Raw genomic sequence first — 219,839 nt, 5'->3', positions numbered from 1 at the left:
CTGTCTCTCACCCCCCCCCCCCCCCCCCCCTTCTCTTGGTTTTTATCTCGTTTTTGGATATTTTGATGAAGTTTCTTTTGACCATTGGATATATTTTTTTTAGTTGGGGAGGGAGGGTGAGGGGTGGGGGCAGTAGGAAGGGAGTCAGGGCTCAGAGGGAGGTAGAGAGGGAAGGCACGGAGCAGACCACTTTGTCCTATTGCGGTGGTGGCGGTGGTGGTGGTGGTGTTGGTGGTGGTTGGGGGGGGGGTCTTACCTCCCCCTTCCTCCCTCGCAGAATTAATGTGTGCTTTAGAACGGCCCGGATATAATATGATCTAAAAACTGAGAAGAAGAAGAAAAAAAAGATGAAAAAGGGTTGGAGAAATACAAATGTTTAATTATTTTAAAAAATAAAGAGATATTAAATTAAACCTGTTTTGTGATAAAAGCCCAGATGCTGGATTGCGTTATTTACTGGGTTCACAGGGCGTGTGTGTCTGTGTGTGTCTGTGTGGGATAAACCTAAAAAGTATACATACAAATACTTTTTCAGGTTTTTCATTTGGATATGAATATTCAGACTATTTCATGTTGTATCCCGCGTTGGTCATTGGGTTCAGTTTTTGGGGGGATTCATTGACAATAGATCTCCAGATGTATTGTAAATGAATGAAATGAGCTCCTTATTTCAGTAAGAACATCAAATGAGTGCTGTAGTTTATTTAGTGTCATATAATATTGATATGTGCAGAATGAAAGGTCATTTAAATCAGATCTTAAATGATTGGTGTATTTAAAAAAAACATGCTGACTGAGAAGAGGGTTTAATGAGTTATATATTATGTAAATATGACAAAGATTTAAACAAAAAGGGCTTTGGCTTAAAATTAAATAAAAGGGGGAATCTTTTATTTAATTATGCATTATTTTTAACAAAGTAGAAATAGAAAAAGGCACATTTTCCTTCTGAGCACGACAGCTTCTGATTTTATATATTATTTTATTTTTTAACATTTTAATTAATCAACGAAGTGCATAATAAAAAAAAACCTCCCCTTAACTTTGTCCCTCATCCTCTTCCGTACCTGTGAACCGTGATCGCGCAGGTGTGGCCCACTTGAGTTCTGACCAATGAGCGAGCTGGAGGAGGCGGGACTTATGAAAACAGGTGTACTCTGCAGAGCAGCGCGAGCACTGTGTGTTTTAGATCAAATGTTTGTGGAGTTATTCGGTTTAACGGATGGACAGAAGTGGAGTGGATTATTCTGCAAGAGTGTTTCTGGAAGTTTCTTTGGATGATTTCCCTTCTGTTTTCTGTCAAATCTGGATTCTAGACCGACTGCAGCTGATGTCCATCATTCAAATCTGCAAGAGGTGAGTGTTTTATTGTCTTTACACGCTTTCTGTGTGAAGTGTCACGTTAATGCATCAAAACTGCAGAAAGTCGAAGTATTTTTCATTTGCAGCAGCTGAGAGGCTTTTATTCCCAGTGAAGTATGTGTAAAGTTATGCTTAATTTAACCCTTCAATAAGTAATCTCCTCATCACATTTTTAAAGACCCTGCAGTCAAAGCAATGTTTGGATTTGAGTTAAATTCCCTCGTAAAATCCCGTAACCAACTTTTTTCAAACCAACATCTGTCATGGATTATAATTTGAGCTCATGTTCACTCAGAAATAGAAAAAAGGTATCTATGTGAGCAAATGTGTATAGTTTAAATATACTGATAGTTGTTAGACCTGTTAAAAAGTGTTGAAACTAATTAAACTCTCCTGATTACTGAAAAGATCCTTATTATTTAATCTCTCAATGAGCAGTACCTCCGTCTACCACCAGGTGTCAGCAAAGACTGCACTCAAAGTCATTCAAACCCTTGCTGTGGATATGGCGATGAGAGAAATAGACCCTTTATTAATCCTATTAGGAAAATGCAGGTGTTATATACTGGGTTCATGGGATATGTGTGTTTGAATGAGTGTGTGAAACCTTAAAAGTTTACAAATATTGACTTTTTTAAGGACTTTTATTTAAATTTGAATATTTAGGCCAACATGTGTTACTTAATTTTTCCCCACATTGGTCATTGGATTTATTTTTGGGTGGGATTTATTGACCTAAAAGCCCTAGAAAATGTAGTTTAAAGCTTTTTTCAAATAAACGAAGCTCTTAGTTTTCAGAAAGAACCTCACATTAAGCCTCATGATTTAGGTCGGATCTCAATCAGTAACAGAATAAGAGGAAAACACAGGATAGTACAGATAAAATAAAGAGTAAAAATGTAGGTTTATTAACTGTACTAAATGTCCATATTTACAGATGAGTGATATATATATGTCTATGTGCATGTTCAAGTCCTTAGTGCACACTTGGACACTGAGAAACATTAAAAAGTATGTCTGCATCTCCTCTAATCTCAGCAGCATTTGGGAGCTGATGGCACTTTTAGTCTTTTTCTTTTTGGTGCATGCTACATTAGGTCTTGTGTTGGTGTTTCAACACACAGGAGACCGGAGACAGTGTGGATTGTAATTAAAAGTGTGTGTGGACATGTATCTCATTACCATCACCTCTGGAGCAGAAAACTCTGGCAGTTCCAGTGAAGAAGAAGAAGAAGCTTCTCTGCGTTTGGTGCAGGTGTAATTACTGGAAGCTTCTCTACGCCCCAGCGCACATTGGGCTACGAACTCTTTATTAAAAAGAAATCCATGAAACACGAAGAGCACTGTCAACATTAATTAGCCCACAGCACAGATAATCCAGCTGATTAACCCCCTACACTACCCACAAACCCCCACTGCTCTGCAGGTTTGCATTCAGCTTTTTACTGTTTCATCTTGCCATGAGCAGGGCACTGAAAGTGGAATGGGTCTTTGATTTTGGACGGATGTATTCTTATCTAAAACCAGAGGGAGGAAAGCTCATATAAGGGATTTCAAAGGTGTTTTATTTTGAAACTGTACGTCTGATATTCTCTGAGTGACTTTCTGTGATGGCCTTTTAACAACACCAATTGAAACGAGTCACCCAGTGGAAATGGAAAGTTCAATGTTCTGATCAGATATGTCTTCAGAAATGTATCCTTGAGTTTTAAATTTGAGAAGTATTCACTATTGATTTCCTTATTTAGTACATATTTCTTAATTGAAGCTCCAGTGTATATGAATATTTTAGTTATGTTTTAAGGAGTATTTGTTATTGACAAGTAAGAGTAAGTGCTTTATTTTACCTTTTTCCTTAATGTCGACTTTTAAAATGTCCTATGTTCTCATATGAACTCCTTAATGTGGCCCTAATCATCATCTTTTGAAAGAATCCCACTTTTTGTCTCCATGTTTTGTAAACTTCTGATTCATTATTTTCCATATTTAGACTTTTTTGAATTTCTGACTATTTCTTCCAAATGATCACTTTTTTCCAAAAAAATCAGACTTTATTTTTCCAAATTTCTGATTCTTTTTTTTCCTTCTAAATATTGATTTGAAAAATGTCAGATTTTTTTCTTCTCAAAATTATCACTTTTTAAAAATAATTTTGCTATTTTTTTCAAATGTCTGCCTTTTCCCCCAAATTTTGACTTTTAAAAATAATGTGAAATTCACACTTTTTGTCCCAACTTTTTTTCCTACTGGGTGACTCATTTCAATTATCATCCAGGGTTTTCAAAGGTATTTTATTTTGACGAAAAAATAAGTTCCTCTTCAAGGCATTCAGTATCTCTTCATCTTGTCCTGTCCGTTTCTGATCATAAATCCAACTTTGCTCCAGATATTTGGTGTTTATCTTATCATTTTCAGTGCTGGTTTATTTACATTACTTCCTTTTATATATACTTATCAGTTGCACCAGTTATGAATAAATAAAAAGACTCAAACGTGCCAAAAATACCCTTTTTTGAACACATTAAATTGCTCCTGGATTTCTCAGCACTACGTTGTAGTAGCAGGTGTTGACCTGTAGGGGGTGTCATGCTTCTCTCAGCATCACTCTAACTGTGGTCCTTCCAGGATACCTGATTTTAATTCAAGGGCTGAAATATTTATTCTAAGGAACATTTGGGTACTTTGAGTCTTGGATATGTTTATTTAATACCCTGATTAATAATTAGTACCATTTTAAATCATACGTTTAGACAATGGTTTGGAGTTTTTTGGATTGAATAAGCAAAGGTTTTCTTCCTAGATGTTAAAATGGTACAGATGAAATTAGTGGTGAGGAGCTACTTAAGGTCTCTCCTGTTTTGTAAACACATAGACAACAGCAATTCACCATAAAAAAAATGTGAAGTTTATGTTTTTTGAATGATATTTTTAATCATTGTGAACATACTGCACATCTAGAATAGGACACGGATTAAGTTAAATATTAAAACCACTTTTTGTATCCATAGAAACAGCCTTTTGTGACAGTATACTAACACTTACCAGGTGAATAAGTGCTGTTGAATTGCATTTTGTTTAATCTGACCATTATTTCATCCAGTGTTTCCCAATAATGAGGGTAAACTACATATGATAACACCTCTCGGTATCGTACACATCTCTAAAATAGGATGATTCCCTGATCATTCTGCTGTAAGCATGACTTTTCCTGTTTTTAATCATCAATAATCTTCTTAAATATGCTTCTCTGGATGTAATTTCTGTTACAATAATCCAGCAGTGACACCAGACTTGTCGCTGAGGGAGTCACATTGCTCTGTTGTTATATCTCTCTGAGTCATGTCTTTTCTCCGTCACGATCTTCACACTTTTATTTTGGAGTTCCCCTCCTTCTGTTTCTGATGCTCCGAGATTAAAACGAGCAGAAAGAAGACAATCCTTCTCCTCCTCCTTGTCTGCATCTCTTGTCCTCTTCCTCTGTGGCACAGATCCTCCTCCTCTCTGAATTATTGTTTCACTCTTCTCCTTTTCTTGCTCTGCATCTTTTTATCTGTCATTTCCTCAGTCTCTTCTCTTCAAGCCTCCATGTCTCCTCTCTTTTGAGCTACATTATTCATCCCATCCTCTTCTGCTTCTCTTTTTACTCTCCTCCATTTCCTTCATCTCTTTCCTCCTCCACTCTCCTTACTGTACCTCTTTTACTCCCTTTCCTCCCTTTTTCCTCTCTTCCTTGTTATCTTTTCTTCTGCTCGCTTCCTCTCTCGTTTCCTCATCTCCCTTCCTTTTAATTCCTGTCATGTTTTTTCTTTCTCAGCCCATCTCTCTGTGGTAGCATTGATTCCTTTTCGCCTCGTATTGAATTCTCTTCTCGATTCCTCTCTTTTTTCATTGTTTCCTTTCCTCTCTTTCCTCTTGTTTAACCTCGCTTGGACTGGGAATCGTAGGGTCGCCGGTTCAAGTCCCCAAACAGACATGAAATATGGAAGGTGGACTGCTAGTTGGAGAGGTCCAAGTTCACCTCCTAGGCCCTGCTGTGGTGCCCTTGAGCAAGGCACCGGACAACTCCAATCCCCCCCTCCCCATTGCTCCCCGGGCGCTGCACAATAGCTGCCCACTGCTCCTAGTACTAGGATGGGTTAAATGCAGAGGACCAATTTCACTGTGTGTGCTCTGCTGTGTGCATGTATGTGACAGATAAAGAGGGTTTCATCCTCCGATTCTATCTTCTATCTCCTCTCTCCTTCTTTACCCCTCTTCTTTTCTTTATTCCAACTCTAGTGTTTTATTCTCCTTCTTTCCTCTTGTCCTTAGTATTTTTGTCTTGCCTTGTTTCCTCCTTCATGTCTAAATCTTCTCATTGATTCCTCCTCTTCTCTCTTTAGTTCTCCTCCTCCACCCATCTCCTGCTCTCCTTATGTTCCTCTCTCTTGCGTAAATCGTTCCCGATCATCTTATTTCTTTCCTCCGTGGTCTCCCAGCCTCCCCCTTAATCCCCATGCAGTAATAAATGTATAATAATATATATGCCTCTTAATCCCATATTGCCTCGGGCTAATCTTTGCCTTTTTTGTAATTCTCTATATAAAAACAAGGGGTGAAGTTCAATCCACATTAGCTCTCTGTGATGTGCAAATGCAACGCCTATGGGGATATTCCCACCAGCGCACTGAGGATAACTTCTGGTGTTGATCAGCAACCCCAAAAGTCATGTTTGTTCCATAATAACATAAATCAGATTTCTTTAGTCAATGAAAAGTATTTGGACGGGTAAAGCCTCCCACTCTCCGGCCATAAATAATGCTGCTGCAGGAGCGACAAGCCCACACACAGCTGTATCAATCTGTGATGTACTGTACAACAGGGCTGCGTTAATGTGTGTGTGTGACCAAACACACACACAGGCACGCAACACACTGACCTGACTTGCTGTGTGAATCGTCTCCTGTTGCTGTGTGTGTGTAATCTGCTTTATTGACCTCATTTCTTTCTAACAGCGGACATACATTTAGTTTAGTTTGCTTCAAGGGTTTGACTGGAGAGAAATCCCTCAGAATAAAAGCCCCTTTGCTCGGTTTGATTTAGGCAACAGACAAGAGTTGACTCTGTTGGTGGCGTGCTATTCAAAGTGAGATGATGATGATATAAGATCAGTTTGAGGTTTATATCCAGAAGTTGGATGGCTTATCAGATGCTAGATCGTTGCACAGTGGTTTAAAAATTGCAAACGGCAAATCTTATTAGGATTATGCAGCTACAAATAAAATATGAAAGATGTGGTATAATGAAGCGCAGTGCAGACACGCAAGAGAGCAACAGGATTCAGTTCACTTAAGAACCACCGGCATCATTAATTAAACAAGGTTTCCTTAAAAATTCCAGTACCCTTTTTTAAAACCTCAGAGGAAGAGGAGACTGTGAAGCTCGCCGTAGAAAATGCGACTAATGTCCAAATGCATGATAGCAAGCTGGTTAACCTTCTCCTGCAGCAACACTCTCCCAAATGCTATCCATAAAAGTCCGGAAAGGTCTCAGTTTCAATTATGTTTCAGGCTGTTGCAGTTTAAAGCAGTTAATACTTGAACCTGAATCATATAATAGCTGTTTTTGCAGAAAAGGGCCAGATCTTGTTCTGAAAGTATGCATAGTTTAGTCTGTTTGTTGGTCTGGTCTGGAGAGGAAGTGCAGGTCCCTCCAGGACACCTTTTTTAAAGGTCCTTCACAGGATGCAGTCCTTTAATTAGCTCTCTAATGTGAACTAGAGTGACTTCCTGACAGTGACTTTTCTGTGTAATCAGGACTGAAGTACCCTCAAAAGCAAGTTCAACACATAAAGGAACAAAGGTGTGTTTAAAAAAAGCAGACGTGGCTCCACATTTAGTTTATTAAAGGGGGTGTGATCATTTTCAGGTTCATATCAGTGTTTTGTTCCTCTCCTGGGACATGTCTCCATGCTGTAATGTTCAAAAAGCTCTTTATGTTTCTCATAGTGCCTGTGCTGCAGCACCTCTTTTCACCCTCTGTCTGAAACCAGAGCCCAGTCTGCTCCGATCAGTTAGCTGGCCGGCTCGGTTGTGACCACTTAGAGATGTCCCGCCCCTTAGCCTATCACGTCCAAGTGTCCAATAGAGGATGTCAAACGGGGGAGAAAACCCCCAAAAGCCTAACGGGGCCCCTTTAGAAGTACCTCTTTAATAAGCTAAGAACTCAAAGTGTTGCCAGATAGGATTTAATCAAATATCATAACTCCTTTCGTTTCATTTCAGCTCGCATCATATTTATATTACAGTTTGATTTGGGTTCCCTCCCACATATTTCATCTGTGTGATTATTATTAATGTGTGAGCGGTGCACAGACGTTAGGAGACCAAAGGAGTCTTAACACACTCCCACACATTTACACACGCTCGAATTTGCACTACAAATATTAACAATCATTAATGTTTCATCTGAATAAAAATCTGAATTCCCAGATCTACAGCCATGGAGTATTTTTGATAATATAGCACAACAAGCTATCAAAGTTTGCCTGGGGGTTACATTTTCTTATCAATTATTTGGAGTGTTTCTTCTGTGTCTGCAGCAGCTTGTGATTCACGCTGATGAGGCAGAAGTATCTTTAGATTGGACTTTGGCAAGCTGGGCCACACTACTGACTCATTTCATTTAATTGAGACTCTAATCTGGGATAATTATTACATATGAAGCTTTCTTTCCATCTTTAGTTCATCACATTTCCTTATTTACTCCAACTTTTCCTTTTAATGACTCCTCTCTGCATCTTTGCATCCTCCTAAATGTTTAATTGGGAACATTTCATGTATTACTGTACATTTTGGATGCTTCTGCGGAGTTAATTAATCCCAGTAAACGCAGCAGATGCTCTGACGGAGCTTGGCTAGTTTATGAGGGAGGCGAAGCTTTGAGGCCATAAGACGTTGGAAATCCACAAAGGACTCTAAACATCCAGCTTGCCTGTTTCAAGGCAGCACAGCTAAATATTTAACACGACTTAATGCACCACGCAGCGAAACAGTCTGTCGGATCGTGTAAGAAAACCTCGTACAGACGCTGCATCAAAAAGTCTCAGAAAATACCTCTTGTATTTGGAATAACTCCACCACAAACCTCTTGACCCATGAATCCAGAGGAGTGTTGATGCACGTGGACAGGTGCATGCTTCTGAAAACATCAAGGAGTTTTTTCATAGTGTTTTTATTTTAATTGTTGTTTGTCTGAGCTTCTCTTTCTGCTGGTGAGAAATAATGTTTAGACACACATTTTATTTTAAAGGAGCCCCATTATACTTTTGGGGGTTCTCCCTCTCCTGTAGTGTGTTTATATATAGGTTTTTGTGCATGAAAATGGTCTGCAAAGACTCAAATCCCACACAGTGACATCACTATGTAACACTTGCGCTGCTATTGACTAGCACTCCAGCACATTGTACGTGATAGGCTAAGGGGGCGGGACCTCTCAGAATCAGAATGCCTTTATTAGTCCCACAGAGGGAACATTTACAAAAGTTACAGCATAGAGCCAAAGACAGCTTAATGTCCTTCGAGAAAGAGCTCTAAGCAGGTTGACCAATCACAACAGAGCCGGCCAGCTAACCAATCAGAGCAGACTGGGCTCTGGTTTCAGACGGAGGGTGAACAGAGGTGCAGTATGAGAAAAATAAAGAGCTTTCTGAACATTAAAGCATGGAGATGTCACAGTACAGACACTAGATACTGTTTTTTTTCTCATACTGAAAACGAGATTTTATAATAATGCAGAAATCTTTCGTTGTTGTTTTGGAGCTTAGTATCTGACGGGCAGATGGACAGATGTTTAGGCAATGAAAACCCTGAGGATGTCTGTTTTTTATTTCTGCTTTCCATCATTATTGTGGTGGGATGAAGTTCAATGTCTGCTCAGCCTGTTGTAGTACAAATATAAAAGAAACCCGGTTCTTGGCACATAAAAAATGATGTGGGTTTTTTAGGGTTAGTGTCATTACATCTGGAGCCATGTATTAAGGCATGAGGGAGTAAGAGTCATGCGTCTTTTTCCTGCTCCTGAGGCCGATATTTAATTATATCCGGTGTGTCTTTATGTGTACCCAATATAAAGAAGGGAATGATTAAGTTAAAACTACAGAGTCACTGTCCTAATATAAGGCCGTTCAAACTGCAGCATTCAGAAGGAGGAAAAAGGGATTCAGAGAGAGACACGCGCAACAACAGCGAGACAAAGGGATCGCAGGCAGGGTTACCTCGGGCACCTCCTCCCAACGCTTCCACACCGTCCGCCTGCAAGATGATACACATTTCTATGTGGTTCAGAAAGAGGTCTGCAATTAAAGTGCAGCGGAGGCGCGAGAGGCCATAAATTGTTACCCACCAGGTTACTCCACATAGCTATCAAGGTCCAGGCTCAGTCTCCCTATCTGCACATTTGTTTGGAAATGTTCACCACTGAATTGGTACGCCAATCAGCACTAGCGTTGTTAGAGAGCTAGAAATCTTAGTTTTTGCAAAATTTGTGGAACATTTGGAGTTGTTTTCTCTCCCAGTATATTCTTGTTTTAGGAATTGGTCTGAACTATCGTCATGCACAGTGCAGAGACTGGAAATGCATCCCAATAGTATCGCATGTTGGTAATTTAAATAAAGCAGCAACCTGAGGCAATGCCCAAGTGTTTAATACCTGAAATATCTATAATGTCCAGCAGGGGGCGACTCCACTGGTGACAAAAATAAGTCAGATTTGATAGAAGCCTATGAGAAATTGATCCTACTTCTAATCTGATTTCTTACCCCAGAAAATGTTCCTTCCCTTTCGTTGGATTTTTAAGGAATATTTTAGATTTTTATGATTTGATTTCTCCAATTTTTCAAAGTAAAATAGACGATAAACCAGTTGATGCTTTAGCTGAGGGCATGGCTACCTTGTGATTGACATTTCTCTGCCACTCCCTTGTTGGTTTGGGAGTTGAAGTTCAACCCTTTCACAGTACTTTCATGCAAAGTACTTAAACATGTCTGGTGTTCAGTTGTAGCTCCGTCCTCTTTGAATGGACAAACCTCCCTTGTGACTGCAGATCAGGAACAGTAAGGTAAATGTGTCAGCTGCAACCTATACCACACAGTTAAGATGAACCCAATCAGTGTATTGGAGCTCCTTCTATTGACCATTGCAGCATTTAAGCTGGTCCCCTGACACATCTACAGTGGACAAAACGTATTTACTCCCATATCCCTCGGCTCTGCTTTGCCCAACCTCACCTCACCCCTTCTGCTTCTTACCATCAGATAAGTTCAGCCTTTGATGGAGCTAAAAGTTTGCAGAGTTTAACGGTTGGTATCGGGGGTTAGCTCTTTGATTTCGGATCTCCTTGTCTTTTTTCAAGGCAGGAAGCCCCGGTTGAAGCTGGACTAATTAATTCTGAGATCAATACAGGGATGCAGCTATGTCTCGCTCCAGATGTGCAGGCGGTTCATTGATCAGCCTCCATCCCATCCTCTTGCACTCCCCAAAAGAGGCATTCGTGTGCTGCCTTTGATCCCCACCAGGAGACGTACATTTGGACACAACTAAACCCAGATTGAGAGCTGCATAAACAGAGATTCCTCCCTTCAAACTGTTGTCTCTGTGCTCGTTAGGCGCTGAGCGTGTTGTTCTGTCGATGAGGTGATTTGCGCATGTGTCTTTGGAGTCGCTGCATCTACAAACACATTTGTCAGACTCGTCGGCTGGCCCGCGGCTCGCTCTGAGGCTGGTGGTCGAGACAGCCTGTTCCACATGAACAATGCCGGCCCGCCTGCTGAATGCTGATTGGGCATAATTAAGGGTTAGTGATGCGGTGGAATTAGAGTGATTACACTCATCAGATTCCCGTGGAGAGTCTCTTCCTGTCCAACGCAGCAAGTCCCACACATGCAGCCCGTTCAGAGAGAGATGCACAAATCTGTGTGTACACTAACGGGGTCATTAAAACATACCTTTTTTACTGTAGTTTTTCCAGGAAGACTTAGAAAAAGTGCATCAAAATAACCCCCTCTCTTGTGATGTAGTTTTTGCCTTGCAACCACATTCTTGCTTTAAAAAGCAAACACAGCCTGAGCACATCCTGTGTAATGGACCTGAACACAAGACACTCTCCTCAAGTGATGAGCCTCATTTTCTGGTCGTACCGGCTGAAAACCTTTTCCTACAACACTAACAGGCGCACAATATCTCTCCGAAATGCTTGCCAGGATTTTGTTAACAGGACACAAGGGTAAACCATACCCCAGGTAATGCATTGCTTGATAATAACATACCTGCTGTGCTAAAGTAGTATTAACCTTTACAAAGAATGTCTTCACTAAATAAATATCCTTGCTAATAATGTAGTGGTACTCAAACTGTCTTGTCTCTAACATTACTTCTAAGTGTCTGCATGCCTGGGGCTATAAAAGGGATGTTAATCAAAGTGAAAACCATTGCACAAACTCTCTTATTCATCAACTCCGTCTGTTGAAAAGAGTTGGATTAATCTGCTCTGAGAACAGTCTTTCAAAGACAAGCGTACGTATTTGCACATTCATCGATTGTCGTTAATGTGAAAGGCAAAACAACACATGATAGATTGACACTCATTCAGCTGTTTTTAAATGAGCCAGATAAGATCCAGGGTGCAGACAATACGTAGAAACACAAACATCAGCAAACCCGCCAACTCTGACTCATCCTTTCCTTTCACAGACATCAATCCACACGCACTGTATGGACGTTTATCAATAAGAAACCCATGCATACCATCAGTCTGCTAACCAGGAGATCTGTATAGCAAGTCTGTTTTTCCCATTTCTTTGAGGATGAATATCTCTGATACAACCCATTCAATGTGCTAATAACAAAGCAGGTAGTGTGTATGCCTGGAATACAAAAAGCCTTTTAGACACTTGTGAGGCCTTAAAGTTCAGAGTGATTCTCAAAGGATGTTATAGTGGCTGTTTAACCGATGTACCAAGCTTCGGGGCCACTTAGTCTGCAAGTATAGCATTTCAAATCTTTTCTGAAGATCACAATAGGCAGGTAAATCTCAAAGGTGGAGCTAAGTAAATGACATCTTTCAGAAGACTGTTCCTATCCAATTGCATCTTGTCTGATCCCCTGCTGACTCGATTATTACAAAACTGCAACACTGCATAAAGTAAGTAAAGCACATAACTACACAGTCAGTTTCACGTTGCACCATCGTACTGGGGTAACGCAGTTTAAGCCGTAAACAACAACATAAAGTTAGTTAAGTCCAATAACATTCAGAAACTATACAACAAGTATGCTATCAATTAAAACCGATGTGTCTGAGTGGCTCTTACAGATATTTTCAGTCTGAGAATCATATTAGTTATTTATGTCTCATAACTGGAAGTCATAGCCTCTCTTGTAATACCAATTAATTTATCCATCCTCCTTTTTATGCAATCACTTTAAAGACATCTAATGCAGTATCAAGTCCTCTCTCTATAGCAGGGGTGTCCAAACGACGGCCCGGGGGCCAAATGCGGCCCGCAGGCCATTTTGAATCGGCCCTCTGCAAAGTCTAAAAGTAGAATGCAATACGGCCCACAAACTAAACTTCTGCTGGTCTTATATTGCACTTCGCAAATGTATATGTTCAAATATATTAATGAGCCCAATCTTCAAATAAATTCAGTCATTTAAAATGTTAAAAATGTTCTAACAAATCTTAGTTGATAAAAAAAACCCAATACCTTCTTTCTATAACCAGCTTGAAATGTAACCTTCATATTTCCTCTCATTATCAGCAATCTGAGGCTTCTGTTTTAAGGAGTGAGCTGCAACAGAATAAATGAAGCCCTAAAGACAGACGGGATGTAGGCTGTTCTTTCCTAAAGCGTTCTCAAGTATCGTGCATTATTCACCTACATTTGATTTGTTTTGCTAACTTATAACTTAACTTATGAGGCGATATTCACCTCTAGAAGTGGCCCAGCTCTCCGTATACTTTTCTGTATGTGGCCCTCAGTGAAAAAAGTTTGGACACCCCTGCTCTATAGCATGCAGTGGGAACAATATACATACACTGAATGTGTGTGTTTGCAGGTGTGTGAGAGAGGCTCGTCTGCAGGGCTCACGCTGTTCCATCAGATGGCGGCTGTCTAACCTGCGCTGTCACGTATGTTTGATACCCCATGATGCAAGTGGGCCAATTAGGGCGTCCCAGAGGAGTGTTTTCAGACGTGCAGGTTTACCAAACACACGATGCTGTTAATATCTCCTCGGAGGGGAACTCGACAGACTATTTGACAGTGTCAGATGGGAGTCAGCAGGTGTTAACAGCTGCAGAAGTGTAGAGGAGAGATTTGTAAGTAAGACTTTGAGATGCAGTCCCACAACTCACTTCTGTAGGCTTCAAAGGATCCTTTGCAGACCATATGCATGCACTAAAACCTATATAACGCACTACAGGAAAGAGAAACCCCAAGATCATAACAGGACCTCTTTAAGCCATTGATTTAGCACATTATGCCGGTTTAACCACCTTTTTATATGTTCTTATAATGCTTCTTAAGTGATTTACAGTCTCTGTGTTATTGATTTATTGTAGCTGCGTAATCTATATTGTGTCTATTGTTTCCAGTAATATCTTTGTGACCTTACTCGACATTATAGAGGTCTATCATAAGTGCTTGGTTCCCAAACTGGGGGTGGGAGCTCTAGAAGAGTCACCAGATGATTGCAGTGATAGGAAAGAATGAATACATATATCAGTCAGCAATTGTGAGTCTATTGTCCTGGATTTTTCTATATTTGTAGTGAAATACTTAATTATTTTACAACTTCAGGGTAAAATCCTTCACGTTGTAGCAACAGACAATATTTTTGGGGATGTTTGCATGACATGACCGTTAATATAGGAACCTGAACTCTGCTCATAGCAGACCATAATAAAAAGGAGATAATACTTAAATCCATAAGAGTCTATTTAAAGCTATGAGCCTTTATGTTCCCCCAGTCAATACTGTAGATGCATCCTCAGTGCAGCTTTGCTTTCTGATGGGCTGCAGTACAGTAAGCTAAAGTGGCGTTGGGTTGAGCTGACAGACCGAACAGACATGATGTTGTGCTCCCTGTAGCTCCGGTTGGGGCCTTTCGGGTCCTCGGGGCCCTGTTAACCTTTCATACAAGGTAATGAGCATCCCAGAGGGAGTCCTGCAGGGGGACACACTGTTCACTGTAACACAACACATTGTTTTTTTTGGTTATTAGCCACTTCATGGATGCTCAATCTGTAGTACTGTGCCTTGTTTTCTGTGACGATGGTGTCTTTCCTAATGGGGAAAAACTACTTTCAGGGTGATGAGCCTTATTTGGTTGTGCAGTGGATGCTTGTTCACTCTTCTCTCAAAGATTTAGATGGAATGACTGATGGCACCTTTATGTCCCTTTTGGAGTCAGGACATTGTAGCCTAGCTTAGCATAAAGACTGGACAGAGGCAGAAATGGCTAGCCTGGCTCTGTCTAAAGTTAGAAAAACACACCTGCCAGCCCCTGTAACGATAAAGAAGTACATTTATCCAGTTATGTTGATTGCACAAGAAGACAGAAAGGTAATACCAGCAGTTACTGGTTCTTTTGGGATTCATACACATCTATTTCTTTAGTTAGTCTGCTGTTGGTAGCAACCTCACAGAAGAAGACGATACAGAACATGCTGACTAATGTCTGTAGTCGTGCTATATTTCTCCACATGTGATTCATTACACAAACATTATACGTATCATAATTGTCTTTAAGCACCGAGCCCCCGGCAGCAGCAGCAGTCACGCATGCGTCCTCGCGCCCCGGTCAGGCAGCGGGGATCAGCCTCCTCTCGCTCAGTGCGCCCCGAGCAGCCAGAGCGCGCGGTTACAATGAGCTTCTCCATCGGTCCGACACAGTGCCAGCGTCAGTACCGACCTCCGAGCAGCACACACACCGACACACACCCTGACCCGCACCAGGTCCGCCCGCAGCAGGATGCCCGGGGGAAAGAGAGGGCTGGTGGCACCGCAGAACACTTTCCTGGAGAACATCGTCCGGCGATCAAGTGGTGAGTCTGCGCGCCGGAGCGAGGCTTGTTTCGGGGTTGATTTCCATCCGGTCTGGACCCTTACTCTGCTGGAATACAGTGCTTTTACACCAGTGCAACTACGGAGCATTGGTGGAGGATAAACCCAACAAATCTCACTTTATGCCCGCATTTATTTTGCTGTGATGGAGTTCACCCCCTTGCTAAGGCTACGTGCTGGTGTTTTACATCATAATAAATTATGTTAAACTGGTCTAAGTAACATATTCATGGATTATTTCCACTGGGAACACCGTGTGTTGCAGTTTTGAGGAAATATGAGAACATTTTAATTCATAACCGCAACATGCTCCCCAGTTTACGCACCATTTTATTTCCCACCTGATAATTGTGTTCGTCTTAACGAGATCCAATTACGTCTCCAAATCAAGTGAGATGAAAAGAGGATTAAAAGTTTATTTTGCTCATTAACTCTCTCATATGTTGACAGGTGCTCAGCCAATAAGTTGGAGCCATCTGATTTATAAATGAAAAATCAAATCAGGCTCTTCTTTATAGTCCTGTTATTTTTATTAAGGTGTCTCCACTAGAAGGGAGTCACGTTTGGATAATACACCTCCTTAATGTGAGCTCTGTCATTATGTAATACAGCTGCGTTGTGTCTACGTGAACAAAGGGAGGTAAGTGAGTGATCCACTGGGGTAAATCATATAGTTGATGGTGTTATTCAGTACCTTAATGTGTTACTCGGCCCCATTTTTGTTTTATTAGAGAGTACAGAATGTATCTCCATCCGCGCTATTAAGTGCGCATGTAGGACTTGGCACCGGCCTGAGAAATACGCTCTCTCCTTCTGATTAGATTGATTTCTTCTTTATCTTCCCAGAAAAAGTCAGCAGAGTAATTGACTGGAATGAAACGCAGGGTTGTGGACGGAGGAAGGTGTTCGTGCTTCCGGATGTTTTATCTGGAGATTCAGCGCTTAATTTGAGAGCCATCGGGTGCCGTTGGTGTAGTTTCGTTTTTATTAAGTCACTCGAGCAATGAGATAGAAAGGTGTGAGATTGTTTGGAGACTTTCAGTTGTCTCAGATCAGATGCTGCAGCTTTTTGACAGTGGGGAATCTTGGGAGCTATTATGTAACATGGACCACATGGAGTTTATCGCTATGGTTAGACATTTGTTTGCCTGTTCCTGTATATAACCTACAGGGCTGCAATTAGAATGGATTACTTTATATCAAAATCTATTTTATAAAAAGGATAGAGTAAAGATGCTGTTTTGCATGTTTTCCTTCGCTCCCTTTAAGGAAATCGCTGCTTATTTGTGATGTTTTTTGGGGAATGCACACATTTTAAGAGCAGAAAATGCACTACTTTGCAAGATCTGATTTATAACGAAGATACAGAAGAAAACATACAAGCTTTTGTAAATAGACATGTGAAAAGGTGCATTAAGGCATGCGTTTGTATAATGCATCTACAGTATATTTCCAAATAAACAATCTTTAAGACGCATGTTTGGTTGAAGAGTTGTTTTGAACATGGAAGCAAGTAAAACACTATTTCAGTGTTGCAGGCAGGCCCAGATTAACCCATAATGGTTCAATGAACACTACATCTCATTAATGGTTTTCAGTGAGGATAGTTTTAGTCTCTTGATGTTTCAAACATTGTGCCAGAAGCTGCTTCACTTTTTCTCCAGGCGGCCAGATTGGTCGCACTTTGGCTCAGCTGAGAAATTGGTTGTGATAAAAGAGGAGAGCAGGAAAAAGGTCAAGACAATTCTGTTTTTTTTAACGTCTTAGTCAGCTCTTTAATACCAAAGGGCAAATGGGAGGCTGTGGTCGGCAGCTTTTTACACTTAAAACAAGACAGTGATATATTTAAGAAACCACAGTTCCTTTTTGTTCTGAAATATCTCTTAAGTAATTGTTTGGAAACCGAGGCGGAGAACAGATGAAGCTGCGATTTTTCTGGATGGTTCTGCATAAAAAGGTGTGACCCTATCACATCTTACCCATAATGCACTGCAGTTGTGTGAATCAGAAAGCATTATTTCACTCAAAGCACATTGAGAAATCAGGTTTTCAACATAAAAAGAGGAATCAGAAAGGTAAAGTTTGCCCTGTGGGTGGAACAAGAGACCATAGTATTACGTCTAAAGGGTTTATCCTGTGTACGGTGGCCAATTTAGGACACGTTGAACACACTGCCAGGCCCTGCTCAACTTTTATCAGACTAAGCCAGACTTTATTTGATTCACTGAAGTGTATTTAGGGCTGTTTGCTTTCAATTTGATCCAATCTCCAGAAATTGTCTCAAGTAATTAGCAATCAATCAGGTGGTCTCTATGCTATATCAGAAAAAAGTGGAAAAAGCAGTTCTAGAAGTTAAAACTGCTTGCTCCTCTTTAATATTAGACATTTTTTCTTAACCATTTCTCCAACAATTAACTGATTAATGAAGCTACTTTCATCATCTAATTGCTTGTATGCCTGTAGAGCAAAGTCAACAATGTTCACTGAGATTAATGATATACTAAAACACATTAAAGCATGGAAACACGTCACAGAAGAGGCACACAATAAAAAAGTATCCTAATAGGGCCCCTTTAAACTGCAGTGAGCAGTTTCCTAGTGACAGAGTAGACAGAAACTTAAAGACTACCAGGTGAAGTTTGTTTAAGATAAGAAAAGTCCAGACAGTTTTCAGGTGAAACTCATTAGTAAACCAGTCTATTCTTCTGCAGTTACCCTGTCAACCTCTTATTACACCTTCTTGAACTTAATTAACTTTATAAAAGGTCACTGCTTAGAATAAACTAGCTTGCTCTAAAATACCATATTCGTTTCCCCCGTTATGTCACATGATTGGTGGGAGTTTGACAGATATAGAGAACCAATTTGTTGCTTTATTAGATACCTGTGAGGGTTTTCATTACAATGTTTTTATAGCCTCCGATGGATGCCTTGTAAAATCAATCGAATGCTGTTTGAGAGTTTTACTCTAAAACCCGCCTGACAGAGCTGCTGACACGCCGTCATGAATTCCTGCGTCTGTGTTTCTCTGCAGGAGTGTTAGTGTATTTACTGAGTTCAAATGCTTTTTATTTATCCCTGCTTTAAACAAATCTTGTGGAAAACACTGCATGCTTGTGATGTTTCTGGGCATGCACGCATTTTAAGAGCTGCTTCATCCCGAAATTCTCTCAGCCAACCAGTTCTTTGGAAAGAGGAGACTCTTAGTAGTGAATGATTACCTGCCAAAGTTAACAGTACAGCAGATGGCTAGCGTTGAAGCGTAAAATCTGCAGTTTTTGTTCATTAATTACACAATGCATATAGCTTTTTATATATTCCTGTGTGCAGCACCAATGCAGTAGCACCTGCAAAGATTTAGCCCATTTGAAGCTTAAATATTTACAGGATTCTTGCTGATTTGAGTTAGTTTCTTTTGGGTTGATTGCACTTTTTGTAAGTCACTTTGGATAAAAACATGCCCGTTACGTTCTAAAGCAGTTTATAGATTCAGCTCCTCTTTGAAACGTCAGAAAACTATGTTGCTATTAAAGAATAACATGCAAGACTTGAACCATACCTGTGCTTCTGAATTCATTACAGTGGACACTTATGTAACGTGTTCATCAATGTGCAGTTATGTAGCTGAAACAGGAAGTCTTATTTGTTGTTGTGGGGGAGAAACTCTTACCTGCAGGAACATTTCAGGAACAGAACATTGGAAATTCCTATAATTGTTGTCACCATGTGTCCATGTATGGTTTTCCTTTGGGTCTACTTGTTGCTCAGTCAAGGACAACATCTGACTCTTCATAGTCTGTTGCTCAAGTCTCCCGGGGTTTCATTACACAGCAGCTGACTGTCAACTTGTCTGTGGAGTGTCCTTAAATGCACCAAAAGGAGAATTGGAGTGCATCAGCGTATAGTCCCACAACAAAAAAGCTTATTTTGAAGGGTTATTTTGGATTAGAACAGCCTGGATCTTATTTTTGTATGCTTGGCATCACCAGTTTAGGGCTGTATCTCACATTAAAGTGCTTTTCTAAGTATCATTACAGGTAATTTAGGGGTTTACTGACATGAAGTGGAACATTTGCAAAGAAAACATGTTGGACTTAACTGGTTATGATATATTTTTAAACAAAATACCTCTAAAGTTGACTGTTTTCTGGGGATAAAAGCGTATTTTTGCACTTGAAAGTGTAGAGAAGGCTATTTTACACAATCATATAAGGAGATAAATACCACAGGAGAGTAGGTTAATCGAACAATTGAGTTAATAATTAAAATGTGGGGGTTGGTATCCTGCTTTCGAGAATTTAAAAGCATCACTACCATATACATTTCCTGCAGCATTGTTTGTTTACCCTAAATTAATTGCTGGAAGTCCTTAAAATAAGTCTCGTGGTCAAGTGTTCAGATAATCAGAAAGGTTTTACATAAGCCCACAACGATATTTCCCAAATCCTGGGTTGGAAACATCCATCACAGTTATTGTAGTCGTGTGAAACCAGTTTTCCTGGGACATATTCCGCATATTTTTATCTCCAAAGCAATAAGAAAATGACCCAGGGGTTCGCTGTGATAGATTACCAAACTCAAGCAGATGCAAAATCTCTTTAGATTGATTTCCATCCATCTGAAGTCATATTGCATACTTTACAGCTCTGCAATGTAGCTTATAGCTTATGGGAAGCTAAACAGTTACACCCGCCTGTATTGTCCTCCCTGGTGACCGAGCTACCGCCATGCAGAATATATCAAATGTATAATTAATCTCCATGTGATTACGCAATGCACTGGTGGTTATTTTTCCTCTGCAGATGTTTCTTCAGTGTGGTTTTTTAACCAGGCTGCTTCTTTAGTATTTACACTACACTGTAGCCGCTAGCTAGCATGTCAGCTTTAACAAGGGGCTTGGCAGAGAGGGAAATGAACTGTTTGTGAACATTACAGCATATTGGAGATGCTTAATATCCTCTTCCTCCTTAGAGTAATTCATTTGCAGCCTGCAGACTGTTTTGCTTGTTCATTTTCTGTCTAATAAGTACAATTGATTAAAGATTAGTTTGACTAGACCAAAGTTTTGGACATGTGGTCCACCATCTTAAGGTGGTGAATGTAGTTTTCAGTTTAAACCTGTTTAGTTTTCTAAATAAAAGTTGAATAAACCTATGAGAATTTGAAAAATACATTAACTTACAGAAGCTAATGCTAGCAGAAGCTAATGCTAGCAGAAGCTAATGCTAGCAGAAGCTAATGCGAGAACAGAGGACAAGGGGGCTTTGGCTTTAAGAAGGCGGGGCTTTTAAACAGCCAGTAACAAACACGTCTGACGCTGCAGGTATCTGAAATGATGGCTTCCAGGGGGATTTAAGGAAGTAAAGCTGGAACCTGTTGTTTATTTTCTATTTGTTGAGCAGTGTTGATTAGCATGATAGCTAACTGCTGTGTTTGACTTGATTAGCATGTTAGCTAACTGCTGTGTTTGGCTTGACTGCTTTCTAGGCCTACATGTTATTCTTTTGTGTTCATCTTTTGTTGGTAGAGGTAGTATGCTTAGATTAAGGTACAAGGGGAAGCTTGATTTTACACAGAAGACTTGTCAGGTTCCAGATTTCTGTTAGCCAAATAATGGTTGCTATCTTCTGCTTTTTAAGTGTATAGCAGCCGATTAAAAAAACACCTGCTTTTGAGAAGGACTGAAAGACTTTCCTGCACACCAGATTTAGATTTAATGCCATCTGTGTTTAGTTAAAAATGCACTCTAGGACAAAATATGAATCTATAAACGTTCAGACCACATCAGTAGTCAGTTTATCTACCAATCAGTCTTTAAAGTTGGTTTAAGTTTTAAAAAAGGAGTAAACTAGGAATTTAAAGAGCTGTTTATTTAGTTTCAATCTTTTGGTGCAACAGATTGTAAAATTGACATGCATACATCCTTAATTCTGGTCAGTGTGATCATAAGACTTTGTTTCGCAATAGCTCGAGAGTTGAGACAGATTGCTTTGGCTGTAACTTTTCATATTTTGATGTGACATAACAAATCCCTGCACAGTCTCCTCAAGAGGTTTAGAAGCTTTGCAGCCTTTTATCTGTTCTTCATATTTGATGCTGACGTGCTCTCTGTGCTGTCTATCTTCCAGAGACCAGCTTCCTCCTGGGAAACGCGCAGATCGTGGAGTGGCCCGTAGTTTACAGCAATGACGGATTCTGCAAGCTGTCTGGCTTCCACAGGGCTGAAGTCATGCAGAAGAGCAGCACATGCAGGTAAACCATTCATCTGGTTGTATTATATATCATGACTGCAGTGTAAACGTGCACAGCTTTAGTTGTTTAATGCAAAGCAATGATTATTAGTATGCTAATGGAGCGATAAGTGTTGTTGCTTTCTTGTAATTGCACTCACAGCGTATCTAAATATGCAAAAATGTTCATGTGCATAATTACTTTACATTAGCATTCTCTCTTTTAATGAATCTATATGTCTTGCGTGTTTTTATTTTAATGCACTGTGCTTCATTTAAAGTAGAACTAATAAGAACCCATATATCTTTACAGCACCAGCTTCCTAATAAGTTAAAACAACACCGGAGTAGCTGTGACTAAGACATGTCCTTTTTCTAAAGTGCTCAATTTATCCTGCAAATAATCACTGAATGTCCTTTTTTAAAAATTCGTTTCCATCCATTATTCAAGCAGCGTGTTAGAGGGAGGGTGAAAAGATCAGAAAGTGACTATCTTTTGTACCTTCGTGCTTCTGTGGTGATCATTAAAACCACACTGGGGAGCTGTTTACAGGATATTTAGAGGTTTACTCCTTGATCCCTTTTTCCTGTCTCGTGCAAAGAAAGGTGTGACGCTCAGAAACTCACACTGTAAAGACAAGAAGATGGCACACTGCTGAGTGAGAGTCGGAAATGAATCCAATTTCTTCCTGGTCCAGCTTGAGGACGGTGTCTTTCTCGCCTGTCAGTCAGGACAATTTTAAAAATCAAACTCCAAAGAATGACTCTTTTCCACCGGTGTCTCTCACGTCTAACCTAGGGTGAGGGACTGGACTAGTCAGCAGCTAAAAAGTCTCTCCTTAAGACTCCAATCCAAGTGAGAACAGTGAGATGTATCCGTCCACTTCCTGCTACTCTGGGTCGAGGATACTAACAATCCTCTCAGACACAGAAGAGTCCACAGAGGGCTCAAAATCACAGGCTGCTGCCAACATGATGGAAGCTGGAGGCTCGTTAATGGGATCCAGTGCCATTTCTGTCGTGCAGTGCAATTGTATGACTTGGTGACACTGGTTTAGAGACACCAGCGTTGGTGGAAGGGTTGCAGAGGGTCAGAAGTACTATTGTGGAAAGGGGACACAAATATGAAAACCATCAGGAGACAAGATGCCTCTGAGCAGCTACAATAGATGATTCAGGCAAAACAAAGCTCTACAAGACAACATTTTCATCCTTTCTTGCTTCTTATGGTGAAATATTTGCTAGTTTTACATCTTTTGGAAATAAAAACAGTCAAGTTTCTAATTTGTTGAAACTAATTTGATGTACAGTTAAGAAGGGACCAGTGGAACTGCTATGATACAGGCAGTAGGTGACATTTACTAAAAAGGAGTCCCCTCTTGCTTTGTGTCCCTTGAAGTTCCTTTCAAATGTATTGTTTATATTTGGACTTTTTAATGTGAATGTCAATATCACTCCTGTTGTATCGTCCACAGGGGTTTCATCTTAATCAATAAGACATTTAGCTGAGGGATATTTAAAGTTTCTTACTAATCTATTATCTCTCTATGCTATAAATCAATCTACTAACAAACAGGGTTAATGCCAAAGTGTCTTCATTTAATAAAGTATAGCATTCTGCCACAATCGAAGCTGGCAGAGAACACAACAAGCTTTATATTTACATTTGAGTTACGTCCAGGTTAGTGTCATTTATGTGTTATTGGAAGTGCTCAGGTGTGTTTGCTCTTCCACCTGTCAATCACACGTTGTGGTGGGGGAGAATGTTGATTAACTTTTGTTGAGAAAGATTCATTTATAACTTTACAAACAACATTTCCGGAGCATTCACAGGTCCGATAAATATTGAGTGTAGGACGCACATGCATGGGAAGATGTGATGTGGCTGCAGAAAGGGCAGCCATGTTTGGATTCCCTGATGTGTGTGTGTGTGTGTGTGTGTGTGTGTGTGTGTGTGTGTGTGTGTGTGTGTGTGTGTGTGTGTGTGTGTGTGTGTGTGTGTGTGTGTGTGTGTGTGTGTGTGTGTGTGTGTGTGTGTGTGTGTGTGTGTGTGTGTGTGTGTGTGTGTGTGTGTGTGTGTGTGTGTGTGTGTGTGTGTGTGTGTGTGTGTGTGTGTGTGTGTGTGTGTGTGTGTGTGTGTGTGTGTGTGTGTGTGTGTGTGTGTGTGTGTGTGTGTGTGTGTGTGTGTGTGTGTGTGTGTGTGTGTGTGTGTGTGTGTGTGTGTGTGTGTGTGTGTGTGTGTGTGTGTGTGTGTGTGTGTGTGTGTGTGTGTGTGTGTGTGTGTGTGTGTGTGTGTGTGTCAGACTGATTATATTAGCACTGATTAAAATGTCTTCAGCCGTTTTTTAAGGAATAATTACAACCATGCCAGGAAATGCCGGCTGCCCCAATCCTAACCCAATCCTTCACTGTGAGCGGGATTTATGCTGCTGCTTCAATCTTCTCTATAAAGCAAGCATAAAACTTAATGGACAGAGGGCAAAGGTTAAAGGTATTGATTTGTATCTCACATTGTCTGTTTCCCTTTCCAGTTTTATGTACGGAGAGCTGACGGACAAGAAGTCCATCGACGAAGTCCGTCAGACGTTCGACAACTACGAGTCCAACTGCTTCGAGATCCTGCTGTACAGAAAGAACAGTGAGTGCTCATTTACTTCACTTAACTTCAGGACACAAAGTGGGGAATGCAACTAAACATTGTTTTCATTATCAAATATTCAGTTTATTGCTTGATAATTTGATCGATACACTGTCAGAGAACTGTGAAAAATGCTCATAGAACCTGCCTTTTTTCTTGCTTTGTCCAACTAACCGTCTTAAACCAAAATGCACTCAATTTGCAAGAATTTACAAAACAGAAAAGCATAAAAACATCTCTTTTGAGAATCTTAAACCAGCGCTACTGAATCATTTCTCAACCATAGCACTCATGTCTGGTGTACCTTCACACTTCAGCAGTAATAGCTGTGGTAAAACTCATCAGGTTGTTTATTTTAAGAAGCTTTTTGGTGCTCCAAATTAATTTGAAGAAGTCTTCGTTCAAACAGGTTTTCACAAAGTTGAATTTCTGAAAGAGCACCTTTTACTCTCAACAGATTTTTAGGCCCACAACTTATTGTTTTGGTTTATTTACTGCTTTTCTCAGCAGCATTTCTCCCATTTGCAGGCCCACTGTACACTATCTACTCAGCAGCAGACTAGAGACTAGTTGGAGAGCATTTTGCAGCTAAATAGCCAGATGGTGGAGTCCAAAAATGGAGCTAAAAGAGGGACAACTGGACTCAATATATCTGTTGGCATTTTATCGTAGCTCAATCATAAATACAATGTCTTCCTTCTTCTGTCTTCTTTTGTTTTGGACAATGAAAATCACTTAATTATAATTAAAGAATAATAACAGTAGTTTCTTTGTCCTGCTGACAGTATTATTTTTATTGAGCAAGGTCATTTATTTACTCTAACACTAGCAATTAATGGTTAATTCAGTGGAATATATATATTTTTTCCTAAGTTATGTTTAATTTTCTGTCTCTGGAAAGGAGTTTTTACACACTATTTAAATTCCATCATTTTTTATTATTCATGCTCTTCTTGTTTGAGGAACCGATGCAAATATCACACGCTGCAATATGGATGGATGGATGTACGATGAAATCTTTATAGGAAAAATATGAATGATTTAAGAAATGTAAATTAAGTTGAACATATCCTGAAATATATCTTTAAGTTGACTGAGAGTTCAGCTGTATGTTTGAGGAGGTGTGAAAACAGTAGACTCTTCAGTCCAGTCGGATGGAGGCAGCAGCAGAGAGCGCTTATACAGCAGGGAGTGGACAAAGTGTGCAGACTAAAATAGTCCCAAAGGTCCCCGTCTCCCAGGAGGGATCCCCTACGAGGGCACGATGCGAGGCGGGGGAGGCAGAAACAGCAAAAAATAAAAAGGATTCATTTTAAAAATGGCTCAAATTTGCTGACGACTCCAGCACTTTTATGGAGGCTGCATATAAATGAGATTGATCTTGACTAGAAACAACTTGTATCCACAGTAAGTGTGTGTTGAACTCTCCTAAAAGTGTGTGAGGAGGCAATAAAGTCACGGAAACCTAAAGTCTGAGCAGGAGGAACAGTGAGTTCCCTAAAAGTGATGACCTTAGCATTAAGTTGTTAAAACCACATCAGGGTTAATAAGGGTAGAGGAAGTGAACGTCACGTACGGTGGACAGGAAGGAGAGCAGCAGGATCACATTGTTCTTTCTTTTTTTTGTTTTGCCTTTTAATCGGATAGGACAGTGGAGAGAGAGTCGGGGTGGGATCCGGAAAGGACCACGGGTCGGGAATCGAACCCGGGTCGCCGGCGTACAGTGCAGGTGCCCCAGCCAGTCGCGTCACGGCCGGGGCCCACATTCTTCTTTTTAAAACATTATCGGGGACGGCAGGAGAGGTCTTTTAGATTTATTATTGTGAGCACGACAGGATCTGTACAGAATATAACGGCTCATCTGTTATAATGATCATCTTGAAAATTCATCTAACTTGCTTTTACAACTTCCTTTATTATGAGCCCAAAGAAACCCCTCAGTTAACAGTGGAAAATGGAAGAAACTTTTTGAGGGGAACAGAGGAGGGATCCTTCTACCAGGACGGAGAGACGTGCAATAGATGTGGTGTGTAAATTAAAGAGAGAATATTTTACAACATAGTTAATTCAAATGCTGGAAAATGCTTATAACTAAGAAGACGATGAATCCAGGTGATGTCAACCATCCTGTGGGAGCCATCAAAGCACTACTAAGGTGAGCATCAGGCAGGACCACAGGCACAGTACCACAGGCACAGCCACGACTCAGCATCCACGACTCAGGATCCACGACTAATGATCCACGACTCCGGATCCACAACTCATGATCCACGACAAGGGATCCAGGACTCAAGATCCACGACAAGGGATCCAGGACTCAAGATCCACGACTAATGATCCATGACTCAAGATCCACGACTAATGATCCACGACTAATGATCCATGACTCAGGATCCACGACTCCTGATCCACGACTCAGGATCCATGACTCAGGATCCACGACAAGGGATCCACGACAAGGGATCCACGACAAGGGATCCACGACAAGGGATCCACGACAAGGGATCCAGGACTCAAGATCCACGACTAATGATCCATGACTCAGGATCCACGACTCCTGATCCACGACAAGGGATCCAGGACTCAAGATCCAGGACTAATGATCCATGACTCCGGATCCACGACTCATGACCACAGCAACAGGCACAGCCACGACTCAAGATCCAGGACTTGAATTGTTAAAGGACAAATTATCAACGACTATCTCAAATACCTCTGAATTGAAGAAATGTCGGTTATAACGACATACTGTTCTTCTTCTCTCCTCTTTTAGGAAGTTTCCATCGGTCGAGATTTACATACTTTATCATCACATCCTCAACAATTACAGCTAAAAAAACATTGAACCCCAAACTCACTCCAACAGTGCTTGTGGAATAGCTGTGTATGAAAAAAAGCAAGTAAAAGCAATGACATTTAGGTTGTTTTTATGGCCATTAAATATGCAATTTATCATAAGAACCTTTTCAAACTGGTTTTATTTCTTGTCATGTAGATAAACTATGCAGAGTTTGAGTACTTGTGTTTTCATGTCATTGTAGACTACGTTTTTAGACTGCTGGACAAAACGAGACCTTTTTAAAGGCATCATCCTGGGCTCTGGGAAATTGTGACGGGAAGTCTTCTTTATTTTCATTATTTGTCTCTGCAGGAAGTCCAGTGTGGTTCTACATGCAAGTGGCTCCCATCAGGAACGAGAACGACAAAGTGGTCCTGTTCCTCTGCACCTTTAAAGACATCACTCTCTTCAAGCAGCCCATCGAAGACGAGACCACTAAAGGTGAGAGATTCTCTGCAGCACAACACACTCTCTCTCTCTCTGCTTTATTAAAGGCTCTTTCTGATGCATGTGTTTCATTATGAGATAATACACAGAATGCTGTCAAAGAGATGGAGACATACGGTGTGTGATCAGAAGGGTTTGATGGGATGGAAAGCTTGAAGTTAAGAGTACACGACGAGCCGTTTCTCCACCAGAGAAGAGGATTTTCGGGGCGTCGCTGTCAGGAACTGTGAGGAGTCTCAGCAGAGAGGCAGCATTATGCAGGATGATGTGACATGTACGAGTGGGGAGCAAATGAGTACATGGCTGGATGTGAAAGTATAAAGGCAGTTTGCTTCTGATGAGACATTTAATAAGGTTTCCTCATCCTCCTCCTTCAGTTTCTAGTCCATCCTCTCGTCATCTTCCTCCCTGATGTTTTTATTATTCTCCTCCTCTGTGTGTCTCCCCTGTTTTTCTGTCATTCCCCCTCTCATCTTCTTGATGGTCTTCTCTTCATCTGCTCTGATGTCCTCTCATCTTCTCTTCCTCCTACTTGTTGTTTTTCAGCCAGTAGGTTCATTCGTTTTTCCGGACCAAATATCTCAAAACCTGGATGAATTTTTGGGCAGATCAACAAATGTATCTTTAAACTATTGGATGAATTGTCTTAAAATGTGTTACTGAATCTCATGTTCACCTCATGATGATTTGTAATGACTCTCTGACTATTTATTTCAAACAAATATTGTGTCCAAAGTGTAATTTGTCCAGTACAAATTCCAGAAAACTGATGGCATTCCCATCAACCTCAGCTGTATGCTAAGACGCTAAACTAAGCTAAAGATGTGGACATTATACCTCTTACACATCAGCCTTGTCATTTTGAACATACTAAAAGCACAGCTGAGCTTCCTCCTCAATGACAGTGTCATACTCTTTAGTTTAGTATGTCTTTCTTCTTTTTCCTTTGTCACCTGCTTCAAGTGTCCTCCTCTTTCTCCTTCTTCCCAAACCCATTCTTCTTCCTCTTTCTCCCTTTTCTCTTCCTGTGAGGAGTCTCAGAACATTCTCCCTTACTGCACGTCTTCTCTCTCCACACTCTCTGTTTCATGCTGAGCTGCGGCTGGAGAAAAAAGAGGCGAGTCGAGTCGCGTTTCCTTGTGATGCGAGAACGTCTCGAGCTGTCAGCTTTTGTTTGAGGAGGCTGGGATGCTGTCAGGAATCACGGGCGATGTGGGTGGTGTTGTCTTCTGTGCCCTGACTGATGCACAGTGTCAGCTTCCTGCCCGAGGAGTGGTTCCTGGCACCGCTGAGCGGGTGTGTTTGCCCTTTGACAAGGATCCCTCACCCTTCCCCCTTTTTAATGTACAGGGTTCACTCAAACTGTGTGTGTTTACATGCATCCCCCCGTGCTGCAGAGACCTGCCTTCCGTTGTCTTGTGATTTGTTTGTTGGTTCATTATGTTTGCTCAGCGACACGTGAACAACAAGGCTTTAACATGCAATTACAGAGCTTGACTGAAAGTCATATTGTCACATCAGTGTGTAGACGTCTCTGCCAGTTAGCTGCTGCTCCTGATGACAGTGTGACAAAACTTCGGATGGGATTCTGTAATCCGTCGTGATTTGTAGAAAAAACTAATACCAGAGTTCATCCATAGTTCGTTAAAAGGAACAGGACAAAGTCTCTTCCATTTCACTCACATACTGTACAGTTAGCTGCCTTTCAGGTAATAATGTGGTCAATTTACAAGTTCAGATATTGGAAGCGCTGATCCCGTCGCAGTGTGACTCGTGATTCTTCGAAATGAAATGGTGTTGAAAATGAAAGGTTTCTGCACTGTTAAACAGACAGCTTTTCTTCACAGTCATCAGACAGTAATGAAAGGACTTTTTAACATTAGTGTATGAAGTTCTTAGAGCCTTCAATTAAGTAAAAGTAGAAATACTAAGACCTTAAATGGTACATGGTTTTGATTACATTCAACACGTCATCATTCCCTCGTTCAAACAGAGCAGTGCCATTTGCTCAAGTAAGCTTATATTTACACACCGTTCGTTCATATACTACAACATGTTGACTGCCAGTGCTGGAATTGAACCCACAACCTTCCCATTGAGGGTTATACTAAAGTACAAAAGGGTTAGCTTCAAAATTAATGCACAAAAAGTCCTCTGATGTTTTATCTGCGGTGTTAAATGTAATTTCAGAATAAAATAAGAACATATTGTAAACTAAATTTACTGAAAGTTTCATACGATCTAATTTTGCATGATGGATCTTTTTGAAGTATTATTTTATTATATTCTACGTTTTTCCTTGATTACAGATGCATCTAAGAGCATTTTAATGTTGCAGTTTGTCAACGTGCAGCCAATTTGATTAAATACTCAAGTATTGGATCCTATCGTTCAAGCATATCATGTGTTTTATATATAACTCTGAGGGTCATGTTTAAAGTAGCATCAAAAAGGAACTCAAGTAAAGTACATGTATGTTAAAATATGAGTACACTACTTGAATGAATGTACTTCAGTGCTTCTAAAACAACAACAGGTCAGCTGCATTTGGCCGATGGGGTTTGACCGACATGCTGCCAGACTGAAAATACTACGATGCTCGGCAGCAGTGCTGAGGCCACAGTGAGGACGCACTGGTATAGAGCAGCGTACAGCGGGCTGCAGTTTAACCCAACACATGATCAGAGGGGGTGGTGGTGGGGGCCGTGTGTGATGGAGGGAGATCTGCTTTCTGCAGGCGTGGGCATCTGAGTTAGCTTGTGCTGCAGACCGAAACTCGCTCTGAGCCTCGACTCTGGCTGCTCCGACGGCTCGGCACGCCACATCGCATCACCATCATCTGAGCGAGGGAGAGATCTGCTGAAGTCCATCCTCAGCGCGGCATTACTACATACATTTACATGTGTGTTAAAGCCGATGTTCTGCCCTGATTGACCCCTCCTTTTACTGTTCTTACTCTGCTATGCATTATGGATGGTTGCTGACGGATTTATCAGGGCACACTTATGAAGATGTACATTATTAATCTCATCTTTCCACAGTCTCCAGATTAAGCAAGTGCCTTTTTTTATAAATGATTTCCAAACATCGAATACCCGTTGCTGCGTGCATTGCCATTGGTTGTTGTGATTATAGTTAGACCTTGCAATTAAAAGTCCTGCACTCAAGCTTCTGTTTTAGTGAAATTAAACAAGCATTTGTCCCGTGTTACTTCAAAATCAGGAATGGAGGAAGAAGATTTAAGGGCACATGATAGCACATATGTCTTTGTCTGGTAACACCGGTTGCTCATCTTTGACAGCTTTATCAAATACATGCTGGAAATGACTCGGTTTTAGGATTACACAGATCAATATTTGGGTTATATTGACCTGATTGTTTCGTTGTTATGAATTAAAAGTTATATTTTGTTTGCACGGCCACTAGTTGTTGTTGTTGTTGTTACAGTTAGGCCCATGGAAGTATAGCAGCTACAGTAAACACGGTCAGCATCCTGCATCGTGTAGTAAGACGGCAAGAAAATAAAGAGGAGCAAAGCTAAACAGTTTTAAAGCTCCACAGACGGCTGCTGCCTCGGGCGGGACTTCATTTTAGGCAGACATCTGATCAGTACAGGAGCAGGAACACGAGTGCTCCAGGCAGAAACACCAAACATTTTAGCGATTAAATCCTTTATTTTTATTGAATGTTTTACTATGGGATTGAAGCTGGGGATTGAGGATTAGAAGCATTGTGTTTAAATATTAGACCCTATCTTCATCCTGTTGTTTAAAAAAACTGAGAGAAGTTGAGTTAGTTTGACTACAGATGAAAATAGCATTTAGGTTCTTAAAAAGCAAAGAGAATAAAATGAACATAAGACATGAATAACACAGGTATAAAAGTCACCGTGCAGCGTTCAATTACGATCAGCGGCAAAAAGAATTGTCTTCAGGCTGGATGTAAAAGTAGTAAGAGTTGCAGCGGACCTGCAGGTTTCTGGGAGTTTATTCCAGATATCTGGAGCATAGTAACTGTACTTCAACATCTGTGTCAATGTATTAACCTCAGTGACGTACTGACCTCTTCCCCTCCATTACCTAAACATCCAACCCTGATTTATAAGTCTACTTGAACAGCTCAACATGTCAGGGATTGTTTAACACATTGTAAAACAGAAGTTTGTGCAACAACATGCGCTTAAGTCCCATTTTGCTTCTGAAGAACACGTAGTAAAGTGTTGTTTGGATGAGTTTAGATGAACCATGCACCCTAAGGAGAGAAGCTAGATATCCACACTGCTCAATGTTAAATATGAACAGTTTTCCTGCCGTTCCTGTGTGCTGAGCATCTCTCTGCTGAAGGACACACCGCTCTGTGAATTCGGAAAGTGGAACCGCTGATCAAAATCTCATTTCAGGAATCACTTTGTCGCTGCGTGCACTACTTCTGCTCCCCTGTTATTTTTAGCTCAGGCATTCACGTTTTTTATTTTTTATATTTCCACTTCCATTGTGTTCCAGTCCGATAAATCAAACGGTGTTGCATTCCTGAGGGAAGCCGTAGCAACAGCATTTTTATTAACCGTAAAAAAACACTCTCTCTTATTTACTGCAGTTTCCCCTCATGCTTTATGTGTCACTTCGTACAGTGGGAGCCTGTGAGCTGTCACTATGTATTTACATGAATCCAACCAAGACAAATTCCTCCAATTTACTCCATGATGAAAGTGGTTCTGGGTTTGCTTTCCGAGCCAGTGCTTCCCTATTATTTCTCGAACACATTGGAACATGGTGCTCTCAAATGCATGCACACAATACAGTGGATTATGCAATCTGTGCTACTGTATGGGCAGTATACTGTAGAAAAAGCACTTTTGCTTAAGTGAACCGTCATGAAAAACTACGCCTTTGCAATTAAAAAAGTTCTGCCGTCACACTTCTGCTTCAATGAAATCAAACGAGCATACGCATTTAACCCGTGTGACTTCAAATGAAGAATATACACAAACAAAAAGCTGCATTTCTAAGCAAGAATGTATGTGAAGAGGCTTTAAAGCTTCTTCAAATATCAGATGTGCAACCTCTGCAGCTGGACCCAGAAGCTGTCAGAGGCCCTCTTAGGTGTACCCTGTTGTGCATTGACCTTTTCATGCATTCTTATTGAGCAATGACTCTACTAACAGCAAGGTGCGTTGTGTAATGGAGTGGGATTGTGTATTTGAATAAGTCTATAGCAAAGTAATGGTTGCCTTCGAACATGTGCACCAGCTGTAGTCTGTGATAATGTAGCTGATGAAGGTGGCTGATGAATAAGCCTTGATCCACTTCCTGCTTTGGCTGCTCTCCATGGTCCTGATTTTGCAGCATGGGAGTTGCATAGTGAGCCTCTAATGGTGACATAACAACTGTTTGCTTTACAGTTGTGTGGAGGGGTTTTGTTTGCTCATTATTTAAGTGTAGTTCGTAGGAGTCGGCGTGTGTTTTTTCCAGCTGTCAAAAACATCTCCATTAGGAGAAACACGCTGCAACTTCAGAAACGATGCAAATGTAAGTGTGTGTGTTTCTCCAAATGGAAATATTTTGGGCCTTTGTAGATGAAAAAGTTGAATGGCTCAAGAACGCTGAGGAAGAAGAGACAGACTGATGTCCTCCGGTTAAAAATACTATCTTTATCTTTATCATTATCATAGCACCAGATGCAGTAGAGGGGAGTTCTTGCTGGAGTCTGTCTCTATTTAGTTTTTTCCTTTCTGTGCACCTGTCAGTCAACATGTAGTTAACCCTCTTCCAAAAGTCACAGTCCCAATGTATGCATCAAAGGGAAAAAGTACAGTTTCTGTTTAAAAACAAAACAATGTGTAAGATTTTAAAGCAAACCTTAAACTTCTGCACTTTCTTTAACCTTTTTTTGTGAATGTATTGTCTGAAATAGGTAAAACAATGTATTATTTTAGAGGTGCAATGTGTTTACCCAGCAGAGTCCATATGTTTTACTGCTCATCTTGTAATGACGAACCTGCAAACTAGAGACTCGCAATCAAAAAAGGCAATATTTAGTGTAAAATGTAGTTGATGAAACTCAGAAAAAGCTTCTTAAGATGTTAATAGTTGTGTAAAGTTGCAGTATTTTAAGGGACTCAGTTTCTTCCCACCTGTCACTGACTGTATGCCTTACATATTAGAGGCAAGTATGCTTTCAAAAAACCAACGATATAATGTCCAATATATAACGTGTAAGCACTATCCTGTGGCAAGTCCCCCCGGGAAACAAACTGTATAAGGCTGTGTTTTGGCTAAGAAGCACCCAGGCTCATTATCTGTGGTGATTCAGAGCCACGTTGAGGTATTAGCATAAAGAAAAGGACATAAAGGAAGCTGCACTGTACACTGTAGTGTAGATGTATAGGAAGTTACACAAAAGTAAGTACAGCAGTTTCCCTCGAGGGAAGTCGAGTGTTTGGGACTCTGATTGAACTGTGAATGAAGTTTTCTGTGTCGGTGTTTGGCTTCTTTCCCACAGAGCAATGAATGGATGAAAGGAAAGCGGAGGGAAGGGGGGGTTGTACAGACGGCTGGAGGCTTTCGGGTTAAAAGCTATTTCAAAGTCACCTTTTTATTTGTAATGGTCGTTTCAAAGAGCCGGGTCGATCCCGATCAGTGACCGCTGTACGCGCTGCGCCTCTGTTGTGCTGCTCTCTGCCCTTTCTAACGTTTGATTTTATTTTTAGAGCAGTGCAGCAGGAGCGACCGTAACTGTGTTTGCTTTCATACGGCATCGATGTGGACGGAAAAGGACCACGGCGGCCGGACGGGCCTGAATTATTTAGGAAGAGCTCATGCTTAGAAGTTAGGGTTTAATATCATAATCAAAACTGGCACTAAGAGTTCAGATTAAAACAGGAATAGACACGAAGAGGAAGCGTTCTCATCATTCATTTTAAAAACAGTAACATAAAATGCTTATCGACCAATTAAACAAGAGTTGAATCACTTAATTGATCACTGGTAATGAGAGGAAAACTTATAAATAATCAACATTTTAAGTTAAAGCTATAAAAGACGTGTCGATCGCAAAATGATTATACTTTATGTTCAGTACTGGGACAACAAAATGCATTAAGCATCCTACAAGAAGTGCAAAAGAAGCAGCGCAGTGTATTTGTATAATATAAAGAGGTGTGACAGATGTAAACAGTTCTTATGTATAATCACTGTGAGCACTACAGCAGTACACATGGTGGCTGTAGAGGTAGTAGAGATATAGACGGTGTAATACAGACAGTAGAATTAAGATATACACACTACAAACCATCATACCAATAAGATAAATGAAAAGGATTTCTATCAAGAGGTGTTGGAGTGAGGGATGGGGTGAAAACTGGAAAGCAGTGTAGTATAGGGGTGGGCGATACTGCAAAATGTTGAATCGATCCGATGCCAAGTACATACTGGGCCAGTATTACCAGTACTTCTTGCTTAGAAGAACAGCTGATCTACTTTTGTCATCAATATGCACATTTGAATGCAAATGAAGTTCTCTCTAGGGTGGGTTGTCAGGTGTTTGTTTACATTTGTGGTGTTGCCAAAGTATCTTGTTTTTTTTCTGCAAACATCGCAGCTTGCAGTGTTTTGATCTGGAGCTAAATAAAACCAGACAGCGCTCCTCTACCTCTCTGCCATCATGCAGCCATCAGTGCACTGCTGGGTCACGTGACTGCACGGCCACAACACTCACAGTATAGCAGGGGAGGGGAAGAGGGAGATGAGCGGTGTTAACACATGCACAACCACTATGATATAAAGGGAGAATGTGTACTGACTCTGGAGAAGAGAAACAGAAACTTAAGTATTCTCATCGATACTGATACCAACGCTGGCATCGATCCGCCCACCACTAATATAGTTATAAACATAGGGCAACATTATATCATTGAATCATGAGCAGACTTCTCTTTTCTAGATGGTGTCGGCTGTAATCCTTTTTAGTAGTTATTACTTTAATATCAAGTCGGATGAAAACTTTGATTGTCTTGTAATGTTTTTAAGAAGAGCGAGGAGTGATGCATCTGTCCGTCATAACACATCTTGTGTTATCTTATCCTGCTCATCATGTTTTGATTATTGATATTATATTTGTTGTGTCCCGTCAAGTGTGCTAGGCTAGGCATGTTTGTCATTGTCATGTTCTTGCTATGTTAATTTAGTATTTCATGTTCTCCCACTTCCAGTTTTATTTTCTACTCACCTTGTCTCTCCTTTCAGACCCCTTTACTTCCTGCCTTGTGTAACCTCCCATCGTCAGCGTCTGCCCCGCCCCTGATTGTTTCCACCTGTGCCCACTTACCTCTTGTCTAAATTGTCCCTTCTCCCCTTATCATTTGCCAGTTCGTCTCGTTCGTCATGCGTGAAGCCAAGCTTTCCAAGCCCTTTCGCGATTGAAGTTAGTTGGGTTTTTTTAGACTAGTAAGTCAGGTTTTCCTCCCATGCGAGCGCTTTTCTTTGGACCTTTTGTTCCTCTGTAGGAGTGATTTCTTTTGTTCAAGTAAAGATTATTTTTCTTCATCAACCTTTTGCCTCTTGGTCGTGCATTTGAGTCCTCATACCATGTCAAGGTTCATAACACCATTAGCTCATGCTAGTCACTAATTTGAATCCCTCAGTTAGAGTTTTAAGAACATCACATCGATATTTAAAGGTTAATTGCACTCAGAGCTTAAAGAAAACTGTAATGTTAGACAACAAGACGTACAAATGTTTAGCTGGCATCTGATATTTGCACCTTTTTATCACAATAAGGAAGTCAGCTGAAGTTTGAATATCAAACAACAGGCGGAAGCTACTTGAAAGTGTTGGTAAAATGTTCCTGTAATGTAGCTTTTAACTTATAGTTCTCCTATAGTCACTGTAACTGTTGGTAATATCATCCAAATACCATTAAAAGTATTCTCCATATGTCCAACCTCTATCCTTTAAATACTCTTTTGCATGTGTTCAGTATTCTTAATAGCTTAAAAAGTACTTATGAGTCGCAGCTGATTAACTGCCAAACAATTCTGACCCAAAGACTCTTTTAAAATACTTCTGAAAGTACCCACAGAAAGCATCCTGCTCCCTCAGCTTTCTTCTCCACCAGACAAACATGTGCTTAATGTTTAGTTCTTGTTGAATCGATCCCCTGAAGGAGAAATGTTCCTTCATCTCCCGCCCACACGCGAAGGTCAGAGCAAATCAGAAAGCTCTAGAGCGGAAACCCTGCAGCTGCAGGACATTCAGATAGGTTCGAAGTCTGCAGAACCAAAAGCAGGGCGTGTGCGGTTAAATAGGAACTTCCACTTGGGAGTACAAATGGAAGCTGTGGGAATATTTTGCAGCTCCACTATGTTCCCATTGGAGTGATTAACCTAATTGTTCTTGAGTGCTGACTGTGTTTGTGTCCATTTACAAAGCCAGTTATGTTGTCATGCGTGTGGTCTAAGATGTGTTTAATGTCTCCTTCCTGCAGGATGGACCAAGTTTGCGCGGCTGACGCGGGCGCTCACCAACAACCGCAACACGCTGCCGAAGCCTCCGCCCATAGACAAGCATGAAGTCAGCCATAAACCGTCCAGACTGGCGGAGGTGAGCACTTAATGTCATACACCTCAAACTGCAGACACACTAAGGTTGCGTTGTTTCTGGCTGCTGTCTTGAAGAATTCTGCATCAGGTCTTCTTCCCCGTTTTCTCAAAGGGGCCCTTTCATTATTTCTTTGGTTTACCCTTTCCAATGAAGGGAGACTGGGCTCTGGTTTCAGACAGAGGGTGAAAAGAGGTGCTGCAGCACAGGCAGTATGAGAAAAATAAAGAGCTTTTTGAACATTAAAGCATGGAGACATGTCCCAGTAGAGATACTAAATACAACCTGGAGACAGGCATAAAATGTCCTCTTTAAGCTCTACTTTTAGCACTTTTCCAGAGCTTTAAACTTCAGCTTATTGTCTTTCATCATTCTGCTATTCCAGCGTGTGTCCTCATGGCCTTACTTTGATGTTGAATGCCCTTAGACTGTTCTGTATTCTTTATTCTTTGGCACACAGCTTCTAGAAACTTTAAACAAAGAGAAATACCAACTTTAACTTGGATTTAACTCACTCGACCTTAGTGCTTCTTCAATGAACAAGACCCCATCAGTGCTTCGTTGTGTTACCTGTATGTCGGTGCTGCTGCAGGCCGCTCCACGGACACACCTCAGCCACTACAGAATTGCCACCGTGGCAACGCTCCACTCTCAACGTTATTTCTGCACAAATAAACCCTCATATAAGACATTAAGACATGCACACAAAGCATTTCTTCCTGAAAGCAGCCACACACCGTTGCATGCATTAATAGACACAAGCATGCAAAGTCTTGTTGTCACACATGACCATGGCCTCAATACCCCCCCCCCCCCCCCCCCCCCCTCCTCTCCACTCACAATCACACGCTAACTTCCCCAGAACTGCAGCTTCTTGACACGGGGAGCGGCGAGCTCCTGTGGACTGCGGGTGTCATTAATATTTCATGTCGGGAGGGGAGACAGACGCTGGGGGCTGGGGGCACTCTGTGTGATTGTGACTGCTGCTAGGAAATATAGAAAATGGATTTCGGGGTGAGGGGGGAAAAAGACAAGTCTTGTTTTCTCAGCGGAGCTCACCGATCTGTTTTATTCATGAGAGTTTCAGGTGTGTTTCCTTTCATCAGGATGTGTTAGTTTCATCTCTGCTACGCACATGAGGAGAGAAGCTGTGTGGGGTTTTAACCCAAGTGTTACTTCCAGGGTGAAGAGGGCAGGGGGGAGGAATAAAAGGAGAGGAAGAGGAATGATGAAATTGAAAGGGAGGAAACATGCAGTGGAATGTGAGAGGAAAGTTAGGAAGTCCGTAAGGAAGTAAGAGAGGAATAAGTACAGAGTTTGAGAGAGAGAGAGTGTTTAAGATGTTTCATTATTTATTCTAGGACTACACATCTGGATTTCTTGGCTTCTTGTGCTTAAATGTCGACAATTAACTTTTATAATCCCTGAGTCCACAACTTAATTGACACGCTGAATCACCAAGGTTCTGCTTTTATGCAATGAAATAGCAGTAAAATAAATAAATCATTTCACTGTTTCTACCATTATATCTCTTATAGTGATTCTGACACATTAAAAACTATAGTTAGAGGGTACGTTTTGTTCCACGGCTGGATTTTTTGGAGTATCTTAAAAGTCAAAGTGATTTTTTTGAATGGTTTATTACTTTTTCACTTCATATACGGTTTAAGTTTGGCTCTTCAAAAGAAGCAGGTAGTTGTGTATGAAGTTGTGCAAGTAAAGAAGGATGGAAAAGAACGTGAAAGAAGGATGGAAGAGGAGAATTAAAAGGCAAGAAGGAAGCAAAGTTGGCAGGGGAATAAAATAAGTTACGAGCTGACTAGTCTCTATTTTGCCGCGTGTTGCTGGATGTAAGAGGGGTTGTATAACGTCCTGAACGCACTCCATAGATACTGCAGGTGATCCATTTCGCTCTGCAGCCTGAAAGGCACAGCTGCCGTCTTCCGCCGAGCGCCACAGAGTTTTTTACTCCCCTCACAATGCTGCTGTGTGTCTAATTGGCAGTGTCCTTTTTTTAGCGGCGTTGCAGCTCTTGACCAGGAGCCGGTTGATTGGCAGCTCTGATTAGGAGGATTAGATGAGATGCAGCGCCTCAGTTATGAATTCTGCAGTTGATTTAAAGCTCTGCGGGACTGCCTTATTACTATTGTACCAGAGTATGACTTGTGTAAGTAGAAAGTACGTGTATTTATGGCATTTTTTGAGGGACTTCTTATCAGTTGGAGATATCGCTAGCACCAATCACTCTGTACTAGGGACAGAACTTGCAGTTTCTAGTCATGGAAGTGGATTAATTTACTTAGGATAAGTAAAAAAAAAAGAAGACCCAGCAAGAGACAGATGCTGTGTCGCTACAGTGTCTCAGCAAATGTCTCTTTCGATTCTCCAGACTCCAGCTTCCAATAAACCTTCAGTGTCTGACATCAGTTCGAAGCTCTCCAGTGCTCCTTGTGTTCCAGCTCGTTCATCCAATAATGTCACAGCCTGCATTACTTATTGATCCATTATCTGACTGTGTTTTTTTGCCAGTAAGAAACCGACCCCTAGCTCTGAAATATCAGCAGTCTGACCGTCCCCTGTATTGATAAATGAATGGCGCTGTCCGTGGTGAGGAAGTACCAGAAGGTCTTTTCATTGTGACTTTTTCCTCTGAGTCTCCTGTCCATTTCTTGGAGTCGTTCTGACGTGCCCAGATGGTTGAAAAGAACACCGGTCAGTAGTGGAAATATAAATATAACCAGTAGTAGTAGACGACACAGCCCCAGCAGGAGTGTGATCATGATATTTGTGGCAGTAAGTTATATAGATGATGGTAGTTATTGAAGCTAGCTAGCATTATTTGTAGCAGCTTTTTAAATCTCAACATCAGTAATAGTTGCATCGGCTCCGTGTCTGTCAACCAATGCATTTTAGAACCGTCCTCCTACCCCACAAAGCCCTCATCAACCAGGCGCCCCCCCTCCCTTCTACCTCACTGACCCGCTCGACCACCCCACCCCCTCCCACAGCCTTTGCTCATCAGAAGCCAACCTCCTGTCTGTCCCCACACGAACCAAGCACCACTCTCCATTGCTGCCCCCACCCTCTGGAACTCACTCACAAAACCTCAGAGACTGTACTGACCCCCCCACACCTTCAAAACACTGACCAAAACTCACATTTTATAGATTTAAGGACATGTCCGTGTGGTTTTATTGCTCGATTTTAATTGGACTTTTAATCTTTATCTTTTTCTTACCTCTGTAAAGCTTCTTTGAGCTCCTGATATTTAATTTAGTGTTGTTTGTTTTGCTTTTCCTTCTTTGTCCACCCTCCCTCATCCTGTAAAGCGTCCTTGAGTTCATGAAAAGCGTTATATAAATAAAATGTATCATTATCATTATTATTATTATTATTATTATTATTATTATTATTATTATTATTATTATTATTATTATCATTTTTATTATTATTATTATTATCATTTTTATTATTATTATCATTATTATTATTATTATTATTATTATTATTATTATCATTTTTATTATTATCATTATTATTATTATTATTATTATAGTTTCAATATTATCCTAATTTTTACAGGCATTATGAGCAGTAGTAAAAAGCAATATACTATATATTATCATTACTACCATTATTGTCTTATAATAATAATACATTTATTATATAACCGCTTTTACAGGTGCTCAAAGTCGCTTTACAGAGGTATATAAAAAAGAAAGACAACAAATAAATAAACAAAGTTTGAAGAGGTGAACTTCTTGAAGGTGGGGAGGTCAGTGCAGTCTCTGACGGGTTGTGGGAGTGTATCCAACCACAACCCGTCAGAGAAAACAGCGATCCGATTTATGAACACGTCGCAAAGCTGCAAGAAGAACCGCCGGTAGTGTTATGTAGCTTATCTTTTAAATGTACACAGGAAGCGTTGAAATGAGGGTGATTTATGATGATTGTGTATTTTGGGATGCGGACTATATGTAGCAGCTGGATACAAACTGAATAATATGCAGTTTAGTGGAAAATGGCTCTAATGGTTGATGTGTGATGTCTGTGTGGCCCGCAGAGGAAATCAAGCCGCTGTTAGTTGGATTTAATCGAGTCTGTGTGATGCAAAGAAGGCCGCGCTCAGCAGGAGTTATCATCTTCTTCTTTCTTTTTTAGGGGGGTAACTGTTCTGTCCCTCGCATCTGATTTTCTGCATCTAATTCCTTTATTTTTCTGCCTCATTTCAAGCCACATTTATTCATTATGCAGCTTTGTCACAGGGAGCTTTACGGAGCCACAAAAGAGATGAATACTGATGAAAAGTGGGGACTAGAAAAACCGATTTCAATATATTTTTCTTGCATTAGTTCCGCTTCTCCTCTCTCTGCTCACCTAGCAGCAGTGGGTAATTGTGACTTTGAAACTAAGAAGTACAGGCTTCACTTTTTCCTCCATAATCTCTTTCATCTCTTTCAGATTTAAGTTGATACCTCCATCCTTCACATTTTCCCTTTTCATCTCTGCTTATTCAAATCAGATGGTGTGTAAACATGGCAAACAGAAGGTATATTCCATTATTTCAGGGACTTTGTTACACATGTTACGGACTAATACAAATATCATCGAGAAAATAAAACCAAACTTCTCAGTGTGTGTGAACTAATTGGCTATCAGGAATGATGTCTTTGCGCTCAAGTGAAAACTGGGCCAGAAATAATTATGAATGAGAGAAGATCAAATGGATACAGTTTTAATTTCTTGAGACTTGAAGGTGTGTGACATCGTTAGAGAGGTTCTATTTTACCTTTTTTATTTCAATTTTATACTCAGGATTAGGAAAAAAGTGTAATATTATAATACCTATGTACATACTGTGGTGTAATTATTCTCCATATGCACATAAACTCTAAATAAAATATAAAATACAGAAGAAAAACATAATTAAATCCAATTAATGCTCAGGTTTCCGGCTTTAATCCTTTACATGATCTGTGTTATAATATTACTATGTTAGAGAGTCATAAGCTGTATGGAAAGGTCCATCTGTGTTGCAAAAGGTTAACAAATCTAATTAAACACAATTTATTGTTTAGCATTTAATTTAAAAAGGGACAAAATAATTACTAAAAATACTAAGGTTGTATAATTAATAATATCCGAATAGTAAAGTGAGGTTTTTTAACCCTATAAGTTATCATTAAACTGTGCATTATGTTACATCATTACTAATTTAAAGTAAAGAAGTGCAATGTGTTACAGAATAAAAACATACAATTGAAATGTAATATTTGTGTAGCATTATTTTTTTTTTAAAGGGATAAAATTATTACCGAAAGTTCCTTTAAAAACAGAAAATTGTAAGAAAAATAATATAAAAAAATAAGCAGAATTAAAGGATCACACATCAAACCAATACTACGATTACTTTTAAAAGACAACTCAACTTTTGAGAGTTAATTGTACTTAAAAAGTTGGCAGTATTACACAGTGTTGAGTCTATTTCACTGTCCAGCAGTGGCTCAGTCAGTAGGGGCTTGGACTGGGAATCGTAGGGTCGCCGGTTCAAGTCCCCGAACAGACTTGAAATATGGAAAGTGGACTGCTACTTGGAAAGGTCCCAGTTCACCTCCTAGGCCCTGCTGTGGTGCCCTTGAGCAAGGCACCGGACACCTCCAATCCCCCCCTCCCCATTGCTCCCCGGGCGCTGCACGATAGCTGCCCACTGCTCCTAGTACTAGGATGGGTTAAATGCAGAGGACTAATTTCACTGTGTGTGCTCTGCTGTGTGCATGTATGTGACAAATAAAGAGGGTTTCATCCTCCGATTCTATTCTATCTTATTTGAAGTGAATTCATTTTAATGATGGTAATGACAGCCCTCATTCTTAATTGCCGTATTTTACATACATGGTTTAATGAGTATACATTAAAGGGTGCTTTTATTGAACTCTTAGGGTAGAAATATACCTTTTTATAAAGATTAATGGGTAAACTTTTACTTCTCTTTCTCCAGGTTTTGCAGCTAAACTCTGACATCCTCCCGCAGTACAAGCAGGAAGCCCCTAAGACGCCCCCCCACATCATCCTCCACTACTGCACCTTCAAGACCACCTGGGACTGGGTCATCCTCATCCTCACCTTCTACACGGCCATCATGGTGCCCTACAACGTGTCCTTCAAGACCAAGCAGAACAACATCGTGTGGCTGGTGCTGGACAGCGTGGTGGACGTCATATTCCTGGTGGACATCGTGCTCAACTTCCACACCACCTTCGTCGGTCCGGGCGGGGAGGTCATCTCCGACCCCAAGCTCATCCGCATGAACTACCTGAAGACCTGGTTCGTCATCGACCTGCTGTCCTGCCTGCCGTACGACATCATCAACGCCTTCGAGAACGTGGATGAGGTATGGTTGTGTTTTCTGTTGGCTTTATGGGTTCAACCACCAGCAAAGATCAGACATTTATTTTGGGCCCTAAACCATTCAGTGCTTTATAAACCGGCTATATTTTGAAGGCATGTTTTATTACAGACAAGTGGCAATGACTGCTTTTACTGCTATACACTTCCCCCAAGGCAAATATTTTAACCTGTGAATCAAAGTTGTGACAGATAGGATTAAAGGAAGACATCATGTTTTATTACCCTGGATCTTATCTGTACTATTCCATCTATTATAGAGTGGTGCAGATGAGGTTCAGTAGACATTTGAGAATTTTACCACTTAAAGTCAATATTGTTTTTGGTTAGATGGCTGAAATAAGATCTCTGCTGAGCGTCTATGTTCATAAACACAGCGGTTGTTAAGAATTGACTAAATGAGATCATTAAACCTCATCATGTCGGACATTAGCCGCCATTAGCTTAGCGGTGGTGACGTGCAGTCATGTGACCTTGATGCAGATCCTTTACAGCCTTAGCTTTGTACTTTTTGGTGATGAAATTTACGCTTGAACTATTATAAAAGTGGTGTTACTATGTGGAGATTATCCAGCTGAACAAAACATGTATGTTTCACAAACGCGGGATGGCAACATATCTTATTTTCTGAGATATTTATTATATTTAAAATAAAAATCCTATTGCTTTTTGTCAAGGGAGCGCTTGTGATGCTAACTTCCTGAAGTCTGAAGATTTGCTTTAAATTGATCTCAAACAATGGAACTGCCGTGTTATGCAACAGAGCAAACAGTATTCATTGCTAGGTGATAGTGGTAGAGGTAACTAAATACATTTACTTAGAGAAAGTAGTGAAATTGCTTACCACTCTAGGTACATTTTATAAGGAAATCAACCCGGAAATATGTTAAAGCTGGGAGAACAAGAAGGCTTACACATGCATACTAAGTTTAAATGCAAAGGGTCTTGATCAGATGTTTTTACATCTTATCGCCAAGTGTAAATATGCTCCCTGAGACAGAAATAGAGTTCTCTATACTCTCTGTGTGTTTGGAAGAAAAAGTGAACAGGCTTCAGATGTAGTTTGTCCAGAGGAGGAAGGATTTTGGATAGAGCTTGTCAAAATCTGTCACCCCCCTGTGTCCCGTCCTCAGAAACAATACAGCACTTCTGTTAGCAGGGATGGGGATGTGACTTGTAAATTATACACTGAGATGTTTTGGGACAGCATGGATGTGACAAACAGACTCTAGGGACGGTAGTGTAGGTTTGTTGTCGAGTCCACTGCCTGACAACTGATGGATAGATTGACACAGATTTCAGTACAGGACATTCAGGATTGTCAGACGATGTTTCCTAAGGACTTCTGGAATCCCTGAACTTTCACCTTGGGTCACCAGCAGGACGCGGAAATCCACCCTGAGCTGTACTCGGTGCTAATTAGCAACCTGTAGCATGCTAGCACACTCACACGGTCAGCATGGAGAAACTTTCCTGCTAAACATCAGCTATTTTGATTTTGATTTTGAAAGTGAGCCTCCTAAAGTGTGGCTGTTTATCTTGTGAGAGGCACAACAGCAGGTTCCATTTTTAGCTAATAAGCTCATTAAGTGTACTGATTAATAATTGACGGCGCTCTGTTTTTGTTCTGGCCGAGATAATGGAAGGCAGTTTGCCTGTGAAAGTGGGAAAATAATTGGGAAAATGTCTGACTTTCCACAAGTCTTTTCCAGCAGGCTGTGCGGCGATGGCTTGAAATTCATTATTGGAATACGTTGAGAGTCAATACACTCATTCCAAGGACATGTTGGTGTGTTTAAATCTGCTAGCGAGTAGAATTGAATCATGATTAAGTGTGATTGTGGTAATGATTTTTTTCATCGTGGATGAAGTGAGTTTCATCCAATGTTGAAGATGATTTCCTGCGCTTGATTTTAATTTATTCATACTTCTTTTTCCTCAGCAGCGCTCACAGAAACATTGATCTCATGCGACTTTAATTAGCTTAATTAAATTCTAGGAATGAAAGGTTTAAGATCCTTAACCTGTTGTTGGATTTTGTTGGTCTCTTGTTTACTCCCATTTACACCCATCACACATCGAGGAGTTTTATCAATACGGCCTGGAGTCCATTAGAGGGGGATTTTCCACTTCATTTCCCTCTGAGTTAATTAGACCACAGCCTGTGTGGAATCTGCTGAATGCAAAATGACAAATAACAAATGTTGTGTACATGCATTTCTCACTTTTTTATGGGAGAACATTTAATCTTTTTCATAAGTGGGCGTGTATTTGTTGTGGAAACATGCCGTGTGTGTTTGTATGCCAAGTGAGGGCTTAATTACGAGAGTTTTTAAACGCCAGTAGTACTAATAATAATATGAATACCTGTGTTTAAATGCCAGCAGCTCAATTTAACAGCATCTATTATTTTAGTGTGCCAAAACACTACTTGACACCTCCTTCAGCAATTTATATTTGTTCTGAACATAAAACTTTTAGTAGTTCTCAGCAGCTCTTAAACTTCCTTCATCTTTCACGAACAGGATGTTTGTGTGGGTGAGGTAACCCCTGTAAGCGTTTCACATGAAAAGACATTTTGTTTTACTTAATGCATCAAACAGACGTCAAATGGCATACACTTGCTGGGTTTTGGACCGTTCTTTCCGTCAAAATAAGCAATTTAAAGAGTTCTCATTGGACCCTGGGGGAAATGTACTGCATTTCATAGCCTCAATAACTAATCGTTAAAGTAACCATGTCAACGTTACACACTCAAACATCTCCGTTTCGGTCTCTTTTGGTGATAGGTGGACATGCGTGTTTGTTTCTTGGTTCCTTCTCATGGGATACTGATGAAAGAGCCTCTTTTATGCTTTCCTGTAGTGTGTTATATAGGTTTTAGTGCATGTAAATGGTCTGCAAAGGCTAAAATCCCTGCTGGAGACGCCTCCATTGGACTCCTTTGCATAATCCCGGAAAATAGTGACATCACTATGTAACACTCGTGCTTCTATTGGCAAGCGCTCCATCGCATTGTACGTGATATGCTAAGGGAGGGGAGGGGAGGGGGGGCATCTCCTAAGTGGTTGGCCAATCACAACAGAGCCAGCCAGCTAACCAATCAGAGCAGACTGGACTTGTTTCAGACAGAGGGTGAACTGTGTGTGTGTGTGTGTGTGTGTGTGTGTGTGTGTGTGTGTGGCTGTGGCTGTGGATCCTCCAGTAGGTGTCTTTAACTGCGTCTCTGTCCAGGTGTCTCTCAGCCTCCGGACTCTTGTGGCGGTGGCTGATGGATTGGATGAGCTCCTGCTGGGTGCAGTTTTTCTCTCGCTGTCTTTTTAAACCGCAGTCTGTCACAAGCGGTAGAGACGGGGCTGAAAGGAAATCAATGGCACGTACATTTCCCACCACTAAAGAATAGAGCACAGTCTCTCTCTCCTCTCTTTGCTAAATTGCCGTTACTGTTGCTGCTTTTCCCGTATGAGCAGGCCGGAGGAATAGATGGATGCTGACTGAGGGCAGTGTGGGCGGCTGAAGATGTAGTGTGAGGGAAAATGGCAGAGATTATTATGGGCTCGTTGCAGACTGAATTCCCCTGTTGCTTCTTTGATGGCTGAAGCAAGCAGGAAGTATTTTTAGGTGTGTACTTTTTTTAAGACGCTGTCAAGCCATGCCAAGCAGGTGCTGCCAACTCCCGTATATACTTCACACACACACACACACGCACATAAGCAGGACTTTTGAGAACACAACAAGTCATTACCAAGTCTAAAACTATTTCCTTTCTATTGGAGAAGTTTCCTCATCTCTTCAACTGTTTGAAAGGTCATCATTACCGTCAGTGATCCAATCCAACTTTATTCATATAGCACATTAAGAAGTGCTGTACATCTCTAAATCTATAAAAAGCAGCATAAAAACATTCAGATAAAACAGATAGGACAAGGAAGAAATGTAAAACACGAGACAATAAAAACAGACTTACAGCTTCAGACGGACAACTCTCATACATGATGTAAAAATAAGAAGCTCAAAGTCTATGAAGTTTCATAAATAGTCTCCTTCAAAATGCTTTTTGTGTCAAAAACCTAAAGGACCTTACTTTGCAATGCTTTAATATAGAAAAACATGATAAAAAATGGACATTATTGCGTCATCTGTGGCTGAGACAGTGACCATTATGCATTGAATTCATCCTTTTTCAACCGTTGAAAATGATAAACTGTGGATAATCACATCATCTCAGTAGGTTTGTATTTAACTGGTTGATTTTAGACTCTAGAGGTTTGAAAACAAGTTCTATTGCAACTTTTTGTGGCTGTTCCAACTCAAAGAGGAAAGGGTTCATGTTGGGCGTTTACGTAATGTGTTTGGCTCTGGAGCATGTGGGTAAAATGTTATTATTACCAATACAAAAGACAGAAACAGAGCTTTTCTTTTAAGGTGTTAGAATTTCTCTCTCCGTTTTGTCCTGTTGACATTTTGTAGATACAGCAACACCTACACAGAGACCCTTACAGGTCAGCCGTTACATCAACAAAACCAGCGAAGCAGTCGAGCTGTGGCTGTAAAAACAGCAGAGAATGATGTAAGATCTGCAGGAGGAGTTGTGCTGGTTCTCCGTCACGTTGCAGCAGCGGAGCGAGTGTGAAAAGTCGGCCCCCACGGCTCCCGAAGCCACCTGCTGACACGGAGGGTGCAGGCGGCGTCTGCAGGCGCCCAAAGGCCTTAATCCAGGCTGACCTTTCTGCGTTGCGTGCATACTGCAACCGCTAGGGGCATTAACACTGCACGTTAACACCCAGAGAGGGAGGGGAAGAGGAAGGAGAGGAATGGAAAAGCCGCCTTGAATGCTTAAAATAAGATGTGTGTAAAAATGACGGAGGTTTGAAAAAAGGATGGACTTTCTCTAGTTGAGAGCGCTGGATTTATCAAAGAGGTTGTTTAGAATTAAATGGATCATAGATAAAAGTCAAATGGTAGAATAGGAGAGTGGCAACAGGAGGAAGGGAAGACAATCAAAGTAATATGAAGTCTATTGGGATCAATGCCTAAAAGAGTTAGAACACTAGCTTTGTTTTCCTAAGATCCCCACATCTGAAAAAGCCTCACACAGTTTTGAGTGTTATTATAGAAGCCCCTTTGAATTCTATTTATGTTGCTTTGTAAGAGACAATAAAGTTGATCTTATAAGTTAAAAGGATTTAGGGTTTCATGCAATTAAATGTGCGTGAGAGTTTTGTCTTGTTTTGCTGCTGGTTTATCTTTCCAGTTAATTGGTTTAATTGCTGGTAATTGTGACTTTAAGCACTCTGAATGTGCTGATGGATATTTATACTCCAGGTTATAAATGTGTGTATTTCCTGTCTGTGTTCGCAAAGACTTTAAGAAGAGTTTGTAAAATACATTCTTTAATTGGTTTATGTTGGACTTTAAAAAGCCATGTCTTTCCAAGGTTGTGTTACCTTCACAGGTTCCTTCTGTGTCAGCTTTTTGTTTCCAAAATTCACCATTTAAACAGCAAAGCAAAATACTCCAAAGAAAACTTACAGGTTGAAAACAAGACCGAACAAGTGTCTGTAAAAACAGCGTAAGACTTTCAAGTCAATAATAATGCTGTGTAATGGACAGTAGTAATAGCAAAACACCAAAAAGCTGAACTATATGAATAAGTTAAATACTATAAAGTAATTGGATGAAATAATGTAATGTCTGTGAATCGTTCCTCATCAAAAACCGGACTGAATTGGTCAATTTTTGAGATCTTTCCCAGACGTCCAGCAGCTCTCTGATCCTCAGGCAGTTACTTTGGCTCAGAGCATAATACCTACTGTAAAAGGTTGACTCACCAGAGGTTATTTAGTCCTGCTCTTTGGAAGATGGAGAGATGAAACGACACTCTATTGCTGCGTTCATGTCATATTGTCCGCTGAGTGGCAAAAAGCCATTCACTCAGCCTGCTGGTTGTCGTCAGAAGTGGTAGATGTGGTTTTTCTGATGGCCATTATACCTACTTACCGGCGGAATATAGTGCTGAGTCATTGTTGAAGTTGTTCGTTATTCGCCTGTGCTTTGACATGGTCTGCTAAAGGGGGCCTGAATACATGAAGAGGAAGGATTTTGGAAATAGAGACTGAATGGAAAGATGGTTTTACAGGGAAAGGGACTGAAAGATGAAGGAAATGTCAGTCTGTTGGTGATTGTTTGTCTCTACTAATCCCCACAGCTAATATTTAATGTCTTCAATGTGTCAAAGTTAAGAACAAAAGCTTTGGATGCCAATAAACCTCTGAGTCTGACGTTCATCCCGGTGTTAAATGTTGACGGGATTAGCACTTCTCCTGCTCGGGGACTATACTTCCTATTTGGTGACAATTGAAAACTCAGTTGAAGCATGGCGCTCTTTCGTCTGAAAGCTGAGACGTTTTTTACATTTGTAATGCTCACCGGGTTGAGCCGTGAAAACGCGTTAAGCCCCCGGTGCTGTCAGGAACATGCAACGGTGCGTCATCTGCTTAGAAAATAATGAGAGAAAGAGCTGCTGCTGTGAAAAGAGCTTCCCCGTGGACACGTAATCTGCGTCTATTCGCCGTCTCACTTCACCGGCCCCTGTCGGGATAAACAGGTGCTTATGAGCCATGATCTCACATGCATTGCTCGCTCTTGACTCGTGCGCTTTTCATCTGTGTTGCTCCTTCCTGTGGCTTCTTAATTTAGGGGCATTTACATATGAGCTGGGATCGGTCCGAGTCCCAGGGGAGGCCTTTGAAGCTGTGGCTGCAGAGAGACAGGGGTGGGGTGGGGAGGGGCTGGGACAGTGGCATCAGAGAAAACCTGCAGGAAGAGTGAGAGCTGGAGGGGCACCTGGGACATGTCTCCATGCTTTAATGTTCAAAAAGCTCTTTATTTTTCACACACACACACACACACACACACACACACACACACACACACACACACACACACACTGTTATACTGAGACACACACACATGCACACAGTGTCATACTGAGACACACATGCTCATACTGCCTGTGCTGCAGCTCCTCTTTTCACCCTCTGTCTGAAACCAGAGCCCAGTCTGCTCTGATTGGTTAGCTGGCCGGCTCTGTTGTGATTGGTCTACCGCTTAGAGATGTCCCGCCCCTTAGCCTATCACGTACAATGTGGTCGAAAACTAGCCAATAGGAACAGAGTTACAAAAGTAAACAAGAGTGGAATGAAAGATTTTTCTCTGACAAATCTTCTGTGTTTTCATTTTTTGGGGTCTTGAAGGCTGACCCCAGGTCTGATGTCTCTAATTAATCTTACACTTATTTTAGTGTGAGTTTATTTAGCACTGAAAAAGTCACGTAAAGGCTATATACTCTATTTAAAATCATGTTAAACACAGACGTTTATAAGCTATATTTCTGATTGACTAGTAATGTATTATGGTAATTAGCTTGTTTTTTAAACCAGGCACTCTCCAAGTAACCTAATTGGTCTTGATTAGTACCCCACTGTGATTAACTTACTCCTAATCAGAGACATTTAAAGCATTTGACCCAATAACCTCATTGGAAAGACTCCAATCAACAAGTCTTCTTCATTTGAATCCAAGGAGCATTTAGCGGTTTATTGAGTTTCCTTTATATCGCTGCCAACACCGATGAAATACTGAAGTACGTGTGGCTTGCAGACCCCCACTGTTAGTTAGGCTGGTGTAAAAGCTGTTCTGTGAGCCTTTTGGATGAATTATAAAAACAAAAAAATGCATTTTATGTTCCTCTGTTGGCTCTTTTTATATTCAATATGTAATACACCGGTTGCACGTTGAGTTGATGGTTGTAAAATTAAAACTGAAATGACTGCAGGATTATTCCCTTTATATGCTAAAAGTAGGACTGTTTCATTTATTAGCATGCTTTCAAAGCCTTATGGGAGCTTGAGTGTTTAATTTCTCACTAAATAACTGTTTAATAATAAGAGATGATTGAGTTTAGCTTTGGAGTACATGCAAATGTATCTTACAAAACCCAGGGAACTTGCTTCAGCTTTTAAAAGACAGATGAGAAAAAGTTACAGAAACTAGTGAGACAGACGCTAGCTAGGACATTTCAACAAAAGGATGTGCAAAGATGCTGAATAGTGCCAAAAAGAATCAGGAAAATCTTCACTGAAGTCCTCCTATCGTGACTGGGCTTGGATTATGGTCACAAGTGGAGAAAAGGGGGAATACGCTGGTGCAGATGAAGAGTTTGAGGCCAAAAGCGAATGTCAGGATGAGTGTGAAGAGAGAGGGGTTTAAATTAGGCTACAATTACATAACATCATATCCTACATTATGAGATAAGCTGCTGGCTTTTTGCGTACATTTCTCTTTCTATGCTCCAAAATGAGAGTCATTCTTCTGTTTTAATGTAGATATTTATGTTCAGGTCGTACGGTGCTGGCCCCGGCTGCTCGGCTCTGTTGACGCTGTTTAAACGGTGCAGAGCGTGCCGGCGCCTCGGGCTCCTCCTCCTCCTCTCCTCTCTGCTGAAAACAATCACTCCTGTTTTATTTTAAGCCTTTTCCTCTGCTGTGCTGTGTCTTGGGGAAGTGTGTGGTACGGAACAGGATATACAGAGTTCAGCTACACTAGGGAAGGAAATGATTAACCAAGAATAGTCTTAGGGCGACGGACACTGGGTGGTAAGAACCTGTGGTGTTGTGCATTAAAATGACATGAGAATTCGAAAACTGGGCGGAAACTGGATTTCTGAGACGCCTGTTTTAGCTTTTTTTATTTAAAGACTTTTACCAAGAGCTGTCGGACATTCACTGGTGGACACATGATGCTAACTTCTTGTAACCATTATAGAAAAACATACAGTAAGTGCACTTAATGCTCCACATGACTTGCATTTAATACATGTAAGGCATAGGAGTGGAAGATGAGTATACTGCGTTTTATTTGAATATGAATATATAATCTGTCACTTTTACTCAACCGTAAAAGGTCTGAGATTTTGTTTGTCATGATGGATGATAAAAATGCGACATGAAGGTAAGAATTAGTCATCCCACCTGTAGTGTTTCACAGTTAAAGATACTTGTCCTCACTATATGACCAGCAAACATTAACCAAAACAGAAGCTAGGGTTGATTGAATGTCGTTTCATGTGAAGATTAGATGATTCTGCGCTCATGATTATCAGTTTAAGTTCACACACACATACAACACACTCTTAGTCAGTGTATTTTATGCATCACTTTGCTCATAAATGAGATTAAAACGTAGTACACTGCGCAGTGATGTGGGTGGCTTTATTAGAGGCCTTAAATCGCACTTGTTGGAGGTGGATAATAGAGGGGAAGTGTTACGAAGTTAGCTTACAGTGGCCTCAAACAACCTGAGTATGAAGGGGATGGATACTTTAGTGAAACGAATACTAGTTGTAGATCCATAGCACAACCCTTGTTAGTGTGGTGTAAGATTTTGTATCTATGTTTAGGTACACATCATACATTGAAGAAAACCATAATCTAGAATCGGAGCATGAAACCCTCTTTATTGGTCACATACATGCACACAGCAGAGCACACACAGTGAAATTGGTCCTCTGCATTTAACCCATCCTAGTACTAGGAGCAGTGGGCAGCTATTGTGCAGCGCCCGGGGAGTAATGGGGAGGGGGGATTGGAGGTGTCCGGTGCCTTGCTCAAGGGCACCACAGCAGGGCCTAGGAGGTGAACTGGGACCTCTCCAAGTAGCAGTCCACTTTCCATATTTCAAGTCTGTTCGGGGACTTGAACCGGCGACCCTACGATTCCCAGTCCAAGCCCCTACTGACTGAGCCACTAATCTGTGATCTGTTCCTAAGGTTTGGATGGGTTAACTCCCTCGGAAGAAAAGTATTGAGTTTTAAAATGACTGTTTGTTTCCTCAGTTTTGCTGGTTTTCCCTTGAGCTTACAGCTGCATAAAAATTGGGAAAATGTCATTTAGAAGTAATTTTGATGGATGTTGAAGTGTGGCTCAGAATGCAAAACAGCCTCACCAGTAATGAGGAATCTCCCACAGCAAATGCATAAGGATTCTAAAAGAAAACCTGCTGCAGTAAAGTTAAGCTTTTGTTGTGGATGTGAGCATCTTAACACCTCTCTCACTTATCGTGTGTGTAGGTGTTTGCACGAAGACTCTTTCGTTTATTAGGATTTTTGTTTAAATGAGTTTAAAGCCCTTTTTAAGCACAATTTATTTCTGGGTGGATTGAAAACATCTGATCACACTGTTGTTTGATTCCTTTACACTCTTATTTACGTTCCTCGCTTAAATATAACCTTTTGACTATCTAAAAACTGCTGCTGCCTACAGATTTTAAAACGTGTATAGTAGTGCATGTGCAGGAGGTGTTTTATAACACGTTGCACACTGATATAGTCTCCAAATGACTTAAAGATGGTAGTTTTGTTTTAGGTAATGCCAGGCTGCATGTGTCTGAAATCAGGGAGCAATTACTTACAAAAAATGACTCAGAATTACAATTATATTATTTTCAACCTGTGTTTTTACAGAGCAAATTGTGTTCAAATGATATGTTGTTTTCCAAGGGATGCATTAAATTTAACAGGAAAAAAAACCAATTTGCATCTCATTTTTTGTCCTCTTTTCTTACCCATCCTCTCCCTCCACATGTCTCCTCCTCCCTCCTCCCTCCTCCTCCCCCTCAGGGCATCAGCAGTCTGTTCAGCTCTCTGAAGGTGGTCCGCCTGCTGCGTCTGGGACGGGTGGCTCGGAAACTGGACCACTACCTGGAGTACGGAGCTGCCGTTCTGGTGCTGCTGGTGTGCGTGTTCGGGCTGGTGGCTCACTGGCTCGCTTGCATCTGGTAAACTCTTTTTAGGTTATGAGTTTTTAATCACTGAGGGGGGAAATGTTTGTCATTTCCTCACAGTTTAGAGCCGTTAGAAACTCCTGCTGGCTGCTGGAGTTTTATATATATCCTCTATACTGTTCCTAATTGGGTTTGTATGCTAAACTCTCCCCCACCTGTACGGTAAACCACGAAGCATCTGCTGCTGTTCTGCTGACTGCAGGCTTTGTTTAATTTCCTCCGTACAGTATCAGGTGATTTGGTAATCTATAGAAAGCCATTTCCGCTCCCCTAAAACACAGAATCCCTTCTCAAATGATTCTTTAATTGCTTATTTTTGAGTCATTACTGCTCCATTTAGGCTCATTTTGACTCCACATGCATTTCTAAATAGAGCCCCTTAATTGTATACCTCCAAAGCTGTACATCCAAAAGTCTCTAAAGTGAAGCTTTAAAAGCTTTGAATGCTCCTCAGTCTGCTCTTACATGAATCATTTATGGTTTTAATAACTACAGTTTATTTAGAGTTACTTGCAGTTCGCTTAATAAGCCTATCAGGTTCACGCTTAAATAATGGAAAGATTAAGGCAATTTTTAAGGGGAATAATGTCCTCTGGTGACTACGATTGGCATGAAGGAAAAGCAGTTACATGTTCCTTCGTTAAACTCAAGCTGTGTTTTTTGAAGAGGAGGACAACTACATTTCCAAAAACCTTATCCAAATATCGTGCGTTCGAAAACATGAGTGGATGTTATATTGCAAGAGTGGATATTGTTAGAAAATAAAAGCAATGCATCATCGGGAGTTTTGACAATGAATTAAGTTCCAACATTTTGCAGAAACATTCCTTATTCTTATTATTAGAAAACATAATCTGGGACCCTTTGTGTAGAAAGCAAAATGGATTTGCAGCAGAATATTAGGAGTTTATTTTCATAAGGACAGGGTGAGTCATTTTTAGATTTTGATGGCCGTGCTTTTACAAAGGAGTTTCAAATATATTCAATAAACCCATTGACTTGTAGAGACAGTATATAAGAAACCATGTAGTTTTAATAATGTTTAAAAGTTGGATTGTAGATAAATAAATGACATAGTAAAGATGCTATAATGAGAGGCAAACTATGAGTCAGTCTGGGGTAAACTTTGCATGAATTCTTATTTACCTCCGTCTATTACAATACGATACAGGTCCATCTGCAACATCGACACGAAAAATATTTAAGACAAGACCTTAGATCTTCCGGGTCTTGAGGTGGACAGTAAAGCTTCCTCTGCTTCCATGCCTGCACACACTAACCTTTGAGATCTGACCCTCGACAGGTACAGCATCGGGGACTACGAGGTCATCGACGAGGCCACCAACACCATCAAGACGGACAGCTGGCTGTACCAGCTGGCTCTCAGCATCGGATCGCCTTACCGCTACAACGCCAGCGGCTCTGGCCAATGGGAGGGCGGCCCGGGCAAAGACTCTCTGTACATCACCTCGCTGTACTTCACCATGACCAGCCTGACCACCATCGGGTTCGGAAACATCGCCCCCACCACGGACGGGGAGAAGATCTTCTCCGTGGCCATGATGATGGTGGGATGTAAGTACGACACGCAGCTCATTTGAACAGAGCAGTGACTCTGCTGTTTTGGTGCCTTTTAGAGTGAGCTTGCACAGTAAACTTTTTTCATTTTAGAGGATATTGCTGTAGTGCCTTGCAATGTGTGCATACTGGAAGATAATCCACTTAGGCAGCTCTTAGGGGAGCTGCTGGGGGGGTTGCTCTTATATATTTATAATAATGATATGCAGTGTGAAGACTTTACTTTTGAAGTTGTCTTAAAAGGAAGTTGAATATCATTGATCCCAAGCAGATGGTTCCTCATGATTCTGGCTTTCATGTTGCTCTTGTATCAGGTGCAGATTTCCATGTGATATCCAGAGCACAGTCATGCTCCTGAGAGGATGAACACTGAGCATTAAGAGCATTGGTTAGTGTTTCAAAATGATGCGCCAACAGGTGCATGCGTTGCAATTTTGGGTGTATAGAGCTTGCTTTAACACAGGGGCTACTAATAACGTTTAGTACAGACATCTGCGTGCCACAAGCTTAACCTGCCAATGTGCGAAATATGTGGGTGTAAACAAACACCCGGTGCAGTAAGAGCACAAACATGGCATGTAAATGCACAAGCAATGTTTGTTTTGTAGGATATCTGTGCACTCAAGGGTTTATTTACAGCTTTCTCCTGCTGACCAACACCACCACTAAGACTCCTGCTGGCTAAATGAACTGCTGCTTAAAGAGCGCTTTGTTCCCCTGAAAAATCATATTCCCATTAGGACTCTTTGAAGTGCGACACCTGCTAATGTACCACAGCTGCGTACCGTTTGTTTGTTCGTTTAATTGTGTGTTTGTTTTAAAGGATAATGACTATAGCTTATCTCACTAACTACCCACACAACGTGTACTCCTGCTGTCGAATATAAATGGCTGCTAAAAGACCTCTTTGATCTTTAACGCCCCTAAAAAAAATGATGTTCCCATTAGGACCCTTTAGAGTGTGACACCACAAAATCTCTTTATGGAAATATTGCAGTGGGTTTAATGGAGAGAGGGAACATGAGAGTTGTTGTTAATTTGTTTTCAGTTTGTTCAGAGGCTGCACACAGACCTGCACCGCGGGCGACATGGTGCTGGGGAGGAAAGCAGCGTAAAACTGTACAGAATAACAGAAGAGAACATGTGACACGCATGATTAATGGCCAACTGTGGTTCCTGTGGTTTGTGAGGAATCATCCGAACAAATGAGGTAGCGGCGGGATATTTATGTTTGAGAGGAGGAGGAGGAGTCTTTATATATAAATATATACTGGCCATAAAAGATGCTGCTTTTACTCGAAATGCCTGTCTTGTTTGAGGATTATCTCAAATCTAAACGCTTCATAACTTTACATCTTAAGAGAAAGACCTGCTGACACGGCTTCATCACATCTGTGTCCCTGATTTTGAAGTAGTGGTTCTTTTTATACCTTTACCTTAGTATCTCCATAACTTTTGCCATAATCAAAACCGTTTAACCTTTTAGTGTTTTATTTTGAAACTGTATTGAAAAAATACATTGAGGTTTTATGTTCTTACCTAGAAATAGAACTTCCTTCCCTCCTTCCTTCCTTTCTGTTTGTCCCTTCCTTCTTCTTTTCTGTTTGTCCCTTCCTTCTTCCTTTCTGTTTGTCCCTTCCTTCCTTACTTCCTTCCTTTCTGTTTGTTCCTTCCTTCTTCCTTTCTGTTTGGTCCTTCCTTCTTCCTTTCTGTTTGGTCCTTCCTTCCTTCATCCTTCCTTAGTTTGTTCCTTCCTTCCTTCCTTTCTGTTTGTTCCTTCCTTCTTCCTTTCTGTTTGGTCCTTCCTTCCTTCATCCTTCCTTAGTTTGTTCCTTCCTTCCTTCCTTCCTTCCTTCCTTCCTTCCTTCCTTCCTTCCTTCCTTCCTTCCTTCCTTCCTTTCGGTTTGTTCCTTCCTTCCTTAGTTTGTTCCTTCCTTCCTTTCTGTTTGTTCCTTTCTGTTCGTTCGTTCGTTCCTTCCTTCCTTCCTTCGTTCCTTCCTTCCTTCGTTCGTTCCTTCGTTCGTTCGTTCGTTCCTTCCTTCCTTCCTTCCTTCCTTCCTTCCTTCCTTCCTTCCTTCCTTTCTTCCTTCCTTCCTTCCTTCCTTTCAGTTTGTTCCTTCCTTCCTTAGTTTGTTCCTTCCTTCGATCCTTCCTTCCTTCCTTCCTTCCTTCCTTCCTGCCTTCCTTCCTTCCCTCCCTCCTTCCTTCCTTCCTTCCTTCCTTCCTTCCTTCCTTCCTTCCTTCCTTCCTTCCTTCCTTTCTTCCTTTCTTCCTTTCTTCCTTCCTTTCTTCCTTCCTTCCTTCCTTCCTTCCTTCCTTCCTTCCTTCCTTCCTTCCTTCCTTCCTTCCTTCCTTCCTCCCTCCCTCCCTCCCTCCCTCCCTCCCTTCCTTCCTTCCTTTTCTTATTTAAGTACTGGTGATGCAGAATATATGTGCTTGATGAAATGGGAATATGGATACTGCTGTATAGACCACACATGGAAGAACACCAGGTTTAAAAAGAGAAATCAAATCTGTCTTGTATTTTTGGTGCATATTTGTTAAAAGCAGTGTGCAGATTTGTGTTACTGACCTTTAGGAGTGAGACTTGGGAATCTGGTTCCTTTCAATTGCACATGTACACTAACGGGAATTATTCTGTTCCTCCAAAAACATGCATTACTTGCTTACTTATGGATAAAAAAGAATGTCCATTTGTGAGGATCTGACTTTGTTCTGATTGGTTGTTTGGTGTTCTTGTAAAGGTGGAGCTGTTGCAGATCTTACAGTAGATGCTATCAGTGCTTCTCAACAGTATGGAGATATTTTCCAGTGGGAGAAGAGTTAAATTAGTATTTGTTTTAACAGTTTAATATCTTGTGGCTGTTATATTCTTGCAGGATTATTCCCCCGGTGTTTTGGGAGTTTTGTTTTTTGCAGAAGTGGCACATTTTCTTGCAGCAGCTTTTTGTTCAGGTCTCTGTTCTGCTGGCCTGCTGCAGCTTGTGTACCAATGTCTATATCCTGGAGGAAAAGTTACTTTCAGGATTTCAATTATTAAACTGATGTGTGCTCAGTCTGCAAAACTCAAAGTACAGATTCTTACATCGGCTACTTTTCTCTACCAAGTGGTCCCCTGGAGGCAGAGAGGAAAACAGAGAGCAGTTCTTTAGTATTTAGGTTAAACTGATAAACTGTGCTCAGTGGTGTCTTTGCTTTTAAATAACATAACATGGAAACCGTGTTCTTTTATCGTCAGTATATTCCCTATCTTTTCAGGTAAAACACCTTTTAGTAAATAGTACCTGTTTTTTCTTCCTTTACTTACTTTTCATTATTGCAGACACGCCTGAACCCCGTAGATTTTACAGGACTTGCATCTTGCCAGGATTCGACGCGGGAACACATTTTTTTAGTCTCATTTCATTCCTTCCTTTCTGTTCTTTCCTTCCTTCCTTCCTTCCTTCCTTTCTGTTCCTTCCTTCCATTCCTTCCTTCCTTCCTTCCTGTTCGTTCCTTCGTTCCTTCCTTTCTGTTTGTTTGTTTTTTCCTTCCTTCTCTTCCTTTCTTCCTTCCTTCCTTCCTTCCTTCCTTCCTTCCTTTCTGGTCATTAGTTCCTTCCTTCCTTACTGTCCTTCCTTCCTTTCTGTTTGTTCTTTCCTTTCTGTTCCTTCCTTCCTTCCTTCCTTCCTTCCTTCCTTCCTTCCTTCCTTCCTTCCTTCCTTTCTGGTCATTAGTTCCTTCCTTCCTTACTGTCCTTCCTTCCTTTCTGTTTGTTCTTTCCTTTCTGTTCCTTCCTTCCTTCCTTCCTTCCTTCCTTCCTTCCTTCCTTCCTTCCTTCCTTCCTTCCTTCCTTCCTTCCTTCCTTCCTTCCTTCTTCCTTCCTTCCTTTCTGGTCATTAGTTCCTTCCTTCCTTACTGTCCTTCCTTCCTTTCTGTTTGTTCTTTCCTTTCTGTTCATTCGTTCGGTCCTTCCTTTCTGTTAGTTCCTTCCTTCCTTCCTTTCTGTTCCTTCCTTCCTTCCTTCCTTCCTTCCTTCCTTCCTTCCTTCCTTTCTGATAGTTCCTTCCTTCCTTCCTTCCTTTCTGATAGTTCCTTCCTTCCTTCCTTCCTTTCTGATAGTTCCTTCCTTCCTTCCTTTCTGTTCGTTCCTTCCTTCTTTCCTGCCTTCCTTCTTTCCTGCCTTCCTTCCTTCCTTCCTTCCTTCCTTCCTTCCTTCCTTCCTTCCTTCCTTCTTTCCTTCTTTCCTTCTTTCCTTCTTTCCTTCCTTCCTTCCTTCTTTCCTGCCTTCCTTCCTTCCTTTCTGTTCCCGTTATATTTTACACGTCTTGCATCTTGCCGGTATTTGACCTGGTAAAACATTTTCTTAGTCTCATTTCATCCTCGGATCTTCCTGCCTCCAGGCCAAAGCGTCTGTACATAATTCTACATATTACTTGCTTGAACGGTCGTGAGGCTTTATCTCGTCGTGCAAATAAGTCGGACATATGCGAGTCTGCTCGTATGGAACGTTTTCAGATTTGTTTTTTTCAGCTCAGTAGACATGGAATCATGATTCTTGGAAAGCTCTTTTGCATCTTGAGGATAGCGTTAGGGATTATTTTAGATAGGTAACCTTTGACTCAGTTCATCATTGTTTCCTTCCTCTATGTCTTCTCCCATGGCGTAGGTCTTTCGGCCTTGGGGTCGCTGTACTCTCCCTTTAAGGAGGGGCAGCTTGGGCGCTTTGTTGATGCCAGTTTCTGACAGAGCACAAGCTGCCATGAGATGAGGAATGTTGATTATACACTGTGAACTAGTTAAAACGTCGGACTGCAGGAGAGATCTTCAGAATTGGTCGAGCAACCGCTGTGTCGACTCGTGGCTGCAGCACATGTCTTGTGAATTCTCCGACTTCATAATAAACCTTCAGTGATTGACATCAGCTCTCCCCGTGTCTCTCTGAGTTTCGTCTCCATTGCTCCAGAAGTTTCCATCACAAATAGGAATAGTGTTTCTGATTCAATCGGCCATTTATCGTCTGAACAGAGGATTATTTGGAGGTAGCAAATCAGAAAGAAGCATCCCCTAAAACATGGGTATTATGGCATGTTATGGCCTCTTCATTGCCAAGTAACTTTTCTCAATAATTAAAGGGATATTTTGGATGTTTGATGTGGGGTTATATGAGCTAATTACCCATAATCAGTGTCTATCCTACAATAGATGGCAGATAGGAGTACCTGCGAGGCAAACTTAGCCACCTAAGAGAAGCCCCTATCTTGAATTGGAATTATCTACATATTGGATAGTTTTGCATCCCTTCTAAAAAACATAAACATTTGTTTCTACCTTGTCTTGTTCTCAAGTAAATGTCCCATTAGAGAGATGCAACCTTTTCCCTACGTGAGGTTGCTGACTTGGTTGCACCCTGACAATATCACATGCCATAACCACTGCCTTTTCCCATCACTTAACCCGTGTTTAAGGTGCCAGTTTAATATAAAGACCTCCCCACCCTTGTGAACTAATGCACGGTAACATTTTGGGTAGTCGTCTTTGTTGGCAGAATGATGGCAAGGATTTGTCAGTGCATGCAAAGAGCTTAACGTGGTTTGTGTGCAGCATGGAAACGGTGCGAATTGTCTTCAGAAAGTAGAGTTAATTCAGATCAGACTCAACTGGAGCTGCTGGAAGACACTATTCCCAGCTATCTAGGCCTACATAAATAAAGCCTATAGATTTTTAAAGCCAGGAGCCTCAGCCAATGTTTATTTTTAAAGTGTTCAAGTGCTTTTACATATTTGTTTGGCAGGAAACCGTCGTGTTGCTTATACTAAACAAATCCAAGACCATCCTGACTGTGGAAAACGTTTGTGTTTAGTATTTTTCTTCAACGCACCGTGAAGCCTTTTTCAGACACTTGGTGAAAGAAGACATTTTCATCCGGAACAACCGTGTTTTTTTTTTGTGCCTTTGTCTCGGTCCGATCTGTTTCTGCCCCGGAGTTTGGTATCTGGGCCAAGAGAGATTTCTCGCCGGGCTGTCTTCCATATTGTTTGTTCCTGGCAACTGGACAGTAAACAGCCTCGGCTCGGTAGTAAACAATACAGAGACATGACACGCTCCTCTGTGTCAGTTCTGCCTGGCTGTGACTGATAGTCTTCTTGGCGTGGCAGAACATCACAACGCCTGTGTGGGTCGTTTTTCTTTTTTTATGATTTCAGCTACACAGAGAGCTTATAGTGAGGCAGACAGAAAGCACAGTCATTCATTTTGGCTTCTGGATTCTTCTTTGACTATTTTACATCCAGATAATACTTTACCACTTTTATCGAGACTCTGGTCTACAAGTTTGAAATATAACTATTTTTTGCTTATGGTTCATAAATCATGTACTGCTGATCTGTTACACGCCATTAGTAAGAACCTATTTGAGGTTAGTGACTAAACCAGGCTGATGTTTATCCTCCTCCAGCGTGGCACTTTCTTTTTATTGCACTTTAATTTATTTGGTCTGCTTTCATAAACACCAGCAAGTCATTAGGAGTTTCTCATGTTCCATTAAGTCTCCAGTTTATCAAAGACTACATTAATACCAGGCCGTTAAAAAGATCTATGCTGTGGTATTTTTCAACGTGCTTGGATGTGGCCTCTGTTGCATCTTTGACCACGCCCACCTGTGATGTCACAGTGGACACACCCTGCGGTACGCTCCTACATCACTGGAGCTTTTCTTGATGTTAAAGAGGAACTCGATCAATTTTACCTGGAAAAGGTATTTGTATAGGTTTCAAGGAGGGTGCTACTGCATGTGAGGAAAAAGTTGTTTACAGACTTGTGTGGCTTTAAAGGAACGACTTCAAATTTGATTGGTTGCCTTATGTGATGTCATTTGAGTCAGCATCCTTTAGGGCTGAAGACACCAAGTTTAATCAGGCAATTGAGGTTAGAAAGACGTGTGCTTACCAGACCTCTGTAGCCATTCCTCATCTCTCCTGCAGGATCCAGACAATAGCATGACTCACTGTTGCATTGTGGGTAATGTAGACTTACCAAAGAAAGTAGAAGTGGTTCTGCTGCATCGATTTTGTTGATGTTTGTTTTATACCATCTATTGTTTGTCCAACAATCATAGAAGTGTACAATACTTATTGGTGGATGGATCATCGGCTTCTTTCTTTTCTAATTAGCAAAAGTAAGTGAGACCTGTTCAATGATAAGTCTTAGGCCTTTTGTAAAGGTAATACGTTGTTGATGAGTTGATTTGGTTCAGATGTCTTGCAGAAGTTTTCTCAGCAAACAGATTGTCACATAGTCCTTTGGAGGAGTCTTCCTGATGGACTCAAGAGCTTATTTCCGGTTAAAGGTGAAGCAATGACACGCTAAAGGTTGATAAACATCAGTGGAAGTAGACCAAATAATGAGTCTACTTGTTTGTCACAATGGAAACAGTCAATAGATGCAATGAGATGTTTGTTTAGTTTCTAAGGGAAGCATTGACTTTAGAAACTCAATTGACTGAAGGTTTAATCAGAAGCATAAACAATGTCAAAACAAGCTGTCCCATAATGCAGTTTGCTTTTGATTGATGGAAGTCTGGGATTTTGGTTTCTCTTTCTAACAAAGGCAGCGGCAAAAAGGAAACCTTAACCTTCAGTGAATAAAGGTAGAGGCTATTGTTCAGACTGTCGGGATCCTTGTGACTCTGCACATTTCTGTCATTGATTGATCAGGCCGACAGACAACCTGTCACTTCCCCTTATCAGCTCTCAGGCAATGCATTTCTTCTCCAAGATGTCCATTTTAGACAGAGAGCGACTCGTGTTTGTAGAGATTGATTATGAACATTTAGTTTAAGGTTAAATATCTAAGAGGGGAAGTAAAACAAGAGGAAACAGAGTGAATGATGAAGAGCAGATAGAGACAGAAGTCCGGGTCAAATGCTGAACGTCAGGTCCTCTGTCCGTTTAAACTCTGCCCTGTCCTCTCCTCCTTCTTTGACTTAAAGTTAATCTCACTTGGCAAATGCTCTCAGTTGGCAACAGAGGACCGTGTGCCACACAGATGTCTTGTCTTGGGGGGAAAATGGCAGACAGATCAGTCCTGTTGAGGCGTGACCAGCCCTGTGGTTGATTTTTGGGGAAAACATTGACATGCCAAGTGTGGAGGCCATGACTGTTGGCAGCAGGGAACTTAACAGACAATAATTAGTTGATGGTTTTAATGCGAGGACATGTATTTAACCAGACGAGATGCAGGAAGCAGATTTCTGTCCTATGTCTTTGAGAAAGGTCTGCAGACTGACTGTTCCATCTATTCAATCAAACGAAGAGATTAACTATCATCGTCACAGCAGCTGCAGGACTTCCTACTGCATTAAACTTTAAGTATTCCTTAATTATGTGGCCTGCAAACCATTGAAATGAAGTAATATCTAAATGTGATTTCTAATCACAGCCTCATTGCGGACAGGAGTAATAAGCTACTACAAGAGATTTTCTCTCTCAGGCTGTTTAGTTTGAAGGATCCTGCATGCCTGGAAAGTATTGAGTATTTTTTGAGAAAAATTGAGTGGCCATTTTTCTGCTTTCTTTATGCATCCTTGGACCACTTTTGTAGACCCTGACCCACAGCGTGAATACAACTAATATGACACATAGAGAAGAGGAATTTAAATTGATACCTAGGGAAACACGCCCTGGAACAGATGTCCCTCTTGTGTCTGACATTCCTGTTTCATTTCTGACTACTAGTCCAGAAATGTGCTGCAAAATGTTGTTCAACTGCAAAGTAATGTCAAAGTGTTCTCTTAAAGTGAGGCTGATTCCACACATTATCTGCTGACTCATTGTTGATGGTGAGAAATTTGAAGTCTCTTTTTTAATTCTGCATGATTAGAAGGTTAAATATCAACATCTGATACTCCTGCTCCTACTGGCAAATGGAAACTTATTTCATTAATGTCTTGCATGACAAACCTGGTCCAGCAGTGGCTCAGTAAGTAGGGGCTTGGACTGGGAATCGTAGGGTCGCTGGTTCAAGTCCCCGAACAGACTTGAAATATGGAAAGTGGACTGCTACTTGGAGAGGTCCCAGTTCACCTCCTATGCCCTGCTGTGGTGCCATTGAGCAAGGCACCGGACACCTCCAATCCCCCCTCCCCATTGCTCCCCGGGCGCTGCACAATAGCTGCCCACTGCTCCTAGTACTAGGATGGGTTAAATGCAGAGGACCAATTTCACTGTGTGTGCTCTGCTGTGTGCATGTATGTGACTAATAAAGAGGGTTTCATCCTCCGATTCTAAACCTTAGACCACTTTATGAAATAGACAGGAGACCACAGAAACATGTCATGACACAGGTGCCTGTAAGTAAATCCCTAATCTGTTCTGTAAAATGAAATGCGATTGGTTTCGATGTCCAAGAAATTATGAACGTCTTACCTCTGCTTCTTTAGGATGATTTAAAAACCACTGAGACAGAATCTAAACGACATGTCTGCAGGCAGAGGGGTGTATTTGTTCATCATCATTTCCACAAAGGGAGTTTGCATTGGATTTCCTCTCTTCTTTTTGCTTCTGCCTCGGACAGGATTGTATTAGAAAGACCCGTTGGTTTCTGTATGAAAACGACAACCATGGGATGTGACAATATCAACATAAGACAGGTCTTGAAATGCGTTTCGCTCCATGTCAAAAAGGCTCAGTGGTGTTGCAAACAAAACAGAAGTCTGAAAGGGTTTCCAGACTTGAGAGAGAGCTTTGATCCATCCAGCAGGGAAGACCATAAATCAGTTCAAGGGCAGAACTCTTTATTTTTGACAGACAAACTGTAGAAAATCCCAATACTGAATCTAGAAAACCAAAAAATGGACAGAATGGAGTTTTTTAATTCACTATTTGTTTGATTTGTTGGATTTAGATTTGGTATTTATTATTACATCAATATTTTACATTTCTGTCAAAGTTTTTGCATGGTTTTGAGAACGTGGCATTATGGTAGCAGAAGCATTTTGCAGGTCTGACAAACGTGCAGAATTGTTTTAGTAGAGTTATCAGATTTTATTTGGAAAATAAGCTGACGAGCCTCACTTTGATTTTTACTTGTCACTGTTGAGCTGCACTTTTCAGGCACAGCATAGTTTCTGAAGTTCCCATCCGACAGTTAGTGCTTCTGTCAGTGTCTGTCTGCCGTCATCTCATATAATCGACCCAGACTGAACCAGAGGACTGTGCGTACACTGACATTTGAATGACTCTTCCTCTCATTACTGTGACGGAGGCTGCTCTGCACGACATCTCCTCCTCCTCCTCCTCCTACTTTCCTCCCACACATCTTACACCCTGTTTGTCACAAGACCAGTTCAGGACTAATGGACCACTTAACGGCAGCTATGACTTCCCTGTTAGAAGGGAAGTAGAAACACACTCAAAGATCTAAACTTTCTCTGAACAAACAGTGCACAATAACTCATGCACTGCACAGAGACATGCAATATTAAATGTATAAAACCATAAAAGTGTAATCAACCACCATTAGAGAGCAATTAGCATAATCACTCATTATCATTTCCATTTATTCTAATGTATGTAATTATGCAGCAGCATTAGCTCATTGTAGCAGCGTGTTTCTGGCATGCCATCTCATGTGCCATCACAGCCTCGGCATGCATGATCTCTCCCTACATGGGATTATAAAACACCTTTGACCCAGTATCTGTAATATTTAAAATGCACTGTTTGAAGTCGTGCATAAAAAAACCCCACCTCAGTCTGCGCTGAAAACACATCACAATTTCAACTGGAATTATTAGTTAACACTTGAATAAAATCAAAGCTCTCTTTAGCCAGTGCTTTTAGATGGTTAATCGATAAGTTAAATGTGATTATTTCAAATTAATCAGCCCAAAAAATATCTTATCTACATCAAAGTATAATTTTTAAAACCTATGAAAGAAAGGACCATTAAAACCAACGGGACTGTATCCTTTATAAAGCAGCATGAATACTTAAACAATAACAAGTATTGTCCATGTACTGTCTTAAATATGGGTACAAAGGGACTTCATCCTTTAAAAAAAAGAGTTAAAGGATGAATTCATTAACAGCATTTAGAGTATATGGGATGGAAAGTGTCTCTAAAACATTCATAGAGCAGCAGCACTGATGTTATTTGAAGGGACATTTGTTCTTTTTTTTTTGCAATGCTGTAAAATCAGCAACAAAAAAAGCCAAAGGCACGTGGAAGCACTCCTCAGCCCTTATGCTCATGCAGCAATTTTCATGTACACAACTGCACTGCTCTGTAACGTGGAATAATAGAGCAGGTAGTCGTGTTGGATTACTGCATCCATTCTGCATTAAACCAAATACTCTGCACTTTGTGGAGGGTTGTTTCTTCAGTCTTTTCTATTTTTGTTTTACTGGGACTGGAAAAAGACTTCCTGATCGTGCTCCACCGCTTATATTTATACATCTGCTGTACAGCAAAGAGAATATACTTAAAGTTGCAATAAAAACAATTGAATTCCACCTTCGTAAGTCGTAATTGTTGGCTTTTTTATTTTTATTTTGAGAATACTTCGTCTTCTCTTGCTTTCAGCATGCGCCCTAAAACCAAAATGCAGATTTTTCCTTGTAAAATGTGAAAGTGATGCCAGAACACAATATCTCTGTTGGTCAGAAAGGGTTTAATCCAGAGTCCAGAGATATGGAGATGGAGTCAGATGTCTGGTCAGACGGCAGAGACAGCTTACGGAGAATAAATAGGGGATGGATGTCCGGTGGGTCTGCCGGGGGACGAGTGGCCGGCAGCAGGCTGACACTGAGACTGAGATTTCTGATCCTTATTTTACTCTCCTTTTTTCTGGAGAGGAAGTAAAGAAACCTCTGGATTTATTTGTGGTTTGAGGTGCAATATATGACTCAGCAGCTTTAAGACATGAAGGAACTATTATTTTCCACTTCTCTCTGATGCAGGATTTTCACCGGAAAGAGGGCTTGGCTTAATTTAGTTGCTCAGTCTCTTAGCGACGTGGCTGGCGAACCAGGGGGTCTTCGGGTCCAGAATTGACTATCAGTGCGGCGAGTGAACCAATCATTCGAGAGATGTCCTGCCGAGGTGTCTTTTTGAGCAAAGAACCAGAAGCACACACTGTTTTCCGAGTAGATCAGTCGTTCAAACTCAAATAAAAGTAAAGCTGTCATTGAATAAACCTCTAAACTACAATTACCAGAAGTTATTTTTTTAAAACTGCTCTAATTTGACCCTGACAGGCATGTGTTTGTTGTCTCCTCAGTGGAGTCTTTTGTCGTGTTCTTTGTTATCTTAAATGAACAAACCATTAGTATTAACCTGACAAAATGTTCGTTCAACAGTGATGAGAAACGGCTTGATGGCACAGCAGATGAAAGGACGACTGTAACATGCACTGAGGGAATAACAGTGATTACATTTTATCAAACTGAAACCCTTCTGTCTGAATCCTATAATCTTCCCACTTCATCTGACACCGCTACTTATTGCATTCTTCCTCTTGACACTTACACCGGCATCTGAAAAGGTTACAGAAAAAACAGCTCTGTCTCAAAGTATGAATTACACAAATATTTCCAGAGTGTTCAAGCCTCTCTTGTTGTAGTTTGCCACACAATATAATTGGCTGCAAGAGATGATTCCTTCCCTGAACTCCATGACCAGTTTCTATAAGGTGAAAAACAAGTCATTAAAGATATTGGTCAAGAAGAAAGCAATCAGGAGCCCCTGCTGTAAGTGTTTTCCGTGATACAGAGGAGGAAAAGGTGTGAAGATGATTTAATAGGAGACTTGGATCACACAGGTGAGGCAGGTTAAATCCACACAGCCATGGGAAAGTGCCGACGCCTGATCCCCGCTGCACACTGTGAAGCTCTGTTGAGCTGGCATGTACAGCCAAAAGAGTGTGAGCGATTCAGAGGACGTGCAGTATGTGTTTTTTTAAATGGGACATATTATGCATATTTTCCAGTTCGTATGTGTATCTCCATGCTTCGATTTTCAGAAAGCTCTTTATGTTTCTCATACGGCCTGTGCTGCAGAACCTCTTTTCACCCTGTGTCTGAAACCAGAGCCCAGTCTGCTCTCATTGGTTAGCTGGCCGGCTCTGTTGTGATTGGTCAACCTGCTTAGAGATGTCCCGCCCCCCTTAGCCTATTCTGTACAATGTGTTGAAGCGCTGGCCAATAGAAGTGGAAGAGTGTTACAAAACGATGTCACTATGTTCTGGAAGTAGATAAGGAGTCCAGTGGAGGCGTTTCAGAGGAGGGAACCTTGGGATTTTAGCCTTTGCAGACCATTTACATGCACTAAAACCTACAGGAAAGGGAAAACTCCAAAAGCATTATAGGGCCTCTTTAATTAAGTCCCTTTTTTATTGTACAACCAATACAAACAACACTTTTCAAATAAGAAACTCCCTAAAATGTCCTAAAGAATTGATTCTTTACACTCTGGACACTTTTTTATTTGAGGGTTAATCCGATGTTCCTCAGTCTTCCACTACTGAAGAGCATCATTACAAGTAGCTTCTCACAACAGGACACAATTAGAAGTGATAGTCCAACCCATCTCACTCAGCTTGCAAGGAAAACACAATTTAATACTCAGCAGTGTGACGAAGCACGAGAAGGGGGGATGGGAGTATAAGACCCAACGAAGCTCCCTTGACAGGCTCCAGCTCGCAGGGAATCATGGGAATTACCTGGACTCAAAAGTGCTCTGCGGTGCCAGTGATGCACGCAGCCGAGCGGAAGGAAGCGACCGATTCTTTTTTGCCTGGGGAGCGTGGCGTGATGGCCGTGTATCCTAAACGGTAGAGACTTACCAGACTCAGCAGGAGACGAAAAAAGGGAGGGGGGAGAAGAGTGCAAAGGAAAGAAAAAAGGGGAGCATGAAAAGGGGAGATTTTCTTCTTGCCCTTGGCAGAGTATTTATCTGACTTAAAACCCCGCCTGATGCTGAAAGAGCCCCAGTGAAGACTCTCCTGGAGCCTGGAGCCGCTTCCACACAATCCCCAAGACGAGTTTGGGTTTCACTGAGTGGATTGGAAGTCCTCCTGACCCGCCACCCCCCCCCCCCCCCCGCTTACACTGCATCTCACTTATCCAGCTCTCCACAGAGGCCTGGGGGGGAGGATGGAGAGGAGGGGAAAAGGCGTGTTGATGAAAATGATGCCGGGAGAAAACTGGGGAAAAAAGGGGATAAGATGATGGGAAGGAACAGTTAGTGAGAATAAAAAAGAAAGAGAAGAAGCGAAGGAAGGAAGGAAGGAAGGAAGGAAGGAAGGAAGGAAGTGAGGAAGCAGCCCTGGGTGTTGCTCTCCCCTCTGGCTTCTCCACTGAGATGCCCTGATTGGTTTAGAAAGCGAGCACCGGAGAGGGAGAGAAAAACACATAGTGTACGTTTCCCTCTCTCCCTCCAGAAACAATTGAAGGAGTGGAAGGAGAGGAGGGCGTCCTGTGGGAGGCTGTACGGTGTGTGGCCTCTCTTTCTGTCTGACAGCAGCAGCCGATTAGTCCACTAATCCATAAAGAGCCATCTTTCTCTTTGTGTCGCTGTCTCTCCTCCACACAATCCTGTCTTTCTCCTGCTCTGTAACGCTGTCTCCCTTTTCCTCCCACCGTTTTCCCGAGGCATTCCCCTCATTATATCCGCCCAGCCTCTCCTTTCTTATTCTCCCTCTGACTCATCAGTGTCAGGATTAGCCTGTGAGCATGATGTAGGCCGATTCTTCTTCTGCCCTGAAATCAGATCCATTACTTCACCTCCTTCTCCTCCTCCTCTATCTCCTCCGAGGTTGAGTTCCTGACCTGTTTGTGGTTTGTCACAATCAGAAAAACTCCTACATGTTTGGTGAAGACAGCTGCACCACAGAACCATTTATTAACTTCCTGTCTTTACTCAGAACTACCAAACTGAGTCATTTATGTTCTTGATAACATAGTCCTCCTACTGTCGGAGTGACAAGCTAATATTTAGAGAATGTCTTTACAGTACTTCACATGCCCTGAATCTGTTGAAGCGGTTTCATTTTATCCAAATTTGCACCGCACGTGGATGTAAAATGTGCGGTGTCATGCAAAAGTTGATCAACATTATGCCATAATGCAAACTCAGAGGATAAAGCCTGTGGTTCTATTCAATATTTTTCTTTAGAAAGACCCCAAAACCAGCAATGCATTTATCTTAAAAAGTCTCCGACCTCACCCCCTTGTCTCTGGCTCTGATTTTTCTAGCTTATTGATTCCTGCTGGATGTAAAGATCTTTAAAAATGACTTTAAAGGAGCAGTCTTTTTATAAAACAGCTGGTCGTTGCAGTTCTGATCAATTTAAGGAAACAGAGAATTGTTCGCGACTATTTTCAGCAGCGGATTAATCCACATTTGGTGCATATTTGGGGCAGGAAGACATGGTTTGTAGACTCGAGTCAAACAAAGTATAATATGCATGTTCATTGAAATGGAGTAACAAGCGACAGCAATTAAGCTCTAATCCTCTTACCTCTAAACACTCAAATGAAGGTAATTAAAGGTAAAGAATCACTACATTTATGACTGCTTTTAGAGCATTTAAATGAGCTGAACTCATAATGTGTGTACTTTTCATAGACTTGTTTGTCATGTTTAATTTCTTTTGACAATTGCACTGGTGAATGTATTTGGCTAAACATATGTGTAAAGTTTAGTTGTTTCGTATCCTTTCTAACTCCTCTTTCTGGTCTTTGCAAAACTTTAAAAGCCAAGTTTTTTTAGCTCATTTTCCAGCACTACTTTCCTTTTGTATTCACACACTTCCTCACGTTTACCCTCAGGAGCGGCCCACTAAAGGAAACTGCAGTTGTTGTAAACTCGGCTGTATTTAAATGCTGTCTCCTACCTCGTTGATGGACATCTCAGCAGCAGCTTCAGAGGTCAGGCGGAGTGCTATTTGTTTACTTGATCCCCCACTAATTTCCCCAGCTCAGGGATTAGTTGCAGTGACCCGGTGTTATTCTCAGTTTGTCAGCCTCCTGTGGGATACTGTAAGTGCATGACTGGCTGTGGATCTCCTGACTGTATGTGCAGTCACCGCTCTGTCCTCTGCAGGTTGCATTACCACTCACACACTCTTATTCCCTTTAATCACATTGCCATCCTCCACTCAGCAGCTTTTAGAAAGTCATGGCATCGCGGGTAACAGAATGCTGAACCATGGCAGAGGGAGAGCATTGGGCACCTTGGCACGCTGAATAATAGATGCAAAGGGAGCTGTATAATCTTCCTGCTTTCATTGCAGTGTTTTCACCACAAGGTCTTGGAGCAAAGTGGCTCAACGAACACAAATGTTGTCACTGAGACGCTGCAGGCAAAGCAAAGGGCACACCTACAGACGTTTGAATATTTATTCACCCTGCGAATCTGCTCCCTTTGTTCTCCTGCTACATGATGTCATTGTGCAAGAGAAGTGGCATTTGCATCATCATACTGACTCAAGAACAACCTTAGGATGCAAATCTAATTAGTCTAACAATGTGGTTCTTTGTCAAAAATGTTATGAACACTGACAAGCCTGCAGTCTCACGTACCTGCGTGTATTTCTATAAACAGAGGTGACTCATTATTTATCGGTGGAAGCTTTAATCCAGGGGTACAGTGTCTTTGTGTCTGCTGATTCAGAGCCCCAAAGAGGATGAGTTTTTGGCACATGTGGTGGCTTATTGTAGAGATTCTTTTGCCCTGATGCTGCAGGAAAATGTACATTTGAAGGTGTATGAATTCAGGCTTATTCCCCCACTATTTATTATCAATTAAGGTTAATCCACCACAGAATGAACTCTTCTAATGTAATGTGGCTTCAGTTTCCCAAACTTATTTTTCATCAATAATATTTTACATGATAGATAGATAGATAGAAGCACACAGCAGAGCACACACATTTAACCCATCCCACTACTAGGAGCAGTGGGCAGCTATTGTGCAGTGCCCGGGGAGCAATGGGGAGGGGGGATTGGAGGTGTCCGGTGCCTTGCTCAACGGCACCACAGCAGGGCCTAGGAGGTGAACTGGGACCTCTCCAAGTAGCAGTCCACTTTCCATATTTCAAGTCTGTTCGGGACTTGAACCGGCGACCCTACGATTCCCAGTCCAAGTCCCCTACTTACTGAGCCACTGCTGGACACATGTTATGGCACATAGCGTCTTCTCTCTGTTTGAGATGAATGTATTTGTACGCATGGTCCTTGTTCAATCAAGACTTAAAGACAAAGAAATGTCTATATTGTCAAAGCCAATTTAAACTGCTTTCGTCTGAATAGACAATATATACCCCTTAAGGCAGCACAACCGTTCATGCATGCCATGATATTCTCCCATTTATGATATTGTACAACCGTTTGGGGTCAAGCTCATCAAACAACACCGGCACCAATTAGGTCATTATACAAACAGGCACTGAAAGTAATGGATAATAAACCTGCTAGATGGCACCATTGCCAAATGATCAAGAAACATAATCTTTTAGGTTTTGACAGTTTTTCTAGGCCTCTCATTCTTAAAACTGACTTTCAAGTGTGTGAGCAACCTTGCTCCAGAAACACTCTACTCTAACCAACTAGTAACCAAACAAAACAGTGGAATTAGAACTAGGAGTGTAACAAGCAATAATTGTAGAACAGTGAAACGCAGGACAACATTCGGACAGTCCTTCTCAGTAATAGGTCCCAGCCTATGGAATACATTACCACCTGCATTAAAGACATTGACAGAGCTCAAGGCTTTTAACACTGAAGTAAAACAACGGCTGAAACTGAAACAAACCAGTGAACATTGACTTTTATATCCTACTGTTCTCGTTTAGTGTCCTGCCTTTTATGTTTTTGACTATTGTTTATGTATCGATTCTGTCTTTATGTTTTCTTTATTAATGTTTCTGTACCGTTTCGAACTTTGCTCATGAACTCTGTTTTAATAGCAAAAGCCTAACCGAGGACAGGGGTTGCAAATGAGCTTCAGCTAGTAACTTGTATGCATGACATCTGTTTTGTACTTCATTTGAAATAATGTTTAATGCATTTGTCCCTGATCAATAAACGTCTAAATAAAATAAATATTATGATTAAGTTTTCAGTGCTTTAACGATGTTTAGGTGTCTCCTTGCTATCGCATTTGTTTCCAGCTAGCACAGTGTCACCACACCGGCTGTGACTGCCCCGTCCTCTGCACAGACTATAAGAGTTTACAGCATTGAGTTTCACCCCGAATACTTAAACATCTCGTCCTGTGATGAGACAAATCTGACTCCTGCTCCTCTGCACAAGAAGAGGTTTCTAATCACAGTTTCTTCTTCTGAGTAGCGTTGATTTAAATGTTGTATTTTTCTATTTGGGAGCGGTAGTAGCTGATGGCTAACGTGAATGTAGTCGCTGTATACCTTGACACCGCTAACCACTAGCTCAACCAGCCTCCTACTGTAAGCTCTTCTCCTTTACTCTGACATCTTACATCAGATAAATGGCCCTCTGACATCACTTAAAAACCTGTAAGGAAAACCTCTGTTGAGCTTGTTACCTGCAGTGGTGAGGAGTGTGATGCCCATCTGAAGATCTGTGTCATATCGAAGCCTATTTCCTGGATGTATTGACTGACATGACCTCTAATGAACCCACTCGACTGCGCCCGCCGCTCTCTCTGACACGCTGACATGCTGAGCTGACCGCGGCAGGAAATTAGGTTACACGCGCCGACCACAGATCACACACGGCTGTTACTCTTTCACCCGTCAAACGCCGTATTCCCCGACCAGGGAAAAGATATCAGCTATCAGCTGGATGGATGGATGGATGGATGGGCAGATAGGTGTCTCCTCGCCCTCTTCATGCAGAATTAGGGTCGTCAGGGAAGTCCAGACATTTTACAGCAAAAAGGAAAGAAACCTCAATCCTCTTTCACCCGGACCTGCCTCGATAAACCTGTTGACACGGCAACTACAGAAAGAGCACGAGCACACGCTGTGAGATTTATATTTCTGCTGTCAAGTGAAACCTTGTGACTCCTATTTTGGGGAGTTTGTTATTGCTTCTGTTGAAGGAGCTTCGGTACTGGAGAGATTTCTGTCGACGTTATGAAATATTTTCTCATAACGGTGGATGAAGTTGGAAATATGGAGAAATACTTTTGCCCAGACAGACAGAGCTGACAAATGAAAGGAGAAATAATAATAAAGGAATGTACTGCATGATACACTGAGTAATTAATTCTCTACTCTTGTAATAATCATGCAGGATCAGCTGAGCTTCATTTGAAATACATTTTAAAGGGGCCCTTTTATGCTTTTTGGGGGCTTTTCCCTCTCCTGTAGGCTTTTGTGCATGATCTGCAAAGGCTAAAATCCCAAATCTGAGAAAAAATAAAGACCTTTTTGAACATAAAAGTATCTAAACATGTCCCAGTAGAGGCATAAAAATAGCATTATATGTCCTTTAAAAAAAGAGAGGCAGGTCTTTGATGGTAAGAGAAAGCGTGACTCAAGTGACCTACTCTAAATCAGTTTGATATAGAAGGAAAACAAAAGAGCAACTCAGTGCAGCGTGTGATCACTCTGGTCTGGTTTCACACCTCTGAATTGCTGCCCACATGTCCAATTTTTCCTGCAACTCAAAAGGTCTTGTGTAACGTTTATTGACTGTTGTTGCATCGACAGGGAAATGAGTCGAGCCCTTGTGCTTGGGTGTAAAAACTGCTAATGATATCAATGCAGTTTAATGGGTGGGTGTAAGTCAACAAACAGATATAACAACTGCTTTGTCAATGCCATATTTCTTTGCTACACTGAAACTCTTACCACGGCTTCTGTCTCAGCTGAAATTGACAGCCCTAATGAAGACAGAACTGCAATTAAAATGAAATGGCAGTCTATGATTAGACTGTCAGCAAAAAAAAGTCCATTGACCCCTGCCTGTGTGAAGGAGTCTTAGCATGCAGATTACAAAGGGAAAAGTGGCTCTGAGATGTGGGGGAAAGACAGCCTTCATCATGCATGGATTTGGTCAACAGTACCTCATAGACTGATGTAGGAATGACTCCTAAAATATGGAAATTGGCTAACATTTACCCACTTTCAATCTCGTCTCCAGGTCCATTTTTCAGTGTGTTTTTAATACAAAACGAATCTTCTGAAACTGTGGTTGCTCACAAGTCACCTAATGAGACTTCTAAACGTCATCACGCCGAACACGAACCACCTTTAGCTTAGCGGCGGTGACGTGTCATGAGACTGTAGTTGTTTATAGCCTGGCGTTGGATTTACACTTCGAAAATTATACTTGTAAGTATCGGGAATAATCGCCTACCCAACTCTTACAGATCTGAAGGAAAAATTGCATTGCTTTTTGTTGGTTTGCCTCAAGAATATGTCATCTTTGCACAACCCAAATGGGCTCTAATAGGGGGTTTTTGCCATTGGAATTATAAATGTTCTCCCTTGCAAACAACACTGTTGTTCCAGGTACCAGTAAGGTGATCATATGCAAACTCAAGTAATACGGCGGATCATTTAGTAATGTGTGTGTTTGATTGGCCAAATCTAAATAAGCCAGCTGCATTTTCTGATGTACAGTAAGTGCTGTCGTCTGAAAGCAGCCTTAGAGGATAGGACTGCTGCAAATCAATCCGAGTGACTTTAATACTGTGATGGGAGTAGTTACTGACAATAGGGGCATCCATAAAACAAGGGGACTCACTGAAGGGTCTTATGATAATAATAGTGTTGAATGAACTGAATCGTACACTATAACCTTCACAGTTTTAAGATCTACAGTTGAACACCTGCGGGGGCATTAAGACTGACATTTACCACCATTATCACAAGAGTTTTTCTTTTAGAAATGTGTGCAAATGTGGTGTGAAGGCTTCTCTGAGACCTGGTTATTGTTGCTTTTGTATCAGCTGGTGCTTATGTGCACTTTTCACAGATTATTGCACAGTGTGTGTGTGTGTGTGTGTGTGTGTGTGTGTATTATGTGGGAGTAGTAAAGCACATACATTGGCACGCGATTAAACGTATGCTGATTTGCCAGCAAAAATAATAAAACATTGCTATGAATTTCAAAACATTACACTAGAGCTCAGCCATACATAATTAATATCAGTTGCAGTTTTTTTGCGTGAATCACCAGGGGGGTTTGGGTGTGTATAGTGACTCACGAGCCATTTCCATAATTATCGCCGGTTGTAATCATCCTTCCTCGCTCATTCATTTACGTACCCAATACCAAATCGTTCCCACAGTGAAAAGCCCATAAAGGAGGCAATCTCTCCTATTTTCATTATAATGTTCTTGTAATTTATGCAGGGGTAAACGTGTTACAGTCAGACATGAATCAGGCAGGTGCCAGGCTTGATAGATCGGTCTTCTTGATACATAATGGCTGACAGTTGGGATAATCGTGCCGTGCTGTGATTATCCCCTGAGTTTAGTCTGTACCTGTCTCACCTGCAGATCCAAGTCACCGCAGATAAAAAGCCACTTCACTCTTCAGCAGACGGTGTGAATAATGCCCTCAGATGTTAGATCCTCTCACATGTAGACGTCTAACTGGAGTCAGAGCGACCTCTCCTCCTCCCAGAGCGAAAGGCAGATGAAACCAGGAGCTCAATCAATGTCTGCTGCAGGTGTCATCTGATGCCAGCGCCCTGCACAGGGAGCTACTGACGGACCATCAAGGACTTGCAGCAACTTTTTACAGTCACACACACTAGGACCTTAACTTCTTGCTTCTAAAGAGGACTTATTATGCTCATTTTACTTTCTATTTCTCATACTGCCTGTGCTGCAGCACCTCTTTTCACCTTCTGTCTGAAACCAGAGCCCAGTCTGCTCTGATTGGTTAGCTGGCCGGCTCTGTTGTGATTGGTCAACTGCTTAGAGATGTCCCGCCCCTTATCCTATCGCGTGTAATGTGTTGGAGCGCTTGCCAGTAGAAGTGCGAGTGTTGAGTAGTAGTGATGTCACTATGTTGCAGAAGTAAACAAAGGAGTCCAGTGGAGATGTTTCAGGCAGGGGGGGAGTGTGTCGGAGAGAAACATATAACACACAACAGGAAAAAGGGAACCCCCCCCCCCCCCCTCAAAAAGCATAACAGGGCTCCTTTAAGGGACTGTGTTCAGTTAAATCTATCATCTTAATTGAGATTTTCCTGTGGCCCAATTATCATTTTTATTTTTTAATGGAAGGACGGGTAAGTGGGGGGGGGGGGCTTAAATCATCCAGTTAAACTATAGCGCTTTACAAGGAGACGTACAAGTACACAATCATTAGAGATGTTTGTATTGATGTTTTTGACAAGTGAACAAGTGATTTCAGTCGGTCAATAACCAGTGAATCCTGTATTGCGTAAGAGATTGTTTCGCATTGTTTCCAGAAAACCACACAAAGTATTGGTCTGTGTGTGATATCCTACTCTGCCCTAATTGCCTCATTAAGTGTTTGTTATTAAACATTTTAATTGGAGCATTCATTATTTTTGATGAATGCCATGGAATATTAGAATTAAAAGGAGGGAGATTTTGCTCCTTAGATGTTCACTGAACTTTCCTCTGCTTCAGCACTTTGCAAAGTTCTCATGTTAGCAACTTTTTCAGCTTGCGTGTTCCTTTTAAAACCATTTAACAATTTACCTTGACCTTGCATTCAACTGTTCAATGCCAGTACCGTGGAGAAAAGACAAATGGGATTGACCAGATGATGTCCAATGATTTTTAGATACAGTCTGAGTAATGAACCTCAATGCTGTTCTTATTAGCTTACAGACAACTTAAAATGCTCTAGCCTCTCTCTCTCTTTTGTTGAAGATGTCATTTGAAATGTATCCTAAGATTCGCACGGCTTTAGAGGAAACATTTCTTTGATTTTAAGGATATAATTCATACTTTATTTGGGGAAAAAGCACATGTTTATTGCTAGGAAGTGTCCTTTACTATCAGTAATGCACGCTCTGTGAATGAGTCAAATGGTTCAGGATACATTTTCTGTATTTGAGGTCAACAATTATCATGTGCATTGCCTTTGCTATCAGTCAGGTTTCCTTTACATTGTTAGTATAGTTGTCTGTACGGCATCAGGGTTTCTTTCATTACTGTTCTGCCCTTTAAAAGGGTCAGTTTAGTTCCTCAATCACAGATAATTCTGCAAGACATCTTCGATAAAACGTACAAGAAAAACTAACTACATACATTTATAAAGCTCCTAGTTGGTTGAGCTTTTACACCTCTACTCTTATCCATATTTCATCCGTCCATATCTGACCTTCTGACCCGGCATCCCTCCACATATTGACTGCTTTTTGACAGTCGACAAGCTGTCCCCGGCCTCGGCTCACTTGTCATCGTTCATGAAACCATCCCATTGTTTACCAGGCTCTGGTTCGTTATGAGTGGTCCTCCATGACTTCATTACTCCATCTGAAGCCTGCTCCCCTCGGTCCACAGGGAGGTCCCCGCCTGGCCCCTCATGGCCTTGTTACCTTCAGCAGTGAGACCTCAGAGCCGACTTATTTGTGTCTGCAGTGCTTATTTGTGTCTGCAGTGTTGCAGCTTCTCTGATGGGATGCGTACTGACGCATCCCATCAGAGAAGCTGCAACACTCTGTCTTCTTGATTTGAGAGGAAAAACATTTGTGCACAAATAGTGGAAACAATAAATCATCGGTTCCTATTATTTTTATTTTTATGCGTTCCTATTCAGAAGGATTTCCACTTGGTGAAACAGTAGAATAATTGAAAGGATAATCCCTTATTTTGTTTGTGCCAATAATAAAGGTTACCCGTCAGCCTCTCATTAGTCCTGGTTTGTCTGCACACAGTTTGCAGAGCTGTGGTTTGTATTTAAACCTTCAGATAAACCTCTAGCTGTCAATCATCATTAGTGAATAAGAAAACTGATTACAAAAACCAGGAAAAAGCCAGAACAATAGAAGACTGTTTTCATTGTAGTTTCTGTTTTATCCTCATTTGAGTTAATCTAAAAAGAGTTTGCATATCAGCAGTGTGAGAAGTATTAAGCTATCTGGAAAATGGCTTTATTGGCGACATTTTTACCCCAAAAAACGAAAGAGAAGAAGGTGATTTGTTGATGCCCCATGGGAGGTTTCATTCCTGACTGTACATATGTTTTTTTCTCTTGGCATTGATCTTCCTCATCTGGTACCTGACCTACAGAGGATTACATTTCTTCATAAGCGAAGGACATCAGTTGTTTACAAGAGAAGGTTGTTGAGAAAGTGTTAATTGGGAAAGCTGCTTTCAGGGCGAACCATGCTTTGTTGAGAAAAAGGTCTTGAACACGGCTCGAAGCTCACAAATAGAACATTGTATTTGTAAATAGACAACATATGTGAGTCAAACATTTGCTCAGAAATCTAGAAGAGCAGATTGGTTTACCAAGCAGAGCCAGCTGGTGCATCGAATACACAGTAATAGGATTTAAGAATACATATAAAAGCACAGATTGGATTTTTAGGGATATTATGATATGTACTGAGCACCATGCAATGTTCCCGACTGTCCAAAACGCATTATTTGAATAAAGATTTATGAGAGCGATTAACATACTGAGGAAGGCAACTCATCACTGAGCTCCAAATGTGTTTCATCAGCGGGTGCTCACTGATGTCTCTGCATATTTCTTTTTAACTCTCCCAGCGTGAGACGTGACTCTGTATTCCGATTTTCATCTTTAGTTATTCTGGAGTATCTTAACATTGAAATAATAGACAAGGTTATCCGTCTGTCTTTTGGTCCTTCCTTTTTTGTATCTTACTGTGGTGTATTTAATCTGGAGATACACGAAGGTGAATATTCTCTGAGGCCAGAGGAATACTGGGGGGAAGAAATGTGAATAACAACATCTGGAATACGTTAGGGTCCAGCTAAGGAACTGACCTAGGCCCCTTAGTGGGGCACGTAGGGGTATTGTTTACCTTATGGGAGACACACACTTTGGGTGCGCACACTCTTTTTTCCTCTTTAAATGGCATGCACAAAGACTGTTCGAGGGACTTCCACAATTGGCCCTGGGAAGCTCACATCGCCCGTGTTGGTGTCTGTTACTATGCTGTTGTAATAAACCTTATTATATACAAGCTGGTGGCTTCGGAGACTTCTTCATCATCTTCACAAACATCGCTACAAGATATACTTCATTACCCTTATTATTTCTAAGCCAGTAATCATGGGTTTGGAGATTTGAGGTCTAATACTGTTTGGGTGCCAGACTTCAACTTATATATTTGGTTTAAAAAGAAACTTGACATGTTAGAAAAGTAGAAAATGGGTCTAAACAATAGTTGTAATGCATGTGATCAGAACAATTACATTTGTACTGCCAAAAATCACAAAATAGCTATAGTTGGTTTTGTTGTTCCTTTCAGTCCTGCCTTTTTGGTTGGTTATTGACATCTTTTAGAGTTGGAATTAAAATCTCTCTGGTGTTGCTTTTTATTAAAGGAATAGTTTTGTGAAATACACGTATTCTCTTTCCTTTTATTGCTGAAAGTCAGGTTTAGAAGTTGGATACCATCCACCAACTATTGCTAGTTAGCTTAGCACCTTTGACAGTTAGCTGCCACAGTGATGGCAGAACTCCAGGAAGTGACTGCTCCCTGTCAGCAAATAGTCTGCTACTTTCTCACATAACGAATCAGATAAGGAGTTATAATCAGTGAGCTTTATATTTGACTATTAATCCATTTTTTTACACCTTTGGACGGAGCCAGACTAGCCCTGCTTCTGGTCTGTACGCTAAGCTAAGTAGAGCTAGGCTAATACAGCAAGCTAGGCTAAGTGGCTGCTATCTGTAACTTACCATGCAAAGTTAAAGTCAGTAGCTTTTATACGTGCTTCTAAGTTGATTGATTACCTTTGGACAGAGCCAAACTAGCCCTAATTCTGGTCTTTACACTAAGCTAAGTAGAGCTAAGCTAAGGTAAGCTAGGTAGGTGCAACCTGTAACTTCTAATGTAGTATATCAAAATATTTTTACTTTTCTTCAAACTTTTACTGAATTAGTAATGTTTGTAACACACTCTTACACACAAGTACTTTGCATGAAGCTAGTTGCTGATCTACTCGTCATAGTTAAGAGGAAAGACTGTTATTTTTCTTTTGAAGTCACACTTTGAGTCAAGTATTTGAGTGCTTCTCCTGATACTGGTCATGGATTTACTCCACTTCTCTTAACATCTTGAGTGTACATCTGTGTTTGGGGATTTATATTGGCACAGATAGTTTTCACACATCAGCACCCCCACCTGTAGCCAATTCCACTCACTCACAAAACCCATTATCCTTTTTGCACGGCCATAAGTGGTCTGTTAAGTTGCCCTAATGAGAAGTAAACAATGCGATGTTGGAGAAAACACTCATTTTTACTAAGAGAGATTGCAGAAATGTTATTGATCGTAGCGGCTGCGGCTAACGCTGGGATGCCTCTGCAGATTTTTCGGTCAATATTTGTGTGGAGACAATCAGCCAGAATGTTTCACCTACCCATAGAGTGCTAGATGCACAATTACTGCTTGTCAAAACAGATTTATACAGTAGATTTGAGGGTGTTTGGACTGTGAAACGGGTGACTGGCTCTCTCTCTCTCTCTATGTTAGTCTGGCAGCGTCCCGTCAGTGTGTATTGTGTTGTGATGCAGGCTACACGCCGACTTGGCTCACTGAGCAGCAAATGGACTGGGCTCAATGGCTCGTGATGGAGGATGGCGCTCCTCTAAAGGCCCCGGCTGGTGGATTTCTGCACTTAGTGTTGCTATTTTTGTTTTGTTTGCGTAACACAGGTACAGGTTTTTATCTTCAAAAGTGGCCAAAAAAACCAACAAGCTTTCACATGAGTCCACTACCAGTCTGACTGGGGGGCGATTATTTGTGGTATGACAACATACAGGATTTTATTCAATTTAATTCACAAGCTGAACTTCAAGTCCAGACATATCTATGATCTGCTGTTTAGTGGAACTGTCAAGGGAGATATCTCCTACTATGCATGGTCTATATGAGGTGCATGTAAAGGAAATAACCAGCACATGTGCTTGTGTATGTAAGACCTTTAAGTGAATGTATTGAACATGTTAACAGAGATATTTCTTTACAAAGTATAAATAACAAAGTTCATGTTCAAAAGCGGCAAGAAGAAGCATACAAGCTTTTCCAATCCTACCCCCTCTAGCAAACATCAACATTGATCAAAAGTCATACAGAGGTCAGTTCATGGTCGTCAGCGGTCGTGATTTTTGAATCGTTTTGAAAAATAAATAAAATTAATCTCTTTGTACAAATATAAAACAATAATAACAATCTTTTTATTATTATTTGTTCAAGGGCTGCAGCTTTTATTTACTAATTCACTGATTATCTATTCTCAAATCTAGATTTTTTAGCACATTTTTTTTGCCCTTTTGCTTGAAAAGTGACCAGTGTACCTTTTTTAACAGTGACTGCAAACAAACATCTCACACATCCTGAATTCCTTTATTGTTATTGTACAACGAAAGCATCCTGTCTGTCCTCAGAGTAAATCTGTAGCTTCGTTTACTTTCCTGATTCCAAACCAAACTTAGATGTGTTGATAAAAATACTTTTGGGATTCCTGGAAGGTTTAATTTAATGGCGGCAAACTGCTTTCCCCTGCTCTTAACGTTAGTTCTTAGCCTGCTAAAACATGTCATAGCATCTCTGAACACAGAGCTATGAAATGAATACAAATAAAACCTCAATTTACTGTTGATAAAACAGCTAATAGGTTTTCTTTTCTCAGTTTAGACAGAATATATGCGGTCAAGATCTTCTTGTGTGCGCTTTTGTTTCTGTAAGGATCTCTGTGATTCTATATCTTAGTATCTGAGTGTGTATGTGTGTGTGAGCTCTACTGTACTGCATGTGTGTGTGCTGGCTGTCTCTTCCCGTTAGAGTGGTGCGATTGATATTTTCTGGCTATCTGTGCTTCAGGCACTTTGTCTCCTTCTCTTCTCCTGGACTGACAGATTTCTGTCCCTCACTCTCAGTCACTCTGACAAATCATCCCACACCCTTTCAGCAGATCCACTGAAACGCACAGCAGTGAAATACACATGACATGAAGGAAGGCAACCTCTTGTCTCTTCGGATTTCAGGATTTCAGTTTTGTTTTTTTACCCCAATACAAATTTATAATGTGTTGTTTTTATTCCATCGACCAGTGCTGTCTCGATTCAACTAGTCCCCCTTTAGATAGAAGGAATAACAGGAGAAGAGTGAAGGGAATCGAGGTGACACATCCAATATTGAGATAGGAGGAGTTTTAAGGCATCAGAGATTTAGTGCTTATTATGTCTTTATCTTTCACACAAAATGTACTGTGTCCTTATTTGGTGAAGTTAAAGGAACCCTGACACACACAGGAAAACCTCCATAAGTATATTAGGGCCTCTTTAAGGTTAATATCAGACCTTCAAAATGTCCAAATTGTATTGAAATAGATACTATACTTTCCAAGGGTGGAGACATGGATGTATTAATACGGAGTAAATGGAGGGAGGAAAAATAAAACAGCATGTGGCAAGTGTTACCAGCAGACACCAATTAAATATTAAACAAATGGAAATGCCAAATGCAGTGAGAAGGAACAAGAAAATGCCACCAATAACAACAGCGGAAGAGTCATGGTATGATCTTTAGAAAAATCCATTTAACATCAGATGGTAAAAACTATATTTACATGTATTGAACACAAGACTCAAGTAAATGCCAAATGAGGTGAGAAGCAACAAGAATAAGAAGATCGTGCAGCACATTATTCATCTTAATTTGCTATTTACTTTCCCATGTGTGTGGATATAGAAAGCTACCTCGCTATTAAATCTCATGACTCCAATGCTGCTTGCTTTGACAGAATTATATGACGCTGGTCACCTGAGTCATGTGCTATTCTTAACAACAAAGGTGAACGGGTGGCTGCTCTGGTTAAAAACAAACAAAAAACATCCACCGTGAAACAGGAAGTGATGCAGGTCTGCTTTTATTAGCAACAGCTGTTCGATTTAAATGTATAGTTACAGGAACTACTGTGGCTGTGACGTACTTTGCGAAAGCGTTGTTTCTTTCCAGACTGGCCCACTCACTACAGGTAATCTATGTACATGAACACTAATGAGCGCTTAGCATCGCGTGGGAAGAAAAAGCAGCCTCCGAGATGAGATCACTGCAGCGCCAGAATAGACCGACCACCCAATGAAACCAAATCATCACTTTGATCTACTTCCCTCCGAGTTGTCACGGTTCATTTGGAGTCAAACTTCCTGCTCTCTCTACTCATTTCATGTGAGTCTCTATTTGACAGCATCTGGTCTGATCCCCCCTTCTCCCCCAAGGCTGCACCATCAACTCATAAATGTGAAGGGATAAACTCTTCATCTGCTCCCTGTACTCATCATCACTTCCCCATATACGTAACTGCCCATGCCACCAGAGGGGGAAGACGGACATATTAAAATAAATCAAGCCTCGGGGGACAGGTTTCAGATTTATTATTGCAATGACAGCTTTCAACTGAAGCCTGAGTGCTTTCAGTGGACTGACTGGAGTCTAAATGTGCTCTGTGGGACCAGGGAAGGGTTTTTCTATAGACCGAGTCCAATCACTATACTGTAGCCTGGGTATTGAGTTCAAGCAGTTCTACATGGATGTATATTTGTGCTTGGTGAACCATTTGCAGCACTACTAGGCGCTGTAATGTGCTTTAATGTGCTTTATATGACTTTTTTTGCATTGATCATCCATCTTTCTTTAACAGAACTTGAGCTGCAAGTGTGATTTTTGCATTTGTAACTTCTAAGATGTTCTTGTTGCTCTATCTTTGTTGTGTGGTGTTATCAGGTTCAACATAGAGGTATTTTTGTGCTTGGTAAACCATTCACCATGTTCGGCACCATTGTGCATTTTAATCTGCTTTCTTTACATCAGGGGTGTCCAAACTACGGCCTGGGGGTTAAATGCGGCCCGCAGGCCATTTTGAATCGGCCCACAAAGTGAACTTCTGCTTGTCTTATATTGTACTTCTCAAATATATATGTTTAATTATATTAATGAGCCCAATTCTCAAATAAATTCAGTCATTTAAAATGTTAAAACATCTTCTAACAAATCTTAGTTGATAAAAAACCCCCAATAACTTCTTTCTATAACCAGCTTGAAATGTAACCTTCATATTTACTCTTCTTCTCAGCAGTCTGAGGCTTCTGTTTTAAGGAGTGAGCTGCAACACAATAAATGAAACCCTAAAGACAGACGGGATGTAGGCTGTTCTTTCCTGAAAGCGTTCTCAAGTATCGTGCATTATTCACCTACATTTGATTAGTTTTGCTAACTTATAACTTAACTTATGAGGCGATATTCACCTCCATAAGTGGCCCAGCTCTCTGAAATGTTTCTGTATGTGGCCCTCGGTGACAAAGTTTGGACACCCCTGCTTTACATGATTTATTTTGTTAACAGAGCTTAAACTACAAGACATGATTGACATATGATTGTATTCAGGGCTGCCAACTCTCACGCATTGAGCTTAAGTTCACGCAGTTAACACATATCTCGAGTACTCACGCCACACATGCCTTTTCTCACGCTAAGTTTTCGTCCAAAATAAATATAAACAAATATAAAAATAATGTGAAGGAGCAGCAGATCGACGGTCTGGCCTACGGAGACTTCCTGTTTGCATCCCTTCACACCCGCTGGTCCGTAGCACTGTCGCCTAGCAGCCTGGACAGCTGCAGTTAAGTTATCTATGGAAGATGAGTGCAACGGTCATTAATTTGTCCAAAAGTAAAAATGATAATCAGGTATTTATGAAATCTTTATGAATACCGTAAAATCTTTTGTTCTTAAAGTTGATAAATACATTTGAGCTGTCTCTTATATGATGTCTGCTATACGATGTGTTATATGAAGTGTCAGTGTCAGCTGCAGGGAAGAAAAGGACCCTTATTTATACATTTAAAGGTACACTGTACACACACCCCCATCTCACTCCAAGCTGAATTCCAAAGTTGGCAACCCTGTGGTGTGAATGGTTTATGGATTGGCTAAATGATTTGTTTCTTTTCCAATACAAGTCAATAACCTTGGACTCTCAGAGGATTTACAAAGCTCGTCTGAATAGCTGTGAAGAATAAGCCTAAGAACTTCTAGCTTTATTCCACCTGTAGTACCTTTTTACTACTAAGAATCAATCTGTATGACTTTGCAAAATAGTAGTAAACACTCCTACTGCTTCTGTAGCGGTGGATCAACTTTACTTGGAGCTCTCTTACTTCTCTGCCATAACGAAGTGCTGATAGCCTGACGTCGTTTGTAGCTGCTAATTAGCTAGTGCCCTCTAACCCTTCACACTGGGATTGGTGTTTTTCCACACAGTCCTTGTTAGAGAACTGGACCTCACTTCTCCAGGTGTCTTTGTGTGTTTTGATGCCATCTAAGTTCAATCTTCCTCCGTCTCACCTGGATCAAAGGACCAAATTAGAAGAAGATTGGCCAAAGGGTTTTGAACCTAACCACTTGAAATCCTGGCAAACACAGAAGGGCTGTTTCAGCTCAACAGGGAGAGCTCACGGTGGGGACAAACCTTGGCCGTTCGTTGGGCAGAGGTGACGTTGGCCAACCGTTGAGCCACCAAGTCGCCCAATTAGGAGTCTTTGTTTGGCCGAGGTGAGAGCTGTGTCTCTGAGCTTTCAGTTCCAGATGGGTAGAGTTGTTTGAGTCTGTCGTTCCCCTGCTGACAGAGGCCTGGAAAGGTCCTAAAGGGTCCAGGAAGTCTGCTGACTTTGGGTGAACTAAACTGGAACAGTGTTTATCTCCAGGCTGGCTCTCAGTGTGTGACGGCCCCTCTGCCTTTTTCTGTTTTCCCCTCTCATCCAAACACTCTGTTTTTTGTGTGTTTTGTAGAATTCTATTTTATTTCTGAGTCTCACTGCGACTGTGAGATTTCACCAACGCTCAGCGTCTTCAATCCTAGTCATTTTGATTTCATCCCTTTTTTTTTTTTAAATGTTCACTCTTTCTCATACACACTTTATCTCAAATGCACAATTTATTTCATATTTTAGTCATGAACATATTACAAATGCAAGTAAGTTAACAAGACATAATGGAGAAATGGGAAATGTGAAAACCTGATAAGCTTGGAATTTAGCAAAGAGCCTTTTAAATACAGATTCTGCTCATTTTCAGCTTCATAATTGTATTTTGTGTCTCTGTGTGCTTTAATGTTCAAAAAGCTCTTTATTTTTCTCATACCGCCTGTGCTGCAGCAGCTCTTTTGCCCCTCTGTCTGAAACCAGAGCCCATTTTAGCTTTCTGAGACCATTTACATGCACACAAATCTACACACAGTATAATAGGGCCTCTTTAAATGCAGTTTAAAGTAAAGTATACTTGTTTAGAAATCCCTGACCTTTAGCGTATTCAAGCTTTGAGATATTAACAACTGCTGCCTTAAGCCAATTCTTAAAGATAAAGACTTGTTTATCAATTTATTCAGAATCAGAATTTGTCCGTACAACATGTTCCTCTTTCCAACACACCCCAGTACACTTTCATTCTTCCTCACTCCTTATTTTCTGGCTCACGAACCATCGTCAGATCCCGCGGCCTTCGATGAATTCCCCAAAGTCTTTAAACGTGTCGCTTTTTCCTCTTTCTTTTGTCATTATTATTGGCTGTGAGGAGGCAGCCAAGGGGAAATGAGAGGGAGAACTATTTCGAGTTAGGTCTCTATGGAAACAGAGAAGCAGCCGCAGGGTTCGGAGGAGGCTGACGGATCAGCACATGGCTTTAAGTTCCAAAGAGTGGAAATAGTCCATTAATCAGGCTTCCAGATTCCTCTATTCCTTACCTTTAATATCAGGCATTAATTACATCTTGTGGATTTTAAATCCTTAATTAAAAAGTGTTTCAGTATCTATGGATCTGCATCTCACATCCCTGCTCAATGAAACCTTGCTGTGCAAACCTCATGGTGTTGCTTGTACTACACCAGGCTCTGCACCCCCCATTTTCTGCAAATTAGTTGTAGTATGTTAACTAGTTGCATGCTTTTTTCTACCCGGTAAAGCTGTGTGAATATGCCATATAGCTGAACTAGCACATGCATTTTATGAAGGGGTGCCAGAGCAAAGGGAGTGACTAAATCGATTTCCAAATAAAGGAGCTGCATTCAGTTTGATTGAAGATTTTATGTGAGGAAGTTAAAGAATTTGCAGTGTAAATATAGAATCTATTGACCTGTATGATTGGAGTGTTAGAGAGTGTAAGTGGTTGTTCTTCTCCTGTAAAAATAATAAAGTTCACGTTAAGTTTTAATGAATTGATTGTTCCTTCATCCCTGTCCCGTGTCTTCCTCTCCAGCTCTGCTCTACGCCACCATCTTTGGAAACGTGACCACCATCTTCCAGCAGATGTACGCCAACACCAACCGCTACCACGAGATGCTCAACAACGTCAGGGACTTCCTGAAGCTCTACCAGGTCCCCAAGGGGCTCAGCGAGCGCGTCATGGACTACATCGTCTCCACCTGGTCCATGTCCAAGGGCATCGACACGGAGAAGGTGAGTCTCAGAGGTCAAAGGGCAAGTGTCAGGTCGAAGGACGATTTCAGCATCGATTTGGCACAACAACTATGTAGGGGAAATGACATCACCCGCTGGGAAAGAAGTCAATTATTAGACAAAAACAAGAGAAAAAAATGAGAGAAATTCATAGAAATGAATCAAATTGTTGATGTTTAACAAATAAATCCATTATAAATTGCATTTAGCAGTTTTATTTAAGTAGTATTTTATATATTGTAGATCCAATGTATTGTATTGACTTGGATTGTGCTGGGATAAATACATAGAAGGCTATACTATCCGCATCTTGCAGCCATCGTCTCGTAGCAGAATTGTAAAATGTAACCTAATTTCTTCTGTTTCTTGTCAACATTTTTTTGAAAATAACCTCCTTGTTTTAACAAAATCTGACTGGGGGAGACATGTGTTGCGAGCACAAGCATACACCACTAAGGCTTGGCAGTTTAAACATGGAGTTAACAAGCACTGCATGCCCAGCTTTATGTGACACAAGAGAGTATTTTTTGCTGCTGTAGACCAAGCTGCAAAAATCGACAATATTTCAAATTAAACTTGTCGATCAAAAGATAAAAAAGAAAACACATCTACTAAATATTCTTCATTAATCTTTTTAGGATGTACTTTTTACTTCCATTGAGCTACGAAGTAATCCGGAGCACAACATAATGACCTAGCATGTAAAGGGTTAAGGCTTCAAAGAGGCAAAAAGACTCTGATGAAACAGCTGCGCATTAAAGTGCATTTCTTCTTGTCGCCGTTGTCGATTAAAACGGCTCCTTTTCTTCCTCTGTTTGTATCTGTCTTTTAACTCACATCAGACAGGTCTAACATAACCTGTTTGATTTCAGGCTCTGTTTATCTTTATGTTCCCTCGTTCAACTCTGCAGGAACATAAAGTATAACGTGTATTATTTGAATTAGTCCTGTGTATGTTTTCCTGAATCGGGACCATCTTATAATCAGGAACATTTTCCTGTTGACATCGCTGCTCTGTTTTTCTGCCTTCAAGTTTCTGTTTGGATAATAATCCTCTCTTGAAGACTATGCTCCGTATAAATACCTTGCAGACAGAGTTGGGTCAATTAGAGGATGTTTCTTTGGTCATTCTGGGAGCTGTTGCACGGTACACAGTCAGCTGTTTCTGTGAGTAAACACCCGAAAAAGACAAGAGGCTCCCAAACGCATTGTTGTGGTACTAATACCCTTCCCTTTAAATAGAGAGTAGCTATTTTAAAGACTTTGTTTTGATATTGTAAAGCTTTCTAAATGATTTACTGTCTTGATCGGTTTAGTTCATATTTAGCAGGGCAGACGTTTGGAAGAGGGGATACTATTTAGTTTTTATTTAAGTGAATGTTTCTGTTAACTAGACAACATTTCAGAATCTGTGTAATGAGCCAAAACGGCAATTTCAAGTCAAGGTAGGGGAGGAAATGAGTACAACTATAGAAGCAGTTTCAGTAATTTACAGGCAGTAATATTCTGCAAAGCTGGGGTGATTTAGATGCAAGAGGGACACGATTCTTCATTAGCTAGTTTGGGTTTTTGACCCCCCCCCCTGACTGCTTCTCTGCTTAAGTGCTCATGAGCATCAAACTAATCCTTACTTGGTCTTTCTCTGCAGCTGATGTATATAGCTCTGACACAGGACCCATACATATAATGGTGCTGGGTGGATATTGAATGAAAGCCAGACCTTTTTACTCTCTTTCCAGTGAGAAAGTCAACAGTCCTGGTTACTTTTAAAGTCCACTGCTTTGTTTTTGCACTGGGTTTCTTTGCAAACCTTTGCAATTATGTAATCATAACTGACATGCACTTGTCTTTACTTTGGTTTGTGTTGGTCTACCTCTTTAACAAGCAAGCTTTTTACAATCATTGGTACTCAAGAGAACAGACCAAAGCCATGTCCTATGTCAACCAAAGTGGAAAGTCTTTGTCTGTTTGCTTCAAAACGGTTATGGGTTCTTCCTTGGCCTATGATACAACCTTACACCACATTTCTTGTAAATCAGGCAAGGAATTCTTCCAAAAACCAGCATACAAACAATTGAAACGGAGGTTAGACCTGCTCATTACTGGCTAAATCTCCCTCACCTCATAAATCTCCATGAAATACTTTTAAATGTTTTTCTGTAGACAACATTGTGATTGCATTTATGTGTCTCTGTCTTCCAGGTATTATCCATCTGTCCTAAGGACATGCGGGCCGACATCTGTGTTCACCTCAACAGAAAGGTATGTCAGTAATGGTTTTCCTGTAGACGCACATTATTAGGTGGACGGCACCCAATTCATAGTGGGACTTGTGTGTCTTAGTTGGGTGAAATAAGGCGATAAGCAGTCAGCTCAGTTTGAATTATAAACATTAGGGATGTTAGGAGTTAACGGAGAATAATCATTTTGAAGGAAGGTTAATTACAAGGAAGGTCAGCTTTATCAAGTGAACCTGAGCTTCTAAACTCAGTGCAGGCCCTGTAAGCTTTAACTGGCATATTTCTATCCCAAAACCTTCTGTACACACTCCGCAGTCATTTAAAGAAAGATGTCCTTAAGGGGGTCCAAGGCAAAGTGATGGCAAAGCTTTCATCTGTTGAACATTTTGACCAAAAAGTGGAAGATTTGATCAGATTCAACAGAAAGTCCTTTTTACCTTCGTCAAGAAAGAACTTTTCCCCACATTTTCACATAAATAAGATGTTGGCAAAGTAAACTGTGAGAGCTATAGAACATTTAGCCAAAATGCAGATTTGGTGCTCGTTAAATAGCCAACGTTTTTTAAGTTAGTTTGGTAAAGTTCTCTACGTGACATAATTCACTGGCAGATTTCTTGAGATGAGAAAAAATGACCAACCCTAGCAGTGTACTAATAAGTCAGTCAAACGTCCCAGCACTTTTAAAGACTTGGTGGTGTTTTGTTTTGACTCCAGACATACTTAATGTCAGTATGGTTGTTGGTTGAATATGTGAGACGTCATGACTGAAAGCATGAACAATAAGCCCAAAAATAAGGGAGTTTTTCAAAGAAGCAGAACTGATTTTCAACCAGATTTTGTCCTCCTTACGATCCAAAAGCCCCGGAGTCTTCTAACTTTTAACGGAAATTAGATATTTTGCGAAGAAGAGGGTGAGAAATGTTTTGTAAAATGCAATTGTGATGCTCGTTAAGCAGTCATAGTTTCGAGTCAGTTTCCTACCAAAAATAATGACCTCAGAAATATGCCAATAAGTCAGTAAGAATTAAAGCCCCAGTAATAATAGAGATGTTGCTCGTGTTGTCTTTGTCTCCAGACCACATGTGTGTCAGTGTAGTCGCTGGTTGAAAATGCAACACCTTACCAAATGTGTTTTCTTCTGGAAACAGGAACATTTTTCCAACTTTTCAATGTAAATTACATATTTTGCAACGAAGAGAGTGAGAGATAGGAGAGAATTTAAGCAAAAATGCAAATGTGGTGCTTGTTAAGCAGTAAGTATTTAAGTGAAGTTATTAACTAGAGTAATTTAATCAAGTATACAACTCTGATTTAAAAAAATGATGAACCCTAGCAATAAGAGAGTCATTTTATTAAAGAACAGCAAATTATAATAACGATTTTTGTCTTCGACCCCCAAATTAATATCCTTGTGCACGCTGGTTGAAAACAGCTATAAACATGAAATGCTAAATGGGTTTTTAAGAACAGCTGCAAGTGACGCTCCATCCTAAATCATCCCTTTCTTTTTGATGTGAAGCAGAAAATCAACCCGCTTCATAAACATGGTCTCTGCCATCAATGATGCATTCAAGGACCTGCAGGTTTTGTAGTTCTCATATTGTGCTGCAATGTAGGACCCCTGATTGAGAGCCACACTGATGCCCGAGCTCAACACAGTCCTGAATAAAGACGGGGGGGGTTGAGGTGTTTAAGGCCGCATTGTTTTGAGGGATTATTTCCTGATGGAGTGTTACGTTTCTTCCTGAGAGCTTCAGGTAATTGACAGGAAGCACTGATACGAGAACACCGAACTCATCCCGGTGAAATGAGAAACAAACCAAATGAAGACTCCACCGTTACAGTGATGGATTATCTCACCGTGTGGAGGCTGCGTTTCATTTGGCACATCCAAATAGATCCCTGCAAAAGACTATTCCTGCAGAAGAAAGCACTTTTAGGCTCAAGAGAGGAAGACCTGCATGTTTCCTGATGGTGTCCCAGAGGCTGCAGGGAGTCTTTCACTAGGAATACAAAACATACATCAGCTTTTTGATTTTTACAATGCGTCATTTGTAGGGAAACAACGTGCTATTGTGCCACCAAAAAAGGTTATGATGTACTCACTATCAAAGGAGTTCATCCTCTGGAGAGCATGAATGTGATCAGAATATATTTTAGGATACAGCTGAAGCTTTGGCCGCTTTTTTGACTAATAATACAATAAAAATCAATAAAAATACTTTTCAAATGTCAGAGGAAAATATGTTTTAAGTTGTATAATTCAGGTAACCTTTGAAATTTAAGGCGATTTTGCAGTAAAAGTAACTCTCCTCCACCAAAGAGGATCTTAGAAATGTAGCTGTAACCATGTGGCAGACTTTGACTGCTCTTGCAACAGCTTTAGCTTTTAAATATCGACTTCCCACTTTCAGGTGTTCAACGAACATCCAGCATTCCGGTTGGCCAGCGACGGCTGCCTGCGCTCGCTGGCCGTGGAGTTTCAGACCACACACTGCGCCCCGGGGGATCTGATCTTCCACGCCGGGGAGAGCGTGGACACCCTGTGCTTCGTCGTGTCGGGGTCACTGGAGGTCATCCAGGACGACGAGGTCATCGCCATCTTAGGTGTGTGGGCATTTGCCTTTAATGTACGTCTTCACTGAAGGAGAGAAGGTGTGTGTGTACTGTAATATTCATGAAGAGGGATGATAAGAAGCCAACAGAGTGATATCAGGGACACTTCTTTACACTGAGACAATCGCAGACACACGCCTCCAGTGAGCGTTTACTGACAGCGAATAACAAGAATCAAAGATTATCCCAACAGAGCGAGTGTTTGTGTTGTTGGGATCCTTCTGTGTGTAGGACTGTTGAGGTAGGGGCTTACCAACAACAGAATAAGTCAGTCTGACAGTTTCTGCTGTTCTGAAACTAGTCCCAATTACTGCACTGGCTTTTGGCTTAAAACAACATTCACGTTTCTTTCCATCAAGGGACCATTTGAACCAGAAGGGGCATTTATCCAGAGTCCTTGGCTAGAAACAGGCTCTCTAAATACCTCTGAAAGGAAAAGAGCTGTTTTAATCATAGCTCTGTCCATTTGTTCTTCCTGTAACAATACGTTTAACCTGAGCAACATCACTTGTCGTACAGAGCAGTGTTAGCCAGATATCCTAACCACTTTATTTGGAGGTCAAACTGAAAGCAAGGCATATCTAAAATACCTGTAACATTATGAACACAGCCACACTTGGCTCGGACAGGTTTCTGGCTGCTAGAGGGCACAAAACATTAAAACGACCTCAAACAAAAAACCTTTGTCAAGATGTTGAACCTTATAAAAGTTCTTCATACATGCACATATCATCAAGTGGATACAGAGCAACAGCGTCATCCCATTGCAGCTGTATTGGTCCAAGTATTCATTCCCATTTTAGCTCTGTTTTGGTCTCCTTCAGCTTATGAGAAAAAGCTCTTAGCTGCTTTTTCTTTAATGCACTTTGAAATCAAAGGTGGTTCCCTCTCGGAGTTTTACTTTATCCTTCAGGCTTTTTGCAAATTATGTTCTGTTTGCTAGCTCATAAACCGGGTTTCAAAACCTTCCATGCATGTATTTACTTATGTAATACATGCATAAGTAAGTAAATGCATTCGCTGGTCGAGTGAAATATCAGTTTTAGTTCATCTTTGTCACTGGTACAATTTATAGCATTTTTTCTTTTTACAATAGGCCATATTATCTATAATAAATCAATGCTGCATTATGGTAGATAGTGATCCAGGATGATACCTGTACTGCTGCAGCTGCAGATTGTTGTTGCAGGATTAGGATCTGTGAGGTTAGTTTCTGGCATGATAGTAATCTGGTATGTTCGAGCTAAAGATCCACTGCACCAGATAGTGAGGATCAGCATTACAAACTGTGAAGATAGACCAAACAAAATATAGGAAATTGGGAAAAAATTCAACCATATGGAGAGGGAAAGAGCAAATAAATAATTGTTGTGAAGGGACAGAATCTAATAAAGCTATTACACAATTGGGGTGATAAAATATACAAACAACCCTTGATTATCTTTGCTCTTCTCTCCGTTGTGTCGCCTCTTCACCTCTGTGACTTCATCAGGTGTCCAATGAGGCAGCAGTCGGAGGTTCATAGAGAGAATATTAGACGTTTGATGAATTGCTTCAACACACCGAAGACAATAATCAATACATGGGTATCCAGTTGTCGTCAGGAGACAATGTCGCTCTGGAGAGACGGAACGGGTCAAATCATTATTTCTTTTTTTAACTTGTTTGCCATTTATTTCTTATGCCTTCCCTCCCGATCTGCGCCTGACAGTTTGAATTCATTGGCCTTTTAGCATCAATTTCACACAGAGAGACGCTTCTGATTTCCTGCAGGAAGGTGAGGAAGCTCTTCCAGTCTCCTGTTGAGAAACACTGTTTACTAAATCAGAGGTACACACAGTTTCTATATTACAACACTCCACACATGTATATTAGGAATTCGAGGCACATTTTATTTGAGATCGTATGAAAAGCTTTTCTATTGTGTAAAAACTCTTGAAGTACGGCTGATTACAGCTGCAGTTTAGGTAGCCGCAAGTGCAGTAACTCCTATATCTGCTGTAAAAATGTATGCATACTACACATGTTGTCCATTTTCATATTTGTTTTGTAGCTCAACACATAGGGACGCTCTGCATAAATGAACAGCTGAGCACAGGAGGGGAGGGGAAGAGAGAGGTAGGGAGAAAGAGGCCTGATCAAATGCTTTTTCCCACACATGAGAAAAAAGGGGTTTTGAAGGAAGGAAGGAAGAGCAACAACAATTTGAGGGAGGAAAGACAAAGGGAGGAAGTTGATGACTCTGGATGAAGGAGGATGGATAGAAGTGGACTTGCAAGGGAAGGAGACAAGGAAAGGATGAAGTAACAAAGTGAAGTAGGAGGAGATGAAAGGTTGTCCAGAAGGTAAAATATTGGAACATGGGTAGTAGAGGTAGAAGAGGTAAAACAGAAGACAAGATTAGAAGGACATAGGAAGAGGGTAGGGGGGGTAAATGAGGTAAATTAGAAAGAGCATGAAGGAAGAAGATGAAGGGAGAGTTGGATTTAAAGCTGCTGATTTCCCCTGGCTGCAGGGTGAGGCTGCTCCCTGAGGCTGCAATACACTCAGCTCTCATTAGTGTCCAATGGCATTCAGTACACACACACACACACACACACACACACACACACACACACACACACACACACACACACACACACACACACACACACACACACACACACAGACTCGTGCAGCAGAGGTACTGTAGTTTTATTACTGCTGTTCAATGTCTCTATGCACAGACTCTGGGAATGAGTTTTCTCATGGAGGGGGTGTCAGCTCATGACATCTCATATACAAAGTGACGATAAGAGGGAACACACACACACACACACACACACACACACACACACACACACACACACACACACACACACAATACTTTACCCAAAGTAACAAGGCAATCATGTGGCAGTCCCCTGTAAATACTGACAGATAATGACCCTCTCATTTCCTATCATCCACCAGGCTTCCTATCCCAGACTCGTTCAGCAGAGACTGTGGGAGGCAGTGTGATGTGTGGGAGAAGATCTCAGAGTCACTAATGCAGTAGACAAAGTTTGTCTTGATTTTAAAATGCTTAAGAGGCTTGAAAGCAGTCCATAAACTTTAATGCTTCGGACACACAGCAGCCAATTAGAGCTGACCGATCTTTATTTAAGGAAGCGTGACCAGTTCTTGTCTTATTTTGACTGACAGCTGGAAGGAAAAACCTATAACTCTATAAGGTCTGTGGGGGAAAGCCAAGCAGATAGACATATTACAATAAAAATATTAAAATATGACAAACTGTGTGTGTATGTCGCCTGAAAAGGATCATTACTGGATGTTTGATTACAATATGCGTGATGTATAGCAGCTAAGCATATCAGTATTAGGGCAGGAGTGTCCAAAATCCAATTCTGATCAGCCCGCAGCAGATTCTAAAAGTATAACGGGAAATGGGTTACACTTGAAACTTGTGCTTGTTTTATATTGTACTTATTAAACAGTAGTATTCATGTGTTAATTAACCTAATTTCCCCCAAAGAAATCAGTCAATTACAGTCAAAAACATTTAAAAACAAATCCAAGTTGAGAAAAGAAGCTCTAACTTATTTCCAGAACAGCTCATTCCTTATTAAAAGTAAGGAAGGAGCTGCCAACACTTTTTATTACAAAATAAATGAAACCCTATGGAGAGCTGTGACGTAGGCTGTTTTCGTTCTTAAATCATGTTCAAGTATCAAGCATAATAACTTATGAGGCAGTATACCTCACCTCTAGTGAGGGGCCAGGCCCTTTGTATATTTTTCTGTATGTGGCCCTTGGTGAAAAATGTTGGACACGCTGTTAGGGGGTTGCATTTGGGGTTTACTGTTTTCATCTTGTTCCTCGGATAGCTAAACTCCAAAACCCTCTAAAATATAAATTTAAGCCAAGTTTAATTATCCAGAAACAAATATATATATACTGTTTATATATAAGATCTGTTGTTCATGTTCTCCTTCTTCTCAATGACTTTCCTTCAGGTCCTTACCAGTTTTATTTGCTCTGCCTTTTGCTATCAAACTTTGAGGTGTGTGTCCTTCCTGCAGAGACAGCTGGAAACACAGACGACCACACACCATCACCCTGGATTATCTATTGATGGTTTCTGCTCGAGAGAAAATCACCTCACACACTTTTGTTGTTTTGCCACAAATGATGAGCTGATTAATTTTCTTAATCCATTATTCATGCTTGGTTGTAAGAAGAAGATTGGTCTTTTACTCACGCTGCAATATGTTCAGACCCAGCATGCATTGCTTCAGCGGTGAACAGGAGGAGGTCATCCTGAAACCACATGCTGTACGAGTCTGGCTGCGTCCCAAGATCTTATATTTAGAATCAGCGCGGTGCTTTTATGTGAAACACAATAGAGGATGCATTTCATAAGCGTTTAAAAGGAGGATGATTAAAGGCAGCAGAGAGATAAAATGTCCTAATGCATTGCTGCTTTTTATACCCATCTTAAGACTCGGATATCATTCTTTGAAACTCCCACTCATCCTGAGATATGTGAGGTAGAAAGTTCATCTTGTTTGGTACAGGATGTTTTCAAAAAAGGACAAGATATTTTCTAAACGAGGGGATAAGACAGTTGTTACCTTTGGACAAGAGCTAGCTACATCCCCCTGCTTTCAGTGTTTATGCTAAGCTAACGGTCTGCAGCTTCAGAGTGAATTAGCTTCATTAAAGCTAACGGTTTAAACGGTTTGGTTGGAGTGGGTGGAGACTTGGCTGGAGTCAGGATGCTTTCATTGTTGGGTTGTGCAAATGAAACCTGAGCCGATACAGTAAATTTGATTGCATTTTTAAAATGTATGAATTGCTTCATGCTAAACGGCTAAACGTTTTTTCCTTTAAGGTTGAGTCTTGTCTGGAGAAAGCGGCTCTCCTTTGTCTTTGAATGAATATTGAAGATTTCATTGTGTCTTTTATTCATGCAATCAGTAAAGTAATATCTTTAGTGTTTTTTATGAGGCAATTTAAGGGCTTTACAGCAATTTTAGAAAAATGAACCTCATCTGAAAGTACTCCTGGTGTTTGAATGATAATGCGTTTTAGAAAGGGAGCCTTTTCTTTGTGGCACTTTTCATATTCCCAACTCAAACTACCTTATAAATCCAGGTAGGAATGGGCACTTACATGTGCTTGACTCAGATTTTAGACCTCATCTTCCTAGAGGTGCAATCTGTTCCCATAGCACTTTACATGTCAGACAGCGACACATACAACAACACTACTGCTAACGTTGCAGCACATTTTGAAGGACCATTCTGCACACAAAAATAGCTCTAAATATGAAGCTTATTCAAGACAGGAGTTTATTTATCCCGGGGGATACTGCACATATGTTGCAAAAACTGGAAGCAGCTGCATAATAAATACATCAGTTATTTTAATGAATGGCCTCATTAGCATAAGTAGTTATGATTAACATCGCACTGATCATGTTGGGACTTTTAGACACATCCCGTTCCTCATGTTGGGAACAGAATGAATTACTTAATACCTGTTTCAACAGTGAACATATTGAGTTTAATGAACATTTTCTGTCTAAAACTGGAAGCTGTAAAACAAAGTCAGATATATTACATGGTAACTATTTATCTGCGGCAGGAACAACATCTGGGCAGAGTCTGGAAGTACTTCAATTATTTAAAGAGAATGCTAATAGTAGTACTTTTAATGCAATAATGACCATGGATGCTGCTGTTGGTGGATCAGTGTCACAGCAGCGGATTGACTGTCTGCACCCACTCAGTTCTCAGAGATAATGGCCTGACTGGGGCAGCAGCATCAGCAGCTGAGAGAATCTGCCTGAGATTGCTTGCACGATGCGCGTCGAGCTGCAATGCAAGATAAAGCAATACGAGGGTACACACCGTGCCCTGCTGCCCACAGGCAATTTCTTTTTCTGCTGATGGCGGATACAGCCTGCAGCAGCATTCAGTGTCGGCTACACATTTGTCACGATGTAAGCTGCGAGTTGATCCTCAGGTAGACAAAAGATATGTCCACCTGAGTTCATATTATACTTATGTTCATATTCGTATTCTGTGTCTCTCCTGGGACATGTCTCCATGCTTCAATGTTCAGAAAGCTCTTTATTGTTCTCATACTGCCTGTGCTGCAGCACCTCTTTGCACCCTCTGTCTGAAACCAGAGCCCAGTCCGCTCTGATTGGTTAGCTGGCTGACTCTGTTGCTACTGGACAGCCGTTTATAAATGTCTCGCCCCCTTAGCCTATCACGTACAATGTGTTGAAGCGCGACAAAAGCGTGAGTGTTACATAATTATGTCACTAGTTAAGGATGTAAACAAAGGAGTCTAATGGAGGAGTTTCTTCTGGATTTGAGCCTTTGCAGACCATTAACATGCACTAAAACCCATATAACACACTATAAAGCAAAACAGGGCCTCTTTAAATCACATTACAGTGTATGAATAATCACAGATGAGGAATATTAACCTCAGGTCCCTCTTCTTTATTCAATCGGTTTGTTTATGTTCAAACTATAGAGGATCCAGCATCACATTGAACTGACCATATGTTGTTAAAACTACACAAGGGACTGCGCCGCCAGTGGGATCAAAGGAATACTACATAGTGTAACCGGGGGGTTGGAAGAATTAACATCTGCTGTTTTGTTAGCATGGGGTCATGTCGTGTACAGTATCAGAACATATGAAAGAATATTCATAATGTATATATTTGAAAAGGACATCGTGTGCACACGCATACAACACCTCTTGGATGCTGGATAGCCCTATACATTAAATACTTTCCCATGTTTATATGGAAGGAACAGGTTTGCTTGGTTGAAAAGTAATTAACCATTGAAAGACCGTTGACAACCTTCGTTAAAGAGATAATTCTTGTTTATCTTCCTCTTATATAACGCCACGTAGAAGCAGGTTTAGTTTGGAAAGTCTGCATCTGGTTTGCTTGTCTCCAAGTCCATGTCTTTTTTGGGTTTGTTTTTGGTTAGATGCCTGAAATTAAGTGTGTGTTTACGTTCCGTGACGCAAAATACCTCAGTAGATACCACAATTGTAAATGGTGTCTTTGCGAGGGTAACAAGTGCTGTACGAGACATCCAAACGCCATCACACATTTGTAGCTTAGTAGTGATGCCTAACCCTAACCCGAAATCAGCTTTTATTCTTTAATATTCTACAGGACCAATAACGTTGGTTCTCTATTTGACACAGAGCTCATTTTCTACACAATTGGCCTCCAAAAATACGTCTTCCCTGGACCTTGAGTCTTGGCATGCTACATCCCAGCATCTTTGAACACTGTTTGCATATTCTGAACTGAGGCAATAGAGCAAATATACACCTTAAATGTACCAGCCATTACATTCGATGCTACTGTAGTACAATACAGAGTGTACAAAGGCATTTTTTCCCTTCATAAACCATCACTATCCCTGTAGTCAGTCTTGCAGAATATGAGGAGCAATGATGTCGGTTGTGGGTGAGTAATGGCAGCATTACAGAGCCTGCTGACAGGGGTCACATCACCGATATATCCATCTCCACCCTCCCTGTAGTAACAGTCTTGGTTGTGATTTTTAACCCTGTTGTACCTGTGACACCGTGCACACATCGACCTCCTCCATCACACTTTCACACCACCACCACCACCACCCCCCCGGGACCCTTGCGACCGCGTCTGCATCGGCACGGCTAATTGGTGATGAGCTGCAGATGTTTTGGGCGCTCTTTCCAGACGAGTCACCGTTGGATGTTTCGTGGAGAAAATGGCCCTCGGGGTGCACGGAGGAAGGCCTGTCGGGTTCATACTCGCAGTGACACACACACTCTGTCTGCATTTTGCAACAGCATGCTGGATACGTCTATTACTCAGGGTGTTGTGACAGCTCCAGGACATTGTGGACTCGTTTTTTGTCACATCGTATCTGGGACAGCTCAGAGAAATGCTGAGCTGATGGCTGTGGCAGGTTCAGACACAGAATTGAGATGTGATTAGCCTGCATTTTACTTTATTTTATCTACCTCTTACAGCCACAGTGCAACTGCATCTCATATTCTATTTGCTACTGAAATACGTTATGGAACACTCTCCATGGCAGCCCTGTGTATGATACATAAACAATGTATTTAGGTGCATTCTCTTTTTCTTATTCCAGCTACTATATAAATATTCATAATGCTTTATAATCACAATCATATCACAACTAAGTATTTAAAATGACTAAAAGGTCTAGTATCATAGTTCCTCATAGTTGATTGATCTACATTTTTGCAAGTATCATAATTTTAGTTAGTTTTATAGATCATTTTTTTGATGATGCATTTTAATCACTATAAAAATGCAAGAGTTTTATTATTTTTATTGACTTATACATATATTTTATAAACGTATTTATATTATATCATTTTAATATACAGTTATAAATATTATAAATAGATAAAAAACAAAGAAAAATGCCTAAAAAATGAAAGCAGCTTTGACTTATAAAAATAAACAATACTTAATTTAAATAAAAAACAGTCCAAAATGTTATTCAAATTATTAACGATATGCTTGAATTACATTTAAATTGAAACAGATTCAGTGTTAGATTAAAGCTTAATGATAAATGCTCAAACTGCAACATACATGATGGTCATTGTTTATTTAAAAAGGTCAAGGATTGCTTTATTTTTCCTTTTGATAACACATGACACATCTGAGGCTGCATGTAATTATGATTCCTCATCCTCTCGTTTTTGTAGGGACAACTTTGGCGTTGCCCAGGAGACGCTAACAAGTGTAAACACACATGGTCATCTGCTGCGACTGATTAGCATGGAGATTTTATGCTGGCAGTTGATAAGTCAAGGGTCCAGGTGGCTGCGGTTGGGTTGAAGCCAATAAGCGAAGAGTATATCAATTTAAGAAGGATCCGTGCTACAAGCTGCGCTACATTTCAGTTCATTTGTGCAAGAAAATAACACCTTCCTTATGCAAAATCATTTTAATGTTTGCCATAAAAACCAGCATGAGACCAAAGGGAAGAAAGTGCACACGTTACTTTAAGTGTCAGGTTGAGGAGGAAAGGTTTTAATGGTGTTGGTGTTCCCTTTGATCGACAGCTCTGCAAAAAACTTCAAGCAGCTAATCAAGATGTCATTGGACAAGCTTCATCCTAATGCAGTTTGCTTTAACTTTACTTTGCATCGCCTGCTTTTTCTGTGTGGTTTTACCAGCAGTTTCTCTCTGAATCCCGTTGCCCTTTTCATCCCGGCTTTCTCTAACAGTCTAGTCTTTAACGTCTCTCGAAGTGTACTCGAAAATGTTGGTCTTCATGTTTTCTCCTTTTCATTCCCCTCTGATTATGTAGGATTTGAAATAAATGGAATCACTGCACCTGTAATCTAACGCCTGGTATCAGGTACATGGTGGAATCAGCAGCTTTGGTTGCTAAGGACCTGGTCAGGTAAAACTGTTGCCATGGACAGAAAAAGAAAGTGGGTGTGATCTATCTAGAGAGGGCCATGGTTTATGGTAAAAGTCAACATGTTGCTCTGCAGCTATCAGCATGAGGCTGTACTTTAAGAGGACATATTGTGCTAATGAGGGGTCCAAAGGGAACACAGGGATTGTACCCTTTGCAGACCATTTACATGCACTAAAACCTAAGTAACACTGTACAGGAAAGGGAAAATCCCTTAAAGCCTTTTAAATGTCCCCTGACTGTCTCCCTTATTCATAAAATCCTAACAATACACAAACAAGTTGACAATGAACACGATGTGATGAACAGAGGACGTCACGCTCCTTTCCCGCCTTCCATAACAGCCCTATGTTATTTCTTCTCTCTCAATTAGCACATCTCAGCCGATGTAACGTCACTTCTCCTATCTGTGTGTTTTCCTCTGTGGTCTTGAAGCTGTCACAAAACATGAGAGCAAACATGTCGTTAAGGTTTAGAAATACAGCTTTGAAAACAGCTATAGCTGGACACAATGGAAGGGGATGTGACGGGCTTTATATCCAATAAACTCTAAAATCCTACGGTAATTAAGTCCTCAAACTAAATATATTCATTTCTCTGTTTCATAGAAATAAGAAAGACAGACAGCATCACAAATACCTGATGTTTCAATATTTCAACTCCTGTGTCTGCAGGTAAAGGCGACGTGTTTGGGGACGTCTTCTGGAAGGAAACCAACCTGGCCCACGCGTGCGCTAACGTCCGGGCGCTAACGTACTGCGACCTCCACGTCATCAGGAGGGATGCCTTGCTCAAAGTGCTGGAGTTTTACACCGCCTTCGCCAACTCCTTCTCCCGCAACCTCATCCTCACCTGCAACCTGCGCAAGAGGGTAAGTAACCTCGCCATGCACACACACACACATTGGTCATTGTGGGATATGGGCTGCACTGATGAAGGAAATCACCCGTCACCTGTGTGTGGAAAAGAGGGTCTTTGTTGACTGCAGCTGCTCGTAGCAAATATAATTGATTTCTATATTTGTGCATGTTATAATATTTGTATTTATTAAATTAAGATTTGTTGAACGTATAACGGATTTATAAAGGCTGTTGTTTCCCTGAAGTTGCTTCAGTCCACGTTAGCCAAATATACATTTCCTTCAGGCTGACAGTAGCACATATGGTCATGCACAGACCTTATTAAAGCCTCATTAATTCAGCCCATATTTGGTCTGAATCGACACAGTCCGACACTGCCTCTTTGTAAGTCTTGTGGGAGGATTGGATTTCAAATCAAACCATTTGCTAAGGACTCATTTGTAAAGCTGCTGATAATTTCAGTCATTGGTTAGCTTTAGTTCAGGAAGTTTTTGTGGAAAAGTGATTAATATTGGTCATTTGCATAGAGGAAATAAAGAACTGTCCACTGTACTGTATAGAGTACACTACTTTCTTCCCTCAATCCCTGAATAAAATGCATAATTCATGAGTACGAGTCCATGATCGTCACATACAAACATGGTGCGTTAACCTCCTCTATATTTCTATCGTCAAAGATGTGAACTTAATTTCTGATTTCCCTTTGTTTTTCCTTTCCATATCTTTCATTTACAAGACCTTTCCATTTGTAGATTAATCAAGTTATCATCTGTTATCCTATTCCTGATCTGAAATCTAAGAGGAAAATCACTGTTGGTTAGAAGGGTGGAAAAAAGGGAACTGGCTTTCTAATTTATGATGATTATTTTTCCTTTCCTACCTTGTTATGAGAACAGTAGTACAGGCTTGAGCTCACTCACACACACACACACACACACACACACACACACACACACACACACACACACACACACACACACACACACACACACACACACATACACTCAGAAGCCAGATATCTGACCTGACATTTCCTCCTATTCTCTTCCTCCCCTTCACACATACTCTCTCTCTCCTCTCATAACAGGTCTGTTGTTGTTTACCTGTTTACCTCACGCTGTTCCTCATTCTTCATATTCTCTCCAGCTCGATAGGCTTTTCTCTCAGTGTGACTCAAACACGATAAATTATACATGCGATACCGGTCGCCTCATTATGTCCTGTGGCCTTTGCCGCTTCTCACTGACGTAGCAGGCAGTCCCTTTGCCTTGTGTGTGTGTGTGTGTGTGTGTGTGTGTGTGTGTGTGTGTGTGTGTGTGTGTGTGTGTGTGTGTGTGTGTGTGTGTGTGTGTGTGTGTGTGTGTGTGTGTGTGTGTGTGTGTGTGTGTGTGTGTGTGTGTGTGTGTGTGTGCTTTTTACACTTAAGTTCATAGTTTATCAGGTATGATTTATTAATCAGGTTATTTTCCCTATCTGGCTCTACTTGCATTTGACCCAATGACACCCAATTGTACGTCTTTTTTCACTTTGCTGCTTTTTTTCCTCACTTTGACTTTGAGATTGTAATGATAAACAGGTATAACCCTGTGACCATTCGCTGTAATATATGTGTTTATGCATGAATAATGTGTGTGAGCATGGGTAAACATGTTTACATCCAAATATATCTATGGTTAATATCATACCTCCATGCTAAATTGCCCATAACAGTAAAAGTTATGCTTAAAGAAGTATTATAAATGTCTATTAAGTGGAACTTTTTGAGTGGCCGCCATATCATGTGACTCCAAATATATACTGAGCAATTAGGACACACCTCTATTTATTGGATTTTAGTCCGCCTTTTATTTTATTTGAATATAAAAAGAAATGTCAGCATATTTTTGTTGTAAAGTCTAATTTCCTTTATTACTTACTATTTTACTATTAGCTTTCTTGCCCGGTGACCCATTGACTCCTAATGTATACCGGATATTATCGCTACACACACCTGTTTGTATTGGTGCTTCTTCTGTTCAATAATAATTGATAGTTGTAATTAACTTGCAGCTGTTTATAAAGAAAATGGCAGTATCTGAGGTTGAAAAGACTCATTTATTAACACAGCGTTATATATATGTAACCGTACAGTAATTGTTCCTTTCAAAGGAAAATGGAAACATTGAGACCCTTAATTAAATATGCTTTCTCGTTATTACAGATCTGTAAAGAGGAGAGACACAATCGAAACAGTGATCAAGAACGTTTTTAATCACTCCTTTTTTCCAGGTTGTCTCTTGGTACGTCTTTTTATTTTTGCTTGACCGAGTTGTGTTTGACTGGCCACATCAACCGCTGGAAAACTTTTAGTTTAGAAAGTATTTTAGGAAAACAATGCTGCTTAATTACAAAGGACGGGGTGCTTATTTGCATTGCGTCATTACACAGCGGCAGTTCACTTTCAAATCTGCTAAGTGAAGCTTCAAAATGACTCAAAAAGTAAAACTGTAATTGTGATATGATAGCTGTTCTTGTTTTTCACACAAACTCTCTTCGGCATGAGTCAGCAGCTCCACCTGCTTTACAGAATATGCACGTTGTTGGAAAACAATTGAATTAATTGCTCAAATGGACCCCTTTCTTGCTGTGTGCGGTAGGAATCTGACCCCTGGTGTAAACACAGAACAGGAATAGCGATGTGGGCAGAGCTCGTCCTCCTCTCCTCAGTGAGCTCTTTTGTTCCTGGGATGCGTGACAGCTGCTCAGCGCCGCTGTGATGAAGATAAACAGTTTCTGGCGGGAGCTCAGAGGTGGCCTGTGGGATTCTGAGGACACCCGAATGTGGTTCAGCAGTTACACGTCCTGTCACTCATGCAATAATTATTGGTACCAGTCGGCCTACATGAACATCTTCCAGTCTTTCTCTTTCACTCTGTCCTGCCCTGACTCATTTTCTTATGTGAAAATGCTTGTTTGTATTTTAAAAGAGTGTTTTATAATAATACCTCTTATCAAATCAGTGGTGGCCAATATTCCTTAGGCGTAGGCAGTGGTTCCCAATCTTTTTTTCCCAATTGCAGATCCTTTATGCGGTTTAAAGGAGCCCAATTGTGCTCATTTCCAGGTTCATTTGTATTGTGTTTCTTTACTGTGACGTGGCAAAAACCACTGGCACCAGCAAGAAAATAGGACCCAAAAGCACAACCAGACAGGGCAAAAGGATACAGACAAAGTCCAAAAAAGGCAGACTGAAGCAACAAAAAACAACGAATTAAGATGGTGGGAAAATACTAATTCAGCAACCTAAAAATGACCAACTAAGTCAGTGGGAAAAGGCAGCAAAATGCTACGACTGTGGCTAACACTGGGATTCCTCTGTGAACACTTCCTGGTAGACAGACGAGACGAACTGGCACTGACCAAGGCAACAGCACAGCTTATATGCACTGGGGAAGAGGTATGATTAGGGACAGCTGAATACGTTGAGGCCAGGCAGGTGATTAACAAGCAGGGAAGCAACTCAGGTGAGGGTGAGGGGCGATTAGCCAGGATCAGGCTGTGACAGTCCCACCCCTTAGCCTATCACGTACAATGTGTTGGAGCGCTAGCCAACAGATGCATTGTGATGTCACTATGTTGCGGAAGTAAACAGAATTGTCCAATGGAGGCGTTTCAAGCAGGTGGGAGGGGAGATTTTAGCCTTTGTAGACCATTTACATGCACACAAACCTATATAGCACACTATATGAAAGGGGGAAAGCCCATGAAATGGCATTTGTAGCTACACGTGTTTTGTTTTTTAACACTACTGTAGACCCTTGTATCTGTCAGTTTGTACTAATTTACACTCTTGGATATAATGTGAAATGGTAGCAGGTAGATTAGAGTTGTTTATGTCAGTCACAGCCCGATTCTGCCGAGTCATCACAGAGAAGTCACGCTGTTTAAATCTCAACGGACGCATTTGGATGCAAAAAGGCTGGGAGGCAAAGCCAGGTAATAACGAGTTGGTGATATTTACGGGTGCTCGACTCCTTTAAGTTATCGGCCATTTAGAGTTCCTGATGGGACTGTTCTGTCCACGTTCAGTTGAAATACAGAGACTCTAAACAAAAAGTGCTTTCGGCTTTTAAACTGTCTGTGGTTTAACTCAGTGTTGTTAATCACTGCATGGGTTCTTGTTTGACGTCACCGAGTTGTTTTAAATCTGAATGCGTATGAAATCACCTTACACCTATCCGTCAGTCTCTCTCAACGATCCATCTGTATCCTGAAGAGCTACAACCAGGACATTAGGCATTTTAATTGGCCGTTTTATAGACTTCATTTCCTCAAATTCCTTAAAATAGACAGCTGTAAACACACTCTCATTGGCAAAAATGCCTGAAGCTCTAGTTCTGGTTTTGCTTGTTTAACTCAGAGCTTTTCAGATTGGTTTCCTCTCGAAATCTGATGCATCTCAAACAACAGAGACATGGCTGGAGCGGTGGCTTCATTTACCAAGCCACGGCCAAATGTTTATTGAGGACATATGTTAATTGATCACAAGATGAATCTGCGTTAGTCTAATTGAAGCTTCATCTCATTCAATATTGGCGTCATACCTCATCAATAACCAATATCTATGCAAGAAATAGGATTTGTTTGTACTTCTTTTAGGGAAAAGGTGGTAAAGAGCTTTCTGAAGTGGTCTCTGAGTATGCTAGACTTTTTTGACACCTTATTTTAGATCTGCGGTATCTCATGGAGAAGTTTTAATACCTAGGATTCTTGCTACAACAGGACGAGGTAGTGGAAGAAGATTTAAACATAATCCTTAAGGGAAGTAGACAGTAGGTCTTCACCTCCATGAGCATCACATTAGCCCTTTAGTTTTAGCCGGAGCCTTTAATAGAGAGAGTGATGAGATGCAGCGGCACAGTGTGAGGCAGAGTGGGATGCAGCAGCCGGTGTTTCACGGCAAACCTCCAGCCACCAGAGCTCCTATTACGTCCTCTGAACGAGCGCCTCTTCTCTTTACTGCTTCCCCAACGCTCTTTAACACCTCTTCACCTTTCTAAAAGAGATATAATACCCGTAGAAAAAAACTGCACTTCTGCTGTTTTCCTGTTGCTGCTGTCTGCAGGACTTGTTATCCCCCGGTCTAGTGCTGTGTGTGTGTGTGTGTGTGTGTGTGTGTGTGTGTGTGTGTGTGTGTGTGTGTGTGTGTGTGTGTGTGTGTGTGTGTGTGTGTGTGTGTGTGTGTGTGTGTGTGTGTGTGTGTGTGTGTGTGTGTGTGTGTGTGTGTGTGTGTGTGTGTGTGTGTGTGTGTGTGTGTGTGTGTGTGTGTGTGTGTGTGTGTGTGTGTGTGTGTGTGTGAGAATCCCCCTCCTATCACCAGGGAGGCGCTAATGACTATTTATCACCGTCAGAATCACTTTACTTCAGTAAACAAGCAGAAATGTGATTTTGGCGCAGAGGAGTAATAAGAGTTTAGAGTTTCCCATCAGTGTTTAAAGATAGATAGATAGATCGGAGATGAACCTCTTATTAGTCACATACATGCACACAGCAGAGCACACACAGTGAAATGTGTCCTCTGCATTTAACCCATCCTAGCTCTAGGAGCAGTGGGCAGCTATCGTGCAGCGCCCGGGGAGCAATGGGGAGGGGGGATTGGAGGTGTCCGGTGCCTTGCTCAAGGGCACCACAGCAGGGCCGAGGAGGTGAACTGGGACCTCTCCAAGTAGCAGTCCACTTTCCATATTTCAAGTCTGTTTGGGGACTTGAACCGGCGCCCCTACGATTCCCAGTCCAAGCCCCTACTGACTGAGACACTGCTGGACTTTTTTGTAAAGTACAGTAAACATTCGTAATGAATTATTATTTATTATTGATCCTCTCAAGAAAATACAAATAGTTGCTTTGGATAAAAGTCCCAGCAAAGACAAGGAGAGACAGAATCAATTAAAACAAACTATAGTGTGTTATAAAGGTTTTAGTGCATGTAAATGGTCTGCAAAGGCTAAAATCCTTGCCTCCAGAGGGTGTTTCTCTCCAAAACACTCCCCCCCTGCCTGAAACACCTCAATTGGACTCCAACACTCACACTTCTATTGGATACAGCTCCAACACACTGTACGTGATAGAGTAAGGGGCGGGACATCTCTAGGCCGTTGACCAATCACAACACCTGTCTGGTTTTGGACAGAGGGTGAGAAGAGGTGCATTATGAGAAAAATAAAGCGCTTTTTGAACATTAAAGCATGTAAAGATGTCACAGTTTAACCACAAAATACAAATTTGAACCTGAAAATAAGCATAATGTCTTCTTTAAATCCCTAAATATATTTCTGTTAGGTCTGGTCTGTTTTTCTGACAATCTGCAGTGCCAGCAGAGAGTCACTGCAGACAACCTGATCTGAATGCACACTATGAGGAACTGGCTGTAGTTGACGTGCCATTCATCCTTGTTTTGCAGAGTTTTAGAGACCTAAATAAACAAGTCAACAGGCGTGTTGCTGTGCTTTTGGATGAGGGGAAGCTGTTAAGCGTCTGCCGGGGGGCTTCACATGCTGCACTGGGTTTTTGGGACAGCTTGTGTGCTGGGAGCGATAGACTTCAGGGCTGAAGCTGCAGACTGGGAGGCTTTTAGCAGCGCTGTTGGATTATTCATGTGACGGACAATAAAGGCGGGTGATGGAGGGCTTGTGTGTGTGTGTGTACCTCTCTAAAGTAATACTTCCTGTTGTGCATCGAAGCATGCGGTCACTGGGCAGGAGCTTGTGAGTGTTGTTGAAAAATGTGTGTACAGTGACCTTAGAGGGAATTCGGGAAGAAAAGGGTATGTCCTTGTATCTGCAGAAGTAGACTTAGACTTGTCTATTCACTGCATTAGATATGGAAATACTGTACTTTGTTATTTTACTATTTAATCTAACAAATGGAGCTGCGTTTGTTCATTTGTAGATTCTGATTTTTGAGTCAAAACTGTAGATTAGATCCAAATAAATATGTCTGTCAGATAAAAAGTGCCGCAAAGTCTCAGAACTTTTCAGGGCAGGCTTGTTCCAGCTCTAGGACACAATTGTTGTTGTTATCTTAGTAATTTCAGATAAGTGTTGAAGTCCTTCGAGACAAATGCAATCAGACCTGAAAGGGAGGAGGTCAAGTAAAGTACATTTAAAGCCGTAGAATTAGTTTCACATATTGAGCCTGACACTGTGTGTGTATTACTGTCACTCTGTAGAAGCTGACATCTGTCTCACCAACCTAGCTTTCTGTAGAAACAGCCAGGAGGAGTTCTCTGTTAAAATAATTTGAGAGGAGCGGCATCAATCTCAATCATACTTGTGATATTTCTTCACTGATTATCTGCCTCTATGACGTCAGAGTCCCACCAACAAAGCTTTGAGTGGCTCGGCTCTTTTCCAGATTGGGAAATTAGAAAACAACCGTCACTGAACACGATATGAGACACACTGTATGCGAATGGCTGACATATTTGAGATGTTGATGCTGATTCACATGTCTGGAGCTGGTCTATTTTCTTTTTTTCTTTACAGTTTTGAGGTTGGAATACCTAGAGGGGATATGGGATGCTCATTTCCAGGTTCATATTAGTATTTAGTGTCTCTCCCGGGACATGTCTCCATGCTTTAATGTTCAAAAAGCTCTTTATTTTTCTCATGCTGCCTCTTTTCACCCTCTGTCTGAAACCAGAGCCCAGTCTGCTCTGATTTGTTAGCTGGCCGGCTCTGTTGTGATTGATCAACCGCTTAGAGATATCCCGCCCCTTTAGTCTATCACGTACAATGATTTTAGCCTTTGCAGACCATTTACATGCACCAAAAGCTATATAACACACAGGAAAGGGAAACCTCAAGGCGCATAATAGGGCCCTTTAGATTTTGGTTTTGAAAGTATCTTATGCTCGATATGTCTGTAGTTACTTCTCTGTTTCTAATTGTACAATAAACTTTGCAAAGATCTTCAAAGGAGGAATATACACCAAAATAAAGAACGGTTTTAGGAGAGAGAGATTAACACAGGAACAAAACGCCTCAGAAAACAGATCATACAGTGTGTTAAGCAAACTAACTCATCCTGAAAGAGGTTAACATTTTAATGATCTACAATGTGGTATTCAAGGCTTCCACCCAACAGGGGATAAATACACTATACTCTTCTTTACTCTTGAGTGCTTTTATGTTTGATTGCGTTTGTATTTAACTCATTATCTTCTAGTTTAAGTTTGAATACAGGACACAAAACAGACCATTATCTACTCCCACTCCCAGTTGTCGGAAGATCTTCATAACAGGTTGTCTTCCAGCATCCGGCTAAGGGCAGAGCTCTCCAAAACCCTCACTCCGCTCTCTCGCAGCAGAACAAAGTTTGACGTGATAATTAATTGCATCGCTGAGAGGAAGTTGTTTGAGCTTTCAGCCCTTGCACACTTACCTTGTTTGGAAAACCAGGCAGTTAACATTTAGTATCTCTAGCATTAACTCTGAGAGGTGTGTGCTGCAGTGGATGTCTCACACACACAGAACTAACGCCTTAATGAATTTTTATTTTGCTTGTTTTCTTCTCCGTCGATGCAGGCAGAAGATATTTGTTCTTCGGTCGGCTTTAAAGGTCAGAGGTCAGGTCTGCTTCAGCACTTTTTGACTGGATATTTTTCTTCTCTATTTCTTTTGACATTGTGGAAAGTGAGTAATTATTGACAGGCAGGCAGAGTGGTGAATATCTGCTGACTCTTCAATCAGCTATGTGTGTAGAAATAAAGCCTGGGAGATTTTTAGGGAATATTCGTAAATGTATCTTGGTCTCCTCAGTTCACATCTGGGATGAAAACAACAGAGGTAGAAACTGAAGTCTTTAGGTCATCAGAGCTGCAGCTGTGTGCACTTAAAAAAAAGCTTCATCTGCATCACGTACCAAAAATACACTAGCTGTTTTAGATCATTACACGCTATGCAAAGTATATTTCATGACTGCTCACAACAAGAGGCCATCTGTGTGCTCTCAGGCTACGGCCCACTCTAATTCTTCTACCGGTGTCTCTTTCTCATTCATAGCATTTTCAAGTGTGTTATATCAGACTCACTGTAGTGTTTACATCACTCGCAAATACAAGTTGTGTTTCAGATTAGATTCAGCAACTTTTGTTTCTATTTCTGACTCTTTAACTTTCTGGGACATCTATACAAGTCCAAGGCCTGAGGGTCATGTAGTCCCTGTCTAATAATTCACTGGGGTGTAATCTAAAGTAGGCTGAAGTCTGGTTTGGCAAGACTGATTGGCCCCAACTTCACCAAGGCCAAAAATAGAAATGTAAAATATAACCACGGGCTAACTGGCTTATTGTGAAAGAGGGTTGAACAAACGCTGCAGGACCAATCAAAGCCTACATAAAAACATATCCAAAGGCCATTAAAACCATGAACTCCCTTCTCATATGATCACAGTATGGAATGGTTCTCTCGTAAGTGACTCAAACCAGTCAATTGATCTTCCATCACAGTGAAGTGAGACGTCCCTTAAATGTCAGATTTGAAGCGATTCCCCTGACAAACCAAATGTTACTGGCAGCCTCTTGAAGCTGTAATTCAATTCCGGATTGGATAAAAAAAAACATTGCTTAACGTACAACCTTAACACTACTGCTACTGCAAACAGATTTTCCCATTTGTTGTCAATTTTAGGACATTTAAGACACACATTGTCATGCTCAGCTCGACTGTCATCACTTCAGTTTGCATGGCGACTCAATACACACCGTTTCTGAATTGTGACTGAAGAAAAGTCCATATTTGCAGACAGTGTGCGACATTTGTTTTTTGTAATCACACATCTTTAATAGAAACATCTTGGATTAACTGTCAGTAATACTTTAGGATAGAATAATAAGGAATAAGATGATACTAGAAATGGATAAAAGGAGCAACTAAAGGTGTTTATTTGCTCAGCCACAAGGTGCATTGTGTTGAATAGCTTCCAGACTTGACCTGATCTTGTTCAGACAAACCAGCTTAGAGAAAAATACAGTCAAATCAAATAATTTGATCCCTGCAGATTCTTGTCTGCGCTCACCATTTTCCTTTTTCTGTCTTTCATTTTCCTTTAAGATGATTGCAGATCATCAAAAACAAAGATCAGGAGCTCTCTTCAGATGTGGCTGACGAATGTAAATGAGCTACGACTTGCTCAGGAGTGAGAACGAGGTGCACTTGATGTATTTATTGTTTATTTTCAACAGTACCATTATACTGCTTTGTCCCCTCTCCAGTCCAGCAGCGTTCCCTCTGTGAAGTTGGCTGAGCTTGCAGTTTCAATAATGGATAAAGTCGAGTGTGTGCACAGGAGTGTGTAGAAACTCGCTGTGTGCATTCATGCATACGCTGTGGTCCTAGATTTTAATATCCATTCTAGAAATGTTGCTTCTGATTGGTCCAACATTCCAAAATACAAATGCAATCAATGTACTATTATAGAAAATCGGAAAAGAAGCAAACATTTTAGCAGCGACTGAAATAATTTAGGAAATGTCAACTTGTGTTTTCTAACAAACAATCTATTAATTTATACATTAAGATCAAACTATTTCACCAGCAGTGCAGAATCGCAACATCTTCACTTACTTTTGGATTTGTTTAGCATTAAAGACCTAACATTGGACCATGCAATTCTTATCCCCCATTGATGAAAAAGCCTTAAGATAAAGATAAAGTCAGTGCCTTAATTTAATTAATATTACTTTTCACTTTCTCTACACTCCAGTGGTCTTAGTAGTTTATACATGATACAATACTTCCGTAATTTAATTATTCAGACGATTTTAAATATAATGTAACATTAAATATGTGTAAACCTACTTGGCAATAAACCTGATTCAGATGTTCTGATTCTGATGTGTATGGCACTTTACACAGTACTCAAACACACTGAAATCAATTATATAATCATGGACTGAATTAGATTCAAATAGGAAAGTGTGTGTGTGTGTGTGTGTGTGTGTGTGTGTGTGTGTGTGTGTGTGTGTGTGTGTGTGTGTGTGTGTGTGTGTGTGTGTGTGTGTGTGTGTGTGTGTGTGTGTGTGTGTGTGTGTGTGTGTGTGTGTGTGTGTGTGTGTGTGTGTGTGTGTGTGTGTGTGTGTGTGTGTGTGTGTGTGCTGTCTTATACTGTATGTGCCAATGGGGAAGCATTTTTGTCTGACTGTGTGTGTGTGTGTTACCGCGGGAAGTCAGGCAGGAGCATTAGGGACGAGGTGCAGCAGATAGGAGAACAAGTCATCCATGCACGCAGTCTCATTTCCCCCCCCCCCTCCTCCCCCCTGTCTGGTAAATAATAAATCGCTGAAGTTAAGAGGGGAAAGAGTAAATTTTTGTTGCTCCTGTGTTTGTCCCTCCGGAGAAGTCGGAGCTGCATTAACGAACGACGAGGGAAGCTTTCCTCTGTGGACTAGTTGCCAGAGAAGAGAAAAACTAACAGGCTCTTAAAAGAAGCAGCTGAGTCCACATCCTTTAGTGCTGCAGCAGTGTGTGATGTGTGTGTGATTGATTTCACTGTGTGTGCCACAACAATGAGTTGGTTAAGAAAGGACTTAATTGATCCAATACATCACTAGAGGTGGAAGCGAGGGAACTGGAACTATTACCCAGGGAGACTTTCCCTAGCTCTCTCGGGACTGTTTGTAAGCTGCATGTTCACACAGTAAGTGCTCAGTACATATTACATGTTATTTTAGCTGTTTAATCTGAAGCGACTTCCATTTAGTTCAGTACCCAGACATGACTGCAGGAGCAATTTGTGGTCCTTCAACACTTCAGCATGTTGACTGCATGGGATCGGATCTGACGCCTATTTACTTCCTGTGCATCGTGTGTGTGTGTGTGTGTGTGTGTGTGTTTTAAAAACCTGTGGGCTAAGATTGGTCCAGCAGCTCTTGTGCATTCAGAAAGTCTCACTGACACTTACTGAATCATGTGGACAATAATGATCTCATGCATCAAAGTCAAAAACTAAGGTTTCCTGTTGCCAAGATTGAAATTGCGTTTTCGTTCAAAATTAACTCAAATTACCACCAAAAAAGGAGATATTCATGCATACATACACGTAGAAATCATACACCAAATGGAGTCTTAAACATGGTCAGGGTGGAAGTTTCCTGGACTCTGTCTGTAGGTAGAGTTTAGAAATCCAAATCCCTTCGGCTAAGATCCGAAACCAGAATCAGAAATCGTTTATTCGTTCCTCAACAAGGGAAATGTTGAGGCAGAGGTACAGTGAAAGTATCAAAGGCATAACAAATGATAAAGGAACAGACCGACATATTAAGGACAAATCTAATAAGTACACATCCTTGGCTAAGAATAAGTTGCTGCTTTGTAAAAGAAGGTACTAACTATCAGTAATGAACATTGAGAAATGTGTCAATTGGACATCACAGTAAATGTGCACAGAGGTGTTGCTACAGTCTGAGTGAAGAACAGCAGGATTATGCACTCATCAGGGTTATTGCACAAGATTGTAATAGTCTTTATAGGTGTAGAAAACATCCATTATAAACACTTAAGCCACTGTCCTGATGTATCTAAACTAAGTGATTTGAGTGTGTAACATTATCATAAAGAACATCTGCAGGATCAGATATTTTGGGGGGAAACCTCTTACATTAAGAGGCTATAAAGCTGTGATATCCACCGGGGTGACGCGCAGTCGCTCCCTCTGTAAACTCAGTAGATTGCATCTCATCTTGCTCTCGTGTTCCCTGCCCAACAGTCCCTCTCTCTGTTTCTATTTTTAGCAGCTTCATGATACGAGCTGCTTCCAGGTCTGCCAGAACAGAGCTATAACCCCCCCCACACCACCCCCACCCCCGCATCGCTCGCTCTTATTGTTATTACATTTCTCACTGATGCAGGATTGCAGTCAATAGTCAGATCCAGAAGCAGTCCAGTTTAGATCCTTTAATTCAGTCCAGCTATTGGTGTGTGTGTGTGTGTGTGTGTGTGTGTGTGTGTGTGTGTGTGTGTGTGTGTGTGTGTGTGTGTGTGTGTGTGTGTGTGTGTGTGTGTGTGTGTGTGTGTGTGTGTGTGTGTGTGTGTGTGTGTGTGTGTGTGTGTGTGTGTGTGTGTGTGTGTGTGTGTGTGTGTGTGTGTGTGTGTGTGTGTGTGTGTGTGTGTGTGTGTGAGAGAGATCAAGAACTACAACTCAACGGAACAAATTTAATCATGTGCAGGATTGACTGCTCCCACACACATATCATGTACACACACACACACACACAATTTCACCCCTCCAGCATCCAGGATTAAACTTCCCACACACTCAGCATGTCTCAGGTATTACCTGCCTTAAACCGGCCATTGTGACTCCCACATGGCCAAAAGCGTCCCTCAATCTGCAGGGGGGGAGATTTGCTGCATGTTGTCGTCTTTTCTCTCGCTCTGTGTTTCCTCTTGTTGCCTCTTGGCCTCTACAGAGTCCAGGTACAGGTAACAACGTCAACTAAATGGGCTTCCTCCCACTCAAATGGGGTCTTTTTGACAGTGTTTGTTATATATTCAGTTCCTATCAGCTGTCAGCATCTTGCAGTACTGTGAACAAGCTTTTTAAACGTCATGTTGCTGCCGGGTTTAAAACAAAACAGAAACACTTTGGGTGATTCAAATGCAGGATTTTTAAATGTCCGAAGGATGGTTATGACAATGACACCTTTAGATTTAAACGTTAAGTAAAGGCTGGAAAGACACTGTGGAGAATCCCTTCAAAATATGTTATTGATAAGACCACAACTCCATTCAACCTTTCTGCAAAACAAAGAAGACATCACTTCTCTGACCTCCTATTTCCGAAACACTGCTGCTCTACATCATCTTCAAGCTTCTTGTTTTTGCTTCTTCCGTATAGATGATAACTTACAGGGTCACCATAGGTTTTTGTCAGGTTAACATAGGTCATTTGCTTGAAGTCACACTGAATTCCCCACTACCTGTCAACAGAAACATACTCCAGTTTCGTCTTACTGTTTTAAATCTGATGGAAATCTTTGCCCAGCTCTCGATCAGCCTACCTGCTCCAGCCCCCTCAGATTCCCCAGCTCCCTCTGACACCTGTGAGCCTGTCCATTGATTTTTGAATTCCATAAACACATAACTCAACCCCCCGTGTCTGCATTTGGATCCCGTTTTCCCCGCTGCCTGTTATCAGAGCTGTTAAACCTCCACTTCCTGCTGCCGCAAACCATTTTCTTATTGCATGAAAGCAAGAAGCGGTTCGATGATGTTTTATCACTGAGTGCTCTGTATAACTCGCACAGTCTGACGGACTGCGGGCTGGCAGCTGCAGATGGGGGTGTGTTTGGATGTGTTTCAGTGTGCTGAGCTGGCGTTGGCTTCATGCAGCCGCACTGCTGATAATTATATAAATTATATATTTTTTTCTTACATCACAGCCTGCAGAGTAAGCTGAATTAACACAGCTTTTGATTCTCATCTTTGTCAAAACGAGCCAGATGGGCACAAACCCTGCCTTCATTTCACCTAAATGAGGAGGGAGCTTGATACCCAGCATGAACTGCAGCAACATTGCATCTGAGAAACTCATGAATGTATTTTAAACTTGGGAGAAACAAGCACTTTGGGGAAGTGTTTCATCATCATCACCTTTCATGTAACCCTTTTATAGTGATGTTTTGATCTTGTAAGCAAACATTTCCCTCACATCTAGCAGTTACAGACAAACGATGAATATAAGTTAGATATTCACTCTCACTTATCTGGCTCTTAAGCTGCTTAATACTCCACTATTCTCTCCGTCGCTTGTCTCTAACCGTGTCTGTTTGATGTTTGCTCTTTAGTCAGTATTGTTAAGTAGCTTTTTAGAGCTTTTTATCCAAAGATGACACTATGGAAATGGTGAGAGTTGTGGGCCGGGCCGATAAACAATGATCTGAAACTCATTGAGGGGCGCCGTGAAGATGAGGTTGAAGTTAATCTAATTGGACAGTAAGTGATGTTAGAATCACCGGATTTGTTTCCCCTTATTTTACATGAACAGCATCACTTTAAGTGAATCAGAGTCAAACTTCAGACCTGTAGACCTCCTGTTAAATCCCAGTGCGCTTCAGTCAGGACAGACTTCTGCTTTAAGCTCAAAACTCATTTCAGCGAAACATATTTCGAGGCCTTTTCAATGTTCTTTCTTTGCCAGATCTTCCTCCTCCTCTACCTACTTTAATATCAACTCAAAAGGAAAAAGTAAATTGATCTGCTTTTTTTCCCTACTTTCTGAAGTCCCGAGTCTGGATTTCTCTCATTTCTTAGACTTTTCTCTTCAATCAAACAAGCCTGGAGCAAAGTGAGGTTTTAAACAACACCGTATTCTCCTTTCCTTAACTGTGTTTAAAATCTACAACCACGGCAAAATAGGATTACACTGATGACTCAAAACTCAAAACCTCATTACCATAATCAAAAGTGAAACATTAAAATAAATATGTATTCATTTTTTGAGGTTCTTTTTGGGGGAGTGACAGAAGCCATTACTCACGTCGGGTTCAGTTCCCAGTTTTTAATCTAAGTTTAAGGACCTTGTGTGACCCCTACCGTTCAGACCCTCTTTATGAACCTCTGAGCTTAATATGATTGTGGCATTTTTTCCTACTGATTAATTCCACTGCTGTTAAAGTTCAGTCACGTATTTGTAGATGATCTTCATAAGCATAGAGTGATACAGTGGTGTCATAGTTTCGTAGGCATTGGATGTTGGCATCATTAGGGCTTCCTCGACCAAAGGAAATGGGGTTTTTCTGAGTATTGCAAGACATTTGGCAAGAAAATCCACATATGAACACCTATTTTATTGCGTAAATGCAATCAGCAGAATTAAAAAGCTCATATTAGGCAATGAACAAACTACGAGATGGTCACATGACTTCACGTCACCACCGCTAAGCTAAATGTGGCTAATGTTCTGCGGGATGTCATTTAGTCACCTGTAAGTGACCCCCGTTTTTTTGACATTCAGACAATAATCAGTGATTTCTTAACTGACATTTTATGAATAATTCGTTGAAATAAATGTGAATTTCTCTTTAGCTTGTGGCCTTATTTCATGCATGTAACCAAAAACTCATTCAGAAAACACTTGACTTCAAGGTGAGGAAGCCGAATGTGGGAAAATGCTGACTCATATCCTGGTTTAAAGACTCATTCCCTCACCACTGTACTGAGGCGTACATGTTTCAAGTTCAATTTAAGTGGATTTTGGAAACAGCACTTCAGGAAACACACCTCAGTATCAATTTAAGACACAGTTTTATGTGTTCTGTTCATTATGTTTGATGTATGTGATGATATAAGAGTTCAGAATGTGTTCTCCCTCCTGTCTGAAGCCTCCGCAGAAGAAGTAAACGTGTCCCAGGTTTCTCTCCGCTCTGTCTATCTGTGTTTGCTGGTTCATCCAAATGTGACCCGTTACACAAACAAGTCACGCTCCTCTCTAATGGGCCCCTCCGTCATTCCTGCACAACGCTCTCTCTCGCTCGCTCTCTCTCTCTCTCCGTATTCACACACAGCCGCTTCCTGCCGGACGATTACGGTGATGAATGAGTGATGGAGAGCGCCGTGTGACCGCCGGCAGCTCTGCATAAAACAACAAACCATAAAATAAAAAAAGGAGACGGTGAACAGAGTGATGGAGCAGAGCTGAGGACTCATAGACAAGAGGCTGGATATAATTATGATCCGAAATACTTTGCAATAAATTCCTCATGGACCAGATTTGATGTTGAGATTATTGGATAATGAAGTAGAAATCATCCTCGATCACTTTGTGGTCATAATCATATATATTTACTTTCCTCTCGTTCCTTTCTCTCTTCCTCTGTTTGTTTGTTTCCTCTGGCCATTCTTCATTGTATCACATTCTCCAGTGTGCAAATGCACCCTAAACCCTGTGACACTGCCGCTAATTGTTATTAAAGAAATACACCTGAAGAGGCCCTATTATGTTTTGGGGGTTTTCCCTTTCCTCTAGTGGGTTGTATGGGTTTTAGTGCATGTAAATGGTCTGCAAAGGATAAATTCCCAAAGGTCCCTCAAAGAGTGTCTGAAACGCCTCCATTGGACTCCTTTGTTTACTTCTAGAACAAAGGGACATCACAATGTAACACGTACGCTTCTATCAGCTAGCACTCCAACACATTGTACGTGATAAGCGAAGGGGCGGGACATCTCTAAGCAGTTTGACCAATCACAACAGAGCCGGCCAGCTAACCAATACGAGCAGGCTGTTCTCTGGTTTCAGACAGAGGGTGAAAAGAGGTGCTGCAGCACAGGCAGTATAAGAAAAATAAAGAGCTTTCTGAACATTAAAGCATGGAGACATGTCCCAGGAGAGACACTACATACTGATATGAACATAACAGGGCCTCTTTAAGGTTACTAAATTCTGTAAGGGTAAAAAATAAGAAAATAGTAGCTGTGTCAAAAGCTAAAAAGTGGCGTCTTGTGAAGTGATGCATGCTCTTCTGCTTCAGAGTGTGAAGTGTTTTGCCTGACTGAATTGTCTTCCATTAACCAGAGAATAGAGATAACAGCAGGTAGGTATTATACTAAGTGAAACAGCATGTTTACACTCTTGTTTTCTGCTCTCTCAGCCTCAGACCGCTGTGGGCGCAGAGGAGCTCCCACCGAAAATCTATTTCGGTCCCCGACTTCAAAGCCAAAGATAGTTCCAATACAAACTGTATTTTAGCGCTGGCAAAGCCCTTACCCCCGTAATGAGAGCTATGAACAAATGCAGCGTTATGTTTACGAGCCGCCTGAGTGAACGTCAGGTCTGTTTAAATATTCAGGAGCAGACGGAGAGTGTGTCTGGGTTTATTCAGAGTTTCACAGAGAGACGCTGGTTGGCCTGAGTAATGTGTTCATTTCAGCCCCGCCATGATGCTCTGACCGGGGGGGGGGGCGAGTGGAATAGAAAACATAACGTACTGTAAATCTGAGCTGAGGGGAAGAAGTTGGAGGAGAGGAAAGATGGTGGAATATCTCATACAAGACGTAAGTATGGTGTGGTGTAGTGGTCAGCCTGTGTACCATTGTTGGTCATTTTACTCAACACTGTGTTCATATTATTCTAAATTACCTCCCAATTTCCCCCTGGGGTATAAATACAGCTCTTTGACTCGTTTTTTTATATTTAAAGGAGGAGAGAAAGGGTGAGACACAAACCCTAAATCGGAGTAGGCCAAGCAGTAGGATTTTTGCTTTTGCAGACCGTTTACATGCACTCAAACCAATACAACACACTACAGGGTCGGGAAACCCCCCAAATGTGAAACAGGGCCTCTTTAAATTAGCCTTTAAAGCAAAAATAATGACGTGTTAACACAGACATTTAACCTAAAGTGACCACTAAAGGAAAGGGAAAACCACAGAAATCATAAAAGAGCTTCTTTAAAACTCATGGATCTAGAAGTAGGTAATACCCCCCCCCCCCCCCCCCCCCTATCCCTTGCATTTCTATTTATCTTATGCAACCCTGTGAAGAGCCATGGCTCAAGTGTTTTATCTCTTCATATAATAGCTCCATTTAATTCCTCTATAAATTATCTATATGAATCTGGCAATAATGAAGAGTCTGACCAAGCACTTTGAGAGCCATGAGAGCAACATGACTTTATTGCCAAATATAACAAATTAATTCTATCTCACTTTAGCTCTCTTTAAATGTTTCATTAGATTTATGTTTTTCGTTTTGGCATCAATAAGGAGGAAAGGCTGGATGTGAGCCAGAGTATCCTGCCACAGTCTGCAAGTTCATTGCAAATTGATCTATGTAAGTGCTTAAGGTAGCAGCATAGATGTTTGAATTACATCTGTCTTTGTAGTTTCTTTTCTGTTAATGTACAAATTAAAAGAAAGAAGAGAGAAACACAAAACGAACTTGTCTAGATGACAAAATGCACATTTTATTCAGGAAGGAACTTATTCCTCTACATATTTTCAATCAAAAGGCCTCTGAACAGGTGTACCATCAGGCTGAGCAGAGGGAAAGCAACTCCCTTATCTAATTCCAAATCGCATCATGCCACAAATACAGAAATCCAGTAATATTTCTCAGACCCTGGACTCTATGCGTTTTGTTATGTAAATCACCTCTTAATTAGAAGTCTGGAGTCATAACCAGTTCTGTGTTCTTGTTCCTGTTACGATGTTGCTCATGTAACTCACGGGCAAAATCCAATTAGTAACCTAATTAAATTGATGTTAATCAAATCAGAGAATCTGTAACACCTACTCCTTTTAAATTACTATGGTTTGAATCCTTTGAGAGAAGCTGTAAAGGATTTCTTTGGTTCGAGACTTTAGGGTCAGCAGGACACGGGGGATCCTCTTGATGACAGGTCTTAGAAAACATGTTAAAAGTCTTTGGGGAGAAAAGAGCAGCCTTACTCCTGCAGCAGGAATCCATTTAGCAGACGTCATTTGCATAATCATTGAAACAAATTGATTAAACTAAATTACAATTTGTCATTTGCAATTCAGACGACACAGCCATGTTGCACATATTCAGCAACTTAAAATAAGTTGTATACAAACCCAAAAACAGCAAGAACTACAACTTTCTGTTAGATTTTAGTCGCTGAAGGGCAGACGTATAATCAGCTCTCCTGATATCATTGGGGAGCTCGACTCAGGATAGCTAACAAGTGCTTCTGTTCACAAAATACCAGTGTCTTAAAGCTAAATGGGCAGCCACTGGTATCCATGAAGGGAGCAAACGAGAGATGTTGACCTTTTTGATTGACCTTTTTTTTTTGAGACCTTCACAGCATAATTCTTTGTCATTTGCTTTGCCTTTTATTCTATACACACTTGTCAGAATCAGTCCTGTATTAGTCCCACTGTGGGGACATTTACATGGGTTTCAGCAAAAGTTACCTAGCAGATAAAACACAGAATAAGCGAACATATTAGTATATAGAAGAAAAGCGCACATTAGGTATCCTAGAATAAAGTAGGTCCTGCTCCTGTCTTGTGTGTCCTGGAAGAGGATTCCTCCCCTATGATCTCCTCGAGGTTTCCAACATCTTTTCCGCTTTAATTCTGGGATTTCTTTGGGAGTTTTCCTTTGTACGATGCAAGGAAAGAGGGTGTTGCATGCCGTGAAGCCCCCTGAGACAAATGTGTTATTTCTAATATTGAGCTGCATAAATTCCATTTGATTGATTTACTGATAGTGTGGGATTACTTTGGGTTGCTGCTGGTCTTGGATAAACTAATTTCAAGGATTGAATCAGGACTAACTGAAGCACTCATAGAATAAAGTCTTAATGTTTTAATCCAACTTCTGAATGACTGACTGGATCTTTTCTAAAAGACGGTCTACTTTTTGGGGCTATGATTCTGTGCTCCTTCTGTTTGGGGGAGAGCCAATCCCCTCCAGGCTCTGCATGCTAATGTTTCTCCATAAGCATGTGCATCCTCACATCTGCATTAGGATGTCTCCGGGGAACGCTGCTGCGCTCTCAGGAGAGTGTGAGGCGAACTGTAGAGGGACCGTGCTGACTTAATGCACAGTGGCTTTCAGATAACCTCTGCAGTGTTGAACTCAGAGAGAGACGCGTGGGAGGGTGATCACAACTAAAGATGTACCGTACAACCGACACATACTCACTTTTGCAGAAAGACAACACACATTCTGACTTGTTTTGGGTGCAAAAGCTGTTACTGTTTTCAAACCTGAGACCATCTGGTAGTCTGGTACTTTTTAGACGAACACAAGTTTTGTGTTTTTATTTTGAGTCAATTTCACACAATAACAACAACAACCGTGCTTTGCTCGTCACTGGCTATATTTCAAAATCACTTGGAGGACGCAGGTGTGCACAAGCTGGCAGGAAGCAGCTGTGAGACATCCGCTGCGATGAAAATATATATACTTTGTGACTAACTTTCATGCATTTTTCAAGCAACCTGCTCAAGATGAAAGAGACATTATACAAAGGTATTCATTTCATCTGTTTACATTTTAGAAAAGCCTACAAATAAATAACTTTAAGAAGCATATGCGGGGAAAAGCTTGAAAATAAAGAACCATTTTAAAACAAATGTTCCTTAGCCAGCATTTAAAAAGTCCCTCAAAATCAGGATGATATCTAATTCATGTGGTTTCTCTGCTGGAGATTAATACCTTTCTGATTACTATGAAGGCTGGACTTCCACTTATGCAAGTTTCCAATAATGTAACCTAATTACATAACCTATTCCGCTCACATTAACATCATCAGAAAGTTCTTACAATTGATGATGAGATGAATCTCTGCAGGCATAATTCCACCTCAAACTTTCAATTACACACGGAGAGGCCTAAATACGTGCCGCTGATTTAATACACATCCCTATAATCTCTGTGGTAATCATACACTGACAACCGTTCATCCGAGTGTCTCTTCAGGAGCCATTTATCTCTCATGACTCCTCTCTTCTCCGGCGCTGGCAAGAGAGAGAGAGAGAGCCATTCAGCAGCATTAGTCATAACTCGGTGTTATTGTGTGAATGTGTCACGCAGGACTGAATGAGACCATATGTTGAGCAGACAGAACACGGAATAATTGGGTCAGAAGAAATTAGGCTGAATGTGAGAAATGTCAGGCCATTCAACCCCGGAGCCACGTGGTCGTGCGGAGCTTAAAGACGCGTTGCGCTGCCAACAATAACTCCAGTGCCAACCAAGGAGTGTTTCGAACCTCTGACTGGCAGCCAAGTCTATAAAGGGATGGATCTGAGTGAAATAAAGTTGATGTATCAGGAAAAGTTTATTTTAAATTGAGAGAAAGCTGCAGCATTTCTTGGTTCAAGCACTTCCTCTGATTACTTCATGAATAGCACCTTTCATGCAAGGATGCAGCCCAGAACAGAACCAGATGAGATGCACACTTTAAGAGAAGCTTTCCCTTTCACATGTTTGATTTCTTTAACTCCACGTCCAAAAAGTATTCAGGACGCTTCAAATTCACCTTTTAATGCCAAAGAAACCCACTTTAAAATGTCCTAAGAATACTTTTTATGAACATCAGGCATTTTGGATTGTTTCAAATGCATTTTGGGAGCTTTTTGTTGTGAAACGGATGATTAGTGTGAACCAGGGAGAAAGAAATCTGAATAATTAAGTAACAGATGCCTCCAATAACTTGCATCAGTCATTCCTGGACAACCTTTTAAGTGAACAATTCTCCAGTTTGCATTTTGTTGCACTATATGCCAGTGGTTCTTAAACTTTTTGTCTGACGACCCCACAAAAAAAACTGGAGAGGTTTGGTGACCCCACTTTCCCAAAAGTGTGTAAGTGTGACGTCACGTTTCCGTAGCAACCGATTTTTTGTTCCAATCCAAACAAATTAACAATGTATGACGATTATTTTATGGAAAAGGAACGATTTTGTGTGAATTAATTTACGAGTTTGCGTCTCCAATGATTTGAGTGATAGTCATACATTTTGAAAGAAACAGCAATGCCATCTGCAGTTTGGTTGTTTGGGGGCGGGCTGTAAATCGCGTTGCCAGGACAACGTTATGCATTGCAAACCCATGGTAACGACTGTCAATCAAGCAAAAACAAATAGGCAATGTGTAAGAAAAGGCCTGGGCGGCAACAATTTATTAACGCAAACAAGAACTGGAACAAACAAAGCAATGAAACAAATGTCCAAATCAAACGGGAGTCAAGAGTCAACAGAGAGTGTGTATGATTGGAACGATCTCACTTCCTCTTATACGGACGCCATGTCAATGAGAAGGATGGGCCTGCTTCCGCGAGCATAGCAGGTCAATTCGGGGATCGATGCTGCTCACAGCAACACGAAGATTCTCCTCCATGCTGTTGAGACGACATCTGTATTTGTTCTTTATGTAGGCCAGGGACGAAAATGTCTTTTCGCACAGATAGGTTGATCCAAACGGCGTGAGGATGTCCATGGCAGCCTTGGACAACCCGGGGTATTCCTGCACAACTGACAGCCAGAATTCATCTAGAGTTTTTGAGGCAAACGACGCCTGCAATGTGCGGTCGCTGGACAGCTCAATCAGCGCATCCTCGAGCTCAGATGGCAGGTTGTTTGAGGAGCAGTTGGTGAATGGTTGTCGTACCCAGTCAAAAGGCTCTACATTCTCCGTGAGGAAATACTTATTGAATTTGTCGAGGAGACTACGAAGATGACAGGTTATTGACTCTTTCAATGAATTGGCATTCATGTCACTCTCCAAAAAGTCGTGCAGCTCCGAGAACATTTCAAAGTCCCCACTCTCTGCACGGGCTGCCCAACGCTGCAATTTTTTTGTGAAAGCATTCACTTTGTCTGAGAGGGTCAGGATGTTTGTGCTGGGGCCTTGTAGTGACAGGTTGAGACTATTTAATTTGTCAAATATGCACGCCAGGTATGCAAGACGTGATAACCATCTCGAGTCAGTGAGATGGTCTGCAAGAGGGGAATGCACGTCTGAGAGGAAGGTGCGCACCTCGCTTCGCAACTCGAACAGGCGTGTAAGAACTTTGCCCCGTGAAAGCCACCTTACCTCTGAATGAAAAAGAAGGGATTCATGTGCAGACCCCATTTCCTGGCAGAGAAGGGCGAAGAGTCGTGAATTTAAAGGGCGCGATTTGATCGAATTCACTATTTGGATTGCTGTTTGAAGAACATTGTTAAGCTCGGGTTCAAGTGTCTTGGATGCCAGGGCCTCCCTATGGATAATGCAGTGTGTGAACTTGACATGTGGTGCAACGCTAAGGACCTTGGCTTTCAGCCCTTTGTGTTTTCCCATCATAGCCCCGGCACCGTCAGTGCATATGCTTATGCATTTATCCCAATCCAGGCCTGTCTCCTCCATCCAACCATTAAGACAGTTAAAAATGTCTCCACCAGTACATCTTCCTTCCATCGGAGAGCAGCACAGCATGTCCTCATGCAGTTTCCCGTCATGACTGTAGCGAATGAAAACCATTAAATGGGCTACATTAGTCAAGTCAGTAGACTCGTCTAACTGCAAAGAAAACCGGCTGTTTTTCACTCTCTCGATGAGCTGGCATTTCATATCATTAGCGATGTCGTTAATGCGTTTGGACATGGTATCATTGGAGAGGGGAATCTGTTTAAGCACACTTGCGATCTTTTCACCATGCATTGCTGTGGTCATCGCAATTGCTGCAGGAAGGATGAGGCTTTCAGCAATTGTGTGTGGCTTTTGTGCTTTGGCTACAAGGTGGGCCACTTTGTATGACGCTGCCAAGGCTTTGGTGGGCACAGTAGCTTGGCTATGCACAACGGTCTTTTGCCCATGCAGCGCAGCTTCTTTTCGTAAAAAAAATGTCATGGGTTTCTGAGCATCATCTGGATGTCGGCTTTCGAGATGTCGTCTCATTTTTGTGGGCTTTAAACTTTCATGTGCCAGAACATCGCCGCAAATAACACACTGTGGGTGGTCGAGCTCATGTTTTACCTGGCACGTGAATCCATATTTAAGAAATTCTTTCAGGTATCGGCGACGCCTCGTTGGTGGGTCTTTTTTATTCTCACCACCGGCCAAACTTGTCCCATCTGAGGATCGCGGAGGAGTAGGTGCACAACTGGAGGTAGATGGCACTTCTGAGCTCAAATCATTGTTTTTTAGCAGCCACCTGTCCATTTTTGATGAAAGTTATAACTAGGCTAGTGGCTAAAAAAGTGGCTAGTATCACAAACGTGGCTAGTAACGTGGCGAGTTAACTATGACGTATTGTAAAAAAACCGGGAAGAAATTGAGTTTGAACAGTGGGCGCAGATTGTTACATTGTTTCTATCATAGGACCAATAAACGATTCGAAACGCCATTTAAAGCTGGGCAACTTTTTTTTTTCTCTCTCTCTCTCCCTCTTAACAGCGTGTAGGAATGAGAAAAAGGCAGATTTTCATTGTATTGACATTTTATTTTTCGTTGTTTCACCAGGTGTTATAACAGCTAATTTCCGACTGAAGTAACAAATAATTTTGCGACCCCACGGAAGTTTTTGCCGACCCCGTTTGGGGTCGCGACCCCTAGTTTAAGAATCACTGCTATATGCAATGACAATGAAGTTGAATCAGATCTCACTGAATCAAGTATGCATGACTAACATTAATAAATGCTTTAAATATATAAACACACTAAGCTTGGAAGCTCCAAATAAAGCACCATAATACCCCCTCTAAATCCTGATACTCCTGGATGTTCGCCTGTTTTCAGAATACTTTTCACTTTACTGTTGGGATGCATTTGTGTGTTGCCATGATACCACGGAGGTGCTGCAGTTGCTGAAGTTAATACGAGGTGATCGTTAGTTAATGAAGGTTCATTGTGTTTGATCGAGTCGCATCAGCATCATCGGCTCACTTGTGACAGTTTCCTGTTTTCATTTATCCACAAAGACAGTAGACTCTTTGTTCCCTTCAGACAAGCGGGGGGAAAGAAACCCACTGGTGCAAACTTTTAAATGACTTCTCATCAAACCACAGTCTACATGTCATAGTTAATTAAATTAGTGTTTATGTTGGTGCCTGCAGGCAGCCGTGGAGATTTGATGATAGACTCCTTTAGTTCAGACGAGACTTTACTGGGCTTAGGATCTCTCAGCAGCAGGGGCTGTATGAGCAGGAAGTGGATGAAAGCAGAGTTTAGGAGGTAGAAGTGGTCGTCTATTGATGCACAGCAAGGTGTGCAACCCCCCCCTCTGTCTTTGGTCTGTAATTCCAAGATGGATTCAGCTTCCCAGTTATCATTCTAACTAAGAATAACACTTGAATCACCAATAGGTTCGCTGGCTGCCTGACAGCCATTTCTGTCATTCCCAATGTAATTAGTGTGTAAGGGGAGCCAGGAGAGAGTGGCGCCAGACTCTGAATAATACTGGGGGGGTGTAGAGCACTGATGGATAATTTAACAAGGACCTCCAGAAGACAGTACCTGAGTGAACTGCAAAGGACTTTGTGTGACTTTGACGGTCTGACAGATTTTCAGAATAACAAATCTTCTTTATTCTCTCTTGTTGGAAATCCTTTATCTCCCGTGATTAATGTGCGGTGCTGAGCGGAGAGCACCACAGAGGGAATTATTATTCACAGTTTTCATATGAAATTGTTCTGATAAGCGCCATCTTTCCCCTGCAGATCATTTTCCGCAAGATCAGCGACGTGAAGAAGGAGGAGGAGGAGAGGCAGCGGGCGAAGAACGAAGTGCAGCTCACCATCCCGCAGGACCACCCCGTCCGGAAGCTGTTCCAGAAGTTCAAGCAGCAGAAGGAGCTGCGCAGCCAGGGGGCGGGGGCCGCCTCGCAGCTGGACGTGGAGAAGAACCAGCTGCAGGTGGAGCAGCACCACCACCAGCACCTGCACCCCCACACTCTGCAGCTGGGCCACTCCAGCCTGCAGCACTCTCTGCCGCTCAGCCTGCAGCGCCCCCCCTCCTCCCTGCAGAACGGCGCTCCGCTTAGCAGCAGCGTGCTGACGGTGTCTCAGGTCACGCCCATGCACACCTCGCTTGCGTACGGCGACCCCCCCGTAAAGCAGAACAACTGTGACATCATGGAGCTGCAGCCCAGTGCCGGGGGGGTCACCGGTGAGCAGACGGTCAGGGTGAAGGTCAGCACCAGCCCCGCCCTGACCAAGCCCGCCGTGAAGGCCAGCGGGTGGATGCGCCTGAGGAGCAACGCGGCGCCAGCAGAGGCCAGGAAGGAGGGACTCAACAACAAGGCAGTTTCCGTGGAGATGCTCTCTCAGGAGGGCAAAGGTCAGGAGGCCAGAGGCGGAGGGGGGGTAGAGGAGGGCGGGGTGTCCAGCAACAATCCCCTCCGAAAGACAGACTCATGCGACAGCGGTATTACAAAAAGTGAGCTGCGGATAGACCGGGCGGGGGAGGCTCGGACCCCCGCCGCCATCTCCCCCCTCCTCCACAGCACTCTCCCCTGGTGGGGCGGGGTCCCCTCACCCTTTCTGCCCCATCCCGGAGCAGGCCCTGCAGGCGGCGCTGCACGAGACGCGGCTGGAGCTCCGGGAGGACATCCAGAATCTGGGGGGCCGGCTGGGCGCTCTGGAGAGTCAGGTGGCCGAGATCATCAAACTGCTGTCAGACAAGAAGAGGCCGACCACCGGGGGGGGGGGGCCGTCGGCACACAACACACCCAAAACCAAAATACAACGTCAGGACATTTTCACCGTTTCTAGGCCTGTTTCTCCAGACTCAGAGAAGGACGAGGGGCTCTGAAGGGAGCCCCCCCAGTGGTGTACCCCTGAACACTGATCACATGGCACACTATGATCACGTTTATCCATTTTTGGGCATCAGTAACGCCACTGGTCGTAACCCTCGGCGGTTAAAGACTCTGACATTTGCACACTAACTTTTATCCCTGGGTCGGTGGGGGTCGTCTCTCCGCTCTGACCCGGGACCCGTTTTTGTGATTGTACATACCTCTCTATGCATGTCCAGCTGGATTCTGGCCTGCCAAAGAAACAACTACTGATCGTACTTACTATACACCTGTATATTATGCAGTTGACTGCATGCAAATGTAATTTAAAGAGACATTTTATTGAGCTGCACTGTACAGACGAATATTTTTCATTGACGATTTCCTATGTGGACATTCAGGGTTGCATACAGGTAGCACTACACACTGAGTAACAGAGGGTCTCCTGGCAGAGTGTTTGTGCATGGATTATTTATAGATAGAGGAAGCAAAATGTTTTTTTTCTTTGCCTGTGAGATGATTTGCCTCTTAAGAACACATGTGATGATGAGCAACACTTAAGTGGAATTTTCTGATATGTTTTATATTAATTATCAAATTTGCTTCTTGTAATAATAACTGATTTTCTATTTTTGATTACGAACAATGTCCTTGGCCTCAGTCTGATGTCGGGTGAACCCTTAAATGGATATTTTGTTAGGATCCTCCTCGTGTCTATGCATCGCTCGGGTACCCCGATAGAATATTATACCTTAAGTTATCACGTCTGTGAACGAAGGACGTTTCCTCCTCTGTGATTGGTCCATTCCTCTGCATGATTCAGGGATGGCAGAATGCACTTTGAGTAAGGCTCGGTCGACGGTGAAGGCTTAGGGGGAAATAACACAGAGTTTAGTTCACATTAAAGTTCACTCACAGCACAGAGACATGTAATCCCTCGGTCCCTGCACCACACGGCAGTCTTAACCAGCGAGCGTCGCGCCGAAGCCCCGCTCGGAATTCCAATAGCAGCTTCGCCGCAAAGAGCTCGAGTAATACAAATGGAATACTGTACTTTTTATGATATCAGTTTTCTAAATCTGCATGCAAAGGAGTAGTTTTATGCTCCAGAGTGCGTATTTATACACACACACACACACACACACACGCACACACACACACACACACACACACACACACACACACAAACACACACACACACACACACACACACGCGCACACACACACACACACACACACTTCATGCACACAGTGTGGCGGCGTCTCTTGATGTGAACCCCGAAGGCCCAAGGAGACTTCTTCTTCTTCACAGAGCGCGAGATCAGTCGGTTTTTCTCAGAAGGTTTTTCAGGTCTTGTGAGATTTAGACGCTGTCCTCCCTCTGCTACATTACATCAGCACTCATCATTTGACAGACACACACACACTCACACACACACACACACACACACACACACACACACACACACACACACGATCATGTTTATTTAGAATAAGACAGAACAGAGATGCACGGTGGCCATCATGTACGCTTTGAATAGTTTATAATGACTAGATGGATGTCATCCTGCTTCATTATCTACAGTGAGTGAATGGACAGGGGGCAGGAAACAGGCTGGTGTGAGGTTTGGGGTTTTAGTGAAACTCACTTGTGATTGCTGATTCACATTTGTCTTCAGCTCTAAGTTCTGCTAATATATGGATTTGGATGTTGGATTTTTTTAAGTCTCTAATTAGACATGTCAACGGTAGAAAAAAACTCCAAATGATTAGAGAAAGCCGGGGGATAACATGCAAGAAAAGGTTCCCTTATCCGACTTTAACCAAGGTTGTAATGGTTCTCGAGTGGTCCCTTAAACCTCCAGGCCATACGGTCAGCTAGCTGCTAATATTTTGAAAAAAAAGTCTCAAAATGTAAGGAAATTATGTTTTTGCACAGTTTTCAATCTAGTGCCAGTCGGAGTATTCAACATGCCCTAATTCAACAAACATAGGAAAAAGATTGGTATATATGGTATGATACCGAGGTGTTCAGGACCTCAAATGTTGAAGATACAATGATGAGTATATCAGAATTTATTTGCCGTATTTAACTAGTTTAATAATTTGGTAAAAATAATATACATTTTGAAAAAATAATTGTACATTTTCAAAAGTAGACATTTGGAAACAATTCTGAAATCTGAAAAAAATACAGATTTTTTGGTAAAAAGTGACTTTAACTTTAAGGTTGTAATGGTTCTAGAGTGGTTCCTTAAACCTCCAGGCCATACGGTCCGCTAGCTGCCGATATTTTGAAAAAAAAGGTCTAAAAATGTAAGGAAATTATGTTTTTGCGAACTTTTCAATCTAGTGCCAGTCGGAGATAGATGCCATTCAAGATTCAACAAACATAGGATGATAGGACAAACGATTGGTGAATCAGAATTAATTTGCCCTATTTAACTAGTTGCACAGCATCAGTGGTTGGAGGACAGGATGTTGACATTACTGATCAAAGAAAGTCTAAAGTCTGAGATATGATATATGTTCCTGTAGACGACACGTAAATGTGGAAAAATATTCACTCGTCTAACAAAAAGCTTTCCCCGGAGAAAAGCAGTTTAATGGCTTCTATTTTACCCATGAGCCTGTTTTCTGCACCATCCTGCTTCACACACTCATAGTTTCCCTTGCTCTCTCTGCTGTCGGCCACTGAGCGGATCCCCTGCCAGAATCAGGGGTAAGTGCCTTGCTCAGAGACACGTCAGCAGCAGCTTCAGGCAATCTGACCCCCGACTATAAATCCAGAAATGAATCTATTAGAGTCTTTCCATGATGACTACCGCTGTCCCTGTGTTGAGCAGCACATATCTCTTTATCTCACTGACATCTCACTCATACTGAATATCATGCAATGCTATGCAACAGTGGATTCTCTCACAGGCTGGACCTTTATCGTCCGATAGTATATAGTGTTAATAGAAAGCCAGTATTAGGGTTGTTAGTATAAATATATCTATATGAGGGATGGAGGATGTGTTACCGTGTGTAGATAAGATGAGATGTCTTCATTTATATCCAACAACCAAACATGACACATTACACACCTACAGACAGAATAGAATATTTTGTTGTTATTTTTTGTAGGAAAGGCTTCAACACTTTCTTCCTCAGAGGTTGAATCTTAATTACTGCTCCCACAAAAGCTCCCGCCTGCACTCGAGTCATTGACAAGACAGCTCCAAAACAAACGCCCCACACTCCCGTGAGCTCCACTTGTACTTTAGGTTATCGCCATCATGTTGATGTGCTTTAAAATCAACATCCTCACTGTTCATTCGGAAAGCTGAGTCCCTCTGATCTGCTGTGGTTCTTTGCCTGTTGATAATTGCTCTGTAAAAGACTTGAAGAGGTCACTTGATTTGATTTTGACACAAGTGAGTGTAGAAAGCCAACATATCACATCTGAAAGTTAGAGCTCATTAGGTTTTCTGAGAATTCGTTGAAGGTTTTTCACGATGAATGAGAACAGGCTGGTCTGCATCAATAGAGTGTGGGAGAACATTCAGGTTCTCATGACCTGACATTCTGGTAGAAAATGAGGTCTGCTAATTCCACTGAGAAAGACACACATTACGTGATAATGAAATGAAATTGAAATGTTCGTCTGGAAAATCTTTCGAAGAAAAAACACCATGTGGGCTTTTGGATTTTAAAGCGCTTACTAGATCAAATATAAATGAAAGCATATTTCTAACTTCTACATAATGTCCTGAAACATATTTTCTTAAGCAACCCAAACATGTTCAGTATGCAGCGGATTTCCTTTTAATGCTACTGAAATTAAAATGAGTCAAAGTCTGTACTTTAAGTTGGCAATATGGGGGAAATACGCTACTGGATAACATTTGCTTAAAATAATCCAAACTATTTTTAGATATGGAATACACTGATTCTATTTTAGGAGACGCTCCCTCAGCGGTTAAAGCGTATGATGGGATAGAGCTGCAGGACAGGGACTTGTAGGCAGTGTGAGGGTTTTCCTGTCAGTGAACTCGCCGGAAACTTTCCCACCTGTCGGCTTTAGTGAGGAGACACGAGCAGCAGAAAGCTCATCCTCTTCTTTATTCATTTGACAAGAGAATGAAGGCCTGTGATCTGAGCCCTCCACACACACACACACACACACACACACAGACACAGACACACACCTTTCAGCGCAGGATTTTTCGGCTTTGCCACTTGAATGTACACCCCACTCTCCCCTCCCTGCTCTCCCAGATTTTTCCCTGGGAGCAGAGATGATTACTTGTCTCCTTTTGTTTCTTGAAAGAATTTTCCTATATCAACTTTTCTCTGACACTCTCCCTCTTGACACTGGAAGGAGGTCTCTTGTCTCTCTCGGACAAACACCTCCTCTATCTTTTAGTGTCTTCCCCTCTCTTTACTCTGTCCCTTTCCCTCTCTTTTATCCCTATTCCAATCACCCTCTCCTCAGCCTGCTGATGGTGCCGTGCAAACTGACTGCCACCACACATCCAGCTCTCTGGGGACGGGCCAGCATGACATTTATTAAAATCATCCTTTGGCTTTATCCAATTCTGAATATGACACTTACTCTTTCCTATGACTTATATTTGTTTATCAGGGCAAGATGTGAATTGTTTTTTAGATCTGACCAAAAGTCAAAATAGCTTTTTGGGTTTTGAGAAGAAAAAAAAAAAAACATGTTATTTTTTTTGCAGAATTCCAACTTTTTTTATTTCTTTCGGAATTCTGTCTTTAATCTCAGAACTCCAAAAAGATATCTTAAAATGTCACACGTGGCCCTCATCCTCTTACTCACAGTAACCTCCCGGATAGTGATATCGCATTTTTTATTAATTGATATATTAGAATATCATAAAATCTTAATTTTCATAAATCAATGTCATAAATATTTTCAGATTCACTCCTTGGATGATTTTAATAAACGGGGCCCTCTGGGTGAAGCTTCTCTCTTTTTTTTCTACTGGAATGTTTTCTATTTCTACTGTTTTTGTTAAAGCGATGGTCGGGAGCGGCACTGAAATCCCACTCTGACTCATGAATTGTTTTACAGTTGCACACATAAACTGTAGTGTCCGAATAATAAAACAGCCGTCTGGGAAACTCTGCCTTTGTCTGTCCCGCTCTGTTTTTAGAAACATCTTCCTCTTCACCGTGAAAGGGGGCATTAAATAATCAATGAGCTTTATTGATCTGTATCGGCTGCCAGTGGGAGCTGAAACACAAAGAGGCTGCAAGACGACTCCTCACCTTCATCTGTCCTGCCGAGCTGTGTCGTCCTGTAAGTAAACAACAAACACAAACTAAAATGTTGACGAACAAAGCTCCTTTTATTTTGTTAGGAGCAGCTAGCTAATAGTTATGCAGCACACTAGCTCAGCAATAAATCCTCCTTGGGAAGGTTATAATGATCACAGTTTGTTTGGTTTTGTTTCAGAAAGGTCCAGTTTTATGATCGTTTTGGAGGACATGCATTACTCCAAGTGCTGTTGAATTATGTTGTATTACACAGAGACGTGTGTCTAATATTGACCCTCACAAATAACCCTATAGCTTAATCGACACTTTTCTCAAGAGACATATAAAATAACCGGGAGAAAAAGAAAAGAAAGAGGAAACAGATTTATGAAACCAAAAGATAATGTTCTAATGAATCAAAAATAATTTTCTAATTTGCACTATAAACTCAAGACAAACTAAGAAGAACTTTCTTATAAAAGTAAGAGATTGCAGTACACAATACACACAGACTCTGGAGAACTTTTGACTGTGTGACTGAAACTTGGGTGAGCGTCCCGATGCTAACACTACCCCCGCTGAGTGACTATTAATAGCATTAGTTGTATTTTTAGTATCGGAGGATGAAACCCTCTTTATTAGTCACATACATGCACACAGCAGAGCACACACAGTGAAATTGGTCCTCTGCATTTAACCCATCCTAGTACTAGGAGCAGTGGCCGGGGAGCAATGGGGAGGGGGGGATTGGAGGTGTCCGGTGCCTTGATCAACGGCACCACAGCAGGGCCTAGGAGGTGAACTGGGACCTCTCCAACTAGCAGTCCACTTTCCATATTTCAAATCTGTTCAGGGACTTGAACCCGCGACCCTACGATTCCCACTCCAAGCCCCTACTGACTGAGCCACTGCTGGACAGCACAACAAAGAATATACAAAAATAAAAACATATATTATGTAGTGTTGTTAAAATCAGGATCAACTTTAAGCAATCCATTTTACTTTGTTTTCCCAGGCTTTTAAGAAAAAGTTATGAACTTGATTGATTCGGGCCACATGAAGGAGTTAGACTAATGAGAAAATAGAGGGACAATTTTAAAAGTCCACATTTAGAAAAAAAGTCTGAAATTTGAAAAAAAACAAACAGATTTTTTGGGAATAACTGATCATTATGAAAAAATAAATCGGACATTTTAAAAGTCGACATTTAGAAATAAAATAAGACATTTGAAGTCAGGTCTTTTGGGAAAAGGTTCTGACTTTTTCGCCAGTCCCTCGATATTAAACCACACTGCACAAGCTGCACTTGTCACACATGCAGCCCAGAGGAAAAGGGAGAGAGTGACTGCTGCCTTCCTCAGGACTTTTGGCCGGCCCTGATTGGGGTTTGGGAGCACCTGAGGGAGAGGCTACACCTGCAGGGAGACAATCAAAGGGAGAGGATGAGAGAAACACACACAAACAAAACACAGCACGTAACAAACGTATACTGATTACACTGGCAACTGACTGTTAGTTGCATTGCAGGATGTAATACACACATTTTATTTACTTCCTTTGGTTTGCTGTTGTTGCTATTTGGAAATCTAAAGCCAGTTTCTCAGCACTGATTCTAATAACCTCTCCGTCAAATATGTTCCTCCTAACACCTCTAATTCTACCAATTTATACAGCCTTTTTCAAGCTTAAGCACAAAGGGCTAACCATGTTCAAATGTACTGAGTAATTAATACATTTTTCTGATTTCCTACAAAGAAACATACAATAAAGAAGCTCCGAATCAATTTGGATGAAATTGCAAATGGGAAATAAACCCATCAACCCTGAGATGTTCAAGTTTAATGCAGACTATTTGCATATGAACATACTGTATGTTTTGCAGAGTCTGCGGCTGAGGGATGACACTCCGGTCAGAGGAGTGCAGATGTATCCTCCAGAGATAGAGCTGCGGGTAACGTACAAATAGAAATGCAATACATGTAAGTTTAGTATTTCTGAACTTGAACAAAAGGATTTTCTCTGCAGGTTACATTAACTGCTCTGTCAGGAAACTTCAGAGACTTCACCTCTTGTTCTCCTCACTCTGTCCTGCAGCTCAACCTCGGTGATATTCAATGTTCTCCTTGTCCTCTTCCTCCCTCGTCTAAATACCCCTTATTCTTTCCTGTCTCTGTGAGCAGAATTGATATTACAGGCTCCTTGCTGCAGCTTCTTAAGAGGATCAGACAAATGTAATCTAAATAATCTTTAGTTTAACACCACAGGATCACAGTAAGGTGCTTTGACAGTTTAGACATATGCACGGACTTTAGGTGTAGTCGTATTTAGTTTGTGTTGTTCCAGCAATCAAAAGCCAATTTCTTTACCTGTCTGCCATTTTATCCATTAATCTGTCCAGTTAATCCAATCAGGCATTTCTCTGACATCAGGGGCGTTTCGTGGTGGGAAAGGCTCTGAATCTTCACAGCCAATTAATGTCAGACAGGAGAATTAATGTGGAAAGGAAACACAGAGGAGAAATTATCCTGTCAGGAGTCTTCAGCGGCCCACCTGCAGCTCTGCATGGGCGCATGAAGCCTCGGCTGTCTGTAAAAAGCTACAGCTGAGCCTCATTCTGGTGCGGAGACATGCTTATCCCCATTAGAGTCTCCTGAAATGGAGAGGAGGAGAGCAGACTTTTGCCCAAACTGACACCCGTTAGGATGTGCCGGCAGACTTCTTGGAAAACACATTTAATTGCTGCTGGTGAGAAGTGGAAGTTTGAAATGCTTTTACTTCACTGCCTGCTGAAGTGAAGGTGCATTTGAGGCTCATTCACTCCAGGTTTGTTTCTTTTTTTGGTGTCAATCATGATGTGTATTGCTTAGTTTATATGTGTGTGAATCAACAACTTTAGAGGGACTTTCACTCGGTAGTTTATGGCTCTTTTCAAAGTCAAAATAGTCCAGAAATTGTACTTGGTATATTATTTGGTAAAATCATGAGAAGAGTTCATATTTAAGGGACTCTTTTATGCTCATTATTTCAGGTTCATATCAGTATTTGATGTCTGTACTGGGACATGTCTCCATGCTTTAATGTTCAATAGCTCTTTATTTTTATCACACTGCCTGTGCTGCAGCACCCTCTGTCTGAAACCAGAGCCCAGTCTGGTATGGGAGAGAAACAACAAAAAAAACATCATTTATTTTTAATTAGTGAAAAGTATTTCTGCTACTTGTTTACATAACTTGACAGTTTCTCACAATTGAAGCTCATTCATTATTTCTCTGTATTTTTTCAGATTCAGGTTGATTATATTCATGATTAGGTGTGAGAGTTATCAACATGTTGGAGAATGAGAAACTATGATTGAGTTTGAAGTCAGGGGTGATATTAAGTTAAAGATTTATGGCCTCACATTTATTTTACCATCATGGGAAATGTAGTCAGTATACACAATAAGCAATCAAGCTGAACACTGATTTACTGACTAACCATTACTGTGCAAACAACTATTTACTTTCCAGGGAGACCAACATTACTTTTAAAAGGGGGAAGTATATCCAATGAAGCAGAAGGAAACTAACAAGGAAACTTTGTGTTATTCTTTATCGATCCAGGGCTTTTGCACTTCACTGCACACACACAAAGTCAAAAAGCTGCTCAGAGGAACACACAAGGCCTGCATTTATTCAGTTATGTTGTTTTTCTTTTGACCTATAGTTGCATCTAACATGCTTCAGGATTCTGCCTTAGGTCACTCAATATTTAAGCATAAATTACAGGTACAGGAAGCAGAGGATGAGGTAAGATATGTGAAATTATTGTTATGTTTCCAAAGCAGAAGCAAGGGAACAGTCATAAATATTGCAACCTAATACAACTCTCACATTAAAGATGCAAAACAAAACAAGGCGTTCATATGATGATGTTCAATTTTGAGTCGAGTCAAACTGGGACTCTTTACAGTTCATGTAAGGAAACCACCTAAAAAAAAGTCTAGTTTTTGTTCAAAATCACCACTTTAAAAGGAGATTTACGCACTTTAATGTTACCGTACAGGTTTAAAAACCAAAGTCTGCAGAACTGTTCAGTTCAAATGCTTCATCTCATCTTTATGCTGTTGGTTTAGCGTCAGCTCCTTTGAAAACACTCATTTTGTGTCTTGAAAGTCAGCCATCAGGCACTGGGTAGGTTTTGATGTGTCTCCTTTGATTCCTCAGCAGTTTGCGCTCAGAGCTTCATGAGGATGAAACGTGTTTTTGACTAAACCCATGTTACCCTATCCTTCCCTTTAGCTGCTGTCAGTATCAGAGGAAATACTGGGTATGAAGCCCCATGCTCATATCTCAACCTTTAATTATCTTGTGAGATATTTGAGGCCTTTGTGAGGAATTGGAAAATTGGACTGTTAATGGGAAATGTCTCCCCGTGGACCCTACCTCCTTGGATCCAAAATTGAATACGTTATTGATTATAAACTTAATACATTTCAGCAAGACTCTAAAAACAATCTGTTGAGTGTGAAGAAGATATATAATCATACTGTTTGAGTCTTTTTATACAAGAATAAATGGGAGACATTTATTCTTAATAACAATCCGTCTGCTTGGTCTCATGAGGAGCTCATCTTTTACACAAAATGAGTGCCAGACTGTTTTTTACTAATTACACTTTTTTCAGGAGTTTAAGGAAATGGAATTGGAGTTTTGGTTTAATGCTTAAAAGAGGACATCAACAAATGTCTGTGGGAAACAGGTAAACAAACAACACTCTACCTTGGCAAAGTTCAATGGTTTTCCCATAGAAATGACAATGGCTTTGTCACTTTAACATAAAGATGTTGTTTTGAAGCACAAAGTGGAGCTATCCTTTACTTAACTGACCCCAGGGAGCTGTCACGATGTTGCCCCATACAGCAAGCTCATAAAAAGTAGGACTAAAGGCCATATTACAGGTATAACAACGTGTTGTATTATTATTATCCAACCTTCTTGTGGCTAAAACTGTAATTCTGTACTTCTCACTTACTCCACTGCAGATGTTATGGTATGAGAGGCTTTTGTTTCATCATCACACTATTCCCCAGCGACTGAATCCTCTGCTGGTCTGAAAGTGTGCCTGTGTATATATGTGCAGCTGGCAGAAAGTGTGTGTGTGTGCATGACTCTGAATCTGTGTGTACACGTGACAAAGCAGGTTTGCGTGAGTAGCTGCACGTAACTCCTTCAAGCGTGTGTGTGTTTCTGGTTACAGTGTCTGTATGTGCTCTGGCTCTGTTCCTTACATGAGGAGACACTTTTCTGATTTCAGCGGATTACATCATGAAGAGGAGGTGGAAACAAAGCGGACTGGGGGATATCCAGGATCTGAAGCTGAGTAGCGGAGCTGTCATCACTTCCACCACAGGGTGCTCCATCTGGGCCTTAATGGAGCGCTGCAAAGTTACAATTCATGGTAACTCTTTCATACAAAAATGGACATTTCATCAAAGTTCTTTGCAGTGTCTATCCTGGCACCCAAGTCAATTCTACTTGCGTATAGATGTTGAGAGATGTAGAAAAGAGGAAGGCTAACTGTTTCCCACCACTTCCAGCCTTTATGCTAAGCTAGGCTAATTGCCTTCGTTTTGTTTGTTGTTGTTGTGCATGCACAAAACATGACTAGGTTGTTGTCTTATTCCACAGTTTGTTGGTTTGTACACCCACATGTATGTCCTATTTAGGAACCAGACTTCTAAAATGTTGCATTTGTTAATTGCAAAGTGACCAACCTTTGAATTCATCTGGTAGCTATATCTACAAAATGTATCGTACAAATACCCTAAACCTTAAAAAATGTGGCTTGAAAGTGGATTAAAAGCAAATCCTTGACAGCTTTTGACGCATAGATGCTTACATATTTGCAAAGTGGAATACATCACCATTTAATACAAGCAACCAAATGAAGCAGACCATGATTTTAAATGGCGGATTCCTCTATTTATGGACATTTTAAAAGACATTTAGTTTAACTTAGGCAAAGTACACACATCAACAGTAGATATAACATAGTTCTGGTTGTTCCAACACATTTGAATGGGTAAATGTGACGCCTCTAAAGGTCTCGGAGTAAATGGAGGTTAAAGGAGATGCAGAGGACAGGTGAGCTGTCTGACTGCAGGATCTCCTGAGACCTCTGTTATCTTCAACGACCCTGACAGGAGAGGCGCTCTGGTGACCCCCACTGCCATAATCCTTCCTGACATTACAACTCCCTCCTTCAGCCGTGTGGGGGGGAAGTAGAGGAGGAGGAGAAAGCATCCACGGGGGTTTCTAACCTTAAGTCTGTGAGCTCCTCTGAGTGCTCAGAGAGAGACACAATGACTAAAGCCCTTTTAATCAGGATGAGATGAGCTTATGAAAATATTATCAATAATTAACATTGAATACATTAATGTTAACTATCTCTTGCTTCACCATACTCACTAAGGCTGTCTGATAACTTCTTCCGTCATCGTCCATTTTGTCTCTTCAGACTAAGTATATCTGCATCAAGCCAATATTTTCCAATAGAAGCATCTAGTTTTATTTATTGGTCTGACATGTCAATTCTAGATTGTGATCATAAAACATTATTAGGTAGTCAATTACGCAATCTAAAAACAACTTAAGATTCCGTGTTATTTGCCATAACTAGAATATATAAACTATATTTTCACTAACATCAAATTGTCGCTTAAGCCTGGTATTAAACACCGGAAATAAATCAATTTAATGTAACTTTTAGAGTTGTATTTCATACCTCTCTTATTCTATTTGAGCTTGTTTTATTCTGTGTTTTAAAATGTATTTAAATGTAATTGTATAATGTGTTTCTATGGCACTTTGTCTTAATACTTTTTAATGTTTTCTTTGTGTTGCAATTTGCTTGAATTTACTAAATCACTAAAACAGGCTCCTTTTCCCTTTTTCTCTTACCAGTAAACTGCACGTTGGAGTTAAGGGCAACATCCCCTCCGCTGTTCCTGAAGCAGCCTGACAGATACCAACTGTGATCATGAATTATACAGTCGCTCGTACAGGAGGCATGTTGGAGGAGGATCTGTGAGGACGTAGAGAGAGAAAGGAAGAGCCGCTCCGTTGGGTGAGATTTCCCCTGGGATCGACCCTGCCTTTGATCTTTATCACCTTTATTACCATTGGCATGTGATATGACGGAGGCGGCGTGGGAGAGGGTTGATTGATGAACTCGCTTCTGCCCGCAGGAAAATCTGCACTTGGAATTTGTCTCGGATTCATAGGAAAGCACTAATTTATTTCCTTGTTTGGTTTTAAACAAAAGAGGAGAGTGTGATACATTTCAATTGGAAACACACTGCTGCACTACTAGATAAGTTAGCAGATTTACATTTAGAGTGAATACAAAGGCATGCATTATAGGTGACAGTATGCAAACTCTGATGTCCTGCATGAGTCAGACATGCTACTTAGAAAATTCATTGGGAAAACATTAATAAACGTATTAAAGAGGGACATAAAATGAGTTTAAAAGTGACATTTCCTCACCAAAATGTCTAAAACCGTACAAATTATGTTCAAATTATGTTCAAATTATGTTGAGTTTGGACCTACATTATCCTACATTTTGCAAAAAATTACAACCTAGAGAAATCTTAAATTTAAATCGAAGTAATCTTCCTTTTTGTATTATCGACTGTAATGGCGATATACCCTAATAGAGGAAATGGAATCATAAAATTCACTTTTTATCCATTTTTAAGCCACTTTTATTCATAACATTGTTAAGATCCTGGTCGTTCTAAACTTTACATTTCACCTGAGTCATCAGACATTACGTTAACAAAGAAACAAGCAGATAAACACCTGAACAGAGTTGTAGAAAAACTGTTATTTAGCGTGGACCTGCTTTATTCTGTGTTTTATTACCAGCTTTGATCAGCGGGTAGAATTGTTTTGGAGAGGAAGAGACCTCTGCAGCACCAGGTAAAAACACCTCCTAAACAGAGTGCAGTTTTATGATAGAGTAAATACAAGTGCCGTAGAGAAATCAATCCCAGTCTCAGGGAAAAAGAGAATTGTATGAGTATTTTTCCACACTTGCCCTCCCACAGGACATCAGCCTATCAGCCCTATATTAACATTGAAGTGCAATATAACCGTGAGGGTCACAGTGGGTTCACAGCACACCCTCCTACTCTGCAGGAGATCAAACATAAACACAGAAGATCACACGACTACCACAACACCACTGTTAGGCGTTACATAATCCCACATGCACAGAAATCAGCATAAAAGGTAGTTTTATCAACAGAGAGAAAGAGTATTTAGGTTACTTGTAAGGGATTCAAGCTTGTGTTTTCTTATTTACAAAAGGTGACATTGCATTAAATTCAAGAGCTGCCAAATAAAGTTTATGGGTTGAGCAATTACCAGATGTTTTAGTGGTCTTTCTTATATTAAGTAGACTTTTCAAATTGTAAAAAATATGGTATAAATCAATATAATTCTGCACATTAGAAGGTATTTTGACTTACTGTCATTCACTGTGTTGAACTGACCTCAGCCAAGAAAGTCAGCTTGTTAGTCGGCCACTTATATCAATGTACCGATTGAGGCTCTAAAAATGGAGACAATCAATACCAGCTAATGATTATCTCTGCACTAATTGACACACAGAGTCGGTCAGGATGATAACACACTCTCTCAGTGTGATTAAGGTGACCTGATGGTAGGAAAGATGCCAGGAGTCAGAAGGTCATCTTCTAAGTTGGATCCTTTTCTAATATTTCTAAGGTCAGATGAAAACCCTCGCCCCTTAACGTTTCATTTGAATGGTTGCCAGTATACTCTCTGTGTGCACAATGCTTCTGTGTCTGAACAGAGAGGAGAAATTAGTTATTTGTTTGTCTGCACTTGAGCTGAATGTTACCCAGCTCTTATTTGTTTGCTTTCCTCTGACAAAACATCATACCTGTCATCTTTTGTTACCCTGAGGATTTGTGTCTTTTTTTGACAGTTTTTTGGTTTTTTTTACAGAATAATAAAGGGGCCCTATTCTGCTTTTTGTGGGTTTCCCTTTCCTGTAGTGTGTTATATAGGTTTTAGTGCATTTAAATGGTCTGCTAAGGCTAAGATCCCAAAGTTTCCCCCCCCCACGCATCAGTTTTAATAGATTTTCCTGACTTGTTATGACACAACTGTTAAATTCCCTCACATAAAATAACATTAATTATTGCACCAAAGTTTACAACCATTTTTGAATCAATTTTTGCTCAACAATGAATATTTAAAATAAACTCAAACCTATTCTCCAAACTTTTGTTACTTTCCTTTTATTGGTGAAATGTATAGACAGACCTCATAATAGACTGCGTATAAAATGCCACCTTTGTGTATGAAATAAGATGTTTGTTTATGACTGAAGTTTAAAGTCTTGCGTTGTTAACTAAGCCAAATACAGACAGAGCCCTGCAGCTCCTCAGTGACACGTAAGCACTCAGGGATTACATAAGCCCTGTTCTCCTTGGGTGTAACACGAAAAAAAAAACCACTTAGTAAGGACGCCTTTTTTCCCTCTCCACCTCTAATGAGTTACCAATTTGGCCTCAGAGCTCCGGTCAGTTAATTAAGCGCTAACGAGTCCCTTCAGACGGCGGTGATTGATAGCTTTTTTAAAAGGCTTGTTATTAATTTAGCAAATTACGAGAATCTCTTTGACCCTAAATGCTTTGCTTATAAGCAAAAGTAGGTTTAACGTTTTAAAGTCTAAAAAGAATAACGTTGGATTTAGACTTTTTCGCTGCAGTGTCTGACCTTCGCCCCCCCCCGGAAGACCAGTGTTAAGAAACACACTTTGTGCTTGTTAGCTGAAAAAGAAAAGCAACCCGAAGTAAAAAAAGGATCCCTCTCGTATTCATAGACAACATGCTGTTAATGAAAAGAATATTTGACATTGTTTTTGTTTAAAAGAGTTCTCTTTATTTTAATGGAGAAATGGCACACATTCGTAATGGCTGGAATGACAGCAGAAAGAAATCAGAGCAAGTTATTCAGGGTACAGATGATTAGGGTTTCTAGTTCACATTATAAGCAGGTCAATAATCATCTTTACCAAACTTTTTTGACGATATATGGACCTCAAATTACATTTACCGGCATGTTTAATTTACAGACCAATGGAATCAAATAATTGTATAAAAGTAGAAAGAAAATCAAGAAAGATTTTTTTAAAAACATTTTTCATAAAACCTTTTTTTTAGAGCAATCTGAATCCAAAAAGCAATGTGAAATAACCATTTTATTAACTAACTGCCTTGAAACAGTATGTATTTTAAAGTGCTACCACCTTTTATTTCACCCTCTTCCTCCTTGCACACATAGTTGTAAAATCCCCAAATGACATACAAGATATCTTCAAAACTGTGATTTGATATTTTCAAAAGTGTGTTTCTGTTGAGATCAGTGTTAGACAGACGTGATGCACTCAGTGGTGCTGGTCAGACACACACCACAGTCACACCTCAAGGCCACGGGGTAGGTGTAGGTGGGGTCGATGGTGGGCTGGCAGTTCGGCAGCTTCACAGACACCAGGCGAGTCTCGTTGTAGGTACACACGCGCTGGTGGGACTCGATGAAGGGAGGGTCCAGGATGGGCTTCTGGAGATATGAAACGGGAAAAACTGAACTTAGGAACTGAAAATTGTGATGAATATAAAAGTTATTGATGACACGTTTCATCCAGAGGGCTTTAGTTTGAGAAAAACAAATGTTATCACCTCAGCTTTGTGTTACTTACATTTGACAAGCGGTCAAGTCCCGTCCACTGTATTTATACACCCTAATCTGTCTCCATTAGGGATTTGCGATCTGTACAGCATTCAAAACCCTCTGTCCTTTATCGCCCCCAAACAAACTACTTATTCTTGACTAAAGTCTGAGTTCTGGTGGCAAACATCGGCACCACGACGTTCCTGACTTTGCATTTGCATTCTTTAAGTACTTGCAACAACACAAATTCATTCAATTTCTAAAGTAAAGCTTTAAAAATGAACCGTGCACTGTGGCATTGTTTTTGTATCCTTAAGACCCAACGAGCACTCATGCAAGTCTTTTAAGAGTATCAAATAAAAGCAATTGTAGGACCCATTCTTCCAAACATCACCATGTTCATCTAATGATTCTTTTCCAGTTACAAAACAACCTTTAGTTTCTCAACAGTAGCTTGGCATGGAAACACGTTATCCCCCTTATTCGACTTTTCATTTTTAGTAAAGTCTTTTGCTAAGCTTCCCATTATTTGCACATACCTAGTTTGGCAGTGAACCTCCGTTCTGCTTTAATCTAAGGAGATTTGTGACACATCTGCAAAGCCTCTATTAATTGCTTGTGGTGTTCCAAGAGTTTATTGTTTTCCTGCTGAAAGTTCGCCAACATATCTTGATGCACAGAAGAGGATTTTGTAAATCCTGAAGCTGTGGAGACTGTTCAACGACTCCTGACCACCTATTAGTCCTACAGACTGTTTTTAAAGCGAGACATTAACTCCCTGCAGTGTGTGCTGACCTCTCTGAGAAGCAGAGCAGATTTTTAAAATGCTTTTTCCTCCCTGAGGGGATCTAAAGAGAATCACAAAACAAACTTCTGGACTCTGACGTGCCCACCAGCTTCACTGCAGTAATACAAAAGGGAGAATCATGAGCCTCCTAATGCCTCCTGTCACTTACTACAATATCTCAGATGACACTTGAGATCTCACAGCATTTTTTTGTCATCATTATGCGTCAGCTTATGAAATCCAATTGTGTCATTTATGCACCTATGCATAACTTTTAAGAATACCGCTGCTGTCACTTCAATCTCCGGATTGCACGCTGCTTTCTATCCTGGCAGAACTCTAACTCGATTTCAGGGCCCACTTTCCTCCTCTATTCTTATGCAAGATTGATACCTCACACAGCCTCGCATTACTATGAGACAACAATGACATCTTTTACACTTATTATGAACATAGAATTATTATATTCATCAAATGCATATAGATCTCCCAATCTGTTCCTCTATTTGTCCATCCATCTACTGTATCTGTCTGAATCCACCATGCACCGTCCTCCCTGTGGAGGGTGTGAAACGAAAACAAGTTTCTCCATAGGGATCTCACCTCTCTCTGTATTTGCCTCCCTGTCTGTCTCTGGGTAGATGTCCGTCTGTGACAGAAACTGCATTTAATCCATAATTTCCTTCTCTTTTTCTGTGTGTGTGTGTGTGTGTACAGTAGCTGCCTCCCTGTCACTCACCTCCCAGGTCTCACAGCGCCCCCAGCAGGCGTCAGTGGTGATGTGCAGCCCCCCACAGCCGGGCTTCTTGGCCAGGAAGGTGAACTCCCGGACGGCACACCCGATGAAGCGCCGCAGGTTGACGGCTGACACGCGATGCAGAGAATCCGGCTGCTGGGAGAGGCAGAGCAGGAACCAGCACAGCACCAGGCCCGGCCTCCTCAGGGTGAGAGGAGAGATGCAACAAAACATGAAGGCGTTTACAGGAGGACTCTGTAACCCTCAGGCTGAAAGAATGGGTGTAGAACAAACTGGAAAAATGTCAATGACTTGCTCAAGGACACTAAAGCGGGGCAGAGACTCAATCTCAAACAGCTCGAGGTCCAGGACTAGCTATATTTCATATTTCATGACTTTCGAAACCACATAGTTCAGACACTCATAGTGAAAGCCTTCTGAGGTCTGTTATGTCACTGTGCAGGGGTCTTATTCAACATGTCGTACCAACCTGCCTCGCTCGATTATTTTAATTATTCATATTACAAGAATTCTACATTTATTCCAATTTGATATTAATAAGAGATGTTTATTGTTATTGTGTTCAGGCAAATTCAAGGAACACGGACCTCGTCTTCTTTCTCTGAAGCCAGACTTCACCTCGTTGCTGTTTAAAAAGAGATCATCTGACTTTACCTGACTCTAATTCCCATCGTAGTTCAAACAACACTGAACATTTGACTCATCAGGACGTCTAATACAAGACCAGGAGCATCCAAGAGTATATTTCATCTTACTAAAAGAAACAATGATCCAGTTCCAGTGAACAGTCCGAAAAAAAGGTCCTAGTGTAGCAAAAACATTATGATAATACACATAATTCAAGATACAGCAGATATATATATTACTGTTGTATTTAAAATGTGGTGTGATTTTCGTCATGAAAGATTTTGTATTGTAAACCAAATCAAACCAAATAGAATAAGCTTTTTGTCATATCAACATATGGATTTTGACCAACAGATGGAGTTCCCAAAGGTAAAGTTGAAGCGTTCCTTATTTCTAACGTCTTTAAGAACTTCTCATCTACATTTCTTTAAAACTTGAGAGTTCGTTGTTGACCTGGGAAAGAGCATTGGGGGAAAAGATATTCATTTAGGAGCTACAACCAGAGCTTTTAACCATCTAACATTCATCAGGATAAAAAGGAAATGTGTTCATCATCACATTTCACAACAAACTCGATCTGCTGTAAGAAAATGGACTCTGTATAAAGCAATAAAAATGAATCAACTCACCACTGTGACATTTTTCTTTGAAGGGTCATCTCACCTGTGACTCACAAATCTAGTGACTATTGAATATCAGCTATTAAACACGATGAAACACTAGAGTTTAAGCAGCTAGTCGGTAGCCTACTATTCTCTCTGTTTTAGCACGCAGGCTTGCAGTATGTATCTCTGTGTAGCTAACACCTTGTCCCTGTATGCTCCTCAGACCAGAACCACCTGCTAATGGATCTGACAGCACGGGTCAGGGCTTTTTATCATCCGTGTCGTGCCAATCAGAGGCTGGAAGTCCTCACCTCAGTCTTTCTCTTCCCCCGTGACTCCCTTAAATCCCCCGGAGGCCCTTCTACCTGTCGCTGCCCATCAGCAGCTCATTCCCACTCCATTAGCTTGATTAGGGAAAAGAGTCTACCCTTTTGTGCATAGTCATCGACACGGAAGAGGGGGAACAACATACTCAAACACAGCGCCTACCTGTGTCTACTCTCAATCATCCGCACTCAATTAGCTGGCTCCAGAGACAGACCCCGCTCCTGTTCTCACATGCACACTGATGACTTCACCCCTGAGCTCCAACACTTTGTCTCCCAGTTTTCATTATGTCTTTTTTTTTTTTTTTGCCAGTGACATTTCCTCACACACAGAGAGCTGGCTATTACTCATTCAGTGTCCTGCAGGCATGGTAAAGCTTCACTTAAGACAGAAAGGATTCGTCAAGCCCTCGCAGGAGACAATGACAGGGGGAGGAGAGAGGAAGGGGAAGAATTGATTTGGGTGAGTAAGCAACTCATCAAGAAATTACCATCGTGCAGAGGGCCTGTGGGCAGTGTGTGGAGCCAGCGGAGCCAAACTGCTATTCAGGAAATGAATCTTTAAAAGTAAAGTAAAAAGTTGAGGCTGAGCAATTAAAGTTAGATTAGAGGAATATTGAATCAGATGAGTCGGGCACAGTTTGACACTTCTCTCCGACAATCTGCCCTCCTCACTCTCAGGAAGAGTTACTCATGTGGAGGATATTATTAAACAATGTGCAGGGAGTGATTTAACAGAATGCTGTAATTGGATAAGAGTTGTGATTACAGTGAGGTTAATTGTAATCCAGTACAAAGAGGGTAAGCCTGGATTTCCACACTCTATCTCTTTGGCTATTATTATTTAAAAAATATATATTTTAATTTCTTGGGGAAATTCTTCTTGTAATTAAACCCATCATTGCTTTTTTAAAAAACATTTCTGAGGCCAGTGACTTGCATATTACAGGATTACCCATCTTTGTGTACCTTAAGCTGCACAGTGGCCTGCAATGGAAGATGTCGGTTATACTAAAGAGCTCGTAATGAAACAGAGAATAAAATGCCATGTCAGCTTTACTCATAAATAAAGACTTAAACCCTGACATTGTTTGTGTTCTACCTGCAGACATCATCTGCCCAGCTGTAACGTGATGTTGTGCTGACCTCTGCTGTTTACTTGTAGTAATGATATTCACCAAACTGAGACACTGGAGCTCTCAGTAAGTTTCAAATGTTGGTTTTATTGCATATACCTGTTATGTACAGATCTGCAAAATGTGGAAGATGATCAAGAGGATGTATTGATGATGACCTGTTTAAAAAAAAACTATTCATCGTAATTATTTTCAATACATTAATTATGTTTCTTTTTAAAATGTTGTTTATACTGTGAAACCGGAAAACTCTGCTTTAAAGAAAAATATATACAAATGCCTACACTTTTATTTACATTTTCACACAAATATTTAAGATGCACTTTTCATTTTGAATTTTTGTATTTGATTGTAAATCTTTTGCCTGTGGATTTTATAACGGATTATAACATGGCAACAAGTTTACAGACTGGTTTATACCTAACCCTTACACATAGGCGGCTTTATATGTATTTCATGTGATTTGTATTATTTGTTGTCCAATAACCAAGTATGCAATTGAATAGATTTTCCTAATTGTAATTGTTTTATTTTGTACGAGGCTACTTCCAAGAATTTCAATTCCACTGATCTGTGTGGTTATGAATGCGCATGCGCAGACTGGAAATGAAGTTGACTGTGTCGGTGATCCCCAACAGTTCCGCACGTTGCCCGCAAACAAATGCCAGGCTCAACGTTGCGAAAAACCATGTAAAGTTGTTCAATGTGTGATAATAATACGTTTCAGATGATTCAGTTGTGTTTGGGAAACTGTCTGAAAGCATTCTAACGTTTGGAAGTTAGCAACGTTTTGTTAGATAACCAGTGACTAGTTAGCAGGTGATATCGAGAAAATGTAACTAATTAATTCTTCCAGATGTCCAAACGCTATCTATAAAGATAACATGGCTTATGTTTCGAACTATAACATATAAATGACTGGTTAGCATCGTTTAATTAAGGGTTTTTGGTGTGGTTGATGTAGCTACCTTAAGCTAACTGCCACTGGCAAGTTAACGTTTGGCTAGTCTGAGTGCAGTTTAATGTTGCAGCGTTGGCTAACAGTTAGCTTACTGGTGCGTAATTACATAAATAAATGAAAAGGACTTTGTTTATTCAATTTGTAATTTGGTTAAAATGCTAACGTTAACTATATAGTGAGTTTTGCTTGCGTTAATCTTTAAGAAACGCCATGGCAACGTTACCGTTTGAGGGAAGCGTTACGTGAAGCTAACCGTTGCTAGGTTATTATAGCAAGCTTGTTGCTAGGTTATAGCAAGCTTGTTTGAGGGCGGCTAGTTAACTTTTCCCTTACTAAGTGAAACTTTATTTTAGAATGAATCTTTTATCATATTTTTTTAATCGTTTTAATCTTTATGAATTACTTAAAGAAGACAAGGAGAGGTGCACTCAGGTTCCCAGGTTTGGGAATTTGAATTTGTTCCAGATTGCGTTGACATTAAACTTCAGGTTTCACGCACTTGTGTGGGTTGTGTTTGGGTTTTGACGGCTTTAACGTGTATCATCCAGATAACGGCCACCGGTGCCAAACTGGAGTGGGGTATGTGAGTGTTAGCCCCTGACTGGTTTCTATATTTAGTCTCCCAGTGAGCTTTTTTAGTTTCTGGGCACCGGTATGGCTCTAGCTTCTCCGGTGACAGTCCGGCCCGTCCTGGAGCTCTGCAGACTGCAGATCTGTCAAACTGCGCTTCAGATTACATCTCCAACTACTACAGAGCAACATCTATTCCACATCGGAAATCATTATTGGCTGACCTGCATCGCTGCATCTTTCATCCACCCTAAAAGAACCATTACGCTGTACGTGAGTACAACTATTTGACACTTTTTGAATGTTTTATTGAAAGTGTACACTGACGAATAGCAGCTGTGAAGAATGCGTTGGCTCTCTGCTGAGTTATTTGCTGGTGAGGTTTACATAATCCAGCTGTAATTGATGCCAGGTATCATATTATTGCTTCACTCCCCTGCGTTTACTGTGCCGTGTGTGTTGTTGATCAAAGAATACTTTCTCATTATAGTCCTATTAAACCTGCAGGGCAACCGCTTGTTATGTGCTTTATTATAAAGTCCTCTGGTCTTCCTCAAGGACTCATTACATGGCTCAGCTGAACTGATCTGAAAGCAGCCGTACACACGTGTTCCCTGCTGCTATTTTGGGGACAGCTTCATAACAGCGACACAATCTCACATTCCTGCAGGCCAGTGCTGCACACTTTGTAACACTTCAAACCTACAACTGTAAAATAAAACTGAGTCAAATGTAGTACAAAAATGAATATGCATAGCTCAATCTAAATGGGTTGATATCAGAGATCTTAATGCATATGTTCATACATATTTTGCATGGTGTAATAATAGATTATGATTCTCATTCCATGAATGTGACATCACATTTAGTATATGTCTAAAACAAAAATCCATTAAAAAAAACCTTTTAAATATTATTTTAAAATGGCATTATATTGCATCACCAAACAATTACTTATGATGACTGCTTTGACAGGAATGTACTAAAGGGCAAACGATTAGAAGTTTTATTGTTTGAGAAACTGAAGTATTTAAATATTAACTATTGGTTTCTGGAAATGGGTTTTTGTTTGGCTTATAGGCTTATTTGCTTATAGATCTTAAGGTTTTTCTGTGATTTCAAATTTCAAAACGTTTTATATGGATTGGTATCTGGCAGCACTTTCTAAACTATAGGGCTCATTACACCACTTCAGTATTCCACACTGTGGCTCCTCCATCTCAGATAATTTCAGTCTCTTAAGTGTTCTATAAGATAGAGGAGAATATTCAAATGGACAGACTGACTAGAGTTATTGTTTGTGTAACGTCTCAATATCAGATTTTTGTTTCGGCTAATTGTTATGTTGTCAGGGGTCACTCTTCATTTGTCCTCCAGCCCCATGAACAGAGAGAGAAAGGTCTGATAAACAGTATAAATCCACACTTCCTAGCTGCTAAAGAAGATGAATAACATTGACACAATCCACCTACCCAACATGGGGGGTAATTGCAGTGACCTGAGAATCATTCTGCTAAACACACTGGATTAAAAATGATGGCATGCATGGTGGTGTGACCTGGTTGGATTGGCTGCATGCTGAGGATGTGATGGACAGTGACAGCTCAAAGGTTAAAGCTGCCCAAAGGATTTGAGCCTCCACCTTTACGGGAAAGCTGCATAGGGACTGTTTCTATCACCTGTCTTTCTGCAACTGACTTTAAGTAACACAGGGGTGGCAGAGACCCATCCACAGTGTTAGCTGATTGATCCCTCAACATTTTTTATTTTATTAATACTTTTTGTTGCTTCATCTGAGGTAACGATAGCTAGCCAAAAGTGTTGCAACAATTTTTCATCATGCGGGGCTGATATTCAAAAGTAGCTGGTCATATCATTGGAATGAGATGCATCTTTTTATTCATAATTATGCATTATTTATTGTTTTGTGATCTGTTGAGCATAGCATTGCAAATGACCAAAGAATGTCATTAAAATTGAATTATTTTTGCACTTCCTCAGCGGCCCAATAGATGGCTCTATCAAGCCCACTGTGCTAGAATCCATCCCAGGTCTCATTGCTTTAAAACCTTTTTTGTAAGTAGAAATGGAATTCTTCTGTTAACCTGCCTGCATGATATTTTCCCAAAACGTTCCTATCTTTTGTGTTTTCAGTGCAGTGAAAGCAGAGGTTTGCCTCTCCCTGTTGCTATTATCATATCTTCCAGGGTGTGAACACTTTATGTGACAGGTTCGGCAGCACAGGCTATGGATTTATTGTTCAGGCTTAGACAAAGATTCCAAAGACCTGCTGAAAATAATTTAGAGAGTGTGTTGTTGTGGAGTGAGTCACTGAGAGAGAAGCATCTCAAGAGAAAGGTGTCGTTGTTACAGCTGAAGCTGCATGGGAATGTGGTGGATGCAGTTTTCACAGGTCGTTGTTTACATCTACTGTACAAACTGTGTCACCGCATTTATTCAACAACATCAGATCAGAGCCGACTCGTCACATGTTCTTACTTGGATTCCCTCAGTTTAATTTTGCTCTTCAGTCATTTCAATCATCTCACAATTCATACTTTACTGTTCCAAGATGAAAAACACATTTAGCCAACAAATATGAATTCTGTATTCTCCTATATGCCACACAATTAATGCTGGATATCATTTTCAATTGACAGAAATCTACAGTAGCTGTTGCTTAGACCAGTTGACATAATTATGATATAAGTAAATGCACATGTTGTTATTCCTGTACTGCACCTAATGCTGTCCAACATCTATACTGTCTTTCTGTTTTTCCAGTCATATTGGTTGTTGGGTTGTTGACGGATGAGTGGTACCCATGTGTGAGAAACTTTGAAATGTATTTTGGTCCTTCTTTAAAGGACTATGAGTTAATACGATTATAATTGTTACGGTCAATATGCTCCAACATTGAAACTGGTTCTTCCTTGGACTATTTCACCAAGTTTCATGAGAATTTGGCCTTCAGTTTTCCGATACTGGCCTTTAGCTTCGCAGTAATACTGTCAGGGTTGGGGAAACACGACCCAAGTCCAGTAAAACAAAGGGAGGCAGGTATGGGTCCAAACAAAAGGCGAGCTTTTTTCAAATTAAAGTTGTACTATTAAACAAAGAAAACCCTCACCTACACTAACCAGGGGACACAGGGACACCAGGGACAGGAGCAGACAGACGGATGGACAGACAGGAACAGGCAGGTAACATGGACTAGACCAAGTGGGAAACAACGACAACTGAAACGAGGAACAAGACGGGAACAGAGACTAAATACACAGGGGTAATCACAAGACAAGACACAGCTGGAGAGGGGAGGAGAAACACAGGGGCAACAGGTGAACACAATGACATACTCAGGCACAGGAGGGAACCGCAGACAGGAAGTAAAGGTAAACATGACGCAAGAGGGGAAAACATTTCAAAATAAAACAGGAAACAACATACACAAAACAAGGATCATGACAAATACTGCTGACAACCAGACAAACAAACCATAGCGAAACCACAGCCTACTTGGAAGCGTTATTAAATGAATATGCTGTTGGGTGATCTGGACTGTTGAATCAGCTGACTTATGGAGGTTGAGGTGTGAACATCTCCTCCCTCAACCTCCCACCAGTAAACAATTCGAATGTTTTCACCTCAACTTGATGCAGTAATATGTTTTTAAAGCATTGATTGCTGGCGTTTAGGCCTCATGACGTCCCCCCCCCCCCCCCACCCCTGTGCTTTTTCCACAGAGTGCTATGTGTTTCAATGCCCTTTGCCTTGTTGCTACAATTAGAGCTGACCGGTGAGACTTGTGACTTTGACTCAGGGAAACTCTGTCACAAGCTCGCTCTCCGTTTCTGTCCCTTCCCTTCTGAAAGCTCACCCTTCACTCTCTTCTGTGTGATTCTTATTATCTTGTTACTCTCATCTCTGTCTATTTATCATTATCTCTCCTCTTTAGTTGCATCTCTCTCTGCCAAGCTCATGCCCTTGATCCATTTATCTATCTTCATCTGAATGTTCCTCCTCACTAATTCATTCATTTATCTCACATTCTCTTTTTGTTGATTTTGGAAATGTTCCTTTTGCGTTTAACATTAGAAATGAAAGAGCAAACAGCACTCATTCTGATGCATGCAATGGGAACCATCGATTAGTAAAATACAATCTCACACACTCAGATGAACAATCATATCACATTATTCCTTAAACAGATCTGTGATGCAGGGTGTACACCATTAAGGCTAAAGGTAGTGGCAGCAGTTTAAAGTAGGACGAATCATGACGTATATCAGTGAACTTCATAACAACCGTTTAAAGTTCAATTTGATTAGTTACAAATAACAAAGCTGGAGTCCTTTCCTCCAAATGACATCTGTGTTTGAGTCCCATGACAGATTCCGATAAGATAATCCCTTTGAGTCTTACTTGGACTTCCATCTTCTAACCTCCCTCCCTCACGTCTCTCACCCCTATCCACTGACTCTCATCTCACCTCCCCCTCTCGGTCACTCCATCTGCAGCTGACATGAAGCCTTCAGATAGCTTGAATACCGCGCTATAGTGGTTTAACCCCCACGTACGCACTCTCCGCGTAGCTTCATGTCATTGTGTGTGCACGCTTTAACGTTAGAGGGCAGTGGGCTATTTCTTCCACCTGTTAATTGTTGCAGCTCTCTTCTGTAGATGTTTAAGAGCAGCAGTGGATTAACAGGGTTTGGAAAATACTTCTTGGCTTTGTTTTGGTGCATTGTGACCAGTGGGCTAAGCAGATTCAATTCATTATTTTGTGGGTAATTGGACTCATTCGATCTCTAATTCTTTAGACGGACAGTTGCAAAGAGCTCTTTCAGAAATCTAATAATGCTTTTAGCCCATTGCACATACAATCAGTTCTAGGAACACTTTTCTATAGCTGACATTACAGCAGTCCATTTGGTGAGCTTGTTCGGCCTTGTTTATGTAATGACCTTTTCTTACATCCCAAAGAACTTCACTGTATATTCATTATAAATCTCCAGCTTATATTTAGAAACTCTTGGGACAGAAACTAGAAGAAACTTCAATGCCCGAGATTAGGAATGACTGAGCTTCAGTCGTTGTGGTGCCAGGTCTGACGGCAGCCGTTCTTTATATTTAAAGAGTGTCAGCAGTAGAGTTTTAAATGGCTGGAAATGTGCCTGAAGTGAATAAAGGCTTTACCATTGGTGTTTTTATATTGTGATGTTGTCATTACCTCTGCCAAAGAGGTTTTTATTATCAAGTTCTTTATATACTTCATATCATTGACATCTAAATGAATGCTCTGCACAATGGAAATGGCAAATAATACATTGGTGTTAAGAAATATGAAGTGATAATGATTTCACCCATCCAGCTGAGCCATTATTGGGTCACAGAAGGTGTTTTTTCACTGCTGAATGCATTAAAATATCACATCAGTGCCCATCGCATCTGTACTTAAATGCATTTCGGAATCTGAAGAGTCATCAAAGTGTTATTACATGAAATGAAGACACATTTTTATTGACTTGTAACCTTTTTCTTTTAAGCCTGTTGAAAACGATATGGCTTTGACCTTTTAACGTCCTCATGCTTCTCAGCCTCTAGCTAGGAGTACGGTGCTTGGATGTGCATATTTTGAGTTGTATAATGCCAAAGGGAGTTGATAAAACATACTACTGTTAAGTTTGTCTATTTAAATGAGGTCCTGCCCCTCTGGCAGTACAGGCAGGTTAAAACAAAACCAAGCTTCTGTCTGACCTGGTCTGACATTTGCTGTTACATGTATTGTGCGTCTTCACGCGGTTTTATTTTAGCCTCACTCACCTGTCCACTCTGCTAAACTGTCAGTCGTGTTTGTGATCAACAGGATAAAACACCGTCTGGTCAAAGCAAAGGTGCCTTCATGTTTCCAGAGTGTGATTTGTTAAGGCAGGTGTGTTTGGAAGGATGTCTAAATGTCACATTTCATTCTCAGTACTTTTATTCACATCCCAGGGCAGGATGGAACAAGACAAAACACAGCCCCACACCGTTCATCCACACTCGATGTGCACTGACAGAGTGTCATTGCTCCATAAACTGTATTTCAGAAGTCTTTCCTTCTGGTTGGTTGTCCTCCAGGAAGATTCATTTCTTTCTGAACCTCCACTCTCTCTTTTCTTTTCTTCGTCCCTCTTTATTTGTTAGCTGTCGTAATGGTCTTGGCCCTTTTTTGTTTCTTTGTAAGGTTGCATTAGAGACAGATTTTTTAACAAAGGCAGTCAATTGTCTGGTGGAACTTTTGCTAGGAGAATTTTCTTTGATTTGTATTACGTTAATCTCTGCCCAGGGACTACAGATGCAAAGCATAAACTGTGTATTGTCCCTTTGCTTGTCCCATTGATATTTAGACCATATAATAAACATTAATCTTATTTAGGATAGTGTCATCTGTCCATCCATCAGAGAGTCATAATATTTCAGGTGTGACTAATGGGATTTAAAAAAGGTTTATAAAGTAATAGTTATATTTCTTAGGATTTTTAAGATGACAGTGATAGGGCTGAGGTGGACACTACATGTTGGTTTCCTTGTACAATAAATAATAATAATAATAAAGCTTTATTTATATGGACATCATGCAAAATAACCCGGGTTACTACTGCTTGAATTTCGATTATATTTTGGGGGATTCTGGCTTTCTTGCCTCGAGCAGCTAGATGCTCTAGTTTTAAAATTCCACATATTTTTAAAGCCTTTAATTGTAATTATGGCAACAAGTCCATAATAATAACATCTGTAATTATTTATTTTGAGCCCAAAATGCCATCAATCAAGAGAGAGATATCCCAATGCTGCACTTTTTAAGCCACACTGGATTTCACTAACACTGTGTTTCCCTCTCCTCTTCCAGAGAGGTGCCATGCTGCCGGGAGGCTGTGGATGATAAAGTATGTCGTCAGACTTCTACTCCAGAGATGAACTGGTGGAGACGGGGTTCATCCCCCTGGACATCGACAACGTCCAGATTCTGCTGCAGGGTCAGTGTATCTCCACCTCTTTTGTTTGTAAAAAGACCATATCAGGCATTTTGTGTTGAGTTCCTCACGTTTAGTCTTATTTTAAGTGATTACAGCAGCTGTGGGGCTTTTATAGATTGGTGATTTCTTCACCAAGCATTCAGTGTTTCTGTTCTCTGCACGGGAAGTGTGAGATCATGCAACTGTAAATGGAAAAGCCATGGGTCTTGATTTCATTGTTTTATCTTGGTTACTGTGGCAACATAATAACTTTTCAGCCTTGGATAGCGTCTCTCTCTCAGGGGAGCAGTTTGATGATCCGTCTCAGTCCGCTGCTGGCTTTGTTCGGTTTCACTTTTGTCACTTTTTTTTGAGGTCATGCTTTGTTTAAATCTGCTGAAACTGAACCCCTGCCCCCGGGAGACACATGAGTCATATCTCAAAGCAGAGAGCAAGAATAAGGAGGAGATAAGAAACGCTTTCGCTCATTAAGTCCCTGTCTCTCGGGGCGGTTTAGAGCATTCGAAGCAGAGCTACTTCTCAACATACAGCATGTAATCAGTTCACACGTTTACAAGATGCCTTTTATCCGCTGTGGCACCTAATCTGTACGTTTCGATCTTTGGTTTTATTTCAATCAATACTTTTTCATTGAAGAGAGTTAGTATGAATTAGTTAAATGGTAAAGATTTAAAAACTCAACACTCAAACAAACAGGCCCCCCAAGATCTATGTCCTTTCTCCAGTCCTTTACACAAGTTGCTGATTGGCTGTTTGGCTTGGTCTTAGCCACTTTGTGTCCTCAGAGCCAGGCCTTTGTATGATACAAGACTTTTTCAGCGCTCACCCAGACCAGAGTGTACCGTTAGGATACTTAATATGACAACACATATTTAATAGATGCAACCTTTTTTTAAAACAACAAAAACATTTATGAATGAGTTGCTTTTATCATTTTTGAATTATTGTAAATTGAATACATTAGGGTAAGGACTGTTGGTCATACATAACTAGCTATCAGAAGAGGTCACCTGGGAGCTTTTGAAACTACGTTAACCCATGTTTTTTGATATTTAATAAACCCAACAACAAATTGCTAAGATGTGGATAAGCTAAAAAGTTCAAATGACTTGCTGAACAAATAATAATATCATATATCAGCCTGACCAATTTATTAGTATAGCTCTACTTTGGTTCATGACCAAATACCTGCAGAACTGATGACCTTCCCATCAGCCTTACTTAGCAATGTAGTCGTACTAACTCCAGATAAAAGTAACTTATTGTGTTGTGTGGAGGAAGAAGCTCCTGCTCTCTTTGGTATCGGTTTAGATGGTATTAAGCATCTGGATTGTATCTACTTACCTTTTCAACACATACAAACATGGCATTAGCAGGAAGGTTTTGATTCTTGATCTCCTGCGTCAGTACCTTTTGGTTTCCTGTTGTGTTATTTAGTCCTGGTTCATTGTTAAAGATGACCTCTGGTGACTGTGGCAAGGTCGCAGTTAAACTCTGAGTGGACAGGTATCTGTCCCGTAAACCTGACACTGTCATCTTTTCTTTGAACTTGTCTTAGTGGCACCAGGAATAGATGGTGGTAAAGGCTCTGACATCTCCTTCTATCTTCTCTCAACCTTTCTGTATTTCACTTATTTTTTATTGTCTCTTGTCACCCTCCACCTCTCCCCTTATTCCCTCTTGCTATAACCACTCTCTGCCCACATTTCCCATGTTTTCCTGATGACTATCTTAACTGCCTTTCTTTTTCCATATGCATCTAGATCAGGCTCTCCTCTGTACTATTTTTAACACGACTCCCCACATTTCCTCCTCACATTATTTCATTTTATTAAAGCCTTATAACGCTGTTCTTCCAGTTGTGTCATTTCCAGCTGCGATTGGAAGAATGAATGATCTAAGCTCCCCCATGACAAGCAAGCTGACAAAGAAAGTCTTGTCTTTTTGCTGTATATTTGAAGTTCTAATGATGGGGAAAGTATCAGTAAAAATAGCTGACACTGTTTGTGCTTGTCGGGTGGATTTAAGTGTCTGCGTCATTAGATTCAGCAGGGATTCTTCCTTGTATTGGGTAACTGAAATACTTAAAATCATAAGCTGTGTTAAATCAGACAGTTTGGAAGGTTATGTAGTTGCAATAGTTGGGACCATACTTGTGATGTCTCAAGGAGACTTTGCGACTCCACTTCAATAATAAATGTCATTAGTAAATGCGATCCTGATAATCACAAAAAAGTCAAGAAATAGCTTTTTTAAACCTGTATATCTCGCTGATTTGATTCACTATTCCCTAAATATTTTTGTTATAGCTAAGTCTAATGTACAAGGGTTGGGTTAGGTAAGTTTTCACAGCATATGACATTTAAATTTGACCCATTTTTTCCAGCAAATGTAGCCTCAATTGCCCAGAAGGCTGCGGGAGATCTAGCTTGTTACAGGTCATGTTTCAGCAGGCCTGACTCCTCTGTGCATCAGATTTAAAATAGGCGGAGCTCAGCTGATCCCACCTGCTTACCTGCAGGTTGGAAGGGTAGACGGTTAGCTGTGAGACAGGACTTATTTAATATATTCTTTACATCACCTGGAGTCATGGAGCCTTTACAGTCAGTGTGGTAAACCATTTGTTGATCAGATAAAGATGTTTGCATGCACCGGCTGACTGTGAACGTCTCCCTACTGCATCAGCAGGAGTGATCCCATCATGGGTGAGTTGTTTCTACTTGTCTCTATGGTACTTATGGAACAAAACTTTCTGTGTAGATCTTTGAAACATACTACAATGCACACTATTGTACCACCTTGTGAGAGTGTTTTCCCCCCAGGTGGACTTCTGCATTATAACAGTGGAGATATAAAACTGAAAATAAAAGTGAGAGCAATAGTATGTCAGATCATCTCAAGCTGAATATAAGTTCTGCTCCGAACCAGGATATTTCAATTTACTGTAGCAGTGTTTTTTATCAGCAAATAAATCAAAAGTCAAATACAGACTTCTTTCTCCTTTGAAATGAAGTTTGTTCTTAGGGCTGGGGGAGCTTTGAACCTGATAGGATGAAAATATATACCAACTCATGCATTTATTCACTCACTAGCCACCAATATTAGTTGAGGGACTTCACAGATATGTCGATTTGTGGGAATATTTTAAAACACAGCCAGGGTTGAAACACAATTAACAGTCAAAGTTAATGGAAAAGCAAAGCAAAAGCTTGGCTCCTGTCCAGAGTCTTTACTTTTGTAAGAGTTCTGTGCAAAAATAATTAGGAAAGCATCGCCCTGAAGGCAGAGCTTTCATGTGACATTAAGGAAAGTTCATGTCTGCTGTACAGGGAATCTGGTTTGGAATCACAGTGGGAAAAATGTACATCATCCACCATTCAGAAACTGCTAAATTTGCCTCTTTACCAGAAACAATGTTCAGTCAGGTTTTGGAAGCATCTCGAAGGCAACTGAGAGAGTGCATATTCGCCTCGATAGTTGGATGCCTTCAAAGATCCAATGTGATCTTCCTTGGATCGTGCTACACCCTCCCACAAAGTTACATGAAAATCAGCCCTGTAGTTTTTTCATTATCCTGCTGACAAACAAATACAATGCAACCAACAAACCTTAAACATAACATTAACATCTTTGGAGGAAGTAAGTTTTGTCATTAGCTCACTTGAAAATACCCTAGCTTGCCTTAATGTATTAAGTGGTACTACTGATAGACTATTATGTCATTGAATTGTAAATTAACTGTCAACAAAACTGACATGGTTAACTGAACAGCTTGTAGTCTGTTGACAAAACATACAAGGTTAGCGAACATGCTAGTAGTTTCTGTTGACGGCTTCACAGAAATGAACGATGAGATGGCCAAGTTATCATCTTTACACGACTCAGTTGCCTATAGAGCACTTAACCTGAAGCCATTACTCCGCCCCACTGTAAGGAGGGGAGGGGGGTTAAAGAGTACAGATAATCCTGCCCAAAAGCCAATTGGGGGCACATGAAAAGGTCTCTGATGCTACATTGCTAAAAAAACAAATGCTTTTAGAAACCTGCAGAAGTGGAGCACAGTCCTGCTTGATTGTTCTTTCTCTTTAATCGATGTTCTTAAAGTTTTCTAATACAATCTGGTATGAGACTAGCAGCGAGTCCTTTCTGGGGCTTGTACTGTACAGCTCCTAATATTGTACTACTCTGGAACTGACTCAAAGGGCACTCCGGTTACAGCGACCAAATGGGTTTGTTTAAAATAATTCTTCCTGGCAAATTCTCAAGTGTGTCACACCTCTCCAGTTCTTTCATCCTCTTCCCCTTACGGCTAAAGACTCTGTAAAACTTTTAGGTTGCTCGTCTTTTTCTGTGGGTTTTGAACATCAGTGAAAATGAACACCTCAGCTTTGTCCGATGATAGCAGATTAATAATGATAAGATGTCTGTGGGGGCTCCCCGTGTTTAAGATTAGACTGCAAGTGAACTGAAGCCAGAGGGGGCCTGCTGGTGAAGATATTAAATCAGAAAATAGTCTGTAAACTGCCTGTTGATGCATCTCAGCGGACCAGACAGCCAGAGGGAGAGCTGGAGCGCAGCATCGATCTGATAGGACCACTAACTGGCTAATATTTGCTTAATTTCTGTATTCAAGATGAGGGACGATGGGACAATTCAGAAAAGATAGGTGGTAGCACGAATTGGAATACATCAGTGTTGATTGAAAAGATGTCCATAGATTCTACCTCCAAACTGGTGTTGTTTTACAGCCATTTTTATACTGAGCAAAATCCAGACTAGTGGAACAGCTTGATTAAAGACACTACTTTGGCTTGTTGAGTTTGGAGTCAACAAATCATTTTGTTGAAGGACAGATCCTCTTGTTGGAAATACTGTATTTTGTTATCAATCAAAGATTTTAAAAAATAGTTGAATGAGGTGTTAGCCAATAAATTACTTATTTGAGGACAATGGAAAATGAAGACTGGATTATATGTGAGACCCTTCATACTGCCAATGACCTGAATGACTTCATTGAGCCTTACAGCGGTGAGTGGTGGACAAATGACTGACCAAATGAGTTGCTATTTACACTGGTGTGCATATTATTTGAATGCTAAAGCATCTAATGTAGCATGTATTGTAGAAAGGTGTTTTATTAAAGTTTCATTTAAGAGTGTTCATCAAATTCCATCGTGTATGAAAATAATTGAAACTCGACATCACTGAGTCGGATGCTTTTTGTCAGCACAACCGTTTTTACATTTATACGATTACACAAATGCACAGGAGGCAGATCTGAAGAGGCCAATACTGTACACTCAAATCTTTAAATGTGTGTCAAATATGTGTACACATCTTCTTGCAGGTCTTTAAATCTATTTCAGAAAGGTTCTGCAAGCTGTAGAGAAAAACAGACTCTTAAAAACATGGGATGCTCGATTATTTGATTTACGTACGTGCAGCTCCACCTGTGCAGAATTATGTCTGTGGCTTTCATTTTTGCACGGAGGCTTTCTGCTTGTTCAGGCAACACTGATCAAATACCTCTGTTTATGATGATCCTGCCCAAAGCTTTCCCAAACTGACTGGCTAAACCTTGGGGTGTTAGCTCCAGTAAAAGCCTGCCTTTAGAAGGCTAGGTTTTAAACACTTTGTAAACACGCCACTCATTTCACAACAGCTCTACAAACTGTTAGACTGCTGTGGGGACTGTAATGGCTCTCTGATCCACTGAACAAATGTACTACTATACTACTCTGGTGCTTTAAGTACACACACATTGATTGACTCAGTGTGCTTTGATTCATGCTCCTGTTGGTATTTCATAATCCTGAAAGATCACTTTAACTATTGTCTCTTTCCTGTGGTTCCCTTCAGAGTTTTACCACCACATAGACCCAGAAATGCACGTGAAGTTTGTATATCAGTGACGTGTGTGTGCTCTGTTCCTTTAAATCAGACAGCTGGTTAAAGTTGGCAGTGTCTTGTACCTTACATTAGAATTTAGGAAGTTAGTCAGTATATTAGAAAATTACAGATCTGATCTCCTGGCCCTTTGGCTGAGGTCTGGATTAATGTATTAAAAAGGTTGAATGGATAATTTAGATGCTTTGAATTGGGTTTGTAAGAGCTACGTCTGCAAAAGTCAGTGTATTACCTACAGTAAATGACAGTCAGCACACTACCAGCTTGGATAAGTATCTCATACAACCTGATCCCAAACATCCGCACTATCCCTTTAGGGTTTATGACACTTTTTTGCTCAGTCTTAAAAAGAAAGAGTTTGTGTTTGTGTCATTTCTGAACATTTTCTTGAGGATGATTGTTTCCAGTCTACTATTGCAGGTTAATGCTCGTAGCCAGTGAGTTATTCAGTACAGCACGGTGCCTATAATACTACAAATAAGGACTACTCTACAGTTGCACTCCAAATGAATGAATGTATTGCGTCCTGACGTTAATACCTGCACTACTTTAATGATGTACTCTTTTGATGTGATACTGTACATTTAAATGGACATTGTGTGTTTCTCTTTCTTCCACAGTGGAACAAGAACAGATTCAGAAGAAGACCTTCACTAACTGGGTCAACGCTCAGCTGGCAAAGGTGAGCCAAGTCTTTCAAGTTATCTGGAAGCCGGTATGCTAAATGTTACGGGATGCAATGTAGTAATTCTCAATGGGAAATCAGGTCATAAAGATATCACATTGCTCAGACATAAACACATGTTATACATGCAAATACAAATCAGGATAAATCAAGACAACAATCTGCTGCTCCTTCTGCTGAAAAATATATTGTTTATCAATTTTCTTAAATCCTTCCATCCTTTTGTTGGTAACATTTTCAGTTTTGGTCTTTAAAAAGTTATGGGAAAGTCCAGAAATATATTGGTTAAGTTAATTAACCACATCAAAACTGCATGATAACTAAATCTCTACAAATCTGTGCTTTATATAACCTCAATTCACATATTAAGAAAGAAATTAACACATTAACACAAGTGCAAAAAAATCCATTTACTTTAAGATGCTGCTTATTTTACATCAAATCTCATGAAAGACTTCCACATCCAACTTGTTATAACAGCAGGAATCTTTTCCCAGTCTGCAACTTGTTTACATAACGTCTAAAATGGAATTAATTTGGAGATTTGAGACCGAACAGACCACTGTTTCTTCCCCAGTCCTCCTCCTAACATGAGTCAGCAGCTGCTCTCTCCCTGCCCTGTGTTGGAGGTCAGCTGTGAGTGTGTTGGTGGAGGACGGTGAGGTGGTGGTGGAGGTGGGGAGCCATGCTCATAAATATAGCATTGAGGAGCAAGGTTCACGGCACACAGACAGACAGCAACAGACGGCCACCACACACACCCCTTCCTCCCTTTCACCGCCAGCCACACCCCCTCAATCCTCCCAGCGGACATCCACCCTGCTCTGGGCTCACGTTGGGCACACTGGGGACTCTGCCAGAAACCAGAGGGTGGAGATAATAGTCAATACTTTGGTGGTTGTTCACATTAGAGCCCACATTGTTACATAACTTTAGTTTTCTTTACAAAATGCTCATTTTCACTTGTTTGTAAGCTAATTGTTTTGTGGAGTAGGGAAGTTCTTCAGGAGAGCATGGTTTATATTTCTGTATGTGAGCCTCAAGATTTCCCAAGTAGTTTCACAGGAAATAAATATATATACAAATCTGATTAAGTCCTCAGCCGGCACCAGGCAGGAGCTGTCCTGTTTCAGAAACAGGACAGTGTTTGTATTACGATGCATTGCTTGATATAATTTCTTGATTTGCGGCCTCTTTTATGCAAACTACAAAGCATCATTATCTGGAGAAGATTTGCTTTCTCAGAAACAGTTTTGTTTTGAACGAGTCCGCCGCATGCTTTGATGTTTTAACTGGTTTTAATTGGAAGTCACAAGGAGCAAGTCATCCTTTCTCTCAGGCCTTCCAAAGTTGCATGACTAACAGATTTCTAACTCAACAGATTTAGGAAAGATAAATTGTGTTGCAGAAAAGCTTCTTGCGTTTCTTTTGGTTTGTTATGAAAGGGTTTTTGGAATAAAATAGTAACAAAATAATGCAACATGGCTTTAAAAAAAAAAGCTTGTTCCCTCAATTTTGAGCAATTGATCACATTGAATACATTTTGCTGTTCAAGCAAAGGTATATCTCTCTTAGGACAGAATCACTTGCTAGCTGCCCCATCTCAAGGTCCCATTCGGAAAATACATTGCATTAAAGATCTAACAGCCCATATAATCAAGCCCATACAGTTTAGCAGCTGAGTGCAATTACCCATGAGTATGAAGGTTGCCTACGTGCCAAGAACACAGTAAACAGAACAATGGCTTTTCAGATGGGAACCTACAGGTCCTGATCGACAGGGTTCCTCAACATTTGAGGCAAAGAAGTGAAACGTCACGGAGAGAAGCCATATTTGGGTTTTCATATGCCATGATAGAGAGTGTTTGGTAACTGAAGGATCATAAAAGTGGTATTTAGCAGAGAATTGAACGTGAAGACACTCATAATTTGACTGTATCTGTGTGCTGCTATTAGTTATGATCTTTGTGATTTGTACTGTCTATCCAATGAGGTTCAATTGTGTAAAAAGGGGCCGATTTCCTCCAAATGTTTTCATATCACCGTATTTAAATAAGTGATTGCACAAAGGCGCTATTTGATTGGTTAGGAGTGCATTTAACCAGCAGTGGCTCTAATTCTAACACACTTACTTATGCAGGTTTAGCAGTCCTTTTGTAAATGTTCCCTTTTCAAACGTATAACACAAATAAAATGTGATTGTGTGTCGTGACAGCGGAGGCCACCATGCATGATCGTGGATCTGTTCAACGATTTCCGAGACGGCTCCAAGCTGTTGGACCTGCTGGAGGTGATGAGCGGTCAGCGCCTGGTGAGTGCTTCTCAGTCCAACACTTAACATGTTTCCCAACATCGTCGGACAGTTTGAATGAACCCTCTGACTGAGCGACTCTCTGGTTGTGTTTGCAGAGTCGGGAGAGAGGCCGGGGAATGTTTCAGCACAGGAGCAACATCGAGAAGGCCCTCTTATTTCTGAAGATGAAATCGGTAAATGACACACCAATGAGATTATTCTATTTCTACAATTATTTATTTCCTTTTCACTGTATCAGTTGACTCTTTGTGGAAGTTTGAAAAACATCTTCTGTTTTATCTGCAGATCAAACTAGTCAACATAAACATTCCTGACATCATTGATGGTAGACCGTCCATCATCCTGGGCCTCATATGGACAGTCATTCTCCAGTATCATGTGAGTTTAATTGTTGGCTTTTTTGTTGTTGTCTTCATATTTTTGTATGAGCTTTCCACATTTATTCCTTTAGATTTGTCCAACTCATACGGAAAACACATCATGTACAAGCCTGCAGGGTTAGGGTTTTCTATATTTTATAAGAAGTATATATTTGATATCATTATGAGATTTAAGTAGATTTCCTGGTAGATGTTTTCAGGCATTTATTAACTGGTGATCAAAGCAAGGAAACCAATTCTAATGCTCATATGAATGACATTTATTAAAGCTTAACGCCTTAAAAAAACAAGAATATGGAAGCCACGGGATTCTTGTTTATTTTTTTATGATATTAAGTTCCCTATTTTCCGATGTTTCTGTTTTATAATAATAATAATAATACTTTATATAACGGTCTGAAATACTGAACAGTGTGTGTTTGTGCTTTTCTCAGATCGAGGAGTTGGCCAGCAGCCTTTCGTTCAATTCCCGTCAGTCCTCCATGGAGTCCCTGGCCAGCCTGGACTCGCGCTCCACGCTTTCGAGCCGCTCGGCCAGCAGCAGTCCGGTTCCTCCTAGAGGCTCACCGCTGCACCGGCGCTTCAGGGTCTCTGCCAAAAAATCCCTGCTGCTCTGGGTCCGGGAACAGTGCCACAAGTAGGTCAACTGAAAGGCAATAAGGAACACATATGCACTTATATGTGTTCTGCAGCGTTTATTTAAGGTAACATTGATTACTATTAATCGACTTCATACAGCCTGAAAAAAAAACTTGAATTAGATGTAGGGAATCAGCTCTGGGCTAAAGACCAAAACCTGATCAGGGCTTTGCTATCTCGGCTTGAGGCGTTCTGAAGCTGCCTGCCAAAATCTGTTGAAATACTTTCCTACCTTGGCTTTAACAGTGTTTCAATTATGTTCCAGCATATATTTATATATAAATATCATAAATCGCTGTGCTTACTTCATGCCATTTCTAATACATTTTCTTTAAAAAAGCCACGACATACAGTGGGGCAAAAAAGTATTTAGTCAGCCACCAATTGTGCAAGTTCTCCCATTTAAACAGATGAGAGAGGCCTGTAATTTTGATCATAGGTATACCTCAACTATGAGAGACAGAATGAGAAAAGAAATCCAGGAAATCACATTGTAGGATTTTTAAAGAATTTATGTTCAAATGATTGTGGAAAATAAGTATTTGGTCTATAACAAAAGTTCATCTCAATACTTTGTTATATACCCTTTGTTGGCAATGACAGAGGTCAAACGTTTCTGTAAGTCTTCACAAGGTTTTCACACACTGTTGCTGGTATTTTGGCCCATTCCTCCATGCAGATCTCCTCTAAAGCAGTGATGTTTTGGGGCTGTCACTGGGCAACACAGACTTTCAACTCCCTCCAAAGACTTTCTATGGGGTTGAGATCTGGAGACTGGCTAGGCCACTCCAGGACCATGAAATGCTTCTTACGAAGCCACTCCTTCGTTGCCCTGGCGGTGTGTTTGGGATCATTGTCATGCTGAAAGACCCAGCCACGCTTCATCTTCAGTGCCCTTGCTGATGGAAGGAGGTTTTAACTCAAAATCTCACGATACATGGCCCCATTCATTCTTTCCTTAACACGGATCAGTCGTCCTGGTCCCTTTGCAGAAAAACAGCCCCAAAGCATGATGTTTCCACCCCCATGCTTCACAGTAGGTATGGTGTTCTTTGGATGCAACTCTGCATTCTTTCTCCTCCAAACACGACGAGTTGAGTTTTTACCAAAAAGTTCTATTTTGGTTTCATCTGACCATATGACATTCTCCCAATCCTCTTCTGGATCATCCAAATGCCCTCTAGCAAACTTCAGACGGGCCTGGACATGTACTGGCTTAAGCAGGGGGACATGTCTGGAACTGCAGGATTTAAGTCCCTGGCGGCGTAGTGTGTTACTGATGGTAGCCTCTGTTACTTTGGTCCCAGCTCTCTGCAGGTCATTCACTAGGTCCCCCCGTGTGCTTCTGGGATTTTTGCTCACCGTTCTTGTGATCAGTTTGACCCCACGGGGTGAGATCTTGCGTGGAGCCCCAGATCGAGGGGATTAGCAGTGGTCTTGTATGTCTTCCATTTTCTAATAATTGCTCCCACAGTTGATTTCTTCACACCAAGCTGCTTACCTATTGCAGATTCAGTTTTCCCAGCCTGGTGCAGGTCTACAATTTTGTCTCTGGTCTCCTTTGACAGCTCTTTGGTCTTGGCCATAGTGGAGTTTGGAGTATGACTGTTTGAGGTTGTGGACAGGTGTCTTTTATACTGATAACGAGTTCAAAAAGGTGCCATTAATACAGGTAACGAGTGGAGGACAGAGGAGCCTCTTAAAGAAGAAGTTACAGGCCTGTGAGAGCCAGAAATCTTGCTTGTTTGTAGGTGACCAAATACTTATTTTACCGAGGAATTTACCAATTAATTCATTAAAAATCCTACAATGTGATTTCCTGGATTGTTTCCCCCATTCTGTCTCTCATAGTTAAGGTGTACCTATGATGACAATTACAGGCCTCTCTCATCTTTTTAAATGGGAGAACTTGCACAATTGGTGGCTTACTAAATACTTTTTTGCCCCTCTGTAGTTTTGAAAACAGCTTTAGGCGCAATGCATTAATATATGAAATTGAATTATCCAGATTTTGAGCGTGCCTGTACTTGATCTACAAAAGCCTTATCTAAGACAGTATTAAGAGGCAAGTCAGAACATTTATTTCTCATCAACCTTTTTTCTAATCTGTTTCAAATTGCTTTCCCTCCTTTGTTTTTGACAATTTTTGCAAACTTTATTTTTTTTTCATCCATCAAAAAGTCTTTGTTGTGGTAGTACTCTTTCCGACCACCAGGGGCTGGAATATTGAGACCATGAGGTAGTAGAAAAACGACTTGTTTCTGTACCATTTGTAAATATGTCGAGCAGCAGACCCTCTGACAGACAACATGTGCAACAGGATGAACATTATAACATGAGTAAGATAATAATCTGTTTCCCTCAGAGCCGGCTGCTCAATAAACGTGAAAGACTTCAAAACCAGCTGGAGGAGTGGGGTGGTGTTCCTGGCCATCCAGTACGCTCTGCGGCCCGACCTGGTGGATCTGTCCAAAGCCAGAACCAGGAGCAACAAGCAGAACCTGGAGGAGGCCTTCCGCATCGCCGAGAAAGAGCTGAAGATCCCCCGACTGCTGGACCCTGACGGTGGGTCATTCAGGGAACATCATGGGAACGTGTTCAAATATTATATGCTCAATGCTAGGACAGTGTCGCCCCTAAAGTAAATATCATTTATGCGCGTGGAGGCTGACAGTCAGGAAAGTTTTGCAAAAACTGATGATTTATATCTCACTCTCACTGGTATTCCTTCTGGCACGTCACCAAATATGAATATCTGTTACTGAAAACAAAATGCTTCCAGAGACACATTTTTATTTACAGCATATGTGCTCTTGAACAAACTTTGCAACCTTTGTGAGATTTATTTTATCATCATTTTCAACAAAAATATCAAATAATAATAATCCATTTGCATCAAGAGGCTTTCTTGCAATTTCTTTCTTCTTTTTTTGTCTTAGCAGTTTGTCATGTGTATGCAAATGCAGGACTATTAGTTTCATTACACATATAACCATAACCTGCTTTGTGATTTATTATCCTCCCACCGTCGGTTTGCCTCTGTTCCTCGCTTTGTTTCAGAAATTTCCAACAAATTTCTGTCCCAGTCTTTTGTTCAAGCAGCTCATCCTCCACGCCTCGTAGTCTTCTCCAAAATGATTCATCGGCTTTGTCCCTTACTATTCTTGATTAGCAGTAATTCATGTGAGTGTGTGTGTAGATGGGTTTTGTGACAGAGCCATGCCCAGCGAGCCTGAGGGCAAGTGGGATGTCGATCTGCCAGTCTGCTGACTCGCCTGCTGTTTGCTTCCTCGTCTCTTCTATAAAACCCTCCTCACTGGCTTCACCCTGTCTGTTAGTTTGTTAGCAGACTTTCATCAGCCTGATGTTTTATAGACAGAAGCTGCACCTCAACTCTTCAGATTCCAGGATTAAACTTCACCTGCCTCAGGAGTTAACGTGCTAATGCGCTAGTTTGAGCTTTTTGACAGAAGTGTGAGTTTGATCATGGAGGATTGTGATGTGGATGCAGATGTGGACGTTCGAGACCCTGATGAGAAGTCCATCATGACCTACGTGGCTCAGTTCCTGCAGTACTCCAAAGACATGCCGGTGGCCGAGGAAGAAATGCAGGTGTGTAACACTTCATTATTTTACACTGCAGAAAGGTTAAAACAAAAAATCAGAATAGCTTGTATTCTGACAACTCAGGTAGAGTTTAGGGTGCAGTTAAATATTTCCTCAGGTATTTAACTGCTGCTGGCCAATGTCAACAATCAGGGTGCAGCTGAGCTCTGTCTAACCCAGTCCTGATCTGTAAGCAGTGATTTGGAGATATGCATATCAATAAAGGTTAAGAAATGAAATTGAAATCATGCTAAATGTACCTTTTTAATTCTCTTGTTTACTTTATATCAAAGTGAAGCACGTCCAAGCCACACTTTGGTGTATTAATACTTTTCTAGTTCAATTTTGCCATTGTTTTACTTATAAATATAGTTATTTTTTACATGCAAATTGAATTCTAAAAAGGTACACATTATTTTCTCTTCTTTATCTTTATGTTTTCAAGAGTCAGATCATTTCGTGCTGTTGCCAAAATCACATTTTGAGTATAAGTGCAGCTTGTTGAGCAGGAATCCTTTGAAATCTGGATTGATTCTAAAGATACAAACTCGAAGAAGGGTATTTTTCAGTAAAACAATAATAGTATTGTCTTAAATGCAACACACACCCCCTTCTGCGCCGCTTCTGTCAACTCATGTGATGTAAACAGTCTTGTAAACACGCGAGTCTGCTTGGAACTGGTTGTCACCTCGAGTGCCCTTTCGCTGCCTTTTTAGTTTTTGCAACTTGGGCACAATATATGCAGATTAATTGAACAGCTTCTCCTTAATCAGACTTGAATGTTTTTGGAGTTGCGTTAAATAAATCAGTGCTTGCTAAAGGTCTAATGAGAAGTAGAATGGTTTCTCTGATACATTGCTTTTTTACTATCTTTGCAACTTGCTATTATCTTTCTACAATCTTCTCTTTGGGGGGATTTCTTTATTTTCTTGGCTTCCTTTTCTGACTATTCCTTCCTCTCTGTTTTCTTCCTTTTTCCTTCTAGACGCAATACCTAAATCTTCCTAAAAGTCCTTCTCCTGTCAACCTGCCTGTTCACTACACTCCTGCTATTTCTGCTTCACCTCTGCGACAGGTACAACTGAGAGTCCCGATCCAACTCTTTTTCACATCTCACCTCTCACACACCTACATACTTTCATAGTACAGTACCTTGCAATAGAAAAACCTATTGGGGTCTATGGTTTGGGGTTTCAGAGGATACATTCCAGGAATTAACAGTACATGTAGAGTCAATAAATGGATAATAAAGTGTGGATAAACAAAGAAAATAATACCACCAGACATTAGAGTACATAACAACCTGGAAGAATCTGATATATCTGCGTGAGTGCCACACCCCCCTTTTCCTGCTAATGTTTTTCTCTGTGCATGTGGTGCATTCAGGAACCCTCTGGCTTGCTGTCAGCCTCATTACTGCCAGGCCACACGGCGTATATCAGAAACACCAAACCCTGGTATCGTCCACAAATAACTTTTCGATTTAATTACAGATGATTAGATCTTTTTTAAATAAAACTACTGCAGCTAAACTCAAAAAGTGATTCACTAAGAGCGTAGATATTCTGCGAATCATATGCTGATTTAAAGCAGGATAGATCATGCAGATTAAAACTAGTTTGCCCTGTTCTCTGGGAATGAATTCAAAGCCGCAGCGAGGGTGTGTTTCTCTGCCTCCCATGAGGTAAAGAAAAGCCCTCACAGGCATCAGCTATTCCTTCCTTCCACTGAGACATGCTGCAGAACCCATGACCGATCAGTCCCAGCGAACATGCCACCTGTCGGCTCCGGTTTCTGACAAGATATCAGCATGTTTGCATGATGCTGCTCCAGATATTTGAGATTTTAAATGTACTTTGTATGTTGTTACTTTAGCCCCGAGAGGTGTTTATCTGGCAATTTGAGAATAATCCCAGGCTGATTGTGCAAGATGCACTGCGGTTAATTAAGGTCTGGGAAACAGTCTGCAAAATAACATCTCAGAAACACATCTCAACATGCATCTGAAAGGGGCTCTTTCCCTCCATATGATGCTGAAGACATTATGCCACTTCTCTACTTTTCCTTATACAATATAAACATACAGTAGACATTGCATTAAAAAAAATTCAAAAATATGGCCTCAAACACAAGCATTTGCAGCAGAATATGAGGTGGCTGTTGTACTTGTGTTTCCATGTCGTTATTTGGGGGAAAAACAACAACCTTGTTGTCACATCAGACCTCTGTGCGGGCTTGGTATTCTGCTGTGTGCAGCACAAAACATTTTGGCACACAAGACGCCATTATGTTTGTGTTTAGTATCCCATGACTGCTCTTGGTGCCTTGTGGCGAAACTTTTTGCTTAAATCATTTGTTTTATTGCATGATAAATGAAAACCTGTTCACAAAGTACTGCGGCACTTCACTAGACACAAACTCTTACACCTTTGGTTGCTTTTTTACTTGAATTCTTAAGTTGCAATGTAGTTTTTCTGGTTGTCATAGATTTCCATTTTATTTGTTTGACCTACCGGGACAATGATTAGCTACCGTGTTCCTTGTGTACTGAGACCTCCATGTGAAGAGTAAAGATGACGCTATAACTATCCAAAGCTCAGTAAACATCCCTGACCGTCACTTACATTTGGTTGGCGATATTTAGGATTGTGTTTAGCCAAATTTATTCATCAGTCTTCATGCAATAACACTTTTTTTCTGTCCATGTTCCCAGGCGACGACTGCTCAAAAGGCACAGGAAGTGACATGCTGGTTGGTGCAGGCCTACGACGAGCTGCTGGAGGGATGGGACTCCACCGAGGGAGAGAGCTACTCAGAGAGATACCACGTACGTCTCTAACACGTGCCCATTAATATCTAAAACAACAACAAAATGATACACCTAAAGTTAGCTCTTTTTTCCCAACAGGGCTATTTCAAATGCTTTGAGCTGTTAAGATCATATTGCTGCTCCTTTAAAGACTGGAAATGTTATTGAAATGAACTCTTGTTAAATGAAAGCTTCCTGTCCATTCCTCAGGTCTTTCAAACCTTTCTGGTGTCCTTCAATGAGCAGCGGCGTCCCATCATGCCGCTGTTGACAGCCATGAGACGAACCCCGAAACTGAGCGATGAGCAGCGGACTCTCAGAGAGGCGTGGGACTCGCTCACTGAAAAGGTCAGCTACACTCAAATCTCTTATTTCTATCTAAATATATTAACTTTTACAGTCTATTGTTTATAAAAATTAACATACCATGTAAATCTTAGCCAGCAACATGGCCTTATCCCCAATAGTAATTATGTACATCTTTTTTCTGCATGTATCTCTCATTTAGCTGCGTGAATACAAAGTGGAGTTGGACATGAGTCTCCCGGCCCCCCTGGACACGGTGGCTCGCTGGCTGCTGAAAACAGAGAAGGCTCTGGCTGACGAGGAGGGCGACCCGCAGGATCACGGCCGAGCTGCGGATGAAGCCAAGGACAAACAGGAGATCCTCAGAGTGAGTATTTACTGCATCTACGCCCAAACAAAACAACCCTAGGGAGTGACAATAAACAATAACATTTGCTTAGTTAACCTCAGGGTCCTCAGGCAGGGCTTTCCATATTTCAGTTATGAATAACATCTGCAGAATGTCCTTTGTTTCTTAATTGGGAGAATAAAGGTTCGCTCCTGGAACTCTTTTTGTTTTGGATCGTTTTCAATCCTCCTTTTCTCCTTCCTTGGGTTTTAAAAGCAAACTTTTATTCTCACAATTTTTCATTTTGTCAGAGCAGCAATGATCCTTTTGTAGAATAATTAAGCACGAATATGCGTATGAATCTGCTCATTGCTCAATGTCTCTGTAGGTCTGTCTGGAGGAAATGCCGCAGCATGTGAGAACCTTCCAGTCCTTCCAGAACTTGGATGAGTATGCAAACATGATGGTTCCTAGTGACAAGATGGATGAAATAAAGAGGAGGTGAGAGCACTTGAGTTCATGTATGTTTGTATAACTGTGAATCATATATACAGAAAGGACAGTTCTTGTATTGGTTCTTTACCTTAAGCTAAACGACTTTGTAGTAAATCTAATGCCACGGTCTAGATACAGTACAATCAATCCTTTTGTTGAAGCAGTTGTTATAAAAAAAGTCAGGAAAATGTGATTACACAAACCATTATTTAATTTCGTTCACCAGGGAGTTGGTTGTTTGTGTCTCATTTTTGATCGCTTTCACAACCATACTTGTGTAACCCCCCCCCAGGTTCACCAGTGTGAGAGTGACCGCTAAATACCACGGGATCAAGCTGGAGTACCGGGAGCACCGCCACACGGTGTTGGATCTGTTGGGGCAGATCAGGACCAAGCTGCGGGTTTGGAAGAGACCTTACATCTCCCCCGAGGCTGTCAGGGTGTTGCTGCAAGAATGGCATGCAAGTAGATTTATTATCCCATAATAGTTTTATGTATCGGGAGTGGTAAGAAGGGAGTTGTACAAGGGTGGGTTTTTTCTTATAATATCCTTCTGATAAGTTCTATGATGCAGGCAGATTAGGGCTCTCTGCTTCAAAGCTCACTCAATTGTACCTACTGATTAACAGAAATGGCGATATGCTCCTCCCATTTCGCGCCTAAATTAGGAAGATTTTAACATATTTGGAACAAATGAATCTGTAATTGCTTGTAAACTTTCCCTGGAAGTCAGATTTTGAATCACGAAGCAGCATATCGTCATACATCAGCACATAAAATATCAATAATTGAGATTAAATCTGGACAGAATGACCTTTGCCACTTTCTAAACAGACTTACAACCAATATTGTTTTGCCCCACAAGTAGTAAAGGTTAAGAATAACACAGGTCATGGCTCAGTTTTTCCCCTTTCCATACAAAGATGTTGTTTCTACTTTGTAATGAACTTGTTTTACACAGGATCTGGTAAACACACAGGAGTTACCGACTTCGCTGGAAGCCGCTATACTTAAACTGAAGCAGGTCTCTGAGAGATATTCAAGCAAATCCGCCCTTGGTAAGTTTTTCTATTGATGTATTTAAAGCTTTTCCTGGTGGTCACAGCTCGTTTAACAGCTTGTCCTCTCTGCTCCTCAGCTACAGATTACCAAACCGTCAGTCAGCAGGTGAAGCAGCTGGAAGAAGATACCGCCATAGTGTTGGAAGAGGTGACCACAGTCAAGAGCATCATGGGAAGGGTCCTGTCCGCCTGGGACACCTACAGCGACGGATTCAGCTCCCTGCAGGCCTGGCTGGAGCAGGGCTCTGCGTCACACAGCCATGGCCCCAGACCAGAGGTAATGCTAACACGCAAAGCCATACATAATCTTACATTGGCAAGAGAACCATGTTTCATAACATAGCTAGAAGCTTTTTTAACTGGGCTTGTAGAAACGTGTAGACATATTTATGTAAATGTCTCATAATGTGCGATTGAATTAAAGTTGTACATTTACAAGGTAAAACAATTATATTCTGTGATGTTACTAAAGTAACTCAAATTATCTGAGATAAAAGTCACATTTAGTGTCATTGTTTCACTTTCTAAGGTTGGACCTGTTTGGGTTTTCGTGCTCGTTCTCCCTTCTGTCGATCTTTAAGATTTGCACATTTGTGTTTTTTCTAAGGTGATGCCTGATGTAATGGCTGAGTGGGGGTCCCGACAGGCCCACCTGAACGAGTTAGGTAACTTCCTGCTGGAGTCCACGGACCCTCAGACCAGCAGGAGCCTGGCAGAAGAGCTGCGCAGACTCAACATGCAGTGGGCCGAGTTCTTCAAGAGAACTGCTCTCGTAAGTGACAGATCTGGTAGAACCTGGTTTGTGAGAATCATTTATTCCGAGTTGCATTTGTGCACAATGGTAGAAATCTGTTGTCTATTCATTTGCTGTCAATGGATTCATCAGTGCAGTTCCCTTACCTGTAAGCACTGTAGATAATAGTTTTGATAAAGCACGTACTATACTGCCCTCTATACCTATTTCTCTACTATGGCAAGCAGTGTGCTTCTACTATAATAACGGCCTAGTTGCTTCTCTATTTATTTGATTTCTCAGACCATTGGTATTTAATCTATAATCGTCCCTTTGTTATAATTATTCCCACCCTGTGATACAAAGGAGTGGCTGAAAGGTTGAAATCTGTACCCCGCCTTTTCTTATTGTGTGGAGGCAATTATAAATGCAAGGCTTTGATAGTCTGTGATTACAGGGTATTATCAGAAGGATTCTTTTATTGCTTGAGTTGCATACTGGCCAGGTGTTTAAGCACCTCAGTTAAAAGTCAGGGAACGTATTCAATCAAACTGTTATATCATGCTTACTGTGGAAGCAAACCACTGTAGCTGTGCTATATTACGTCTTTGAACTTAAATGTCTGTGCATGATTTTATTGACTTATTTGGTTAAGACCGTAGTCAAAATGTTGTACGCTTTATTGTGTTTGTCTTGTAATCTAGCTTATATTTAACAGCGTTAGTTCTGCTTTTTCCAGGACAGCGTGGCTGAACCCAGTGATGATGTTCACACTAGACCACAGCACATCCAACCTCTGATCAGAGAGGCCACTCTCCTTCTCAAAGAGCCTCTGGAGACAATGGCAGGCCCCTTACGCACTTACAGAAAAAGAATACAGGTAGGTCTGGTAGCAGGGCGAGAGTCCTCACTATTAATATGTATATCATGTTTTCTTTCCATATGTCTAGAACTAACCGTTTGCTGTCTTTCTTTCAGTTCATAATGAGGAAAATAAAAGAAGTGGATCTTGCGGCTCTGGCTCCCTCCCCAGAATGCCCAGCTGATCAGTTACAGAAACTGAAGTTAGCTGTACCTGAAGTATGAATGATTTCAACCCTTGTAATACTTCCTTCATACATCGTTGTTGTTAATCTTTAGGTTGTGTTGCTCTTTTTTTACCTCTTTTTTCTCTAATTAGCTAGTAGTGTATACAGCATTTTGATGTATTTTTTACCATATGTTCCTACAATGACACCAGGTGATGCAGACCTTGTTTGAGGCAGAACAGGTGTGTGCAGAGCTGCAGCACAGTGTGTCAGGGCTGGACAGTCGCCTGGCTGAACTCCTGCATTGGGAATCTGAGGCCCGGGAGCTCTACCAGCTGCTGAGGGCCGCAGAGCGACAACATCAGCGGGGCCAGGACCCACGAGCCAGTGTAAGATGATCCTCTGTATATAAATGTTGTTGTGCTATCAATTCAAATGAGTTGTTTCTGAAACAGGACTTTTTTTGTCATAAAGAAACCCTGATGTGGAATTTGAGGAAACGCTGATTGTGTTCAACTCAATATTTTTCTCCCCAGGTTCTGATTTCCCGTGGTCTGCAGCTGGAGGGTCAGGTGGTCACAGAGGAGCAGGACCTGCAGATGATGGTGATGACGAGTCAGAAGAACTCTCCCATGCAGTACCTCCATGCCTCAGCCATGCAGGACCGAGTGCGAGCCGCTGTTGCGCAGTCACAGGCTAGTTTTCTTTGTGTAAATTACCTGAGCATGCCTTTGAGTTATGCATCTGTACTTAGGAAAAAAAGAATGGGACAGTTTCTCTAACGTGTTTGTGGTTTGAATTCCAGGAAGCTGTAGGTATGCTGAGCAGCCTGGGAGCCAGACGAGACAGAAGCAGAAGCCCTCCAGAAGGGTCTCCTCCATCAAAAGTATTTAAACAGGCTAAAGAAAAGCCTCAACATCTGAGACAGTCAGAATCAGTCGCGTGGCCAACGCCGCAGCATGAGACAAAGTTAGTTGAACGTCATGAAGCCTTTTCGAGGGAATACAGAGAAGAGAGAGTGTCTTCTCCTGAATCAGACACAGTTAGATGGCCAGCTAAACAGCCTGAGAAAGAGTTGGTTCAGAGTCATGGAACCTTTGTGCCAAAGATAGTGGTGCAGGAATACAGAGAAACAAAGGTGACTTCTCCTCCATTGCCATACAGCTACGCAGAAGCTGTGATGCAGACCAGGACAAAGTCACCACCAGAAGTCCAGCATCAGATCTGGACAGAGACAACTTTACAAAAGCAGCAGCAGACTCAGGAACATGGATCGATGCAGCATGAAACATTTAGCAGACAGAAAGAAAAGGAGCACCAACAGCAGGATCCAAAGAAACAGCAACAACAAGAAGTGCAAGAACCGATGCAAACACAACAACAACTACAACAGCCAAAGCAAAAAAAACAACAGGTGGAGCAGCAGGTGGAAGTGGTACTAGACAGACAAACACCTGAACCCCACGATCAGACTTCATTTCAACAAGCACTTTCAAAGAAACCTCCTCCAAGCTACCAGGAGCTTCAAACCAGGAAAACCCAGGCCTTGAAGAATCGACCTTGGCTTCAGAAGCCAGCCTCAGGAGAGCATAAAACGCCAGAACCGGATTCAACTCAGGAAACAACTGCACCAAGACAGACTCAGCCACAGTCAGACAGGGAAACAGCAAGGACCGTTCAGGTTGTTTCACAGCAGATGGCAACTGCAAGATCCCAGCCTGAGGGAAATGCAAAGGCTACTAAGCAGTCACAACAGCAAGAACTCCAACAAAACCCACCACTGCACCCTCAATATGTAGAACAGAGGCAACAACAACAAAAACAAATGCAAGAGCAACAACAACCACAGCAATTGGAAAAACAAAGGCAACAGGAAAAGCAACCGCAGTCTACTGTAGGACAGGCTCAACCAGATTCAGACACTAAGGCTAAATCCCAGTCAGTTGCTATGGTTCAGCCTCACCCTCAAGGAAAAGCCCAAATTCAGTCACAAACCAAAACTATGGTTCAGTCTAAATCCCAGCAAGTGGTTCAATTGCAAGTGCAGTCCACAAGTGTTTCCCTCGGTACCACAGACGGTGAGCAACAACTGCGGACCATGTCTGAAACCAAAGTGATCCAAAGTCAGTCACAGCCCCAAGGTCTGCCACAGCCCCATGGTCTGCCACAGCCCCATGGTCTGCCACAGCCCCATGGTCTGCCACAGCCCCATGGTCTGCCACCACAGCCCCATGGTCTGCCACCACAGCCCCAAGTTCTGCCACCACAGCCCCAAGGTCTGCCACCACAGCCCCAAGGTCTGCCACCACAGCCCCAAGGTCTGCCACAGCCCCATCGTCTGCCACAGCCCCATGGTCTGCCACCACAGCCCCAAGGTCTGCCACCACAGCTCCAAGGTCTGCCACAGCCCCAAGGTCTGCCACCACAGCCCCAAGGTCTGCCACAGCCCCAAGGTCTGCCACAGCCCCATGGTCTGCCACAGCCCCATGGTCTGCCACAGCCCCATGGTCTGCCACCACAGCCCCAAGGTCTGCCACAGCCCCATGGTCTGCCACCACAGCCCCATGGTCTGCCACAGCCCCATGGTCTGCCACCACAGCCCCATGGTCTGCCACAGCCCCATGGTTTCAAGACACAGTCATTGACCCAGACACAGCTCCAGGTTCAGACTCAGTCCCAAACATATGTATCAGCTGGATCTCAGATGTCCATGCAGCCACAAGGTGTAGCTCATGGCCCGAGTGTAGCTCAAATACAGGCGCTAGCTCAAGTCAGACCTTCTTCCCCTATGCAGGCCCCCTTGCAGGGCCACATTCAGCCTCCTCTACCATCCCATATTCAGCTTCGCAGTCAACCACAGTCTTGGGCTCCTGTGAGGCCACCCTCACCTAGACCACCAACACCATCACAAATTCAAACCCATCCTCAGTCTATGGCACAGTCCCCAACACATCCTCAGTCAAGGCCCCAGTCTCAAATCCATTCTCAGTCGACACCACAGGCTCAGGTCCATCCTCAACCAACGGCCCGGCCAAGTCATGTCCATTCTCCAACTCAACCTCAAACCCAAGCTCAACCTCTAGGCCAGCCTCAGGGTCGTTCTCAGGCTGTGCCACCGTATCCCACACATGCTCAGCCAGAGGTCCAGCACCAAGTCCATATGTCCCAGGGCCAAATCCACGCTTGGACCCAAGCTAGAGTCTCATCCCCAATGTCTGTCCAGCTTCCACAGGCAACAGCACAACCTCCTCCTTACCCCACAGCTTACCCCCGGGGTCAGTCCCCATCCCAGCAGTGGACACCCAAACACGAGCCTCAAAACCAACCCATGACCCAGCAGAGGCATCCAATATCTCCACCATACCCTCCACAAATGGGTCAAACGCCACAGTCTCAGGCTTATCCAACAATTCAGGCTCTACCGCAGTGGCCCCAACCTGGAACACAGCAAGGACCTCAGGCTGTGTCTATTGGGTTTTCTCACATGGGGCCATCCTATCCTCCTCAAATGCAAACACAGCCACAGCACTGGGCTCAATCCCAACCCCAGGTGAGTCCCCAGACTGCCATGCAACAACAACAACAACAACAACAACAACAACAACAACAGCCACAGATTAGAGCTTATAATGCGTACCAAATTGAGACTCAACAAAGCCAAGTTCAGCAACAGTCTTGGGTTCAGGCACCGCCTTTAATTCCGCCTTATCCACCGCTTTTTCCTCAGCCGTATCCCCAGCCTCAAACTCTGCAATATCCACATGTTCAGCATCAAAGTCAGCTTCACCCTCAGCCTCAGATGCAAGCTCAGACACCTCCCCTATCGCACCCACAACATCAAACTCATCCACAGCTTAAACCCCAGCTGCTGGCCCAGGCCCAAACAAACATCCAGCTACAGCCATCAGTACAAGTCAAGCCCCAGGCCCAGACTCAGCAGCCACCTCCACAACCCAGACATCAGGCCCAGCTCCAATCACAGCAGAAGATTCCAACTCAACCAAAAGGTGAATCACCTCAACAGCCCAAACCTGTGGCCCCATTAGCACCATATCCAGAGCTTCAATCACCAACTCAACCTAAGGTTCCGTCACCAACCAAAACCAGGGCTGAACCACTGCCACAACCCTTTCCTGTGCCCCAGTTGCCACCTCAATCCATGGATCTGTCATCAATCAAGTCTGAAACAACTCAACCCAAGGTTCAGTCAACAATACAAACCAAGTCGGAATCATCACAGAAGGCCCAACCAGCAAAACAACCCGAAGCTCAATCACCAACCCAACCTAAAGCCCAATCATTTCAACCACCCAAACCCCAGGAACAATTCCCACCACAGCTTCAATTTCAGGCTCAGTCCCCCCCACTACCCAAGTCACAAACTGGACCTCAATCTAAGGCCCAATCACCCCCGCAGGCCAGACCTCAGACCCAACCCCTTCCACAGTCAAAACCTGTAACTCACTCTCCTTCACAACCCAGACCTCAACAGCCGCAAACGATCCTCCTCTCCCAGGTCAATGTGCGGCCTGAGTCCATGCCGGAGTCACCTGACCTGTTCTTTAAACCTCCCGCCCTGGCCCAGGCGCCTCCCCAGGCCTACACGGAGGCTTATGCCAAGGCCCAGGCATTGGCCAGAAACGGCTTTGAGGAGGCGAAGCACTGTCTGCAGGAGCACATCCTGGAAACCATCAACGTCTTTAGAGACAAGTGTTTATCGGCCGAGCAAGCATCAGTGAAAGAGGTACATTTAATCATTTATATATTGCAATAGAATAATAAAAGTACTATTTGAATACCCTCTGCATTCATACGTGTGCTTTACCCCTCAGGAGACCCTAAAGACCCTGGACCCAGAGTTGCTAGAAGAGTTCCTGAGAGCAGCTAAGGGCATGGACGCCTTTTGTGCCCCCTCACAGCTCAGAGACATGGAGTTTTTCACCCAGTCCATCAGGACACAGTGGGAGGTAGGACACGCTCACTAACTGTTGGAGATATAAAGACCTTTATGACAGTTTGTCAGATAACTACTTGTGCATGTCGAGCTCAAATGTACTAAAACTGTAGCAAAAGTTTAGCTTTTGTCTATGTTACAAATGAACATCAGCAAATTGTTCATTTGCTTGCATATAAAGTATTCATAATACACTTTTTATTGACGACTATGTTTTAACATGTCATGTGTTTCTTTGTATGCATTTTATTTTATTCCCAGGCTGTGAGAGCTGAGATCTCAGGCTTTTTGCAGCAATTACGTTTTGAAGTAAAAAGGAAAAACTTTAACAAAGCCGCCTTGCAGTGTGAGATGCACTTAAGCTCGCCCTTAGAAAACCAAGCGCAGGTAGCTAAATAACTAGAGCTCTACTCTGGGCAGGTGTGCTTTGATGGATGGGTTTTCTCTGCTTGACTTTTCCTCCGTCTTCTTTTATGCCTTCAAGGAAACTCTTTCAATGGGACTTGGTAATTGCAATACTTTATTCTGGTTGCTCGAAAAGAGTGCTGTTTTTGTCAAGTGTGTTTACCATAAAAACAGAATTAGTATCTTGATTTCATTGAACCACAATATAAATAACTAAATTAACCAATTTTTACTAATAATATTGAATAAATCACATAAAAGATTAGAACAGCATTCTTTTATTTTTCGATGAAATACATCTGTGGGCTGCGACTGGTGGTGTGTGGCTGTATGTCTGTTAACCTGTGTAAACTGATGTTGAGATATACTTGAGTATCTGTAATATTAGACAATTTTAAGCAAGAATACTACGTTAAAAATCTTGTTTGAATAAAAAAACTGCAAGAAAACTCGAACAAAAGGTCTCAGTAAGTTTGAATTAGAAGTATCACCTGGCTTCACAACAACTCACTACCCTGCCTGTTGATTCACCAGGCCTGTTTCTCAGCGGAGGGCAGCTTCGCCCAGGCAGGGCAGCACCTGGAGGCCTTGAAGGAGCTGTGTGACACCCTGAGCCCCGAGGACGCTCACCGCCTGGCCCAGACTCAGCTGAGGGAGTGCGAGACGAGGCTGGCTGATATCCAGAGACAGTTCAGCGGAGACCAAGACTTATCCGTCCCTGATTCTAGGTAAGATAGTATTAAGTGATAAATGCAGTCTTCTAATGATGATGTTTGGAAATGATGAAGGTGGATCATCAAGTTCAAATGTCACATGGCACACATTCCAAAGACACTTTTGGATGTTTTAGGATAGATCCTGTCTTTGTAGTTCAGATGGAACGTTAAAGGGTAACTTCTGTTTTTCAGGATTCCTGTTGCCTTCTGTGAGGATGTGACCACACAAAAGGAGCCTACGAGACCAAGTGACAAACCTCAGGTCTCAGCTGAGGTCTGACTCACTCCTATTAAAACTATTCACCCTTTGAACCCTACAGAGGTTTAAACTGAAATCATGCCATTTCTCTTTTTTGCAGTTCTCTCCAGTGACGATGAAGACAGTCTTTCATGAGAAGAGGGAGGTGGAGAAGCAGGCGTCTGTAGAGGAAGAAGTCAGCAAAAAGGAGGCTTTAGAGAGGTAGACTGACTTCAGCACAGTCTAGGATTTGATAAGCTAACAGAACACATGTACAGGAGGTCATTATGTTCTATTTTTAACTTGTTTTCTTTTTTTTTCTCTTGTAAAATCCCCAGATATGAGAATTGTAGGAGGTCTCTGACAGCCCAGCTGGCCAAAATTGAGCAGAGCATCAAGGACGTCCCCTCTGACTCTGTCTCTCTGAAAGGCCTGCATTCACGGCTCCAGGAAATACAGGTACAAACAAAGTCTGGTGCAAACACAGATTTTCATATTAACTCATCACTGGACCATTGTTTGAGTTTCTGTTGTTTTTGTTCTGTGTTTACTTAATAAATCATTCCCCAAGAAATGGCAGTAATCTTGAGTTGTCCTGCTCCTTCCCAGTTCTTGAGGCAGGAGACAGAGTCTCTGTGGTCTGAGTATGCAAACCAGTGTTCCCAGTTGAGCGGGAATTCTGGTCTGGAGCAGCAGAAGGCAGATATGCAGGATCAATGGCGCGGCCAGCAGTCCAAACTCCAGCGGAGGGGCAGCTCGCTGGGTGCCGCCCTCAGACAGATCGACTCCACCGAGAACCACATGGTGGACTTCACAGACCGCCTGGACCGCTACCTGAGGCAGCCCAAAGACATCACCGTCTTCACACCGGCCAACAGCAACATACTCAAAGACATCAAGGTCTGTCGGACATGAATATGGATCATGGAGTGCATACAACTGTGTGCAGAATAAAACCATATCTCACCTGCGCTTTCCTGTCTTTTTCTCCCAGGAACTGGATGACAACATCCAGAGCGAGCTGGACCAGCTGTCCCGTCTGGACCCTGAGTCCAGCGATCTGGACCCCAGAGACTGCTTCCCTCTGTCCCGGGAGGTGGAGACTCACAGAAGCAGCCTGGATCAGCTTCGACAGCAGGTCCGGAAGAGCGAAGCTGCCGCCCGCGCCCTCGACCGCTTCCTCATGTCTCTGCGTACCGTGGACGAAGACATCTCTGGAGTGCAAGGCGCCCCCTGCAGTGACACTGTGATCCTGCAGGACTGTCGCTCCAAGCTGGCTCAGATCCGGCAGAGCGTGGACAGTCTGAAAGAGAAGGCGCCTCAGCTGGATGCGCTCCTGCAGGGGGCCAGGCTGACGGTCACCAGGGATGGCGTCCCGGCCTCCTGTCTGGACATGGTGACCACTCTACTCAGGAAGCTGGAGGAGGCGGACGGTGGACTTGCCAGCCAGCAGAAAGGGCTGCAGAAGGAGACACAGAGCAGATCTCTGGGCCTGAGGAAGAGGACCCTGCTGGGGGATCTGAGGAAACTGAGGGAGACCATTGAGGCACGGGGCCTGAAGGAGCCCACCATGCCGGCTGTGCAACACAGGTGTGTGTCATGCATCCTTATCCCGATGCATAAACACTAAAGCTTTCTTTTTCATGGTTCTAAATTGAAATGGGTTCTTACTTTAGTGTTTTCCAGGGCTAGGGTTCAAATCTATTCCCTTTCCTTTTGCTGTTTAACTGTTGCTTAAGTATTTTGAGTGTAAATTGCATTGTGAACGATGGTTTGTATACCGTGCACACATACATTTCTTATTATAAACAAAGTTGCATTTTGACATTTACTTATAGAATTAAAAGCATGTCTCCCTAAAAACATCTCCTGATACTGATTTGTATTTTCCAGGCTTCGGGCCCTGTCAGATCTTGAGGGTCAGATGCAGGCTGTGCAGGCAGAGCTACAGAACCTCCATGAACTTCAAGATCAACAGGGAGGAGGAGAGGATCTCCTTCAAGAGCTGGACACTCAGTGGACAGATACTCTGAGAGCTTATAATGACAGGTAGGTTCAAGCAAGAGAAGCACATTCAGCTCTAGACATCAAATGTGACATCACCTAAAATCCACTCTGTTACACTCCCGCTCTGACAGGAAGAAGCAGTGCAGCATCCTGCTGGAGCTTCTGAAGAAGTTCCAGGCCTGCCGCAGTCGGCTGAGCAGCACCATGCAGAAGGCTGAGCAGACCATCAGCGAACAGGCCTCCTACCTGGGCAAGGAAAACCTGCAGAGAAGCATCACCATGGTGAGCCATCAAAACCAAACCTGTTTCCCTTCATGTGGGGTTTTTAGGATGTAATTACTGTGTGCAGAAACACAAACAATGCATTTAATAGACCAGCAGATGGCAGTCACACTATCCTCATGTAAAATGTATTCGTCTGTGCAGGTCTCTAGCATCAAGGAGGGGCTCGGTGGGGTTGGGGAGCGAATGGAGGAGATGAGGGCTGTTTGCAGACAGCTGCAGTCCCAACTAAAGAACTTCCCAGACTGCAGTGAGACCCCCTTCGAAGCTGAGGCGGACACACTCATGGACAACTGGCTGGATGTAAGAAAGCCCGAGGAAAAAGCCAGATCAGAGAAGAGTGCATAAAGAAATGAAGACTCGCCTAAAACAAAACCTGCTTTTAGTCCTAATAACAATATGAGAGAAATCAAACTAAAAGAATAGATTTCTCTCACTTGACTCTTAAGGCTTCATTTAAATGTAGTTACTTACAAAACAAATTCCAGTTTGAAACTCTTATTTGGAACACTTCTGCTCCAGCTTAACGTAAAATGTTTAATTTCTGGTGCCCTCGCAGGTGACCGAGAAGACAGATGCCTACATGGATAACCTGCAGGTGGGGCAGGAGCTATGGGAGAAGCAGCTGATGCTGGGAGGAGAGGTGGAGAGCTGGGCTGGGGCCAAACTGGCCCTGTTCGCAGAGAGCCATCCCTTCCACAACGAGCAACAAGTGCTTGCCATGAGGGTAAGATTCCCATAAGAGAAAATATCCATGAGCTTTAGTGCTCCCCTGAGGGAAAGTGTTTTAGTTGGAAAACATTTGTCTCAGGGCATCCCTTTTCTTTAAATGTCTCCCAAGATGTGAGTTTTACTTATTAGGTTTTTTTTTGGGGTGTTTTAGGATGAAATCCACGCTAATGAGGAGAACATTGAGCACTTCCACAAGAAGTCTGTAGAGATCCAGGAGATGCTGCAGGGTAAGGAAGCACCACTGGAGCTGCAGGTGAGTCAAAGTGCATTGATCTTATTTTGATTTAAATCCATGTTTATTATTTTTACACTGTCTGAACCCTTATTACAATGTTTCAGGTGATGGAAACCCAGCTGAAGAAGAGGATGGAGCAGGTGAAGGAGCTGTTTGCCGACTGCACCGACGTCTTTGAGGAACTGGTTGCTGTGAAGAAACACCTCTCTGAGAGGGTGGAGGAGTGCCAGTCAGCTGTGGAGGGCATCCAGTGCTCCCTCAGCATTGTGAACGCGTCACAACCAAACGCCGAAGAACAGATACAGGTACACAGCTGATACGTGTGGTAACTCACTCTGGTTAAATGTTTTGTGTTATAGACCTTAGTATAGGTCACATCTATCTTTCTAATAAAGGTTAGTATACATTGTAAAACCCTCTTAGGTATACAAATCAAATTAAAGAATTGCTATTTCTGATTTATATTTCACTGTTCCTAGAATAAGCAGCATTTTCACTGTTGTCTCTTTTGTCCTCACCAGCGTCTGTGTGACGACCTTGAGTCTCAGGAGGAGCAGGCGGAGGCGGCTCTGAAGGAGGTGGGCCTGGTGTCCAGTGTGGCCAGCCCTCAGGTTCTGGAGGGGCTGTCTGTGGACTGCAGCCGGCTGAAGGAGGCCATCGCCCGCACCCGGGACATGATCCACCTGAAGAGAGAGGAGCGGGACAAAGGCCTGCTCAAGGTCATTGAAGGTAAGGACTGAGTTTTTGGAGAGAGAGAGAGAATGATCGTACCTTTTCAAATGTTCTATTTTTTAATCATGTTGTTCATTTTCCTCCAGTTGAAAAGCAGTTGTTCGGGGAATGGTTCCAGAACTTGCAGCTGTCCGTCAATGAATGCTTCGAGCACCCAGAGAGCAGAGCAGATGTGGAGACGTTCCTGGAAAGACTCGCTGTAAGTGGATAGCTATATTAATGTGTATCTTAAAAGTGTTGCCTGTTGAATGATGGCTCCTCAAAGTTTCTCTCGTGTCCATCAGAGCTTCTTGAAGTCCAAGGATTCAGAGAGGCGTCTAGAGCAGCTGAAGGACCAGCGTGAGAGAGGCAGCCAGCAGCTTCCTCCCCAGCAGCTCTCTGAGTTCTCTGATTGGCTGAAGGAGCAGCAGAAGGAGGTGGCCACTTTCAGAACGCACTGCCAGAACCGGCAGGAACAATTGGAGCCGCTCCTCAATGACCTGAACAGGTAAATGCTTCTTTGGTTCCCTGAAGAACAAGACAGTGATATTTCTGTTTATGCCTTTTTTTGATCAGGACTCTTACATCTATAACCAATAAGAAATCATGTTTTTTAAACCTGTTTTTTGTCTTATTTTTCTCCAGTCTGCAGAAGCAACACGACAGCTTCCGTGAGTGGCTGCAGTACAAAGAAAAACATGCTGTGGAGTCGGACAAAATCAAACCTTTCCTTAAAGACCTTCAAGATGAGAGGTGACTTTTTTTTTTTCAATCATCAATTTAGAGAGAAAAACTCTGAACTGATTTTATTTTTACTTGTTCCATTTCCTACAACTTTCCTTTGTTTTTTTGTATTGCATCTGTTAAAACTGTGCTTCAACTCTCCTTCCGTGTGACAGTGTCAGAGCTGAGACCCTCGCTGAGCTTTTAACATCCATACGCAAACAAGGCGTCCGAGCTGAGAGCCTCCTGAAGGACAGTGATAACCTGATCCAGCGCTACAGAAACCTGGTAGCCAAGCTGCAAAAACAGACAGAGGCTCAGGGCATCCTGCAGGGGAAACTGGTAGAGTTTAACACCCAGGCCAAGAGCACCAGGAGCTGGATCACTGACCTCGTGAAGCCCCTCTCCTCTCCTGGCTCACAGGCAGAGGATCTGAAGCACAGAGCACAGGTCAGTGAAACCCAGCCTGATATTACCTTTTCCTTCTTTTGCACTTTAAATCTGGAATTCTTCTTTCTTCCACCTTTCCAATTTTGTCAAAAGGAAAAATACTACATTACCTTATGCATTTACAAACAGTTTTACCAGCCAATTTGCACGAGCCAGGACAGTGAATGTGGCATTGAGATGGGTCGTTTTTAAAGAAGAAATACAAAAAAAGAGTACAAATAGATCTATTACATTATGGTTTACATTCAGTTTATTAATTTTCAACATCATTTGTATTTTATACTTAATTTATAATCATAAGTTTAGCCTTTTTTTTTTCTCATTCTGCTTTTATTTGCGTTTTTCTATTTTAAAATATGTGTAATGAGCTTTGTTGGAGGGATGGCTTACTCTGTAACTGTAAATATTATATAGAATTTAAACTTAATTATGTCAGCCTTAATCTCCAAGTCAAATGAGTCTGATTGAATTTAGGTTGTCATTTTTAAAAATCATAATGTAAACTTTACCCTGTCGGTCACTCGATTAAAACATCAGGGGTATCAAAGTCAGAAGGATTCATTCAATGAAGATGCTAATGTAAATAAAGTTAATTTTGCTTTTCCAAATGTTGTATAATATTCCTATTTCGTCCCCAGGCCATCCTGACCTCCAAGCCCGAGGGAGACTCTAAAGTGAACGACCTGAGAAGACATGGGGAAACTCTGTGTGGGCAGGAGGACCTGGATAAAGGCAGGAAACAGGAAGTCCAGCAGACTGTCAAAGAAACAGAGGAGCAGTGGAGAGCGGGACTGCAGACCGCTGAGGAGAATCTCAACCAGGCGGAAAAACAAGCTGTGCTAGAGAAGGACTTGGATGCTGTTAAAACCCAGAGTGAAAATGTGCAGTCCTGGATCAGAGACAAGCAGCAGAACCTGCAGTCGCTTGGTGGGTGCATGCAGGTTGAAGAAAAACTCCAAGTTGCAAAAGTAAGTTCAAAACTTTGTAAGGTTGGGGTGGATATTAATTTATACAACATCTTGTAAATGTTTGTATTTGGAGGAGAGAGGCAAAGCGGTCTCCTAAAGGGGATATGTTATTCTCCTCAGGCTACTCTGAGCTCCAAACCTGATGGAGAATCAAAGCTCGGGGATCTGAAGCGACAGTGCCAGAATCTGTGTGAGAAACAGGGCTTGGACGAGAGCAGACGACGGGAGGTTCAGGATGCAGTGAGACAGACGGAGGAGCAGTGGAGGAAAGTCCTACAGGCTGCAGAGGAGGGTCTCACCAAGGCCGAGTCTGAAGCTGCCACTGGAAAGGACTTCGATGCTTTCAAAACCCGAAACGAAAGCATCCAGTCCTGGATCAAAGAGCAGAAGCAGAAGCTGCTGTCCCTCGCGAGTCAAATGCCGTTTGAAGAGCGACTGCAGGTCGCACAGGTGAGCTTAGAAGTCATGCTGAAAAATACAATTATTGCATGTTTTCTCTGATTAGAGTTATTCACGTTTCTTAAATTACAAAAAAACATAATGCTACTGGTTTTTAATGTCCTACCTCATGTCTGACAAATATCCAGTGGTAGGGAAATTTAGGGCAACTTCTGAGCTCTTCCCACCTTACGTTTGCCTTCACCTTCAGGCTGTTATAAACTCCAAACCTGAGGGAGAGTCCAAGCTGCTCAACCTGAAGACACAAGCCAAAGCTCTGTGTGAGCATCTGGAGGAGAGCAGGAAGGCAGAGGTTCAGCAGTTGGCGAAAGACTCAGAGCAGCAGTGGAGGAACGTTTTGCAGGCCGCCCGGCAGGCAGAGCTCCGCAGTCTGACAGACGACTTTGATACTCAGAGTAAAAACACTCAGTCCTGGATCAGAGAGCGGCAGCAGAAGCTCCAGTCTGTGGGAGCTCACACTCCACCTGACGAGAGATGTCACACAGCGCAGGTCGGCCTCATCTTAATCTACTGTATTTACATAATGTTTTAGGACTTTTAAGGGATTGTCTTTATGGATTCCCACGGAAATAAAAACGTGTGTTTTCTTTGTAGGACATCTTGAGCTCCAAACCCGACGGCGACTGTACGGTCAACAACCTGAGGAGGCGGGGCCAGGGTCTGTGTGACCATCCGGACGCAGACCAGGGCAGGAAGGTCCACGTTCAGAAGACGATCAGAGACACAGAGGAGCAGTGGAGGACCGTCATGCAGGCGGCCAAACAGGTGGAGGCTGCTGCGGGAGCCGAGATCTCAGAGAAGACTGAGAAGAGAACGCTGGAGGTATGAGAACTCGGACAGCGTTATCCAGAAAGACATACACAGAGTACTATCACAGTGACTATCTTTTTTCCTCTTCAGTTGAAAGGATTCGAAACCCAGCAGCAGGACACTGTCCGCTGGTTCACAGACCTCCAACAACAACTGGACTCCCTGAAGAGCCAAACCAAACCCAAGGACCGAATGCAATCTGCCCAGGTTAGCTGATGGGTCACATCTTCATCGTCCTCTTTACAACAAACATGGTTTGATTTATATAAGAAACACAAATGTAACTGCCAGTCAGACCTCCTTAAAGCCTCATTAGGGCTCACAACCAATCTATGTTTTAGTCTCAAATGCTGTCTCTATCAGAGATTATCTTTATGGCTTCACATACACAATAGCAGTCTCTACCAAAAGATGATAATCATGACTTCTGTCTTCTATCCCCAGGCCATTATCAGCTCTAAGACCAAAGGAGACTCGATGCTCCAGGAGCTCAAGAGACAAAGTCAGATCCTGTGTGGTCAGGACCTTGAGGAACCTAGAAAACAGGAGGTCCAGCAGAAAGTAAAGAGTGCTGAGGAGCAGTGGGCCAAAGTCCTGCAGAGCGCCAAGCAGGCCCAGGATCAGGCTGAGAAGCAGTGTGCTCTGGAGGGAGAGCTGAAGGAGTATGAAGCTCTGAAGGAAGACACCAAAGCCTGGCTGGAAGAGAAGCAGAAGAGCCTCGTCTCTCTGGACGTTCAGACGGATCCAGAAATGACAATTACCACTGCACAGGTGAGTTTGAAGGATAAAGCATGGTCAAAACACATCTGTGCTAACGTAAAGTTGTGATATGGAGTTGTCGGTCTTTGTTAACTTAGCTTGACTAAAAGTTGTTAAGCATTTTCAGTTTTTCTTTTTTAACTTAGGCATGACTTATTGTATAAACAATATCTCTTTTGTATAAAAACCCTTCTGATGACATTTAGAGATATTAAGGTAAGCATATGTTATCCTCAGACTATCCTGAGCTGTAAGCCTGAGGGAGACTCCAAGCTGACTAAGCTGAGGAAAACGGAGCCAGAGTCTGTCAGATCAGGAGGATCTGGAGGAGACGTTGAAACAAGAGGCTAAGCAGACGGTGAAGGAGTCGGAGGAGCAGTGGAGGACAGTGCTGCAGACCGCCGAGAACACTCTGAAGAAAGCCGAGGTCCATTACTCGCTCTCCAGGGAACTGGAGGCCTTCCGCAGCAAAGCAGGGAGCACCAACGCCTGGGTGAAAAAGCTGCAGCAGCAGGCCGAGTCCAAGGGCAGCGGAACCAAGGGCAGCCGGGCTGAGATAGAGGACCGACTGAACACTGCACAGGTACACTGCAACATTTAATATGAGGGGTTTGAAGTCGTTCTTCCCAACTGCAGGGACGTTTTTCAAATAAATTATAATTTTATCAAAGACTTACATCAAAGTTATATATATGTATTAAAAATGGTTGGTATGATTGTGTCTTAGGCTATTTTGAGCTCCAAGTCGAGGGGAGAAGCTCAGGTGATGGAGCTGAAGAGGCGAGCAGAGAGTCTGTGTGAGCAGGAAGATCTGCAGGGAGACAAGAAACTGGAGGTCCAGAAGATGGTCAAAGACACTGAACAGCATTGGAGGACGGTCCTGCAGACTGCGGAGGACTCGCAGAGGTACAGGAAGACGTTTCCAGCCTTCAGCGGAAACCCTATACTTGTTCTACTTCTCCGTTTGCATTAGAATGTAACGGTGCAAGCTCAGTTACAGATCAGCTGTCCAAGCACTTAGAGCAGCTAGATTAATGCTCTAGAAAATCTCTAGACTTTCTGGCAAACAGGGTTGTGAACGGTACAGTCGACCCAAATACGACTTTCAAATGACATCCCAGATATTATTCTATATCCTTATTATTTTACAGTCTGTGATCTCTTGAAGTCAACAATTCAATTAATTGTGATTTAGATTTGTAATGTCTTTGATGTGCTATTACCCATCAGGCAGCTGAAGGGTGTTGTGGAGCGCCTGGTGTCCTGTCAGTACCAGCAGGGCCAGGCGGAGGCCCGTCTGTCTGAGTGTCAGAAGCAGACCTCTGCCCTTCCGAGGGTCTTCCCCTGGCCCGGCCTGGGAGAGCGGAGGCAGGCGGTGGAACAGGCCCGCATCCTGCTGGAGCAGAGCACCGCTTTGGCCCCCGTCCTCTCTAACCTCCGCACACAGGTACGAGCACAGGAAGCTGTTTCAACTACATCTAAGTGAAGCATGTTGTATCAGCTCTTAACTAAACCCAATGGTTGGCTAAGTGGTTTTATTCCTGCACAACTTTTTAATTAAAGCTAAGTGTGTGTGATCACAAATATGTGTGTGAGGTTGAGTTGTTTATAAAATGAGATGCAACAGGAGGTTTGAATCCTCTTCACTCTCTACTGTTCCCCTGAAGGCTGCGGAGCTGTTTGAGATCACACAGGACGTTGGCTGGTCAGATCCATCAGTGGCAGACAAGGAGAAGTCCATTCCTCCTCTGCTGAAAGAGCTCACTGTGAGTTCTACATTTTAGTCAAGATTATAAGGAGATTAGATTTGCTATATTGAGACAATGACTATAACTTGACTATGATGAATCAATAATCAACCAGAAGATTGTAATGTATTCAATGAAGAAGAACACTGCTTCTCCAAATGATTTTAACAGGCTTAAAACAGCCACGTTTCTTTGTCTGCAAAACTGTAACTACTGTTGTTTTCAGGAAGCCGTTTCAAACTTGGAGCAGGGCATCGTGACGGAGAGGCAGTGCACCCAGTTGGTGGAGCAGCATGTAGCAGCTCAGGATTGGCTGAGGGAGCACGTTAAAGGCCTGGGAGCTCCTCCTGCAGACAGACAGGGTTTACACAACACTGTCAACACTCTGAAGGTCAGAGACATGTCCAAATATTTAATAGTTAGACATTTGAGAGAAGCCAGTTGCAGCAATCTGTCACTGAAAATATTTAAACTGGAAAAAACATTTCCAACATTTTGGACAGTTTGGTGACTCATGTTTGAACTGGGAATTTGTGTTAAAATCCAAATATTAAGGGCTCTTTCCAAGAATAACAAAAACTGTTCTTCCCTCATTCTAATAATCTTTCTCTCCCTCCTGATGCCAGGCTTTACTCCAGACAGTGGACAGGGAGCAGAGGGAGATGAAGGAGCTGGACTCGGCCAGAGACAGTTTGCTGAGCCTCTGCTCCCATGGAGGTCGGGATGCCCTGACCCTGGAGGTCAGCCATCTCCACGACCTCTGTGCCACCTCGGAGCGGGAGGTTAGGGAGCGCCTGGCAGCCTGTGAGGCTCGACTGCAGGAGCTGGACAGTCAGGTGGCCAAGAAGGCCCGGGGCTGAAGGAGAGAGCTGCAGCGCTGCAGTGGGAACTCCGCTCTCTGGACCAGGCTCTCAGCTACAGCGAACCCCAGAACAACATCGATCAGCTCCAACAGCACTGGCACAGCCTCCAGGTGATTAGTGCTTTATTTGAGTTATCAAAATACTTGATTTAACCCCCCCCCCTTTCAGGCCAAGATTTTCTATCATTACTCTTAACTATTTTCATGTAAATTGGTGTTATACATTTGATAGGAAAATATCCATTAATTAAGAGAGGAAAACAGCCTCCAGGTTATGATTACTTTATTTATCCTTCAAATCTCAATGTATCTACCCGTTTTATTATCAAAACTGCTGCTATGTTCCACCTGCAGCATGCTCATATTGCTGTGTTTGTATGTGAGTTTTACTCGTGATGATTTTTTCCTTCTCCTGTTAGAAATGTGAGAAATCCCTAAAAGATTTGGGTGTGAAAGTTCATGACCTTCACCAGGAAGTAGAGGCTACATCTGCCACTGACGAGCTGCCATCAGAAGTTATGACTTCAGTGAAGTCCTTGTGCCAGCAGCATGACAGGTACCACCTTTCAGATGACAGGTCCTTAAGTTGTGCTTTTGCTGTCACATATAGATGAAAACAGCCACAGTATATATCGAGGGTTGACTCAGATTGTTACTAACAACATAAGAGAGCAAGCAGCGTTTTTTTTGACACTTTTTTTTGAAAGGTTTAAAGTTTAAGGTAGTAACACAAACCTGATGAACTTGAAAGACCTGCAGTAACTGTACACTTCATCACTGGGCTTTTTAAACTTTATATAGCCTTCTTGAACGGATTCCACATTCTCAACTGGCATTTTCTATTTCAATTTGGATTTCAATTATTCTTACCAGAAACATGCCTCGGTGGATCACTTTGCCGAGGCATGTCAATGGCCTGAAAACACAGAGTTCTCCTGAATTTATAAAGTGATTGCATGTTATCTAATGCCCTGAATCACGTTTACACATGGGAAACATATTTAAGAATGTATTACTCATTTAGTATAATACAAGCATATGCAATGCCAAATGTTGTTAAATCAATAACTGTGATTTAACTATGTCTACAGTCTGAAGGCCACGATGAGTGAGCATCAAGGAACCTGCTCTACAAACACAGCCCGCTGTCTGATGGACTCTCTCCATGCCTTGCAAGACTGGAACCAGAGCAAACCTTCACAGTCCATTTCTTCTGTGCAGGTTTCTGTCTTTTCATACTTATTGTTTAGTTTTAGTAAACATTTATACAGTTGAGCAAACCTGAGAGCCGCTTATTACATCTAGTCTTTGGTTGTTGTTAGTGTTCACTCAGGGTCTTATTGCTTGTAAATATTACATTAACATATAAAGAGTTCATTCATTCTTCAACCTTGAATATAATCAGATAATCTATGGTTGATTTTGGTTGGGAAAATATACAATAATTGAGAGAAAAGGTTTAAGAAGTTTAAATTATGTTATTTAGCAGTTGTCTGTGGCTAATCTATGCTCAGTTGGCAATCCATGATCAACATGTCCAACACACACTGATTTCTCATCACTATAAGCACTTTAATATGTTTTTCCTCCTGGTGTTAGGCGACATTAGAGGAAGGTGATAAGTTGCAGTCCAGCCTACGGGAGGCGCTTTCTCACGATCAGTTTCTAAGAGACTGTTTGAAGCCCGACTTGGCTATGAAACTGGAGAAAGATGGCTCAGAAAGACTCACAGAAGCAAGCACACATAAGGTTTCTCTTCGCCTGAGTTTAAAGGTATTTAATGCATGTTTAACAGATTTATATATAGTTTGAAGTTCATTAACTATTGCTATTTTAGATTCTTAAAAACAGTTCTTTAACTCAGTGATAATAAATTACATTTTTACTCTTTTTTTATTCAAGGAACTTGATGGAAAGCGTAAACAAAAGCTGCCTGATGTCCTTCAAGGTAGTGTAGAGGAGATAAAGACACCGGTAGTGGCACCACCACGAAAAAGCAAGCATTCACCTGAGAAAAAACAAGACGAACAGCAAAAAAACATTCCCTTAACAGAACAATCTACATCTATCGAGTATGAATTATTGGTCTCTGAAACATTGAAGCCTACTTTTACAGTAGTCAAGGAAGACACAAAATCCACTGCTGCGGAACAAGGCAGAATACAACCAGCAAAAACAAAATCTCAGAGTTCAACATATGCATCAGAACCTTTTACAGCGCAACCTTACATCACTTCTCAAGAGACACTGTTGAAAAAGGCACAAGGCAAAAGCCTAGATCCCACTGCTGAGCCTTTTGTAGCTAAGCAAACTAAACCTACTTTGGAGCAAACTGTACCAATCCAAAAGATCATTGGGCAGACTGCAGCTAGTTTTAGTGAGAAAACTACACCTGTACCATCCAGGAGAAAGTCCAAGCCTTTGGCCACGGATACAGAACCTGCCCAGCCTAAGGTGGAGCCTGAAATGGTGAAAACTGTTATTACTCAAGGATCACCCAGAAATTTGACAGGAAGTGCTACTTCTGAAGAAACAAAGCGTACAGCAACGATTATTCTAGATGTGTCAGAGCCATTAACATCTGTCACAGTAGCAACTGATGGCACTATTAGCTCAGCAAAGGTAGTCACAGAGCCAGCTAAGACCATGGTGGTTGAAGCCAAGCTTGGACCTACCAGTGTAGAGTCAAAGACTACAGACATGCCTTCTAATGATAATGTTTCAAAACTTGCACAGATCAAAGACAACAAATCTGTCCTCACTTCAACTGCCATCACAGAAATAGATCATGTGCAACCCAAGTCTGTACAGAAAAGCCAAGACTCAAAGAGCTCAAACGTTTCCACGACTGCAAAGCTTGTCGAAACTAATAAAGAACCTCTGGATAGAAAGACAGCTCATGGTGAGCAGCCTAGCGAAACCGCTGTTTTGGTAGAAAATAAGCTCTCTCCAACCAAAAGAAAGTCAAAGAGTCACAAGCTTTCACCAGCATTTTCTTACATTGAGAAAACACAGAGCATGGATGTGCCTGACAGTCAAATGTCTTTGCAGAGATCAAAAGAGCAAACTGATACTCCTGCTGTGGAGGCAGAAGCTGCGTTTGTACGAACCATGAGGAAGTCCAAGAGTCTTGACGTTTCCACTGTTTCAGAGCCTGGGAGGCTTTTCAGTTCAGAGTCAGTTCAACTGCCAGCTGTAATTGCTGTTTCAGAAAAGAGTGAGGTTTCAACACCAAAGCAAAAGTCAACAACACTACTTCTAACAACGTCTGACAAGCCGGCAGTGCAGATAATGGAAAAACCTGAAAGTCAGAAGTCTGCCCAAGAAGTTGATGCCCAAAATATAACTGCTGGAGGGAAATCTAAAGATGACAAGAAAGAACCTGACAGCCAGAACTCTTATTCTACTCCACATGGGGCCACAGAAACAACAGAATCTACTGTTGTGAAAGAAAAGAAGCCTTTTCCAACCAAAAGAAGATATAAGGGTCCAAAGAGTTCCCCTGAACATGTTACCAAGGAAGTGGAGGAGAGTAAGCAAGATCCTGAAAGTCAGAAGTCTACATTAAACTCTGAAGAGCAAACCAAAACTGTTGTTGTGGAAGAAACTAAAGTCATACCACCAAGGAGGAAATCAAAGGTTTCGGAGGAATCCACAGTTCCAGAAAGTACATTTTTACCACCCAAGGGAATGTCGAAGACTACAGAACCTCCTCATAAACCTTCGGAGGCTGACGCACCTCAGACGACAACAGAATCAGGTCTAAGATCTTCTTTAAGTTCCAAAGACAAAAGCAAAAGTGTTGTTATTGAAGAAACAAAGCTTGTACCAACCACAACGAAGTCAAAGAGTGGTTACGTTACCACAGCTACCAAAACCATTGTTAGGTCACCTGCGACTGAGCCTGAACAAAATAAGAAAGAACTTCATACTCTAAAGTCATCAACTCTAGATGTCACAAGAACAATTGAAACTACTGTTGTGGTCAAAGGTAGTCTTTCACTAACAAAGACAAAGTCAGAGGATCCTAAACTTTCTTCAGAACCTCCTACTACCAAGCTAACAAATACCAAGGGAGAGCCTGACAGTCAGAAGCCATCTTCAACTCCAGAAGTGGCCACAAAACCAACTGAAATGGCTGTTTCGGAGGAAGGTAAACTTTCGCCAACCAAAAGAAAGTCAAAGGGTCTTAAACTTCCTCTGGAACTTACTACAACAGAGACCAAGGAAGACTCTGACAGTCAGAAGCCATCTTCAACTCAAGATGTGGTCACAGCAACAACTGAAAAGCATGTTTCGCAGGAAGGTAAACTTTCACCAACCAAAAGAAAGTCAAAGGGTCTTAAACTTTCTTCAGAACTTACTACCAAAGAGCTGACACAGACCAAGGAAGTTTCTGTCAGTCAGAAGCCATCATCAACTCAACACGTGGTCACACCAACAACTGAAAAGAATGTTTCGGAGGAAGGTAAACTCTCACCAACCAAAAGAAAGTCAAAGGGTCTTAAACTTACCCCAGAAACTCCTTCCACTAAGTTGACAAAAACCAAGGAAGAGCATGAAAGTCAGAAGCCATCTTCAACTCCAGAAGTGGCCACAAAACCAACTGAAACAGCTGTTGATGAGAAAAGTCAACTTTCCCCAACCAAAAGAAAGTCACAGGGTCGAAAGCTTTCTTCAGAGCTTATTACCAAAGAACTGACAAAGACAGAGGAAGAGTCTGAGAGTCGGGAACCATCTTCAACTCCAGAAGTGTTCACAGCACCAAGTGAAACTACTGATATAGAAAAGGGTAACATTTCCCCAACCAAAAGAAAGTCAAAGGGTCGAAAACTTTCTTCAGAGCTTATTACCAAAGAACTGACAAAGACCAAGGAAGGCTCTGACAGTCAGAGGCCATCTTCAACTCCAGACGTAGTCACAGCAACAACTGAAAAGGGTATTTCTCAGGAAGGTAAACTTTCCCCAACCAAAGGAGAGCCAAAGGGTCTTAAACTTACCCCAGAACCTGCTTTCGCTGAGCCAAGAAAAAGCAAGGAAGAGCGTGACGGTCAGAGGCCATCTTCAACTCCAGAAGTGGCCACAAAACCAACTGAAACAGCTGTTGATGAGAAAAGTCAACTTTCCCCAACCAAAAGAAAGTCACAGGGTCGAAAGCTTTCTTCAGAGCTTTTTACGAAAGAGCTGACAAAGACCAAGGAAGAATCTGAGGGTCGGAAACCATCTTCAACTCCAGAAGTGTTCACATCACCGAGTGAAACGACTGACATGGAAAAAGGTCAAATTTCCCCAACCAAAATAAAGTCAAAGGGTCGAAAGCTTTCTTCAGAGCTTATTACCAAAGAACTGACAAAGACCAAGGAAGACCCTGACAGTCAGAGGCCATCTTCAACTCCAGACATAGTCACAGCATCAACTGAAACAGCTGTTTCGGAGGAAGGTAAACTTTCCCCAACCAAAAGAAAGTCAAAGGGTCTTAAACTTACCCCAGAAACTGCTTCCACTGAGTCGACAAAGACCAGGGAAGAGCCTGACAGTGAGAAACCATCTTCAACTCCAGAATTGGCCACCAAACCAACTGAAACGGCTGTTTTTGAGAAAAGTCAACTTTCCCCAACCAAAAGAAAGTCGAAGGGTCTTAAACTGTCTTCCGAAAATACTACCACAGAACTGACAAAGACCGAGGAAGACTTTGACAATCAGAAGTCATCTTCAACTCAAGACGTGGTCACAGCACCAACTGGAATGGCTGTTTCGGAGGAAGGTAAACTTTCCCCAACCAAAAGAAAGTCAAAGGGTCTTAAACTTACCCCAGAAACTGCTTCCACTGAGTCGACAAAGACCAAGGAAGAGCCTGACGGTCAGAGGCCATCTTCAACTACAGAATTGGCCACAAAACCAACTGAAACGGCTGTTGTTGAGAAAAGTCAACTTTCCCCAACCAAAAGAAAGTCGAAGGGTCGAAAGCTTTCTTCAGAGCTTTTTACCAAAGAGCTGACAAAGACAGAGGAAGAATCTGAGAGTCGGAAACCATCTTCAACTCCAGAAGTGGTCACAGCAACAACTGAAACTACTGATATGGAAAAACGTAAACTTCCAAAGAGTCCTAAGATTTCTTTGGAAATTTCTAGCAAGGAGCTGACGAAGACCAAGGATAAAACTGACAGTCAGAAGCCATGTTCAACTCCAATCAAGGATGATGTTAAATCAAATGTCCCTCAGAAGGTGAATCCCGCTGAGAGCAGTCAAACTACTGTTAAGGATGTCAATCCAGTATCTGAGAAGTTTACTGTTCAGGATGGTAGTACCATTCAGGTCTTCAAAGAACAGAAAGTGGCTACAGTCATTCTGGACACATTGGTGCAACCATCAGAAAAAGAGGATCCTTGTCTGTCATCTCGAAAAGATGAGCCTTTTGAGTCTGTTCGTACTCCTATTTCAACCTTGGCTACACCTCCACATTCTAAGTTACAGGAGCTTAAAGATAAATCCAAAGAGGCCCCTAAATATACCGTTACCCAGTCTAGAGAAAAAGAATTAAGTACATTACCTCAAACAAAGCCATCTATCTCCACCAAGCCAACTGACACACCACCTGATGCAGACTACATGGACAAGTTAAGGGAAAACACAAGTGAGACTCAGAAGAGATATCTGGTCCTTGATCTGCCGGATGTTGGATTCACCCAGACATACGAAATAAAAACTGTGTCTCAGAGTGACTGCACTGAACCTCCCTCTGCTGTTTTTGCTGGGGTGCAACCTTATAAGGCAGAGGCAGAATTTTCTAAAATAAGCTCAATTGAGCAAAAAATAGTAGAATCAAGTAGAACTCTTAGTCTCGTTCAGGAAAGACCAGTAGAAGATAAGGATTTTGACTTCCAGAAAGAACATGGTAAAATGTCAACATGTGACACTAGTGATACAACAACGACAATTCACATTGAGCCTGAAGTGCGCATTTTACAACTAGATATTCAGACAAGTCCAGAGAAGAATGAAAACCCATCCTTCACAAGTGCAAAAATCACACCGGTACAAGCAAGTGTCCAGAGAGAAAAAGCCAGAGAAAACAAAGATGTGATTACTGCTAATGTTAAGACAGAGATGACTGGATTTAAGATTAGTAATATAGAAGTGCAAGAAATCATTACTGAAATTCATGGCAATGTGACTCAAAGGGACGATGCCCAACACTCTCCGTCTGAAGAATTGCCTCAAGATCAGTCATGGACAGAATTTGTAGAAATAAGCATTTCTGAGAAAGATATTAGGAAAACAAGCAAAACTGGGACACAACTAACCATGTTGGAAAAACCCAAAGAGGTCAAGGAACAGGTCATAAAAGAACATCCTACACATTCCCCACATGGCATGGAACATGTGCTCAAGAGCTTTGATGAAAAATCTGTTACTATTCAGAAGATCACCAGAGGGCCTGAAGTGTGCTTCCTACAACTAGATATGCCGACCAGTCTGCAGAATTATGAGAACAAAGATGTTACCACTGCGGGTGTTAAGCCAGATCTATCTGCAGGGGAAGTTACTAAGATAAAGGTGCAGGAGGGAAGACCTGAATATCAAGTCAATGCGCGTAAGAGAGAATCTGCTCAACTCAAAAGTTCTAGTTCTAAATCTTCCCAACCACATGAGACCGAGACAGAATTTATAGAAATAAGCTTATATGAGGAAGATGTAGTTAAACCAAGCCAAACTGACAGTAAGAAAGGAGACTTGGAAACTGCCAAGGATGGAGCTACAGAAAACAAAGTCCAAGAAGGGCATCCTAAAGTGTCAACACAAAGTATCAACAATGTACCCAAGAGCCTGGATGAAAAGACTGCTAGGATGCAGCAAATCCAATTGGAACCTCAAGTGCACATCCTTCAACTAGATGTACCATCCACTGAAAACATGTCATTCACAGGAGAAAAAGAGCCAAAGATGGATATTGTGAAAACAGGTATCCAGTATGATGGAGCCCAAGAAAGCAAAGAGGTCATGATAACCACACAGGACAGACCAAAAGAGGTAAAGGATAACCGCGAGCAAGATGAACATGATTTACCCCAGAGCCGAGATCAAAAGTCTGTCAAGATGGAGAAAATCCAAAAAGGCACTGAAGTGCATATTTTAAAACCAGGGACACAGGTCTCTATAAAGGGGCATGATATCCCCTCTGCAACTACAGCAAAGTCAGCAATGATTGATAAAGAACAAACAAGAATCCAAGGGAAAAATGTTACAGGAAACAAAGACCTGACTTCTTCTGATGTTCAATCAGATAAAGCTGCAGTCAAGATGACCATGGTCGAAGTGAAGACCAAGGAAAGAACCCAAGAAGTCAAACAAATGGTTGGGCATGAAGTGCATGCCAGATATGTTGCAAAAGAAAAGACATCAAGGATTGATAAGGATGAAACAAGTATCCAGAGCACAAAATTGCCGGGAAACAAAGACCTGACTCCAGATGTTCAGCCAGAAAAGACTGCAGTCAGGATGACTAAGTTAGAAATATGCACAGGACCTACAGATATTAAGGAAAGTGGGGTCCAGGAAGTACATCCTAAAGTGGTTTCTCCAGATATAAAGTCAGAGAAGGCTGTCGTTAAGACAGGAGCAGCAGTTCCACAAATCTCCACTGAAAGACAAGAGAATGTGGCTCAGAGAGACTCCACTCAACTCACATCTGTTGCTTCTGCAGCATTGAAGCCTAGTCAACCAGGGACAACATCTGCAGATACATCTAAGAAAGACACTTTAAAACCAAGGGAGACAGGGATTAAACAAGAGGTCATGAAAACCACACAGGAAAGACCCAAAGAGGTAAAAGATAGCGACGTGCAAGAAACGTATGCAAAGGATTTGGCAAAAGATGTGCATGATTCACCAAAGTGCCGTGATGAAGAGTCTAAGAAGGAGAAAATCCTCAAAGGGGCTGAAGAGCACATTTTAAAACCAGGTAAACAGGCGACTATAAAGGAGCAAGAAATCCCTTCTGTAAAACTAGCTAAGGCACCAGGGATTGAGATCAAAACAACTACCCAGAGCCAAGGAGAAGCCCAAAACAAAGACCTGTCTTCAACTGATGCTCAGCCAGAAGAATCTGCAGTGAAGAGGACTATAGCGGAGGTGAAGACCGAGGAGAAACCAACAGACGTCAAGGTAAGGGTTGGGCAAGTATTGCATGCTAAAGTGTCATCAGAAGACATGCATGATGCACCCCAGACCCTGTGTGAAAAGGCTGTTAAGAGAGAGTGTATCCACATAGAACATATAAGGCACATTTTACAACCAGGTGCACAGGCCACTATAAAGGAGCAAACAATCACGTCTGTTACAAAAGAAAATGTATCAAGGTTTGATAAGGATGAAACAAGTACAAAACCAGGTAAACAGGCGACTATGAAGGAGCAAGAAATCCCTTCTGTAAAAGTAGCAAAGGCACCGGGGATTGAGATCAAAACAACTACCCAGAGCCAAGGAGAAGCCAAAAACCAAGACCTGTCTTCAACTGATGCTCAGCCAGAAGAATCTGCAATGAAGAGGACCATAGCGGAGGTGAAGGCTGAGGAGAGACCAAAAGAGGTCAAAGGTAGGGATGGACAAAAAGTGCATGCTCAAGTGTCTTTAGAAGACGTGTTGGATGCAGCCAAAAGTCTGGGTGGAAAGTCTGGTAGGACAGAGAAAATCAAAAAAGAACTGAAGTGCGCATTTTACAACTAGGTACACAGGCCCCTGTTAAGGACCAGGAGATTACATCTGTTACAGTAGCAAGTGCACCAAGTCTTGATAAAGATCAAACAAATATCCAAGGCACAAAATCAGCAGAAAACAAGGACCTGACTTTGGATGCTCAGTCAGGAAAGACTGCAGACAAGATGACCAAGTTAGAAGTATGCACAGGACCTACAGAGGTCAAGAAAACTGGGGTCCAAGAAAGGCATCCTAAAGTGTCTACTCCTGATGTAAAGACAGAGAAGGCTGCCGTCAAGACAGGAGCAGCAGTTCCACAAATCTCCACTGAAAGGCAAAAGAATGTGGCTCAGAGAGACTCCACTCAACTCACCTCTGTTGCTTCTGCAGCATTGAAGCCTAGTCAAGCAGGGGCAACATCTGCAGATACATCTAAGAAAGACACTGTAAAACCAAGGAGACAGGGATTAAACAAGAGCTCATGAAAACCACACAGGAAAGACCCAAAGAAGGGAAGTTAAAGGATGACAGCAAGCAAGAGGTTCATGCTCAAGTGTCGCCAAAAACCGTGCTAGATTCCTCCCGGACCTTAGATACAAAGTCTGTCAAGATTGAGAAAATCGAGGGGGCTGAAGTGCAAGTTTTACAACCAGGTACACAGATCACTATTAAGGAGCAGGAAGTCACGTCTGTTCCGACAGCAAAGAAATCAAGGATTGGGATTGATCCAACAAGTATCCATGTCGAGAAATTGCCAGAAAACAAAGACCTGACTTCAGCTGATGCTCAGCCTGAAAAGACTGCAGACAAGATGACCAAGTTAGAAGTATGCACAGGACCTACAGAGGTCAAGAAAACGGTGGTCCAACAAGAGCATCCTAAAGAGTCTACTCCTGATGTAAAGACAGAGAAGGTTGCCATCAAGACAGGAGCAGCAGTTCCACAAATTTCCACTGAAAGGCAAAAGAATGTGGCTCAGAGAGACTCCACTCAACTCACCTCTGTTGCTTCTGCAGCATTGAAGCCTAGTCAACCAGGGACAACATCTGCAGATACATCTAAGAAAGACACTGTAAAACCAAGGGAGACAGGGATTAAACAAGAGCTCATGAAAACCACACAGGAAAGACCCAAAGAGGTAAAAGATAGCGATGTGCAACAAACCTATGCTAAAGTTTTGGCAAAAGATGTGCATGATTCACCAAAGTGCCGTGGTGAAGAGTCTCTTAAGACAGAGAAAATCCTCAAAGGGGCTGAAGAGTGCATTTTAAAAACCAGGTAAACAGGCGCCTATAAAGGAGCAAGAAATCCCTTCTGTAAAACTAGCTAAGGCACCAGGGATTGAGATCAAAACAACTACCCAGAGCCAAGGAGAAGCCCAAAACAAAAACCTGTCTTCAACTGATGCTCAGCCAGAAGAATCTGCAGTAAAGAGAACCATAGCGGAGGTGAAGACCGAGGAGAGACCAAAAGAGGTCAAAGGTAGGGATGGACAAAAAGTGCATGCTCAAGTGTCTTTAGAAGACGTGTTGGATGCAGCCAAAAGTCTGGGTGGAAAGTTTGGTAGGACAGAGAAAATCAAAAAAGAACCTGAAGTGCGCATTTTACAACTAGGTACACAGGCCCCTGTTAAGGACCAGGAGATTACATCTGTTACAGTAGCAAGTGCACCAAGTCTTGATAAAGATCAAACAAATATCCAAGGCACAAAATCAGCAGAAAACAAGGCCCTGACTTTGGATGCTCAGTCAGGAAAGACTGCAGACAAGATGACCAAGTTAGAAGTATGCACAGGACCTACAGAGGTCAAGAAAACTGGGGTCCAAGAAAGGCATCCTAAAGTGTCTACTCCTGATGTAAAGACAGAGAAGGCTGCCGTCAAGACAGGAGCAGCAGTTCCACAAATCTCCACTGAAAGGCAAAAGAATGTGGCTCAGAGAGACTCCACTCAACTCACCTCTGTTGCTTCTGCAGCATTGAAGCCTAGTCAAGCAGAGACAACATCTGCAGATACATCTAAGAAAGACACTGTAAAACCAAGGGAGACAGGGATTAAACAAGAGGTCATGAAAACCACACAGGAAAGACCCAAAGAAGTGAAGGTAAAGGATGACAGCAAGCAAGAGGTTCATGCTCAAGTGTCGCCAAAAACCGTGCTAGATTCCTCCCGGAGCTTAGATACAAAGTCTGTCAAGATTGAGAAAATCGAGGGGGTAAAAGATAGCGATGTGCAACAAACCTATGCTAAAGTTTTGGCAAAAGATGTGCATGATTCACCAAAGTGCCGTGGTGAAGAGTCTCTTAAGACAGAGAAAATCCTCAAAGGGGCTGAAGAGTGCATTTTAAAACCAGGTAAACAGGCGACTATAAAGGAGCAAGAAATCCCTTCTGTAAAACTAGCTAAGGCACCAGGGATTGAGATCAAAACAACTACCCACAGCCAAGGAGAAGCCCAAAACAAAAACCTGTCTTCAACTGATGCTCAGCCAGAAGAATCTGCAGTAAAGAGAACCATAGCGGAGGTGAAGACCGAGGAGAGACCAAAAGAGGTCAAAGGTAGGGATGGACAAAAAGTGCATGCTCAAGTGTCTTTAGAAGACGTGTTGGATGCAGCCAAAAGTCTGGGTGGAAAGTTTGGTAGGACAGAGAAAATCAAAAAAGAACCTGAAGTGCGCATTTTACAACTAGGTACACAGGCCCCTGTTAAGGACCAGGAGATTACATCTGTTACAGTAGCAAGTGCACCAAGTCTTGATAAAGATCAAACAAATATCCAAGGCACAAAATCAGCAGAAAACAAGGCCCTGACTTTGGATGCTCAGTCAGGAAAGACTGCAGACAAGATGACCAAGTTAGAAGTATGCACAGGACCTACAGAGGTCAAGAAAACTGGGGTCCAAGAAAGGCATCCTAAAGTGTCTACTCCTGATGTAAAGACAGAGAAGGCTGCCGTCAAGACAGGAGCAGCAGTTCCACAAATCTCCACTGAAAGGCAAAAGAATGTGGCTCAGAGAGACTCCACTCAACTCACCTCTGTTGCTTCTGCAGCATTGAAGCCTAGTCAAGCAGAGACAACATCTGCAGATACATCTAAGAAAGACACTGTAAAACCAAGGGAGACAGGGATTAAACAAGAGGTTATGAAAACCAAACAGGAAAGACCCAAAGAAGTGAAGGTAAAGGATGACAGCAAGCAAGAGGTTCATGCTCAAGTGTCGCCAAAAACCGTGCTAGATTCCTCCCGGACCTTAGATACAAAGTCTGTCAAGATTGAGAAAATCGAGGGGGCTGAAGTGCAAGTTTTACAACCAGGTACACAGATCACTATTAAGGAGCAGGAAGTCACGTCTGTTCCGACAGCAAAGACATCAAGGATTGGGATTGATCCAACAAGTATCCATGTCGAGAAATTGCCAGAAAACAAAGACCTGACTTCAGCTGATGCTCAGCCTGAAAAGACTGCAGACAAGATGACCAAGTTAGAAGTATGCACAGGACCTACAGAGGTCAAGAAAACGGTGGTCCAACAAGAGCATCCTAAAGAGTATACTCCTGATGTAAAGACAGAGAAGGCTGCCATCAAGACAGGAGCAGCAGTTCCACAAATTTCCACTGAAAGGCAAAAGAATGTGGCTCAGAGAGACTCCACTCAACTCACCTCTGTTGCTTCTGCAGCATTGAAGCCTAGTCAACCAGGGACAACATCTGCAGATACATCTAAGAAAGACACTGTAAAACCAAGGGAGACAGGGATTAAACAAGAGCTCATGAAAACCACACAGGAAAGACCCAAAGAGGTAAAAGATAGCGACGTGAAACAAACCTATGCTAAAGTTTTTGCAAAAGATGTGCATGATTCACCAAAGTGCCGTGATGAAGAGTCTCTTAAGACAGAGAAAATCCTCAAAGGGGCTGAAGAGTGCATTTTAAAACCAGGTAAACAGGCGACTATAAAGGAGCAAGAAATCCCTTCTGTAAAACTAGCTAAGGCACCAGGGATTGAGATCAAAACAACTACCCACAGCCAAGGAGAAGCCCAAAACAAAGACCTGTCTTCAACTGATGTTCAGCCAGAACAATCTGCAGTAAAGAGAACCATAGCGGAGGTGAAGACCGAGGAGAGACCAAAAGAGGTCAAGGGTAGGGATGGACAAAAAGTGCATGCTCAAGTGTCATCAGAAGACGTGTTGGATGCAGCCAAAAGCCTGGATGGAAAGTCTGGTAGGACAGAGAAAATCAAAAAAGAACCTGAAGTGCGCAATTTACAACTAGGTACACAGGCCCCTGTTAAGGACCAGGAGGTTACATCTGTTACAGTAGCAAGTGCACCAAGTCTTGATAAAGATCAAACAAATATCCAAGGCACACAATCAGCAGAAAACAAGGACCTGACTTCAGCTGATGCTCAGCCAGAAAAGACTGCAGACAAGATGACCAAGTTAGAAGTATGCACAGGACCTACAGAGGTCAAGAAAACTGGGGTCCAAGAAGAGCATCCTAAAGAGTCTACTCCTGATGTAAAGACAGAGAAGGCTGCCGTCAAGACAGGAGCAGCAGTTCCACAAATCTCCACTGAAAGGCAAAAGAATGTGGCTCAGAGAGACTCCACTCAACTCACCTCTGTTGCTTCTGCAGCATTGAAGCCTAGTCAAGCAGAGACAACATCTGCAGATACATCTAAGAAAGACACTGTAAAACCAAGGGAGACAGGGATTAAACAAGAGGTCATGAAAACCACACAGGAAAGACCCAAAGAAGTGAAGGTAAAGGATGACAGCAAGCAAGAGGTTCATGCTCAAGTGTCGCCAAAAACCGTGCTAGATTCCTCCCGGACCTTAGATACAAAGTCTGTCAAGCTTGAGAAAATCGAGGGGGCTGAAGTGCAAGTTTTAAAATCAGGTACACAGATCACTATTAAGGAGCAGGAAGTCACGTCTGTTCCGACAGCAACGACATCAAGGATTGTGATTGATCCAACAAGTATCCATGTTAAGAAATTGCCAGAAAACAAAGACCTGACTTCAGCTGATGTTGAGCCAGAAAAGACTGCAGACAAGACGACCAAGTTAGAAGTATGCACAGGACCTACAGAGGTTAAGAAAACTGGGGTCCAAGAAGAGCATCCTAAAGTGTCTACTCCTGATGTAAAGACAGAGAAGGCTGCCGTCAAGACAGGAGCAGCAGTTCCACAAATCTCCACTGAAAGGCAAGAGAATGTGGCTCCGAGAGACTCCACTCAACTCACATCTGTTGCTTCTGCAGCATTGAAGCCTAGTCAAGCAGGGACAACATCTGCAGATACATCTAAGAAAGACACTGTAAAACCAAGGGAGACAGGGATTAAACAAGAGGTCATGAAAACCACACAGGAAAGACCCAAAGAAGTGAAGGTAAAGGATGACAGCAAGCAAGAGGTTCATGCTCAAGTGTCGCCAAAATCTGTGCTGGATTCCTCCCAGAGCTTAGATACAAAGTCTGTCAAGATTGAGAAAATCGAGGGGGCTGAAGTGCAAGTTTTACAACCAGGTACACAGATCACTGTTAAGGAGCAGGAAGTCACGTCTGTTCCGACAGCAAAGACATCAAGGATTGTGATTGATCCAACAAGTATCCATGTTAAGAAAGGGCCAGAAAACAAAGACCTGACTTCAGCTGAAGCTCAGCCAGAAAAGACTGCAGACAACATGACCAAGTTAGAAGTATGCACAGGACCTACAGAGGTCAAGAAAACTGGGGTCCAAGAAGAGCATCCTAAAGTGTCTACTCCTGATGTAAAGACAGAGAAGGCTGCCGTCAAGACAGGAGCAGCAGTTCCACAAATCTCCACTGAAAGGCAAGAGAATGTGGCTCAGAGAGACTCCACTCAACTCACCTCTGTTGCTTCTGCAGCATTGAAGCCTAGTCAAGCAGGGGCAACATCTGCAGATACATCTAAGAAAGACACTGTAAAACCAAGGGAGACAGGGATTAAACAAGAGGTCATGAAAACCACACAGGAAAGACCCAAAGAAGTGAAGGTAAAGGATGACAGCAAGCAAGAGGTTCATGCTCAAGTGTCGCCAAAAACCGGGCTGGATTCCTCTGTCAAGATTGAGAAAATCCAAGGGACACGAGTGCAAGCTTTACAACCAGGTACACAGATCACTATTAAGGAGCAGGAAGTCACTTCTGTTCCGACAGTAACGACATCAAGGATTGTGATCGATCCAATAAGTATCCATGTTAAGAAAGAGCCAGAAAACAAAGAACTGACTTCAGCTGATGTTGAGCCAGGAAAGACATCAGACAAGACGACCATGATCAAAGTGGAGACCAAGGAAACACCCAAAGCAGTCAAGGGTCGTGACGTGCAAGAAGTGCATGCTGAGGCAACAACAAAAGTAAGGGATGCCCCCCAGAGGCTGGAGGAAAAGTCTGTTAGTAAGTCTTCGGTAACCAGTATAGAAGTGCGCAAAAGCTTTACCGATTCCCTGTCCGAACCAAGTTTAGTCCCTATCCACTAACAGGGAGACAACCAACAGATGCAAAGGACATTAAGAAGAAAGAAAACAAGGAGGCGAACAAGAGGACACCTCAGGAAGAGGAAAGGGAAAAAATGGTCAATCTAGGAAAACAAAATGTTCCTCTGCCGATGGCAAAAACCCCCTCCACTGCTGAAGAGAGGACAGTGGATGCACCACAGGTAAGACATCAGTGGTACTCATCTGCAGACAATGCTGTACATTAAGTCTCTGCCAATTAGCTTTGGTCAAGTTTGTAGTTGACTCTCATAGAACAACCATCCCAAGGAAGCACTTTTACAATACAAAACAGTGTTTCCCACAGATCTGAAATATAGTTGTGGTGGTAGCCCGGCACGAATGGGTGGGGGGGCATGGCCTTGCGACGTACAACCAGGGGTGTAAATACCGGAGCACACCGCCAACTAGTGCATGCATGCATGGGCATGATTGTGGCATGATCACCCAAACAGATGCACGTACATAGTTTACTACATTGAGTAAGTGTGCAAATGTATTTGGTATCCTTTCCATGTCAACATGTTTTAAGTGGGGGTGCACCTAACATCCTCTAGGGCTTTCCGGGTATTTATTGAAATTAAATGTAACAATCTGGTGGACTTTGAGGGGCAAAATGAACTCCAGTAATGGGACCAGACACAATTAACTATCCAAACACTCACTGAGCTGTTGTTATCTGAGCCTCTCAGTCTGACAAGAGAAGACTCTCCTCCACCTTGTTGTAGAAACAGCTCCTCATATCTATTAGTGATCTATAACTGAGCTTGAATGACACAGGACCCAGAAGTACTTCTGCAGTACTGTATCGTATTATTTTCAATGGCTTTATCGTATGGTCAGTGTGACAAATGAACAGATCGCCACTGGGCTTTCAACACTTTCAAAAACACAGCCACGCAAAAAATGCGGAATGTGTGCGGCTCCTTCTGCCTACCGTACTGCAATTTTTGAAGTTCACTACACGTTGATTCCAACGTCGTCTTCTCTGTTTCTATAAGGTCTCCCTTTCTGTTGGTCGCTTGTTAACAGACCCTTCACGTGATAGCAGAGGGAAAAGGTACAGGAGGAGTAGAATGAGGGATCATTGTCCACTAGTTAATCGATCGCAGGTGGCGTCATGCTTGCGGACGGATAAAAAAATGAAATACAAAACCTAAACAGGTCGCAAAATATACTTTGGCGGCCGTTAATATACCTGGGCAGCCCGCCGAGGTAAAGTCTATGTGTGGGAAACCCTGTAAAATACCCCATTAACTACAATAGCAGATAATATTACGTATTCATTACCAGGTTGAGTAGACCGAGAGAGAGTGTGGGAGAGAAAGTATTTTCTGTATTATGTTAACCCTTTATTATGCTCAACAATTTTCAAAGACGCATCCATGACAGATCAACGTACCTTTAGGGCTTCGGAAAGAACTTAACATATGTTTGGGTGATATTTACTTTACATTTAGGCCTGTACGAGTGACATACTCTGCACAGCTACATTTTATATGCTTGAGAAATGTACACCTAACAATGGTTTCATGTGGGTTGTAATATGAGCCATCCATGTCTTGCAAGTCAAAGCCTGTAAACTTGGTAAAGTGCCCGAGAAAATGATGACTCAATTCAAATTATTTCTCAACGTGCTCGACTCGTATAAAATACAGTTGTTTGTCCGAGTCTCACATTAATTCTGTGTTTTCTGTCCAAAATGGGATCAGGTGAACAAGGCTGACAAGATACTAACTGCATCACTGCAGGCAGTTCCGACATCTGGCATTATCCGGAGTGAGGTAACCCTGGTGGAAGGATCACCCCCTCAGGGAAACATAGCTCAAGCTGCAGCGACTGTTAGGAAGCCTGATAAACTTGTTCTGGAGGAACCAGAGGGATCCACCATGAGGAAAATCTTCACAGAAGTACAGCTACTATCTGGGACAGGACCTACCAGTCCACTCACTGAGGTATCATTATTACTTTAAAGTACCACTAGCTATAACAACATTTAGAAATGGTTGAATCTAGCTCATGGTTGTTGCATTTTTTGTATCCATGGCCATTTCTTGGATTTTAAAGAATGTAAGCCCCAATGTGTTTCTATTTCTTAAGGGTAAACCACTGGAAGGGACTCCAGTGGCTTTGATTTCCTCCACGAGTGATCTGGAGAACCGTCTGAGCAGGCTGGTGTCTAGAGTCCTTAGCTGCAAGAATTACCCAGCTGAACTCAGCCCAACAGCCATGGCCAAACAGCTGGAGGAAGCTCAGGTGCGAATCAAAATGACAGAGTCCATGACTCATTAGAGATATAAGAATGATTTGTGGAGGCATATTTCTAAATCCTTGTGGAGACGAACAGCATGTTCTGTAATAATAATAATGATGCAGTACCTTATAAATTTAGCATCTCCAATGCTTATCTCTACCTGTCTAAAGGTGGATACTAAATGAAGTGCACATTTCACAACATGATTATGCATTGCAACTTTTGAAATAATTTACTCAAAGCATTATACTTATGTTTAGTAGAAATCAGATGTGCAGTAAACATAAAATGTCTGTTAAAGCTACTGGCTTTCAGTAATTGTGGTCACCTTTGCCTGTTGATTACAGGAGTGCAGAGATGCTGCCCAGGCACAAGTGTCATTGCTGTCTCAGTTGAAAGAATCTGAAGCTGAGAATAAAGAAGCTCTGGAGAGTGTGGAGGACCAGTGGAGGACTGCGGTCCAGGATGCAGCTGCCGTCATCCAGAGTAAAGAGGCCCAGCTGCAGCTGGTCAACGATTACTGCAGACAGAGCCAGACAGCCAGGACCACACTGCAGAGGCTGACCTCAGAACTGGAAGCCGTCAGGATGTGAGTTTCATCTATGGTTACTGTTTAATTTCTTAACTCAAGTATATATATACAATTATATAATACAGTGGGTCAACTACCTATAACTCTTTATTGTTATCATCTATCAGAACCTGAACAGATTTGTATTGCTCTAGAATATATAGTTTAAATGTACATATTATATACAGGTGTCATTGAATTAGTGTTAAATTATTTATCTTCCTAGTTTCTAATCATGCACTTTAGAAGACAACATGCCAAACTATTCTATCACCAATTCACAACAAACAAGATAGGACACTATTATATTTTAAACCAGGGAGTGGCAGGACTGAGTCAAAGCCAAAGAGGGCAAAATGGAAAGTTTTCTAAAGCATTTTGTATTCTAATTTAAACCTTGAACCTAAATCTCAAATCTCCCTTTCAAGCTCTTATTTGTATCTGTGTGTAATGTTGTAAATGCACATGATTCTAAGACTAGTTTTGTTCCTCCAGGTCCCCAGAGGAGAGCAGCCAAAAGGAAACAGAGCGACTCCTCTCCTTACAGAGAGGCATGGAGGAGAACAGAACAGTACTCGGGGAGTTGCTTTTGACCTACACCAAGTTGTGCACCCACCTCAGCTGGTCTGAGCGAGCAACCGCACAGGCCTCGCAGAAGAGCCTGCAAGAGAGGTGGAGGGGCCTGGAAAGAGTTGTGGAGAGAAACCTGTATCACACAAATGTACGTTCTCGACACACCAGCAGTCTTCTGTCTGCCATATCAGGTCTTAAGAAACATTTGGAGACAGTCGACGAAGACCTTGAAGCCAAGTCTCCTTCGGTTACTCAGTGGAACTGCAAGAAGGCCAAGCAGCTGATGGTGGCAAATGCAGAGGTTAAAGCTGCTCAGCAAAACTACCTTCATCTGCAGCAGCTGTCAGACGTGCTACTCCCCAGCACACGGACTGAGAAGGAAACGACAGAAATAAAGCAGGGGCTTCAGAGAGTCAAAGATCAAATTCGCCACACAGAAGAACTAGTGTCATCTCAAACTCAGAACAGCAGCAACCCCATCATGGAGAAAATGCTCATGGTGATGAGGGATGGCTTTTCCTGGGCGAAGCAGACAGAGAGTGACATTGAAGGCAGGAGAAAGAGGGTGGCTCTCCTCCCTGAGAAGGTGCACCGTCAGCTCAGAGACCTCAAGAAGATGCAGTCCGAGGTCATAACCAAACAGGGCCAACTGGAGCTGCTGGTGGAGGATGTAGAGGAGCTCTTTCCACAGCTGGACCAGGCTGAGGAGGTGCCGATGGTGCGCTCCTCTCTAGACTCCCTCCACAAACTCTCAGAGTCGACTACTGAGAAGCTAGCCAAGGCCGTGAGGGAGATAGAGTCGGGACTGCAGACCAGAGAGAAGCTGTCTGAGCAGATTGCTGATCTAGACTCCTGGGTTTTGGCTCATCTCCATAAAGAAGCCTCCAGGAGTCCGGACAGCGAGCTCAAGGGCCCGGCTGACGTGGAGCGCAGAGTTCGTCGGATCCAAGAGACTCTGGCTGAGGCTGAGAAGCAAGCCGCTGTCTGTGAAGCTCTCTTAATGAAGAGTAAAGACATTGCCCCTGAACTCAGCATCAGAGAGAACTGTCAGCTTTATGACAAGCTTACCAACCTCCAGGAGGACATCAGAGCCATCAGCAGCTATGAGAAAGCCACCAAAAAGGAGCTGGACGAACTCACCCAGAATGTAGAGTCCAGCAAGAAAAAAGTTGTCAAAATTGAAACGAGCCTGAGGCAGATGTTAGTAGATCTGAGTAGACACAGGTTCCCAATCACGAGCGAGTCCCTGCAAGCCTTTGAGCGTTTCAAACACCTGATTTTGGAGCACAAGTCCCAGGCTGACCTTCTGCAACCCTGGATTCCCCAGGAAAAGTCAAAGGAACTGTACTCGGTCATTTCTGAACTCCTCCGCAAAATGGTCACGCTGGAAATGAAAGCCAAAGGTCACGAGACGTACCTGAACCAGAGGCAGTGTGTGGAGGATCTGAAGGAGAGCGTTCAGGAGCAAGTCAGTCATACCAAGGACGACAGCAAGGCGCTGGAGGACAAGTACAAAGTGTGTCAGACCCTCCTCATCCAGCTTCCTCTCATCAGGTACATGTCTGAGGAGGCTGGATCCAAACTCGAGATGATCTCTGCTGACCTTTACCCCTCTCAGCTGAGCACAGAGCGGCAGAGACTGAAACAAAACGAGAAGAGCCTCGACACCTTGGAGATTACGCTCTACAACAACCTCAGCATCATCGAGTGGAACCTGCTGAAGGAGCTGGACCTGAACTCGGAGAAGGTGGCCACTCAGGCCTTCCTCTCGAAGACCCAGCAGGAGCTCCAGACAATCCCCTCACTGGAGCCAAATGAAACGGTAATCAACAACGAATACCAAAGAGTCATTTCTTTAAGAAAGACCATAGAGTCGAGAATGAGAGCACTGGAGGTTCTGGAGCAGAAGAAGACAAGGGAGCGGATTCCAAGATGTGACAGAGTTGAAGAAATCGGTCTTCAGTGAATGTGACCATCAAATGGTAAGTTCTTGTT

The 219,839-nt window shown here is 41.8% G+C and overlaps 7 protein-coding genes across 9 annotated transcripts in view; 6 read left to right on the top strand and 1 right to left on the bottom strand.

Annotated features, from left to right (window-relative positions):
* The first annotated feature begins 15,375 nt into the window (after positions 1 to 15,375).
* Positions 15,376 to 132,580, top strand: kcnh5b (potassium voltage-gated channel, subfamily H (eag-related), member 5b). The gene is given in 14 exon segments (XM_063908455.1): positions 15,376 to 15,448; positions 21,596 to 21,719; positions 24,229 to 24,335; positions 27,487 to 27,615; positions 37,105 to 37,220; positions 43,216 to 43,608; positions 54,301 to 54,458; positions 55,768 to 56,039; positions 89,453 to 89,652; positions 91,855 to 91,914; positions 94,307 to 94,499; positions 104,662 to 104,858; positions 130,997 to 131,788; positions 131,790 to 132,580. Coding segments are annotated over 14 exon segments (3,114 nt in total). The 3' UTR covers positions 132,090 to 132,580.
* Positions 132,581 to 147,469: 14,889 nt separating this feature from the next.
* Positions 147,470 to 151,099, bottom strand: gphb5 (glycoprotein hormone subunit beta 5). The gene is made up of 3 exons (XM_063909498.1): positions 150,895 to 151,099; positions 149,621 to 149,816; positions 147,470 to 147,983 (listed from the first exon to the last, which is right to left on the bottom strand). Exons 1-3 carry the CDS (start codon positions 150,921 to 150,923, stop codon positions 147,792 to 147,794), a joined length of 417 nt encoding a protein of 138 aa, XP_063765568.1. The 5' UTR covers positions 150,924 to 151,099; the 3' UTR covers positions 147,470 to 147,791.
* Positions 151,100 to 160,794: 9,695 nt separating this feature from the next.
* Positions 160,795 to 182,460, top strand: syne2a (spectrin repeat containing, nuclear envelope 2a). Its single transcript, XM_063908291.1, has 21 exons — positions 160,795 to 160,882; positions 167,410 to 167,471; positions 169,690 to 169,785; positions 169,884 to 169,961; positions 170,074 to 170,166; positions 170,603 to 170,805; positions 173,173 to 173,372; positions 174,319 to 174,419; positions 177,127 to 177,240; positions 177,433 to 177,570; positions 177,731 to 177,895; positions 178,245 to 178,357; positions 178,644 to 178,816; positions 179,490 to 179,689; positions 180,020 to 180,184; positions 180,885 to 181,025; positions 181,124 to 181,225; positions 181,386 to 181,562; positions 181,710 to 181,868; positions 181,979 to 182,059; positions 182,338 to 182,460. The coding sequence occupies exons 1-21, from the start codon at positions 160,795 to 160,797 to the stop codon at positions 182,458 to 182,460; spliced, it is 2,772 nt and encodes a 923-aa protein (XP_063764361.1).
* Positions 182,461 to 187,570: 5,110 nt separating this feature from the next.
* On the top strand, positions 187,571 to 196,094 carry LOC134881145 (nesprin-2-like). The gene is made up of 22 exons (XM_063908290.1): positions 187,571 to 187,708; positions 187,825 to 187,945; positions 188,096 to 188,386; positions 188,481 to 189,076; positions 189,380 to 189,535; positions 189,625 to 189,775; positions 189,920 to 190,078; positions 190,335 to 190,502; positions 190,659 to 190,760; positions 190,847 to 191,047; positions 191,264 to 191,471; positions 191,561 to 191,673; positions 191,759 to 191,961; positions 192,099 to 192,206; positions 192,353 to 192,626; positions 193,265 to 193,594; positions 193,715 to 194,044; positions 194,244 to 194,543; positions 194,648 to 194,875; positions 194,954 to 195,070; positions 195,308 to 195,634; positions 195,860 to 196,094. The coding sequence occupies exons 1-22, from the start codon at positions 187,623 to 187,625 to the stop codon at positions 195,971 to 195,973; spliced, it is 4,683 nt and encodes a 1,560-aa protein (XP_063764360.1). The 5' UTR covers positions 187,571 to 187,622; the 3' UTR covers positions 195,974 to 196,094.
* A 294-nt stretch (positions 196,095 to 196,388) lies between these two features.
* On the top strand, positions 196,389 to 198,268 carry LOC134881144 (uncharacterized). The gene is made up of 5 exons (XM_063908289.1): positions 196,389 to 196,528; positions 196,853 to 197,069; positions 197,290 to 197,388; positions 197,597 to 197,761; positions 197,997 to 198,268. The coding sequence occupies exons 1-5, from the start codon at positions 196,389 to 196,391 to the stop codon at positions 198,228 to 198,230; spliced, it is 855 nt and encodes a 284-aa protein (XP_063764359.1). The 3' UTR covers positions 198,231 to 198,268.
* Positions 198,269 to 210,138: 11,870 nt separating this feature from the next.
* Positions 210,139 to 216,374, top strand: LOC134881315 (muscle-specific protein 300 kDa-like). The gene is made up of 2 exons (XM_063908550.1): positions 210,139 to 214,610; positions 216,159 to 216,374. The coding sequence occupies exon 1, from the start codon at positions 210,772 to 210,774 to the stop codon at positions 214,429 to 214,431; it is 3,660 nt and encodes a 1,219-aa protein (XP_063764620.1). The 5' UTR covers positions 210,139 to 210,771; the 3' UTR covers positions 214,432 to 214,610; positions 216,159 to 216,374.
* Positions 216,375 to 219,616: 3,242 nt separating this feature from the next.
* LOC134881317 (nesprin-2-like) overlaps positions 219,617 to 219,839 on the top strand; it is a 12,751-nt gene continuing 12,528 nt past the window's right edge. For all 3 annotated transcript variants that reach the window (XM_063908553.1, XM_063908552.1, XM_063908551.1), the window contains exon 1: positions 219,617 to 219,826. In XM_063908553.1, the coding sequence (XP_063764623.1) occupies positions 219,824 to 219,826 (3 nt within the window). In that variant the 5' untranslated portion in view covers positions 219,617 to 219,823. The remainder of the gene's footprint in view (positions 219,827 to 219,839) is intronic.

Source organism: Eleginops maclovinus, chromosome 19, assembly GCF_036324505.1.
Source record: "Eleginops maclovinus isolate JMC-PN-2008 ecotype Puerto Natales chromosome 19, JC_Emac_rtc_rv5, whole genome shotgun sequence".
NCBI classification, from domain to species: Eukaryota; Metazoa; Chordata; class Actinopteri; order Perciformes; family Eleginopidae; genus Eleginops; species Eleginops maclovinus.
This window is presented reverse-complemented; position numbering and strand designations above follow the sequence as displayed.

Coding starts and splice junctions, on each gene's coding strand:
- gphb5 (XM_063909498.1), bottom strand. CDS start 150,923: ATGACCCTTCAAAGAAAAATGTCACAGTG. Junction 149,817..150,894: donor CAAAGAAAAATGTCACAGTG/GTGAGTTGATTC, acceptor CACCCTGAGGAG/GCCGGGCCTGGTGCTGTGCT. Junction 147,984..149,620: donor GGCGCTGTGAGACCTGGGAG/GTGAGTGACAGG, acceptor TCATATCTCCAG/AAGCCCATCCTGGACCCTCC.
- syne2a (XM_063908291.1), top strand. CDS start 160,795: ATGTCGTCAGACTTCTACTCCAGAGATGAACTGGTGGAGACGGGGTTC. Junction 173,373..174,318: donor CCGACTGCTGGACCCTGACG/GTGGGTCATTCA, acceptor ATGTGGATGCAG/ATGTGGACGTTCGAGACCCT. Junction 181,226..181,385: donor TGAAGTTAGCTGTACCTGAA/GTATGAATGATT, acceptor CAATGACACCAG/GTGATGCAGACCTTGTTTGA.
- LOC134881145 (XM_063908290.1), top strand. CDS start 187,623: ATGAAGACAGTCTTTCATGAGAAGAGGGAGGTGGAGAAGCAGGCGTCT. Junction 187,709..187,824: donor AAAAAGGAGGCTTTAGAGAG/GTAGACTGACTT, acceptor TAAAATCCCCAG/ATATGAGAATTGTAGGAGGT. Junction 190,761..190,846: donor AAGCACCACTGGAGCTGCAG/GTGAGTCAAAGT, acceptor ACAATGTTTCAG/GTGATGGAAACCCAGCTGAA.
- LOC134881144 (XM_063908289.1), top strand. CDS start 196,389: ATGGAGCTGAAGAGGCGAGCAGAGAGTCTGTGTGAGCAGGAAGATCTG. Junction 196,529..196,852: donor ACTGCGGAGGACTCGCAGAG/GTACAGGAAGAC, acceptor ATTACCCATCAG/GCAGCTGAAGGGTGTTGTGG. Junction 197,389..197,596: donor CTCTGCTGAAAGAGCTCACT/GTGAGTTCTACA, acceptor TGTTGTTTTCAG/GAAGCCGTTTCAAACTTGGA.
- LOC134881315 (XM_063908550.1), top strand. CDS start 210,772: ATGACCAAGTTAGAAGTATGCACAGGACCTACAGAGGTCAAGAAAACT.